The 225619-nt window shown below is 40.6% G+C and overlaps 8 protein-coding genes and 1 long non-coding RNA gene across 55 annotated transcripts; 5 read left to right on the top strand and 4 right to left on the bottom strand.

Moving 5' to 3' along the window:
- Positions 1 to 1067: 1067 nt before the first annotated feature.
- KIF20B (kinesin family member 20B) lies at positions 1068 to 33102 on the bottom strand. Of its 6 annotated transcripts, none has more exons than XM_064430816.1 (34): positions 32619 to 32666; positions 31664 to 31733; positions 30990 to 31146; positions 30460 to 30546; positions 30221 to 30337; positions 29893 to 30031; positions 29414 to 29598; positions 27417 to 27465; positions 26580 to 26774; positions 25598 to 25709; positions 25088 to 25159; positions 24502 to 24648; positions 23901 to 24063; positions 22681 to 22935; positions 21796 to 21935; positions 21055 to 21205; positions 19907 to 20132; positions 19276 to 19355; positions 18971 to 19090; positions 17227 to 17389; positions 12965 to 14162; positions 11522 to 11660; positions 11122 to 11244; positions 10595 to 10655; positions 9848 to 9973; positions 9461 to 9594; positions 8344 to 8499; positions 7292 to 7468; positions 6583 to 6747; positions 5701 to 5904; positions 5251 to 5328; positions 4342 to 4489; positions 2886 to 3028; positions 1068 to 1307 (listed from the first exon to the last, which is right to left on the bottom strand). In XM_064430816.1, exons 3-34 carry the CDS (start codon positions 31143 to 31145, stop codon positions 1230 to 1232), a joined length of 5487 nt encoding a protein of 1828 aa, XP_064286886.1. In that variant the 5' UTR covers position 31146; positions 31664 to 31733; positions 32619 to 32666; the 3' UTR covers positions 1068 to 1229. The 6 variants fall into 6 exon arrangements, with proteins under 6 accessions (XP_064286886.1, XP_064286890.1, XP_064286888.1 ...); XM_064430820.1 differs by having other exon boundaries at positions 19276 to 19337; positions 32619 to 32665; XM_064430818.1 differs by lacking the exons at positions 31664 to 31733; positions 32619 to 32666 and adding an exon at positions 32950 to 33102.
- PANK1 (pantothenate kinase 1) lies at positions 32866 to 74432 on the top strand. 14 transcript variants are annotated; one of them, XM_064430830.1, is made up of 11 exons: positions 32866 to 33000; positions 33902 to 34017; positions 38688 to 38773; positions 39027 to 39145; positions 42639 to 43907; positions 56163 to 56515; positions 65123 to 65376; positions 66910 to 67086; positions 67488 to 67611; positions 72223 to 72348; positions 72967 to 74432. In XM_064430830.1, the coding sequence occupies exons 5-11, from the start codon at positions 43781 to 43783 to the stop codon at positions 73024 to 73026; spliced, it is 1221 nt and encodes a 406-aa protein (XP_064286900.1). In that variant the 5' UTR covers positions 32866 to 33000; positions 33902 to 34017; positions 38688 to 38773; positions 39027 to 39145; positions 42639 to 43780; the 3' UTR covers positions 73027 to 74432. The 14 variants fall into 14 exon arrangements, with proteins under 14 accessions (XP_064286900.1, XP_064286898.1, XP_064286897.1 ...); XM_064430828.1 differs by having other exon boundaries at positions 34558 to 38773; XM_064430827.1 differs by having other exon boundaries at positions 33902 to 38773.
- Positions 74433 to 83946: 9514 nt separating this feature from the next.
- Positions 83947 to 114855, top strand: SLC16A12 (solute carrier family 16 member 12). Of its 5 annotated transcripts, XM_064430812.1 has the most exons (8): positions 85037 to 85298; positions 86447 to 86495; positions 104125 to 104331; positions 106037 to 106140; positions 107388 to 107531; positions 109907 to 110486; positions 111547 to 111806; positions 112910 to 114855. In XM_064430812.1, the coding sequence occupies exons 3-8, from the start codon at positions 104216 to 104218 to the stop codon at positions 113182 to 113184; spliced, it is 1479 nt and encodes a 492-aa protein (XP_064286882.1). In that variant the 5' UTR covers positions 85037 to 85298; positions 86447 to 86495; positions 104125 to 104215; the 3' UTR covers positions 113185 to 114855. The 5 variants fall into 5 exon arrangements, with proteins under 5 accessions (XP_064286883.1, XP_064286881.1, XP_064286882.1 ...); XM_064430813.1 differs by lacking the exons at positions 85037 to 85298; positions 86447 to 86495 and adding an exon at positions 83947 to 84079; XM_064430811.1 differs by lacking the exons at positions 85037 to 85298; positions 86447 to 86495 and adding an exon at positions 84164 to 84250.
- A 4247-nt stretch (positions 114856 to 119102) lies between these two features.
- On the bottom strand, positions 119103 to 123392 carry LOC135306582 (interferon-induced protein with tetratricopeptide repeats 5-like). The gene is given in 4 exon segments (XM_064430810.1): positions 119103 to 121129; positions 123262 to 123302; positions 123304 to 123347; positions 123350 to 123392. Coding segments are annotated over 4 exon segments (1536 nt in total). The 5' UTR covers positions 123366 to 123392; the 3' UTR covers positions 119103 to 119694.
- A 3614-nt stretch (positions 123393 to 127006) lies between these two features.
- On the top strand, positions 127007 to 138762 carry LOC135306581 (putative lysosomal acid lipase/cholesteryl ester hydrolase). Its single transcript, XM_064430809.1, has 9 exons — positions 127007 to 127300; positions 128662 to 128782; positions 131739 to 131937; positions 132234 to 132343; positions 132956 to 133092; positions 134505 to 134651; positions 134958 to 135029; positions 136067 to 136138; positions 136895 to 138762. Exons 1-9 carry the CDS (start codon positions 127196 to 127198, stop codon positions 137132 to 137134), a joined length of 1203 nt encoding a protein of 400 aa, XP_064286879.1. The 5' UTR covers positions 127007 to 127195; the 3' UTR covers positions 137135 to 138762.
- On the bottom strand, positions 138089 to 141496 carry LOC135306583 (uncharacterized). The gene is made up of 2 exons (XR_010367378.1): positions 141390 to 141496; positions 138089 to 140256 (listed from the first exon to the last, which is right to left on the bottom strand). It is a non-coding gene; the product is annotated as an uncharacterized LOC135306583 (long non-coding RNA).
- Positions 141497 to 141807: 311 nt separating this feature from the next.
- CH25H (cholesterol 25-hydroxylase) lies at positions 141808 to 146085 on the top strand. The gene is made up of 2 exons (XM_064430808.1): positions 141808 to 142635; positions 144584 to 146085. The coding sequence occupies exon 2, from the start codon at positions 144700 to 144702 to the stop codon at positions 145522 to 145524; it is 825 nt and encodes a 274-aa protein (XP_064286878.1). The 5' UTR covers positions 141808 to 142635; positions 144584 to 144699; the 3' UTR covers positions 145525 to 146085.
- A 5401-nt stretch (positions 146086 to 151486) lies between these two features.
- On the top strand, positions 151487 to 219128 carry LOC135306578 (uncharacterized). Of its 25 annotated transcripts, none has more exons than XR_010367366.1 (14): positions 151496 to 151858; positions 160569 to 160653; positions 160743 to 160824; positions 191092 to 191188; positions 195468 to 195534; positions 205269 to 205419; positions 205697 to 205880; positions 207319 to 207464; positions 208720 to 208919; positions 209744 to 209811; positions 212451 to 212585; positions 216377 to 216520; positions 217900 to 218093; positions 218289 to 219128. XR_010367366.1 is itself a non-coding variant. In XM_064430799.1 (13 exons), exons 4-10 carry the CDS (start codon positions 162148 to 162150, stop codon positions 212525 to 212527), a joined length of 636 nt encoding a protein of 211 aa, XP_064286869.1. In that variant the 5' UTR covers positions 151487 to 151795; positions 160569 to 160653; positions 160743 to 160824; positions 160937 to 162147; the 3' UTR covers positions 212528 to 212585; positions 216377 to 216520; positions 217900 to 218093; positions 218289 to 219128. The 25 variants fall into 25 exon arrangements, 10 of the variants coding, with proteins under 10 accessions (XP_064286869.1, XP_064286867.1, XP_064286868.1 ...); XR_010367365.1 differs by lacking the exons at positions 160569 to 160653; positions 160743 to 160824 and adding exons at positions 176031 to 176121; positions 176766 to 176841 and having other exon boundaries at positions 151497 to 151858; XM_064430799.1 differs by lacking the exons at positions 205697 to 205880; positions 207319 to 207464; positions 208720 to 208919 and adding exons at positions 160937 to 162184; positions 192461 to 192572 and having other exon boundaries at positions 151487 to 151795; positions 195468 to 195561.
- Positions 207588 to 220558, bottom strand: FAS (Fas cell surface death receptor). Its single transcript, XM_064430796.1, has 9 exons — positions 220426 to 220558; positions 214041 to 214188; positions 213335 to 213469; positions 211341 to 211449; positions 210759 to 210823; positions 210325 to 210402; positions 210124 to 210188; positions 209616 to 209640; positions 207588 to 208812 (listed from the first exon to the last, which is right to left on the bottom strand). Exons 1-9 carry the CDS (start codon positions 220480 to 220482, stop codon positions 208397 to 208399), a joined length of 1098 nt encoding a protein of 365 aa, XP_064286866.1. The 5' UTR covers positions 220483 to 220558; the 3' UTR covers positions 207588 to 208396.
- Between the last annotated feature and the right edge of the window lie 5061 nt (positions 220559 to 225619).

Genomic DNA, 225619 nt, shown 5'->3' with positions numbered 1-225619 from the left:
CAGATGCATCCTCTTAACTATTCAGTATTAAGTATTGTGAGAAACCTGTTTCTCACAAAATTCAAACAATGTTATATTGTAACTGCTGTATGTGGAACAGTATGGCTCATTTCAGATGCATCTACTTCTATAAATTCCTTGCTTTAGTACTCGTGCAGTAGCTGCCTGTGTCTCCTGGGAACATGATTCTATGATCCCTCTTGAGATCAGTACTAACTTCCACATTGGCATCCGCATGCAGAAGTATCTGATTAAAACCAAGCAGTTAAACTTAATGAGGTATTTAAATATAAATTTATAACTTCTCTTGTTTTCATAAATCCTTTTTCCTCAGAACACAAACCTCGGTATCACAAGTCTACAAGCAAGGAAAAACTAATCTGTACAGCAACTGTGATTCGCTTTTCTTCAGCAAACAAAACCATATTCTATTTGCAGCTGCCTTTAAGGCTTCTGTCAAACACTCTCAAGTAACTCACTCATGTCCAGCTTACTTCCATGCTTCTATTCTTTAAGAAATTGAATCTGTAGATTGCACAGGGCCATGTTGCCAGCCAAGAACCTTTCAGCTGGCTCATCTGACTACAGCCAAAGCGTTAAAGGTCTGAGAGGAGGATTAGGCTCGGCTGAATGGACCAAAGGGGTTAGCGCAAAGCCAAGCCAAGCCCAGCCAAGCCCAGCCCAGCCAAGCCCAGCCAGCCTCGCCGCCGCTCCCCGTGCGCGGTGTCCCGGCGCCACCTCCCGGGGGCCGCGGCCAGCTCTGCCTGAAACATTTTAGTGCTCCCCTCTCACAGCACCAGGCAGGTTTCGACCATGCTCAAATACCTGCATTACCTAAGGAAAGCTGTCCCATTACTGAACGATCAGCCCAAAAAGATTCTGCTCCCTTTTTCACACTTCAACTCAAGAAAGTCACCCCCTCTCTGATCAAATCATGTCAAGGTAGACTGCCTTAAAAAAAGCAATTTAAACCATGCCACACAGGCATAGCTCTTACTGCAAAATTAGTAAATTATGAACACTTCAAAGACACTTTCAAGTAAACAAAAAAAGTTTCACACACAAGGTTTACTGAACTTTACAATTTTAATGGAGTCAGAATAATTCTATACAACTATATACAGATTTTGAAGAATGACTAAATATCTATTCCTTCCTAGATATAAGAAGCTGGAATAATACAATGGGAACAGGTCCAAGCTAAGAAATATAAACACACTTTTGCAAGGTTATTTTGCTATTCTCGATCGCAGCCGTCGCTTGATGATTAGATGATCACTTTCCTTCTCTTTTTGTTCTAAAAGGATCTGAAAAAGATGAATTAAAGGATGGTTATTCAGCATTTCTTCAGAGCCAAATGACATTCACCTTTTAGACTGGTGTGCCCAACAGAATAGTTTTTCCCAGAATCTGTTTCCAGAGTTTTGCCTGAGTCACTCTGGTAAAATTTACACACTTACTGAGAGGGTGGTCAGTCAGTAGAACAGGCTGCCCAGGAAAGTGGTGTAAACACCATTTCTGGAAGTGTTTTAAAAAATGTGTGGATGTGGCCCTTGGGAATATGGTTTTGTGGAGTTATCCCAGTGGTGCTGGGTTAACAGCTGGGCTCAATGATCTTGGAGATCTTTTCCAAACTTAACAATTCTATGATTCTATTACCTTTTTTTTTTCCAGAGGTCTCCAGGATAGAGAGACAATTTTAGTGCATCATGATAAGCAACAAATTCCATAAACATAAAAAATCCCATTTTTGCTGGAACAAATACCAAAGTCCAAAGAAAAATATTATCTGAATGAAGCTTTCACTTCTAGAATGTAATATTCATTTTCTGATACAGGAAGTGTCCAGAAAATATTTTAAGCTTAAATTTCTCTAGCTTTCTCTGACTTCCCCAGGATTCAGTCTTGGACCTTTTCTTTCACTTCTTAGCTCATTTTGCTCAGCACTTCTGACATTTTCTTCTTCCTCCTAAGGACAGCATTGTGGGTTCTGCTGCATTCATTCATAAAATTTACAGAAACTTCAATAGGCTACTTCAGTATGGGCAGATGCTCACCATAGCATAGGGAAGGAAGAATGGAACAGAATGAAGAGATATACTTCCAGCAGAGCAGAAGAATGCTCAGCACTACAGTTACTGTCTAAACCATAAAGTTGGATTTCTGACACAATACATCAAACTCTGGCCTTCAAGATTCTTAGCCTGGTTTAGAGCCACAAAATTAAAACATATCCAGAAGGGTACTTGGACTGTGCTTTGAAAAGCATGGATGTATCCACATGCTATTATGCTCAAATATCACCCGGGCACAAATGGAATTGAAAAATACCTTTAGTGCTCACCCATGAAGTTAATTATACATGCAGACCTTTACTGTGTTTCAATCACGTCATTCAAATCTGTGGATGCCTTCCTGGTCTCTATTTCTATTCTCCCTCTACGCTACTTATTTTTATATACATATTCATATATATTATATGTATGTGTATTCATATATATAATTTTTTTTATTACACACTTAGATGAACTGCAACTACTGGAAAAACAAATTAAGACTTCTCTGCTGTAGCAGACAAAAAGTAATCCTGCACACACTACAAGATATCTGTGAATCCAGATGTGAAGGTATCTTTATGATTGCTGTATCACCTATCCAATCAGTCAGCAGAGACAGGTGAGAAAACAGAAAAAAACTGGAAAAACAGAAGAAAGAAAAGACCAAAAGGAATGGTTAGGTGGAAAAAATATGTAAGTTGGTATTTTCAAACCTCTTCTGCAACTTGATTAGACCTTCAGATTGGTCTTTTCTCCCTAATAGTTAATTTTAATTTAAGATTACAGAAAAACATTACAGTGGGAAAAACAGGAATCTGAATCACTTACTGAAGAGCTAGGGATATCCAGAGGGCAAGAAATGTCAGTTGTGTACAGCTTTCTCTTAGCTCGTTTTGGCTTGAGCTCGTTTTCTTTGACATTTTCGTGTTCTGCAGACTTGGGAGAGCTTATTGTCTCAATAAGCTTCTTTGCTAGAAGACAAATTTTATCATAAATACATGTCATGGTTTCGTGAGCCTCAAAATTAATGAATAAAGGCTTTATTAAAACAGTTTAAAAATTAAATCAGTGTAGACCAAAGTTCAAATACAAAAATTAAGAACTGGTATTTGACTACTAGTTTTCTCTAGCTGGAAGCAATTTTCTGTAGCTTCAGGTGCAAAAGCTTAAAGGACAGATTTAAATAGCAAATTAAAAATCAATTAGGATTCAGATCTCACTTAAAGACTACTAAGTTGAACAACAGGCTTAAATTTTGTGCTGACAGAAGTACAGTGTACAGTCAATTCTTTCTATAAATTTTATAGTTTAATCAAACAAGTACTAGCTCTATAAAGAAAGGAATAAATGTACTAGAAAAAATTAAAAAGAAATATGCAATACTGTTACACTAAGAGGGAAATCATATATGACATGGTAATAAAGGCTACAAAACTCATTTGCTCAAATTGGGTATTCAAATTAAGGATGAAATTTTCAGCAGTCTGAGTTCAGCTTCCATTGATAATAATAAATACTGTGCTTCTGGAACCAATATAACAAATTTTTAAAAATTTCACACAGTTATGTCAGATAATTTAAGATGCACTCTGTAGCAGGACAAGCGTTCATGTTGGTACAGGAGTTTATTTTAACTGTCCACATTAAAAAATTACCATCTTGGTTTTAAACAAATAACAGTGCATTTCAGAATTAAACACTGGTGATTCCTTGTGCCCTCTGCTAATTTTATTTTTTTTAAAAGCACAGTAACCCAGAGATCATTCTTACTGTAGGAAAGAATGAAAACATATCCTTCAATGGAGAGCCCAAGCAATTAATATTCCCAAGGATATACTTAAACTTAACAAAATCCATTAATTGCTCTATATTCAGTTTAATGAAGTCTTCCAAATAGTTTCATCAGTCACTGGTTTTCAGATTTCAGAAGACTGACATGCATCAAAAAACATTAACAAAGTCTCCACAGCAACAAGGGACTGCTTATAGAACAAGGTAAGATTTGGAATTGGATTCAATTGCTGATTATTTTTCACAGCAGCTGGACAAGTTTCTAAAATTGCCTTTACATGTAAATAAGTACATAGTAACGCCAACATTTTGGGCCTAAAAGTTATCATTGATTTGATGATCACACTTTATCTTTCATTCCACTTGGTTTATATTTCACACTTAACGTAAGTTTTAGAATTATGTGGTCCTCACAACCAAGACAATCTTTTATTCTCTGCCATTCTACAGCAGCCAGAGAATAAGAAATAAGCCTTATTTATACTGTACAAACCTTTAGAGTGAATAATAGTAGGAGAACTCTGGAAAAAATCACCAATTTTCTGTAGTGTCCCATCTTTCTTCTTAGCTGACTTTTTATTTAGAGTAGATTCTTGCCTTCTTAAGGAGTATTCCTTTCTAAGAGACTGTGCAGTAGTCATCTGTACAGAAATACAGGATCATTGTTTAAGCTGAAAATTGACTTAATCCTCAAGTTTCATTTCGTTTTACTTCAATGTTATTTTCAAGCTGACCCATTGAGCTTTGCTACTGACACCTTTGTCCAATTTAGTAATATCACTACAGCAAGTAATGTAGACAACCTCATTTTACACCCAGAAGAAAGAAAATTGCCAAAGTTTCACAGAATACACTTAAGAGCATGAGTCATACAGGAAACAGAGTTTTCTTTTTTTAAAGGCAGATTAAAAGTTGTAGAGTATTTTACTAGACAAGCTAATTATAATTATATTGTATTAATTATAAATAAAATAATTTGATGGGGCAAATCTCTCACCCTCTGAACCTGGCCAGGTTACTATTATGGCCTAAAATACTCTTTTTATAGTTGCTATATATGTGGATAAACTTTACTTTTACTTCAAAGGCATTGCCTATAGCATCACACTTTAATAACATGCTCAAACTAGTCTTTTTAACTACTCAATATGCAACATCCTTCCCCTTTGAATCACTGCACACTGCAGCTGGGACACTACACATTCGTGGCAAATACAGACCCTTTGGCTTATAGAGTTTAGTAGAAAAACCCATAAATATTGGAAGAACCCTGTTGAAATACATAGATAAGAATAAGATACTTTTGCAAAAGAATATTTGCTCTTTTCACAAGTCTACCTTTACAGAAAAGGCTAAAAAAAGGGAACAAAATCAAAAATGGAAAAAAGGAACAAAATCTAACCCTTTTTTTGTCGCTTGTAGAAGGTGAATCAGCCATAGCAGCTTTTGCATTTCTCTTGTTCTCACTCTTCACAAAATCCTAAAGAGAATTACAAGAAATTATAATTGATACCAATGACTGCCTAAACCAAAAGAAATTATTTTATAGAACTGATCTGCAATCGCACAAATCAGAGCTGGAGACAGCAAGAAATGGCACTATCTGGGAGAGAGAAATGTAAAAGATAAAACGCAAAGCAGGCACAAGGAGACAGTCTGGATCAGCTGAAGTCTATGACCTTATTCAACAGAGGCCAGAGATCCAGCATTTGGGAGACAAAGAGTTTAAATAATACCCTACGTATATCCCCGGGATCTCAGCAGAAAATAAGAAGTTAGAGTCTTAATAAATGATCAGAGTAAGAAACTGAAAAGGTGCACAACAGATTTTGTCAGTTGGTCAAGTTCACACCTCATTCATCTCTACACTCTTCCTTTTCCTTCTTGGCTTGAGCATTTTAACTGTAACTGGTGAGGTGCTGCCCTGGTGCTTCACTTCCATCTTATGGGGTTGCAGAGGTGTGAACTGGATTTCCATCTCTGGTTTTGGGAACCGACTCGTTTTTCCTTCCTCTGTGGACACTTCAGTAGAATCAAGGACAATTTCGGAATGGTCCTGCAGGTATGTGGAAAATGTAAGAAAACAAGATGTAAACTAACGGTGAGTTAAATACTACATAATACATATCACCCCCCACTTCCCAGTGGATTGCAAAGCAGGTGCTCTATTTTACAGCTGTTACCTTTCAGAACACTTACAAAAGAAGTGAAGAAACCAACCACAGCAGAGTTTAAGCCTTACTATCTAAAACCTTTTTTGTTAAATGTTGAACTTTTTTTGTAGCTATTATCACAGAATTTTCCTCAGCCTGATACTTGAGTTTCCAAGTATTTTTTTTTCCTAAAGGGCAGAGGCCCTTAGTGATTGTCTCCATCTTAACTCTGGGGCTCCTTAAGAACTCAGCAGTAATAGCAGCTTTTGTGAGAAAAGTATAATACTTCTGTAGCTTTTCTTTAGGGAGCTTTCTTCCCCTTCTAGAGAATTCCAGCTGTTCCTCCTTACATTGGTTCACCCTGAAGGATGAACCTCCTTCCTCTTAAAAAGGAAAATTATAAAAGCTCATGGAAAGCCAGAAGGTAGCTCTCCAACAGGCTCTGCTGGGATTCTGAGAGGAAATTCCACCCAGAATCCCAACAGCACTGCATTCCCAGGAATTTTCAGCATTATATACAGAAATATAGACTGAAAAAACCAACAGAATTATTAATATCATTAATACATAAACAAAAATACCTCTTTGTTTACAGACTGATCAATTTTATCTTGTCCTTCTTCAGGTAAAGGTACTTCTGCTAAAGACTGAGGATTTTCCTGGTTAATCTGCTGTTGGATTTCCTTTATAAAGTCATCTTTCTCTGCCAGCTGTTTTTTTAGATTTTCTATGTCAGTTTCCTTATCCTAATAAACATAGCAAAAATTGGCACAAATTTCAGGACTTCAAAAGAAAGTAATATCACAAGCATAATTATCATTACTTGGTCATGACAGTTTTATAACTGCAAGCTAAACCAGTCAGGTATCCAATACAAAGCAAATAATTTAATGCCTCTATGTAAAGTGAAGAAAAGTCTTTTAAGAGTCTGAGAAAACATAACACAAAACTTTTTATTTTACTACACTTTTTTAGAATTCTAAGTTAACCTCCCATTTGCTCACGAAGTTCTTGGTGCTGTGAAAAAGACAACAAATGGGAGTTGTTTCAGATATCCAGTCCAAAGTCACAAGAGTGTTTACTTGAACTACTCAATATTTTCAAACTCAAATTATCATTACAAATTCAGTGGCAAACAAACGTAGCATTTTTTTAAATTAGTTGCACATGGTTTCAATAGTGTTTAAGACCAAAAAACAGAGCCAGAATACAAAGAGCAACTATAATATTTTGCAGAATTAATGGGTATCAAAAACCCCTCAAAAATTCACACAGAAAGAGAAAACTGACCTTTTCTGAAGCCATTAGTGCAGCCTGTTTCAGCCTTTCTATTTCTTTATCTTTTTCTATGGTGCTAGAAGCCAAAGTCTTGAGCTGCACTTCCAAAGCTTCTACTAGTTCATCTCTTTCCTCACGCCACTTTTGAAGATTGCTGTCCTTCTCTATGAGCTGTGCAGCAAGTCTTTCCTAATTATTAAAAAAGGTAGGTTAGAATAGAACACCACTTCCACAGTGTATTTGAATTCTTCTGCTAGTTTTGTTTTGTACAGTAGTACTATTTTATAGCTTTAGTAAACTTAAGAGCCTATGGAGAACTTATAAAGCTCACATAGAACTAGTTTCTGTACAAACATGCAAAAGTAAGCCACGTTTTAACTAGAAAATCTGTATTCATACTCTTTGTGAAGAGAATTTTCTTTTTGAGAACCACAGTTCCTGTTTGCTCACTTGAAGATTTTATTAATTACAATTCTCAGTCAAGAAAAGTCACAGAGTAAAATTACTTGCAAACTCCTAACATCCTCCTGTACTGACTGCAGGTCCACAAAGGCATTGCTAACTAGTTCTAGATGCAAATGTAGTTTTAGATTGCAGAAGTTCATATAACAATTTCATCTGATTAAAAAATTACAACCATGATGAGTCCAGTGAACAAGAAAGGTGCCACAGACTAGCAGTCTCCCCCGTGCTAGCACATACTACCCCAGCATACTGACTAAGTATTTTCCAAGTAAGCTTTCTTAACTTTGAAGGAGCAATTCATTTAAGTGTAGGTTATTTATTGGTGTTTTACACACAATATGAACTTTGAAGACTTCATAATGTGATGGAACAGGAAGGAACAGGCATGTTAACTTCCTTTATGTGTTAAGATTTTTCATTTTATGAGACTCCTATTCTTCCTTTTTCACATTGAGACGATCTCATCTAGGCTTGGTCATGTGAGAAAGAAAGGGAACTGACAGAGGCCAACTACTCTCAAGTGCCCCCACTGTTCAACACTTGCTATGTGATTTTGTACAAAAGACACTACAGGACACCGCGGAGACAAAGTCAATTACAATTTCTGCTTGTTGCTTCACGTGATGTTCTCTATCCTCCACAAACTTTCTCATTTCCCTGTTGCGATGGTTTTCAGCTTCTTTTACTTGATTTATGAGTCCCATTTTTTCCTCAAGCCACTTTTTCCTATCAGTTTGATACTTTGCCTCATTTTCCTAATTTGATGAAACCAGAAATAAAACCATAAGTAGAGAGAGACAAAAACAAACAAACAAAAAAGACTTAAAATTCAGAATACCATTGAATGGATTAATTTCAAAAACATAACAAACAGTTGCACAGTTTTATTTTAGCATACTCCCAGGTACAAGTATTATACTCATTGTATAATACTTGTTCTTCTGTATTGCAAAAAATTATCAATTTTCAGCATTTCTTATTCAGACTGGCACATCTTCATGCAATAGAATTTTTTTCCTCAAATCATTCTGGGTCAATCACAGATACATATGTAAAAACTAATGGTAAACAGACACTTCTACCTTACAAATCCCCAAGCTTTTATGCTGCCTTAAAGAACATGTTAGTAAACTAATCTCCATTTCAAGACTGAAAGGGAAACAATGCAGTACAGTGTGAATGGTAGGAAGAGACAGCATGTACCCAAGAATGTCACTTCAATCCACAGCAACCTTGTCTCCTTTTCTATCACAATCAAACCTCTTGTCAGACATTTCACCACATAAGACAGGAAGCACCTGTAAAGTTGCTCAGAAAATAAGTCTACTTTCTAATCCAAGGAGAGTTAGAGCAAAGTCCTCAGCCTTACAGGCCATGCAGAAAGCACAAGATCTTGAGAGAGAGTTTGATTTAGCAACTGACAGGAGAAATCCCTGGAACTGATATAGGAGTTGGATTAAGACAGCTGTAAGAGGAAAGCAGCTCCAGAAACCCTGTGCATAGCAGCAGCATCTCATAGGGCAGGGTGCACTCCATTATGGGGCATCAGTGATGTTGTATGGAAAAGATGCTTCAAAGGAGGTTTCCTTCATCAGTGTAATAACTTGCCATATAATGCCCTAGCCTCTTGAAGACAGTGACACAAAAAAAACTCAGACTCCTTAAATGGCCTTTATGGCCTTAGATTTAAGCATGAATTACATCATTATGTTTTACCTTCAGTTCTTTTTGCAGCTTTATTAATTCCTCTTCTTCATTTATGGTTTTCCCCTCATTTTTGCTCATCTTCTGCCAGTCACTATTGAACTGGTTATTCAGCTCTCTATATTTCTGCTTCCATGCTTCCAGTTCTAGGAAGAACACAAAATGAGTTTACATGATGTATTATTTTAAACATGTATTTGAACACCTTCCCATTCTTTTACTAAAGTTGCTTGGATTTATCAACTATGACCACAGACAGAAACCTTTTAGGAAATCGCTATTTGTTACATAAAACACCTAAATAGCAATTGATAAGTAAAACCAGAAATGTAAAGCAGCTGTCACAACACACACTCAAAACAATTTTCCTTCCCAGTTCCCTCTCCATAGAGAGATTACCCAAAACCAATCTGTTGGTCTCTTCTAATTTGGCTTCAAGCACTTTATCTTGTTCAGTCTGAGTCTGTTCTTGTTCTTCTAACGTCATCCGCATATCTTCAATTATTTTTTCCTTTGCACACAGATCTGAAAATTTGAAAATTAATTTACAGATGAGCCTCCTCCTAGTTTTCACCATTCTCCCAAACTGCCTTAGTTACAAGTCATTTCTTCACTCCCTGAGATCAAAAGCTCTATTACAAGGAAATAGAACATGTATACTGAACTTTTCAGTTCCAAATTCTTAAGTGATTCTATTCTCACCAGTTCAACTTAGATGCGTGTTTTGGTGTTAAAACACCAAAACATAGCTTGTATGGCTATCAGAAACTAACTACTGTTCAACCTCTAAATGTTTATCAAATCTGCAGAAAATATTGTGCTACCATACACAAGAGTGTGCCAGTTCATGCTAAAATGGACAACTAAAATAAAACCAAGTAAATCCCAGCACTGACTAAATGAACACTGATATTTACTCTGCTTATGTTTCTTAATCTCAGACTGTTTATTTCCTTACAAATATATCTAGTAACAATTCAATAAAAATTACTTTCTGACTGAGATTTTAATGCCCAGGTTGGAGTGCCTCGGTACACTAAAATATAAATATATGAGACTTTTGCAATTTGTTATTGACATGATCACTCATTATGTTGTCATCGCACACACACACAAAAAAAAAAGAAAATAAAAGTTCTTTCTGACCTTTATGTGTTTTTTCATACTGTTTGGAGATTTCTTCTAGCTTTTCTTTATCAAACTGCTCCTACATATCACATTGAAAGCAAATTAAAGAAATTAGAACATGCTGAAAGAAACAATTACATATGCTAGAAATTAATACCTTTTCATTTTGATTTAATAAATAATAAATAGGCATTTAAGACAAATAGTCCAAACAAATAAGTTCTTCATATAGTATAAAGTAGCATTCCACCTTTTTAAAAAATAAATAAGAGACATTACTACTAACACATCTAAGTGCCACTAATCAGAAACTCTGCAGGTATTAAGTATTTCTTTACTAGACCAATTGTCAAACTGTTTTAAATAAGTCCTGCATGAGAACTTCTTTAAATATTTTTCATTCAACTGTTAAAACTAATTTCAGCTGGCTACTCCTATTTTTACCCCAGCTTTTGTAAGCTTTCTCCAGTTGCTTGGAAAACTTGTCTCATTACTAGATTAATTTAAAGAATTAAGAGGAAGTAAAAATTTATAAAACAAAATACCTTGTTAAGTTGCAAGATTGTGCGCTGTTTGAACTCCAATTCTTCACTAAACTGCTTTTTAATTTTCTCAAGTTCATTAACTTGTTTCCTCAGGGATTTCTCCTGAGTCTGCATTGTACACACCTGCAACAAGAGAGCAAGCAAAACTAACATTTAGTTATAAGCCTTTTACAATCTCTAAGTTATCTAGATAATCAACTACTTAGAGTTAAATTTTTGCAAGCATCTTCATTAAATTCCAGGGGCTGCTAGTGCATAAGGGAAGATACTCAAAATGTATCACTCAAAATAGCCTTATTATGAATTTCTTTTAACATCCATAGATTAAGGTTTGTGAAAACAGGTTTTAACAACGGAAGCCCAAACGTGCAGAAGAAACATTTTGCCTATGGTTACTAACCTCTTTTTGTACTTGCTGAATTTGTTTCTTGGCATCAGAAAATTTCTCTTTCAAATCTGTGTATTCTTCCTCTTTCCTCTGTAAATCTTTTTTCAAACTTTGTACAAGGGCAGAGCTTTCAGAAAGATCTTTACGTAGCCTTGGGTTAGAAATTAAGAGACATAAATAACATTAGTCTTACATGTTAGCTCAGGCTCCTTGCTGGTTTTATTTGCAACTAGAATCTCAGCTCTATTAGATCAACGACAAGCTTTATAATTTTACATTTGGATTTCAAAGTCTTACTATATGACCCTGAAGTAACAAACTGCTCAGATTCACTTCTGAACACTCAATTTTTAAAAAATATTATCTTTTTAAGCACAGTAGAGCAATCATTTTCATCATTAGGTGACCTTACAAATTAGAAAAGCCCAAGGTTAAAAAGCAAGTAATTTTAAAGTTGATAACTACATCCCAGTTCTTGTAAGTATCAAGATGAATAAAAAGAAAAGTGGAAAAAACCCCAATAACACTGCAATAAATCCTGCCATCACAAGTTCTGCAAAGTAAGGAATAAGTTTGATGGGTTTATTTTTAAGCGATCACATTTATTTCAAGGAGTTTCCAGCAAGACATCTTGGACTTTTAAACTAACTAAAGGAACCTTTTTCACATCCTATAGATAACAATACAATACAAGGCATCACAAAAAGAAAACCTTTCAAAGCTTCCCCAGCACAGGGGTGGGGACCATCAGACCTTCCTGCTAAACTGTACTTCAGAATATGTGCAGTACCCACAGATACAGCACTACAGAAACCATACTTAGGTGAAGGGCTACAAAGCATCTTTACATAATTTCTTTCCCATACATAACCTTTCAAATGTACACAGTCTCCTATTTCTTACAGGTTTAAAAAGTAGAGGGTGCTGAACAAAGTTTTACCCTCTATACCCATTATTCCTTCAAGTCTTACAGTAGACTGTTCACCTAGAATAGCTGTTATCAAAACCATCTGTTTACTCCCTAGGCTTTTTTCCCCTCCCCTTTCTTCCTTTCCTTTTACCATTCAGTCCTTTCCAAAGAAAACATGTCCTACTTTTATGCAAGTTACAGGATATAATACTGCACTATGTAATGTCTTTCAGAAAGGGTCTGCAACAAAATTTTTAGAAATCTCCAAATGGTTAATTTTATTGTATGCTCCTTTTTCCCTGCACAATAGTTCCACATGATTTAGATGTATATTTTTGAGAGAATACACAAGCAGGTGAGGCAAACAGACAGTAGAATATGCAAATGTAAAATGCGAGCAGTGTACAGAAATTTCTCAAAGAAGCAGTTTGATTAACCAAGTTTATAAATATGCAAATGTGGTATGTCAAACTGATGTTCATATAAGGGAGTTTTAACTTAATTTTATTCTTAAAGGGTTAGGAATAATCTCATTATTTACTTACAGTTCTATAGACTGCATTTGCTCACACTCATTTTTCTCCTTTTCCTGAAGAACGTGTTTCATGGTCTCCAGACTGTTCATCAACTGCACAACTTCATCCTTCAGCTGTGCTTCTCGATCACTCAGTTCCTTCAGATTTTTGTCTACACTGGTACATTTCTCTTGCAGAGCTACTGTATTACTTTCTAGATTTAAAATAGTAGATTCTTTTTCTTTTAGTTCTTTTTCTAACTCTTTCACCCTGTCATCTTTAGCCCTAGAAGCCTCCAATAAGCATTTAAGATCTCTTATTTCTCCCTCATAGCTGGCAACTTTCTCCTGAAACTGTGCAATTGTTCTCTGATTTTCTGCAGTCTGTTTTTCAAAATCCTGGGTTTTCTTCCGGATTTGCTCTTGTAACTGATTCATAAGATCTCTTTCCTTTCTAGACTGATGCTCTTGATTTGTAATCTCATTTAATTTTATTTTTAGTTGATTATTGTCATTCTCACTATCATGAAGTCTCCTCTCTAAGTCTTCAACTTGTTGACGTAGTTGTTGAATGTGATGACTTTTTTGTGAGGAAGCCTTAATGATAATTTTGCATTCTTCCCAAATGCTTTCAATGCTGCGGTGAAAGGAGCTCTCCTGTCTCAGATCTGCTGTAGAAGCAGATTGGAACTGCATGGATAGAGGACTCATTTCAGCTGTCTCTGGTTCATCTTTTTGAGGGTCTAAGGAATCCTTTACATTAACTAAATCAATATCCCCAGCATAAGATTCTGAGTGACATTTATACAATTCATCTACCTGGGACTGCATTGTTTTAATTTGTGAGACTTTGTCAATTATATTTTGTTTAGCACCTATTACTTCGTTACTTAGCTGAATAATCTTTTCTTCTTGTTCCTTATTTATAGTTTTCTGTTTGTCCAATTCAGAAACAGTCTCTTGATATTCAGCTTGACATTGTTGAAGTTCTCCACTTAAGCCAGCTGCCTTTTCTTCAGAAGCAGAGAGTTTCAGATGCAAGTTTGCTATCTGCTGATTTAACTCTTCTTTCTCATTTTTTTCTCTTTGGTACTGTTCTTCAAGCACAGCTACCTGACCTTCCAAGGTTTCAGTTCTTTCCTTTAATGCTAGTATTTCCATGTAGGTCTCAGAATTATTACTTCTCTTTTGATCAAGACAGTAGTCTTCCCAACTCTCTCTCTTATTTCCTAAAAACAAAACAAAACCAACATTAAGAACAAATAAATCTCCACACAGCTCAGGTTAATTAAAATCAAAAAGTCACTAGCAACACCAAGCTGTAATCGCTGTGTGCGTAATTTTAGAGTCTTGAAGTTGTTAGAACTCTGAGACATTTTATATGCACTAAAATGCCTCTTGGGTTTCCAGGCATAACTTACAGAAAGAGGGGTTCAGAAGACTTAAAAAAAATTTCCTACAGTTCTATTCCAACCTTCTATTCTGCCCCACTAGCAGAAAAATCTAGCTAATTTCACTAGTATTTGCAACACCTATAAGCTAGGTAACATTCACAGAGATAACCAGTTTTCACTTCCACTTTAAATAGAACCAGCAATTAGCCATCCTCCATTAAGAGGAGCAGTGGTATCATACACCTTGCTGAGGAGTTTTATGCTCTGTATCACCTTACTTTTAAAACAAAGCTAAAAGTCCAGCACAAGTTTTTGGTTTTTTTGCTTTGTGTCTGGAACATTCCTCTCTTCTGTATTCAATACATTTCTAAATGAGATAGCCTATCTATTAATGCACACACCTAATACGTTGCATGTAAAGTTCTCCAAGAAAGATTTACAATATGTCATTCCAACCCAAAATTTCCATGTTTTATTAACTTGACTGTTTTCCCAAAGTAATGAGCCATTTTAACTAAAAATCACATGTATTTCATCATCTTAAAGACTGACTCCAGCTGTATTGCACACCATTCTTTTAGAATCCAATTGTGTTCCTGTAGTAACATGCATGTTGTATTTTATTATTAAAGCAAGCCTGACTATCTCTAAGGACTACATTAGATTATCACAACTATGTACTACAGGGAGATACAATGGATTCATGAGCGCTGCACCTGAAGTAAGGTAGAGTCAGGCAGTCCCTAGATACACAATCAGAAAATGTGCAGAATAGACAACAATGGAGTATATACAAAGCAGCTATCAGACAACTAATTTATTTTGGGACCATTAAGCACAGGTGTATTGCATGGAAACATCCTCTGAACAGATCCAACAAGTTGTACAGTCAATTGACTCACTAATAAACAGTCATTCTGAAGCATTAGCAACAGTGTTTTAATTTTGGAAAGTCAACAGGATACTTTCCTCCTACTTGTCCATAGTTTTGCTGTTACAAGATAAATCAAGTGCTTCTGCTAGCTCAACCACAACAGCAGCCTTACTGTAGCATATAAGGTTGTATTTTTAAATCCTACAAGATTAAAAATATCATATTTGGAAATGGTTTCCACTGAAAGCCCAGTTGTATAGTCCCAATAAAACTTATCAGACAAAATAGAACACTCATCTCCCTGGACTGGAGTTTTGCAAGCATCACTAAAAGCAAGAGGTGCTGAGGTACTTAACACAGGGTTTGCCCAAGTCCCTAGTCTTGGTTTCAAATGACATTTGAAGCTGTACAAACACAGAAATGCCCTACTGGATGATATGGCCTCAGCTGACCTAGCCTAACATTTTCACCTCCTTTTGCTACTACTGGCAGGCCCAGCCATTTTCTGTGGACCTTTCTTGATACTGAAGAATTGAGACAGTACAACCCTGCTCATCTTTCAGCATTCATATATGCACCTGTTGGAAGTTAGTTTATCTACCTAGGTCTGCAATCTGAGAATTTGAATAGCTATGCCTCTGCCATTTTCTAGGGCAGCAAACTACAGAAGTCCATTATTCTCTCCATGAAGTGCTTTGTTAATGGAACCATAGAAGATCCTTAGTTCAAAGGGACCCTCAAGGATCATCAAGAGCAGGGTTGCTTTCCAGCCTCTCACTCCTCAGTCTACTTAGAGCCAGGCTTTCCTGTCCCAGGTGCAGAGTCAGGCACTGCCTTTGTTAACTTTGTGGGGTTGGTGATTGCCCAGCTCTGTAGTTTGTCTAGATCTCTCTGCAGGGCTTCCCACCCTTTGAGGGAGTCAACAGCTATCACTGACAAACTTAGGATAGTTTTGTGTCCTGCATCAAAGTTATTTATGAAGATGTTGAAGAGAACTGGGCCCATTATGGAGCTCTCTGGGGAGCCCCACACTAGTACCTGGATGCCAGCCTAATGTTACCCCATTTACCAGAACTCTTTGCACCACACACTTAAAACTGATCTACAATGAGTGCAGCCTTGTTCTTTAACTGCACAATGTAATGAATGATAGTCCAATATTCAGTTTATTCATTGTATCCTCATTTTTCTGTGATCAGGTGACTTTGATAATTCTCCTTTAACAGAAAGGAAAGGCCTCCCACCTTCCTTTTGTGTATGCTTTCCATAGTTCTACCAGAAATTAAAACTAAGCTGGGCCCTGAAGTCAAGGTAGAGGCAGAGAGCTCGTACAAAAACCATTTTGCACAAGTCCCATATAGCTCACTTATTAATGGATTTTATTCACCTGATAAGCTCACAGATAAAGCAAGAATAGCAAAAAGACTGAAAGTGCAAGCATGAGAGCTGTACAAAATAGGCCATTTGTGGACTTAAGCATTCCACTTGAATGGGAGTAAAGTTAATTTTTTTTCCTTTTCCAGCTCTGTCACCTTGAACAGAGCTAGTGTGTTCACAGCATGCACACAGAACAAAATGTCAAGGTTCACAGCACATCCTGTATGACTGAATAATCAGGAAATCATTGACACATTTGATGGTTGCTTAGGAAATTTTCAAATGCTTGAGCAGGAGCTGATATTTTCTCAAAAGTCCAGCAACAGAAGCTTTAGTACTACAACTGTTAAGAAACTGCCAAAGAACTACAGCTGGGTATGCAGGTAGATACAGAAATAAGAAGAAGCAGCAGGAAGGAAAGTCTAAAAACTAAAATTTTATTTAAATCATTTATGAGTAAACGATGTAGGGCCGGCCCCCTGCAAAAGGGATGACATTTAGAGAACAGTTACTTCCTTTTACAGTGTAACATAGCAGATTTCCTCCTCAGAGCATAATGTTTACACTTCCCAGCTTTTTTCTTCTGCTCTGGAATAGTAACCAAGCTTTTTTTGAAGACCCCCTGTTGAGTGATGGTAGAAATGGTACCTTTCTTTGTAGGTGGCTCTTCTGCAGTAGGCTTATTTTGCAAGCAACGTTTTCTTCCCACTTCCAATACAGTTTCCTCACAATCCTTGAACTGGCTGCTTTCAGTCACTTCGTTAGAGTTCTTTTCTGCTAATTTTCTGTTGCTGGTAGTCAAAGTGTTCTCCTGTGTTAAAATAGGATCAATTGCTTTGAAGTTGTACGATTTGAACACTTAAAAGGCTTAGTAGCTTTTTCTACACAAATATTTTTACAAAACCTTTATGGGTAAGGTGTGTAGGGGTTGCCAGAGGAGAAGTCAGTGACAGATCAGTTGGCTTAACCAAGAGCTCCTGCACCTTCAGATACTAAGAAACACAATACTTTGCATCATACAGGAATCAGAGCAAGAGACTAGAGAACTACAAAATGCACAACTTTCATTAAGAGGACTTAATTTACCATCCAAAAACTATTTCCAGTGTCAAAAGAGTTGATGAAATTTCCAATTTCTTGAAAGGGCACACAGTCTGTTCTACAAATTAATCACTTTCTGATCATGGTTGGTAGAGTTGAGAGCTTTAACAGCCTTCAGCAAAGCCAAAAATAATTTTTATCATGACACACTTGATGCAATTTGAAAGCCTAGTCAGTTCTGCAATACATACTTCAGATATCTATTTGACCAAGAAAAAAGTTGGTTACTTGCAAGATGACAAGTGGCAAGCCACGTGGTTGTTAAGGACCAATTATTCATCTACAAGTACTTCATTGAAAAACCACAATAGAATATAAATTGAGGTTTGTGGTCATGTTTAAAATTTAATGCCACACAGTCTCATGGAACCACTAGATAGTTAAAGCCTTGCTCTTGGAAGGAGCAGTAATAGTAAGTCATCACACTCCACTCACTCTTGGAGCATTCCACAGCATTGACAAGTTAAGCAGCTGTGAGGCAGAGACAGAACACAAAGTATGGCCAAAGTTTTGAGTTTACAGGGTAAGTACATGTAAATGGATCAAAGTGCTGACTAAGTTCTACTTAAAATGATCTCAAAACTACTTCAGGTTACTGGACATCAGGCTCAAATTTAAAAAAAAATCCCCAAAAAAAACAGTTTTGATTTTTTTTTTACCTATACATTTACCCAAGCTAGCTTCCAGCATTCAGCAGATATCATTAGACTACACAACTTCAAGTTTTATTCATCACATAAAAAAAACAGAGACAACCATGTCATACTTTCTTAATTCAAACTCTGCTCTAAACATTCAGGTTAACACTCTTCCCTTGAAAACATGCGAGCATGTTGGGGGTGGGTAGAACACACTGATTTTTCTTTCCTAATTTACACAATTATTGCCTTTTTTTACATTCTTAAATTCTAACTTAAAACTAAATTTGACCTTTTGTTGTATCAAAACCTCATTTTCTTCTTCTTTTATTCAGACACTGATACACTTCCTCTATTCCCACTGTTTTAAGCCCTCACAGTTTGAGGTCTTCTATTTTTTTTAATGAGTCTTCAGAGTCTCATCTAGAGTCCTCCAATTATAAATTCAGATCAGTACTTCTGAAAGTCTCATTATTTACACACACCCCTGCTAACATTTTGCTGTGACTTTAGTTTCAATGCCAAATGACCTGCTATCATTTGAAGTAAATAGCAATTATTTAAAGAAAATGCCAACTTTCCAAAGTCAAGTCCTTTATAAACACATATTAAGATTTTTTTGTATCAAGACAATTAAGATGTCTAAGACTTACATAGTCTTTTATGATTTCTTCTGAACGCGTTATCTGACCTTGCAGTTTCATAATAGTTTCATCTTTTTGCTTCACAATGTTAATCAGTTCTTGAATCCTTTCATTTTGTATATTCATTTTCTTGAAAAAGAAAAAAGAGTTCAGTGTTAAATTTAACTATCATGATTCTTAGAAGCAAGATCAGTTAAACTATGCTTGACATAAAAAAAGGCTAGAAGCATAGTCTAATAAAATTTCAAGTTCTTTGAATTTTGTATTAAAACAAACAATTTTGTACAAGTTTTTTTTTTTTTTGAGACAGTTACCTCAGTTGCTTCTTTAAGTTGCTCAGCAGACTCATCCAATTTAATCCTCTGTGTTTCAAAATCTGTAACAGGAAAAAAGCCTAAATAATAATCAGCCATCACAGTTGACTCAGTACTCCATGTTATGTGTCTTCTGGTACTTCAGTGGTTTTTGAATACATTTATTTTCAAATTGACTTCTACTAGGACATGTCAAAAGTTGTTTACATTTTCTGAACTGGACAATCGAGAGTTGCTATCAATTCAAAATACAGATCACATCACAAGATCTCTGCTGAGATCATTATGAGGGGCTGCTAGCTTTTCCTCCAAAGTTCCACATGATGCCTGAATACACTGCATCAGCAAAACACGAAGTACAGGGATTATAATACAACAAGAAAATCAGTAACTTTAATGTTTTACCCTACAATCCTTAAATCTGCAATTGACAATTAAGCTTCATCTTAAAAACAAAATAAGCAAGGCCTATAAAATTGTTTAACCTGAACATATACAAAACAATGGATTGCCACCATTATACATATGAATTGACTACACAACCCCATTTAACAAAATTATTATTCTTATTTTACAGTATTTAGTAATTTCTTTTTTTGGGTCTTTCACATCACACTTTGACCCAGCTTACCTTTGGTTTTCTTTTCCAGCTCTTCCTTGGTCTCAATGAGTTCAGCAGTTATTTTTGCCAGCTGTTTTTCAAGACAACCTATTGTTTCCTGTGGGTCCTCTAAGGACACAATGTACTGGTGGGCTGCTTCTGCCTGATTTTTGATATCAGTAATATCATTTTGCAGAGAATCAATAACACCCCCAAAATCAATGTAGGCATCTTTGCCTGTGTTGTTTTCTTCATTCTGAAAGAATATAGATTCATTTAGACATTGCAAATAATTATAAAAAAGCCATTATTTATACAGAAAATGTGGGAGATTGTTAGGAATTCTAATATATAAGTACAGTTATAAATCTGACTTCACAACCATCTTGTGGGTTCATATGTGCTGATTGCCAGTTTGTCTACCTTCACACACCAGTTTCCAGTATCAACCTAGAGCTACTTCATTTTTACAACATTTAATTACCCACCATTACATTTCCCCTTGTAACTCCAAAAAACATCCCCTCAAAGTTTACTATAAAAGTTAGCATATTTTAAACTAATAAGAATATTGAATTAACAGAGCAAGCAAACTGTTTTAGAACGAATACATCTGAAATTTCCATATGACAGGAAAAGTTTTTAAGGTCAAGTAAGTCTGTGGTAACGTAAAATAGCAAGCTACACCCAAAAGACTGACTTTACATCTTGCCTCTTTTTATAAAAGGGTTTCAAACTCTCAAGGGACAGACTCAAGTTAAGAGTCTAGGTAAGTGGATGAATAATTCTCATTGCTTCAGCTGTAGCTACTACTGCCCTAAGAGAGAAGTCTCTGTGACTACTCCAGCACAGTCCATATGCGGGACCTGAAGTCAGCCTCAAAGATTTAAAAGACACTAAATGCAATGGATTTTATAGCATAAACTGCAGATTTTGTCCCAACTTCTTTGTATAGAGTAAGTGTCACTTTTGTGCTGGAGAAATGCAGAAAACTGCAGAAATTCCCGAATCCCAAGGCTCAGCAGCCTCATCTATTAAATAAGATACATAGATCTTGCTGAGGACACAGTCACATTGTGTGCAATCCCTTGAAACCATCCCTGGTATTTCTTGAGAAATACTATGACCATAACAGGTAGTTAGTAAAAGGGACATTTGGGGCAGACAGATAAAAATACCAGAGGTCCAGCTTGCTCACTGCAAGGCCGATCTTGTAATTCACTTTTTTCATCTGTGTTTTTAGCACAACTATTTACAAGTTCCTTGAAGATTTCCAGGCGTTTTTCAGCATTTTCTTCAAGCTGTTCACGTTCATTAGAAAGGCACTTTCTAAAGTGGAGAAAAAAACCCAAGTCAGCTAAAAGCTAGCCATGAGAGAGGCTAAAAAGTTATTAACACAGCTGCCTATTAACAAAGATGCTTTCTTTATTCTGGCACAACAAAACAATGCTGCTACCATAAACCAAAATTATTTTTCGCATACACCAGAAGAATAAAAGAGATACAAATACACAGATTATGGATAGCACTAAAAAAATAAAGGCATTTTTTCTAAGCTGCTTGAGACAGCAATGTTTGGAGTATCACTAAAACAAAAAGGAACCAAAGAATTTGCAAATGCCACTCATTCTACAACTTACCAAAGCAGTTCTTCTCTTAGAAAGAGTTCTACAGGAAAAAAACAATACTTAAAAATTATACACACACACATTCCTACCCATCCCACAGAAAAATCGAAGCCTTTCTGAAGAGCATTTTTCCTGAGCTCATAAGCCAAACAGAAATGAACACATTAACTGATGCAATAGAAGATCTGATGTAGCAGAAGACTGTGGTCTCTTACAAAGATTTATGAAATAAGTAAATTTACTTTCACTTTCTTCACAAGTAACTTTAAAAACCACTTAAAGCCAGCTTACTTGAAATTCATTTCCCGTTGTGCAAAATAATCCGTAAATTCTTGTACCACTTCTTCACGAATTTTTATTTCCAGCAGTAACTTATTTTCCTTTTCAGTAATAAGTCTGTTCTTCAGTTCTTCTACCAGATTCACCAGCATCTAGAATCACAAGTAGCATTATGTTTTTCATAAAGAAATGCTTTACCAGAAGTGAGATTTTCTCCATTCCTCAAATATTACAATACTTTACTCTGCAGCTGGGAATAGTTTTTCTGGTTCTTTTATTAGCTTATTCATAAACAGAAGGATTTATGAGTAGATTGCACCACCTGTTTGGTACTAACACAGCAATTTAGGTTAGCACAGAGTGGGTATTTCCAAAGAACACCAAGTTTGTAATAAAAATTCTTAAAGTTATCTTTAAAGATAGACTTAAGATCCACAGAATTTAGCCTTCTTTCTCCAGATGCCCTTTTTTGGGTATTAATGAAACTTCCACAAAATGGTCTCTAGTCCTCTGTTCCCCTGCTCCTTGTCTTCCCCAGAAGTGACTAAAATTGCTGTTTCTTAAAGCACAGTGTCCAGAGTTTTCTTGTGTATAAAATAACAAAGGAACAATCTTGTGTTGCTCAAAAATAGGTGTATTGACCACAGGATACCAAAAGAAGAGAAAGCCAAATCTGCAATTCTTACTGCTCAGTTTGCACTTTGACACATTTCATATTTTTCCCACAATAAGCACCAAGGCATAAGTAATCCCACTCATAGTTCCAAACACTGGATTTAGGTAGAATAAGGTAATGAGGGGGGAAGGAAAAAAAAAGGTGAGACAGAGGAAACCAGAAGAATGCATTGCTTCAAGGCTCCATGCCATAATTATTCTTAAAGTAGCCCTGGCACATACCATATATTTTTCTTTTGTAATAACAACTTCATTTCCTTCATTTGCCGGCACTGCTTCTTCTCTTGACATACTGGGCTCTTCCTCCATCTCATCAGCATCATCTTCAAACACATCTTCCAACGTTCTGTCCCATAGGATAGTCGCTCTTTTCCTTGGGATTGGCATTCTAGTGACATTAAGCAGTGATGATTCCCCTGCCAATTTCTGGCCAAATGACTGGTCTTCGGGGAGAATAGATGTGTCCATAACTAAAACCTACCCAGAAAAAAATCAAGAACAAGAAGTTACTGGTATTTTTTAAAGCTCCATTGGCACTGTGAAGACCTGCTGTACTCTCCTACAGGTCTCCTGAGCACAGCACTCTCTCAGCTTATCTATCCTCTGCTCAGAGCCACTACTTAGACCAATTTCCAGCTACAGTATAAAGTTGTCACATTATAGCCTAACCCTTCTTTGGATCCCAGGAACACTAAGTCTCACTAACTGGATAACCTATAAGGGCAGCAACATTTCCTGTATTTGAGTTTCCAGTTGCATTACACAAACACCACTCCACAAAAATTCTTTCACAGCTCTATAACCACTACAGTCTGTTCCTTCTGGTATTGTACTTAACCTGCTCAAATTCCAAAGGCATGGACTTAACTGTAACAAAACTTCTCCATAGCATCCATCAAAGCTACAGCATTGATTCTCCACACTTACATCTTCCAACTTTGCCAAAGTTACATCACTGCACTTACTCCTACTGACTCTGCTTCCACCTTCCCACTGATGGCTCTCAACATAAAGATGACCTTTCACACTCTTTGGTGCTCCATCTATTTTATCAGTACTTAATATGAGCAATATTCTGATTTAAGATAGTAGTAGTATATAGGACAGCTAGAAGTGAGAGCATGTTGTATCTGCTGAAGAAATTTATCCAGATCTCAGGATAATTCTTCCAAATATAGTAAGTTTCTTATTAGGCTAGATGTTTCACAGGAGTTAAAAGTTTTCAGTAGATGCTTCCACCCACACATTCCAAAGGGGAAAAAAAGTCCCAACATTTGAAAAACTGTAGGAGCTAAAGCTCAATCCAGTATAATTAGAAATATGACTGCAATACAAGACAAAAATCTAGTCACTAAATTCATATTCCTAAAAGGGAGAGAACCTGCTCTCCCTCCCTAAGCAAATCAAAGTCACTGATCAATAAGATAGACTACAACACTTACTTTTTGTGCAATGGCTGAGAACTTCAGCACATTGAGTGTTTCCTCATATGCAGATGCACATTTGCTGATGTTTACTATCATGTACACCTTCCCCTTTCCACTGAAAAATCCTTGAAGGAAATGAGTTAACTTACTTTCCCGAAAGGGTATGTGCTGCTGCAACCTTTAAAAGGCAAAAGAACAGATGATCAGACATTGAGTAAATTCCAGTCAGCATAAGAACTATGCAGCCTGAAGACATGAAAGTTTCACCCTTTCTATGGCACTAGTGACAAAGGTGTTTTAAATACAAATTTTAAATTTATATTTATTCCAAGTTTGTTTGATAAGCCAAACTCAGAACAAGTAAGTAAAATCACTAACATCTATGACAGCATGTTTAAAGGATGTTATAATTTAAGTGACTTAATTAAAAAGCAGAACAAGTTATCTTGAAACTTTTGCACATCAACAAGACTACAATATAGATGTCAGAAATCTATAAATTTTTCTACCAAAAATTTAAGTGTTACTACTGTATATTTTAAACAATAGCTTTTAAACAATGTAGGTAATGCATAAAAACCACAGTGCCCCGATGGCAATTCATAAAAGGACTTACTTTGACTGCTGATAGTTCTTGAGTGCATTAATACACTTGCCCAGAGTCAGGAGAGAGGTATTGATATTTCCACTCTCTTTCAATCTGTCACCCTCATTGCGGGTCTTGGTATATCTTTCAGAACCAGCAAGATCACACAATGACAATCTGAAAGCAGACAAAGAACAATCACTCTATTTACCTTAAAGATGCACTAATTATTTGTTTTTTGAAATGATCACTTTCTCATTCTTCTCAAGTTTGCTTCCCTAAAAAAATTTCCCACTATTTTCTGCTAAATATTTGCCCAACGTGCTTCCTATTGCACCCCCCCACCCCCACCACCTCTTCATCCTCTTCCTTCTGGGGACTTGCACGAGTTCAGGAGTAAAGAAGCCTGGCAGAACCTTGTGCTGAGCAGAGGTGACAAGACACAACAGCACTGACACCTGATGGCTTGAGGGAGAGAGCCAAGTATGAGGGTAGAAGTGGGGAGCCACCATCCATGCAGGAAGCTCTGCCAGTGAGCACTGGGTGTGGTACCAACACATCAGCATGGAAGGTGATTGACAACTGCAGAATGAGAGACAGACTGTTCTGAACTTACTCATTGACTCGGGTCACCCTTGGTATTCCTGAATCTTCAATTTTTAGTAGTTTAACTGTGAATATGCTGTGACTAAAAGGAGAAATTTAAAATCAGCAGAGAAGTGATAAAGTAGACCGATACTTTCAAAGTATTTTTAGCCTCCACAACTTCTGTTCAAAGTGTTGTTTGATCTGTCAATACATCTAAGCATACAAAATCAGACACAAACTTCTAAACAGATATTTATGTAGCGTGTATTTTGATTTTTCCTCAGATATTCAGATAAGTGCTTTTGTATTGTACTTAATAAAATACTGTGAGTTTTAGTACACATTCACCCTACTGAAGAATTGAATCCTTTTGGCTTAAGTCATCATGCCACACACTGCTAAAGGACACCAAACCTGAACCTAGAAAGCTAGATCTTGTTAAAGCCTCTTCCCTTCCTAGAAACCATAAGCCATGTTTTAGTTTCTCCTTCCTCCCACCCGCCATCCTATGACCAGTGCTATTCAAAATGTTTCTTACCTTCTGCTGGAGCAATTGTTTAGTTTCGTGCTTGCAATACTCTGGTGTTTCAATCCCAGTTTTAGAAGTCTAAAAGCTTCTCTAGAGTCAGAAATCTGAACCCACTGCAGATCTTCAGGAAGAACAAATATGATATGTTGATAATGTTATTTAAAAAATTAAGTATTATGGGGATAATGTATGCACAGCAAGGACACTACATTTACTTGAGGCATAGAAATGTTTTACTGCATCTGCTTCAGACAGAAGTTAAGTGATGACAAATCAGATCAAAATGCCTACTCTCATAGGAAAGGAAGAGCAAGTACATCACACCATTCCATCATTCTATTAGTATGTTAAACATGTTCCATTCAAATTAAGTGAGCAACCTTAACCTGAGCACAGACAAGTCAAAAAAAGTGAGGTCTAATATGAATAGAAAGCCCTAAAGTCATATTCAGCAAGGCAGAACACTACCTAATAAATCCTAAAATAAAGAACAGCTTCTTCAATTTATACCACAGTTGCGGGGGGGGAAGGAAGGAAGGGGAGTCATATGGATATCTTCTTTCAGGACCATCAACTTAACTGAAGCATTTTGCCTGCAATATGATGACCATATGTCTAAAGTCTGCTTCTCTATAGAGAATACTGAAAAAATCCCAGAAACAAAAACCTAAAAAACTGTTGAGCCAATTATAAATACCGTTAAGAACTACTGACCTCTTTTCTTAAGAAGATGGAAAAAAGCAAATCTCTAAAAATAGGTCATTTGTTTCCAATATTTCTCCCATTTCAAAGAAATATCAAGGCAGTGGAATGCAGAGGCTTTTAACAGTTCCAGTCAAGAGAAAAGATAAAGCAGTATAAAAGCAGGGATAATTCTATATATGTAAATTGTAATAATTTTGTTATTGAGTTTTTGAATCTAAACATCATTACCATCATGCAGACCAACTTTTCAAATTACATTTGGCAATTTGCAAGGTATTCTATTCACCTTTTACAAAAGAACATCCCTTGATGTCTTGAGCAAGGCGTAGTGTTTTTCTTTTCTTGTCATTTGATACAGGAATCAGAAGATCATAAAAACATTCGTTGTAAATCTCAAAAAATGAAACCCAGACAGAAAACTTGATGTAATTTCTTTCAGTTGTGACAGATTGTTCCAAGTCTTTTGAGATATCTTCCAAATCTGCCAAGTACAAAATATTACAAACCAATATAAACCTAGTAAAGTGAGTTTCATTAAAAAATTAATAAGCAAAAATTGATATAACAAACCTTCTAAAAAGCATTTAAAATCTAAAGTTGATTCCAAAAATCCATTTAAGTTCCCAACCCATTTCGTAACTATTTGGAACTTACATGCTTAACTTAAATATTTTCAAGAGACACTCTACTGCTTCCTTTTCATCTTTTAATTCTATCAACCACATAAAGCTTGGTTTAAATTAGTCAAATCTCTTTGACAACTTTAAACTGAACTAAACTGACAAGACACTTCATTTTGACTTTTTAAAGTAAACCTAGTATTTAGGTAGTTTTTTAAATGCTAGAATTAAGTTTATATAATTACTCTAAAAGCCTGTCAGGATACCACTAGGACCCACAGCATAAGTGGTACTACCACTTTTCTTCAGCTCATTTAATGCCTGTTCAGATATTCTTCTAACCATTTTATCCTTTTCTGCCCTGATTATTTTCTCACTATCCAATTCAAAGGCATAGAAAATTGACAAGAAGTCATTTTATTAGCATATGCCAGAAGTCAGTTATTGACCCTAAGAAGGCTTATTTGCCAGCTTTAACTGCATGACTTTTAAATAAAACATACCCTTAGAATCCACAGGTGCTTTGTCCCTGGTGTTAATCTGGTGGTCTACCTACAAAAGAAAACGAACTTTGAAATATACTGTTGAGAGTAAAGTTATTTCTAACAGCTCTATTGTATCACTAGATGGGAATACAGCTGGGGTGCAATATGCCAGTGGAAAGACCCTGGTTACACACCAGGTCTAGAGCACCTGCACACTGCTACTGACAGGGCTGTTCTGACCTCACACTCACCCCACCTCTTCCCTTACATCACCATACAGTATTGCAGCTTGCTGACTCTGAAACACTCTAGCCACAGAAAACAAGAGGGGTAGGAACCCCTCACATAAACAGGGTGGTTCAAGAGGATGATTTCAGGACTCCAGTCGCAGTTTAAACATTAGTTTTAACCTTGGAAATCCAAGGGACTCAATTATTTTACTAATGGTATTTAGATAATATTGGATTTCATATTTTTTCCAGCTTACTTGGCTAACACTTGGAAGTAAGAGGTAAATATAGAACACTCATTCACTTAAAAACTGAAATGAGCAACTTACACCTTCATGATCCATTTGAGATAAATTCTAGAGTTTAAACAAAGTCCAGGTTTTAATAAGAGAAAGACAATTTTCTTTTGCTATTAAAAAAATGTACACCAAATAACTATATAGCTAGAGCTTTGGAGCTTCATACACACACACTCTTCCCACTCTTGGTTTTGGTTAGTTAGGGTTTTTTCAGACACAGAACTGCAAGTTGAAGTGCGTAAAGAAATGAAATCCATCTATTGAAATACGTATGCTTAAGAGCACTAACGTGAAATAAAAAACAGGAATGGTTTGGTTCAGGTTTCTGTAGTGTTCTCTCAAGGGTACATATTTCATAATAAATTTTTCAAATAAAAATTTTAGGTATTGGGTTTTACACATATAAAACACCCACACAAAGCTCTGTTGCAGCAGATGCAAACTTTGCCAGCAAATTTGTAGGTTTAAGTGCTGCTCTTATGAACAGTTTCAGAAACAAGAAGGTGCATTCAAACACACACAAAAGGTTTTTCTCAAGTCCCTTCTGAAGGCTGACAGAGCTAGAGTTAACTAACTCCTGTGCTTCTGAAGTGAAGTCACAGAATTTTGCTGCCACCTACCTTCCACACTGGAGCCCAGTCAACCATTGGATAAAAATCAATGCAACAGATACATATTTTTTTTCCTTTCAACACTAGCTATTAAAACTTGCATACCTCAAGGGAAATGCTTAATTCTTTTTGTAAAGAAAAAAGAGAAAAGTACTTTTCTAGTTCCAAATCCCCATATATGCTGAGTTTTATTTTACATTATTCTACTAATTTCAGAATTAGAAGACACCAGAAAAAAGGTATGGTTATACAAAGTAATAATTCCTCATAACTGTAACTGGACTAAAGAGCTTTAGAATTTCAGTCAGCTTCTAAAACTGGAGTGTATTTCTGGACTGCTCAACACTGAACTACAGGAAAAAAGCCCAGCAGAAACCCATCTTCAATTCAAACTGTTAAGTCCGCTAGCTTTACAGCTCTACTGCTTCAAACAAATTTTGCTTCCTTTAAGGATATTTGTCCAACTGAAAGGGCAACGACCTCAAAACTATTAATTTCTTTCAAGTATCCTGAAAGACAAATATGTTCTCTAAAGGATCAGACCTACTGGCATTCCCACAGATAAGAACTGAATGTAAATAGTCCCTTATTTATTAAGGACCAGTAATCCAAGAGGATAAATTATCAAGTGCCCAAGGTACAGGAAAAAAAGAAGCACTTAAGTTTACATGTCCACGAAGTATTTTGCTACAAGACCAAAATCCCCAGGAACAGGGGTCATCAGCTCTGTTGCTCACTTTAATGAATGGTTGGCTGCCAGAAAAATAGACACATCCATGGTTAAATACAGCCAGTCTCTTCCCACTGCAAATGAAGAACATGGAGCTACCTAAGGATGCATGTACTCATCAATATAGAAAGAGGGGCTCCTCTACCTCTTTTATTAGACGAAGTAATGAATTTTTAATAGCAGCTTCTTCTCTCACTTGGTTTTCAGTCAGCTTTATATAATCTCTACACCGATAGGGTTTGAGATCCATTGCTGTGTACAGCTTTCCTTGAATACTTTTAAACAACATATCCATAGTTCTTGGCAGAATACCAACATCATCTTCTGTCCCTGAAAGAATATACAAAAAAAAAAAATGCAGTTATTACAAGGTATACAGATGAGGACAGAAAGATAATATAAATCTCAAGGCATACACAAAGTTTGAAGACAGCTTACAACATGAAGCAGTGGAGTTCTCTTTGTATTCTCAAGGTCACAGAAATAACATTAGAAATAACATCTGTATCAGTAATAACTACTGGAGTGTTTTGCATAAGCTTAGCCTTAAGGGAAAACAACAAAAACCACCCATGACCAACAAACATTTGATAATGACTTGAAATTTTTCATTTCTATTTTTACCTTGGAAAGTGTAAGTCTTCCCAGCATTTGTTACACCATATGTAAAAACCAGACGATTATATCCATCTAGGAAATCTTGCACTGGTTGCTTCATGGTACCTTCAAAGAATTCTTCTTGGGTTGTTTCAGGTCCAAACACCTAATATTACCAAGAAATAGTTATACTTTGAACAATTAGAGACCTCTAAAGAATCTTTAAAATTCTGTTAGTTTATAATCTTAAAGACTATGAAGTTAAAAAAATACAGTTTGCTTGGTATTCAATAACGTAAGTTAAAACAATCTGTACTAGAAAGAATTTACAAACATTTAAAGACAACTCATTTACTTGTGAAAAAGTGAACTTCTGTAACATTGGTCCTGAAGTTTTTTCACTTAGTCGACTCAAATAGTGTTGGGGGGGCTTCAGCACAATATTTGTTGAGTCTTCAAGTGAAACACAGTCCTATTAAGAGGAAACAAGCAATACAGGCATGAGGAGACTGTAAAGCACTCAGTTTACAGGAAAAACAAACAAAAAAACCCCACAAAACAAATTAAGTATTTTAAACTAAATAAATGTCACACCTGTGATCCATTTTCTCTTTCTGATGATGTAAATGGCCTGATACGCAAGCAGACTTGTATGTGTCCCTTAGACTCCAAACTGCTCCGCTTAAAAAAAAGTTAGACATTTCGTTATTTTCTTGATAATTAGCACATGAAACCAATTTTATCAAATCAAGCTCTTTTGAACAGACTTATTTGATAACATGGGAACCAAAACTACTTCACTAGATCAGCTTTGCCAAGTGCTTCAGCCCCTGCAGGAGCTTGCTGTGTAAGTTCATCTTGCAGCACTTTTATGTAAACACGGCACTCAGACCAACAAAGACTGTCTATAAACTGGCAACCAGCCTCATTCTCAGAACACTGATGTACACAACAAGGCATCAATGCACTACCACACAACTTGGTCTACATCCTATGCATCTCTTTCAAACTAAAAAATAACAAAGAAGCTTTTCATCTTCTTGGTAAAAATCTGACTTCTCCTATCTATGAAAGAATTAAGCTTATGTTTCAAAATAAATACCCAAACAGTAAAGTTTTCTTACCTGGCTTGTGTCTGAGCCTGAAGAAACCAAAGAAAATTCTGAAGAAAGATCTGTTTTAATATCCTCCACACTTACTGGTCCTGCTCTTGGAGATGGTTCAATGCTAGCAATATAGGATGGTCTGTACAACTTCCCATTATCCAAAACCGGTTCCATTCTGCAAGACAAAATAAAGCTGTTTTGTGCTCTGTGATAATAAAACATACAATATACACTGCCACGCCTAGGCTACAGCACAGCACATAAATTGTTTTACTAAATACTATGGAGAACATGCAGTGTTCATTAAAGGAGTGGGCAGAGCAGGATTGGTTCAAAACTCTTTTGCTCAGGAAGAGTGTTGGCTTCCTGCCTATAATGCAGTCCCATTTCAATTTCCCCCAGCATAAAACCCGAGATGGGTCTGCATTTCAGTGTCAAAACACCTAAAGGCTCAGTCTCCCTGTGTAGGCTGTAAAAGACAAGGCAGAACTTGAAGCAGTTAGATAAATGTAACCAGGCTGCAAATGAGATAAAGCTACTCAAACTAAGCACCAATATTTACTTTCTGAACTAATGTAATTTATTTTTGGCCTAGCATCTGTGTGAAAACCAGAAAAAACTTGGCCTGAAATATCATCATGGCTCGAACAAAGGCTGACCTGTGAGTAAGCTGCTGCTGGAAAGAAACATACCTGTGCTGTCACGCTCTGGAAGTTTTATTCATCAGCTACACAAAGGCACACTGCAAAACTCTTATCAGTCCTTTACAGGAAACATATTTATTAGATGAATAGCATTTTAATTGCTTTAAATCTAAGCTTAAACTGTGATTTGTCAAGATTATGCTCTCATTATGTATCTTTTTCCTTAAGAAGCACAAGACAAGCGTTAAGCTGCGTACACAAAGGTGTAGGGCTACAAAGGACTGTAGGTGTCGGCACAGCCCAGCAGTCAAAACAGCGAGGTTCCAGCCCTTCCAGCGTGCCCAGCCCAAGCTGCGGAATGTTTACCCGTGTTGAGTCACACAGCCCTGTACGTACTGCAGGTATTTACATGGGAACGACTGCACTGCCCAGCTGCAGGCACTAAAATGCACTCGTGTCCCGGGATGCGCTACTGTAAGCCTGCTAACCGTGGCGATAGAATTTAGAGCTGCAGACCCCCTCAAAAAGGGGATCCCCAGAGGCCCACAGCGCACAGCCACAGCTCACACAGCCCGTGGCGCTGCCAGGCAGCGCAACAGACGGCAGAAAGAGCTCCAAAGCCCAGTAAGGCTGGCAGCTCACATAAAAGCTAAAGCAACAGTCCTAGCACCTAAAAAAAAAAAATTAATTAAAAAAATTCTTTTCAGCAGGTATCAACCTTTCACTCCCAGTTTTGCGCGCTATTTGCCTGTTCTCACGGAACACAACCAGCGTGGCCCCGGCAGCAGCACAGCCCTGGGCGGGAGTTACCCAGGCCCTGCAGGCCCCACCGAAAACCGCTCACACGCCACAGCCCCTCGCGAGTCACCGGGATGGCAGCGGGGCGAGCCGGGGGAGCGGCAGCCGCCGCCACACCGACCACCCACACCGCTTCGCGGGCCCACGACCGCCGCGCCACAACCACCGCGACCGCTCTGCCGGCCCCGGCCCCGGCCCCGCTCACCCGCCGGGCCCCGGCCGCTACTGGGCTCGCGCTCCGCTGCGGCCGCGGCTTCTTTTCGAATCCGACCAATGGCAGCGCACGGCGCCGCGCGGCCTCCTGGGAGGGCGGCGCTACGGCGGCGCAGGGCTCGACGGGAAGTGTAGTCCCGGAGGGGCGGGGCCGCCTGTCCCGGTTTGCCCTCGGGCGCGGCCGTGCCCCGCCGGCTCGGAGCGCCCGGGGCGGCTTTGCGGAGGCCGCGGCCACACGGGGCCGCCAGCGGCCGGCCCCGCAGCGACAGCGGCGCCTCGGCTGCCGCGGGAAGGCGCCCTGGCCCCGGCGGGCCTGCCCTCACCTGGCTGCGCGCCCGCGCTTGGCCTCTCTCGGGGGCGGCAGAAGGACGAGCGTGAGTCGGAGCCTGCCGGAGCTGCGGGTGATCCCGCATTCCGCTGTCTGTTTGTAAACGGGGTGGTCGCGGTGTGCAGGTGGTGAGGGGGAAGAGGCCGCTGCGCTGCTCGATGCCGTTTTAGGTCGGGATGTGCTTGTGCCCTGCCCGGGTTCCCGTCCTGGCAGCTGTGTTAGACACTTAGTACGGTACCTGTGCCCAAAAGCTTCCCCAGGCAGAAATCGTTGCTGGGTGCCAGGTTTGCATGATGGGCATTTAATTTCTTAATCAGCAAAGAGATAAATTCTTTGGCTTTATTTTGGAAACAGTGTTGTAATACCGATGAGATCATCGGTTTCTGGAATGTCAGGGTATGGAAATGTTCAGAATTTGGTAACAAAAATCAGCATGAGTTTCTCTTTAGAATCAGACAGAAATTCTTTCAGCTTTAATAAGAAATGTCTGACAGTTTTGAATTGAAATAAAAGGACAAGCAACTGGAAAGTATTCAGTATCTGCCAAAATTAAATGTTTGTTTTTAATTTGAAGAAAAGACTGCCAGCAAAAGCAAGCAATTCTGTAAAGGAATAATTCTGCACAGATTTTGTATCAGCTGCTTTCATGAGGTTGTCTTTAACATTAAATCCTGTCTTTCTTTAAACAGAGGCTGTGTCATATCAGTTAAAGAGGTATACTAAAGGATTTCAGTTTGGTTGTAGAATACATTGTAACAGTTGGTTTGTTTTAACAGCAGAAAATTATGCAATGTTGAATTTGAAATTGTTTGCTAACAAAACTGGAAAGTTCTTGAAATCATACTGTAAGAGTCTGGCTAATGTTTTATAAATAATGTTGGTTTCTGTCTTAAATAGAATACAAACTACTGAATGTACCTAATGCCAAAACACCTTTTTCATACCAGGAGAAGACTAAGAATGCCTCTGAAAATAAGGGAAAAAATTAGCTCTTGGGAGAAAACATGAAACTGTATTCTACTTGCTGGAAAGGAAAACTGAGGATCTGGGAATATTTTGCAAGGTATATTCCTGAAAACGTTGGGTCTATGACCTGCAGAACACTATTCTTGCTAAGTCAGGGCATCACAAAGCTCCTTGTACTGGCAATATTTTGATTTTGTTTGAATTTTGGATTTCTGAAGCTGTTTTTATGGTGCTGCACATGCTGCATAAGTTAAAGTAGAATCTCAAAGGACTCCCATCAGGATATTGAAAGGGCAAACCAAACCACCACCTGACGTGTGTCCCCAGCCTCACAATAAAGAAAACATTAGGTCAGCATAACCAAGCCAGCCTGCTTTGGAGTGGGAGATGGTGAAACTCCATCTATGTAAATAAGCTTTGTGGCTTTCTACCAAAATATTCTTCTTAAAATGGTTTGTGCAAGGACACCAATTGCAACAATTTGCTGCTAAAACAGCATTCATTAACTCATTCACCCCTGAAATTTATGTTTCTTTTCAAATTCTTTACAACTTGTGTAGCATGTTTGGCACTCACAAGAGGAAAATATTTTTATAAAGGGCTTGTTAGAAACTTATGTTCCTTGTATTTGAGACAGGATTCAAAAGTTGTGGATAGTCTACCCATGACAGTGAGATGATGCCCTATGAGACATCTCAGCCTGCTTTTACATTGCTGTCAGAAGGAATTGGAGACACAGTCAACACTCCCCAGCATCCTTCAGCACATCTGAGTAGCAGCCAAACCAGAGGTTGCTTCAGTTTCTTGTACTCAACTCACCTTCCCCAGGGAATTAACCAAGTGCTTGAGTTTTGTCTCCTCACCCTTGGTTCTGCTGTGCTTCCCCATGCCCTGAGAGTGCTGCCTTTCATCCTGGGTGCAGGCCAAGTCCTTCTGCAGGGGTCATTTGGAGCTGACTGGCAAGAGCACTGCTGTTCCTTGTCACAGATACCCTGGAGGAAAGTGGTGCGTTGTGTAATCCTCCTGGCAGGCTACCAGCCCTTTGGAATACCTATCTTTCAGAGCAGTACATGTCATTTATCCTGCTACTTGCACAGTCTGGTGGATGCATTTCACACTTCCTTTAATTTCATCATGTACCCTCATTGCCCCACTCTCATCAGTTGCCTTCAGGCTTCTAATGCACATACAGCTGATTTTATGAACTCATAACATTGCAGGCTGTTAATTCACATTTTGATCTGTGAAATTCTGTGTATTTTTAGGAGAAAAGATGACTACTCTTAAATTGTGTGCTGTGTGATTTTTAGGAGCAACTGTGCTTGGTTGGCTTTTCCACAGCTAAATACAGTCTGTGGGGCATTTGTTGTGCCCCAGTAAATGAGCACCAGCCCAGCTAGACCAGTTGTGGGTCACAACTCTTTGGTTTGTGATCATGCTGAGTCCTGTAAACGAGGCATCTGTGAGGTACTGGTAATCACATCATTGGAAATCTTGACAGAGAATCCACAGGCAGCAGGACTGATGGCTGGTATTGAATAGTTGGTTAATGTTCTTGCCTGATAGTCAGCATTACACTGGTACCTCAGGACATACTCTTAGAAATGGCTCTAAGGTAGAATAATTGAGTATTGTACCTAGAGTAAATCAGGATGAGCTTTGGCCCTGTTTTCCCATAGTCTGGATCTTGCATCTTGGTTTTCCTGTGCATTTCAAATTCTTATAACCTTTTGTCATAAAAATTGAGTTGTATTGTTGATACAGAAGATACAGTCCAGAAACACTGGCTACTTCAGGAAGTTTTGGTTTTTTTTAATGTATGTTGCTTATATTTCATTAAGGGTATTTGAGATGTGCATCCAACTTTTCTTTGGTTTCTTGAAATGCTTCCTGCTTTTTGTTTCTTTATTTTATTTAATTTTTTTTATTTCTAAAGCTGTGCCTAAATTCTGCAAAGATTCACATAATGTATTTTTACCTTCCAGGTCTGAGCCCAGGTATGTTGCCACTTTTTTGTATACATGATGTTAACTATTTTATTTGCAGACAGTGTGCTAGCTCCAGGTTAAAGGCTGGAGGTGCATTCCAACTCTTATTAATAAAACTTTATTTCTCCCCCATGTGTTATTGATTCTTTTTCAATCATCTGCTGAGCTGTATAAATACCAGCAAGGGAAATTGTAATTTGAAGGTAAAATCTCAGGGTTGGCTTTCGCTAAAATGAAACATATGTTTGAGTTTTATTTCAATTGAGGTTTCAGAAATTTTACTTCACTTCCACGCTGCTTGTGGAAATTCTTAATGGTGTAAGAAATTCAAGCTTTAATCCTTAGTATTACTTTTTGAAGAATTGCTAGGGTTTTTTTTTTTTGTCGTGCTATGTAAAACGCAGGCTCTAAATAGCTGTCTAATGGTCTCAGAACCTGCAGAACAGCCCCAGAATACTTTACCAAAGACATTATGTTAAAAGTTACATTCTCAATTGTTCCTGTATCATTTTACTAAAAGCTTAACAAGATAAATAAATGGGAACATTAATTCAATACTTATCTAGAGTAATACAATTCTGAAATAGGGAAACTGGCCAAGGTACCACTAAATATATATCAGATATATAGCTTTTAGGTGAAGAAGCTGAAAGAATTCCAGGAAATGAATGCATACAAACGTCTGTAAGTTCTCTGTAGAAGCCAGAGGACTGGACAATTCTGTGTCTCAGAAATATAAGGTGCCTCAAAAAGAAGTGGATCAAGAGGAAGACATTTACTGCTTAAATAACACAGGCTAATCCAAGGAGCAGGCTGTGTTATAGTGTGGTATTACTCATCTTGCTGGCTCTGACACCCAAGACAGAGTTTCTTTTCCTCTTGCCAAACGTCAACCATCTGTCTTGATCTCAGGAATTAGTGCCATTCCCTGACTTTATATACCTTTCCTTGGAATGTCACCCTGGCTTTGGGCACTCAGGACTTCTGCTCTAACTCACGTGAAGATGTAATTGGAGTGGGGAAGTCACACCACTGACCTTCAGATGTTTTCAGTTGGGCTTCCTGTACAGCCTGTGCTGAGACACTGCGAATGGATTCAGGCCTATGTTAAATTCTTGTTCTGGAAGTGCATTGAACTACATGGTACAGCTAAGCTATGTAATTGTAACCCAGATTACCCTTTGGGGGAGCCTTGCTTTCTTTGCTAGCCTCTTAGCTCAGATATCAAAATTAATGTCTAGTTTTGGGGAACAGTTTTGTCTAGTTTTGGTTATCCTACAGCATGATAAAAGGGTGAGGAATGAACATAGAGAAAACCAATTTCTTAACCAGTGACATACCTTTAAAGGACCGGAAAATAATGATTCTTTGACAATAGCAAATGGCCAGGGCTTACATTTTACTGTATTACCAGCTGGGCATTGGCCATCCTGGAGGAAAAACAAACAGAAGGCAGAGAGCTTAATAGATGCTAGACATCTGCCCTGCATAGAACAAAATCACAGTCCTGAGCAGAAGAGTCTGCTTTTGTACCGCACAACTGGACTACAATGCTCCTTGCAGAGAAACAGTGGGCTTCACTCAAAGTGGAGCAGCAGAAGAAAGGCTATGAAAACTCATGAAGTCTCAGTTCTTCTCAAAGGGTGGATTAATGAGCAGTTAACTTTTTTTTTTTTAAACACATTCTCATGCCATTGTTTTTAGCCAAATGGGCCAGTACATCTGTGTGGCCAAACAGATGCTGGAGCAGCAGAAGAGCAGGCAGAAATGCTGGTGGGACAGGAGGGCAGGGCTGCTTCTCTTGTGTTAGGTAGTCTTGGCAAGGCTGAACTGTTTGTGAAGTTGCATGTTTGGCAATTCTTCAGCAAGGACTCGAATATGCAGGTGCCTGCCTGGATTGCAGCCTTTGAGCATATCCAGACTTGCAGAGTTAGAGAGTATTCCCAAAGGTAGTTTAACATCTCATTCTCAATTTGATGCTGCCCTGCCTGATGTTGTCACAACATGCTGCAGCCAAGGATAAGCAGAATTTTGAAATTGGTCAGGCTTCCTTATTGAAACTTTACTCACAACTGAAATCTGAAGAAACTGAAAGGCTGAGTGCTACTAAGTACTGGCTGACCTGACCATCAGTAGTCAGAATAAACCCTGTTTTGCAAAAATTGAGAGGTAAATGGTGAAATTTCATTGTTGCTAATTCAGTTTTGTGCATCTGAATTTTCCTGTCTTGTTTATACAAATTATAGGATCTGACTTCAGTTTCAATCAGGTGCTTTGTTCAGTGTTGCCAAGTACTATCATAGTACCTCACTTCATTGTCTATGTGAAGAACTGAAGAACACAAATACATTTAAAAATTGCTGTGAAATCCTTCTGGGTGAAATGCTTTATAAAAAGGAGATAATTATTTCAACATTTGATCCAGATACTCTATATAAAGCACATTTTGGTGTTATGAAAAGAACCAAACCAGTTTGGGGTGAAGAGGGGAGTCCTTTTTATTTTTAAGGATGATATTAGTATAAAATTAAAAATGAGTCATATTCTAACTTATTTCTAACTTGGTGACTCATGCTTCTGGCAAACTAATTATCTAAGACAAGTGACTCAGAAATAGATGCTATAGTTTTATGGCTATTGCTGTTACAACTAAACATGAGGCATGATTTTGGATATATAAAATGTAGCTATATCCTGCAAATTATGCCACAGTGCTGGTTGAGGGCTTATTACACATGCAGATTCTTCAATCTGATGTGGTTTTTTCCTTTTGGGGAAGGATGTGTACCTAGCTTCTGGGTGTCTGAAGCAGCCATGGACATCAAGAATCCCAGGAGTGTATTTGGACAAGGAAAATCTAATCTGGTATGTATTTCTTTCCATCCAGGAATGGGTAAAGCCTCATCACAGGAGCATTTCTCTGATTAAATTTTTCACTTCAGATTCTTAATAAATTGTTTGATGACTATTATTGAGAATATTGATCAAGAGATGATGGGAAGATTCATGCAATATTTGCTTGGGATTAATATAGTACCTGTTAGGCTGTTAGCTGTAATCCTCTCTCTGTTTTGTTTCCTTTTCTCTCCATGCCCTCCCTGCTCCTCCTTGGCTACAGTCTGTAAAGTACTAGCACAGTGCAGGTCTGATCTGATGAAACCACAGCTAATGCCAATGCCTGCCTCTGATGGGAAGAGAAACCAGACTATGAACTTGGGATTTCTGGCCAATTAATAGGCAAGTCTGTTGCTCATCTTTCACTTTCCCCACCGTGGGTTCCCTTTGTTTCTGTTCTTCCTCTGTATTGTTAACTCATATTGAACTTCAGTGTTACTGTTTCCTGGGAACCCAGTTTCATTTAGTTGTACATACAGTCTAAAGAAGTCACATGTTATCTCCATGGTGGGAGTTCATGCAACGAAAATAGAAAACAATTTTGTTTTAATAGTTCTGAATGATTTTCAGCTGAAGCAATGAAAAGGAAAGTCAGGAATATTTTAGTGAAAAGTTCATGGTTCTCAACTATGACTTTTAAATTGAGAATTTCAGTTTATAGTAACAGTATAAATGAATCATTTATTGCAGATACCTATAAAGCCTTATTCTCAGAAAGTAGGCCATTTGTTAGAATAGCTGAAATGATTCCTGTAGTGAGACAGGAGAATGTCTTAAGCAAGCTGCACTGAATAGTAGTTTGTATTCTCTTTCTTTTGTTTGGTTGTAAGTGTAGCGGACAACAGATGAAATAATTATTGACGCAGAGAATAACACAAATCATGTCAAACAGGGACTTCAAACACCGTGCTTTGAGGTCAATTACCTGTGTGCCTGGAACTTTGATCACGCTGGTAAATGGCCAGATGACATAACTTGGGTGGATGCACATGCAAAGATAAATAGGCAGCTTTTCATTGAATTTTCAAGCAGAACAAGAAATGTCAGCGAAGTGAAAACGTGTGTTTCTAATATGCTCAAGGAACTTCAACAAAGGAAGCTAATACTGATGAATTAATTTGCCGAAACTGCAAGCAAGGGGGTTTATTGGTTTGTATTTAAACTTAAATGGAGCCTGTTTCCAATAAGCAGCATGAAGGGGGAGTATTTCCAGGGCACTGCCATGCCAAATGGAAGACAACGTGTTCTCTGCCTGATGAAATGTAAGTTTGACTGCCAATCAGCTTGCCTAAAGCACTGCTAGATTAATAGCCAGTTTTCCTGAGAATTCAGCTTCTGGAGAACTGAAGCTGTTTCCTAATTTTTTTTAAAGAAAATTAAGATATTCTGATGTTTTTCAAATAGAAGTCTTTTAGATTTCCATTTCAGCACTGACCCTGCCTAGGCAGATGAGTTAAAAATCTGCAAATTACTCTGGAATTCTGCTACTAAATTTTTCAGTTGAAGGGCATGGGCATTTAAATTTCTGGTTTGGACCAAACTGATCTAAATATAGCTTTCATTTTGGAAGTGAGACCTGTCTGCAAGTTCTTTCTCAGTTCTCTTGTTACTTTTTATTTTAGCACTGTTGCTTTTTTTTTTTTCTTTAAATGGAAGGTGAGAAGAGCAGTTATTCACAGTTTGTAAAGGGTTTGAAGATCTGTGTGCAGAGAGCACTATTTAGGTGAAAATTATTTAAATTCAGAACTATGTTTTGTCTTCCTTTTTTCCTTATGTCAGTGTATGCTGTGACTGAAGTCAATCTGCTTATAATCAAATCTAAACTTGGTTGGTGATTAGGGTGGTGACTTTTGGGATTTTTGTTTTAATCACAGACTTTCTAGTTCACTGAAATTAGAGTTCCAGCTTGATTTCTCTCTGCAGGAAAGAGAAGGGTTTTTTTCTTAATGTTTTGATTAATTGTTTGTCTTTGACATTCCTATGAAAATAGTCATGATGAATCCATCACTGGTGCTTTTTGCATTTGCTTCAAAATATGGGAAGGAATCTGTTCTAAAAATGACTTTATGTTCTGTATATGTTCTGGGAGTATCTAAGGTTTGAAAATTGTTGATGATTAGGAGGTCATAAATCAGACAACTTTATTTTTTGTTTAGGATTTTAGGTCACACATGTTGATTTCAGCTTGTATCAGATTGCAGTTGTGCCTGTGAATGAAGACTAATGTCAGAGTTGTGGGCATTATGTTATGTGCAGTCCATGACCACTGATGCCTCATAACCACTGCATCAGTATTTTTCTTATACCTTTATCTGTTGTGGTATGCGTACCTTCCTTCCTGCTCTGCTTGGTCTGCTTGTTCTCAATTTTTTTGGTGTGTTTTTTGGGTTTTTGTTTGGTTGTTTTTTGTTTGATTGGTTTTGGTTTTTGGTTTGGTTTCCCCTTTCCTTCTAAGAGGAAATGGAATGAAGATAAAATACATGTCTCCTCTGATATATCGATTCAGTTTTATAAATTAAGAATAAGCAAATTAGTTGGTGCTTACTACTTTTTAGAGCAGTCAGGAAAAAAGGATGAGGGATAGATGTCTTTGCTGTATCAGTCCTGTTTTCAGTCGATATACAAAGGTTTAGTAAACTGAAGAAAAAGTATTTTTGTCTCCTGTTTTACAGGAGATACACAATGCTTTTGTTTTCTCATTCCATGCGTGAGATCACTGGCACCAGAAAAAAGGGTAGCTTCTTTATCTGACATCCATGTCAAAATTAAGGATAAATGCAATAAATTTGGTTAGCAGTGTTCATGAGATCAAGGAGTCTGATTTATCATTTTGGGTTGAAAAGAATAAACATATATAATCAGAACTTTAAATGTGAGTGAGTGCCAAAGTAACGTCCCAACTTGTTACGCCGTATGTTACGATACAAAATCTTTTGTGCTCCATGGCACTTGGCATATGTTTCTTAGACACTTCCATGTTAATAATTGATCCAAAGAACTTGTTTTGATCACCCATATGGTATCTTTGAGTCTTAAATTCCCATTAGACCAAGCATGTGTTTGTATTAGATATGTTTTATTACTAGGAAACAAATATTTTGGTGACACTAAGATCCCTGCAGTGAAATACAAATCGCCTCCTATGCAGGAGAGACCCTGAAAGTTGCTTTCAATGGTAGCGGGTTTTTTTCACAATATATCTAATGAAAAAAACCAGAAATCTATAATTACAGTTCTGGTATTCTTTTTTAGTGTATACATAGTTTGTATTAACTTTGTGAAAGCCTGAAAGCTCTAAACTGGCCTCTTGAACATAATAAAATGCACAGAACAGAACATACTTAAAGTCACTAGTTCCAGATATATTCAGAAGATATAACTATAGCAAACCCATCCAATGCTAGCATAAGGTTGTTTCCCTTTTCTGTTACCAGGTAGTTGGAGCATTTAGGGACAAATTTATCATTTGTAGCATAGCTCCTTCCTACACAAGACTCATTCTTTGCAAACATGGATTACAAAGGTATTTTTAAAAATAATAGCATTTGTGTATTATTGTCTGTGATTTCAACTTAAACTCACAAGGACATACTAAATGTTTTTTTTAGCCTAAACAGATCTTTGGTTTAGCTGTCTGAAAGCACATATTCTACTAAATTATTAGCTCCAGGTGAGTTGTGGTATTTGGACTTAAACCTGTGCTTAAAGCTTCTTTCAGACATAACACTTTCTTGCTACTGGAGAAATACTAATGGTGTGGTGTGTTTCCGTTTTACACTAATTCCCATCCCTGGGCTAGTTTAGAAGGAAAATTAAACCTCTGTGTCCTTTCTAGGCTCTGATGGACACTGTGTGTTCCCTCCTGAGTTAGAGGAGTAAGCCAGTTTTATCTGGAGGTATGTTTGTTTGGAGGTATGTGTGTACAGCTAGAATAGTTTAAAGAGATGCCTTTCTTTTCTCTTCCAAACACAGTCATAGGAAGTCAGATTCCTTGTTGTTACCTGATTCATTTTCATTAATATCCATGGAAATTGTATGGATTTTCAGCATTTATGTTCTGGGAGTACAGACCAATGCAAGCAGAAAGTCTCTTGTGCAGCTGACTGTTGATAGGAGAAGCAGTTTCTCTTCCTCTTTAGATGTGGCAGTGCTGAATAAGGATGAGGTAGTCTTTTGTACTTAGCAGCCATTCATTTTTTCAAAGTGCTTGTTTTAAAACTATCACTTACCTCCTGGTTGCCTTCTGAAGGACCACATGAAAATGCTGAGTTGAAAAGAAAGTGAAGACATTCAGTTGAGCAAAACCAGTACGTATACATACATGAGGGTAATGGTCTGTGGGGGAGCAGTCAAGAGCAAAGGCCATTGGTTTCTCTACTAAGTGCTCTGCCACTTGTTGCAATAATTTATTTTTTATGATGATGAACATTATTTCTCAATCAGTGGCTTGTGAACTTGCATGTTTTCTAATCACATTTTGTATATTTAAGTTTGATAGTTTAAGATAAGCAGTAGTACACTGAGCCAAATACTTGGGTACAAGGTAGACTTTATGGGGCAAAGGAGAGTGCATTGGAAATGAGTATTTTAGCTTTTTTACTTACCTAAGAGTTTGAATCCATTACCTGTTTGTTTTCTTTTTAAAAAAGTTCTCTGCAGAACAGAAACTACGACATAGGAAAAAAAAGATTATTCACCTCCAACAGCTGCTTTATCTTCACTGTCTCATAAGAAATAATCAAGGACCCTAAATGCTACTAATGTGGGGAATTTCATTTGAAATATCTGAACTAAGGCACTTAGATTTTCTGTTTCCTGTAAAAGAAGAGCATCAACAGCTCTCTAACTGCCAGGGATCAGTTAAAGTTGGAGAGAGTAAGTGTGAACTAAGTTATAATTGTCCAGCTGGACATAGAAACAGAGGTATTGGCAGAGAATGCTTTAGAGAGAAGGTTATCACTGCTTTGTGACTGCAGCATGCTTTTTTTCAGTTGGGATGAAAGACAGCAACCACAATCCCTAATCTCATCTCAGAACTGCCAGAGGAGAACTGTAGAAACCACTTGGACTGCTGCAAAGTCTGGCCACAGGGATGGGCAAGATGGTAAGACCAGCCTACACCAATGTACCCTTCTGACCCTTATTCCCTGGTCTTGGCTGTTGTTAGATGGGTAAGTCATCTACTACACAGGCAGACAGTGATTGGAGAAGCAGGAACAGAGGAGAGATTTACATCGTTCATTCTCTACTCAGAGGATAGTGGGGCACTGGAAAAGGTTGCCCAAACAAGTTCAAGCCAGATTGGATGGGGTCCTGACCAATCTGATCTGGTGGGTGGTATCCCTCTACATGGCATGGGTTTGGAACTAAATGATAGTTAAGGTCCCTTCCACCCCAAACAATCTTGTGTCCTAGTCCAGACAGCATTCCAGGTAGCATTCATGCTGCCTTGCCTAGCCACTGTGCTTGGCACGTGGGCTAGGAGATCTATCTATGCCCTATTTGTCATCAACAAAGAGAAAGAACATTCCTCCTCAGGGCTGTTCAGAATGCCAAAGCAACGTTCCTGCTTAGGCAGAGTGCCTTTTTCCATGTTTCTCTCCCTTGATGAAAGTGAGGGGGAGATGAGCCTCCCCTCTGTGCAGGGTTTTTCTTCATAATACCAACAAGTTTTCTGGAAGTGCCACAGAAGGCATAACTGAAAGAAGCCTGTACGAGTAGGTGGGTGAAAAGGGATGGAACTGGTGGTCTCAATGTCATCTTTCTTGGCCTCAATCTGACAAAGATTTAGGCATATGACTAAATTTATGCCATTCATTTCCTCTGTCATCTGCAGTCAGTTTCCCCTCTCAGATGCATTAGTGTTTGGGGGAATCAGAATTCTCATGTGTGCTAGCTGTTGTGATAGTAAGACTTCCTTAGCTTTCCTGAGTCACACCAATAATTCCAGAGGTCCTTGTGTTCATTTTAAGTACTCTGACATTGCACTTTCCAGGTAAGAATTTTACACAGTTTTAGAGCTGTTCTGTCCCATTTGATTTACACATCTATCACTTATCATTATATAGTTATGTTTGACTGTTGGTCTTTTAGCCCTGCAATTTATGAGAAAAAGAATTTGAAAAAAAGCATGTCTGCTAAAGGTATATACACTAAAACAGTATGTGTTTTTTACAGCTCTGAACAGAAATTGAGAAGAAATGCCAGACTCTTAGACTTGGCACTTGCTATTTGATATGTACAATATGTGAATATACCTAAAACAGTATCTCTTTTTTTGGTGAGGAATATTCTAAATAGTTAATTTATTCTGCTTTACTGCATTTGCTTTATTTCAAAGAGGAAAAATTGAGTAAGAACTAGTAGAACTGGCCTGCAGTATAGACAGGATAAACATGGAAATAATTTGAATAGAAATATAAACAGGAATGGCAGAGTGCCAGCAACTGCTTGAGTATAAATCCTCAGGCAGCTATAGCAGAAGTCTCTTTCCTTACATTCTTTGCATTGCATAAAACAGTCTGTGTAGTTTGAGAAGCTATGCTCATGTGTCTCAATACCACTTCTCTCCAAAATATGGCCAAACCCTTATAGCTGGTTAGCTTTGAATTAGAATAACACCACTGGTGCTTTGTAAGATTTTGTTGTTGTTGTTTTTGGATAACAGATTTACATGTGGACTGCACCTGTTTGATACTTATTTTAGCTTAGCCTTAGGCCACGGATATAGGAGTTCCATGGAATGAAGGAGGGAGATACAACCCTCAGAAGTTCCTAAAAAATTTCAAGCCAGATTGCCTGATGATAATATACCTGAAAAGATAGTGTATTTTGTTTGTTTGTTTGTTTTTTCCAGTTCCATTGGTTTTGAAACTGTCACACCTGGAGCACAGCACTTTTGATCCATGGCAAAGTATCCTAACTGCAAGGGAGTCAGTAGTTTGCAGAAACTGACAGTTAGAGAATTACAGACTTGCCCTCTGTGTTTATAAACAAATAAAAAGAGGTGGGAGAAAGCTGAGTGTCCGAAGCACAGGCAGGTGTGGAATAATCCGTGAAGTGTTGGCTGTGCAGATGTGTAATATTTAGTGGAACAGTATAGCAGACTTGTTCAGTGACCTGAGGTCCTTTGTATCTTGGATTGTTCAGCATACAATGAGTTTGTAGTCCTTTTCCCACCAGATTGCTGACTTGCAGTGAGATATATAGAAAATATTTTAAAATATAAACTAGGACCTTCCACCTGCTTCAGTTGAAGAAGAAAGACTGAAATATGGAGTAAATGTTAATTGTGCAAGAACTGAAATCATCCTTGACTTTGTTTGTCAATATTGCACCTAGATTCTATTTAGATTGTCTTACCAGCTTAACTGAAAATTGAACTAGCAAACAGAGTTTGTTTAGAAAGCTAGGGTAAAAGAAAGAGGGAAAATTTACTTTAGTTGCACCAAAGTGTTAGAAACTTCACTTGTAATGCATGCCCTGCCTTCATTGACAGATTTATATACGTTCCAGTCCACTTCTATCTGTGGCGTAATTGTGCAAAATTAACAGCAAAATGTTAGGGAAATACTTAATTGGAAATAAAGGATTGGGAGGAACTTCAGAAAAGGTGCCTTCTCCTTGCTTCAAGTGTGGATCAGTTCTACATAAACCATTTGTCCACAGATATTTAATTTCTCCTAAAACCAGCAATGAACAGTCAAGTCTTCCAGTTCAGTCTAATCCTTGTCTAAGTTCATGCTAGGAAATGTCTGCCTCCAGTGTAAAGTAAATTTCCCTTCCTGCAGCTGTGATTTAAAATTTTTCTTATTTCTCAACAACTGTGATTTCCTTTGCTGCTACCTATTCCAGAATGTATACCCCTTCAAATCTTTCATTTCACAGACTAAAACTTGATGTTTTCATTTCATTCTGTTTGTTATTCCAAAAGTTTTTTAGAAGCCTAAAACTGGACATAGTTCTTGAGTACAGTATTCCAGTGAGTCAGTGGAAGGACTATTCTGCTAGCAGAAGGAAATTTAAGTGTGCAATTAAAAGGTGGAGTAAGGTAAAAAGTTGCCACCTTTCAGCTGAGATACAGTAACTGCTTGTGTGTCTGCTCCCAGCAAATGCAGAGACAAACAGGTTTGATCTCCTGTTCCATATCAGGCTGGCTGTATGTGCAGTTTCTGTGAGAAGGGACAGCTTTTACCAGCTGGGGACAGTAGCAGCAAGGATTCCTCAAGCCCTAAGAGGTTAGACTTGACAATTCCATAAAGTGTACCCAGCCAGCTGCCTAGATCTGCCATCAAATGACGTGAAGGTCTGTGGCAGGCGGCAGCAGCCATCTGCTTTGTAGTTTAAACATAATTAGGTGAATTAGGGACTTCTCAAGGAATTCCACAGTTTTGGAAGCACTAAGCCCCCATGTAGCAGTAAATGTTTGTAGCCTGTCTTCCTTCTTACCCTCTTCAGGGCAATCACTTTTGGGCTGGTAATTACCAGTGCTTGTGCATAAGAATATTAAGAAAACACTTAAGTATTTAAATAATCTTCAGGATATTACTCGCAGGCTTTTAGGAAGAAAATTTTACTTTGTTCTCAAACACGCTTTCTTCATTTTCCCAACTTGGTGTGTATGTTTCTGTTGCTTGCTGCCAGTTACCTAAACATAATGTTCTGGTCCCAGCCAAGAGGTGGAGAGAATGCCAGATTACTCTCATGAAGCCGTTTCTTAATGCAGTGTTCCTTTCTGGAGGCAGTTATAATAGTTCTGAACTCTTGGTACGTGTTTTACCATGGAGGCCCCATGTCCTGTACCAATTCTAGGTGTAAGAAGGAGCCACTATGAAATGTGTTTTTACTTTAAGGACAACCATGCATATCATGACTGGCAGTTTGTATAAAGAAATGACCTTCATGTGTAGAGCTAAATTCAATTAGTGCTTCTTTTCAAGCCTACACATGACAGCAGAGCACAGTTCACCCAGTTTCTACTTGATAGTTGATATATTCCATTCAGAAACTGCATTTTTGCACTTGGATATCTCAGCGGTCAGAGAATAAATCACAGTCACAAGATTATCAGTGCTGTGCAGGGAAAGGCACGATACTAAAAAAGCATGAGGTCAAACACATTCAAGGTCACACTAGTCCCTCTAAGCTGTTGAGTGACACGTGACAATGTAGTCAAAAACTTGAACGTTCATGGACAAAAACTCGAACGTTCCTACCGATGCATAAGTAACTTGGTGTGAGGTGCAAGGCGTACCTGGGAGCGCACGCACCGAGGCCTCCGAGACACAGACACCTGAGTCACTTGAGAGTGCGCCATGGTTCGCCGAAGCGAAAATGACCTCGCAGCCGTGCCAGGGGCAGCCTGCTCAGTGTGCACCAGCGAGCAGGGTCGCGGCAGCCGGGGCAGCTCGCGGTGCCCGTGCCTCGCTGCGGCGCGCTCCCGGGGCCGCCGGCGGAGCCCGCAGGTGCGGGGCGCGGCGCCGGGAGCGCGCACGTTGCCCGGGCGGGGGGGTCGCCGCGTCCCCGGCGAGGGCGGCGGCCGCCCCTCTGCAGCGCGCTGCGGGCAGGACGCCTGCGCCGTGCGGGGGGGCGGGCGCCGCATCCCAGCGCTCGGAGCTGCGGGCGCCGGCATGAGCGGAGGCTTCGCCGCGCCCAGCCGGACCTGAGCCGGGAGACAAAGGGGAGAAGCTGCCGCCATGGGCGAGCAGCTCCGCGCCCAGCCCGCCGCCCCGGCGGGGCCGCCGCCGCCCGCCGCCGCCTCCTGCTCGCTGCTGGGCGGGCTGCTGCAGAACGGCTTCCACCCCTCGGGCCCGCCGCTCAGCAACGGCGGCTGCGGGGAGCCGCCGCACCCGCTGCTGCTACGCCCGGAGCTGCCGCCGCTCAGCCACGGCTCCCCGGCCAAGAAATGCAGGCTGCGCCGGAGGGTGGACTCGGGCCGGCGGCACAGGCCACGTAAGTGATGACCGTGGCGGCTCTGGGGAGCGGCGCCGGTCCGGCCCCGCCGCGCGGCGCGGCCGCGGGTCCCGCGCCGCCTCCCGCCCTGCGGAGCGCCGCCCGCCCGGGGCTGACGGCCGCCCGGGGCTGACGGCCGCCCGGCTCCGCGCCGCGGGCGTTCCGCCCCCCAGCGCCGGCTGCCGGGCGGGCGGAGCGAGGGCCCCGTGCCGGCCAATGCGGCGGCGCCGCCCGGGCACGGCCCCGCTCCCGCGTGGGCCGGGCCCGCCCTGCGCCAATGGGGCGGCGGCGGGCGGGGAGCGGCGGCCCGGCACAAACGCGGGCGGGCGGCGGGCGGCCGCTCCTTGCCGAGCCGCGCGTCGGGCGGCGCCCAGGGTCCTGCCCGGCTCGCCGCCTCCCCGCCGCACACATGAAGCTCATAGTGCCCAAGCAACACTGTGAGTAACGCCGGGGCGCGCTGGAGCGTGGGAAGGCTCCGCGGGCTTAGGGTGTGCTCCGTTCCCAAACGTCGGTAGAATGAAGGAAAAAGTGAATCTGGGAGCCCGGCGCAAGTTATTCTGACTGGCGGGGAAAAATATTTGTAAACAGCTGAAATTTGTAATTTGCTTGTCATTTAGGAAGTGTTCGTGAACTGCTTGTCTATTTCAGGTTTGGTTTTCAGGCTGATACTAAAACGTCCTGTTTGTTAATTCTATATTTCCTCAATTCTCTATGGTTTATTGATTAGTAGTCTTGCTTACTTGGAGGTATTGAATAATTCCATGGTAAACTCTGCAAGTGAAACAATCTAGGGGAAAAAGTTTCTTTTCACTGTCACTTTGCTAGCCCTTCACATAAACCCACAAATGTTTGGTTCTTTGTTGCAAGTTCAGCGTGTTCCAAAAGGATAATAGGGATAGTCAGAATCACAGCTGCCTGCTGCCAAAATTTAAAGATGTTTCTACTCAGTAGGAAGTAGTGTCCATTCAGCTACTCTGGGGTTTGGGTTTTTTTCTTTATTTTGAAGTGAATGTTTTAAAAAAACCTTTCCTGGTTAAACAGAACAAAATATTCAGAAACAGCCTTAAAGAGCTGCACCTTTCACGGGACTGCATATTAGCCAGTGCGTGCCTTTTCTGACTTTTACAGTGCTTTTGGTGAGCTACTCATGCCACTTTCCCTTAGAATGTTCTCTGACTGATTAATCATGTAGCAATTACAATACCTGTTAATAGTTAATTTAGTCCTCTATCAAATTTAACCTGTCACTGACCAAGTTGTTCTCTGTCACAAACTGTTTTTGTAGCCTTTGTCCTGCTTCACGTTTTCTTCATGGGCAAAACCTGCAGAATTTGGACTGGCTTACATTTCGATTTGGTGTAACTAAGAAGAGTCAGCACTTGCATATCAAACACTCCATGATAGTAAAAACTATTTTGAAACAAAGAATAAAGCTTTTAGGGATTCATGTAATCACTTGATTTAGAAAGAATGAGTGCTTTGGAATTTCCATCCCATCTTGAGGGGAAAAAAGAGCCCATCAAAGTAAAAAGCATAGGTGACTGACTGTATTGCCCAAGGTGTATGATAACTGGATCTTCAGGTGTGGAGTTTTAGTGAAATGAGGCTTTAATGAAAACAGCAGCTGAGGGAAGTGCTTTGTAGAACTATTTTGTGGGCAATTTATTTGCTGATTAAAATACGTCAATGCTTGCTGATATACTTTTTAATCTATATGGTTTATTTTGTACAAGAAAAAGTTTGAAATTTAGTATTAGTCATACAGGTGATAATGATAGCACATTGTCACCATCTTAAGTTAATTACATTATTATTCAAATTGTCCTGGTACTGCATGCCTTTCCACTGCATCCTCCTCTAGTGAATACTACACAGTACCATTTTTACTGGTTTCTTTGGTGCTTTTAATCCTGACCTTGCACATGTTTGCTCTTTTCTTAAGGACAGATTGCAAAATGAAGTGCAGTTGCCACATGGCATGTGAGATCAGTATTGATTGCAGGGTTTGCTTTGTATGGTGGAGAAGGTAATAAGATAATTGGCATTTCCTAATATTTCAACAAATGAAACCTATCTTTCTGCAGCAATTATTCCTTTAAATCCTTATTTTCTTGTTTTTACTTTCTACCAAAGTGAGATAGACTTGTGAACATAGAATTCTTTTTCCCCTCTCAGAAGGGAAGATTCCCCATGATATCAGTGTGCTTTGCTGATAAGCCTGCTGTGAGAGAGGACTCCTGGTACAGCCTCTGCTGGGAATCCTGTCTCGGCATTCTTTTTTCCTTCATCTAACTAGATGGGTTGTCAGGGATATCAGGCTGTTGTCACTTTTCTTTTTCAAGTCGGTTTGTGGTAATATAACTACATTTGTGTGGATGGTCACACCTTTTTAACAAAAAGCTCTCTGCTTTGGGTTTGAGCTCTTTGTGGGGTTGGTTGTAAATTTTGGGTTTTGTCTGTTCTTCTGGTGAGGAGGAAGACATTCAATATGCCCCTGCTGCTGAAGATGAACTGGAAGGCTTCACCTGATATGAGTGCATGATTTAGCTCTAGCTTTTTAAAGTTTGAGGAAACTTTAATTATTAAGCAGATATAGTAATTTTTTTGAGTTACATATGCTAGTTTCGTTCAAAGAAAAAAATGCTCTCATTTTATTTTTTATAACTGTGTAAAACAGGAAGAAGTAATTGAAAACTATGTGTAAGCTATTATAGCTTTATTTTTTAAATAAAAATCAGCTTTCTGAAGCTGTAAGCATACTATGCCATGTTATGTGTGTGTTGTTTTGATTTTTTTTCCCCTGTTACTTTTTTTGGCTCTCTCACCTCTTCTGGACCCAATTAACACAGGAAGTTCCTGAATCATCGAAGTATCAAACAGTGCATATGAAACGTAGTTGAAGTAATAGGATTTCAACATATATGTGTTCAGAAAGAAAAGCAGCTGAAACGAAGATATTTCATCTAAGATGACTGAGATATCAGAGTACTGATACCACCATTCAAATTATTGATAAAAAAATTGAAATACTGTGTCTGTCTTTGAGGAAATACAGGTCTTGTAAGGGAGATGTATAAGTTGAAACAGTTTTGGCAAAAGAAGAAACTGCTGCACACTGGTCAGGAATAAATCCAGGGCTCAGGTAGAGAGAAGAATGTTCTAACCAGTAGGATTTCTAGCACAATCTCTTTCTGAATGTTGAGGAGTAAAAAGATTCAGCTGACCTTATGTGGTGGTTGGTTAAATGTATGAAAAGGATTACTCTTCTTTATCTTTAATGGAGGTAAATGTTACTTGATGGCCCAGGAGTTCCCTCTCATCCTTGCTTCTCCTGAGCTGTTGTCTGTGAGGAGAATGTTGTGATTTGATATTTGCTTTCCACATGCCCTCATTATATTGTGTGTTAAGCATAAGATTTTTAAAAATACAAGGTGTTGACATCTGAATATAATAATGCCTTGTAGGAATAGCCTGGTAGTCCAGAGTTCATGGAGAAACTAGGTAAAATGTATCATGGAATTTCTCGTGAGTGAACCTTTGCCCCAGATACACAGCTGTTGGTGTGCATCAGATTACCTACTTATGCAATGCTGTAGATACCTTCTGTTTGCATTGTCACATGCTTCTGCAGCTAAATTTTGGACTAGTACAGATTTTTATCTCATGATAACAAACCACTAAGTAGTTCGCATGGTTTATTAACATAAAGAGAATTAATTTTTTAAAATACATAAGTAGAGTCTTTGATTTATGCTAGACTTTTAAGAACACGTGAGGTATCTTGATGCTTTCTATATTGGTTCTATGGGACCTAAAACTAGATTTTACAGTGCTATTTTTGATGTACTACTGTGTAGCAATGCAGTAGAATAGTTCTGGTTTGGCCACAGTTACAGATTCAAGTGATCCAATAGGTGTGTTGCATACCTGCTGAAAAGAGAGAAATCAGCTCATTAGCCTTATCAGACAATTTTAATTTAGAAGTGCATTTTTTTACATTGTGAGAAATTTCTGCAACATATCTGGTGTCTTTACTGCTCATAGTAAATCACACAGTTTTGACTAACTGTGATCAGCCTGAGGTGTGGGTGGGATGGATTTTACTTTCCCCTTCTTGCTTTCCTCTCTTTCCTAAATTCAGGGACACTTATTTAGGTCATCAATGAAATGCTGGACTTCCAGTTAAAAACAAACCAACAGAAAATCTCAAACACTACTTCCCTCCACACCCCCCCAACTAAAAAAAATCCCTGCAAACAAAAACAAACAAACAAACAAACAAAACACCTCCTACCAAACAAAAAAAAAGAACAACCTGCACAATTTTCTCCCCATTGTCCCTCAAGTCTCTGGAAAACTTATCTACACAAACACTTTTCTTTCATACCCCCTGGCTGTAATACTGGGCAGGCTTTGTGAATTTCAGTGGCCTCTGAGTCATCTTATTCTGTATTCACAGAGGCAGCAAACACCAGGAGCACCTTCTGTCTGTGTGCAGATGAATTTTATATAGATATGGAAAAGAACTGATGGTGGATCAGTGGTGCATTTTGATTTGGAACACACTGATAGCAACAAAAGATACAATGGATAAGTTTTTAAGTAATCACTGGAATACAGAAGTGTTTCTACTCTCACTCCAGTTGTGCAGAAGTTATGTGAATTTCAGTGTGAGTTGTTAGAAACTTTGAGACTTACTTTAATTCCTAATTGGTCAACCAGTCAAGATGGTTGTTGAATTATTGCAAGCAATTCCAACAGAGAGCTGGTGTTAGAAGTTGAGAAGAAAACTAAGCTGTTTTTCTGCATAACTGAAATATCTGGTTTTGTTGTCTGATCTTAGGCTCTTTATTTGTGCTGAAGAAAACTGCTGTTGTTTTAAAAGCAAAGTTCCTTTCTTTCTGCAGCAGTCCATTTGGCTCACAACAAAATGAAAGGAACTTAGATTCACAGAGAGAATAAACTAAAATAAAAGGTGTCCTGGTATTTCTGCTCACTTTATAAATGCAAGCGTTATATGTGGCTGTCCCAAGAATTATGCAGAGTTGAAGAAACTTCATAGTTGTTTTCTACAGTACTTATTCTTTGTGAATTATTTGGTTATAACTCTTTAAAATGTTAAGATGTAAAGTGAAATGCCTTGGCAGTCGTTTATGAAAAACTCTCAGCTGTTAGTGCTTACTTTAACACTTTTATTGCTGGGCTTGTGTTTGATAGGAGAATGGAACACTTCTTGCCTGTTTTAAGGATGAAATCTACACTATGGCTTTCCAACAAATGTTGGTGCAGGTAGAGTGTAGCAGGTTTGATGCCCTTAGTGAAAAATGGTGGAAAGTTGCTTATACTTAGCTACAGGCTGATTCTGTATGGCATAGTCCAACCATGCTGCTTTTAAAATTAAACTTCCTGCTTGCGTAGTTAAGATACATCTGAGGAGGAGGCTTACTGTTCCAGTGGGACAGGTAATTAAAGTTCTCAGTAGCTTTAATAAAGATTTGTGTAAATCACTAACGGGATTGGCAGCCTGAGCTCCACTGCATTCCAATGTTGTGCAGTGTGGATGAGACAGCTTTCACATAAATATTTACCTTGTAATTTCCCAAGTGTTTGAGTTGCACTCAAACATATGTTAATCTATAGCATATTTTTCTTCTTTAAAATAAAGTCTGTTTTAAACACACTTGTTTTGAATTCTTCCCATTTCAGGGAACTCTCGTGTATCTGCATAGCATGATGTATCTTCCCAAACCTCAAATTAGACTTCATTTCACTGTCTTTATGTAGCTTACAAAGCATGGGAAAAAAATTAGATTTCACAACAGGTAGCAACTACTTCATTGGAGTTTATGTATTATGCCTGCCTTGTCCGTGGGGATCTGGGAGGAGAAACTGATGATTCAATTACTTGGCATACAGCAATGAAGTGAAATAACTGTTTTAAATGTCTGACATTTAAGGATTGGTTTGGGCAGGGAGAGCATATTAAAAATTGGAGAATTTAGACTTTCAAATCATTCAGCCAGCTGATGCTGAAACACTTAGGGTAAGAAAAAAAGACTAAGCCTCTTTCAGCCTGAAGATGAGTAACTTAATTGTGATCTGTGATCACATGAGGAAGGACAGTGTGATAAGTACCTCCTATGCTTATTAAAGTGTTTGCCCCAAGTTGTTTATTTTTAGGTTCACTGGCAGAAAAATCAGCTATGCATATGGTATTTATGGTTTCAAGTTTGTATCAACACTAAGTTGAGATGCCCTGGTTGGTGGAATCATTTTTCTAGCAAGTCCGCCTGATTCTCCCTAAAAAACAGGAAGATGACTGTGTGACTGCTATTTTGGAAGTGTGTCTTAGATGTTAATCATATACTCAGTACTTTTAATTTAAGTTTTCTAAGAAACACTGCTAGCTCCCTCCATCTGCAATGCCTGTGTATGGATTTTGTATTCTCAATTCTTATTGTTTCATAAAGTTACCTGGCTTACTATTTAAATTGTGTGCATATGTATATATGTATAAGTGGAACAGGTAGACCAGCTTGATTTGGTTACTGTCTTCTGCTGGGTGTTCTCCATAGTAATTTTCTCCTGCTATTAACAAAACAAAGATTTTGGAGGACCAAGGCCAGCTGTGGCAAGCTGAGAAGCAAATAGTGGCATTTCTTATATAGTTATGTGATAGACTAAGACATATACCAGCAAAGGGAGTCTACATTCAAAGGACAGGTCTGTAGTGGTAAACATTGAACATAAGGCAGCTCACTTTTTGCCACTATATACAAATGTTGCAGTCCAGCAGAGCTGCTGGTTCTGATGGCTTGGAGTCTGGAGGCCTCCAACATAATGGGAGCTCTGTATTGCTCTTCAGACACAGCCTTGTGACAGTGGAAAGTCTGACTGAGCTTGGAAAGGCAGTTGTTACACAGTGGGAATATGACTTGAGAAATCTCGTTCTCCTGTTTGTTTTGTTGTTTCTTCTTCCTCCTCATCCTGTTAAGTCTTAGCAGAGTTGGAGCCAATTGGGTGAAATACAATTTCATTTCATTTCTCACCCATTGGTGCTGATTGGGTGAAATGCAGTAAATGTGCTCTGTCAAGAAGTGGTGACTGAAGAGTAAAATGATTTCCTGGGAAAAAATGTTTTCATTTTATTAAAGCCTGCTTCTTCAGACAAGAATATTTTGAGATTTTCCTTATTCTTTTTTGTAACTGAGGCTTTATGAAGGCTTAACCTAGAGATGTCTTTAAAGCATATGAGTTGGACGTAAGTGATCCCCAGTTCTCAGGAATAGATACTGCTACTGTGACTGCACTGAATTGTCATTCAGCAGATGCTTTAAGTGATTTGTCTACCCTGTATATGTATAGTGACATTCTCTTTTTTCCTCCCTAATCTTACCCTTGTTCTTAGCATTCCCATGGTTTGGAATGGATATCGGTGGAACATTGGTTAAACTGGTCTACTTTGAACCTAAGGACATTACTGCAGAGGAGGAGCAGGAGGAGGTGGAAAACCTGAAAAGCATTAGGAAATACTTGACCTCCAATACAGCCTATGGTAAAACTGGCATTCGTGATGTCCACCTGGAACTGAAAAATTTGACTATGTGTGGACGCAAAGGAAATCTGCACTTCATCCGCTTTCCCAGCTGTGCCATGCACAGGTTCATACAGATGGGCAGTGAAAAGAACTTCTCCAGTTTGCACACTACGCTCTGTGCCACGGGAGGTGGAGCTTACAAGTTTGAGGAAGACTTTAGAACGGTATGTGAACAGTTCACATGGGTTCAGTGGGAGGTACTTTGGAAAAATATCATGAGAGCCCATCTATTAAAACTTGCTGGGAAAATAACTTATTTTTTAGTCCATCCTAACCGATTAGGAGCAACAGAATCAATTCACATTTGTTAATTGGTGACATTGCTGAGAACATGGAGCGGGGAGGGAAGGCTATTTTGCTTGCTGGGTATTCTACTGAAGTACTGCTGTGCAGGATGTTTTTAGTAGATGTGGAGGTTTTTTAGACTACGGCTGTGATGATCAGATGCTTCATAATCAACTGAGTGTATGTTATGACAACCTAGAAGCCTGACACTATAGGTACTTGCAAACTGGTTGTCTGTTGGAAACCAGATATGAAACCATACAGGGTGGAGATTTGATTCAGGTTCCCTTCCCTTTTATTAACCTTCAAACAGACTGAAGTCAAGAGTCTGGAAGACTCTTGGAGCATGGGGGAGAGACAGTGTGTGGGAGCATAATAATACCAGCTAGCTTTTGATTTCAATTCTGTGAGAGTGCCATTTAAAGAAAGGCAATTCATGAGATGAGTAGGTCTCAGATGCCCAAGTATTTAAAAATAGCCTTTGCAGGGAACTCCAGAAGCTGGTGTAAATGTGAAGTTTTGCACTAGAGTACTCTTCAAAAATTGGCTGTCATGCAGAAGCATGGAAGGCTGTTGTACAAACCATGTTGAAGAGAAAAAGCATTCAGGAGGCAGTTGTCTCTTATGTATCCAGCTGTATTGGGACATATCTTCATTTATTTTCTGTGAAAAAGAGACTAATCTGATTGTCCCAGAACAATGTCACTAAGACTAATGTGAATGATTTACTTGACTGGTGGGTCTGGCTCTTCTGTCCCTAACTTTTGACCTGATCTTGAGGGAGAGGAATGGCTACTGGGTATGGCAGGTTAGAGCTGCTTTTCTGTCTCTGCTTCAGTCCAAGGAGCTGTCATACTGAATCACCAGCTGCTGTGGACTGCAGTCCTTGGCTCTGTGTACTTAATTTTTAACTCCCAAGCATCCATTCCTGCTGTACAAGAGGGTTTTTTCTCTGTCAATACCCTTCCATCATCAATATCCTCACATACCAGATGACCAGGATTCTAAGGGTGAAAAAGAATGCTGTAAGAGCTCAACATGAATTCCAACTGTTAGGCTGTTGTGCAGTCATTTTCAGTGAATATTAGACTGTTTCCATGTCCAAGGAAGGATAATCGAGATTATCGAGTTTCTGAATTGGTGTAGTAGTCCACTACTAGTGCAAGATTTCTTGTTGTTTAGGCTGACTGCAGGTCCCTTAAAAGTTAGAGTCTACTGATGATTAAGTCCTCAATAACTTGTTTGCCTTCAGGTGTTTAAGGATGTTGGCACCACTGTAGGAGGTGAGTTTTAGTTCTAGGCAGTGTGGCCTCATTTGAGGTGTTTTTGAGTATCTTATCTCCTGGGAATGATTCAGGCCACATTCTTTATTGACAATGGGAGGTCACTTCAGGACTTTCTGAAGAGGCTGACTGTCCCCTTAGAATGGTCAGTCTCAAATTCATCTTCCTGCATCATGTAATAAGGTAAGGAAGTTCACATCCCTCACTCCCACAGCTGTAGAACTGAACTGGAAGTTACCTGGTGCCTCTCACAGCTGAACATTTCTCTCTGTAGCTTTGGCCTTACAGGCTGTAAGTATGAATCCACAGCGAGGGATCAGTCTCATCTCAGCTGCAATATAGTCAATATAGCAGGGGAGCCATGGCTGGAGGAGTTGGGGCTGTTTTGCCAACTATTGAACACAAATACAAGGTCACATAGCAAATGACTGGTGGACTTAGGCATGAATTCCACAGCTCTGCAGTGTTGTTGACATCCTGTGTGCTACAACACTTGTAGGTAGTTTAAGACAAACCCTATAAAGGCTGGCTAGGGAGTTTTCTAACATAAAGTTATCAGTGAAGTGTACTCCCACTAAAGTGAGTGCTTTGGACACCTCTTACATCTATCCAGGTCCATAGCTTCCTTTATAGCAAGTGTTTCTTGGCTCAAACTGTAATGTCCTTAGAGAATTACAGAAGCAGAATATTATCCATTACATGGACGTTTGCTTGCTTCATCTCTCTCAAAGGGCAGCATGTTCTGGGTACTGGCACTTAAATTGTCACACTTCATTAGCCATGGTAACAGCAGCTGGCTATCAGTGTGTTCTGCTGTGTATAAATTGATACTGGACAACAGCTTCAGGACTGCCCTGTCAAAGCTCTGAAGTACCTGTTTCAAGTATTTGACCACTAATTCACCTCTAGAAGTAGAGAATATGTGCCAAGTCTAAATCTTGCTACTGCAGGTTTCGGTATTGTAAAATGCCTGATATGGAGGAGACTTTAAATCTTCCTGTTTGTTCCTTAGCAGCAGTGTGGAAAAACTAAGGTATGTTTGTGAATGTTGTTATTTTCATTAAAAAATATGGCTACATGTTAGTAAATTCATTTGATCTAGCTAACATGCTTGTTTTGGCCCTTTATTTTCCTTTGTATATGCTTTTAAGTTACTTGTCTTTCACAGTATTTCTCAATGTGACTGTAAGATTGCACAGATTTAGGACAAAAGATCCAATACATTGCAAAACAACATTCAAATCCCAAGGAAGGAAGCCTTCTAAGATGATAGAAGCTTTTTCTCCTTAAAATAGAGAGGCAAATACCCTGTTGTTACTTGCCTCTGTTCCTTTGTCTGGTTCTGAATCCCTAAATGAGTTAAATAGGTTTGATCTTGACGTCTCTGTTGCTTTTGTGTATTAAAAAAGAACATACAGTGTTAAGAAATATTCTGTTTACCTTAAGAGTGTTTATTTTTCTATAAAAAGGCAACTAAATCTACAAAGCTACCTAGGTTTAGCTATTTCACCTCTCTCATTTGATCTGCAGTGTTGGAGAGTTGGATATCTGAAGAAGTCTCCGTGGTCTGATTGCTGGCAGCATGTTGGATCTTTTGTCAGTCAGTAGCTTGGCAAATCATGTGACTCATTCTGAAGATCTGAGTGCTTACCCTAGAAGTAGGAAAATTGACTCTATTCATTATACTAGACCACAGAAATAATTTTACCAACCATATGGTTACACTTAATGTTCATTGAAGAGAACATCAGTAAGTAATTCACCAAAAGGACTGTTTCCAGCCTAGGGGTTTTTTTCTTGCATTTTTGTTCTTTTTTTACATCCTGTCTGAATGACTCTGAATGGTCTTTATATCTGGCAGTCTTTATTTTCAGGTAATAGTGGTATTAAGGCATGGATGAATCTGCAGCCTAATTCTGATAATCCTTCCTCCTTTCCCCAGCTACGTACTGTCACTTCACATATTCTGTAAAAGCTCGAGTAACCACTTCTGTGGAAGTAAGGAGCATTTAGACTTACTTGCTTGTGAGATGAATCTCTCTGTGCTCTGTGACTCCTGCATGAGAGCACAAACACATTACTTGCACAGAAGTTTGCTGTTAATGTAATGAGGAATAAATTTTTAGGCTGCCGCTCAGTTTTATAAAGCAACTCAATGTAAAGGATGAGGGGAGAAAGGACTGTTCAGACTTCTGGTTAAAACCCGCTCCATTATAAAATTTCTGTTGATTGCAGTGGCTCAAAGGTGGGATCTCTGTATTCCTTTCCTGAACAGACACCTGCAGAACCTGACTTGTCTTAACAGAACTTTTACTGCTGTCTTCAGTGGGAGCAGCTTCTGTGCTAAAAACGCCCAATCACTTAATCAAGAACATTTGGGACAGGGGAAGAAGGAAATCTCTTACCAACAGACTCAAACTCAGGCCTTGACCTTCCTGTAAAGGAAAATTATTTAAAAGTGAGCTTGGCTGTTGGATAGTGATTTTGTGCCAGTTATTAGCTAATTCTAAGGCTTGACTTTGTGGTATGAGCTGAATGCCTGAGGATGACTTATAGACTGTGTTCATCTTAAAACAAATAAACTCACTGTCCTGTGTTGTAGGATGAGTAAGCTGTGTAACTCTTTCATAGTTTGTGTGAGACCCAAAAATCTTCTTTCTGCGGAGGCTGGAGGCAGCTGTTCAGGCTGTAGGGGCTGGGCTGGAGTTGAAAGAGGCATCCAGAGAATGGGTATATAACCTCTTCAGAGGGAATGGAGAGAAACAATGTGCATCTCTTTCCTGCCAAGAGAGAGGAGAGATCCTTAGGGCTCGCTGTGCAAGGGGGCAGAGCTCTGCACAGGATTCCTGATGAGTGCTTTTTTTGCCCCAAGCTGATATAGAATGAATCTTCTGCCTCAGTGAATGTTGGGCTTGCAGTTAGTTTGCATTAGACTTTGTCTTGTCTGATTGTGAGTAGTTATTTTCAGCTCCATAAAGTAGAATGTTTGGGGTTTGAAGTGAAGATAATCAAAATATAAAGAAAGCAAAGTCTTTATGAAAGTGGAGGAGTTGGAAGGAAAAGCTAGATTGTAAGCTATTCTAAGAAATAAAAACTGGAGCAATGCCCACCAGACATAAAAGTCAGAGTGACATAGCAAATGAGGCTGTTGTAATTGATAATTAAAAACTTGCCAGATGCTACTCCTAACAGTTTTTTACAGAAAAAAAAATATTTCTCATTGAAAGTCCAAGCGAAAAATGAACTTGCAACTGCATCTAGGTTCAGACTTTCCTGTGTTCACCAGAATACAGTATATGTGGGTGAAATGCTTCTTGAGCTGGAGCTTCATTGAAAATATGTCTGCACACCAATGGTGATACATTAGACTTCAACCCCAGAGCACGTATGTCATGGCTGCCCTCAGCTCACTTCCAGAGGACTGAGCTGTTTCATGTTCACCTTGCTGAAGTGGATGTATTTGCTCACCCATAATAAGAAACAAATGGGACCCAAGTCTTTGACATATGTGCTTCCATACTTGAAAGTACAGACAAGCTGGTACCATGTTTTTTCTTTTTATACTGCTTAGTACTGGAATACAGATTTTTTTTTTAATATTATGCTATTACACTATTTAAAAAACAAGGCAAACAACAAATGAATCCAATTCTAATTTTCAACAGGTAACACAATTTTCCAGCACTTCTTGCAAGAGTACAGGAGATGGTCTTTCGTTCTCCTTGGAATAGCATCTGTGCATAGTAGCAAGACACTTTTTGTATCCTTGAAATGAGCCGTGTTTCAGGAGTTTGATGCTAAGGTCATAAGGGGAAATGTTGGCTTCTTTCTCTTGGAATGTTGCACTTGCTTGCAGGCATGGTTGAAGTCCTAAGTCACTCCTTTTGATGGTCCTGGAGAGTTTCTTCAGGTCTAAAGTGGTTTTTTCCTTTCCCCAGTATTTAAAAAGCAGTCTTAAAAAAAAGAGGAATAGCTGCAGTCTGGCTATAATGCAGAAAAATTATTCTTTAGAAAAATGTATGTGTGGTTTCCCTGTAATCATCATAAATTTTCCCTCCAGGGTCCTGTATACTACTTTGTTCTGCAGTTGTTCTTCTCACAGCACAACTTTCTGACATAACCTCTAGAGAGGCACTGTGCTAAATATAGTTACATGAGGGCAGAGTAGGGTAAGTTGACCATTTTGCTGTCTGACTTCACATTAGGAATTGCAAAGGGCTGTAAAACACCTGGAAATACATTTTGTAAACGTTGTAGGAAAAACATCCAATTAAAATGTGCTTCTAGACACAGCTTCCATTTTTGTTATACATATTTTCACATAAACTTTGGTTCCTCTAAGAAGAGGTTTGAACAGCTGAAAATTGAGGATGCGTAGAGTGTGGTAGGTCAGGTTATGGCAGCAGGAAGGAATGTTTGCCTACTTGTAAATTAGTTACAATGGTTACAGGTAAATCTATGCTGCAATGCAGTTTTGGTGCTTTGAGACATTGTGAGCAAATACACAGTTGTGTATGCAGGGAAAGGGACTGAGTTGTGACCATAGCTCAATCCTGGCTTCTTGTACAGGACTGGGTTACTACATTTCTTGAAACTTTGCCCTAATTTCTGTTTAGAAATAAGAACAGTAGTGGCTCAGTAAGCTGTTTGGAGCCTTGGGTGTCTGGTGGCTGCAGAGCTTTTGGTTCTCTGAAGAAAGGTGGATTGACATAGAATACTGATGCCTGTGTTGATTATTCCAAAAATCAAAAACAGACTTGCAATGGCACAGGAAAATAGTTTTTCAGTCTGTTATGAATATCATACATAAAAGAAAGCAGTAATAGGAGTTCTCTGCTTATAGTATATCAACTGTTAAATATAGCACAGAGCTATAAAAAGCAGAACACATTCTAATGTGTCTTTTATAGATGGAGGGCTGGACCTAATAAAACCTTTACGTGTAGTGCTTGAGAAAGAACCAGATTAGTTTTTCTTTTTCTGTTCTTACAGAGTTGGTGAGGTGACTGGAAAGTTTGTAGAATTGAGGAGCTTGTCTGTGGTTTTGTCCTGGTGTCAGAAGTGTTCTACTCTGATTTGTATTACTTGTTTGTGTCTTGCAGGGTCTCTGGCTAGTGCTTGCCTGTTTGTAAAAGTGTAGCATGGATCAGACAAAAGCAGCTTGTGGCTGGGTATTTGGGTTACGTTAGAGTAGGGGTTTGGACAGGAGGGGCCATAAACCTGCTAGTGACTCATCTGCACAGCAGCTCCTGGTTCACAGCACAATTGTGCATGTCTTAGATCGTGTTTGGTCATGCTGCATCCAACTTACACACCAAGGTGAGGAAACTGACACTGTACAGCACATAACCTAGGGAAAGATCGTGGGCAGTACAGAATATTTCCTTGTGCCACCCAGGTATGTGCAGTGTTTGTTGAACTGAATAAATCCTGTAAGGAGGGATGACTTAGGGGACTCCATGCAATGTTCATTGTGATAAAGAGTGCATGAAGGGTTTATTATGTTGATACCTTGCATCATACCTTGTATTGTGTATATCTTGGAGCTTTTCCTCTTGCTCTAATAGTTAGAAATTGATTAAATCCAAGATATTTGCAAAGTACCCTTAAGAATTTTGTAACATTTCTTGAAAACTTTTTCTCACAAATTATGCTTATTTTATTTGCTAGCTAAATGGTTCAAGTCTTTCATGCTGCATGTCTGTTATTTTAATTCGTGTAGCAATGTGCTAACAAAAAAAAAAACCAAGAGGGGATTGCAGAAGTTGCAGGAGGAAAGACAGAAACAAGAGGAAATTATTTCCAACTCTCTCAGCTGTCTTATGAATAACTGAATCTATACTGAGGTCTTTGACACTGCTGGTTTGGGGTTTTTTTGGTCTTATTTTTTTTCCCTGGTTACGGGATTGGAGGAGTGGCAAGTAAAACAAAAGGACAGACCCAAAGAGTGGCATGGCTTTCACTTAGGGCAAGCTAGAGCTGTGTACAAGTAGAGCAAAGTCTTGAGAGAGGAGATTTAAATAGCTTAAAAGAATGTAACCTATTGACCATGCCTGCTCCACAGAAATATCTTCCCTCTTTATAGTGACTTAATATAGCTTCCAGAATTAAAAATAGGACATAGTTGCCCATGTAAATCTTCTCCATTAGCTGTTATTAAACATCCTGCAGTATGCAAATGCTGAAGAGCCAGCTGTGTACTGTATAACTCCATTATACTCTGCAGCTTTTTTTTTGCTAGAAAGTAGAGTTAGGCATGACCTGCTTTGCATCCATGAGGATGAAAATGAACTCAGGATTTGGATGGGCAACTTTACAGGGGTTTTTTTTGCCCTCTCCTCTGCCTAACAATGGAAAAGAGGGTTTCTACAATTGGTCAGTGTATCCTATTTTGAGAAAGGGATGTTATTTCTAATTCTAGTGAATAGAATGCTATGGCAAGTAGACATGTCTGTTGAAGTACAGTCATGGTGACCTGTGAGATCTCAGAGGGAATGTCTTTTGTTACTGGTCATCTGCCTTCTCTTTAAGTTGTGTTCTGCTAGGGGCATGGGCCTGACAGTCTTTTTGTTTGGGTTTTTCACCAGACATAGGGGTTATGCCTCTTCTTTTCATGTGGCACTTTAAAGTGCTCATTGTAATTTAAAAATTAACCAGAATAACTAGTAATATGTATGAAAAAATAAATCCGCTGTATTTTTAATGCATATTTACGTAACATGAACATCTTGATTCTTCTATTGAAAATTTATATTGAAAATTTCATTAAATTGCTGGGAAATATGGTTGGATGATGAGCTAAAGTACTTTGCATCCTGAGGAATGCTGCTATGTAGGCATGTGTCTGATACTGCTCAAAAGCTGCAGAACACAGCTCCTCTTGGGCTGGGAATGAGGGGGAAGACTTTTATTGCATCAGAGTACGAAGGAGGAGAAATACTTCCTGCTTGCAGAGCCCAGAATGTCTCAGAGGCAAAGGAACTAGATTACTGTGTAGCACATCATTGCTTTGGGAGGTACCTGTTGTCAGGCACATAGTGAATTTTTATTTCAGACTTCATGCTTAGATCTTTGTACTGCTTAAATAGCATAATGTGTTACTATTAAAGTGGTCAAAGTGCTTTAGTGGAACCTTTTGTCCTTCTCAGTGTTGTGTTATGCTAGGAAATATCTGTTTCTTAATTTCTTGTTATTCTTTTACAGATGGCTGATCTACAGCTCTATAAACTGGATGAATTGGACTGTTTGATCCAGGGCCTCCTTTATGTTGATTCTGTTGGTTTCAATGGCCAACCAGAGTGCTATTATTTTGAAAATCCTACAGATCCTGAACAGTGCCAGAAAAAGCCTTACTGCCTTGATAATCCATATCCTATGCTGCTGGTTAACATAGGCTCAGGGGTCAGCATCCTAGCTGTGTATTCTAAGGACAATTATAAAAGAGTTACAGGATCCAGGTAAATTTACTTTTGTTTTTTTTAAATTGTTTTCTCCTTCACAACTGAACAGGTAGAATTAGAGAGTGTGGTCATTAGCTACAGCTCCAAATTGTGCATGTATTCCTATTTCTTTTAAAAGCCTACCAGTAGCAAGGCTGAAAATATCCTAGGATACCTTCAGAGAGAGAATCTATGTCAGGGAAATAATTGATCTTTAGAACTGCCTTAGTCTCTTGTTAGTGTTCTTACCTATTTTCCATCTCTTGCTGTGAATTACCAAAATAAAACTGTCCCAGCAAATGAGTCTTCTCTCCTCTGCATTCTGCTTTTTGGTGCATGATACATATTAAATTGTCTCCTGTATACTGCACATGACATGATTATATATCTTCTATTGCCTTACCTAGGGCAGCCCTTTGACACAATGGTAGCCATGAGCCATTTCTCTATCTGCAGTACAGATGGATACAAATACAAGTTCAGTAGGAGGCAGTGGATTTCTTGCAGTTCTGGGTATTTTTCAAGCACAGAGATTTTGGCATCTTTTGTAGACATGCTTCTAATCCTTTCCACTATGGAAGGAAAAGCATGATTGCAGTGTGTTGTTGACTTGTTATAGGTGATGGAATCAATTCTGTCTTGTGGCTGGTGTGCAGAGCTTTCTACTGTTCAAATACTGAGTATACCACAGTTCTGTGAGATGTGTTCTGAAAAACCAAATAATCCGAGAGCACGGACTAAATAGTGTTCCTATGTGACCTCCTGTGCTTTTTGCATGAAGTGCAAGTGTGGTGTCTCACTTGTTTCCAGTGGCTCCAGTCGCTGTGACTGCAGTCACTGCAAATAAGCTTTGTCAGTGGCCAAGAAAGAATGAGGAAGGATGTAGAGATTAGTAAGTTGAGGTTCATGTCTGTAAGACTGAAAAGTTCAAAGTAGAGCTTTAATGGGTTGGCAACATGTTGTGCACAGTTAAATAATGCCTGCTAAATTTACGTAGTCAGTAAATATTGTACTTGAGCCCTTACAAAATATTCAAGGGAGTGCTCCTTGCTCAGAGTTCTTGCAGGGAAAGAACATTCAGGGCTGATGCTGGGCTTGCTTTGAAAAAGAGCCAACCAGACTGCTTCCTGCCTTTGGCTTGGGGGACAATATCTGTCTTGGCTGCCAGCCCTTAGAGATTTACCTTTGTTCACTGTTCTTTCTTTCCTCACTCATTTGAGCTCTGCTGGTTAATTATTCTTGTGCAGAAAACTTGTTAGAGTGCTACAAATAGCAAAGGGGTATCTGAGGTGCTGGATTGGACCTTATTCTTAGTATAAGAATATTCTTTAGTATAATTCTCCTGTTCAAGGATTAAAGACTCAAGTCTAGCTCAGTTAAGATCACAGTTGTGTGAAACAGGAGCTCAGCGCAGTGTCCGTGTTCGCTCCTCGAGGCAGGAGCTGTGAGATGCAGTTGGCACATGTGTGCAGCATGTTGCAAATGGCACTCTGGAGGGCTGTGGTGAAAGCTGGCTCAAGCTGCTGGGCTGAAGGGACTGTGCTTTTGCAGCCTTGGAGGAGGAACGTTCCTGGGCCTGTGCTGTTTGCTCACCGGCTGCGAGACGTTTGAAGAAGCGCTGGAAATGGCCGCGAAAGGAGACAGCACCAACGTGGATAAGCTGGTGAAAGACATCTATGGAGGAGACTACGAGCGTTTCGGCCTTCAGGGATCTGCTGTGGCCTCAAGGTGGGTGTTAACTGGGCTGGCTGTAAGCAGTCCTTTGGGAAACTGCCTGTGCATGCTAAACTGAGTGCATCATCCCTGGACTATGCACTGTGTCCGTGTGGAAATGTCACTCCGTGTGTCATGGGGTTTGTCCTTCGATCTCTCTTCTACTTCTTGCTCTTTTTTTTTTAAACAGGTGTAAGTAATGCCTGATACAGTTTGCTTCCATTTAAATTACAGTTATTTTGGAAGTGTCCTTATTCATTGTTCTGCCTTTCTAATGAGATCCCTTTTCACATTTTAAATCTGTCACAGATGAATGGTTATCAAATCCAAAGCAAAGCTTGCTAAATGATAAAATTTTAAAGGCTTTTATCACTTCTGAATATCTCGAGTTAAAAGACATGATCTTCCTCACACAGCTTTGGTCATATGATGAGTAAAGAAAAGAGAGATTCCATCAGTAAAGAGGACTTGGCCAGAGCTACTTTGGTCACCATCACCAACAACATAGGTTCTATTGCTCGCATGTGTGCACTGAATGAGGTAAGTTACTTACCATGAGCTTAAAACCTTTACAAACAGCATAGTGAGATGATCAGGATGCAAAAATGCAAATTGCTGACATAGTAGATGTGTCACTGGCCTTGGTAAATATGCATATATTTAATGTCATGTCATAACTCTTGTGGCTTGTTATGTGCATGCTTTGATGCAAAGTGTAAGGCTGTTCAAGCTTCAAAGCTACGGAAGAGGGGAGAAAAATTGTCTATAAAGATCTCTTTGAGGCATTGACTTTCAGCCTGGAGTGTTCACTTGTTCTCAAACTATAATACACAGATATTGACATGTTTTTAATATTAATTATTACTCTGTTACTTTGTAGTTATTTACAGGTTTCACTGTAGCAAGATAGAATTTATTTTGAATAATATTTTGCTTAGATTATTTCCACAGCAGGATGGGTTCAAATTGTGTATTGTGTTAAATGTTTGGATAGATGCAATTTCCATTGCATTGTGTCAGAAAAAAGAAAAATGCAGTTCATTTCCTTCCTGAGACTCCTATCAGATGCTTATTACATTCTTTTCATTAGGCATGATAAGTAGGGATGGGTTGTTCCATCCATACCCTACAGCTTCCAGCAGTTAAAAAAACCCAAAAACAAACACAAACCCCACCACAAACCCAAACATTCAGGCCCTTACTTTTATCTGCAGATTTCATCCTTTACCATTATGTGGTGACTAATACCTTTCAGCTGCTCTTAGCAGATCATGAATTTATATAATTTTTTTAATACATAGGTGTTTTAGCCACACAGTATTCTGTTGGTAGAAAAAATTGCTGCCACTTTTATATTTTTAATCAACAACACACAGAACCAGAAAAATGGAACAAAACAAACCCAAGGAACTCACCAAACTGCCATCTAATCACTTTATTGGGTCCTATTTAGCTTATGGCTTTATCAGAAATAGTAAATAATTAATCATTAGTGCTTTTTGTGGGTTTGGGTTTTGATTTGATTTTTAATCAACCTTTGATTCCTCTTCCTCTTGGTCTGTCCAAGACAAAAGGTCCTAATACTTAGTCTCCTTACCTAAAAAAGAGAAGATGCTCTTTTATGCACTGCTTAGTTTTGTCTTTTTAATCAAAAGATATGGTTGTAATTTTAATATTGAAATATCAGATCTTCATATGACATTCAGAGTGTCGTTGCTCAATGAATTTATGTGATGACATATGGATAGATTTTGTGTTCAGAGCTCCTTTACTAACAGTTCATAGTATTTCATTTTTATGAGCATGGAACTCATTTCTAAGAAATCATCAACAGTCCCTCCACGGTATCATCTTAAAAGTGGAGCCCATCAGGCCTATCAGTGGAGCCTATTAGGAGCCTATGATTGTGTCTGCATAATCAAGTGTCTTTGTCTTTCCCCCTTTCAGTTGTGTCATTTCACTTTTTAAATTTGAACTTCATCTGACATTTTTTCCTCAGTCACATTATATAAGTCTCTTCAGCACTGCTATGCTCTTAAATTTTCATTTTATTTCGATTTTGTATGCCATTATTATGGTTTTTTGCTCATATTCCTCTCTGGAGGACCTGATCAGCACAAGTTGCAGTATGTATGCCCCTATCAAATGCCACTGATACCCTTCCTTCATTGTGAAAAGTGGCTGCAGATTTACTTTTTTTTTTTTTGGCAATGCGACTCTTTCGGTCAGAATGATTCTCTTTCAGCTTTCTCTTTGCTTTCAGCTTCTTTACAGTGTTGCCTTGTGGCATGGAGTTCAAGCAGCATTGTACAGGGCTATCAAAGCATGGAGAGTTGCAGCAGGGAACCACAGAGGAGGAGACAGGCTGCTAATGAAACTGATGCTTCTGAGTCACTCTGAAAAAGTTCCTACCATCTTTTGTTCTGGGGGCAGGCGTCTTAAAACTGATGTGATCCATAGAATTTGGTGGAGGAATGTGAATTGGTGTGTTAAATATTCTTCATTTCACGGTGTCAAAGCAAAATTTCTCCAACACCTGAAGTAAATGATTTTGTAGTGTTAAAGAATGAAAACTTCATTTAGTTGCTTTATGTACTATTAAAAAGAAAAATATGCAGTATCATTTCAAGTAAGCTAATCTTCAGATAGCTTGCTCTTGGAGAAAAAAAAATTAATGCTATCACTCTGCTAAATAATCTAGAAACCTGAATTGCCTTTGGGAGACATGGCTCTGACTTACAGCAAGCCTGATGAATCAAATCCTCAAATAAGAGCTAAATAAACAGTTGAATATGATATTCTTTTGTGGACCTTGTATGTATTAGATTAGAGTTAAGGTAAAGCTCACTTTTAGGTTGACAGAATCAATTTATGCCCCGAAGCATGACTTTTGATAAGTTTTTCCCAATGATTGCAGCTTTAATATTGTGTTGAAAATGACTTGCATATGTGCAGGAAAAAAATGAGGCTGGGGAATAAATGAAATATTCTGTCTGCAAAACTTCAAAGCAAATTTGCTTGCACAAAGTTGGCAATGGGGTAGAAAAATTCCATAGTCTGGAACCATTTGGCCACAGACCCTTTGAAATGGCCTGTCCTAAGCACAGCAGAACTGCATAAAAGAAACTGATCTGGTTTATACTTTTCTGACTCACAGAACATGTAAGTTTGCACTGAACAAGCTGTCTTGCAAAAATATGTGCAGGTTTTTTATTGTGTTATTGATATAGATTTCCCTATTCAATTATACTGGTAAATAATGTGAATATGCTATATTAAAGCTATACTATAGCTTTCTGCTGCAGGGTGGTTGAACAATTTAACAAGACCCCACAGAGTGAAAGAGTGCATGTCTTTTCCAGGTTTAAAAGTAAATTGACAAGACTCCCTTAAGAGTAGCATTTCAGCTTCTGAAAAACGCTAAACTTGTTTTTAGTTCAGATCAAAAATTTAAGAATGTTTATATTATTATTACAGTTTTTCACCTTGTCAACTCAAGGAACATTTGAAACAGAATTGAAATTTGCATGTTGGTCTACACTGTTATTCTAGTAGATATTACTAATACCTTTAGTTTCAAAATTTGCAGTAATTTTTATACTCTGTGTTAGGGATTGCTTCTGGTAACAGTAGCTTTGTATTTATATTCAGAAAAAATCATATGGATGTGAAATTGAAATGTAGATTCTAATCAGTTTTATGCTATGGCATTACAGGAAATTAATTACTTGCATATTTGTCCCTCCTTTGTCTGAAGTTGCTTCAGAGACAAAACTGCCTTATCCAAGGATGCAGGGTGCTCTTGGCCATGTTCCCTAGCAGCATTTTGAAATTTGAGAAGTTCTTATTTTCATTCATAAATTCCTGAGTGTGAATGCATGCTGATGTGACTGCAGAGTCTGAGGAGATGGGTGACTGAAGGAAATGATTTCAGTGGAGTTGGTGTTGCTGTGTTTGGTGTGAGGGCAGTCGGGGCTGTCCCTGGCACACGGTGAACGAGCTCCGGTGTCTGGGGATCGTCTCTGCAGCGCTGGGTGCTCAGTAGGATGTCCCCTGGGCTGTGACACAGGCACGGCCCTGGACATGGCACAGCTGTGGCTGTAGCACAGGAATTGCTGCAGAGCCAAGTGTTGGGCTTTGTAGGGCTGGATCAAAGTGGAGGGGTAACCCTTGCTAATTCTAGTCCCTGTGCAGCCTTGCTGGCAAACTTCTGCAGAAGACTCTTGAAGATGCATTCCTAGGGCTCCTCAGGACTCCTGTAAAAGGTTTCATCTCCAGGATGTGGCCTCTCACTGAATCTTCTAGACCAAGTCTAGTGTCTGCTGAACACCATCTGGTACACCAATGCAAAATGCAAGTGCAGTTTTGTGCACAACAGGCAGAACTGGGCTTGGTAAGATAGTTAGGGGCATTGTTTAAACACCACACAGAGCCACTGCTTGCTGCAGTGGTGTACATACAAATAAGGATGGTCTGTGGCTTTCTCATTGGCAGCTAAGTGCTGATGGTTCAAAAAATCTTAATTTCCTGTGAAAACTGAGTTCAAATGAGCTTTGAAACAAAGGAATGCCATACATATCAAGTATTACTATGTTGGCCCCATTTAACTTGCTTTTTGAAAATGGAGTCACAGTCCTGATAACAGATAATAAAAGATGCTCCTTCTCATCTCTCACGTAATCCTTCTCAGATACCCTTCAGAGGTTCTCCATCTGGACTTAACAATCATAATGATCTCTGGAAAGTTGCTTCATTTAACATGCAAGGAGGAAAGATGTTTTCAGAGCATCCATATGCAATTAAAGAAACCAAACACCACCACCAAAACACTCATAATCTGAGTCATGTTGGGAAGGTTGTGACATTTATTCAATATCTTAAACAAATATTGGTAATCTATGATAATAGCCTCTCATGTTCTTTGAAATAAAGCTCTGCACCTCCCTGCTCTTGCAATGTCTCTAGTTAGCAGCCACTAACTGCAATAGTTTTTGACTTTTCAGTTTGAAGTATTTAAATGTAACCTAAAATTCCAATTTAACTTTGTAGTAGAGGCTAGTACCTCTGCCTAGTAGAGGTACATGTTAAATGAGGCAAATTATATAGCTGAATATAATTTTTCTGGTATGTTTTTCAAATTCAATTTTACAGAATATCGACAAGGTGGTGTTTGTTGGCAACTTTCTCAGAATTAATATGATTTCTATGAAGGTGCTAGCATATGCTATGGATTATTGGTCCAAGGGACAGCTAAAAGCTCTGTTTTTGGAACATGAGGTAAGGAAATATGTGTTGAACTTCCATTTGTAAGTACAAAATTCTTGTAGTTCTTTTTTTGGTGAACTTGAAAGGGGAGAAATGCCATTGCTTTGAATTGAATGCACAAGCCAAGTTCTGCATAAGTGCTATTTAGTTTACAAATTCATTTGAAAACACTACCTGTAACTTCTTGGTTTGATCACTAATCTTGTGATATGTGTTGTTAAACATTGCCCATTTCTCATATTTTCTTTCTGAACCTAATAGCAACAATGTTCATTTGTGTGGGCTGGTATAAGGGAATCTCAAGTATAATTCATTTTTGTAAGCATAATTTTGAGGTGACTACCAGATGGACAGATCCATAATGGAAACTGCCCTGCCTCAGTACAGTATCAGTATTGTGGTTTTGCAATTTTTTTTTCATAATTTTGGAGAACTATGTAAGACTTTTTCCAGTGTCGGGCCCTTTCTTCTACCTAAGGATGATCTTACTAAATAATATTTAGATAGAGCAAATATTTGGCATGCCTGACATGCTTTTATTTGCCTTAACAGAACTGAAAACTTTGTGTTCATGTTATGTCTTGTTTTGGAATTTGATTGGTTTTGGTTTTCTTTTGCCTTTGTTCAAAGGGTTATTTTGGAGCTGTTGGGGCTCTTCTAGAAATGCTTAAAATGACAGATGATCAGTGATGAAGCTGTCTGAAGAGATTCCTACCACAGATGCTGCTGGGTAAGAGTGAAAGCCACTGCAAGGATGGAAATGAAGCCATTATGGTAGTTCTACCTGCTGGATTTGTAAATAATTTAAAATCCTTTTAGCTGATCTTTAATTTCTGGGTTTTGACCTTATACTTCAGAATTCATACTGGGAATTATGAGATTTTTTTTCTGTACACTGTATTTTATAGGGGAAATATGTGCAAAGTGGCCAAACATACAGATTTTATGGATTTATTTTAAAAAATGGATACTGTTTAATGTAGGACCTGTGATATGAGGCATCTGCTTTTCTTCTGGGGTTTACTGATTAGTGTGGTAATTTTAACTTCATTTAGTAATCACTCTAGGAGATTTTTTTATCTTATTTTCATGACGTTTCATGATTTGTTCTTGGTTTCAAATGAAACTATGAAGCTGATGCATTTTACTGTGAATACTAGTCATTGATTTTTTTGCCTTTCCTTTCCTCATTAGATGAGATACTTTACATCTCTCTGCCCACCCCACTCCTCCCCAAAAAAGATTTGCAAATCATTTTGTGGCTAAATGCATTTCTTCAAAGGACTGTGAGGAAGCTTCATAATAGCAGGGGGTTTAAGATTGTAATTTTTCAGTGGCCATGGATTACAATAGGAAGAGACTGCCAACTGGTTTTGCAGGGCTGATTCTTCTTTATAATAAAAAAATTAAAGAAGATGTGAACTAAATTGGAATTATTCAATTGACACTAAAATGAAAATCTGTTTCTGATTAAAACTTTTGATCAACATGAAGAGTTCTGTAGTAAAGATGTTATTCACACTTGGTATTAGATGGTAAAGGGAGATTGTCTTCAGTTATTTTTCTGTAGTCTACAAGTTTTAACTTGTTCTCAATTGAAAACAACTGATAACAGCATTATTAAAAGTCCAGTTACTAAAATTAGAAAAATACTGACTAAAGTATTTTCTGCTTTTAAACTAGTGTTAACTTCCTGTCCAGGACAGTAAAATTTGGGTGTTTATTCAAAGACAGTATTTTCTACCTTTTCAGACTTGTGAACCTCTAGATTTGTTTTCCCAAGTTGAACTGAGATCCCTTTGAAATCCATGTATTTAGGTTGCTTAGTCTCCTTAGACACCTTGAGGGCTCACAAATGAGAGACTGAAAAGCAATTCATAAATTATTTTGTCTTGCAGGACTGTATGTGATGTCACATAATTTAAATGACTCATCAGAGGGACAGTATAGAATTCAGTATATTTTTGGAGGGGGTATATTTCACTTTTTTAAGTCATTAACTTACATATCTCCCAAATGTTGAAAGATGGTAATATTATCTGAAGTGTGAACTTGTGTGATGGAAATAAAGACCACTACTGTTTTGACAGTTTCAATGTATCTGTGGAATTAATTTCTTGAAAGCAATGATGTAACCTACATAACACCTTTTTTTGTGACATACATGGCTACTTACTTCCATGACAATAGTTTGGTTCTTGACATGTTTTTACTCTTCATAACAAGGCTTTAGTCCTTGAAGCCTTTTGCCTGCTTGAAATTGACTTTAAAGGGCTGTAAACAAAAATATGAGATAACATTAGCATGTTGAAATTGATATTTTCTGTAATATTCAGCTTGAGATAAATGCAGATGGTTCTGCTCAGTGCCTCTATTTTTTAATAAAGAAAAAAACAAACTTTAAGGTTATTGGCTAAATTTTGCCTTCAAATAAAGATTCACTTGTACACTGTCTTGGTTTTCTAAGGAAAACTTTAGAATGAGAGCTAACTGTACTTCTTATGATCGCCAGTAGAGGGGAGCCCGACATCAGCCATGAAACTGCTGGTTTCAGAGCAAGATCCTGTCTTTCTCTCCATTTTCTGTTTTTGAAGGGAATTTGACATGGGAATGTCTGTCACTTAGGTGTTCTTGCATTCTTCACGTTTGGAATTGTGAAGGAAGAATATAATGTTAAGTAAACAAATATGAAAAACCTGCTGTTCTTTTAAGATTAAAATCCTCTCCTTGTCAAAAAAACAAAAAGAATTCAAACAAAAAACCCCAAAAAACAGCAACCACAAAAAAAACCAAAAAGCCAACAACAAAAACCAAACAAAACAAAAAAAAACTCCCAAAAACCAAAAAACCCACATGCATTGAAAAAAAACTATATCAAGCCATTCAGAGAAATATATAAGGGCTTTAAATTCACAAATTGAGGGCTGTATGGTTAAAGAAGAAAAGCACAATCATGGTAGCCCTGAAGTTAGCCCTAAGATTCTAGGGACTGTCAGTTAAGTTGGTCACAGTTCTAAGAGAAACACAAAATAAAACTTTACCTTAAAAATGCTGATTTGAAATTTAAAATGTTTACTAGGTAATTTTCTATAGTTAAAAGAATGAGAAAAATACTCTGAATTGTATATTACATAAATGAGCACTCCTGGTTGGGAAAAATGTTAGCAGACTTTAACTAGGATAGAGAGTTGTGGAAGGTCACAAAGTAGGAAAAACTAGAGGAAAGTGACACTGTATGACACTGTATGTTCAATTCTTCCCTTCCTGAGGGAGAAAAGCCTTAATTTCTTTGTTGACTTGAAATCTACAATTGACTACTTTTTCCTGTTTCCCCATCAGTACCATCATATGAATCTGCTAATACTGTAACTTGCTTGTTTACCTTCAGACTTTGCCTGCCTCCACTAATCCCAGCCCTTGGTTTCCTCCTCCATGTCCCCCTTCTGTAATTAATGTATTGGATAAATGACAGTGTGGTTGATTTCTGGCACTGTTACAATATTTTTGCCATAGGGGAGTACTTTGGGGCATTTCTGAGAGCATTGGTGTTGCCTTGAATTTTTCTGCTTGTGTTTGGTATCCAGTTGCTGTCTACAGTCACCTGGTGAAGGGGTCCCCAAGGTGCCCCACTTCATCAGTCATCCAGAGCTATCTAAAGAGTCTGAAAACATTCTTGCTCAACTACACAGATAAACCTCTACTATAACTGGTACAAACTGGAAGTTTGTGCAAGCAAAGTTCAACTCCAGCACTATCCAAGAGTATTACTGAGAACCTAGAGATATCCAGATTCTTGGATCTTTTTTGTTTTGGAAATGGTGAAGTTGAAGAAGCAGACTTCCTTAAGGGAGATCAGTGAGTCTGCAGATTTAGTATGTGTTGAAAAGACTTGTTTTGGTATAAATTAAAGAGACCAAGCTTTGTTAATCTAACTTCTCTTTCTCAAACATGGTAATGTAATTATTCAGGTAAGTTGGAGCAGAATGAGTCAGACTCATCACTCTCAATTGTCATGGCCTATGCTTCTTCTGCACTGGAATATTTGTTCTTGAATCACATGCTACTCTCTTCATTCTCTCCCCACCACCACCAAGACAGCCCAATTTTAAATGGTTTTGACAAAAAGTCTAATTACATCCCCTAGGAATAGGGTCTGCATCCTAAAGTAAAATTTTTGGACTAAAGTACTGAGGGAGAATCCCTAGTGCTGGATGGAGAGTGAGAAACAGCTAAGAGTATTTACTTTATCAGATTTGATAGAGAAGGCTAGCATGGGGTGCATGGGGGCAGTACAAGAATCTGACTTCTAGGACAAGTAGGGTGCTTGCAGTTCATTCCAACCTCAGCAAAGCTGTCCTGGTGTTTCACTGTTATCAGCACTTCTGTTCCCATTAGACTGTCACAAGATACTTGCAAGTGATTTTTGGCAGGACACAGCAGAACTTTAGAGATGGGAGAACCATATGGGGTTGAACTGATGACAAAATAAACATTCATGATTGTTTCCAGTCGAATGAGGAGTTCTACTGGGTTCTGTTTTTAAAGTACAAGGTGTCTTTGAATTTGGAATTAAATGAAACACAGGCTATGAAAAAGACTACAGTCTCTTTTGTGTCTTGGTACCTGGAATGAAGGTGGGTAAACAACATGAAATGGCATCGTGTTTTACTTAAAACAATGTGTCATTCCCTGGTCTTAAGTGTTTTTGCTTATTTTGTTGTCATGATCAGGTCACTTCCACCTTCAGAAGTGTCTTTCCAAGTTGACAACTTTGTCATTTTCCAGGTTTTTGAGTGGGCAACCCATTCATTTCTTTTCAAACTTAAAAGTTTGTGTGAATCTGGGCATTTAATACAAAGCAAAAATTGCCCTTTAGCAAATGCTGAGGTACCCAAGCAGCCTTGGCAGTGCATGTACAGAGTAGAGTTTGCCCCTGGTACCGAGATTTCCATTTATGCCCACCCGTGAAGTTGTGGTCTCAGCTAACCATGTTACCACTTTCTCATATAATATGTTAGGATTTTTTTTTTCCAAAATGGTGTGCTTTTTTGGGTTTAAATCTTTTGTGAGATGAACTTTTCTTTGCAAGGGAATGCACATTTTCTGTTGTGTCCTCGAAAGCATCAGGGAGCAATGCTTAGAGCAAGAAGGTCTGATCATGGGCAGACACTGGTTTGATAATGCATTTTGTCACAACAGACATATCAGTGCTTCAAGCAACAAGGTGGTGTGGCCACTGGTGTGCTGTGACTTGGTCAGGGGATTTGTTTTGCATTAATATCTTAACAAATTGCACAAAAATGAAACAGCTGGTCTCAGCTTGTAGGAATTTCTAATGTAGATTCTAGGTTAGGTGGAAGTGGAAATACCTGTGTTTTAGTAAAGATGAAGAAATTAGTATCTCAAGTCCATAGGAAAGATGCTGACCAAAATGCTTTCCTGCAAGCTTTCAGAACAGCTGCATCAGTTAGGAGACTGCAATGGAAATATTCTCATGTAAGGCAGCAAAGCATTACCAAGCTGTAGATGTACACTGAGCTGGGATAGTGGTGTTATCCACATCTGCCCCCCTGTCCTCCCACTGGCTGGACAGGCTGACTGTCAGCAGGAGGCAAAGGGGGCAGCACAGCCAAGGTGGTCTGTGAACATCTGTTTTGTGAAATGCAGTGGTGTAATGTGGGCAAGGCAGTTGAAGCTAGGAGAGGCTTCTCTGAAAAGAAGCCTGGATAGGCTTCACCTGGAGATAAATCCTTACTATTGCTATTGATTTGAACAGTGAGAACACTCTCTTATTTTGAAAATTGCTTTTAGTCTTTCTATATTTTAAAAATTACCTGTGAAATAATGCATATTAATTAAAAAAACCCTAAACAAATTAATTTAGCATTTTCACAGGTGGCTGGCTAAATGAATCGCAAAATGCTGAATGTACTTAAAAAAATTGAGTTCCTTTTAGTACAATTGTTTTGTTTTTTGAGCAACCTCACCCCTACTGCTATTTGAATAAGTAAACAAAAACATGCTGTTCCTATGTCCTAAGCATGGAGCATGCTGTTACCCAGCTAGCTTTCAGCATATTGCACTTGGCTAGAAAAGGCTGTGCACAAAAAAATCCAGAAGTATTTACAATATAAGCCAAAAACACTCCCAAATTCCCAGTGTTTGTCACTTCTGTTTTAGCTTAGAAAATAAATTTTCTGTTAAATTATAGGAGGTTTGTAGACATCTCTCCAGCAGGTTTGCCTGTGCACTATAGTGGCCTTGTATTGGTTTGCCTCTCATAAGGGTGAAAAGCAGTGCAAGGAAAGCTAAAGCTGCTTCCTGATGGTGGCTGCAGGCTGACCTGTAACACACTTCACACCTGCTCGTTTACACCTAGGGCAGAAAGCATTCAGGAACTAAATTTCTCTCCACTCCTTGCTTTTATCACATAAGGAATTGTATTTAAAAAAATAAGCAGAAAAGGCACCAAACCCTGCAGACTAATTCACCTTTTATTTATTGGAGAAATCATAGAGGTCAGTTTAGTTTTAGTCAGGAAGACTTCTTTTTTCAATTTCTAATCTTTTCCTTTTTAGTTTGGAGCTTGATATTTTTTTTAAGGTGCCTTGCAACATATCACTCTGTTCCAGCTCTCCTACCTGAAAGGCAATTATAAAAGTGCCTTTGTGAGGTTTTTGTAAACATCTGGTTCCTAGCATTATGGGAATTAGCTTAAAGTTTCATTTTATGTACGTTACTATAAAATTCTAAGACACCAACTGTGGCATGATAAAGCCCTTGATCAGGCTGGGAGCAGAAGAGCTGTTCCTGATACTGCTCTGGAGGCCATTGACTATGGGTGTGAGACCCTATAGAAGTTTGTCCTGTGTATGGAGATTATGCAATTAAAATATCTTTATTCACAAAAGTATAAGAACTGGCTCTTCCTTTTCTAGCCTCCTGCCTTACAGACCCACTGAAGGAGAGAAGGTAATTTAGAGTCAGTTCCCTTTCAGTCCCTGACCATTCCACTTCCCCTCCTGTGCTAGAAAGCAGTGGTGTATGACTGGAAACTCAGAAAAGGGAAATTTGGGACACACACACACAAAAAAAGAGGCAGAACAGCAGAGAACTTTTTTAAAACACAAACAAGAAAACACTGTACTAAAATATGATTCAGGCTTGAATCAGAAATGTGTCGATGAAGTTTGTGTCAGCAGTTCCAAAGTCAGCAGCCCTGGCTGGAGAGCAGGGAGGTGGTGTGGAATGCTGCTGCCCTGTGCGAGAGGGAGCAGAGCCCTGGGGACAGGATGGATTTCAGTGGCTGATACTGAAATGCAAGGCCATGGATAATCAATGGTGCAATATTTACCAAAATATTTGGCTTCTCAGAGCAGATAGTTTATTTGAGTTAGTTCTGTCGGTACATGCATAACTCACAAAGAAAAAAGCAAATGATTGGAGGAAAAAATTGTTGTACCAAGCACAGGTGGAAAAAAATTTTCTCTAGGTTTCTGTGTTGCATAAGTGTCCCTGGAACTAATCTGGTACATCTCCAAATAAAACAGAAGTCTTTGATGCTTATAACTTTCTGTGTGGAATGACAATAGTTTGTGTATGTTAACTCTGTAAATATTTGCTGTAGATACTATCAATGGGAATATTTTATTTAAAGTAATGCATTAAAGTTTAAACCAAAGAAACTTCTCCCTCAGCCTGTGAACACAACAAATACAACAAATAGGTAGTAAAGACTGAATTGAAAATAGTCCTAGGTGTTAAGCTGTGTATTTTACAGGTGAACTGGAGCAAAAACCTGTCCAGGGGTACAGTATACCCCAGGCTGGGTATATGAGAAACTCTCTCTGAAAGCCCCAGCAGCAGCAAACACCAGCCAGAGTTTTGTCTGATGTTCAGAAAATTCTTGCCAAAGGACTCGTTTGCTGTGTTGTGGAGGTGTGAAGAATTGGTGGTGGGGTACCACCTTCTTTTACTTGGTTTTGTGTGCTGATTTGGTGAACAGGGTCAAGACCACCTGCACTGTCTTCAGGCCTTGCTCCCCAATTCATCCTTCTTTAGCTTGTGCATTTCCCTGAGAGCTGCTACAGGCAAGGGTGTTAATGATGAGCAGGACAAGCTGCCAACCCAATTTCTTCTGAGAGCACAGCAAGCCATACTTGTCACCCAGAAGAACAAAAACATAATGCTCTAAAAAGTTGTAGAATGAAGGAAATGGTTAGGTCTCCTCAGACTGGAGACATTAGAGCCTATATTTGGTGTCAGATTCCTGTATGGATTGAAGTAGCCCAAGCTTCTGGTGAATATGGAAGAAAAACTGGAATAGCTGTGCAAGGGCTTGCTTCCAAGTAAGACTAATTCAAATTTATTACTCCCATGCTGTGAAAAATTTCAATGTCTAATTAAGTTTTTCTTCTGATGGGAAATTTCAAAATGTCTACATTTCATTTCACTTTCTCCACCAAAATAAAGCCTGCTAGCAAGGAAACCTAGCAGGCTGCCAAGAACAAGTCATTTGAAATAGAAGGGGTTTTTTAAAAGCTCCTGCATTTCTACAGCCAAATTTTGTTAAATTATGTTTCCATAGGACATTTTTAGTGATGAATCTGTGTTTTCCAGTGAAAAATTATTGCACTTGCTAGCTGGAATGCAGATCTTCGTAAAATACGTGCATATAAATGTGTCCAGAAATCTTACAGTGTGTGCTTGGAGCAAGGACTTCGTGACATGTGGATAAAGAGTAGCAAGGCAGAAGACTTGAAATGTGGAAGTTTGTAATCAGTAAAAGGAGATGAATCATCCTCTTGTTCAACTAATATTCAGTATTGATCTGCCTATGCTTATTTCATATCGAGAAAGAGAGGATGCTTCTGCCAAAATTTCCCAATATTCTGAAGATGATGCAGTCTGTAGGTAGCAAGACTACCCTCATCTAAGTTAGAGTGTCATTAGAAACTGCCTGGTTCCAAATGCAGCTTTTGGTCTGATGCCGAATGATGGTCTTGTGTTCAGAAATTGCCAGTGTCCATGAAAAGTGGGGAGAATATTACATACCCTCTTTTTTCTATCCCAGGCTACATATGTGACTTACACAACCACATATTTTTAGGAATGCATCAGAGTCTTTTGATCCCTTGCTAAAATCTTGTGTGTCAGCAAGAAACAGAGCTCGCCTTCACCTCCAGAAAGGAGCCTCAGCTCTCAAGTGGTGGGTACTCTGCCTTCTTGCCTTGGAGTTGGCAAATTTTGGACTACAGACACGGAGAGGGGGCTGAAGGAACCATAGGGACTTGTAGTTTCCCCAGTCTTTGGCTTAATTTTTTAGAGATGCCAGGGAAGCTGGGTTCCTTCGGCTGTAGAATGCCAAAGGTTGTAGATCCAAATGTTAGTGAACAGGTCTGGAAACGTTCCTCTGAGCATGCTGTTGCAGCATGTCCCTGTACAGTTGGCTGGCTGATTGGCTCCCAGGGAGATGGGAGAGGAGGGCAGTGAAGGAGGGTAGTGAGGTTTTCAGTTTCCAACAGGTATTTGTATATAAAGGTTCAAATTAAGAACATTCATTGTGTAGGAAGGCCATTCATCCACTGTTCCATGACACCTAACCATTCTCCAAACTACAAAAGCTTTTATTTTACCTGTTGAATTCTATGCTATTATACTTTATTTTTGTGGTTTGCAAAGTGTGAAAGAGTGTAAAGGAATTACTCTTGTTTGCACAGGAACCAAACCAAAACAAGCCCTTGCCCAACCATGTTTTCTTTGCCTGGTTAAGCACTCCAGGTGAGGGCGTGTGCTCCTTTCCTATCACCATTCTAGAGATAAGTTCTAGAGAAAGCTACATTCATAGTCTTGCAATTTCGGAAGGATTAGGGCCATTTTTTGTGACTGCTTTTGTGTTGCCTGCTTATTTATGTGGTGTCAGCAGTTGAAACTTGCATGAGAAAAATTGGTAACAAAAGGAAGCCTGTTGTGAATGTGTAAACGTGCGTGTAACCCAAACCCTGGTATTTCTATTAGTGTCAGGGTCTTGATCCAAGAACCAAATGAAGTCATGCATTTTGATTTGGTGATATCTAGCTTCTGACACTTCAGTGCTTAAAATGAATTTATATAAAAAATTAATTAGCACAGAAGTGTTGTAAAGCTGTTGGTGTAGCACCAAGGGCAGGTCAGCAGAGTGTGAGTGGTTTTTCTGCCTGTGTGAGTTTCCCTGGCACGTACAATGCACAATGTGTTGTAGTGCTCTGACAATATCCTTTCCACACCACAGAGAAGCATTATCTGTTGTCGAGCCAGATGTCAAAATGTCAGTAGCCAATACAGATAACCACTGTTGTTCCCACTGCTGATGGGGAGTTGTTATAGAGGTGCTGCCAACCAGACTTGCAGAGGAAGTTCACTGCAATGTTGGGATCCCCAGGCTCTTAACCAGCAGCTTATGCCCAGACCTTCTTGTTCAGAATTTTGTCTTGCAGTGTTAAGCAGTTCAAATAAAGTCTGCCAAAGGAAATCTTCCAACATGAAGCACAGTTTAATACGGGTAAGATTAAAAATCTTTCCAAAATATTAAATAACCATAAAGAACCAATTTTTTTTTTTTTTTGTGGGGGGGGGTGGGGGGAGGAAAATCAAAAACTCAATAAGAAAGTAAGAGCTGCACTTTTTTTGTTCACAGATAAGTTTTTATCATTCACATGCATGGTGGGGAAAACCTAGCCCCTTTTCTCTCGGACTGCTGTGGGCCATATGCCCCAGGAGGTGCTAGGGAAGACGTGCATAGGTGGTGTGCAGCTCCATGCCACAGTGCGCAGAAGGAGGGGAAAGATCAGTCTCCTGGCTCTCTTGTGCTGCTGTATGGCACAGAGAAGCTCTAGAGTCACCTAGAAATGGAAGTCTTTTCCAGTTAATATCTGCCCTGAAGCTTACCCAAATCACGTATGCTTGAACTTATCCTGAAGACCAGCAGAGCAAACAGCTCCCTGCCACCCTCCCAGGGCTGTGCTTGCACACTCCTGGCAGCTTTGCACTTGCTCTTCATAGCAGCACTGAAAGGCAGCAAGGTCCAAGGGAAAGACAAGGACCAAGCAACTCTTGTCTGGCAACAAGAAGGGTAAGAAAAGATCCCATTTTATCTTTGTTCTCATGGAAAGTGTCACAGGATGTTTAGTGTCCTTTCTGAGCAAAGACCTGCTGCTTTCCAGATCTTGCCCAAAAACACATGCAGTATTCAGCAGGCCACTTAGTTTATCTTTCTTGGATAAACAGAAGGCTGCTGGAATTTGAAACTTGTTCCAAGAGTCTAGGGTCCAAATCTGTGTGAGTCCTTCCCCTGGTCTGGGGTTTTGAACTGCGTTTGAAAATTTAAAAACTACCAAACAGCATCATGATTCCTAATGGGCAGGAAGGACTGGTGTGTGTGACAGAGGACCATCCTTATGCACAAGTTCTGGTGTTATTTCCACTCTTGAATGTTTCCTGACTTTGGAACCGTTTAAAATAACTTACGAAAAGCCTGAGAGCACTGATCCACAAATCCCAGTACTGACTTTGCCTCGATGGGAAGAAAAAAAAAAAATCCCTCTTAATGCGATGAAAGCTCCCGCGGCACGGCCGAGACGCACTTTTCCGTGCTGCTGAAGGTACCACGGAGGAGGGACTCGGGCTGCCTGCGATGAGCGCTTGACGGAGCCGGGCGAGGGGAGCGCTCGGCCGAGCCCCACTGCGGGGAGGGGCAGTCGGCCAGGTGGGCGACCGGGCAAACTGGGGCGGGGAGGGGGCTGAGCCGACACCGAGCCCTGCCTGTGCCGGGGCCGCGGTCACGGCCGCGCTGGGGGCGGCGCAGGGCCCGCGGAGCCACCGCCCCCGCGGGGAGCGCGCACGGGCGGCCGGGGCTGCTCCGCGCCGCAGCCGGCAGGTGGGTGTGGGGCTGCGGGCGGCAGCAGCCGGGGCGACACAGCGGGGACACAGCGGGGACACACAGCGGGGACACAGCGGGGACACAGCGGGGACACACAGCGGGGACACAGCGGAGCGGGGCGGGCTGCGCGGCTCCCGGCGGTGCGGCTGCAGCCGAGCCGCTTTCGTGCCCTGCCTGTGTCGTGGAGCCTTAGAACTGCGGAAAGATTGAAAAATCAATTAAAATGAATGTAAACCAGTATTTAATGACGGGACTGTAGACACCTGCATATCTATCTATCTATCTATCTATCTATCTATCTATCTATCTATCTATCTATCTAATCTATCTATCTATCTATGTATCTATCTGTCTATCTATCTATCTATAATCTATCTATGTATCTATGCTGTTGGTTAGGTAAGATGCTGGTCAGGTAAACAGCGTTTAAGGCTAAACAGCGTTTCAAGTTGCTAGATGGCATGAGGAAGCTCAGGTATCTTTTATTTCAGTGGAACAAGCAGAACGAGTGTACCTGTTGCGAGGCAGGTGCGAGAGGCAGTGCTGCGCCTTGCCGCCGTCCCCGAGCGAGCGGACGCGCGGCTGTCACCGGGATGCCCGCGCACGGCTCTGTGTGTGTGTGTTTGTGTCTCTGTGTGTGTTTGTCTTTGTGCGTGTGTGTGTTTGTGCTTGTGTTTGTCTCTGTGCGTGTGTGTGTGCGTGTTTGTGTTGGTGTGTGTGTGAGCGGCTCCCCCAAGGGCTCCAAAACGCGAGGCACAGGCGGCTCCAGGGCGGGCTGCACGGCTGCCCTCTGGCCTTCCGCAGGGCCTTCCTGCTGTGCGAGCAGCTAATCGCAGCGATCCGTATCCTGAACAGCCTGCCTGTTTCTTCTGGGATATTAACACAGTGTATTTCCAGGAGAATTCTTAGTCTCTTGTAGGACAACCAGGTGTGCAGTAATAGACTCGGGCTAAGTGCTATGTGTCTTGTAGGAAACTCTGTGTTCATACAGGCTGACTAAATTCAGGGAGTCTATTCAATTAAAAAAAGAAGCTAAAAGATAATAGTGAGTATTATCCTTATTTTGAACTTTCTGATAGTTTGCCACTCATGTATTGACCTGTTCTGTTTAATATCTCCACAGGTAAGTTATTAATTAGGTATTTGGGATGGATTTGGGTTTTTGTGATAGCATTCTGACTGAAATGATTTCATTAAGTTAACAAGCTGGTTGGGACAGCTGAGTCTGTTTGTTGTTTTAAGTCCACTCCTACAATGGCAATGAGGAAACGTTTCTGTTAGTGCTGGGAAATTGGACGATAATATGAAACTTAATGAAGTGAAACAGGATTGCATTTTCCTCAGAGTGATTCTATTATGCCTCATTTAGGGCCATGTTATTGCTCACCTCAAATCATTAGCTGTTACTGTCGTTTTTTATTTTTGTTTTTAGTGCTACGAAGCTCATAATTTGTTCTTGTTTTATATTTTTTTCAGTTGCGTTGTATTTAATGTTTACTTTTCCATTTTTTGCAACAGTGTAACAGAAGCTGTATTTTAATGGAAGGTTTCTCTGGGCTTCCCTAAGGGGTTTCCACATTAATGCCTTTAAATTTCAATCATTAACTTTTGCCTTCACCTGAAGGTGGAAAGTGATGATGAAAAACAATATAGCGCAGTGTGTAATTTGATTTTACAAAGCTTTATCAGAATTGATTCAGCTGATATGTAAACAGGGGAAAACTCAGGAACTTTCTTTTTGCCCCAGCCTGCACGTTCACTTCAGCCTCAAGCTGTGCACCGCTCACCTGCCAGCTGCCTGGCTGCAGCTCAGGCTCGGCCCTGATGGGATTTGCTGAGCTGGTCCTTGTCCGCAGCTGTGAGGACGGGGACGAGGACACCCCCAGGGATCCCTTCCGGATCCATATTCCCAGGCCAAGGTCCAACAGACTGGGCACAGGGGGGGAAGATTTTTCGGATGCTTTGGTGCGAACACAATTGCTTCCTAAGGGAGAGATTTGGCATGTGTTTCCTGAGAGAACCGTGCTTGCGTAAGCCGCCCCTGCCACCCTCTGAGCTGGACTAGCACAACCGTTTGTGGGGCTCTTGGGGAGCTGCACTGGGGGCCTGCACTGGGTTCAAAAGCACCTTTTCTTCTTTTTTATTCATAACTTTCTACCCTGATCTCTCTGACTGTGTGGCTGCTGTGTCAAGGGCTGAGAAGGTGGCCTGAAAGGAAGGAACACATGGCAGGGAGCAGGAGGTAAGGGCTGGTTCTGCTGGTATCACTGCTGCTGAAAAAAGTTTGCTTATCAAACTGTGGTCAGAGGGGGATGATGACATGTGGTTATGGCAGTTGCCTGAAAAATGTAGCTGAATGCTCAGATATCTTAATGCAGTTGTGTGCACGTGCAGTTAGTTAACTGTATACATGAAGATATGATTCTCTGTTTCTGTTGTAACTCTGAGTTTTCACCCAGTGATTTCACTTTCATGGTGTATAGCCATGTGTACAATTTAAGGATACATTCCCTGTACTATACTCTCTTGGAGTATATTCTGTTTTTTCTGGAAAATAGACCTAGGCATCATAAGAGTATGAGTTTTATTAATCAGATTACATTTAGCTGGAATAGGTGAATGCCCAAAATTCTAAAAGGGAAGATTAAACCACCCATAAGAGGGTGCCTCTAATCCTAGAGAGCATAATTGTTACATGATTGCACTATACTCTGTTTTGCATTTACCTAAATTGTTAAATATACTTTTGAATGTAGTGTAGACCTGCTGTTAAATTATAATCATCAGAAGCAATTAGACAAATAGCACTGTTTTAAATTGATATGGTGAGACTAAGAAGTCAGTTTAATGTAAAATTTCCATAATCTACCATTTATTTTAATCTGGAAAACACTGGTTCTTCTGTGCATTGTTTTAGGACTTGTTTTCATTCCTACTTTACACAGTTTGTTTCTCTGTCATGATCCTATTGTAACCAGTAAGAAAACACAGCACATTGTCCATTTAGCAGGAGTGCATATTTAGAGGATGATGGTACATGTTCCTGTTCATAGAATTTGAAGGAGAAATTACATGCTATTAATGTCTTTATTCAACAGATAAAAATAACCTTTTCCTTCCAACCTGAAACAAGAAACTTCATGGCATTGAAGAAAAATATCTTACCTTTTCTGTCCTGTGGTGGGTCACTACAGCTGCAGTTTGGATTGTCTTTGTAGTCTCCCATAGATTTAAAAAAGCAGATTAAAAGAAATAAAAATCTTAATTTTATCAATTTTTTCCTAAGAGGGTTTTCTTTACAGCAGCCTTATGAGAGCAAAATACCTATTTTATGAGCTATATTGTTGCCTGTGGTAATTGGCACACATTGATGTGACTGTGAGCAGTAGAACTGCAAGCTAAGCTTGCCTGCAGGAGGTGGGCTCCCAGCCTGTGGGATGGAGACATTTGGAAAAGTGCAATTTTTAAAAACCAAAACTGAAGCTGTCCAAGCTGATCACTCTGTTTTTATTCACTGGAAATGAAGGTGCTTCCTATGGAGCTTATTGAACTGTTGTGTTCTCCTCTCTGGAAGCGTTCTGCACTTGCTGGGAGGTGGGAGAGCTGTTGCCAGTGGGGCAATGAGTCAGCTGCTCTGGGTGAAGACACCCAGGTGGAGACTCTCTTCTCCTGGATTGGATCCTTGTCTCTCTGCAGCTTGTAGGATGCTGGATATAACTGCATGCAGGGAAAGCTGTGATCTTCTAAGTTAGGAAATCTTTGGTGTTCAGGTCCCCCATCCTCCTGTATTTGGAAGAGGCATTTTTCAGCACACCAGGGTGGGTGCTGCTCAGATGATGTTTGTCTGGGACATGTGGCAGTAGAGAGGAGCCCACAGAAGTCAGGTACAGCCAGGAGGCACTTATCTTTCCTTACACTGTAAGATCAAAATCCATCACTTTGGTCTCTGCAGCTGTTTAAACTGTGCAGGCCCCTGAGGCAGCAGATAATCTCTTCAGCAGTGAGATGAGCTATTCATTGGTAAGATTAGCCAGCAATTTGTGGCAGATTTCTTCCCCAGAGCCTGCAGAAGCTGGGAATTGTAGAACTGGCTTGAGAGCATGCAGCTCATAAATTTTGTGAGTTGGGATGAATTTAGTCTTCATTAGTGAAACTCTATTTGCATACAATGCAAATGCTGCTGAGTAATTGTTTCTCAGCTGCAGTTCACTGTTAGACAACTACAAGTTATCCACAAACCAAGATATTCTTGCTGCTTTTACTTGACTAAAAAAAAAAAAGGAACAGCATTTTTTATTCTTATTTGGTTAATGTGTCATATTTATTAGTTTTGCTGGTTTTGGTTGATGAGATAATGAAGTGAAAAAGCAGTAAATGAAGAGTCTTTTGTGTTTGCTTTTAGACAACATTACTGGTTTGCACTGAAAAACTGTTGGTCTTTTTCCTTTTTTTGGTATTTTATTGTAACATGATTTTCTGGGCTTTGGTGTGAATGCTGTCTCAGAGCATTATGCAAATAAGAGAAAAATGAAGCAACTGTATTTTTTTAATGTGTGTTGTATGTTTAGTCTGTGTAAGGGATGTACATCCCTGCTTATATGCACCAGGAATCAGGCTGACATTCTGCATCAACTTGCAAGTTGGGTCATGCTATTTAAGTGGATAGGATTAAAAACTAATGTAAAAACAAGACATGGGAAATAATCTGGGCTCCTTTTACTATTAAACATTATTTTCTTTAACTGTTGTCATTGTCAGTAGCATCTATTCAGTTTCTGGGGAATACTGTCCTTGAATGCTTTTTGAATGGTAAATACATTAGTTGCTACCAGAGGGTTGTCATAATTGTCCAGAAATAATCAACATGGGAAGCCCTAGACCATATGTGGATGTTTATTTATAATGTACATATTTGTTCTTTTAACCTACTGGTAGGTAAATTATAGAGAACCCATTTGCCACCCTTTCCAATTCTCCAAATTTCTTGTGCAATCTGTGAGCGACTGGGATACCATCAAAATTATTGCCACATCTTGCCAAGAGATGTGACCAAACTTCAGGGATTCCCCAACTTTCGTCACAGACTGCCAGTGTACTTGCCTACATACACCATTTATACTCAATTTCTTCTGGGGTACTGTGTACCTAATGATTGAAATCTTTTCTCAGTTCCATTTGAAGCATTAGGTGAGAGTGTAGATGAAAGTATGGTAAAAGAAATTTCAGTTCTCAGTTGCAATGTCAGAAGCAAAATGCCTGATAGAAAACAAATAGAAGAAGAAAACATTTTCTTTAGATATTTAAAAAATTAAAGCTGTATCCCAACTATTGCAGAAGGTCCTAGAGGCAGGTTTTGAGTATCAAAAGAGAGATGATGTTTTAGCTAGCAACCACAAAATTTCTGCATCCCCCTTTTTGATTAGGACCTGGAAGTATTTTTGGAGTTGGGAATTCAGCTCCTCATCCTCAGTCCTCAGCAGGACAGTGCTGACATTTTTCTCTCCCTTTGTTCAAGATGGAAACGGTCTTCTGTCTTTCACTTTTTTTTATTAAATGCAAAGTTTCCTTCCTTTCTGCTATTTCTGGATTTCTCTAAATGTTGATGTAGTGATTCACATTTCCCAGATGTGTAATGCAAATGTAGGAAGTGGGATCTTTCCCCTGCCTCTCTAGGGGTTTGTTGTAATCTGTGGTGCTGTTGGATTTTGTAGTTAACATCTCTCCTGATTGAAATGGTTTTCCTGCTGGCCACAGTGTTTTGGAGGCTGTTTCAGTACTCCTAATAAGTCATAGAGCATTCATTATAAACACATCTTAAACTAGGCTGGCTTTGAGAGCTTCTTGAGGACCTCACAAAAGTCCTCAATTTAGTCTTTAGACACAGTCAAATGCCTCCTCTTGTCTGTTTTAGGCCTTATCTCATCAAGCTGTCCTGTTTGGCAATATCAAGCTCCTTTGGCACAGCAGTGCCTGGAGCTTGTTCAGGCAACCTGCTGGTGGGGGCACACTTGAGAAGGGGCAGTGCAGGGCTGTGCTGCTACTCTGGGGTCACTGTCCCAGCTCCTCTCTGCTCTGGCTGCTTTGGCTGATACTGCAATGGAGATGGGTTCCATGTTTATCTTACTCCTATGCATTCCCAAAAGTACCAGAGTATTTGGATTGGTAATTTCTTGACTTGTGTTTATCCCCCTCCCCCAGAGGCCCCTGATATCAGCACTTCAAGCTCATCACCATTGTTTCCCATAAAAGTCACTAAGAGAACAGGAAAAGGAAATAAGAAGAGTCAAACCTAAAATGTTTCCACATTCAAGTCCCAGCTTCATCTTTCTGTCACTGAAATGCTGAATCCAGTCTCTCAGTTACTGAGCTTGAAATTTCCTGGGCCAGCAGCATCACACTCAGCTATACCAGTGTGCCTCAGTGTCAGTGTTCAATAAATATCCCCAGCTGGTTTTAAAATTAATTACTGCCCTGAACTTGATGGGAATAAAGGGTTCCCTTTTCATCATATGGGCTAACTGGTCTCAGTTGGCCCTTGAAGAATTGATGTGCTATTGCCATTATGACATGTTGATGTTGGTACACTTCTCATAGGCAGCTATTTTTCAGTTTTTCAAAGAAACAAACATTTCTGGTAGTTAGCTTTTGTTTATTTGTTTTTAAACATTGCAGATGCAATCCTGTCAGTTTGGATAACAAAACACTGCCTATCAGTGTTGAACATTATCAGGCCCTTGCTGCCACATGTTCCTGGAGAGTTCTCTCCCTGTTGACTGTCTCTCAGCAACCCTGCTTTCATGCAAACATCTCCTTAAATTACACTTTTTCCATAAAAGCTTGAAAGATACACTATCTGACCTGCTTCATCTAACAAGCCAACACTACTTGTTTTGACTAAAGACCATTTGTGAAGCTTCTCCATAAAGTGCCCTCAGCCTGTTGACTCCCTTTTGCTCTCTTCCTAAACTTTTGTAATAATTTTTCTTTCTTTATTTAGTCTGAATGTACTTTGGGGCAGCTATAATGTGATAACACCAGCTGAAATCCAAAGTCCATTTTTAAAGGGACTGAAAAAAATTCTCTCCTGTGGGCAGAGAGAATATTGGAATGGAAATCAGCTGAGCAAGAAAAGGCAGCTGAGAGGAGCAGCATGTTCCCTCTTGAAAGGATTGAGTGGCTGCAAAGACCAGGTAGTTTCTCCACTTGGCCAGTATCAATACTGTGCTTCAATAGCAGCTGGAGTTTTTGTATGAAAGCTGTTTTCATTGTTAAGTATAGAATTAACAATTTTTTTGTTTCCTCATCTAAATCAGCTCAGACTATTTCTCTGTGCATCTGGTATTTTGCATTGAAAGTGGCCCATATATTTAATTTGGGAAATGCAGCTGCCATAAAACACAATTTGATGACAGCAGAAAAATTAGTATTGGATGAACAATGTGTTGATTGCAGCATCACAGCTGATCACCAAATATGCAGTTTCTGTCATGATGTATTGAAGGACCTGGCTTCCACCCTAGATACGTGAAAATCTAAGCAGTCAAAACAGGATGCAATTGGAGAACAATTAAATTGGTCAAATTTAATTTTCATTTTTGCAGGTTGGCACGTGGCTGTGATTCAAATTGGCAAGGCAAAAATGCTTTGTTAGCAGAGACATCCCTGTGAATCCCAGCCAGAGCCAGCTTGCTGCAGAAGCAAACACTTATTTCTGTACTCTGTTTAGCTCTGTGGGGCACAGCACAGATCCAAAGCTTTGAACAGTTCCCCTTCTGGTTAGCTTAGGGATCCAGATGTAGAGTAGGCAGGGCAGTAGAGCAAAGCCGTGCAAGTGAGAATGGGAGATTTAGGATGAGCTGTGACTCATTCTCTGCCTGCTCCACTATCCTGTGCTCTTCATGAAGCCCGTGTTTCATCTCTTCTTTGTGGTCAGAGTTCTTTCTATCACTGCCCATTTAATTTAGCCTGATGGAGTAGCAAGTTGGAAAGAATAAATAGAATTATCCCACACATCTGGTCTATTTTTAATGAAGTTAATGGAGTGGAGAGTAATCTCTAAGGGACTGCAACCCATATGATGTAATTCTGCATTTGGTTTATGGTGCAAGCTACATAAAATCAGCCCACATGTGACTGATGGTAAAATGACATTTGTCAGTTTGCAAGCTTTGTCTGTTTGCCAGAAAGCATGGGTTAGCAAAGTATTTCAGATGAGAGGTCTTGCATGGGCACCTTGGGTGTATCAGCAGAGGTACTTTGCAGAGTACTCCTTTAGCAGGCAATTTTCACTTTTACCCAAACGAGAAAGTAAATCTTGGGTGACAGTTTTGAAAACTTGGTACACAAAGCAACTCCTAGAAAATAAAAAAATCCCCTAGTTTTATTGCTTCTAGAGAATATGGCAAGAGTGTAAATCCTGTTGTCAGTGTCTCAATGCCTCCTGACAGGAAAGGCACCAATGCACCAACTAAAATCTGTGTGGGGAAAAACCAGAGGATGTGAAGGTGGTGACAGCCAGGACAGTGTGTGAAACCAGTGGAGTGTGTTGTAGGGTGGCAGTGGAGGTGGAAAAGGAAATCTGCTGATGGTTGTGGACTCGTTAAAAGTTTGTTGGGATTCTATTTTTGCTTCAGGTGAATTTAGAACTTTGTAGCAATTTAAAATTTATTAAATGCAACCTGCCCCAATGTGAAATGCCCACTCAAGAAGAAAAATCTTCTAATGATGAAGGATTTGGAGCATGCAACAGAGCTTTTTTTAGGAAGGTTCATAGGCAGGTGTTGCTGCCAACATTTTTCTGATGTTTTTCAGGGTACCAAGATACACCAGTGGTACTTCATTGGAAATGGAAACTTAACTCAGTGAGAGATCTTGTTTGTAAAAAAACAATATAATAATTTAATTGGACCTTGTTTTTTGTTTACCAGTTTTAGTACGAGATCAAGATTATCTTTTTGTTATTATGGTGGCAATGAATTTATGGGTAAACCAACAACTCCCTGTAACAACTCTTCTTTTGGATGCTCCCAGTTACTCTTTCAGGTAATTCAGAAGATGCAATTTACATAATACCGGCTTCATAGTTATAGTTTATTCCCTGTAAGTGGTGAATTTTCATTGTAAATAGAAGATGTTCTTGAAAAAATCACAAGGATCTATTCATTTTTACAGAAAAAAATAACTTCACAGTGAAAAGATTTTAAGGAATATCATCCTCTATGTATCAATATATGAACATTGGTTTTAGAAATTATTTTTGCTTTCTGATAATTCTTGAGTTATTTTTGCTCCATTTTCCTCCATGTAATAAGCTGTTTAAAGTGAAACTGATCCAACTAAAAGGATTATTGATAACAAGATCTAGGTAAGAGACAATTACAAGGTTGGCTGGAATAACAGGATAAGAGGATAACTGTTGGGTCATCCTTTGAAATCTTGTTCTTTCATTCCCAAGCTGACATGTGGTGAGACTTTGACCAAATGGTACTCATATGACTGTCCGGTCTAAACAGGCAGCAAATGCATTTATTCACCAGTAATGTGAATAACAAAGCTGAGAGTGAAAACACAGGACTACTTTGTTTGGTTTTATTCAACTTTCTTATAAGTTGTATAGAGTACATCCTGGAACATGGTACCAGGTTGAAAACCTATATGTAGTTCTACAATCTATTGATTTTTTTAGCCAGGTTTTTGTTTTTATAAACTTTCCAGTTCAGTGGTTCAAGAGCTATGATAAATGGCCAGCAAGCTGGCCTGTAGGATCAGATGAAAAAGCAGAGGCTGCATAGTTTGATTCTAAAGTGTTTCCATTTGAGGGTTTGCTCATAGGAGCCTTTGGGTGTTTTATGGGAGATTTGGCAGGCTGTGCTGGTTCTGGGGTTGTAAATATTCAACTGCTGTAATTAGGACTGGGTTTAATAGGAAGAAGAAACAGAGAATTTTTACCAATGTTTTTATAACCAGTTCTTACATAAATTTCTAGGTTATTTTTCTTAGATAGCATCAGTCTCTTTCTTTCTTCCCCTTTTCAAGTACTTTCAAATTTCACCTTTTATGGGCTCTCTTATCATTGCTTTCTAACATTTAACAAGATGACTCCCTGATGTCTTGCTCCTCCAGATGCGCTCTTTTCCTCTTTCTTTTATAGCTATCTGGCTGTACAGTGTAGATGGTGAAAAGACAAATGTGAGACAATCTGGGGAAAGTGGTTTCCTGTTTTTCTACATACTGTCTCATCTACTGTTAGAGTAACTCAGAGTTCTCTTCTGTAAAATTTCTGCCCTCACGACTTACAGGTTTGTATTCCTGCCAGAGGCACCCCTGGGTCCCTTGGTGCAAAGCCCTTGGTCTTATGCTTTTTATGAGTTAAGACAATCCTGTACTTCTTTTGGTCAGATATTTTTACAAATATTCTTTCCAATCACATCTCCATCCCAGGCTTGTTTGAACACTTACTATAACATTCTGCTTGCTGACAGTTCTGTGTGTCTGTGGAGCTGAGAGGATACAAGCTAAGGATATGTATGGGAACATCAGAGAAAACGAAAATGGAGACTAACTTTTAAAGATATTAAAATAGAAATCTGGAGAGTAATGGTAAACCATCCTTAAGGTATAACAGGGTGATTTTTTTCTGTTTCACTTACCAAAGCAAAAACATTCGGTGAAGAGAAATGTTCTTTAAGTTAAAATTGAGAAATTGTATTTCTGGGCTGCAATGCTGACTAGCAGGAGCACACCCTTAAGTATCATGGAAAGTTCCTGCTGATCATTTCTGAAAATGATGTAATCGAGCAGCTGCACCACTATTCACTCAGCAAAGGGAACCTGCGGCACTCCTCTCAAGGCTTTAAAGTTTTCCTAAAAACTAAAATACAGTATTAAGCAAGGATCTGGTTGAAACATGGATGGCTCAGTGAGGCTGAATGGAAGACTGAGCATGAAGAATGTGCTGCTCTGCCCAAGACACTTTGGTTGTTTGTTAACTTCCAGCATGTGATTTCACCAAAACGGTTGCTTGTGAGTAGATATTGTGTGCATATTTCACTGTGTGCATGCTGTCAAATGCATTTTTCCTGGTCAGAGGTGTATTTTGTATGACATGCTGAGTTCTTCCTCTTGACTTCTGTCTGTTTCCTCATCTTTCATTTTAGTATTCAATGTTTCCTTCCCAACTTAGTAGCTTCCCTTTTGTTACTTTTGAAGGGTTTGTGCAGGGACACACCTGAGCCAACTTGTGCAGAGATGTGTTCATTGCAATGTACCTATGGATTTATTATAATATATTATGCTTTTTTAATAAGGTAAATGTGATTTGTGCAATGGCTTCTCAGAGATACCTAACACTGTAAAGCCACATTCATCAGTACTTGCTTTTGAAAGTCTGTTTCAGGAAATGACAGACATCCTGTTTTTTTGTCTTGTACAGTTGTCTGTCCAGTATTTACAGATTTTTCTACCATTCCTGCTGGGGATTATCTTAATGCACAATTATTATATATTAACATTATTAAAGGAAAAATACTTTGTAGCTCTGGCATGATAGTAGGGCTATCTGACTTTTTTACAGAGTTTAAGTTTTCACCTGAAAACCCCCTAAGACAAATAATAGTCATGGTGACAGTTTGCTATCATAAGATGCATATTGTCCATTAGAAGGGCCAGCATGGCATCAAGGATCCTAATAGCTTTGTTTCAGAACATAAGCTAGTGTGAAAAGGAAATAACCTGCCTGGCATTTCCATGCCTGATTAGCTTTGGCAAATAGTGCACATTGAAGATGATGATGAATTGATGCTATCAGCAGCCCTAAACCATCAGATAAATAGAGACAACCTTCTGGATAATTTGTTCTGTAGGTACAGAATTTGTTTTCTAAAATAGTCATCTATCTCCTTTCCTTTTAGAAAGCACTTGTATAGGATTCATATATTGAAAATTAACTGTGAAAAGTATTTTTTCTGTGTGAATTGTTAAAAACCCAGCAATGCCACTTGGGCTCTCAAGAACATGGGGAAAGTATGTCTTTGTTTAAGTGAATCTCACTAAACCCCAGCCAGGCACATCAAGGACATCATAAACCAAATTAGTTTTGCACGGCTTGAACAAGGTTTTTCCATAAACAGAAAGGCTGAAAAGGTGATAACTGTGAAAGAGCTCCAAGTACAGGTACAAGTTGTCTAAGCATATCACTGAGACTTCTAGGTGAGGGCATACAAGTGTCCCCTGGCCTTGCCCCCTGCTTTCCTGGATCTCCCCTGCTGAGCAGGAGCTTGGACTGGGCGTCAGCTCTCCCAGGACACTGCAGAAGGGTTGTCAGTGCTTCCTCAGGCTGGGACTCCCCACTGAGGATGTTTGCTGGAACTGGTGTTCCTCAGCACTTAGTTCTTTTCAGAGATGAGACACAAAAGCTGGCAGCAGCCACAGCTTTTGGGTGGCCTTTGGCACTTCCAGGTGTGTTCAGGGAGATGTGTCTCCATGTTGTCAGCCCCTCAGTTTTACCCAGGCACAGCTGCACTGTCGGTGCCTGAGCACTCCTGGCCTGCCTGAGAACACCCTAATTTTCTCTGGAGGGATCAGAACAGCATTTGCTTATGATTCACCAGGTCATCTCCAGCTAACCTAAGAGAGGTTAATTTTTGGATCCTTGTCACCAAAGTAGAATCTGGGGTGCAGAATCAGTGAAGAAAGGGGGGAGTAGTGATTTCCACAGACCTACTATGTAATGGTCTGAAAAAAAATGTACTATTTGCACATGTTCCATTGCAGCTTTGCAATAGCATTCTTTGTTAGGGCAAGATTGTCCTGAAGATGGAAAAAATTTCATACCAGATGTGGGAAAGCTGTCACTTGAAGACCACTTTTATTAAGAAGCCTTTTCAGAATTTCCAAACAATTATGGTCAGATGTTAACGTTTCTTTAAGGATATAAGCAGACACTAATAAGTTCCTGATCCAGAGAAGTGCACAGATGCTTGAACAGATAGGAATTACTCAGAAAAATTATTGTACTATCACATATTTAGGCTTAATAGCTTAAATGAGAAGTGTTTGAAGAAATGTTTAATCATCATTAATGATATATTATAAAACTCAAAATTAACAGATAAATGTAATGTAATTATAAGTAAACAAAAAAAAAGTTCCAAAAACCATTATCTACCCACCATCTATTTCTACATTAGGAAAATGTAGGAATATTGAAAAATTGAGAGATATTGGAAACATAGTAAACGTCAGAGATTTCTGACACATATGTATGTTGACATCGTAAGATGGAACATGTGTGACCACAGCCTTGCTAAGGGTGTGCTCACTGACAGTCTCAGCTCAGATTTCAGTAACAGCCATGTACTCAAGGAAAATTGTCTGGCTCTCTATGCTTTTCATCACAGTGAAAAATGAAATGACTGTTTAAAAGCCCTTAAGAGTGTCAATCAAAAATGCACATTTTCAGGTGGAGTTGAGTTCAAGTCCAGCTTTCTCTGCAAAGGTGTTTTCCTACGAAAATATTCCTTCACATTTTTTACCCTTTGTACTTAAACTGCATTCTTTAAGGACTAACCTAGCCAGGAGCTAAGAAAAGAGTCAAGAGGATTCCATTATCATTTGCTTAACTTTTTTCTGTAGACCCCTTCTGTCAGGCTGTTGGTTTTCTGTAAGCCCTACACAACAGTTTTAAGAAAAAAGGGATGTTCTCATTACTGACAGTAACTACTCCTGCTGTGGCTCCAGGTGCACCATTTGATTTAGCAATTCCTGGTAACTTTGACAAATTAAGGAGCCAGTGTGGCAAAGTGATTGCTGTGGGAGGCAAGTATGGCCCTTCCTTTCCCAGTGACTGCTTGGTACAGGAGCAGCTAATGAACATTGTGCTGCTCAACAGCCCTTCCTTTTGCCGTCTTATTCATGTTTCAGCTCTTAGTATTTTTACTTTTTGGGTAAATTAGAGTCTTCTAAACTCTTGCCCTTCTTTTCTCACCCCACTCACCTATGCCCCTCTCTGGCACCTCCATTCTGCAGCAGCTGCTTAGCATCCCTTTGCTTTCCAGACACTTTTCCTGTTCAGTCTGTCTCCAGCAACCACCTCCCTCAAATGCATTAACTGAAGCAAACAAAGAACATTTGCTGTTCAGCATAGTGATGGGAGTTAATAAGCTGGGCTGTTACACATTTCATCTTCTCTATCTGGATACATTTTGGATGGAGGGCAAGTTTTATCAGATGTTTGTATGATGCCCAGCCCTGTGACACTGCTCTATGATTAGAAGCCCCAAAGTACTACTGCAATACAAATAGATTATTAATGTTGCTTTTATTTGGTATCATAGGAAAATCTCTCCTTAAATGTATAAAAGTGATTATACATTTTCAAAACAAGACATCCAGATTTATTCAGGAATAATATGGATAAAAAACTGGAAAAAGTATGAAGCACTTACTACAATCTGTCTTAATGTGCTTCTTGTGTTAGTGTTATGGCAACAATTAAAAGTCAGGGTGAATTTTGGTTTTGTTTTGGGATGTTTTTAGATATTTGTTTGTTTACTTTGCTTCTGGTACAATTCCCTAAATGAACTTTGAGTTAAGCAAGCTAAGTTCAGGTAAGCAACTTCAAGGTAAGTTCTTTTTTTAACCACTTGTAACAGTGCTGGAGAGATACTGATTTTATGGAGGTCAGAGAAGCAGAATGTGTACCCTGCTTGTAAAGACGTGCATGATCTGCAAGATTACTTGCTCACACAAGGAATATTTCCATGGATTTATCAGCCATTCTTTTCAGAAAAACATAAACTTTGTTTTTGTCTAGAGACTGGACAGACACATATTTAAACAAAAAAGCTGACAGTATAGAGTGACAGCCTTAAGATGCTCAATGGAGTTAGTTTTATTTAGAAACATAGGGTTGCAGGGAACCTCTTGAGTTGTTTTTAAACAAGTCAAAGTCATAATCATATAGTTCTTGATAAATAGACTCTTCTCAAATCAAAACAAGCTGTTCTTTTTGAGTTAAATAGCTAACTCAGGGTGCAGAAGGGGACAGCTGTTGACTGGAGAAAATAGATTAGATTAGAAATAGTGTTTGCATTCCAAGAGCTGTACAGAATTGAAGTCTTTATTTTCCATATATTTAAGAACAATTTAGAATTTAGCTGCCTGCCAGACTGTAGTGCCTACCATGATATGCAATTGCTAGTGTGGAAATATGGGGAAGCAAAAGAGGCTGAAACAATGTCTTGTTTTTTCCAAACAGGAAAAAACCCAAAAAAGAGTACCTTCTTTTCTCCTAACTAGACCAGTCAATAGAGGGTTTGCAGCTGTCTCCATCATCCATGCTCATATCAAATACCATGTCCCATTTAAATGTGCTCTACTGTATAAGTTAATAATATAAGCTAGCCAACTTCTAGGAAGGACTCTGGTCAGTAGTCAGATGTGGTCATCCTTCTTCCTTCAAGACATGCAAAAGAAATGAACTCTTTCAAAACCTGTGAAATATTTAATCTTATGCCCCACTGCCCCACAGAACACACATATTTTTGTTAGCTAGCTTTTTCCTTCTTCTCTCTTCCTCTTCTGTCTTCGGTATTCATACCACACCTTTTTGTTTTTTCTTTTATTCATAGTTCTTTAGTTTGTTTATTTTTCATTTCATTGAAAATGCAGCAGTCAAAGCGAAAAGAAAGTGAGAGAGTATTAAAACAGGAGGTCAACATGAATGTAGCAAGTGCTTAGAAACAATATTTGGTGCAATCTGAAGAAAAAGAAAGACAGAAGATCTGGCCTAGAGCTATGTGAATAGGGTAAATACAAGAAGATAGTAAACTGCCCTAGAGTTCAGTGTGTAGGTCAAATGTAGTAAATATATGCAATTCTGTTACCTTTCATGCATTAATGAATCTTCTCCAGCTATGCTTAAACTGCTTTATACTTGTTCTTCATAAAATTCATCTGCACGACTGTTCTTAGAGTGACTTTGAAAGCTGGGTGTGTTGTTGTTCACCAGAGAAGTACAGTTTAAATTCATGGGTGTGTATGAACCTGTTCTGGAAGCGTGTCCTGGCATTCTGGGCACACAGACTGTCACAGGCTTCTCAGGCCTCTCCCACCCCATCTTCATGGTAAAGGCAGCAAATGGCACATACAGTTTAACCTTTTGGATGTATCTCATGCTGGTCCAGAAAGAAAATTCTAGATAAGTCTCTTTCTCATTTTTCTGACATGTACATCTCTGCATTATGGAACAAGTGCTTATTTATGCTGCTGATACATATTTGGGTCAGCTCCATTGGGATAAACTGCACAGAATCCTTCCATGCAGCTCTGAAAGAAATTGCAAAGGCATCTAAACACACAGAGCCATTTTGATCTTGTATAATCAGGATAGGGTGATGAATAACAAAGTAGTGGAGTGGGACCCCCACTATGGTCTGGGATCTGTGTGTTCCTGCTGTGGGGCAGCTGTGATACAAACCTCACCCTGTGCCTGTTCCCCTGGCTGAAGCTGTATCCCTCTAAAAATGGAGCATTTTCAAAAAGCACCCAAGCTGTCAGGCACTGGAGGTGGTGTTTCTTGAGATGAGGGAGTTGCCAGCACTGTAAATGGAGCAGGTGAGCAAGGTGGGAAAAATGCCAGCCCTGATCCCTAGGCAGGACACAATGACTGTACCTGCTGTTTCTGTGTCCTTTGTCATATGAATCCTTTGCATCCTCACATTGTTGTGATATCATTATTGTGATATCATTATTCAAAGAAGGAAACCTTTAGGGAGGTGGGAGAGGTGGGCAGAGGGAGCAGTGAGCGCTTTGCTGGCCGTGAGCTGTTTAAAAGGTCAGTGGCTCCTGTTGCTGTGCTGGCTGGTTGCTAAGCTGCTGTGGATTTTTGTGCTCCTTTTTGTGGCAAAAGGGACCTTGTGTTGAAGTGCAAGATTATGGCAGTGTGTTTTTAGTAACCTCACCCCGTCCTTTCTGCTTGCTGAGTGACTGAGTAAGGGAGGTGCTCTCAGGAGCACTTGCTTTCTTTCTAGGCTTCTCAAAACCAGTGGCTGAAGTAACTGATAGGTTATTTACCCTGCCAAATTAAACCTAATGTTTTAACTTGGGAGAACAGAGTCACTGTTTAGTGAGCTGCCAGGGCACATTGGGTAACTGAGGCTTTCTAAGGGATCAGCAGAATTTGTACCATCTTCACCCCACTTGCATCTTCTTTGAACTCACAGCAAAGCACATTTAGTGCTTGGGTGAAAATTATCTAGCAAAGTATAGAGCTGCTTCATGAGATTATATTTTAACCCTGTTTTCCTTCAGCTGTCTCAAGCAGCAGGAACTTCCATGTACATCTGAGATATGTTGTAATAACTGCCAGACCTTACAGTGGAGCAAATATTCAGATATATTCTTATCCTATACCAGAAAGGTTGAGAAAAAGATGCAACATGAGAGAAAACTGGCATTTGGGAAGGGAGAGGACATGATTGCTCAGATAAAGTGTGCTTTCTTGCTGTTCAACTTCATTTGCAGAGTCCACAGTCTGTACTATCCACCATACAGGTAATTAGAAAACAGCACTGGGGTGTAAGCAAATGAAGTTTCCTACCCTCCGAATGAAATTGTCAGGTTGACATAATAAGTGCTTTTAGACATGTGCAGCAACAAGAAAGGTAATTCTTTAACCTGCCTGTTAGTTCAGTGGCTGTGAAAGGCACAGCACTCCTTGAAGCAAGTGGGGAGTCAAGGAGATGAGGTCTGCACTAGTCTGCTGTAGGGAGGCTGGGTGGCCTTTTCCTGTTGGCCAGGCATTTTTTATAATATGGTTGTTTTCACTTGCTTGCAGTCTCATTAAATGTTTGCTGGCAGGGTTCTGGGAAAATAACAGCAAGTAACCATGTAACCAAACACCTAATCTCTGTTTACTTAGCCTGATATGTCATCAAATTCTTCCCAAGTACGTTAATGTACAGCTAAAAATGTGAACTCAGCCCTGAGCTGAAGCTTGCCTTGGAAGCTGGGCCAGAGATCTAGGCTGAGGCAAGGAGCGTGGCCTTAGCAATTGCACAAACATTAAAATTAGTTAGGGCTCTGTATGTGGAGATTGTTGATTCCTCTGAACATTTTTGTATTTATTTCTTCTTATTGAAGGGTTATTGTTATGCATTCTGGCATTCCTGGAAGTTCCTCCTCCTCCCTAAATAATCAAAACTTGAAAAAGAAAATCAACCAAAAAAAACCCACAAAAACCAAACCACAACACCCACCAAAGGAAAAAAAAGAAAAAAACAAACCAAAAAACACCACCCCCTTCAATCCTGTAGAAGGGTCAATGAAAGATACTGCTCAGACCCACAATAAGGAGCTTCTCCTTCCGAAGACTCTGCAGAAGTGCTCAGGACCTCCCTGTGATGGATCATGTTCTTATGCAACCTCCACCTAACTATATCACTAAGCTTTCAACATGTTGTGTTTTTTGTTTGTCATACCTGTTTCTCCTGTTTTGCTCACCTTTCAGTTTGCCCATGTGTATATATTTTCTTAAAATAACTCTGGTTTTGGTTTTGAGCTGTAACTCTGGATATCTCAAGAAGGACACTGATGGACACTTCTCAAAGGTTCAGATGTGGTGGTGTTTAGGGCTAGTTCTAGAGAGTCTTGCTGTTTTGGGTCAGGAAGCTCTGGGCTTTGCAGAGTCAAGCCTTGAGCATCACTGGTCTGAGCAGCTTCAAGGACTGAGGATGCACACTGTTAACCATGTTAACCTGCTTTCTTGATTTGGCATTTTAAGTGGCTCTGTAGCCCTCTGAATTGCTGTAACAGGTAACGCTTCCTGGGAAGCCTGTGGTTCTTGTCAGTGGGAATCTTGTGTACTCAGCATCTGTTGTAGCTAGGTGAGATAGAAGGTATTTGAACTTTCTCTTCAAGCAAAACTGAAAGGCATCCCAGATATTCTGCTTATGTCTCAAAGGTTTGATCCATCCAGAGGCTAAGGGCTTGCTGGTGATGGCAGAAACATGGGCTGAAATCTGGCACTGACAGCCAACACTGTGTGTTCCTGCACTGAGAAAACTGGGGCACTTCAGGTCCCCTGGTCGAGCCCTGCCATTCAGTCACTGATGCAAAAGGACTGGGGGCTTTTTGTTGGTCCCCTTAGCAAAGCACATGCTCAGTTACTCACGTAGGGTCCATCCAGTGGGTGTCAGTGGGTCTCCTGCAGTGTCCTGCAGCACCCAGTGCGTCTTTAGAGACAACTTGATGGCCTGATGCAGACACAGTTTTGTTTCAAGTGGTTAGGAGAGGGGGACAAGCTAGCTCGAACCTTCTGTGAACTGTCACAAACTTAAGTTGCTGTGTCCTGCTGATTACAGCTTTCATCTGGGGTTTAGCTTGTGAGAATACAGAGGTCATTTTATCATCAGATCTGCTCTGGTTGTGGAGTAAACATTCCCTTATCATACAAAGGTGAAAACTGTACTCTCTCAAACCAAACTTTTGCACTAAATTGTATACAAGGAAGAATAGCTAGTTTGAGTAGAGATTGCAGTTGAAAATACAGTTCAGGCCAGGGATGGCATGAGGGGGGAGCCTGCCAGAGGTGAACGAGGGCTGGCAGCAGTGACTTCCACGCAGGGGGAAGAGGATACTGTGTGCTAGGCTGCAAGTGCTGGACAAATCACCCAAGTTATCATGAAAAGCATGATACCAAACACTGGCTCAAATTCTGATGGCCCTCTTGGTTCCAACAAATTTTCAGAAAGTGCATGTGGAAGAAAGCGCTCCCTTTTCTGCGGCAGGGAGAGCTGAGGCAGGGTGTCTGCCCAGCCGTGCAGGTTACAGCGTGTGCAGTGTGTCCTGACTCTGGCTGTTCCTCTCCGCAGATGGCCGCAGCCCCATGTGCCCAGCAGCCCCGGCCCGCTCGGGGCCTGAGGGCCGGAGCCAGGCGCTGCCGCTGAGGCGAGGAGCGCGGCCATGGCCATGGCCTCGGCCCGCCGCGCCCGGCCCGCCGGGCCCCCCGACGGCGGCTGGGGATGGATGATTGTCGCTGGCTGCTTCCTCGTCACCATCTGCACCAGGGCCGTGACAAGGTAAAGGCACTGCTGCTTGTCTTGCTGGCCTCTTTGTGGCATTAGCTTTTTCTTTTTTCTTTTTTTTTTTTTTTTTTTTCACCTCAGGAAGAGGGTTTGTTATCTCCTAAAAACCCCTAAGGCTGCGGGGGCACAACCAAGGGATTATGAGCCCTCTGGCTTTAGTCTCGCCTCCTCTGACAGCTGCTCTAGCTTTCAGCACCAGCTCCTTGATTTCTTACAGAATCAAGGCCTGGGGCAGGTAGAGCTATTTCAGGCTGTGGTGGTTTGGCTGGGGAGGGAGGAATCATGTAGGGTCTCTTTGGGTTCACTGTGTCCATCTGACCCCATAACCATGCTCATTTTTGGCAGTCCCAGTGAATTGATGTGTCTCCTGAGTCAATGTGAAAATCATGTAAATACCCCCTTCTCCTACTGCGAGCATTTGAGGTACTGTCCTGCCTGAGAAGGTCCAACCCTAGAGAAGAGACCCCTCTCTGCACCCTTCTGGTATCCAAAATATGCAGAAAATATTTCTCGAAATAGAAAGAACAGGACTATACTGCTGCCTCGCACAAACATAGCGCAATCTGGGAAGAGTTTGCTTTCACAGTGTTCAAAGTGACTTTGATGTTGACTGGAGATAGAGGAGCCTGGTGTGTGTGAACATGGACAATTTAGCTATATTAAGCAGAGAGTTAAGCACCCTGGTAAGTGAGAAAAACTGAAAGAGTGTCTTGTTGGGCAGTCAGTATAATGTAAATACAGTGTTTCCTACCTACAGTTCTTATTCCTTTTAAAATAAAGCTCCCAGGTTTAGGGATCTTAAGTTTTTAGGGAGTCCCAGGGACGTAGGGTCTTGGAGTCAACAGCACAGAAGGGGATAGAAACACTTATACAGTGTTAGTTAATGCATACAAATGTACTAATTCCATAATAACAGCAGAGAATTCCTAGTGGATTTAATTTGGTGTTCATGTGTGCAATGTGTTATGTCCAGGAAATCATCTAATGGCTGGCACACATTAGGCTACACAGAAGAGTGAAATATGTGCAAGTAAAAAAGCTGAAGAAAGTGGTCATTCACTCACTTGGGAAAAAGAGAGGGGGAAAAGGCATCTCTTGTTGATCCAGAAAAGAGAATGAAATTATGCAGCCTTTTAATCTGTTCCACTGCAGGGACGTGTTGAACAGTAACACAGTTGAGCAAAGTAAGCCCCCGTGGAAACATTTCATTAAACTGCTGGAAGGTCCACAGGCTCCTGCTGTGTTTTGTTCCTCTGTTTGAGAGGAGTTACTTTGCGCTTGTCCATCCATGAGCACACAGCTGCAGGTGGGCTTTGCTCTGCAGGTATTATATTGACCTACCCTCATGGTCTGTGTGGGTGTGGGACAGTGAGCAACAAGGCTGGTGAAGAACTGTGAAACCAGGGCTTTGTGTGCCAGGGAAGCAACATCATCTTATGCGCTGTAAGTTGCTGGGGAGAATTAGCCTTTCAATTTCCTTTTAGTTCGAAATACTACGAGTCATAAAAACTCTAGCAGCAGATACTCCAGCAAGAAACATGTGATATTATAATGTTCACAACCACAATTTTGATTTTCCCAGGAGCTGAAGAGAACCTTCAAGTGGGTACTTTTTATATCTGAAGAGTGAGGACAGTGTTTTCTATTCTATGGCAAATTTCCATGTTTATCAGACTGTTTATCATGTTTTCTGTCCTAGGTGCATCTCCATATTTTTTGTGGAGTTTCAGGCATACTTTGGGCAGGATTATGCCAGAACTGCTTGGATCCACTCCATTGTCGACTGTGCTACGATGCTTTGTGGTGTGTATTACCCTTTTAAGAATAATGTGGCTACTTTTGCATTGGCTCCATCTGCTCTTAACCTGCTTACAAGTTGGTGGAGTCAGCTGGGAAAGAGTGATACTGTGGGATCTCTGGGGTATGGTCTATCCAAGCTGCTTCCCCCAACACAGTTGTGCAAGGGAGTGTCTTCATACTAAAGAAAAGAAGCAAAACTTTGTTTTGTGAAATGATCTAATTTTTCAGAAATGTACTTTTGTTGAGGTCTATTGGGACACCTCATGTTTGAGAGCTATTAACTGAGCAATTGTTTCTTTTGCCTTTTGATTGGAGTCATATTTGAGATGTAACACAGGATGTACATCTTGCCTCCAGATCAAGTCACAACCACCCTCCTTTTATCAATGGTGTATATTTACAAATAGTCTTCTCTCTTAAAAGAAAATTTGCTATTATTAGAAGTCCTGTGCATCAATGCAGCAATTGTACTGAATTTCTCATGGGTTTGCTTTAAAGCTGTACAGCTTGGTGAAAATCCATGCCCTAGTCCTGTAGAAGAGGTTAATCCATAAGAATTGCATAAGAAAGGCAGAGGGGCACAGCCAGAATGAGATGCAACAACTCACCTGTGACAGCCAGGTTATATCTTGGGGAAAAGAGAGAAATAAGGGTAACCTTGCCCTGGCATTGCAGGTAGTAGAAGGGGAGAGGGTTGGTGATGACATCCCATGGTAGAACCAGGGTGATATGGGAGAAATGCAGGAGAAGGGTAGCAGCCCTGGAGATTGTCCAAAAGATGTGAGACCTCTCCTGTTTGGGTCTAACCCAGAGCCCACAAGGCCAGGGAGTTGTGAGGAAGGACACTTAAAGTTACTGAGGGCTGAAGTGCAAATTCCAGGTGGGGAAAAGTCTGAGTGTTGTAAGCATAGAGTAATGAACAGTGTGGGCTGTTCCTGTGGCCTGTCTTGACCCCTTGACACTGCACGTTAGCTGTGTTCCATAATGACTTTGATCTACAGAAATGGCTGCTGAGAAAGCTACTGTGAGTTTCAGGTTTATCCTGACTTTCAGGAAAATTACCTTTAGAAGATTTTTTCTTTATATTTGGTGCTCATGCCATTGTGATAGGGTTATGTTGGAAGATCACTCTGTAGATGCAAATACCATTTTCTCCTGCTTCCTCCTGCTTCCTTTTCATTTATAACTGTTGCAGTGAACTGTGTGTGAGGGCCTGCCATTAACTACCAGCTTTATTTGTTTCTTTGAAGCCCCGCTTGGGAGTTTAATCAGTAATCATGTGTCCTGCCAAGTTGGTATCATGCTAGGAGGGCTGCTTGCATCTACTGGACTAATTTTGAGCTCATTCGCCACCAGTCTGGAACATCTCTACTTATCATTAGGAGTCCTCACAGGTAGGATGCATTCAGCCCCTTTGTTGCTGCCAGAACACAACACAGGAACACTAAAAATGATGGGTGATCTCTTCTCCATGTCATATTGACACTGCACTGGTCAAACAGAGATGCTCAGACCTGTTCCCATGATTGTAGATGAGAAGCTGTGCCAGCAAGAGCTTCAGCACTGACTGATGTCATATCACACAAATGCAAAAGCAACTCTTACCTTCTGTTAGAGAGAGGATTGTTGATAAAGTTCTGAAATTATGGGAGGTCAGGAAGGACTGCTGTTGCAGTTGGTATACATGAAAAGGCTTCCCTGGGATTTGGGAGGAGTTTGTTATAGCAGAGGTTCTAGATTGCCCTAATATATTTGCATATTTGGGAGAATGGTTTAAACCAAAACATAAATGTAAGCAAGAATAGAGGAGCTCTTGGTGAATACCAGGCACCTCAGCTGTATGCCTTACTTTTGTCTGCATTACATTCCAGTTGAACAGCAAAAAAAAAAAAATTGCTGGCTGGTAGTCTTACTGTAGCAGCTCCTCCATTTTTGCTCAGGTATGGTGAAAACAAATCTTTGCTCTGTCCTATCTGCTTGTGTTTGTTGTGCACAGAGGAACTTGAGAGGGGCCCGTGGTCACACTGACATTCCTTCCTCATTAATACTGACCTGGTAGCCACGGTGATATAAGACCTTGTACTTGGTCCCCTGGAGTTTAGTAACGAGTTGGTGGAATTACTGCAGTTCACATGCTGCCAACAGCTTATTTGTTTTAAAAAAAAAATTCCTTATTTTAGCGCATGTTGCTCCTGTATTACAATGTTAATCTTTGACAAAATGTGTTCATAACAAATAAAAAGGCTTCTTGTAACTCGAGGGGCTGTGCTACAAACCATGCTAATACCTCTGAGGCTTCTTTAGTGGGAGCTGCTGTGAATTCCGAGGTGGAAAGGCAGACACAACTTGTACATGGAGTAGTAAAGAGCCAAGCTCATTACAAGCAACGAACTTTTAGCCTGTGGGAACTGATTAACAGAGAGGTAAAGGCTAGATGTGGTGCCCCCAACCCAGAGAGCAGATGGGACCACAACAAGTGAATGTCTAAATCCATAAAAAGCAGCAGGACTTGAAACCAAAGAGTGAAGCAGAGGTGACACTGGGGAGTGTCAGTAAGTAGCAAAGTTCTTTCTAAGAGGTATGTAAATGTTTTCAGCCCTAAACTTTCCACTTTTCACAGGACATTTGTTGGCTTTTTTGAGACCTATTTCCCACTGCCAACTCACTGAAAAATAAATGGTGTGTATGCCTAATAAAGTATGATTTTCATAGCTCTTGAGTAATGATGTCTAGCTCAGGGCTGCTCTGCTGCCTGTACAGGTCCAAGCCCAGCTCTGTGCCCTGCTTGTCCCCTTGCCTCCTGAGGGGTGCCAGACTGGGCACCTGCCACCCAGAGTGCCTCTAATCCTCTTATTCCATCCTGGCAGGTTTAGTGCCTGCCCCACACAATGTGGCCTTTGAGGAGGATGTGGCAAGCCGGTTACAGCACTGGGGACTGTTTTATCCTCTATCAGCAAGTTCTGCCAAAGGCACTGGGGACTGTTTTACCCTCAATGTAGGACATGCTCCAAACCCTAGTCAGGAACTAATTTCTATTACTGATTCAGAAATACATATTTTAGTGTTAGGGCAACCACTTGAGGATTAAAACCTGCTCTCTGATTCTGCAGCAGAGACCACAATCTTTTTTTCCATCCAAGAGATGAATCTTATTTGTTTACTCAACTGGATCTGGCTTTCTGAGGCTTTCTTCCCCTCTTTACTTGTAGGCAGGGATTTCAAATGGTCAGGACTCCAAGCAGCTGTTGCAAGGAGTTTGTTTAGCAGACCAAGAGAGGTTTTTTGTAGAATATTAGTAACAGAGACAGGCTCTTTGTACTGTGTTTCAGAGACCTGAAAATTAATGTTCAGGGTTGCAACAGACCAAAACACAAAATGGTGCTTCATCAGGACAGCGTGTCCAGTGCCAGCATTGGAGCAGGCCCTGGGGCAAGACTCATCTTGTACGTAGGAGAGGCTGGTACACCAATTCTCTCATGTTTAGTGATCATCCTTGTTCTTGCTATGAAGAAAACCCCATCACTTCTGTCTGAGTCTTATTACTGTGGATTAATTGTCATCAGTTAGGTTTGTCAAGTCAGGGACCCTGCCAGTGGAAGAAAGATGTCATCCTAGTTTCTCATCACATTCAGCCTGGGCTGTGTGATACAGAATCAGAAAAAGCTTTCTATTCATTTGTACTAATGAAAATACATTACGTGGTTTGCTTTAATATGTTCCATATGTCATGCTTAGTATTAAGCCATCTGCAATTTGCTTTCTCTTCTAGGACTTGGGTTTGCACTTTGTTATTCTCCAGCCATTGCGATGGTGGGCAAATACTTCAACAAAAGGAAAGCACTGGCGTATGGAATAGCCATGTCAGGAAGTGGAATTGGTACCTTCATCCTGGCCCCTGTGGTCCAGCTCTTAATTGAGCAGTTTTCCTGGCGAGGAGCTCTGCTCATCCTGGGAGGTTTTGTTTTAAACCTCTGTGTCTGTGGTGCCTTGATGCGGCCTATTTCTCTTAAGGAGGATTGTAAAACTGCTCCTGAGTTGCTTGAACAGAATTATGTCCCGGAAACAGAGAAACAAGACTTAAAGCGAATGTCCGTCTGTTCACCTTTAATCAAATTGTGGCCTCATGAATGTTCATGGAAGGAATATGACTTTTTGCTGATGCCAGGATTCATGGTGCTGGCAGTGTCAATTTTATTTATGGCATATGGCTGCAGCCCTCTTTTTGTCTACCTAGTGCCTTATGCCTTGAGTGTTGGAGTGAGCCATCACCAGGCTGCCTTCCTCATGTCCATTCTTGGTGTCATAGACATCATTGGTAATATCACCTTTGGATGGCTCACAGACAGAAGGTAAGGGCTTCTGGCTGATCAGGTGTAATCTTTAGCTGGTGGGAGGCTGTACGCAAGCAAGGTATAATACATATAAAAATTAACATTATGTACTCTTTCCGTAGCATGTGTAACTTTAAAAACCCCAGCAACACAGTCTAACTTTCAGGAATGCTTGCTGTTTTGTCTCTTCTGAGTTTGTTCAATTCCACTGGTTTAATATCCTTATCCTGGAAAAATTATGTGTTTGTATGTTTGATAATGGAAATGTAACCCCTTGCCTGAGGTATGTTGAGTGTGATTCTCCGTATCTATTTCCAAGGTTGCCTTTCCATCTCTTTTGTGCTGCTGGGGAGGCACAGAAGTTACGGAAGAGGGTCCAGGGTCTGGCCCAGTATTGTTAGGCATATGATAGGAAGGACTGACTGAAAATTGTTATGCATTTTCCATATAAGAACTCACCATGCTTTGTGAACTCAGCTCACTCCAAACATCACTGTACAGCATTCGTAACATCAGTAGATACTGGCCAAATTAGCAAGGATTTTGATTTTAAAGGATGCATTCTTTACACTTATTTAGTTTGTGGGAGAAATCAATTATTGATTTTGTGGTGCAGGAAGGAAGGGAATTGCCATCTCAACTCACACTAACTCACATTTAAGGGCTGACTGGAAAGGTGACAGCTAGGAGAGGTATACTGCAATATTTTATGCATAGTACTGGGAGCACCTTGCTGAGCTGGGATGTAAAGCTCAGTGAAATACTACAAATGCTTTGAACATCGAAACTTTAGGGGACTGCAAAATCCTGGCAGCAGTGTTCTGTCACTAGGAACATCCTGAAGAACACTGCAGGCAGCACGGCTGCTGCTGGCCAGATGTTTCTGCAGATGTAGGTGGGCAACTTTCCCAACCTGGGCTCATCTGCTGAGTGAAGACTTGTGTAAGGCAATTGACTTAAATTTGAGCTGTAGAAAAGAGAGAGAGAGAGAGAGACTGAACCACTGCATGCCAGGGCATAGAAGCTGAAATGCTGGTTTCAGTGATAATATTTTTCTTTTCTGTTTTGAAATTTGCAGGTGCCTGAAGAAACATCGATACTTTTGCTACCTCTTTGCTGTGGGAATGGATGGCCTCTCTTGTCTTTTCCTGCCAGTTCTCCAAAGCTTCCCCTTGCTTGTGCCTTTCTCATTTACCTTTGGCTACTTTGATGGAGCCTATGTAACTCTGATCCCTGTTGTGACAGCAGATGTAGTGGGAACTGCTTTGTTGTCATCAGCACTGGGCGTTGTGTATTTTCTTCATGCCATACCATATCTAGTGAGCCCACCTGTGGCAGGTCAGTTTTGCCAAATGACTTTCCTATAACCTTATCAGTACTTCAGATTTACCTATTGCTGTGACGTAAAGGGGGAGGAAGGATAGCAAATGCACAGTGAATGTGAAGGCAGCCTCCAGGTAAAGGAATAACATACCTGGACATTAATAAACCTTTAGATCTCCCATCCTGGTCTCAGTGGGATGATTTCTACATATAGAGTGAGATGAAATTTAGAAAACAAACCACTGTGAAATGGCCTTCTAAGAGTTGTTACATCACCACCTCACGTAGTTTAGAAACTGTGCAAGTAGAAGGAGTAAAAGATTTCATTGTGAAATTACATGATTTTGTAAAATCTAAAACTCTCTAAAGAGAGTTTGATTCCAAGGTTATCTTTTTTTTATGTTTTCTTTTTGTATTTAGTCTCTACGTTGCTTTGAACAGGTGGGTGAATCAGCTCTGCTCCTGTTTGGTCATAAACTCATCCCTGTAATATCTAACCATCACTTTTCCCATCCATACCATTACAGTGAAGTAAGGATGAGATCTGTAACCTTACTATTCTTTAGAAAGTACTTGACACAGTTTTTAATACTGTGGACGATCTGAGATCTTTTTCAAGCAACCAAATATATATATCTTGCATTTTTTGTCTGATGTTTACATCAATTCCCAATTAATCACTGCTCATTAAGTTCTTAATTTAGTTTTCCATAGCAAAAATTATTGCCAAATAGAATTGTTTTGAGTGAAGCATGAGTGTGGCCAGAGCTTAATAAATGTTTCTCCATGAAGATCTTAGAGCTCTCTAAGCCTTCTAAAGACTGCCAGTTAAATCCAGGCCATTGTAAGATGTTTATTTAGTAGTGTGGTGATGACTGGTCTGCCTTTTCTTGTGGATTTGACCTCCAAACAAAAGGCTATAAAGATATTATTTGCCTGCTGAGAATAAATCCCACTCTATCCCAGAATGTAAAAGTATAATGATGGCGATGTAAATCTGTATTATTTGATTGTATTTATATATGATAACTCCAGAAGCTTATAACTGGGTAGCAGGATTTGTAAATTATCCACAAGAGTACTGGTGAACCTCTAAAAATCTTTTTTTTTCCCTACAGGTTGGCTTGTGGACACAACTGGCAGCTATACGGCATCATTTCTCCTGAGTGGATTTTCTATGATATTTAGTTCAGCATTATTGTGCTTTGCAAGACTAGCAAAGAAAATCAAAAGAACACATTTGCCATCCCTCACTGGTAACACAGCCTTGAAACAGCACATCTGGACAAATGGAGCAATAGCTTATTCTGTCACAGCAGAATTAGACCAAAGGGATGTTGAATTTTTGTCTGTGGATAAAAACAGCTCCAGCAACAGCTCCAGCAACAGGTGACAAGTGCTGTCGAGATTCAGTAGGGCACAGCCTGAGACAGACCTGGCTCAGTGGTGTCACACTGTTGAAGATACTTCTGTGAAACAAGACCTCTCTCAATTAGATTGTTCTGTTGTGTTTTAGTTGGCTTAAATCTACATACAGCAACAGTAATACCAAGTTAATGCAGTAATAGAAGAAAGCTAGACTGAAAATAGAGTGTGTAGATAAAAGTGTTCACAGATTTATTTGAAATGCAATGTTGACTCCACAGGGATCAGTCGCCAAAACTGAACAATAACATTTACATTTAAAAATATTATTAATGACCCAAGCTTTTTCATTTTGTGGTCCAGTATGTTTCAATGGACTAATTACACACACCATGAAAAAATCTCTGCATTTATCAGTCTGCATGAAACTCTTTGCAAATGAGTGTTTCCAATGCCAAAATCATCTGTTTGTTTTGCTTTTGTTTTGGTTTGGTTTTTTTCTTTTTTTTTTCTTTTTTTTTTTTAAGAAAATCTGGCAGGAAACTGATCTATGCTGAAAGTATCCCTGAATCAGCTTTAATTTTTACAATGTACCTGAACTTTGTACATACATTGCAATTTAATTTCAAATACCATTTTAGACCTGCTTTCCCACATGCTCTATAGCAAATTTTACTCTTTTTTTTTTTTTTTTTTTCTTCTGGATACCTTTAAAATTTGACCTTCTAAACACTGACATTCTGGGTATGATTTTTCAGTTGATCCTTGTCTTGGAGGGTGGAAAATGTGCTGTGGTGGTTCTACTTATCTGAAGAGGACTGAATTTGTGCCATGGGAACAGGCATGCTGATAGACAAATGTGCTTTAACTGCATTAGTTGGAAGAAGCCCAAAGGCAGCCCAAGACACCAGAGAGGCTCTTGTGTTTTCAAACACAGAACCTCTTCCTTTTGTAAAAACAGCACCCATTAGAGAACTTTAGAGTCCATGCAACCAGATAGCTGAGAGACTGTCCACCCCACGGGCTGGTAATGGAGAGCACGCTGGCAGAATTGTTTCTGTGTATTGCAGTGGCAAGTCTGTCTCTTTTCAGACCCAGAAGCTGCATCTTCAGGTGGTGCCAATTGCTCATTTGTACCATCTGAAGAGCTGCCAGGACACTTTTCATTGATGGCCAGCACACAAGAGCTGTGACTTGCTGACAGTTTCCTGCTGCTTGTGTGAGGAAGATATTCCAGTTGGCTGCTTCACAGGAGCTAGGGAGTGAATGTAGCTCATGGAGTAACTTACTGTTGTGATGGTCCAATAAATACTGTGATTTTCTACATTTCCACCGTGAAAACATTTTTAGCAATGGAAAACTTCACATTCCACAATGCAAATAGTTTCAGTGTTTTAATGCTGTATCAAGCTGTATTCTGTTCATTAACAAATTGATCAGTCCAAACAATGTTAATTTACACTGAACTAGTAGTTTTGTTAGTCTGCAGTGTGTTCAATGGCTTCTCATGGTGTCCTTTTCCACTCTGTGCCTTGGAAGTGAAAGCAACATAGACTGATGTTTATCAATTTGATCAAGAGTACAGCCATAGGAGTATAATGTATTTATATATATACACACACACATATATATATGAATATCATGTGTATCAAATCGTTTTATTATCCAAATGTATTTCAAATATAACATATTAAAATTGTTTGTTTAAATGAAGCCTTTCTTGCTGTCCTGCTTCAGGAATGTAGTCAGAGCCAGTAGCATGATCTATGTGCACAGACCACAGAATAAGCAAGAGCAGTGCAAAATCTCCTTAAAGCCAGTGACATAACTTTTCTTCAGCTCAGCATGAAAATTGACTCTTGGGCCCCAGTTTAGTTTTTGACATATATTCATTAAAAAAGAAAAAAATTATCCATGGGTGTTTCTTAATGGGTTAGGAAAAATATGCACATTTGGAAAAAAATTAATTGGTTTTATTATTTAGTACTGATGAAGATAATGTTTGAGATTGTAATACAATATTTTAATATTTTAAAAGGTAGACAATAGTGTGGTCAATCAAAAATACAATTTTTTTGAACAAGTTATAAATTGCTACTGTAAATAAATTTACAAAAATTACTTTGTTATTACATCACAACACATCATGGAACTGCATATTGTAAAAGCCTGTTGGAATAATGCTATATGCATTTTTATCATAGTAAATTATACTGTGTAATACATTATTAGCATTTTCTTATTATTTCAAGACTTTTATGCTTTTCCCTTTATGTTTTTAAGCACTACCTATTGTTTTAAATATCTTCTTTAGTAGCAAACATTCAACTGGTTTTATCCACAGACCTTTTGTAGAAAATGGTAAAATTCTTCCAGGGCTTTCCAGTACTGTTTCTGCTCTGACTTAAGTCAATGGAGAAAAGCTTATATACTGCAATAAAGACTTCTGTGCATAAAGCACACTGTGAAATATCAGCCCTGTCATGAATGCTCCCACTAAGAAACAGAAGGAAAGAAGCATAGCAGGAAATGACCTGCAAGTAGAAGAAATGGGAATACAATCCAGGTTGGTGAAGCCTCAGGCCAAACTTCTAGCTCCTGCTCCACAGAAGCCAGGCTGAACAGATCACCTTCATCCTGCCATGTGAAATATTTCAGGCAATGCATTACAAAAATCTCTGGCTCACAACAGTTTTAAAGAATGATTTATGGTACTGGCTTTTTTTTTTTTTTTTTTTGCAGAGATCATAATATTCAGGCTGTCCTCCATGGAGGACATTTCCTGGCATGGCTTAGTATGGGAATAAATCAAGATACCTGAGCTAGCTGTGAACAATCTGCCAGATGAACACTGCACGTTTGAGGATTTAGGGGTCTTTTCCACCCTTAACAATCCTGTAATTCTATGTTCCCACCAGCCCTGATGGACACAAGCATTGATGGATATGAGCTTGGCTGGAGCACTGCACTGCTGAGCCTGTCTGGCTCCCCAGGACAGCGTGGTGGGACTTGGCTTGGGGTAACATCTGTCCCACACAGATTCTACCTCAGATGGATCCTGCCTGGGATTATGCTCTGTTCTGTGCAGTGGATGGAAGTTCAGTGTAAGTAAATGAAACTGCTTACTGCTGCTGAAGTTAGCACATGTGTCTCCATTCCATGAGGTTTGAAATGGGGAAATAATAATTATTTTGAAATTATTTATATTGTAGTGATAATCTGGAACATTTAATAAATTGTACTTTGGAAAGTTGTATGAAAACAACATTGGAAAAGTCAAGTACCTTCTGTTGAAAAATTACTCTTTTTTCAGAAAAGTATTCCTGAAACATTCCTATCAGCTTGGACAATGATTTAGCTCCTGAAAGACAAAGGCTGTATTACTATATGGTGAATGTATTTTATATTGCCAAACATTATTGCTTTGTAAAGTGTTACAAATTTATGTGAGAAGGAAGAGCTTTTTTAACTGAAACTGTAATACTACTGCATGGTCAGCATAGCAAAGTCCTTAGTGGGGCTTGCCTCAATAAATAATACCTTCTTCTTAGTGATTATTCTGGTGTATTTCAGTAATATTTTCTATACACTTTAGAAGGTGCTTTTGAATCATAAATGGATACTGCCTGAAGTGTTATTTTCAGTCGTTTTCCCCCTACACTGCTAGCATCTGCCTCAGTGATGTATTCATAGTTGGGTGTGAATTAATTGACAGGTGTGTTCAGCCTCTGTGCAGTTCTAATTTTGCCCGAAAAAACCATATATTTCTCAAAAAAGTTTCTCTAACTCCCGAAGCTCCAACTCAACCTGCTCCCCATGTCGGCATGCCAGGCAATGCAGCAGCACCACCCTGTGGGAAATAACGTTTTTCCTCATTTACAAGACAGGCAAAATCCAGAAGGCTGGATACCTGGGAGCATCCCCAGGCATCTGTGGTCCAGAGCAGTCCTGCAGAGTACAAAGGAGGTGAGGCATAACAAGTACACTTTTTGTATTACTATGTCTCACCGTTTCTTCACTGTGCAGATCGAGCTGCTATGACTCTTCATAAAAATTCAGGCTCATATTTTTTTTCCAAAATAATTTATGCCTTATTTCTTCAAGGTTCTTTTTTCAGGAGATATCCTGGTGGCAGTGTAGAGGGGAGAATGGATATGTCACCATGGCTTGCACCAACTCTTCCTCAAATTCTTCCCTGCTGCCCTCCACCCTCCATGCCCTCAGTGGAGTTTAGATAGCACTGATGGCGGGCTTAGAAGCCCTCAAGATTCACAAAGGCAGTAAGATAATCTAACAGACCCTTTTGTCCCCACAGCTGGGCACACCAATGTCATGTCACCAGTTCCTGACTTTGCCCCCACTGCTGTTGCAGCCAGCTTTCAGGAGTGGTCTGTCAGAACTGTTCCCAGTCCTTCCTGCTCTCCTCCTCACCGCTCCTTCCCTAGGCAGGGTTGCCTTTGTATGTAAGAGAGAAGCTGGCAGGTGGCTGGGAAACAAGGGTGGATTTTACTCCAGCTGTTTCTTAGGAAGAGGGTGTTCGCAATTTTATACACTTGATTGCTTTTGCTTGTGTTATGAAAGATTCTTTGAAGGAGAGCTGAGAAGAAAGAGGTTTGTTGGTATTTTGTGATCTGGCATTGGTGTTTTGCACTCCTTCATAGCTTGTCATGCTGTCTGAACAGGGGTGCTGCTGTGGGTGAAGGAACACTCCAAGGATGGCTAGAAACTAAAGTGCACATCCTTCCCAATGGGCTCTGTCACCAGTTTACTTCATGCTACACTAGTGGCTAGGATTCATATGTGTTTTGGAAGTACAGCATTAGTTTTCCCTGAGTGCTATGCTCTACCAAACACAAGGACAGCACTGAGAAATTGTAACAGGACACTACAAACAATATTGAAATTTAGTTGTACAGCTGAAATCTTCTGGCATATCAGCACTTTCTACCAACCATGTAGATCCTATGGGCACCAGCGGAGGCTCAAAGTCCTGCCACTGAAATAACAGCACAGGCGTCCGGGAGGAGCAGAAACAAGCTATGAGAAACACCAGGTCAGGGTGAGAAAAGCCTGCCTCCCATGGGCCTCTGCAGGCACATGTTAATAATTTGAGTTTCATTGGCTCTCCCAGTTGTTCCACCCCATTCAGCCCTTGTTTGCCATATTGTATATCCCCTAGATTGTTCTTCCCTTTCTCAATCCTATTGGCCCCAGTTTTCTGCAGTGTTCAGCCCCTGTTCGGTTCTCCTAGTTTGCTGCCCCTCCCCTGCACCACTTTTCCCTGCTCCCATTGGTCCTCAGCCCTCAGAGCCACCCCTTTTCCCCCATATTTAACCCTGTACCTTCCACCCTCTTCTGTCCGTGGACCTTCTTGGAAGAAATTGGCAGCCTTTGGATCTCTAAACAAAGACCTGTCCTTTGCCTTTGTTAGCTCTTATGCAAGTGTGCTCCAGGCCCTGAAAGTGTGGGTTCCTCTCTGGGACTTGTTGAAGTGTGCTGCTTCAGGCACCCACCCCTTTTTCCACACGCCCCTTGTGCTCCCCTGCCCTGCTCTGCTCTGGTTGTGCTCTCCCCTCCATGTCTAGTTCAGGTCATTTCTTGTGTGTGTTTGCTATCCCTGGCTTTTTTAACAAGCATGGCCGTAGACATCTCTTTGGCATCTCAAAGAGTGTCCTTCCTTCCTCTGCAGATGTTTGCTGTTGTGGTTCCTGATAGGGTATTTTGGGTAAACTAGACAGATGTTGTTTTGTGCACAGTTTAATTCTTTGGTGCAATGCTCCTGGAGCCAGCTTTGCTGAGAGTTCTGGGAAAATAAATGGGGCTGTCTCCTCAGCCTTTCATATCCTACCAAGACTTTATTCTTGTTACTTTTTGGAATGGCTATTTCACTTTACTTAATCTACTAACATGAAGGCTGGTCATCAGAGAGATACCCAGAAGCAACAGTTTATAGATTCAACAGGCTTTAGTAGTTCACAACAATAATCCACATTTTGTAAGCTTTCCAGTGGACTAGCTAAACAATGTTTATTTTTCATAATTAAACAGCACACAAGGTAGTAAACTGAACAAGCCTTCAACAAAAAGTTTCTTCTACAAAAGATATTTTTAAATACTTAAAAAAAGCCTCAGAAATTTTATTTGTGTGTAAGCATGCCCTTCCAGTATACAGACAAAATACTACGATATGATTCCCTTATATTTTTCTCAGTAGAAAGTAATATCTGATTTCGGCGTGGAAGTTCTGTGTTCTACAGACCATCACTTAAATACAACATTTATACCCATGTTAGCATTGAAGACTAAGTTAGATTAGCTATAAATATATAATTAGCCAAGCATGCTCTCTGTTAGTGAATGAACAAATCAATTGTTGTCTGCAGTTTCAACATTATGAGCGGAAAGTGATGCCACCTGTGTTCCATTTAGTCATAATGTCTACCTTCAAAAGAAAAACAAACAACAACAAAAGTTATGAAAGTCTGTTGAAACCTCCTTGGTTTGGGGCATATTTTGGTACATAGGCTTTTTGTGAGCTTTAGCTTGAGATGGAAAGTTGTAGCTCAGTTAATGCATTCAGATATTCTTCATTGTTGGGATCCAAAGCAATGGCTTCCTCATAGCATTCAATTGCTTCTTGTTTCTTACCATTTAGTTTATGAATGAATCCAAGTGTACCAATATCAGTGGCATCTCCTAAACCACTCTCAATTTTCTGTTTCAGTAATGTCTCCACAGCTTCACTGGCCCTTTTTCTTGGAAAGGAATCTGTTTCCAGTTTCAGACATTCTATGTAATATTTAATGGCTTTTGATTCTGACTTCATGTGAAAATGCTGAAAACGGCCATAATTGAAGTAGAGGTCTTGTTTTTCATCACAGGCTAGATCATTTCTCTGAAGCACTTTCTGATATATCTCTTCTGCTTCTTCATACCTCTTGCTTATTGCATATATGCCTGCTAGGTCATTATATGCAGAAAAAAATACTGGCTTTTTGTCAATTATTGTTTTAAAATGAAAAATGGCAAGCTGGATGAGACTCTCCATTTCCTCTTGAGGTGGGTATCTTGTCTTTTTCAACTGAAGTACCTTGGATTTGTAGCAGAGTCCTAGTTGGTGATGCAGAGCGACAGAGTTTGGTGTCAGTGCTAGGGCCTTCTTCAAAATCTCCATTGCCTTGTCCACTTTTCCTTTCTTTCTGTAAAAATTAGCAGCATGTCGCAGGAAAACAGGAAAGTCAGGGGTTTTCTGCAATCCTTCTTCAATGTACTTCTCCCCTTCATCAGCTCGATTTAATCGCTGAAGTTCTAAAGCAAGCAATGCCATGACAGTGGTGTCCTTTGGATTCAGTTCCACTGCCCGCTTCAGGGCCTCCAGGCATGGCCTTACCTCTCCACCACACCACCAGGCGTCACCTTCCAAGCGATACATTGCTGTTGCATAGCCAGCACTAAAATCTGAGTTATTTGGCTCGCTCTGCAGAGCATTTTCAAAGCAATTCTTTGCCCTCTCAAAGTAATTCCTCCCAAACCGTAATAATGTCCATCCTTGCTCAGCGTAGATCTCTGGAAGCCGAATCTTCCCATGAGCAGTACTTGAAAGCTTTTTGCAGCTGTTTTCCACTTTGCTTACATAAGATTGAGCTTCTTCATATCTCTGCATGTGGTAATAGATCCAGGCATAGTTCCCCCAGGTAACAAGACTTCTCCTGGCAATTTCATCTGGATAACGTTTTTGAATAGCTTCTTCAGCTTTTTTGAGATTTCTCAGGGCTTCCTCATTTGAATTCTTTAGGTGATTTACATAGGAGAGTAAATTATAGTCTCTAATCTCATATTCTGCAAAAAACTTGATATGATCAAGTATTGTTTCCTCTAGGGCCTCAAGACTTACATGCTTCTTCAGCAAAGTCCATGTAAAATGACATTCTAACTGCAACAGGGAAGTCTTCAAGAAGTCCTTGGAAATGGTACTAGAATAAATCAAAGAAAAAGTTGTTTATACCCCATTTACTTCTTGCTATTCTTGTTTTTAAACCAGGCATCATGTACTTTAAAGGCAGGCAATACCTCACTTGGTACCCTTAGTCCACAATACTTCAAACAAGCCAAAGCTGTAGTGAGCCCTAGGTCCAAAGTGCTGAACAGTGATTTTAATAATACTTCTTGCCAGTGTATGATGGCACCTCTTACACAGAAACAGATGTTACTGTGGGTGTTAACATGGAGGGCTGGTCTCTGTACTAAAGCTGGCACACCCTTGGGCCTCAGGAACATATTTCCTGTGCTGGGAACAATTGTTGAAGCCTATCCAAAGATGTAATCACTTAAAATTCCCTTAAACAATAAATAATGTGATTTGATCAATTTCTTAAACTTTTGTACATGTTATAGCTGGTATTATAAATTGAATTTTGCATTTCCTGCATTTTTAAATCCTTGTATGTTAGATCATGGCATCATTCTTATGTAATGGTTATACTGACTATATGGTTAATGGATCCAGGAGTTGGGTCCCAGATCTCACCAGCCTCTCCAGCTGGCACTCAGATGTACAGCCCATGAGTATGCAGCCCCATTGCACTTGCTGGTACCAACCACCCACTCACTCACTAACCCTGTGGCTCCTCCGATGCTGCCTCTGGATGTCCAGTGGTTGGTTAGAGAGCTTCTCTCTCCCCAGGTGCCTCATCCCTACACACACACACTCATACACCCTTATTAACCAGACCCTGGTGACATACTACTGGTCCTTAATACTTCAGTATCCCTGGTGTGCTTTAAGCCCAGCTGGCAGCTAAGCATGATGCTGCTGCTCACTTATGTCCCCCTGTCCCCCACTGGTGGAACAGGGAGAAGAATCAAAAGTAAAAATTGTAGGTTAAGATCAGAATTTAATAATTTTTAATAACTGAAACAAAATTAAATATAGTAATAGTAAATATTAATAATTATGATAAAAGGAAAAAATAAAACTCAAAGAAAAACAAGTGGTGCACAGTACAATTGCTCACTACCTGCTGCCTGATGCCAGACTCTGTCCCTGCACCCCAAATCAGCCCCCTTCCAGGTGGCTCCCTTAGTTTATATACTGGGCATGATGTTCTCTGCTATGGAATATCCCTTTGGCCAGTTCAGTTCACCTGCCCCAGGAGTGCTCTCTCCAGCCTTTTTGTGCACCTCCTCACTGGCAAAGCACGAGACACAAAAAAGTCCTTGACTAGGATAAACACAATTACAAACAAATTGTGAGTGTGTTATAATTGGCATAACGAAACCAAAACACTGTACCAGCTGCTGAGAAGAAATTAACTCTATACCAAATGAAATCAGGATAATCCCTCTCCATCATTCAACAGCTTTTTCTTCCCAAATAGGGTCTGGGAGCCACCAGAGCAGGGTGTTATTTGGGTTTCCCCTGCTGCCATTGCCTGCCTGTGTCCCTGTGTGGGTGCATAAACTGGCCTTTGTCACACAATCAAGGGGACGTTTTTACAACACAGAGATGACATTTTAGTCCACACTGTGCTTTCCCTTAATTAAAGAAGGATTGACACACAATTCTATTACTGAGGCTTCTCAGTCAAATCTTTCTTTCTCAGAATCACTTCCTTGCTCTCCCTCCTGTAAATCCTAGCAGGTCTAAGAGCATGTGGGGCAGAGCATGTTCTGCTGCTCAACTGCACAATCACATCTTTGATTAAAAGGTAAAAAAAAGACTGAGTGGAAAGACTGCAAAATTATGAGGAGGCAAATCAAGGAGGAATCACCACCATAGGTCTGAGAGAGACAGATTATACCTCTTCGGCTGGGCACCAGCTGCACCTGCTACAGCCTGGATTTCATCCCCACACTGCATGCACAAAATTTTTCTGACTTTCTGTTCTACTCACAGAGACTTTAACCTCATTAGAGAAGCAGTAATATGACAACATTCAAGAACACTCTTATTTTATTTTGGTTCTTCTCTAAATATTCTGTAAATATTTTCTGTTTTTAGATGCTTAAAGTCCCTCACTGCTTACATCTATGTAAATAATAAGCATTATTTTCCCGTGGCATAGAGAAAAAAAAGTAACTTTCAGAGACTGGGTTGCTTTCTTACCTCATGGTTTTCCTTCTCTGCTCACTTGTCTTCAGATAGCCCCAAAGCCAGAGGAGTGCTGCCTACTGCTGTTGTGCCTTCCATTTATTTGGTCCAGCCCTCATATGGTCTGTGATGAAACTACCGGGAAAAAGAAAGTGAAACTAGCTTTCCCCTGGATGTACCAAAGCAGCTGAGGAATTGAAACCGAGTGACTAAACTGCGCTGTTTCGTCCTGGCTCTGTGCCATGTATTACTCTTGTTGTGCAGAATGTGGCAGCAGCTCCTAATGCTCCCAGCGTTTACTATGTTCAAAGGCAGAGACATCCATGATAAAGAGAATATTTCAGGTTAGTGGGGGCTGAGCTGGTTATCCTGCATAGGCTAGGCAAGGGTCATTTGCCCCTGGGTGCCTCTGCTGATGCACTTTGCACAATTCTGTGCCATGCTGTAGGCTCCTGTTTTATTGGTGTTGTGTCACCCACGTAACACACACACAAACAAAACCCTTATCTCCCCTCTCTGCACTTCTTCATCCTGTGCCTCCATGCCACGAGGTCTCTGCTGCTGTGTTTTTGTGTCACAGGTCTGTGTTTTTCTGCACTATGCCATTGTCTAAGAGTACTGAGTATCCCATCTAGAGGAAATGTTTGTTGCTGCTCTCTCCATAAACCCACAACTGTCTGTTACTATATGACACAGAAAAACATGATAGGAACACGCTGCTGTTCTCAAGGTAAAAAAGGGGAGTTTATTTTCTGATTCTAACATTTATAGATTTCCAAAGGTGATAGTGGACTGGAGGGTGAAAGTGCCACCTGTCCAATGACACTGGACAAACGAACAGTCCATGAAATTTCGCCTCTTCCATAAAAGAATGCAAAACAATAAGTTATTTACAGAAAGTGTGTGAGAAAGTTTGCTACAAGAATGTAAACATCAGAAGGCTTAGAAAATCTTAAAAAATCGGAACAACAACTATCCTTTCACAAATCACATTAGACAGAGGCAGTCAGTTTGAGAAACTGCTGCCACAGGTATGCCAAGCAAAACAAAGCTGAAGACAGGTCAGGACAAGGTCAAACTGAGCAGACCTGGCAAGCCTTGGTCCCCAGGCCATGCAAAGCCATTGCAAAGCTTACAGCCTGATGCTGGCAAGAGCAATGCCTGCTACAGGCTACACACACGGCAACAGAGATGGGAATGGCCTGGGGACTGGAGCATCTATGAACAAACAACTCATTGGTGCTTAGTTTAAAAAAATTAAAAATGCAGACCTGGCTCTGTAAACTTGACTTTGGGAGTAACAAAAAGAACCAAGAAATAGATCATAACATAAAGAAATGGCAGTATATATAGTAAATTCAGACGTAACCTGAAGCTGCAGACCAGAGAAGCAAAAGAAAGGTCTAAAAGTGTGTTACCAAACTTTTAAAAATTACTCAAACTAGATCTGATGAGAGGAAAAAGAAACCACAACCCTCAGCATGACAGTAGAGATATTAGTACCTGGTAACTGTTCTTTTCCCTAATTTTCTTCTTCCCTTCTTTTCTCTCCTTTCCCTTTTCCACCCTTTCCCTCCTTTAAAAAACCCAACAAACCAGTTTTACATATTAGAACTTCTGGTTTCTACAGAAATTTGGAGAGCCTTAGTAACACACCCACGCCCACCCGCCTTGTGTGTCATTTTAGTGTCTGTTTGTGTGCTTGTGTGTTTGTGTGTGTGTCTGTGGAGGGACTGAGGGAGCTGATGTTTCAGAGCTCGAGATACAGGTTAGTACAGCTACTACTCTGAGTATCATTCAAGATTCTAGCATCCAGATATTTGATAGGTGATAAAAACACGCAGTGGATTGAGAAGGAAAAAGATAAGGGTATCTACACAAATCCATGCATTTTATGGAAAATAAAGGTTGTAGGTAGTTACAGGGGAAAAAAAATGTTTGAAAGGTTGCTGCAATGCCAAAACCAAATGTGTAGACTAATGATTTACTATGCTACTAAGTATCTATGGGTTTCTTGCCTCTGCTTCTGTCCCTGGCATCTGTTTTCCCTGGTACACTGCTTGGTACATGTGGGAAAATGCAGGCATCGTCCTTCAGAAATGCAGACGTTTGCCCTAGTTTCCTTAATTTTTTATTAATTTAGTTGCATCTATATGCTACGGTTTGACACAAATGCCTGTTAAATAAAGCATATGCAGGAAAGTGCTTAAATTAGAATAAGTAAGAGAACACTTATGCAAAGCCTTTCTGCGCCATCTGTAGCAGGAAAATTCAGAAATCTTTCTACAGCTCTGCTGCTTTCACTTCAGAGCAAGCTGTAGCTGGGCTGACTGCTCTCAGGAAGAGCTGCACTGCACAGCAGCAAATGCAGAACCTTCTCGGAAAACATGTCCGGAAATGGGCTGGGAATAACAAATGCATTCATATTTAATAAAAAGGCTTTGGTTGTACATACAGAAGAATAAGAAATGTCTTCAAACATATCTACACATTTTATGAAAGAAAATTCCAATCTGGATATTTCCTTGGAGCTGAAATGGATACATGCTGACAAAGAATTCCCCCTGGAAGCATTAGGTCAGCCAAACAATTGCCAGAAATGCAGTTTTCCTTTTTTAAAAATAATGTAAATTAACTATAACATAGTAAATTACAGGCTCCCTTTACATATCCTATTTTACAGTGGTTCCCATTTAGCCTAGGTTAGCATATAATTGCTATGCTTGACAGCACCAATTGTGGCATTTTATAATTTGGGTTTTCCCTTAGCAGGGAAGAGTTACCCGTAATTAATTTGACAAAAAATCTCAAGTGAATCACTGAGTGATAATTATCCCACCCAAGTTCTTTAAAATCAAACAGTTTTAAGAAATGACAGCCAGGAATGCAAAGAAACATGCAGTGTTTCTGTATCTAGTGACATATCCACATATCAAAACATGGGGATGCTATGAAAGCTTCTATGATTTTTCAATTAAAATCTTAATGCTTTCTAAATAAACAGAAACGTTTCTGTTCTGGACACCCTCTTGCTCTATCACTGTGTATTTAGTATCAGCTTTCTGTGTTATACTATGGATATTGCTCCACGGTAATGGGCAGAGTAACAGAATATTTATTTTAAAGGATTGAATTCGGTCCAAGTTTTCGCAAGCCCGGTCACACATCCCCTGACCACAGACACGCTTCTCCGGGAAATCACAGCTGTGCAACGCAGCGCTGCAAATCAGCTGCCGCAGAGCACGAAGATGACAGGGGTTTGCAGGAAGCTGTGGCGGCAACCCTGCACGCATGGAAGCCCGTTCTTATAAGGCTGGATAAGCTCAGACAGCGCTGGAAGGTGCCGGATGGCGGTGTGTGTGTGCAGGAGCGGCGGTCGGGCCCTGTGAAGGGCGGGCGGTGCCCAGGCGCAGGTGTCGGGCCCCGCGGGCACGCCGGGGATGCTCGCTCCGGACGCGGGAGCTCCGCCGCCCGCCTCGCTGCTGCTGCCGCCGCTTTGTGCGCGGAGCCCGCTGCGGAGCACGGCACAGAGCTGGCAGGGCCCAACTGTGCGCGCTCCGAGGCTCCGGAGGCGGAGCACATGCAGAAGACCCAAATTCACGGCCGCCGTTCTGGAGGCTGCAAGGCTGCTGGAAATGGAGCCCGGGGGGCGGGAGGGTTCGCACAGCGTTGCTGCGGAAACGCTGAATCACGCCGGGCCCAAGGCCGCGCCGCGGCCCCGGCGATAGGGCCGCGCCGTGTGGGCTGAGCCCCGCCCGGCCCGGCAGCGCCGCCCCCGCCGCTCCCCGCGCGCCGCGACCCGCGGGGCTCCCCGGCCCGGCCCGGCCCGGCCCGGCCGCGCCGCTGCTCCCGCCCCTGTCACCGAGGGGCGGCACAAAAGCCTCCAGCGGGCCCGCTCGCGGCCGTCCTGCTTGGCCGCCGTGCCCCGGCTCCCGCTCGTAGGACGAGGATGCGGGGCCTGGTGCTCGCTGCTCTCCTGCTGCAGAGCATCGGCGGCTCGGGCGCGCTCGCCGCAGGGAGGAGGAATGTGGACCCCGAAACGAACATGAACATCGTGAGTGGCGCGGCCGGGCTGCGGCGGGCGGGCGGGCTGGGCGGGCTGGGCAGCGCGGGGAGCCCCGCCGGCTCCGCACACCTGCCAGCTCGCACCCACACATCACACCCACTCTTCCTCTGCACCTCCTTCCAGGTGCTCTTGGTCCGCTGTCGCCTTTATTAGTTCTTTCTCTCGCATTTCTTCTGGCGCAGACCCGTGGATTATTGCTAGCGACTGTCTTTCGGAACCGCTGTCAAAGCGCATGTTGTGGGGCACGGTGAAGTTCCCAGCACCATGCTCCTGGGTTCTTACCCACGACTGCTTGTCTCCCCGTCTGGGATTTACTCTCTTAACTCCTCCTGAAATATTTCCTGTTGATAGCCGATATTAGTTGCTCTTTCCTCTGCCCTATCTAAACTGTGCCAGTTTTTCATGTGTGTGAGAAGATGCTTCAAGATAGAAATGCTTAAGCTGTATAAGAAGTGCTTGGATCATGTAAATACAGTATAAAGGACTGAAAATAATAATTTAGTCTAAGGCTAATAGCATTGCAATAACACTTAGCCTTAAAATAATTTTGGAATGTTAATGTCACTGTGAATAATTAAAGATATATTTAAAATAAATAGCATGCTTAATTAAATTCTTCTCTTCCTTGCCCAACAGTCTAAGAGAAGAACTCTGATCATGTCTTGCATTTCTTAGATGTTCTCAAGGCATGGTTGATATAAAACCAATGACATAGCAAGTTCACTGCCCTAGTGGAGCTGCATCAAAATATAATAACATAAAGCCCAAGACATAAGAGACGAGAAATTAAACCTAATAATGAAATCATAGCATTTAACAGGTGTGAGGATTTTTAGTATTATTTTCTTGTTTGCTTTGACATTAAAGTCACTTAAAAGCTCTGCACTGGGTATAAGTTTTGAGGAGAAAGGTAAGAAATGACACATCCTTCTCTCCTTCTATATGCTGCAGTCGTGCCAGTGACTCTCTTCTGTCTTCACTTGTACATTACTTTTTTTCTTGAGAGCAGACAGTTTCAATTTTTGTCTGACAAATCTGGCTCTTGGTGTTTTGCCCTGTTACCATAGTCTCCTTTTCAACACTCCATCTTCTTTCTCGCTGTAAGCCCCATGTGGCTGCGACAGTGTAGGGAATCCTTGCAGATTCCTAGGATTCAGTCTGGCTAGTTCCTGAGTCTGTACTGGGAAGTCTTACTAAGAAAATGTGCTGGATAGGCAGATGGCATATTACTACCAGACCCTTGAATTCCACATTCCAGTCATTAGAAGAAACCCATGGTACTTTGCATGTATTAGTGGACTGAGGAGCCTGCCAGTCTGGTTCCAAGATGGTTTCTTTTCTCTCCTCAGAGCGAAATTATTACCTTCAGAGGATACCCTAGTGAGGAATATGAAGTGACAACAGAAGATGGATATATTCTTTCCATTAATAGAATACCTTATGGAAGAAAAGGCCGTGAAGGAAGTGAAGGTAAGATTTATGTCTGTTTGGGAAAAGAAAAAATGAAAATGCTGTCTTTGCATTATAAAACTTTTGTTCCTGTAACAATCCAGAAGAAGATTAAGGACTGCTATGGTTTAAGACCATGGAGGAAATGCAGGGATTGTACAGGTGAGGAGGTGAGGGACAGAGAGAATAGTGGTAATGTAAGCTCAACATTACAAGGCAGCAATATGGGCAAAGGCTTTTGTGAGGACTGAACGATAGAATGCTTTAAAAACGAGACAGATGTGAAGAAGAGAGACAGATACCTTTTGACTTGCTGTCCTCATACACTGTGTATGGAATTAACATTGTCTGTGCAGTGGTTGAATTCTTATCAGTCTTGCCACTATCCCTTATAAAAGCTCCCACAGAAATTCATATAACAGCAGCCCATTTGCATAGAAGTTGTGTTCTAAGGATTGCCTCAGAATACTTTGGACTGAAAAAATCCTAGGATTACAGGTAAAAACATGAAGCTCCCAAAAGAAATTTATGGTTGTCCTATAGCCTTGGGTGTGAACGAGACCTGTGGAAAAACCCTCTCCCCTGTCAGAGGCCAAGCAACAGCCTTCCTGAGCTTATCTGTTGGTTTTGTAGGAGTTAGGATGTTTGCACTGTCTGTTGTCTTTCACAAGGAGTGTGTAAAGATCAATGCATGGACGAGCCCCCTCAAAACTGTCAGGTATCTTTGTATTTAATTTCAGAGATGCCCACAGGAAAAAGGCTGCCTTTGTATCTGTGGTTTTGTTAAATCCTTAATTGTTGACATAAGTAAACAGAAGTTTCCTGACTTCTGGGAATTCTCCACATACTCCTTGCCCCGCCCTCGACCCCAAGTTCATGTTTTGCAGTGCTTTAATTTGAGAAAACAAGGATCACTGGCCACATTTGTGGAAGTATGAGCTTCTGGGAGAATGAAGATTTCAAAGTTCATGTTGATCCTAAGTTTTTATAGACTTGGTATCTTTCCTGAGAAAGATACCAATGATGTGTTACTGCTGACTTAGCATATATATGCTGTATTTTTCTTTTGCAATACCTGCATAATGTGAATGGAATTCCTTGGAATTATGTATCACATGGTGCTTTGGAACAAAGCCCACCATTCTTCAGGAGAAAAAAAAAAAAAAAAGGAAATGTACAGAGAACCTAAAAGCAAAACATCAAGGATTTTTTGTTTTACTAGTAAAAAACTGCATAGCATGGGTAAGAAGGGCATGGAAATAAATCTGTCTTCAGCTTCTTGTAGTGAAGAGGACGAAATGTTCTATGCTGGGTAGTTTAAGGACCCACCTTTTTTATTTCCATTCTGGGGTTTTTAGGATCATAGGTGATAGAAAGTCATTATTGTTATGCAAGTCAGTTTGTCATATGATTGTGCAGTTCACGTGGAGATCTGGTGACTGCTTGGTAAAGTGAAAAAGGAACTGGCAGATATTGGAGGTTATGAGGACAGAATTAAAGCATTAAGGCAGTTAAACAGTTTTCCCCTTCCAATGTTACAAAACAAGCGATAGCAGCTTGAGGAGAGGCTGTTCTTCAAAAATTCAGAAGTTGGTTGATATGAGTTTAATAAAAGGGAGGAAGGTGCCAGTGGGAAGTGGAACATTACTGAAAAGAAATTCAATTGGAGGCTTGACAGTCCTGTTTATAAGACAACAAGGTATTAGTGCAGCAGAGTAAATAGTTATGTTGAACTGTACTGTCACCAGTGCCAGTTGGGCACTGCTGGGGACTTGCTGTGTTTGCCTGGACAGTATTCCATGTGGGTTTTTTAACAGAGTGGGAAAAGCAGGCACTTAAAAGGTTCCTTGCCACAAGTATAGAGATTTCCAGAAAAGGGGAGTATTGTTAATTTGGAATGTGAAACTTGCAGGAAACATTTATGGACATGACCTGTGATGAATGATATAGGTGACTAGGAGTTATGATTTACCTGTTTCTGCTGAAAGATCCAAGTCTAAATTATCAATGGAGGAAGTACTGTGTGAGTCTGTATCATGGCAGAGTGATATGTCACTGGAGGAGGTAAATTCCTGAGTAGTCTCGGGCATTGAGCTGGTTGTCTGTCGCCTATTTTCAGTGTTCAGAGCAGAAATAAAAGCCAAAACACCTGTGCTACTGTGAGAACCAGAGACAGGTCTTTGTAGTTTCTGAAGGCCATCTAATCTAAGGGATTAGCTGTTAATTGATTTTCTTCAGGTAGAAGCAGGAACTTTCAGTTTTTAAATCTGTATTCCACATAGAGGTGCCGTGTCCCTTTTCAGGATGGGGAAGGCAAGAGAGTCTTCTTAAATTCTCCTGGGTCTTAATTGTGGTTCTTATAACTAGTTAAATTAAGGGGAGAAAGTCCTCTGGAACACAGATTCCTTTGTTGGCTATTGAACTGCTCCTCAGGTTCTGCCAGAGCTTTGGTGATGGAAGGGTGTTGCACAGAGATGATACCAGTACCAGTTGCAGAGATTTCCACAGCTCAGTACAGTAGTTTGGCACTGCTTTGACTGGAAAGCAAAGACCTCAGTAGCACATATGTGGGAATGCCTTCCCCACATATAGGGGCAGAGCAAAGTTCATAAGTATTAAAACTGCCACTGTCTTTGGGCCACTTTTCTGAGTCTGTGAGCTTGAAACAGTTGTAAGGGCTACCTATATTTTTCTTGTAGCTCCTGCTTGTCTTGTGTTTATTTATTGCACACATATCTGTTTTGAGCTTCAAGTGATGAAACTAAGACGTTGCTAGTTTAAAACTTTAAATGATAAAAAAATAGACTTAGGTGAAAAAGCATGTGATTTCATGGCACTATGACCATTATACAAATTGCTGTTCTTAGTAGATTAAGTCAAGTAGATTAAATACTCAAGTGCAAATCTAAAACAGACTTTCAATAGCTCACTTGACTTATTCTTGTGTATGCAACGGCTAACAAACTTTCTCTTTCAGGTCCAAGGCCTGCTGTGTTTCTGCAGCATGGTTTGCTTGCAGATGCCAGCAACTGGATCACAAACTTGGATTACAACAGCCTTGGCTTTATGCTGGCAGATGCTGGCTATGATGTATGGCTGGGAAACAGCAGAGGGAACACCTGGTCCAGGAAACACACACACTTCACAGTGAAGCAGGAAGAATTCTGGGTTTTCAGGTATCCTTGTTTTGCTATCCAGTCACATTGTGAACTGGCAGAATATTTTTTTGTGGTTAAATGTGGTGTCACACATGTAACCAGATGAGGGATAGTAAGGGGGAGTTTTGAGGTTAGTTTCGTGTGCTGAAACTCATAGGTGGTCAATAGAAAACTGAAAACATGATCATCAGAGTTCTGTTTCATCCTAAAGAAGCTTTTGTTTATGTCCACACAACAGATCTGTGCAGAAAAGTTCTGTGCAGCTGTTCCTTGCTGGTTTCTTACACAACTAACTTTTTGTCTTTGCTTTGTAGCTTTGATGAAATGGCTAAGTATGACATTCCAGCCTCTGTGGACTTTATTTTGAAGAAAACTGGCCAGGAACAAGTGTTTTACGTTGGTCATTCACAGGGCACCACAATGGGTATGTGGAGAGATGCATTCATTAGAATATATTGTGTTTGAAATTGCATCAAGTTGCACATGTGTGGTTTAGTGATTAAAAACTAGGGCACTTGAAAACTACTGCTTTTGGTTCTTAGTGGCTTTCTGGAATATTAGTCAGCATGAAAATGAAAAGATGTACTCTTTCTGTGTTTATTTGAAAGTGGAAAGCTGTTGGTCTGATAAATTGAAGTCACAGGTAGCTGGCAGTACAGCTTCTATTAAAAAATGCATAAAAAATTAGACTCATCAGACACAGTGAACAAAGATTCCCATTTCCAGAATATTTTGCTGCATGTAAGGCCTGGCTCATGTGCTTTAGACCTTCTTGTAGAAGAAAGGTTAATGAGCATTAAATTGCTTTCTGGAAGAAAGTAAATCTTCTGAATTACTGTGTTTAATTTGGGCTTTGTAGTAACTAGGTTAATTTGCATTATTTAACCTAATCCTAGATATTTCAATATAGTTAAACTATTAATCTTAAAGATACTTTTGCACAATTTCTCATAGATTTTTGTAGAATTTTTACCAGGTAAATTCTTATCTAACTTGTGTTAGTGACATTTGTTAATTGTTCTTGTATTTTTTACAGCTTTTGTTGCTTTTTCAACTTTGCCACAGCTGGCTAAGAAAATCAAAATGTTCTTTGCCTTGGCACCAGTAGCTACAGTCAAGTTTGCTACTAGCCCTCTGGTAAAATTGGGATTGTTTCCTGACATGCTGCTCAAGGTTTGTATTTTACTGTAAGTGAGGTATGTCCCTTTCTATCTGAAAATAGCATAGGAAAGAATGTTAATAGCTGTGGATTAGAGAGTAATATATGATAAGGATTCTGGGTCAGTTTTTCCATAATGATGCTATTGAAGTCAACAGTGTCTTCTGTAGCTTTATTACTGTCTAGTGAGACAATCTGCATCGGTTTAAAGTAGTAGTTTACAATTACAGCTTAATAGGTGGCATAAAATTGTTCTCCCATTTATATGTTTCTGGAATTTAAGCTAGGAAAGTCATATGACTAACTAGTCACTGTTTTAGAAGAGTTGTATAATATCTTTATATAGAATACAGTTCATGAATTGTCCATGAACTTTAACAGATTTGTTTCACAATCAGCCATTTAGTATTGGGAGAGGATCCTTCAGAGGGTGATTAAGATCAACAGCTTTATTTAGATTCTGTGAATCATCCTCTGGATGAGTTTACCTCTTCCCCATTAACATCAAGGGGAATGAGGCAGGCTGCAGTAAGTGCCTGAAGTCAGACATTGTGAACACCCTGCTGTGTGTCAGTTTTAACCATCACTTTTCTTTCCACCACCCATGGAGATTCCCACACAGAGCTGTTTGTTCTGTGACATAAACCCCCTTCTGATCTAGCTTGTACCGATTTAAAGTCTGTCTGTAGTACTGCTTCCTTGCTCTAAAGGCAGTGAACATAAAAGCAACACTAATCATTGTGATCTCCTGTTCCTTGCATAATGGACTTTGTCTAATGAGACTAGCAGCTGATCAGTGCCTTGTGCAGATGTTCATGTTGTGCTGAGGAACTTGATTCTCATGGTGACTTGCCAAAAACTGGAGTGCAGGGAGAACCTGACAGTGACAAACCCCTGGGTCAGTCACATCTTTAAAGAACTGTGTCACTTTTAAGGAAGTTTTCAGTGGGACATTTTAAAATCCTTGAACAATTTAAAAATACCCATAAAGAGGAAGAGGTCACCACATCTCATGCAACTTGTTTTCTCTCATGGTTTGAAGAGAGGAAGTTGGAAGTACAAAGCCATTTAAAATTAGCAGGCAGAGCTTAACATACTTTACCCTGAAACAATCTGATGACAAAAAGCTGTACAATATAACTGTAAATTATTGAATTGGAAATTTATTTGAATTTGAGGTTAGGTTTGTAATTCTTGCAAGATTTTCCCAGTCCCCATGCACTCTTTGTGGGGTTAATGTGCTGCACCATTTGTAGCAGAAGCACTAACCATGACAACGCTGATAAGGAGATCAATGATTTTCATATGACACACCTGTCACCAGTGCAAAAGCAAATAATTACCTCAAGAGTGTTGTAGTATAAAAACTGAAAATAGGTCATTCTGTGCAATTACATGTTTGTCTTATGTGTTTTTCATTTTGTAGGATATGTTTGGAAAGAAGCAATTCCTCCCTCAGAATTTCTTGCTGAAGTGGCTTGCTACCCATGTTTGCACCCACAGAATACTCGATGACCTTTGTGGCAACCTATTCTTTCTCCTATGTGGTTTTAATGAGAGAAATTTGAATATGGTGTGTTTCAGTGACTTTCTTTAATAACTAAGTTATTGTGAACTCTAACACAGTATTGACTGAATATATTAAAAATGCTTAAGGGATACCATTATTAAGTTTAAAATTCAGCTTGAGAGTTCTGTTGTTTAATGCAATTAATCCCCCAAATGTTTTAACTTATCTCATCTGTATGTATGACTCCAGTTAACTTCTGTTTATAACAGTTTTAAGTGGAGTGGAATAGTTTGTTGTTCAGGAAGCAACAGGGGGGTAGAACTGATGCCCTGTGAGGAGGAGTAAACCATGTTAATGATCTTGTTGCAGAGCCGAGTGGATGTGTATTCTACACACTGCCCTGCAGGAACATCTGTACAAAACATGATCCACTGGAGCCAGGTAGGGTTTCCAGAATCTGAAGTGCCCATGACTCCGGTTTGTTTGTAGAATGTTGATGTGTCAGATATTTAAGTGAAATAAAATGCCAAAATATATTTGCAGCCTAGCCCAAGTGAAATTTGGAATTGTCAGAAGTTAGAATGGCAGTTGTTCACTGCAGCTGCTTTCATGATGAGGATTTATAGTGGTTCACCCCTCTTCCCTATTTCTTTGAAAAGATTGGAATTGGAAGTATTTCAATCAACAAAAAAATACAGCAGAATAACTTCCCTCAGACAGATGGTGTAAGGAGTATTTGTTTCCCTTTTAGCAAAACCTGTTTTGATTACAGGTTTTATTTTTAGCCAGTGAAAAGTAGCAAATTTTCTGTTCTATTCTGTTGGCTTAATTTGATATTTTGTTAGTATGTTTTGATGTTTGTCTCAATGCACAGTTTCATGCCTGTGATGCTCTTGTGCCTAAAGCTTGGTCAGCAGGCTGACAGGTGAGACATTTCCCATGGAATCAGTGGTCAGTGCTGCTTGTGATCTTGTAGCTGGATTTGGTCACCTCATCAGAGACAGGGTGTTCTACTGTACACAGCTGTTCAAAGGTTGGCTCAGAAACTTGCGAAGATTTTTTCCAGATCCCTGGTATATAAACTTCTGTTTCTGAAAAAATAGTAGATGGTAAATTATGCAGAATAGGCTTGCTAAGAAAGCTCCCTGCTTTATTTATATACATTTAGATATCAAGGTAAATATTTCAGAAGTAAACATGGAGCTTCCACATCCTGGCTTTGGATACATTAAGCTGTTTTCCTTAATCTTTTCTACCATTGCTATGAGAGAGTGTGAAATCTTAAGGGACAAAGTCTAATGGTATTGAATGTTAATGTTTTCCATTTCTGTGACACTGGGAAAAGCAGTGACACTTGTCCTTGTTAATATTTGGCATTACACTGTTGTGTAGGTTGCCTGTTCTCCAGATGACTACACTTTTTAGCTCTTCTGGTAGTAGTGTTGCAATTCTTTATATGTGTATTTTTTTATTTCTAGGCTGTGAGGACTGGGGAGCTCAAAGCTTATGACTGGGGAAGCAAAGCTGCAAATATGGCTCACTATAACCAGGTAGACATCTCCTACATTTATAATTCTAGAGTGTCACAGAAAATAGTCCTTGGGCACTTCTCTGGCTGCTATATTTATGCTGTATGCTAAAGAGCTGTTGGTGTTATCCAATAACCAGAATGGAGATCTGCTTTTTCCAAAACAACAAAAATAGAAACCAGCTGGGACTGCAGAGCTCAGAGGCACTCCTAAGTCAGTGTGGGGCTCACATTTGGATATGAAGCTGTGGTGGCACACACTTCCTTGAGGGGAAGTCCTGCCAGTCTAGATCATGAGATCCCCCTGCACTTCTCATCATAAGGCACAGGCTGTCAGTTCATGTGTATTGTTTATCTTTAGTCTGTTTAGTCTCCATGAATTTTTGTTTCTAAATTGCTGTACAATGCCAAAAATATTTTGCCCCTTGTCTCTTAGTGACTGCAAAATACTGCAATATCATACTTTGAGAGTCACTTCGGGCCTTAGATTAGAGTTGAGATATCTTGAATGGAATGCATTTTTGCATTCTCTGAGGTCCTGCTACCCTGCTGTCTGTAAACTCCTCAAACCACATCTTTACTTCTTCACATGCTATAATATTGCAGGATTCTTGCAGTTACATTTTTGGTTGGTCCAGGACTCCATCTCTAGCTGTCCAAGAGAGAAAATGATTATCTGACACATTCTTGCAGTTGCTAGTATGTTGCACTGGCAGTGTAGGATCACACTGAAGATTTCTTTTTTCTAATGCTTTGTTTTCACTTTCCCTCTCCTCAGTCTACTCCTCCTTTCTACAAAATAAAAGAGATGACTGTACCAACTGCAGTGTGGACTGGTGGACAAGACTGGCTGGCAGACCCAAAGGATGTTGCTATGCTGCTCACTCAGATCACTAATTTGGTTTACCACAAAAACATTCCAGAGTGGGAACATTTGGATTTCATCTGGGGCCTTGATGCACCTTACCGCATGTATAATGAAATAATTAAAATGATTAGGAAGTTATCTCTAAACTGATATGGGTATTGGTTCACCAGGAATTTGTCAGTTTTTGGAAAATACACTTTTCAGGCAATAACGCTACATTGCTTAGGATGATGCATTTTTAAAATACCAGCAATGACTACTAAATTGGATTAATATTTGGTTGCTTTTTCTCAGTATTATTTCTCTCTCTTCACAGTATTTTGCTTATTTTGCACACAGTGGCATGGTACTCAAAACACAGCAGTAGCACAAAAAGAGTATGTCATGTGCACATAAATTTAGTCACCTGTCTGAAAGACAAATTAGATAAGTTAGTCCATTCAGCACCTCAGGTGTTTGACACTTACCACAAGTGTTTCACTGTGCGTAAAACACAGCCATTTCTCAGTATGTGGCCATTTCTAAGTACCTTTGAGAAGTACTTCTTGTACTGCAGTGACCTATTTGGTGCTGGCACTTTACAGAGCACTTAGTAACTTTTTGCTGTGGTATTATTTTAGCCAATCACATAAAATCAGATTACTTCCCTTTTCAATATTGCCCAGAAGAACTGTGGTGAAGCCAGAGAAAGCACTGAGAGTTAAAATCTCCAGTTTTGGGACTGATTCATTGCTGCATTTTCTTGCTTTGATGGTGTCCCTGAAGCCTGTAGTGTTTCACATACCAGCTGTGGATAGAGGTCACAATTTGCTCTGGCAGATTCCTGGAACAAGAGTAGTGTTCAAACAAAACCACTTTCAGTTAACTTTGTCAATAGGCTCTGGCTTTCAAGGAGAGTGATGTAACGTGCTTGTGTTTTGCACTGACCACTAACTAGAAAACAAGCTCCCCCAGTCTACTGCTGGTGAGAGAAGAGCCAAAGCATTAATTCTACAACTTGAGCGACTTAATTTCTGTGGACTTTTCCCCTTAATCATCTGCTGCATTGAAGATCTGTTTACTTCTTAATCACTTACAGGGTGCTCCCCACCATTGTGTTCAGGAACTAAATAATAGCCTGGAGAAGCCTGACAGTATTACAACAGCTCAATTTGTCTACTTCAAACTGGGGCTAAGACCCATTTAATGGGGAAGAGGCTTCACATCTGCCTCAGGGGGCTGACTTTGGAGCTCTTTCCATTGGACTTTGGTTTCTCTGAGATGCATTGAAGTTCTGTGCCAAATGAACGATCTCCAGAGTCAGTTGCCTCAGTCCAGATGATAATTTCTGTGCCATAGTTGGATTCAACTCAGATTTCCTCAGTAATCCCAACAGAATAAAGAGCCTTTCTACACATCATAGGAAATAATGCATTTTAAATAGAGGCAAACTTATTTTGTAAAAAAAAATCAAAAAATAAAAAAAATTTGCAGAAATAGTCACAGGTTGTAAATTCTGACTTGTTTCTTTGGGTATTTTTTTTTATTATTCGTAATTCAGACTCAGGGAATTGTCAGGTGTTGTTTAGGGATGAAGTGGTTGGTTCATTGGTTTATGAGACTTTGGTCTTTTGTAAAGCACAACCAGGTGTGCTTTACTTTGCTGTGCTGAAGGGAAGCTTCTGTAGGAATCCAGTGTGGCTAATTTAACAGTTGTGAGGGTATGTGGTGTGGGAAGAGCCATGTGCATCATGTTTATTAAGCTTGAGCTATTTCAATAAACATGAGACCTGCTTGGAGTTTGGAGTGGTGTGGTGTTTCACTTCCTGTTTCGTGAATGCATGGGAGTCTTTGGGACAGAATTCAGAAAGCCAAGTCTATTTTTCACAACTATTAATCCATAGAACAAGTACAGAAAAAAGTAAAATAGTTAAGTAAACTTCTATTTTACTTTTTCCCTGAAAGAAGCTTTTCCCAAGCTTAAAAGCCCATTCTTATTTTGGTGGACTTCTCTGAGACTTTTAAGTAAGGTAATAATTGTAAATAATTACTCACAAGACAGAGTAATTTTCTAAGCCTTCAGGTGAGGCTTCTTTTAAACCACTGACATGGTGGAAAGCTTCTTGTATCACAGTCTTAAACCCTGGGTAATTGGATTGCATAACAGACTGTCTGGTAATCTCATAAATGGCATTTAATCACATAGTAAGGCAGGGAGCTAATCTTTGCCACAGTACACATGAACCAGCTTTTGACCTGTGTCACCTTCAGTAATAAATGTGCTCAGGCTATACCTTTCTGTACATACTGTAGTTGTGCAGTCGAGACAGTAGAGATAGTATTAAATCCTAAATACAGTAGAGAGTATTAAATCCTATGTGTTGCCACCTTTGTCAGCTGATGAACACCCTGTGTAGTTGGAAATAAAGCCAGAATACTGGAAGCTTTACACGAAATCCATTATGGAGCTTCTCTGCTTCACTGGAGTAGGGATAGTTATGGAAATGGTGAGCTGCTTTAGTTCTTCCTGGCTCCCTGAAGTTGCAGGTACTGTGTGACAGAAACTTGGAGAGGTGCCAGTGGAAAGAATTGTGCAAAATAAGACACCCTGAACACAGGGGAGACGAGTGAGAAGCTTGGTCTATTTAGAATCACCTGTGAGGAATTAAGGAATTAAGTGTTCAGTGATGAATAGTACATTTTTCTAAGCAGATCTTAAATGCTGAGTGCCTGTTCTGTGGACCTCTGTGTTACAGGTATGTATGTGCTGTTGAAGGTTGGCTTTGAACATCAACTTTGGACAGTATAGAAGTGCACTGGCTTAACAGAGGGCATGGGACACTTTCTGCTGGCTTGGTCTCAGCATTTAGTGACTTCTAGAAAGGCAGAAGAAAGTAGTCCCTGTTCAGCTGATGGATCTCAGACTCACAGACCTGTGTGCAGCTGAAGAGAATCCATGGTCCATGACTTTGACTGAGAGATGTACAACAATCAGGTGCATCAGGGATAACACAGACAGAAAGACAAGGTTCTGTCCTCATGTTCTGCTTGGAGCTTCACAAGGATTTTGTAGCAGTCATCTGCAAGTGTATTTACAGTGTTCATTTCATGCAGAAGGCCTGAGGATGGTGGAGTGTACTGAATGATGCACTAGCTCCACATAGAGCCTTTTTACACTGGTTAGTGATTCCATGGCTAGTGATAGCACTTATAAAAGTTTATACATCAACTCAAGCAGTACAGAAGTGCCTCAGCATAGGAAGAGGTGGTAAGACAGACCTCCTACTCAGGCCCTGCAAGAGAAACAGTTTTGTCAGCTTGGGAACAAATTTTTCTAGAAATTATTGATAGTGATACAAACAAACAAACAAACAAAAACCCCAAAGCCCCTCAAAACAAACAAGACCCCTCCAAATGAAGCAGAAGTGCCTTTATATCATTGAAAGTTACAAATGGCCTTACTCTGTAAGATGTGAGAGACAAACCTTGATGGCTGGATAGGTTTTTGGATACCTAATAAAATGGCTCCTGGTCTAAGATTTTCTTGTAATGAAAGCATTTATAATGTCTTCTCCCTCTATTGTGTTATAAAGTACAAACTCATGCTGCAGCACTGCCCATCAGGAGCTTGCCTTTCTTCCTGTCAGCCTATTTTCATAAAACTTTGTGTGACCAAAATAATTGAAATCATCAATGAAAAAAAAAACTATGAAGGTTGGTTGGACACCAGCCACACCTGTAACAGGATTGCCTAATTCTTACTTTCTGAGTGGAAGTGTCTGCATTAAGTTCTGACTCTTCTGGAAACATTGTGTCTGTAAGCTGCTGAGAATACAAATCAATTTCTCATTCCGAGTTAAGAATTCTGAATGAAAGGATTTTAGAATATTTTCCTGGTGGTTATTATTTTGAAAACGGATCCTGTTAAGGTAAAGCTTGAGAATTAGCAATTTACTTCACTGTCAGTTTTCCATCATCAGCCATTGTTGGAAACTAATATCAGTGACCTTTGATTATGTTTGATACAGCCTGGAGAGGTTTTCAGTGAAGCGTCGTTGGGGAGGTGGCGATTAAAAATTTGAAGAAGAAAATGTGTTGGTTCTGTTATGAAAAGTATTTTGTGTTTAGGCTAAAGTTTTTAATCAAAACTGAAGAGGAATGGGTGTTCTTTATCCTGAAATTCTCAGCATCCCTGTGGGCTCGGGGTACAAGCTGCTTACCAGGGATGCGAGGAGGAGAGTTTTATCTCGCTTATTTTTATCCAGATCCTGCATTTTAATATGCAGATTCACTAAACAGAAGGGGACTGTAGGTTAGATTCGTAGAATCATTTAGGGTTGGAAAAGATCTCTAAGATGGAGTCCAAGCGCCCTCCTTCCCTCCAAACCCATTACACCTATAAAGCCTGTGACAGACCCGTGCCTACCATCCTTCCGTGCAGCTGCAGAGCAGTGTGTAGTTGGTTATCCCTGGAGCCTGGAGCCGAGGAGCGTTTCCCGGCTTCTTTATCCTGCAGCCGGCGGCGGGGCCACGGATGGGCGCCGGGCGGCGCTGCTGCTCGCGGGGAGAGCGGACCGGGCGGGGCTGCGGGCGGGGCTGCGGGCGGGGCTGCGGGCGGGGCTGCGGGCGGGGCTGCGGGCGGGGCTGCGGGCGGGGCTGCGGGCGGGGCTGCGGGCGGGGCTGCGGGCGGGGCTGCGGGCGGGGCTGCGGGCGGGGCTGCGGGCGGGGCTGCGGGCGGGGCTGCGGGCGGGGCTGCGGGCGGGGCTGCGGGCGGGGCTGCGGGCGGGGCTGCGGGCGGGGCTGCGGGCGGGGCTGCGGGCGGGACGGCCCCGCACCGGCCCCGCACCGGCCCCGCACCGGCCCCGCACCGGCTCGGCGGGCAGTTGAGTCCGGGCGGGAGCGCCGCGCTGTGCCAGCACGGTAACAGCTTCCTTGAAAACGCGAGCAGGCACTGCCGCTGCTCCTGGTGCCTGCCCTGCTTCCCTGGTGCTGGTCCCGAGCGAGTGTCCAGCCCTCCTCCCCAGCACGCTTTTCCCGGTAGAGGGCTCAGCGTGTTCTGGGATGTTGCCTTGTCTCTGGTACAACAATAATGCTACCATACAGAGGGAGAGAACAGGAGGATGAAAAAATAATTTTCCCCTCTAATGCTGCATTAGTTTCAATATGTCCATTCTAGTTTTGTCTCCCGCTGACTTTCCCTCATTTTCCGGCTGCCCGCTGTAGGGCTGCGCTGTTTACAGTATAGCCTGTACCTAACAGTGCAGCCTGGGGTAGGTGCTTGCATCTTGTGCTCATGTGGAATCTATTTAAGACCCTTTGTGGGGCCTCATTCCAAACTATGTGCCCTTCAACCTAAACTCTGTAGCAGGAGTGAGTTTTTGAGAGATTCTTGCAACACATGGGAAAGTTTGGCAGCATTGTACGTTGAGTGAAAAAAGCTGGGGTTGTGTCGCTGAGTAAGGTGCGGAAGGGGTTTGTGTGTACTTTGCCTTTTTTTGTGTCATACCTTGTGCTGACAAGGAAACTGGAGTTAGCAGAGCGTCGATACGTGATGAATGCTGTTGGGTGGCTCAGCCGGGCGGCTCGGGCTCGCGTTCTGGAGGCTGCGGGTCCGTGCCCTGCGGTGCTGAGCTCCGGTGCTGCCGCGGGCTCGGGCGGCGCCAGCCGCGCAGGTAAGCGCTGCTCGCTTGCGCCGTGCTCGGGCTTTGTGTTGCAGGATGTCCTAGAAACAGCGCTGCAGAATTCCGTTATTTTTCCTTAAGGGATTTAAGAATATTTTTCCATGACCTAATCTGCAGGCAAAATGCCTATTCTTTAAAATATAGCTTGTGGGCAGCAATGGCTCTAAAACTTGTGGAGACTTCACGTATCTGTAGGGATTAGTTGGAGTGTCTTTAAGGCAGCTGAGCAATTTATGTCAATCTGCCTTTAGTGAGATTTGGAATACATTATAAAATAAATTGATTCCCTGCATAATGCTAATAAAACAGAGAATCACTTATCTCATCTGGGAGAGTTAATTTCTGATTGCGACTGTATAAATCAACAGAAATCACATTAATATTCTTGGACCCAGCTGGTGATCGTGTTATAAATGCCTTATTGTGAAATAGAGGTTAGGATAAAATGCAGTCAGAACAAATCTCTTGGATATAGAACCTCACCTGTTAGATTAGTGTCTTGCACCAGGTTTTAATTCGCAACAGTTAATGGTTTAAATTAATTAATTCAACAATCTCATAACAGCACCGAATCTGAATTCCAAAATATACGTGGAACAGGTAGAAACCTGTCTCCTACAAGGACCTACTGATTGCCTGAATAATAGCACAGATAATGTTACCACTTAAGTAAAATTCTTGGAGCCTAAGGAGGGAACAGAATCTATTGAAAACAGTCGAAACTGAAATCAAACTTAAGTGTTACAAATTCATGCATATTTAGAAAAGGTCACGGCTAATTAATCGTATCTAATTATTAAAGAGCAAAGAAATACAGTCTCACATTTGCCCCATCAGATTTATTTTCTGATTAGAAAAGAAGTAAAATCATCTGAACAGGCTAATAAAGTCATCCAGGAAGTTGACCTCACTTCCAATATTAGAATAAATGCTTTACTGACAAAAGAGGTGAGTTCATAGGAAGCTTATGGCAAGCGTTGTTTCCCTAAATGTTCAAAGCTTTGTTTTTCTTTTTCTATAAGCACAAAAGAAGTGATGTCTTAGTGATTAAATCAAAACTTCCATCAATTACCTCTAAAAGCTTTTAGCTAATTAGGAATGTTGGAGTCAATCCTGCAGGCTTGTGCCTGTGGTGTGCTTGCCTGTTGTCAGAGGAAGGTCCTTTAAAGGACATGGGACTAACGGGTGGATCTTTTAAATGCATATGTTAGTTTGATATATGGTAAAGGAGGATTTTCATATCAACCTGCTAATAGAGCCATTGAGATATAGAGTGAATATTGTAATAATGTGATAATACTGGTAGCTAAGCGTCTGTCTCAGCATAATGAGATTTTACCCTGTATTCTTCCCTGTAACTGGGGGATCTTATGTTCTTCAAAAGTGGTTGGCTCAATTTTGCATTAGTCAGGTCAGGTGAATTTTTCCATGTTAAGTAGATACAGGTACATAAAGAAGAATGTGACCTCAAATGTCATGTTAAATGGAGATAAGTCACAGCCACCACATCCACACTAGAAGTGTATTGTAGGTCTCCTTAAGGTTTTAACTAAGGCTCTTTTATAACCAAGGGATTATTAAGGAAATGTGTGTTTGCACACAGCCATTACCCACCAGATACCCACAGGTCAGACCTGGAGCTTAGGTAGCAGTCACATTAAAAACAAATCAATGGTAATTTTTATTGCCTTATCTATCAAGACAAAAGGATAGCAAAGGATGGCACAATTCAAAATTGATAAGAAACAGCAACTTTTGAAGTGTCTGCAGTAAATGGAATGGAAGATATTCCAACTCTTTCTCTGAATTCCAGCATTAGAGTTCTGCACTTCTGCTTGTTTTTCCTACTGTGCAAGTCTCTGGTAGAGCTCTGCTGATAACCTTGGCAGCTAATTCTGTTCTGAGATTGTAATGCATTATATTGCATTCTGTATGACAGGAGAGGGAGCTTTCCCTTTAAGGATACACATTGCTGTGTGAAAATTTCTGGGGTGGAGCTTCAGCAGGCGGCATAAAAGCCTGCAGGATTGCCAGCTGCCTCAGACTGCAACCAGCATGAACTGCAGCCTGCCACAGAGAGTGCTGCTCAGCTCTCCGATGGAGGGACAGCAGGGCAGGTTATGCCTGCAGCCTCTCTGGGACTTTGTCACCGCAAAGGAGCCATTGATCAAGTCACCGCTTTTTCCAGTGCTGTTTTCTTTTACAGCATACATGGCTTTCTGTCTTCCATATGTTGCACTGGACTTCTTAAGCATTAGACTACCAGATTTGAGAAAATACAAAATCCAGCCACAGAACTATCCAAGCCTCGGAATGATGGTGCCTTGCATTATTCAAAGTGTATATCACCATGTGGTTTTGATCTTCCCGGTGACATTTCTGCACTGGTACTGGAGACCCATGAATCTACCAGTGAAAGCTCCAGAGCTGCCTGAAGTCCTGCTGCAAGTGGCAGTTTGTCTGCTGCTGTTTGATTTCGAGTACTTCCTGTGGCATTTGCTTCATCACAAGGTGCCTTGGCTCTACAAGACCTTCCACAAGGTGCATCACAAGCACGTGTCGACGTTCGCCCTTACTACACAGTATTCCAGCGTATGGGAGTTGCTCTCACTGGGATTTTTTGCTGCTATAAACCCGCTGCTCCTGGGATGCCATCCTTTGACAGAAATGATTTTCTTCCTTGTAAACATTGGTTTGTCAGTGGAGGACCATTCTGGATATGACCTCCCATGGTCAACTCACAGACTTGTGCCTTTTGGATTGTATGGAGGAGCACCACATCATGATCTCCACCATCTGAAATTCAAATCAAACTATGCTCCTTACTTCACACACTGGGACAAACTTTTTGGGACATTCACAGAGTCACATTCCAATTAAGAATATTTACCTGTGGATGAACTCTTATTTTTTATAGACTGAACTGGGACATTATTTTTTTAAAGAGATACAGAAGATTGTATATTTGAAGCTGCCTACAAAAGCAATAGCTATTTATAACAAATCCTCTTAATATATTTGTGTATTTGTATGTGTACTTGGAGCTGTCTGTGTTAAGGAACTGCAAATGGAAAAGTGAATATCTGTTGCTTAAATTTTAGTCTAAGGTTTAAGGGAAGCATTAAGAGACATTCTCTCTCCTTTCCTTCTTTCCAGCTTTCATAAAGCATGTATCATGTTACTGTGTGATGTTTTATACATACGCCAGAACATTATCTTACTGTTGTAGGATGATTTATGATGTAAACAGAAAAGGTGCACATCATGGATTTTGTAGAGTTTAATCTGCCAGAAAAAATTGTTATGCAATGATTTTGCAAAATATTGCTGCCAAGTCATGGTGGTTGGCTAACTGTTAAATGATTTTGATATTTATATTTTTTACCTTGATGTACTGTCTCTTTTTAATAGAGAATAAATATGCTCATTCTTTTAAAATCATATTATGTTTCATTTTATTAATTCCTCTGTTCGTATTAGGAACAGGTATGGTTCCTTGCACATGGGTGTCATTTATTTGAATTATAAAATCATATAATTGTTTAGGTTGGAAAAGACCTCTAATATAGAGTCCAACCATTACCCTAACACTGCCAAGTCCACCACTAAACCCTGTCCCTGAGTGCCACATTTACACATCTTTTAAATACCTCCAGGGATGGTGAGTCAGCCACTTCCCTGGGCAGTCTTATGCTGTGCTTGACAACCCTCAGTGAAGAACTTTTTCTTAATATCCAATCTCAACCTGCCCTGCCCCAACCTGCCATTTCCTCTTGTCTTTTCCCTTGTTAACTGGGAAAAGAGACTGACATCCATTTTAATTTCAGAGTTGCAGAGTTCTTTAATATTATTTCAGAAGTGAGTAGTTTACTTTTACTCCTAAATCATACATTAAAATAGTTTTCAATTTTGTAGAAACATAATATTAAAGAATGTGGTTTAAAAAGTCAGTGAGATGTTATTATTATATTTCTGAGACTCCTGAATAATTTTTACTAAGCAGCCCTTTAAATGGGAGGATTGGTCCTTCAGAATCATATCAATTGTTACTTGCATACAAAATCCTGTCAAGCAATATAAACAGGGTTTCTACAAAGTAGATAGGTCTTTCAAGCAGATTTCAGGGGAATAGAAACAAACCTTTCAGAATCCTAAGACAGAACAAAATGGCTATGCATTGCTAGAACAGTTACATACAGAAGATCAAAATGTATCTCACAGAAGTCACACTGAAAAAATTAGGCATGAAGAGATAAGCAAGCCTTTGATGTCTCATTCAGCAGAGATCCACACGGGTGTCTAATGTCTCCTACAAAACATTTTAATGCTTGTTATCATCCTATCCTGTATTACTAATAAACTTCCCCGGACGATGATGGAAACAGGGAAAGCACAAATAAAGTCGGAAGTGTGGAAAGAACACTTAAACATCATCATCCAAAAATGTCTTTGTCCTTATGTTATGTCTAGAGGGTTGTGTGACCTTACAGAGGCTGTTTGTCCAGTGGAAAAGAGAACCCTTAGTATTTCCAGCAATGTGAATTTATAAAGGGAGCAGCACTTTGAGACACTGTGTCTTTTTGATAACAGGAAATAATGTTCATAAATGTCTTCATAAACAATACAAAATGCTGCAATCTTACTACTCAAATACTCTCTCTGCTCTCTGGATATCATAGAAGAGCAACCCTTCTCTTCCTTGTTAAGCACATGATGCATACTTGAGAGCAAAAATTGAGGCTTAATACTGGAATCTGCCATTAATCTATTAAGCTGTGAGGAAGAATCCCCAGTCTTTCTGATGGTTGTAATCTTAGGTATTTTGATGTGTTCTTGAAACAGAGGGAAGTATTCTTTCTTTTCTGCCGAATGCAGGAGGAAAATAAACATTATCCGATTTCTTGGAGCTGTTTAGCCATTTTGAGATGTCCCAAAGTTATCCTTTCTGTTCTAGAAATCCCACTTAATTCAGCTTGGCAAATTCTGAGCATCTGGCAAGGATAATCTGCGGTTTTAATGAGTTATACCTTACAGTATATTTTGTAACTGTACACTCTAACAGTCTGTTTCATGTGCTATTGGCTCTCTGAGTAAGCAAGGGTAAAGCTAACTGGTACTTACTTATGTTGCTGTAGGAAATCTGTGAGCAAAACCCACAAGAAAGGTTGTAACTAAACTCATGGGGATTATTCTGCTTTTTGTATGAGGCTTAAGAGTTGATGTAGTACTTTATATAGTACTAGAAGAATTCTAGTCAGCTGCAGGCAAAACGATGCTTGCTGTTAAGTCAAGTGAGATGATTGTCTGATTTGGCACTGACAGTGTAGCCTGACAGCTACTGAGGATGATCAAACTGGCCAAGGAAGGAGGCAATGTGCTGCATAATGATCCTGCCTCTTCCTCACATCCTCAACATTTGCATCACTTCAGACACACACCAAGAATGTGTTTCCTCAACCATGGAATTTCCCCCAGGTTATATCAGTACTTAATCTGTAGCCAATCAGACCTGGAACCTCAGTTTAAAGTCTCATTATTGCAAAAACTTGGAATACTCCAAAAAACAAAAAAAAAAGGTTGTTAAATGAATATTTGACTAATACATGTCTGGAATGGCTTTTTTGAACCCCATACTAGAAATATCTGTATGTCATCCTCATGATGTAATCCTAGCATACAGGTTCCCTATTTCTCCAACGCTTTTGAAGGTAATTTAGGTTCTAAACTCTGAGGGATTAAATCCATTTGCGTGTTATGTGTACTTGGAAGTGCTTTCTGTAGCAGTTTACTTTAGTCTAAGTTCAGTTGCGCATGTGAGAAAAATTCATGAGCAGGAGACCCAAACAGACACATAACTTCAGGCCTTTGCAATTCACTGAAAACCTATACTGGAGATAAAGCAAATAAGGGTTGGTTTTTTTTCCTGTTTTCATTGAAAGCTCAGCATATACTGTGCCACTGAGCGTGAGAGAACAGTAAATTCTGTGTATTGATAGTGGTGAGATTTGAAAACAGGATTTTATAGATGTTACTTCCTATATTTGCATTTCCCCATGGTCTTTACCACAAATCTTTACCAGGCAAAAGGAAGGCCATGACACTCGCTTGTGAGGGTTTATGTAAGAAAACCAAACCCAACTTTCTCTCTTCTGTTCCAAAATTCTCCTAGCTTCCTTCCTCTTTATAATGTGACATGGTGTTCCACACAGGCTTCCTATCTAATCTGCTCAAAGCTGAACTATGGTAATTTGTGAGTAAATAGAGGATGTTTGCAGACCTTTGAAACTGTAAAATGAATGTTTTTGGTTCTGCTATTGTCCACTTTATATCTTCAAAATTTAATAAAGCTCATAGAAAGAAGATTTTGTGCATTTCTCTATCTTAACTCTTAGGCACACATTAAATATTGAACTCTTTGTCTGTTCTTGTGAATTGCAGTCGTTCCCAAATTCTCACTGGCAATTTAGTCCTACGCTTCTCTTGAAATTTGGTGATAATGTTTCAAATGATATCCGGTCTGTCAGTTTTGAGATAAGAGCATTACACTGCAAAGGGACAGGTTGGTACTTGGTGGGAGTGCTTCAGTGCTGCTGTAAAGTGGGCTCCTCACGTGCTTTGGAGTGAGCATAGGATGCTTAGAGCCATGCTGAGTCAATATTCAGTGCTGGAAAAGGCTTTGTCCTCCCTCATGTTGATCAAGCACTTCACAGGAGAAAACCTACACAGTTCTGGTCTATAACTATGATTTCTTATTATTTTTTTGTGATTTATTATTATGAAAAATAATGTGTATCAATAATGGGTTTAGTGACTTGGTTGATCTAGTGTGTTATCTGGATTAAATGAAAAGCTAGTATCTCTTTGGGTAATGCTATCTCTAAATAAATTTTGAAGCAATTTGTGATGACAGAACACTTAATTGACATCTGTTTCCTCTTGATATCATTAGAAGGAATAACTCTGATGTGGCTTTATCTTCGTGGCTTCAGCAGTCACTTCAGTTTCACTTATTCTTCCTTCCATGCACAAGTATTAAGCTTCCTCTATTACCTGCCCAAATCCATGCAACCCTTTTTGAACTGGTAATGGACCTGTATCTGAAAAAATCATCTGTCTTGGGCTCTCTGAAAGTATGAAACCTCACTGGAATTATTCACAGATTTCCTTGGGAGAGAGACTGACTGGGGTGTGAACCAAGCATCACATTTACATGTAAACCATGTCAAAGCCCTGGATTTACATGCTCAGATATTGACACTGGTCCTGCATTGCTCAGTGCAATCCAACCTGAAAGGTCTTTGTAGCAGTCTGGAGCTGTTTGCAGCATGGTTTTCTTGTAAAAGCAACTGCCAAACAATTGTTTTCCAAAACTTAAATGTGTTTCTAATTTAGGGAAATTTGAAGTTGTTTACTGAAAAAAGTCCCATACTGTCTCCCAAGCTAGCCAGCATGAGCATTCCAGGCTTTAAAGGGAACAGAACCAACACAGGGGGCCCTTCAGCTGTGGGAAATGATGCTGAGTTTTTAATAATTCTTTTCAAACTGTTTTCTTCTCAAAGAGATTACTAATCACCTTGTCTCCCAATCTGGAATGGTTGCTGTGATCAAGGCTGTAGGTGCACAGGGGAAGAGGAGAAAGGAGGCTGGGAAAGTGCTTTTATTTCTGTCCCTTGGTGCAGTGTACAGTGCTGTCAGGTATGGATGGAGTGTTGCACTGATATATCCTTCCCACCAGAGCACAGATGGTTTCAGCCCTCAGGTTCTTATTGCTGGAGTGATTCAGACTCCACATCCACACACAGACTTTCCTTATTTTTATCTCTTTCTTTCTGGAAATTCCCACAGCAGCAAAACAAGTGACCTGCAAGAGGGAACTCCACCTTTGGTCAGCATAAATGCAAATATATTTTTGTGTCATCAAGCATAAGGCTAAGTTAAAAAGTTCTACAGGCACATGGACTGGAGTGCTCTTCCATGCTCAGATTTGAGATAGCAGGTTTTACTTGTGGAAAATAAAAAAGCCAGCAGTCCAAAGGGGATGGTTAGTAGGCCAGGCAGGCAGAAACATGGTATCAGTCTATTGAGAGAGGCTTCAATACTGTGATTTAAAGGGATGGGAAAGGATGGGCTACCTGTACTTCCTGGAGAATTTACATGGCACATATTTTTATTTGTCCTCAGAACTACACAGCAGGCAATTCAGGGCATTAAGTTGCCCAAAATCTAAGATGAGCTACAGGAAAAACTGTTTTAAAGGTGAACAAGATGCACCCTCTTTATCAAAAAAATATGAAAAAGTTCTCCTAGAAATTTTGTTGGTGTCTGTTTACACACCTTTTCAGCCATTCACAGCAGCTGTGAAAAATTACACCCCCAACAAACAACAAACATGGGTAATTTCCCAGCCCCTTTAAGGGATTTATTTACAAAACTTCCAGAACTAGTCTGAATAGCTGAGACAGTGGAATTTGTCAAGATCTCTAGACAAAGGAACTTGGGAAATGGAATGATTTAAAACTGCACAAGCAGCTTCCCCAACACTGGCAACTTACAAAACCTGTGAGATCAGAAGTGTCCTTCTCAGCTGAGCTTACAGAAAAAGCAAATGCCCACCAGCTGCCTTCCCCTCTGTTTTTACCCTAGCAATCTCCACAGGCATTCTCCCTTCCTGGTACTGCCAAAATACTTCTCCTGAACAGCTGCTGACAATCTCCCCTTGTCCTCTAAGGAAAGTGGTGAGTCCTGCCAGCTGCTTTGCCAGGTTTGCAATGTTTTATGCCTTGGGCAGTCAGATGATCACTCCCTGCATCCCAGAATCTGTAATACGTTGCATGCACAAGTCCTGATGCAAATGCAGGCTTATCCCTCACAACCTGTCCTGAAAACTGTGTCTGAGTGGCCAAGCTCTTGGTCTGACCCTTTTCCACTTCTATTCAGCTCCAGGCAGGCTGGGTTCTGTTTCAGGTGTTCACTCTCAAAGTCGTTCCCCCTGGGGGCGGGAGAGTCTCTGTTATCTCCTCACCTCTAGAGGCTATTTGAGCCCAGCTCACAGGAGTAGGAGAGAAGAGTTTTGTGTCCTCTAGTCCAGGGAGGTCTTGGTTTGGCTCCCTGTGCTCACTGAAGTGGCCTGAGCTTATGCTGGACTGTGGAGGTGGGGAAGCTCCAACCCTTCCATGTTCTCCTGGCTGGGTGTGATGGAGGGCCAGGTGCTTTGGTGAGGAAGCCGGGGAGACATGGGGGCTGTGGGAGGGCAGGGGGCTCTGGAGGGGCTGGGATGTTGGGGCAGCAGGGCCATGCTGGCCTAGAGCTGCAGGATGGAGCCTTTGGGGGTGTCAGATTTTCTTTATAGCAACAATTCTGGTGTGATCAGGCGTAACCCAAACTTGGAGCTTCATGGAAGTTAATAATGGCTTATTAGCTTTGGTACTATTCAGGTGAGGAAAGCAAAGGATTAGGCTTTGTGGGTATGATTGTTTCCAGTGTCCTTTCTCTGTTGCCATAGCCATGGCTGGTCATTGCTTCAGCTTGTCTGATGTTTCTTGTGACTCACCTGTGGAGAATTGCTTTTCCAGTTCATGGCATCTCCACTTCATATCATGTTGCAGGCCTCTTTTTTAGACCAGCAAGCTGAAGCAAAATCACTACCTTAGACCTTGCAACTGGCTGATGGGTAAAAAGTCTATGTAGCAATACTGTACCATGACTGAGAGTTATTTACTTTCTTGCAAATCCTGATGCTATGCTCCTAACCCCCTCTTCCCACCCTGTTGAACCTGGGCTCTGTGCCTGCTGCTCTGCATCCTTTTCCTTCTGGACATTAATTGCATAGTTTAGCCAATATGCTGTATGCTTTTCTTTCTTTTTTTTCCCCCCTCTTTTTGTGACTCAGATTTGTATCTTGAGTAATTAAACCATTTTTCAGAAGAAGGAATTTTATTCCCCTCTGCACTTGGCACAGCTTGCAGAAGAGTACTGTTAAAATCTGAAAACTATGGACAGATAACAAAAGAGCAGAGCATGTAAAATGTGGAAAGGCACATGCACTCAGCCTTAGCAGCACAACAAGCTGATTCTTTGTTTTATTTCCTTTGTCTATTGAACTTCAGCTTACTGCTTCACTGCTTTTCTTTTAGACCTCTTCATCATAGGGCAGTGGGATAAATTAGTGCTTATATGGACTAGCATCAGTCCTGTTTCTAGAAGTTAGCCGTCCTGCTAGATCCGAATTTGCACTTAGTACTAATTCAATTACTATTATTTATTAATAATATTATTTTGAAACCCTGACAAAACTCTAGGTGCCAGGAGCTATATAAATAGAGGAAAAAAACTTCCAAGAGGGTAAAGTCATAGTGTGGGCCTTCTGCATTCAGCAGTTACTTAGTCCTGGTAGCTAGAGTGAAGTTCTAAACCAGGACTGAAGAAATCTGTGTATTTTGTGGAAGCTGTATTTACTTCTTTGTTAGCAGAATTTAATCAAAACTTTTTCATTACAGACATTTAAGTTTGACTTGGCAGTAACTGGTCCTTTCAGATACCTGAAAAGCTGATGTGTGTCTGTTATCTACAAAGCACTAATACTTAGACAAAACAATGGGGCTTTTAATTTTTTTATTTTTTTATTTCCTTGTGCTGTTATTACAAATCTTGATTATATAATGTAGCTGTAGCACCTACGAAGCTTCTAACTGGCTGTGGCAAGGAGCAGGATTTAGAAGTTTGTTTTGCTTCTTGTAATGTACATGAAATCCACTGTTGTAAGAGATTTCTAATAATTATGCTGTTGCAACTGTATGCTTAAGGTACTTCTGCCTTTTAAGGCAAAAATTCCAGACAGCAGCATAAGAAAAACAGCAGGATGCAAGTTTGGACTCAAGTCACACAAAGGTAGCTGGTGTCTGTCCAACTACCTTTGACAGTGGCTTTCAGGGTACAACTGCATTTTCATTCTGCTTGAGTGGGAATTCCAGGATGAGATTATTAGAAATGGATGTGTGGCACTTCTGGTGATTGTCCAGCAATATGTTTGGTGATTGTCCAGCTCATGATAGTGCACATATATCTCCATTTTCTTTATCTATGCAACCATATACATATAAATATTATTTTTATATATACACGTGAATTCCCCTTTACTTTTTTCTTTATTTAGATATAAATAGAAACTATGGCATATAAAGTGTGGTGTGATGTGGTCTAAGAAAACTGGGGATGGCATTCAGCCAGAGTTATGGCTGGTAGCTAGAGACAAACACCTGCAGAAAGGACCATGAGGGAGCAGTGATGGGGAGACATGGGCATGCATGCTCGCTTTCAGGAGAAACCTAAGGGTTCTCCCTCAGGTAAAGAGAGCTGCCAGAAAACCAGAAAACAGAGCTGAAACTTGTGTGGTAGTGATAGTGTCGTTTTTCACGCAGTTTCAGAAGGAAACAAGTTATGCAACTGCAGCTTATGTCAGTCTTCCAGAAATTTGTGTGCTCGTTACACAACTCAGCACAATTGGACAGCGCAGCAGAGAGGTGTCAAGATGTTAAGGGCTCTCAAGATTTGTGGAAATCACTAGCTGGGCAGAGGCAAGAGGTATTTGCACCATTTTAACCATCCATTTAGGGGAGGAGGTGACCTTGGTTCACTCAGTGTGACAGCAGTGTGTCAGCCCTGCACAAACATTGACTGCAGCCTGTACTGCCTGCTCCTCAGCCCAAGGCCAGGCAAACAGCAAGAGAGATGTTCTGGGGGGTCTGTGAGCTCTGAGGACATGGGAAAGGAATGAGGATTTTGTGGGACAGTATAGTAAGCCTGGAGGTAGCTGGAGACACTGCTGCATCAAGGACCTGGCGGAGTTTCAGTGGTTTTTGTGGTGTAGTGTTTAACTCACTAAGTCAATAATGGGCAGGAAACAAGGATTTACAGCTCACAAGCAGTTTCTTTGATTTGAACCATGACCCTTATTTTTCATTGAAAATAGTGAGAAAATCAAGAGCTGCCTCATGACCCCAGTGAGCAGTTCTGCAGAAGAGACCTCATGGTGAGCTCATCAGTGTCACACTTCACAGGAAGGTGAACTCCAGGGCTGTGGCTCCTGCTTCAGGAAAGAGAGCAGCTCTTGGTCAGTGCTGCAGGAGAGGCACTGGTGGCAGACTGATCCCAGGGAAAACTGAGTGGTAGGAAGCATGGGAGGTGGCTGGCTCCAGAGCCCACATTACTTTACTACTGGTAATTGTAGAAAATGAAGCTTTCCCACAGAATGTCAGCAGTTGGACATGAAGGCACAGAAATCATGTGATTTAATTGCATGGATGTGTAACTTTCTGTGTTTTTAGTATTCTTACCAAAAAGCTGTTTCTGATATCATTATTTTATATCTTTCTCCTAGCACAATAATTTTTTTTTTAAATTTTACTGGTTTAGATGGGTTTAAGACACACAATTGCATGATGAAAATGTAAGCCTATAAAAATTTTGGGAGTAGAGACGTTAATTATCTAATTAAGTAATCTTTTGCAAGAAGGAAGGTACTCCACATTAACTGGATATGAAATCAATGTGAAGAATTTCCTTAGAAATTTCAAATTACTTTTATTTGTCTTTGAAAATTACCAGCCCTCAACACCTCATGATTTAGCACTCTCAGTTCTGCATCCCCACCTGCAGAAAGCCTCTTTGCACAGGGTGGTTCTAGTGTTTTCTCCATGCTCCCTTTCCCCTTCTCCTACTTCTACATCTCTTAGTACTTTTTCAGAGGAGGAACAAATTCTGTAGCATATCTGAAAATGAAAACTCCAGCTGTTTTTGTTTCTTCTTTTTTTTTTTTTAATATAGTTTCTCTTTAGCATTTTGGTATCATCTTGACCAATGACAGGTGGCTAAAGCATTGTGTTACTGATTCTAGAAATCTCTTTTGGAGATTGGCTGGAGCAAGCTGCGCTGACTTTGTTTGAGCAATACTCTGAAAGCATTCTGTGCTGCCTGCAGGTATTGCATTGGTCTGACTCATGTCATCCTGGCTGATATAAGTGGTTTTGCATCTGGAGTAGAAGATTTTGGGGTTTTCCCCCCCCTCATTTTGAGTGGGCCCTAATCCTTTCCTCCAGGTAGAAGCTTGGTTTTGGCTTGCAGCATGTCAAGATGAAGTTTAAACCTCCATTTTAAGAAAAAGGAAGTGCTGATGAAGACTTCAGCAATGTTTCCCATGAGCCAAAATTAACAACTGAATCTGGAAGGGTGGGGGAAAAAATCTTACTCAAAATTAGAAGGATCTGAAATGTTTTCTGGGGTTTTCTCAAGTTTGCAATGCAAAAGGGGAATAACAATCTTTAAGAACAGAGGGAGCAGAATTTTTCTTGTGGCAAAGTGGGAGTTTCCCATTCACGTGAAATCCTGGGTTAGACCTCAAGCAGCATTAAAAAGGTAGCAGAACAAAATCTGTGGAAATACCTACTGCAGAAACTAACTGAGGTTATCTCTGCCCTTGCAGCAAGGAGACTAGCTCTCTGCTGAATACTGATATTTTTGTAGTTATAATTCCCTTTCTCTTGGATGTTTTTAATCTCCAGCCCTCTTTTTTTCTCCTGCCATGCCACTCTGCAATGCTAAGTTTTTACCTCCAAAAGCTTTCTGGTTCTTGGTCAACTTTAGTCTCGGGCCTCCTTTTGAGGAAATGAAAATTGAGAGGAGTCAGAAGTGATGCTAGATCACAACTCTTCTAATCACACTCCAAGGGAAAAAGACCATGTTTGTCAATCTCTCATGGTTTTGTCAATCATATTGTTAGCCACTGTCAGCCTTTTATAAAAAAAAAAGGCTCACTCATGATTTATAAAAATTTTTGAATATGACATTTTGGAATTTTTTTCTGGAAAGAAGATAATTTAAATATTTTCTTGGAAATAGGCACGACTGTAACCAGTTCCAGACTTTACTGTGCCTGCTAGGTGGCTAGACTTCATTTGATTGAAAATGTTAATTACTGGTTCCCCAGGAAGCAATGAGCAACACAGATGCTTAATCTTAGCCACAGATCTGTGCAGAATATGTTCAACTGGTTTTGCCTTCATCTGTTGTACTTTATAGGATGCAGATTGGCCAACGAGGAAAGGAAAAGATTCAGATTTGAAGAGGCTGAGCAATGCTAATGATGTGATGGTCCAGAATCGTAATGAAGAATGTGTGACTTGTGCAAATTAAGTGGTGCAGACAAAAGATTGAGAGGAAAGAAACACACAAGTGTTTCACCTAGTGATGGACCTTCTTTCTGACCAGACATTGAAGCTGCAAATTTATCACAAAATGTGCCTAGAACCCACTGTGACCTCTTTCTCTGCTGGTTGCAGAAATAGAGAACCATTCTCCTTGCTCCTTTCCTGGTCAGGTGAGCTGAGGACCAAGCAATTAAAACTGCTCAATACTGGGATGTATCAGTTTAGTGACATGCAAATAATCCACAAGGAATTGGATAAACTACACTTGTCTAATACAAGAATTTAGATTAAATTGCATTTATCTAAAGCTGATTCTGAAGTGAAAACAGAAAGTGAAAAGAGACTTATTGTGATTTCATTGGGATGCAAAGCTCTGGCACTTTGTTTCAAAAGTACTTGTTAAAATATATTTTTGCGTTTGTTTTCATTTTTCTTTTCCCCCACCTCTATACTTTTAATCATATTCCATCCTGTGCAGTTTTCCTTACCGTGTCCATATTGCTCCCAGTGATGAGTTCCACAGACTCTCACTGCCCTGGCCTCCCACTCTCACACTCCCCTTGGCTTGTGCTGTTTGTGCCTCGAGCTGCTGAGCGCGCAGGGGCTGTGCCTGGCGCGGTGCCCTGGTGTCCCCAAGCACGGTGCCCTGGTGTCCCCAGCTGCCTCCACAGGGACAGATCTTGGCCCCTCTCCTGCAGGAACCACGTGGGAAAGGTGCCCAGATGTGCAGAGCTGGCTGGAAACAGCTGCACACAGCGTAACACTAACACCAGAACTTTCTGTGACGTTAGTGGCCTCGCTCGGAGAAACAGTCATGGAATCAAGCCAAGGTGGATATTTTAAGTTCCATTTTTAAGAAGGAATGTTATATAATCTATTTCTTGACGTTTTAAATTCTTATATTAATTCAAAATTCTAAGTTTAATTTGAAAACAAAATCAAAAGCATTTGATTTTGAAAAATGGAAACAAATCGTATGTAATTGTTGCTTCAAAAACTTGATCTTTCACTCAAGCAGGAGTAATAGAAATTTCCAAATAGTTTGTAGTAGTTATAAATATAAATAGTTAGTTGTAATTTTTAGATGCAAATATAGATCTTTTCAACAAAAATTTGGTTTTATTCTGAAGAAAATCACTTAGCTTCTCTGTGATCATGTAATGCATGACATCCTCTCTGGAGGATATGTTCTTGTATTTCAACTAAAAAAAAGTGTGTTCCTTTCTTTCTTTACTTTTCTTTGCTCTGACTTACCTTTTGGTACTGTGTAACAACTTGGAATGTGCACAAACCATCTATTTTTTGTATATTATTATGCATACTTCATCGAAACCTTGTAAGCTTTTCCTAGCTGCACTACTGACAGTGTTTGTTATGGTTTATTAGATATTTTAATCCTTTAATTTATTTGAGTGGATGATTTGATGTCAGGAGGGAATGAAGAAGGCAGTGGTCTTTGACGGTGCTGTGCAAAATCTGTACACTGAATTTACACAAAGCAGATGCTGACAATAATGACATTTCTGCTACTGGGAGCTCATTCTACTTGAGATGCATTTTGGCTTTGTGGATTATCTGGAAGCAAAGCCTGTAAATGCAGCTTCTGTTTTCTAGCAGAGTGAGCAAACCCCTGCTTCTTGCTACTCCTACCAGCAGTTGGTAGGTCTGCAGCCGAGTCATCCCTGGGTGTTTATTCTACAGGCATTCTGTGGTTTTTTCACCCTAATTGCTGTGGGTTATTACATACCCCAGAATTATTTTGCCACATACAAAGCAATTTAATTCCTGCTTGCTTAAATGGCTTAAATCCTGTTCTGATTGCATGTCTTCTGACTTGACAGGAGTCATAACCATAGGTGCTAGATCCTATAGAAAACATCACGTGTAATTCAGAATTAGGCTAATTATTAGTTCTGTACTGAAGAGGTCACTAAAGCTTGTATGAATTTGGTCTACAAAGCTCTTTTGTTGGACTGTTCTTAGCTGAAGGCCAGTGTAATCCCTAATTGTGTATCCCACAAACAAGAATGAGACTGAGCAAAGAATCCCTTAGTAACATGCTAAGGGGCAGGGTTGGGTTGAAGAGATGTAGGACTTGAGCCTGTTGGAAATGGGCTGAAGTGGAGGGTGGCCTGTATTTCAAAGGACTTAAAAGTCACACAGAGTTCAGCAGTCTGGGACACTACTTTCTGCAAAAAGCACAGTCAGAAACAGAGCTGAGATTCCCAATGGTGCCCTGCAAGTTTAAGAGATGTGAATGTGAGACTGAAGGAAGATGGTGTGTTCTGGCATCATTGTCTTTTATTTACTGTTTTCCTTAAAGAGAAAAGAGACAAAATCCTGGTTTTTTTTTTTTGGTTTTTTTTTTTTTTTTTTTTTTTTTGTTTGTTTGTTTGTTTGTTTGTTTTTTTGGTTGGGAAACCAGTTAAACCATGGGAGCTGAAGGAAATAATGACCAGGCAGTGGAACTGAGCACAGTGCAGAGGAAAAGAGGCTGGAATGGCAGGGCTGTCGGATGTGATTTATGAGGGAGGAAGATGGTTTAAGGTGAGCTGCTGGATCCTCAGAGAGGCTGGGAGGAGGCCTGTAACACTTGATTATAATCACCTGCTGCCAAATTGCTTAAGACAAACTTGTCTTTATGACATAGATGCTCACAAGGAGGAAGATCAAAGCATATTGCAACAAGGAGTAATTTTTGTGTGCTTATAGAAGCATTTCCTCACTTAGAGATTAAAGATGCATTCCCTAACAATTCAGCTTAATTAGAAACATTCCTATTTTATATTGAAAACTTAAAGGAGGATACTAAAGTTGGTAAATAAAATAGATCAGCACCATCATCTTATTTGTCCTCTCCACTAAAAACTCTGAATTATTGTTTCCTGGAGAAAATTTTGATAACTTTTTATCTTTGTATTATAAGAAATGTGGCTTTTTATGGCTCCACACTAATGTATTGTTCCATAAATCATTGTAGGATGATAGTAGGCATCTGACTGAACCTGACACGAGGCCCAGGTGTGCCAGTATCTTTCCAAAAGAAGCAATAGAAGACTCCTGTAAGGTTTCCATTGTACTCTGCTTTTGAGATGAAATTAGAAATAATGACAAGGAAAAAACAACATATTACTGATAATGAGTATGAGATTACTCATTTCCCAAACATTGGTAAACACTGGTCAATAACAAACCTAGCAGCAGGACCAGGAAATTGACTGGCTCTGTTGGGTCAACTGGCTTACAATCTTCCTGCTGATATTCAAACAGTGATATGAAATATAAACATCCAGATGTTTCTGTTGAAAATAAAAAAATTCTACTGCTCCCACTCCCTGCTCAGATTCTTTCCATCCTCACCCAAAGTCCAGCTCTTAGCCCACTGTCTTTACATGTTGACTTTTAATGCTTAATTTTTTAACAATTAGAACGGTATCTCAGTAAGTATCTGTGGAAGTGGATTGAGATAACTCTCTTCTTTATGAGCTTCTGAAAATGTAGGTCAGAGTGTATTCAAATTCTGACTGATGTAATCACTTCTGGTGGCAGAAAATCTAATAGAGCACAGCTATTTGTACTTGAATGTCAGCTCAAATGCTTCCCATACTTAGGGCTTTGATCTCGTTCCTTCACGAGCAGTACAGATAATGAAGAAGTCTGTGACACAATGTCTTCATTGTACAAATGACTCTTGGCACTTTGTCTTTTTGTTCTTGCACACAGATGAAGAGGCTGCTTGGCTGTCCAGCAGAGAGTGAACTGCATCTTGCCAAAAATGAAGAGAAAGCAAAAGGGTGGAGGAACATATGTGTGTGCATGGTGGAGGTGCCTTTGATTATGGCATTGTGAACATTCATGTGCTGTGTTCAGCCTGGTTAATGGCACCTTCTGTTTCAGTTACTACAAACACTGGACTTCAGCTCAGGCCCTGAAACCCATCAGCTTTCTGAGGCTGGCACAGAGACAAGAGTTCCCTGAGGTCTGTAAGTGCTATTTGAAACTAGCCCTGCTGTGAGCAGAGGGCTGGACTAGGTGATCTCTATCATTTCCTGTCAGCCTCCAGAATTACATGGTTTCCTCTGTTTCCATAGGGGCCTGAGGCAGACAGGGTAATGATGCTTGTGCCAGGCACTTCTGCTCCCCAGGGGAGAGAGGTGGCTTCTGAATTTTCTCCAGTTCTCTGCTGCCACCCAGTATTTTTCATCCTTACCTGTGCTCAGCCTTCACAATTGGAAGAGGAGCGATGAACCCCAGCAGAGCCTAAGTGCTGAGGCTTTTTTGTTACTTTCTGCTAGCAGGGAGATGAACTTTTTTTTTATCCTTGACTTAATTCTTCATGGAGTCACAAAACTGGCAGAGAGTGCTCCCTGGCAGGAGCCCTCTCCCCTTCTCCCTCTTCCCATCACAGTGCAATAGGGTGGCATCACACTTCCTCCTCTTTGGTGATGTACTTGAAGGGGCTCTGCTGGCTCCCTTCCCCCAGCATTGCCTCTGAGGGCTCTGACCCCTTGAACTTGCCTCAGTCTGTCAGCAGAGTGTGGGTAGGACAGTGAGCATGGGTGTCTTGACAGGACAGTGCTTCCTGGGAAGCTGTGAATCACTTTCTGGGGCTGTTGCCATGATTTCCCTTCTTCATCACAAGTGCTGGGGATCCAGACACCCACTCAGCCAGGAAGGGGCCCTCTTAGCAGCTGGGGTGCATCAGTGCAGGGGTCTGCTCCAAGTCCCCAGATGCCCAGGGAGCTTTGTCACAGCTTTGGCTGCTCCTGTGAGATGGGTGGGAGTGGAGCTGAGTGCTGGGAACACCAGGGGCATCCTCTTCAGGGGCACCAAGCTGGAAGGAGAGCAGCTGTGAAATTTGTGCTGTGCTGGGGAGGGATTCAGCACTCATATCCTGGATCAAACAGCCTGTCTACTGGACATACTGGTAGTGTTTGTTTATTGTCAGAGTGTCCAGGAACTGTGCTGATGGATGAAGATCTCTGTTGTGGCTGGTACTGTGTAAACATGTGGTACCTACAAACATCCCTCTTCTCACACCCCCACCTATACAGTCTATGCACTGACCGGAAAACAAGGGGCACCAGGAAGGTCCAAACAGTTGGAACAAGGTAGGGAAGCAGTTTCTTAACTGTGTACCATGGGAAAAGGGCTGTGTGTCCTTGGAAAAGGACAACAAATGCTTTTTACCCTGTTTAATGGGTACTCCTTGCAAATATGAGTTTTTGCAAGAGGTGCCTTTCTGAGAAGAACAGTAGTGATGAAGAGACTGAATGGTGCTGGGAGCTAATCTTCTGTGTAGATGGACAGACAGGCAGAAATCAGGAAGGCCTTGAAAGGTAGGATTAAGAACTTCAGTTTTGTGTGGGCGCCAACAAGGAAAGGATGTGATGGAGAAAATATGAGAGAGTTGGTCTTTTAGCTGCTTTCTAGGTGAACTGGAGCCAGACAAGACCGTGCCTGACAGCTCCTCTTGAAAGGATGTTGCAATACTTGACATGGTGAGAATGTGGATAGGGTTTTTGGCTGGCTCTTTGGGGCAGGAAATGTCACAGAAACAACTGCTGTGATTTATCTGTGGGCTGAACCTGAAGACTCAAAGAGAAGCCAGTCTCCAAGTCTCTTCCCTTGGTTTTGAGCATACAAAAGGCTTAGCTTCAAGTGAGGAGACAGGAGGATAAAAGGAACTAAAAGCTGTATTGAAGATGCAAATATGATCATATTCTTTTTGCTTGCTTGGGAACACTTTGCAACAGACATCTGAACTTCACTATTCCTTTCATGATAGCTCCTTCACTGTTTATGAACCTAAATCAGCCATTTGGTGAGCTACTTATTGAAGGTTACTTTTTTTTGTTGAGAACAGCAGACATCCAATAATTAACATATCTACTGATATATGACAGGAGATCTGAAGTGTTTGCTTGGGGTTAGTTGGGGAAGTGGTTGCTAGCTCTGGAAAGCACAGGGGAAAAATACAGGTTTGATTCAGATTAAAAGTTAAGCATGTCTGAATAAAAGTGGTTGGATTAGAGCTGTTATTTTACAGGAGTTTTTATAACTCTTTGTTAAATAGTCATGCCCATGGTCTGCACTACAGTTCATTGGCACACTAGCATGGCACATTCCTAGGTGGTTTTATTGGGAGCTTGCCTTTTAAGTAATTTCCCTCTTCCATTGTATGTTACTCCCTTTTCAGTTTTATGTACATTAGATTTCAGATTGCCAAAAACCCTCTGTTATCTAAGTTGTTGTGAAATTATGAGAACAGATAACAACACTTAGAGGTAGAGGATAGAAACAGGTTATCAGGGTGTGCCTTGTACAGAGAGGAAAAGGAACCAGGGATGAAAGGAATGGATACCAAAAGTCAGATATGTTGAAAATAGACCATTGTTAAAATACTGATTTGTAGGAATATAGAAAATGTCAAGAACTTGATATATGGGTGGATTGAGCAGGCTAATTTTGTAACAAGCATTAAATGTTTTTCCACTGTGGATAAAGTAAAAAACAGAGGGAAGAGCTAAACAGATCACAGAGTATGAGAAGAGAGTTCAGAGAAAACAGTGGAAATCACAAGATGAAGAGTGTTCTGGACTACACTGGAGCATCTGCTTTCCAGTAATGAACGAAACCAAATGTACTCCTGTGAACCCCCAAAATTCTGAAAAAGGATGTGTAGTGTTTGTTTGAGTGCTGAGTTTCCAATTGCAAGTCTAAATCAAGTGGGTTATAATGTTAGTTTTATCATATTTTTTTCTCTGTGCTTGATCTGAACAAATATAATGAGTGAAAGTGATTAGAGTGTTAAGCTGTAGGCTATTTATAGTTTATCAGGTAGCAGTCAAGGCTGAGATGAATCAGTGCTGAATGATGTAATGACTGTTTCACTGTCTTAGTTGTCTTGCTCAGTTTCCCTTTAGCAAGGGTTTGTCTTCATCAGACACACTGCTGAGAGGATGATCGCTTCCCACAGACAAACATACTCTTACAGGAAACTGTCCTGCAGGAAGCTTGGAGGGAAATCTGAGCTAAGCAGACTCTGCATCTCCTGCCTTGGAATACCCAGCATCATCTTTACCATATACAGCACAAGGGAAAACACCAGTTCTTAAATTTTTATTTAGAGGCAATTACTGTGATTTTATAAAACATTTAAATTGTTTTTCAGTTCAAGAACCTAAGTGTTATATTTTTTAGAAGATTTGTTTTGGTCAAAGCATAGAAGTAGGTCTTGTAGCCCTGGAAGTTTTTTCACTTTCATATTGGATTTGTAAGTGTAATTATTTGTTTGCCAGATGCATTAGAGACTTCTAGAGTTTTGACAGATGGAAATGTAACCCGAGGCCCATACAGCTGGGATGTTTACACTAGAGTTTGTTAATTTTCCCACATGAGAAAATCCCTTGTAAGCCCACGAGAAAATCTGGCAACTGAAGTATGTGGTGTTGTCACAGACATATCAACTTGTGAGGTAGCAGCACATGTGAGTTGTAGTGGTGTGAAGCCAAAAACATCTGCTCAGCCACAGGTGAGCTGAAACTTTTCTTTCCCCTCATCTGGTACACAGATGCCAGGCAGGCAAGTAATGCCTCCTGTTCCTGCCAGAGGAGATGGCTCCGTGTCTGTGTGACGTGTGGGTGAGCCCAGTGACAATAGAAGGAAGGATGATGACATGAGGCAGTCAGATAAAGCAGCACGTTTGCTCCTTTCCTGTGCTACAGACCAGAGCTCATCAGAGCAATGACGTGAGACACTCAGCAGTCCCATGGGTGTCTCTGGCCTGCCATTGCTAAGTGGCTGCTAGGGAGGGAGGGACAGACCCCCTCCCAGTGGCTGGGGAATCTGGTTCCCTTTTTAACCTCCTGAGTCTAAACCTAATTTCACAGCTGAAAAATTTTGTACTGATCAGAATTAGACCCAGAGTATATATTTTTTGTTTAATGATGATGAAGTCCCATTAAGTGCAAAGCATATAACAGTAGCTGAATTTTGATCCAGTCAGATATTTGAGTTAATTTCTCATGCAGAATGATGCACAGAAACACAAGAAACACCTCACAGTGGTAAAGGTCAACATTAAAGTATAAAAAACCCTAAGTATATCTTTAGACCTGTTTAACACTGATACCTGAACACTTCATGCAAACCAGATTGTAGGTAAAGCCATTTGTTACAGAGATTGGTAAATATACCAATAGAGACTCTAACCTTTATCAGCTCAGCAACCACAAGGAAAAGTGGAACTTTGCATTACCTGTTTTTATTATAATCTGAATGGGAGAAATTACTGAGCCAAACTATTACAGTAATTTTTTTCAGTTTGACTTCAGAGTGAGCTTGATTATGGAGAGAGTACTTTGTCTGATTGGTTTCCTCTGATAACAGTGCAGCCTCTTTACTGTGAAATGAGAAAATCTCTTCTGTAGGAAAATATATGCATAAACCTATGAAACCTGATGTGGGAACTTTGGCAGGTATAACTCATAAAACTACATGGTTTCTTCTTTCTTGGTTTTACCCTGACTGTGGTATTTACTGACTGTGCTGCTTTTATGTTATATTTCCTGCTAGAGTTTTCAGTGTATGAGCTGTAGGAGCTCTTTTCTGAGAAAAAAATGCCCGGTAGTTCATTTGTATAAAAAAATTCTTGTGGCCTGCACTTGAAGTTACAGTATGCAGTACAAAACAGTGAGAAATGGCTCTTTCAGGAGCAGAATTTCACAACCTGGTGCTCTTCTGTGTTAAGCACAATTCTACATGGTTTCTGTTTGCCATTTGGCAGCAGAGTGCCTTGGGAAGCACAGTGAAGGAAATGAGCTGCCTTGGACACAAAAGTCTTACAATAGAGCTTAATTTTCTTTTTATTTTAGTGTTACCTTTTACTGTTAATAGATTCTGGGTTTACAATTTAATAGGTTACTCTAGTGTTAATACACAATTTCTGGGAGGAATTGCTTTTGCAATGAGGACAGTGTTGGGTGTGAGATCTGTGACCACTTTCAGTGTGTGGGGATTTAATGCTCTAATCTCAAGCAAGGAACCAAAAATGCCTTAGCTGCTGTGTACACAATCAATGTAGACAGCTCTTGGAGAGCTCCTGGTAGTTCAGGGAACCTGAGATCTCAAAATCAGTGCAGTTCTTCAGAACATGGGCTTGAACATACCTACAAAGGGCCTGAGCTTTAATCCTGATTTACATATACTTTAATCCTGATTTTCATATACTTTAATTCTGATACATAGGCTGTTAAATTTTCTTTTTGCCTAGCATTGTGTAAGACTGCTTTGTACTTGTCTAAAAATGAGTCTCTGCCTAAGAGAGACAGGGGTATATCTTGGAATGGCGACCAGTTGTTGGTAAATCTCAATGCCTTTCTGCTCTGAGGCCTCTGGGCAACCTGTGCCATTGTTTCATCATCCTCACTTTGAAAAATGTTGTCATTATATCTAGCCTAAAACTACCCTCTTTTAGTTTAAAACTGTTACCCCTTGTCCTCTCACTGCATGCCCTGTCAAAGTCCCTCTCCTGCTCTCTTGAAGCCCTTAGAGCACTGGGAGGTGCTCTAAGGTCCCCCCAGAACCTTCTCTTCTCCAGGGTGAACAGCCTGAACTCTCTCAGCCTTTCTTCATAGCAGAGGCGCTCTGTTGTGGTGTGTCGTCATGGTGTGCCTCAGTTTCCCCAGTTCTTCCCCTGAAGTTTCTTTCCCGAGGTGGGCTGTCACTCACCTCTCCTTTCCCCACCCTTGACCCCGGCTGGGCACTGTCTATCAAGCCAGAAATTCCAAGGGGAGCGTCGAGTGATTGGCAGGTTCAAAGGATGCTCTCCACCCCTGGGGGGCCATTGGCCCACCCAGGTGTCCCTCTCACCAGAGACCCCCTCCCCTCATACCTGGCTGGTGCTCCCTGTGTTCCCTGGGTAAAAGGGCAAGCACACCACGTGGTGTGAAGTTCTGTTGGAGCTGTTGCAGGATTCGGAGGCCCTGCGGCCCAGAATAAAAAATCTGGATTAAAAACTCCCCATCAGGACCCACTCCTTTCTTCACCTCGCCTCAAAGGTTTCTCCAGCTCAGGAAGGCCCGAGGAGTGACCCCCTCAGCAGCAAGCTCCAGCCGTAAGCTCTGGAGCTTGGGGCATGCCCGGACTTGTCCCCACGTGCCCAGCTGTGACCACAGGTACTGAATAGCATCTCTGGGGAGAAAACTCCACAGGTGCCACTATTTGGTCAGCAGCTGAGGCCAGACAGACCAAGGCAGTCCCGTCAGTAATATTGGTAAAATCCAATAGTGCTGAGCACCTTTGTGACCCTCCTCTGGATTTGCTCCAAAAGGTCACATCCTCCTTTTGCTGGGAGCCCAGGGCTGGGCACAGTGCTCCAGGTGGGGCTGGTGAGAGCAGAGCAGAGGGGCAGGAGAGGAACCTCAAAGGTTCTCAAAGGCAGCTCCTGCTGCCTTTGCTGTGGCCCAGGCCGTGGCTGGGCCTCTGGGCTGGGAGAGCTCCTTGCCAGCCCATGCCCAGCCTCCCATCCGCCGATTAATTACCACTGAGTCTGAGGAGAGCACCTTGGGAAATGGAACTGAAGCTTGGGGAGTGGGATTCATGAAGAATTCCTGCTGGAAAGGTTGCTTGTGGATGTCATTGCTGCAACCCTAGTCTGTATTCCGGGGTTTGAAATCTTTTATCTTGTAAGAGGACACCACAGGGCCAAGTGTTGTGCCAAAGCAAGTGTGACTGGTGTGATTGTAGCAGTTCCCAGTCTCAAAGGGGTCTTACCAATTCCAGAGACTTCCCTTGTTTTTCAGTCTTTGTTATGTATACCATGAAAAAATGTAACCAAATCTGCTTTTTCCCCTTTCTGTTGTTTTTCCTATTTTGACCTGATGTGTATCAGACGATTCTGGCTTTTAGAAGCAGATGTATTTGAAAACAGAAATGCACATTTTTCTTTCAAGAATACAAATAGTTCAGTTTGTTAATCCTTTTCTTTTTTCCTTTTTCCAAATTAAACATTAATTTCCAAAATCTACATGGAATAAAAAGTAACATTCATTTGCTAGTTGCTGCAATGTTTAGCTACTCTAGAACTGTAATCCATGATAGGCAACATTTCCAGTTTTATTTCAGCTATGCCTTTTCCACTTTATGGTGTTGTTTTCCTTAAGTACCATGTTAGTATTGAAGACATACCATAATGCTCCTTAGTACTAAAATTTTTACAAGTGTGTCTGTCATACATGCTCATTTTCTATCCTGAAATTACTGTTCCAGAAATTTTTCTTTTGTTTTGTTATAGAAGATATTAATTATTACCCTTATCTTAGAGTTTCTTAGGGTTTTGGAAAAAATTAAAATAATGCAGAAATAACCCTTTCAGGCTATAGATATAAAATTTTCCAGAACAGATTATTAATAATGCAGTTGTCGAAACCACAGTGTCTCACAAGTAAAGTCACAGCTAAAAAATGTGAAGCAAACAAGCCCTGTTCCCTAAAGGCTCTTTTCATTTAAGAGAAAATGCTCCTCACTCTTATATCAGATTTCAAATATGTATTAAAGAGAGGATAGTGCACTTGGTGACTGAATTAATTCTCCTGCATGCTCCTTGTTTTTGTGAATATCACCAATTCCAGTACCAAAATTACTTCTGTTACCTACAGATTTATTTCTCCTTCAGCTTTGTTATCAATTATCACTTGAATTGTGAAAAAGTTTTTACCATACTGTCCCAGAATAGCTCCTAGAGAAATGTGGTCTCATCCTGAGTCTTCCTTTTGCATCATATCCAACTTCTTGACAATGGAATTCTGAGAAGTCTAAACAGAAAAAACCACCCAGTTTGTCTCACTGCAGATATTAACTATTACTTAGTTCAAGCTCAGTGAATAGAGCAATATCTTGTCAATGATTTCTTCAGCTGACTTAGTTCTTTTCCAGCTCACAAATCTTCTGGTTTACATTTTTGTTATTATTAATAATACTGCCAGTATTATTGCAATACCAGAAAAATGTGTTACAAAAAAAGGTTCTGTTCTGCCCATAGCACAGAGTAAAAGGTTTCTGCTTTACCAAGACTGAAATTTAAGAGTGAAACAACACAAGTGTCTGGAGGACCCATGTGCAGAGGCAAAAGAACAGCAGTGATCACAAAAGGGATGGGGGTCGTCCAAGTTGTTTTCAATATTCAGTAAGTATCACAGCAGGGGAAATTTTTAAGCAGGACTTGAAGAAGAGTAGTTATTTTCATGTTGCAGGTATTAGCGGAAAGATTCTCCACATTTCAAGTGCAAAGTGGATATAAACACAAGGACAGAAATTTAAAATGTAAAATGTAATGACTAGGCAACAAGCATGGCTGGCAGTGAAAGCTGTAATCTGACCTCAATTTTGTATGAGAAATGGTGAACATAAATTGATTTTGTTATGAAAAATATTGAAGGGGAAGACCAATAGTCTCTAATTGCTGTGCAGCAGCAAAGGAAAGATGCAAAGAAGATTAAGATATTCTAATACAGGAAAGAAACTAATATTGAAATAGCATGTAGATTTTTTTATGAAAAGCTCAAAGGTTTTTTTTGGAAGAAAGACATTATAGTGATGAGATGACTACCTGAAGAGCAAGTCTTAGATATGTAAGAGAATAACAGCTCTTGGTGATGGTGTACAAAAAGAATCTACAAGATTTAGGCATAACCTCAATCTGAGGACTCAAGGACAAGCCAGTGTCAGAAATAATGAAATGAATGTTTTAGTGATGTCACTGGACCTTATTCATTGTGCCTGCAAAATGATGAAAGACATTCAGAAGGGAATTGTGAGTTCTTTTTAGACTTTGCTGGGTGTGAGGAGTAATCTTAACATTTCCAAGAAGATCCTTGACATATGAAAGAAAGTTTTGTTAGGACCAAAGGGCCTGGTGTTCAGGGGTGGATCTGTAAACTGTCAGATGAGACATGGGATCTGAGTTTGTAAATAATTTGATTTACTGGATCTAAGGTATAAATGGAGAAGTGGAAAGGATTGTATATTTATTATCTTGGGAAACAGCTGACACTCAAAAAGGATTAGCATAAAATATTGGTTTAGAGGAGAATTAAAATCCAAACCTGCTTTCACTATAGCGCTCAGGAAGGATGGATGTGATGGATTGTTGCATGAACAACTAATTTTAGCAAGGAAGAAAGGAAGGAAGCCAAGCAGACTAGACAGCAATTTAACCATTATAAAAATAAATAACAGCATTTGTAGGAAGTGCATAATGTTTTGCTAAACCAGCCAAAGTTGCTGCAGAATAACACACCTATAGTCTGGTTTTATTCAGCAGTATAGAATTGCCTAATAGAATATAATACTTGAAATAATGTTTGTGACTCTTTAATTCCTATAGCATGTTCAAAACTAAAATATGTAATTTAGGGCTGATAATAAATAAAGGGCTTGCCCATCAAGAATAAAAATAAACATTGCTTGAAAGTAACAGTTTAATATCAAAATAATATAAAAACCTAGAACCCACGATTTCACTTAGTTTTTAACAGCTTTGGGATTCTTGACCTCCAAAAAGGATCCTTGCTGATGTTCTTTGCTTGACACTACTCTTGCTTGAAATTGGTTATTGATTTGAGTTTTTGCAATAACATTATTTGGGGACTTTATTTTTAGGTCTGGAACTATAGATAACTCAAAGCATTAGTATTACAAAATTAAGAAGGAAGAGCATTTCTGCAACATTTCTAGATTAGACAGCATGGATTTCATAATTATTGCATTTTAAAAATAAACTTTATTTAGACTATAACTGTATAATGTATAATATTTAATGAATTTGCATAGTATAAAATGAATTGTGGTGATTATATTAATATAAAATTATTGTATTTTGCTAATGGTATATGTAAATATTTTACTTTATAATTGTAATATTTAAATTTATTTTAACTAAATAGTTCATTTACTGAGGTACTAGCTGCTAGACTTGGTGAGAGCAGAAAAGATGAAGAGCATATTTTACATGTTTAACTGCAGAAAATCATAAAATTTTAAAAATTGTTGTGCTAACCCATTTATGACAGGTAAAGGAACAAAAAAATAGCAAAAAATTATGTTGAAAAAATATGCTCAAAAATTATGAGTGTTTTGGGTTTTGTCCATTAATGACTTGACAGGAAGTCTCCTAATATGTATGTTCCTTCATTCAATCATTTTCTTTCAAGTGCAGCACAAAAGCTTGGCTCAGGAAACATAACGGGGAAAATGAAATCAGCAAAGTGAACCTTCATGAGGAAGTGAAATTTTTGTCATACAGCTTCTGAATAGCAATTCTTTCTCCTTTTTTCCATGAGCAAGGCACCATTCTTACATCATCTGACGAAAGTTATCATTGACACTGTAGTACAAGGCTATGAGGTAATCCTTTTCCTGTCCTGTTTCTCATCCCTCAAAATGCACTCTCAAACCTTGGAGCTGCTGCTGTTCCTCACGTGACCCTCGCTGGCTCTGCCCCGTTCCTGCAGGTACACCTTGGTCCCTCAAGCCTGCCTAGCTCACATGGCAGAAGGCTTTCAGCTCGTACCACAGTGGGGAAAATGGCTTACCCTAAATTCAGTGGCCAGCTGGGACACCTGTGTTAGAGCCAGGGTGGTCTGACCCCACTGTTTGGGGTCAGTGTTTGAGGCTGGAGACGGAGAGGAAGCTTTACTCACAGGTGTTATAGAAACAGAGCTGACTGATTGCTTCAGAAAATATTTTCTCTGGGTCTGGTAGCGACTGAAGTGCTTGATCTCTGGTTATGGAGATGGGTAAATTACCATTTTGGTTAGAGGTGGCTGTAGAAATAATCCAGAGAGGATGTATTTCTGCTGGATTTTGTCAGGTAAAGTGGGATCCTAAGCACCTTATGCTTATTTCTTAGAGAAATTGAAATATCTGCTATGTTTGTATAAAACTCTGCTCAAGGACAGCGCTTGAGAAATGGGGCTGGGACAGCAAAGTCTGTTATTGGTTGTTTTTGTAATGCCCATGAAGAGAAACAGGAATACTGTGATCTCTGAATGCAAGTGTCTTTCATTGCTTTCTCAAATGTTAATTCCAGTCCAAAAACTCAGGGTAACTTTAGCATCATGTCGTACATCAGTCAACTGCAGAATGAAGTCTAGAAAGGGCCTTGCTCTTTTATCATGGAATGTTTATGGTAATGCAGTAAGAGAGCTTCTGTGGCCAGTAAAGATTGTGCTGAGTTCAGGGTCTGCTGAGGAAGGCTTAGGGTGGGCTTTGGCTTGGAAACTCCACAAAACAATATTAGCTGTTTGGAACTGTAGTGGCTGCAGGGGTAGAAATGAGAGCCAATGTTGCCTGCTGTGTTTCAGAGACTTGGAGATGGCTGCACCAGGCATAAGTGTAGGGTTTGGGAGGTTCTGTTGCCCTGGTGGATTTAGTTGGGAGGATAGCTGCTTATTCCTTTTTAGCTGAGTGCACCTAATGTGACTCTGCTTCCATTTGAGCTTTCAAAGTCCTTAGATCTCTGAGAGTTTCTGGAGGATGCAGATAACCTGTAGGAGTGATGTCTAAATGCAGATCAAACCAATCTGCTTCACAAGCATCAGCCCTACAGCCTTAGTTAACTCTGGAGAATTGAGCTGCCTCAGCTTGTGCAGCTGTACAGAATTTTGTTGATGTCCATAACTCAGTTATTCTGTGGATTTCAAAGTGCAGGGTTGTTGTTTTTTTTTTTAACAAAAGAACATTTTAAGCTTTAGCTTCTTCTTACTATGATGCTTGTTTCCTGTCAGCCCTGACATTTCTTGGGCATAACAGTTTCACCAACACAAAAAACCTCTGCATATTTGTGGGATATGGAATATTTCCATGTGTAGAAGGATGTGTGGAAGTGTCGGGCTAATCCAGTGAGTGGCTGTGTGGGAGGGAAGGAAGAGGTTGGCAGTGTGTGAGAGCTGATGTAACTCCTACTGAATAAGGAAGTTTCCCAAGTTGTGCAACTCATCGGATATGATGAGATTTATCATTGTAATCTCTACAGCCAAGGCTCTTGGAGGAACATCTAGTAGACAGATTTCCTTCCACTTTGGAAGAATAGCATTTCTAATGCTGGAGTGGGGCTCCAAGGGAGTTTTCTCTCATTTTGAGGCTTTTCAGGAATAATTTAAAGTAATTAGAATTAAGGTGAGAACCAGCCTGGCTAGATATAATACAGTAGAACCTATGTCTAATTTCAAATCTATTCTTGCCATTTATGATTTGTTCTTTTGAAAATAAATCCAGGGGATTCATTATAGATGAGAGGGCATGAGTAGGGTTACAAACATATTTGCAAACTATGCTTTTGTCCATTTGATAAAGAACAAATTCATTTCTGCACAGGTGAGGGAGGAACTTCCTTCTATTGATGGATTTCTTTCTGTTGGAGAGCTTGCATCAGCCTTTGCTGACATTAAAGGGAATAGGCTCAGCAGCAATGTCTCTTCTTTCTGCATTCTAGAAAATACTAATTTCCAATCTAAAACTGACTTAATATTACTATGTTAAATTTATTTTTATTACACATTGTTGTTAAAATATTTTATGCTTTCAGTTTTCAGAAAGAACAAGCATCTTGCCTGAAACTGCAATTTTAGTCCTACCAAGAGAATGCTTCAACAAACAGTTTTATTATTCTGATTATACCCTCCCTTTGAGGCTTAGCTATAATTATGGGAAATTAGGGAATTCTTCTGCTGTGGAAACATAATAATAACCTCTGTTAGTATTTTTAGATCAGTTTTGAAAATGTAGTTTTGAATGTTACTTTCAAATCTCACATTAATCAGATCTTTATATGCTGGGAAACTCCTGGCTGACAGAGACAGCCAAAATCTTCGTAGTGGGGTAGATCAATTTGCATGTCCCTATGCTGAGAAAGTTGGAGGTTTTCAAATTTATTTTTTTAGTGGTAGCAAAAAGAGATTCAGCAGAATAGGAAAAAGAAAAGGAAGGCTGGGAGCAGCAAAGCAAAGTTTGGGATGAAATAAAAGGAAATAAGGGGGTTCTGAGGATGAGATAAGAGTCATTTTTGGATGAAGACAGTATTGTCTTTTATTTTTTCTGTTTTCCTTTTGTCTCCTTTCATGCTCTCTCTGCTGTGTCTCGGGAGCCCCTTGCTGCTTTGATCACCCCCAGGCCTGTCTCCCCCCTGCAGCTGCACCATTTCAGCAGTAACCACAGCTGAGCTCTCCTGTTCTCTGCACCTATTTTAGTGGTTATCTTGGATGGCTGACACTCTTGGTCAGCACCAACCTGAATGAAATGTATGGATTGTGACATACAGGAGGTCAGGTTGGCCCAGTGGTCTCAGTAGACCTAATGAGAACATGCATCTCAAGTGGTCAGGGATCAAAAGGGTTCAATGTTGGATTCAAGTCCTGGATCCATTGCCTTATAGAGAAAAGCACATGGTGACATGAATATGTATCATCTTATTTCTGTGAGTTTCAGAAACATAAACATTATGACCTTTTGTTTGTCTAAGGACAAAAAGAAGCAAGCAGAGGTTTTTAGCTTTGGAAGAAATAAGATAGTTAACTCCAACTTTGTTTCAGACTTGAGATATGGACTGCTGACAAGTTTCTGATAAAGCTGACCTTGCACAGTACTGGTCATATTGAAGCTAACTCTAATTTAAAGAAATGCAGATTATAAATATCTTTCTGTACATACAGTTTTAATCCCTTATTTAACATAGTGTCTTTGAATACACAGGCCTCTCTTTTGAGCAGAGACAGAGTCATCACAAAAGTTTGCTCACTCAAGTGCAGGTAGTAGAGCTGGAAAAAAAGACACCAAAAATTAAATATGTTGTATTTTGAGAATATATTGTCAGAGTCATCTTCACCCAAATGATGAGTACACTCAGCTGGGCTTCTTGATATTTTAAGTGCATCCTCTCATTCTTGTTAAATATCTGAATCTCTACATACATCTAAGTGTTTAATCTGATGTTTAGAAGGTTAATAACAAATTGATGAGAAACAAGTTTCTTTTAATCTACGAGAGACTGAAAACTTGCCTTTTGGAAGAAAAGGATGAGAACTTTGCAGTGTGCTGCCTGACCTGTTCCTTTAGCAGAGGTCTGTACAACTTATGCCTGGGCATGACCTTGATAGAGAGGTGCCCATCTAACTGGATCTGTCTGACTTGCTTTCCAGAAAGAGTCAGAAAATATTTAATTTACTGTGTCAAAACATGTGCAACAAGTAATAGGTGAACACTTCCCCTACAGAAGAGAGTATTTATAGAGCTAAACAGATTTTTGTGGAGAGCTCTACTTCCAAGGAATCCATGAAAAGTGAGGAATGTGTATATCTTGTTTCAGTTGGCTGCAAGCAGAACTTGGGGCTTTCTTCAGAACATACACAAGGACTCAGCCTCCAAGGTGCTTCTGACAGTGAAGGCTGTGAATTAGGCTGCCTGCTCTTGCAGAGGAACCATGGCTAATCTGAACAAACAATTTCATTAATTTCTTGAGACTTCTGAAATTTAGTTCATCAGGAGATGGGCCACACAAACAACTCTTAAAATAACGTTGAGAAAGCACTTCCAAAAAAATTTTTGGGTAATGTTCTTTTCCAGCAGGACTCAGGTGTCAAAATTTACATTTACTTTAATGGGAGCTTATTTTCCAGCTTCACCTCAACACAACAACTGTTTCAGAGAAAATAATTTTGCATGTTAAGTGGTGAGTCTTGTTGTTGGTTGGGTTTGGGTTTTTTTTAAGCATTGGGGAGAACTGTCAGGCCAGAGCTTCTTGGCCACTTTGTGGATTATTCAAGCAGTTAATCTTCCTGGTCCGTCTCTTGGCCCCTCCTTTGGCCTTTCCATTCTGGGACCCAGCTGTCAGGAGCATGAGAGAGGACAGACACTGGTTTGGGCCGTTTTAAACTCATTCCAACATTGGCGATGGAAACTACAGCAATTAGCATCAATTAGTCAGCGGTCAATTAGCAACTGGACAGCAGTCTGACTGTTCATGTGCTCTTCTCCGTTTGCACACAGGAGGAAGCACTTTAGTTCAAGCCAGGCCTGAATTAAGTTCTCCAGTATCACTTAGTTCTGAAAATCTGGAGGAGCACTTCTGCAGTTGGGTGCCAGTTTTGCTTTGTCCTCTTGGTGAGTGTGGTGCCTGCTGCCTTTCAGCTGGCTCTCCTCATTTGGACTTGGCAGCAATGGACAAGGAGCCTTTGGGACCTCCTGCTGGCCTTTGACTTCTGAGAAATGTGCAGTGGAAGTGAGTGCAGTGAGTTGGGAGATGAAAGTCACTTCTCCTAACAAAGAGAAAAAAAGCACGAGTTAAATGTCATGGTAAACCTTACTGTTCTTGTGAACATGTTAGAGTAACCCTGATGAGCTTGATTTTGAGAATGTCAGGGGATAAAAAGCAGGACACTGCTACTGATTTACTATGACTGCATTTGGCACCTTGTCATACAGATAGGTTCCTGTATTTTCCATGTTTTTATTCTTTGCTCTAAGAGAAGTATGACAGATACAACACCCCTCTGCCACTAGAAGTTTTCTATTTTGGGAGCAATTTAGAAGGTTATTCAAATTGTATCTTTAAGAAATACAGAGTAAACAACATTTTGTTAATATATTCTTTGCAAGAAAAGGCACGTTGTAGAGAGAGCAGCAAGCTTTTTTCCCTTCTTATTTCTGAAGTAGGAATTTATTTTAAAAAAAATCAACTTTGCAGAGAACAGTTTATTAGCAGATCCCCCTGGACAGTAAACTATTGCTTAGTTTTGCAATTTTTCTTGTGGTGAATTTGTCACTACAATTGCTATCTCTATTTTTAAAGCAATTTCTTCATGAAGACATATTCATATGCTTTATATCAGTTAAAATATTATTAATGTATATTGCTTCTTATAGAATGTCCCCTACCCTTAAACTAAGTTACCTCCTGGACACAAGGACTCTGCATCAGTGGCCATCAGAACAGGCAAAAGTAAGTCTTGAGGAAAACTAAAAGTGTAAGTACTGACAGCAGAGGTTTATTCTTAAATGTTTATCACATTCCTTTTTTTTTCTACTTAGCAACATCAAAAGAATCCCATTTAAGGGCCTCTCAGTAGCAGATGACACAGCTGATGTCATTATTTGACCTCCTGGTGATATTCTAGATATAATCACAAAAGCATGCTTTGTCAGAGGTCTACTGCCTCTACTTGCCTAAATGCAAGACCTATAGTTTTGGATTTAGGCTTGTGGTCTCAGGTAACATTAGTATTTATATATATATAAATTTAGTAACATTGTCCTTTTTGTTTTCCTCTTGTCAAGACATGGATGCAGATTGCCAGTTTTCCTCAGAAAGGTGTTGTGCCAGTCCGTCCTGTTGTCCGATTAAGAAACTTGTGCAGAATCTTGTTTTCATGTTCTCGTGGTCCCTGCAGGGCTCATTTTCTTTATGTTGGCTCCCTGGTGCTAGTGTCATTGAAGAGCAATGTGTGTGTATTCAAGACTAATATGTGATTTTTAAGTTAGACAAGATATGTTATTTTAATGGTTTCAGGCAAGCAGTAACAGCAATTCATCTCAATGCACACTGTTATGTAAACACAGGAAAAGCTAAATTTTGCTGCATTTTCCTATAAAGACAATATTTACTGACAAATTGGACATCTTTATTTAAATTATAAAGTATATGGATAGTAAATGAACGTAATACTTTTGATTAAGTACTGCATGCAACAATTACCTATGCTGTGACTAAACATTTAAACTTATTAAATACCATGGAACTTCCTATTTCTATGATGCTTTCCCCAAAGCACAGACAGTACTTGAGGAACTTGTAGCCAAGACCATGTATGAGCTCCAACTGTATATTTCAAAGCAGCTTTTTCAGAAATTTTGTTCTTTTATTATACCATTGGATAACACATATTTTCCAACTTGTTAGAACAGTGGCTTCATTTCCGAACCTCCTCCTACTCATTTGAAGGTGCATCTCTCTGCTGCACACTGTAGAGATGACCTCTTTCAAGCTTGAAGTACTTTTTCAAGTGGTTTTACTCCCCCTCAAGCTACAGGGTGGAGTCAAAAGTAAGAAAGTAGACCCAGGGAAGTATTTTAAGAAAATACTTACTCTCTGCATTGGTATCATCTTGCAGGGGCATCTGAAAATTGTCAGTTGTTCATTACAGTGTGCTAAAAATCCATGGTGCCTTTTATTGAGCAAGCTGAGGGTTAGAATAAGGGTTTTTCCTTATAGTGATACTCCTTGATATGAGCAGAAAAGTGGAGCTGTGTGCTGTCCTGCTGTGCCAATCAATTCCACTGATAGCATTGGACATCTGATGGTGCTCTGTGTCAGCAAGGATGATGAAAATGTTAGGGTTCCTTCTGAGAAACAGCAAAACAAGTGGGATCTAATCCCAGAAAGTACTTGAAGAGTGATCAGCCTTGAATAAACACTTGGACAGCTGTAAATTAAGGCTAAATTCAATTTAATTTAGGAAGAAAATTCTACGTCAGAGAAATTAGTATGTATTTGCTTCATTTGTTGATTTGAACGATTCAGCCTGCTCCCAGCTGTTTCTTCCATCACTTATCAAATGTTACCAATCCTGAGCTGACAAAATGCGATTTGGGAAGTACTGAGATCTAGAAAATGAGATTAATTTGGTTTCAATTTTCACTGTACAAAACACTGTATAAAATCCCTTTGATTGTAAGATTAACTAATTCTGATGAAAAATTCCTCTACAGTATGTTTATCTCTGACAGATTCTTCACATCACTCACTTAATGTAATACATACATATTTATTTTCTTCACTAAATATAACTAATCTGTTACTTCTAGTGAAAGTTAGACTTCCACTAAGGGTTTTGTGTACTTATGGGAAGAAGGTAGGCTTAAAAGATTGTTTCCCAGAAACAAACAAGGTAAAAAGCCGTGGTAAAAAGTCCAGATGTTTCCTCTAGGGACATGCCCTTCTCTTTGGGATTTCAGCATTTGCAGTGAGTAATTAAGTTGTCCCTTTCAGTTTCCATGCCTTTGTTAAAACACTGATGGTTTCCTTTCTTATTGAGAGCTGAGTAAGTGGAGTACACAGATGAGTTATCTTTTGTACTCCAGATAAATATTTATTCTCTTAAGGTTATCAGTGAGATGTTTCCTCATGTTAGGCATTAGCAATCTAGCATTTCCTTAGTTGGGATTTTCACTCTCACTGCATTTGGCACCTGCTTTCAGGAGCTCACACCACTTCTCAGGTATCAGATTTTGTCTAACATTAAGCCTTTAGGTCTTCCCCTATTCCTCTTCTCTCAATGTTTGCAGCTAAAAATGCATACAATCCTTACAGGTGTTATCCAAGAAAATAATCCATACTGGGTTTTTTCACCCTTAGTCTGCTTACTTCCTCTTCTACCCTTTTCTTCAGAGCAGTTTCCCAGAGAAACAGGATTTCTTTGTTCCTTAGGTGGTCCCTATGGGTGTCTTCCTTCCAGTGTGAAGGTTCAAAAGGTCAAAGACTTTCTGCCCATGTCTGTATTCTACCTGAGCTGGCCAGGTCCAGAGCAGGCAAATGCTTTGGGTGATCTTGAGACTTGGTCTTGGTTTCCATATTACCTCTCTAGGTACAGGTAGCTCACACTAAGCCCTTTCTACATGTTGCAAAACTTGGATTTGTGTGGCAAGGAAAGCTGATGCATTTCTAAGAAGTTTATAGGAATGATCCAGAACTCTCTTCTATTGCATCAGTCATATAGCATCATTTTGTATAGTAGATAAGATAAACGGGGGCCAAACAAGACCGCCTGACATAATAATAGGATATCTTTTGGGGAAAATTGAGTTGCCCTACAGCTTGCCTCAAGTCATATAATAAGAATGTAGCTCTCCCTTGATCTTGGTTTTGATAGTTCTTGTGTGTGACTGTCTGCAGCTCTGAACCAGTGGCTGGCCAAAAGAAATGGAGTTAATTATGAGATAATTTTGGGGGTGGAGCATCCACCTGCCATCTTGAAATAATGCTTTGGTATGACAGAAGAAGACAGTGTTGCTTTTTCAGGAGAGAAATCTTACTTGGGTACATGGTGGCAGTGAACATGGAGCCAGGACAGTACCAGTTTCCCACAGAGCTTTAATAAATGGCAGTCACTTCTAAATTGAAAGCAGTCCTCCCAAATTCTTCCTCATGCTCCATGGTGTGAGTGAACCATTAGGCTGAAGCCTCTGTAGAGACTGTCTGTCTGCAAATTCAGACTGAGGAGGAGGATGATTGCAACACTGTCAAGGGCAGTGCTGTGGATGGGGAAAGAAGTGGCTCTGTCAGCCAGGAAGCACTGGATAAGAGGTAGGAGAGCTCCCTTAAGGGTTCCAGTGTGCCTCCAGCTAACTGGGCTCCTGGGAACAGCGAGAGCAAGAAGCAGGGATGGATGGATGGATGGAAGATCAACCAGTTTTTACTCATTTTACTCATGAAAGTTGAGCCATGGTAAGCTTAGCAGGATGCATCATTGCATCTCACAGATTTTGGTTTCAGTAATGGCAGGAAGGTTCAGTGGTGAGAACAAACTGTTTTTTTGATATAAGAAGTAAAATTAGCATTTCTCCCAGTGGGAATTAGACAAACTGAAGCAGGCTGTGGCTCTTCTTCTTCTCCCAGAAAATAATTCCACCAGGTTATTTACTTTGTGATAGACCATGTTTTATTTTCAGGGTCTTTGTTTTCTAACATGGAAAGTGGTAATAGAATCAAACAGGTAAGAAATATATTAAGAATAGGATTGTTGCTCAGAAGAGTCAACATTAAAATTGTCATTTTGAAAAGTTTACATTTCTTTTGCAACTTTTTTTCTTGTGTAGTTTAATTGTATTTGAAGGTTTTTGTGGTTTTTTTCGTATAAATCTGTAGTGCACAAAAGAAGTTGGCTGAAAATAGTGTCGTGATTAGATGTGCCAATTCATAATTTTTTTTTTTCACTAAACATGTACGTAAAAGCTATAAGTTTTCCGGAAGAAATAGTTTAAATAAATTAAATCCAAAAGCTCTAAGCCTGATGCCAACCTGCGTGCCCTAACACAGAGGAAAGAATGTGAGAACATTCCTCTCTATTTGTAAGGGATCCCCATTTCTTGGAGCTGAATAGATGAAGGGACATTTTGGTAATGAGAATCATCATCTGCTCATGTAGACGTACTTCCCTCCAGCCATGCCATGACTGGAAGATCTACCTGCAGTTGACTTGTTTCTACTAGATAATGTCAGGTGGTTGAAACTGGTGCAGGCCTGTGGACTCTCACTCAGTGAAACAGAAGAGTTTTGCACTCCTACGTGCTCTGTGTGTCAGCATTCAGAGGCATTCATACTTTCCATTCCACCACTGAGGCATTCCACAGCTTACCCTGCCACAAGGGCGATTTGCATAGCTCCATGCAGAGTGGTAATTTCACAGACAAATTCTCCTTTCTCATTATGAAAACCTGTGAATCCTCTCAAATAGCTTGCTGATGCCAAATCCCACTTCCTTGTTCTCTATTAGTCCCCAAAAGGTTTCTTTCAATGTTAAGTAATACCATAAATGTGGGTGGAAGCTGGAGTTCTGATACGTTTTGGAAGGTTTCAACAGGTGATTCTGTAAGCACAAAGATATTATGGAAGGAAAAATAAGTTCCTCATGTTAACTGGTTGCTACTTTGATATTTGAGTTAATGTAATACATGCTGACAGCATTTCTTTAGGAATGCCTATTTCATGAGAACAAAAAGTGTGTGGTACAGAGTGGTGGCTTACAGCATTGCCTTTGGCCACGTCTGATGTGAGAGAACCAAAGATGGAGCACAGGCATTATGTGTGCTAAAGCCAGCCAACGTGGGACATTGCAGCAGCACTCCCCAAGAAAGGCTTTCATAGTGAATAACTGCTGGAAAATTAATATGAACCACAGATTTTCAGAACTTGACCTGACAAGGCCTTGAGCAACTTTATCTGAATTCAAAGCCAGCTGTGCCCTGAGCAGGGGGTTGGAGTAGGTATTTTCTAACTTTACTGATTCTGTCAATATGCTAACTGGTATTTTAGCTGACTAGCTTCAGTGATTTAATGAGATCTAAGGTATGAAAAGATTCCTTTTCCATAACAGTAGGAAGCTACAGAAGTGTCTGACCTTCTGGAAGAACCTGTGTTACTGCAGTGAAATGATCATATCTTTTAATTTAAATGTATAATAAATGTAGTACTTTTAATTACATAATAATTTTTTTCCTGTTATCTCCTTGCATACTGCTGACTTCAGCAATTTCATCTGCAAAATTCTGCTGAGCTGAATGTACACTTGTGTCTATTGCTCAGATGATCTTTCTGTACTTTCTTTGTATCAGTGAGAAGTAGGAAAGAAGAACTGAAGACTAAGACTCATCAGCTTAGTTTAAATTCACATCATCCTAACTAGGAAAGGATTTCTAAACAGATCAGTCTATTTCCCTTCTTAGGCTTCCTTTAACTGACCTCATGAGAATGGAGGAAGGAGTAGGTTCCAGATGTTTGTGATTTTACTAAGGCTTTTGATCCGGTTCAGATAAGCAAATCAGGGAAATGTGATGTAGATAAATCTAGTACAGGATGAATAATGCAGAAGAATCAGGTTCTTCACGACCATGTCTTGTGTCTGATAATATTTTCAGTAAATTGAAGGACTGAAGAATTTAAAATTATCTTGACCAATTGAAGAAATGGTCTGATAAAAATAGGATGTGTTTTTGAAACAAATCAAGCAGTCTGTCACAGATTTTTGTGGGGAACTAGAGTTTAAGTGGCAGAAAAAAAGGTTGAATGGATGAAAACTTGAAAAGGCATCAACAGTGCTGCTATTGTGCAAATGACAAATCCTGGGTCATATAATCAAAGCTTAGGTTGCAGGGAACATCAAGGTTTTCCACTTGCCATTAGCAAAAGGTTGGATGCAGCTCCATGGCTTGTGGTGGCAATATGGCTTTAGAAGGATGCAGACAGGCTGGAGACTGTTCAGAGAACAGCAGCAGCAATAAGGAGCCTTCTGGAATACATGATGAAAGATGGAAAGATAAAAAAAATTGGCACTTGAATTCCTTAGTGAAAAAGGAAGAATAAAGGGAAACATACTGGTCTTCAGATGCATTAAGAGCTGCTCAAAGGTAGAAGCAGTAGCTCTTTTTTTTATATACCTACTATAGGTAGGATTGAAATAGTGAGTCTCAGCTGCAGTAAAGGAAGATTTGGTTAGTTGCTAAAGAAATGTAATGTGTCAGGGAGACATATGAGCATTAAGGATCATGAAAGTCTAGAAGATGATTCTCTGGTGAGTTTTCAGTCATCATCATCAGAAAGAGCAGTTCAGTGACATCCATTAAGATCCATGTGGATTTGTGGTTCTGCCCTAAAACAGGGAGTGCTGGTTAGCAGATATATATTAACAGAGTTCTCCTATTGCTTAATTCTGTGCAGTCCTTGGAAAAGCCCAGAAGCACGTGGCTGGTGGAGGCCAGTGGCACAGACCTGTCAGTGCTGTGTGGGGCAGCTTTCTGCCCTGTCAGCAGCTCCCTGCTAGCTGACACTGTGAACCTGTGCTGAACTCCCACTCCCCTGTGCTCATGTGTTTACCTCGCCTCCTCCGGGCACTTTCAGGCCAGGTCCTGGTGAACTGCTCATTCTGTGCCTCTGTGTGAATGGAAAGCATGTATGAACTATAAATAGAATTGTTAGTAAACCAGGAAAGTCAGTATTTCAGATAAGGACAGCTCAAGTGGGTTGGAAGATGGCCCAGCTCTGTTACATGAGTGCTGATGTGATCTCAGCAAACAGATTTGATAAAACTTGGAAAGACTGAAGCAATGGTCTCTGGTGAATTCAAGTTACTTTCTCTGCTGGCTGAATTTTGCAGGTTATGCTGTGTTTCTGCATTTATAATCTCATATTCAGCTACAAATTAACTGCTAGCTAATGATACATATTATAGTTGTCTCCCCTCTGTTACAAAATGTGTTTGCTTTTAAATATGAACAATAGGCAACAAATCCTGAAACCTTGGGAAAGTCCCTGTGCTTTTTTGTGACTGTTTCTAAAACCTCAGTTATTACCAATGTAGTCAAGAAATGGGATTTTTTCAGCTGCTTTATTTTAAGTGACCTTTCTTGACTTTGCTCAAAAACATTTCCAGTTCTCTGTAATGTCAAGTGTAGTGTGTTTGACCTTCCTTTTATTCAAATACTGTAAACAGTATCTGCTAAAAGCTGGAAATGCCTTCAGATTTCTTTTAAGAAAATTGTTAGGATTTTTACATTTGATGTCAAAAAGGATTGTGGTTGACCATCTACTATCATAGTTGCTATCTGACATGAAGCTTTTTAATTTTCATTGAGGCCAAATTTCAACAGTTTGTCTCTGCAGACCACACACTAAACCAATTCTACTTTAGCAAGAATATATCCATGGAATGTACACAAATCTCTGCAAACGTGTATGACATACTGTTAACTAAGGAGAGCAAGAATCTGGTCAGAAAGGACATCCAAAATCCTGTATCTTTGCATGCAGGTTTACAGGGGATACATGATCTCTTACCAAGTGTGCAACGCTGCAAAGGGCAGCTTTGGTTCTGGTAGAAACCATAAAAAGTAAAAATTCTTAGCCAGTTCCCCATGAAAGTCACTGCACAAAATCTGCTTTAAACACTTCAATGTCAATCATTCTGTAAGATTAGGAGGATAAAACTGAAGATAATTAAAGACAGTAGATTAAATCCTATAACAGACAAATAAAAAGGCTAAGTTTGCATTAAAGATTGAGATTTATTTTGTTTGCAATGCTAAAACTATTCTGATGATACTGTCTTTCAGGTGCTCTCTTGTATGTTAGCCTCAGATATCAACAGAGGGTGGTGACCTTTGAATCTGTGACAAACATGTTGCTTTTCTAAGGAAAAATGTCCCAGATATGGCTTACTGACAATTAGATCAGCACTAGCTTCTTAAAATAGAAGATAAATTTTTCTGGAGGTCTCTCATGGCAGAACATGCTCAGCCCTTTCTGACTCATGAGGACAAGGACTGTGAGATGATTCTCCACTTGACTTGGTTGTGAGGAGTCAAGAGCCAGACTCAGGATGGGAGGGAAAAACGCAGGAGTGGCATGAATGAGGAGTGTAAGGCTGCAGTTGGTGGAAAGAAGACAAAACTTTTATTTTTAAATTTTTTTCCCCCACTTCCTTAACCTTCTCTGTCTCTGAAAGGTATCTCAGTGCATTCTGGGAGAGCCTGTGTGTTTCCCACCAATCTGTGAAAGTATATTGTGGAGCTTTTGTCAAGAAACACAGCTGTGGAAGTGTGGTATAGCTTGCTTTAAAGATTGTGGGGGGCAGTCATCCCAAACTAACCATCATCCTGAACTCAGTGCTTCTATCTGGTCCCAGTCAAGGCCTAAACTTAAACCCATTTGAAAAACAAATAATCTGGACATCAGGACAAGAATTTCCTGCTTCCCTCAGTAATTTCTGTAAAAGCTACAAAGTTCTGTCTGTCTTGGCTGTGATGAACAATGGTATTTTATCTGCATTTTATCTTTAGTCTTCATTACTGGTTTAAAGCAACTTGGAATTTAAGATTTTATCCAATAGGGAGGCTTTCCTCATCCCTCTGTTCAGTGCACTGATGAGCTGGGACATGGCCTTGTTCCAGGACCCCCTTTCTCCAGTGCAGCCACCGGCCTTTAATGGAGAACTCTTGCAAGCCTTGTGGATAAGGGCTGGGATGCCCTGAGAGCTCCTCAGTGTGCAGCTCAGTGCTGGTGTCCATGCTTGAACAGCAAGGGCTGGAAAACCCTTCCTGCTGCCCACATGCAGATGGGCCAGACTGAGAAAATCTAAGCTTTTAAGTTCTTGATTTAACAATGACATTTGTTTTAGATCCATGTGTCACATTGTCTTTTCTGGCTTTGGTAAGACTAGTCAATTATAAATTTTACACTTTCTTCTCTCATTGCCTTTCCTTCTGTTCTCCTTGTTTTGCTTCTTGTTCTCCCCTGTCATTGCCCCCTTATTCTCCTATTTTTGGTAAAATAATAACTTTGGTCTCTCTTAAAAAGATTAGCTGAGTCACACAGAGGAGTTTAAGCACTTATACCCTCACTGAAATTACTTAAATGTTTAGCAGCTAAATAGTAATTTGTTGTTCACCTCTATGAAATTGGTACTTGAATTCCAAAGTGGAATATATTTTCACTAACTCCTCCCCCTACCTAGATCCTCTTATTTAAAAATATAAATTATTAACTTTGGGGCAACTACCACAAGTCACCAAACTCTGCATGGCAGAATGGGCCTCTGGCACAGGATGTGTGAAAATGCTGTGGCAATGCTCTGCTGACAGCCTAAGGAGATGTACAGATCCATTAATTGCTTAAATACCCTGGGTTTGGTCACCTGGCTGCTTTGTTGTGCTGTATCTGAGAATTGAGACAATACAAAAACCTCTCCAAAGCTGGCTGGGGTAGGAGAACAAGCCTTTCTACTGGACTGAGAGGGCACCAAGCAGGAACATTCTGAGTTTGAGGCTCCATGGCTCTGAAGGGCAGAAGAATCACAGTAGGTCAGTGACTGTTCTGATGCCTGTGATAGTATTCCTGGCAAACCCAGACATTCTCTTTTGGAACTCCTGCCTGTTAATGCAGGTTTAACCAGCATAAAATGCCCTGATCTGATCTGCAGCTCAGTTCCTGGAGGGATAAACAGAACACTCACTGAATGGTTGATTGTCTTGCCAAATTGAGAAAGGGCAGCTGGAGGAAGATGTGATAGGATCTGCATACCATACCAGGAATCAGTGAGATGTGCTCTTGGGAGTACTGAAAATGTGGGCATGGTGAAAAGTTTTGAGACAGTTTAAGCGATGTTTCTAGTTAGATCTGACTCTGGTAAGTAAAATCATAAGAAAATGATGATTTTTGTGCTGGCATAGGCTAGTAATGTCTCACAGATTTTCTGATGTACAGTCTGTTCCCTTGTGGGGATTTTGGAGCAGTTTAGTGGTTCAGCCTTCTGTTTCTTGGATCATTTATTGTCTGGGGAAGTAGCTTTTCTCAGCAGTGTCAGAACTAGTCATTACTTGGATCTTGTCATTGTGAAAGTAGTGTTCTCCTTTAGTCTCCTACCAAGAATTGGCCAGGAATGTGGCAGTGACCCTTGCAGCATGGATTTTGGCTTGGCTAAGCTTCTGCAGCCTCTGTGCAGAGAAAACTACATTGCTGTCTTTGATCTTCCTTCAGAGTCAGGCAGTGTGCAAGGCAGAGATTGCAGAGTGACAGTACTGGGTAAAATCACTGGCAGAGCCTTGCTGATGATCAGACACAAGGTGTGTTTTGCAGCCTGCTCTTGACCCCCCAGATCATGGGTCCTGTTATGCTGCAGTGTGTGCTGGAGGGGTTGGCTGCATGGAGCAGAGATAAGTACAAATCTTGGAGAGGTGAAGAGGTGACTGCTCCAGGTGGGCTTATCACTGCACTGCATCAGCCTTCAGCATGGTCTGCCTGTACTGCTTCCAGGGGATGCTTTTGTGCAAGATCCCAGGCATTTGTGTGGTTCTGATTCATGGCAGTCACATCATGGCCCAGGAAAGTGCCTTCCAGTCAATTCTCTGTGTCTGGGATCTGGGGCTATAGATAAGCCACTAGTGCTCATCCAGCTTTATCTAAGGGTGTCAATACTCCTGAAATGAGAAAATAAAACCTGTAATTTTCTCCCCATTTGCTTTTCATTCTACTAATTTGTTCAAAGTGGTGCAGTTCTCTGCTTGGGCCATCTGTGAGGTGGCTGGCACTTATGAACTGTCCAGAGCAATGCTGATCCTGTATGGAGTATGTCTGGGAGAAATGCTGCTTTTCTGGCGCATGCATGGTTTCATTGTGGCCAGAGAGGCACTGTGATCCTGGGACTGCACCCCCTGTGTGAGCAGGTTGGGCTGGTATGGTGGGAGCCAAGGAGCAGGAGAGTCAGAGGTAGTGGAGAAAGGAGGCTCCACAAGCCAGACTTAGTACAGCACCCATTCATCACAGGGCTTGGCAAGACAAGAGCAGATGGGTGCAGGTGATATGAGCAGTGTCCCCAGAGGGCTGGTGAGGAAGGCAGCTGTCCTGGGTACACTGCAGCCTGGCTACAAGCTGCTCTCAGCAGCCTTTGCTGGGCTGTGCCTGTCTTGTGCCTGCTCCTCTCAGCAAAAACTCCAGTCGTGGTCCTGGTGGCAGTGCAAGCTCCAGAAGCATGCAGCTGGGGGAATATGTACAGCAGGGAGGAGAAGGCACAGTGAGAGGTGTGTTTCTGGACATGTGGCAGAGCTAGGGCAAAAATGACAACTGTGACTGCAGAGTGTCATGAAGTCAGGCTGGGAGCTGTCACAGAGGATGTGACACTGCTCCAGAGGTGCAGAAGGCACAAAAGGCAGGGTAAGAGGTGAGAGCAGCAGCAATTTGTGTGAATTGTTTCCAGCTATAAAGCTAAAAAGTAATGAGAAGCTTAAATAGGTGGGAAGGACAAGCTCTTTGCTAACCAGGTAGAAGCTTAGAATGCCCTTCAATTATCTCCTAGAATTGCTGGGGAACTGAGGGTATTCTGACTCCCAAGAGTTCTGTTTTTGTGAGGGGCTTCTTCCTCCTTCTCTGTTCTTCTCCATAAATCCTTTCTGCTTCTCTTATTCCTGAGTGCGGGTAAACACTGCCTGCAAAGTTCTTGGGTCCTGCTCTTCAGGACATACAGTCCTGCTCAGCACATGGATAAACTCCCAGGAGTCTGGGCATGACACCTTCCCCTCCGTGCTGCTGCCTCTGGCTGTCCTGAGCCAGCCCCACCTGGGCTGTGCTCCCTGCCAGCACCTTTGGAGCACACACAAAGCCACCTGTGTGACATTGCATCCCCCTGAGCCCCCAGCCACCACTGGGTGTCCTGAGAGTGCTCCCAGGCCTGCCAGCTCCACTGGGTTCCCAAGCAGAGACCGTGGTGTGGGATGAGATGCAGCAGAAGGATAGGATATGGAGCTATCACACACTGTGCCAGACTCAGAACAAGGGGGCGGAGAGGGGCTGAGGCAAGTAACTCCTAAAGTCACAGTTGAAGATGACATCTGAGTGCAAGATCAGTTTGTGATCTGTAGAAACTGGTTGAAAATTTGAAATTAAAGCCATTGGGCATAAACCCGTGTTTAAAGAAGAGCAGAAGGCAGCAGGGGGAGAGAATGGCTCGATGGAAATGCCTGCAGGGTAGCCCCATGTCCCATGTGTTACCATAAATACTGCGGGCACCGCTGCAAACAGGCAGAACTTTTGGGTATGCTGGGATGTTTCTAGAAAGGATCCACAGCTTGTTTGCTCTGCCTGTGGCATGCCCAGTCTGGCAACAGAAGACAGCTGGGTTTTGCATGTGGCCCAGCCAGAGCCTGAGGCTGAAGATTTACAGCAGGAAGTCCTAAATGTCACATCAGCAAAGATGTTCTTGCTGCAGCTCCAGACCCCAGGCACCTGTGGCCTGTTGCTGCTCTTTCAGGAGCACTGATGCAAGGGTTTGCCCAGCTTTCCTGTGAGCTGCCTCAGGAAGTGGTCTGCCCTGAGAAAATAATGCTGGGGGGAAAAAAAAAGAGAAATGGTCATCTTTGGTTTATTTTATAAAGTCAGACCTCTTCCTTGATTCCATGGTCTGGCATGATGGGGAAGGTCAGTGTGCCAGAATTAAATAGCTAGCAGGCACTAAAGCAGTATTGCTACATAATTTTTGTGTAACAAAACCATAATCAACATATGAATTTTCCTACAAATGCCAGAATGGCTGTGATATAACCACACTGCTGGATAACCACACTGCTTTTCTGTTTCTACTACATCATTATATTCATATTTCTCTTTCACATAGAATGCCTTACAGGCACAAAAGGACTGATTTTATGTTTGATAAGTTATTGAATGGTAGAGCAGAAAATGCAGAGGAAGACAGAAGTCTCACAAACAAGAATTTTCTATATAGTGCAATCCAAGATTTCTCTAACCTTGTATTCATTTCTCCCTAAGTCTTTCTCTAATGCTGTCATGTTTAAAATGGAGAGCTCTTGAAAAGTCTTTGCTTGCGTAACACACTTGTTCTGCCTTGAGAATGAAATGATCTCCATTATGTTCAGGTTTGAGAAAGTTCTATGTTTATGGAAGCTGCTTCGTAAGTAAACACTTATAGAAGCAGCTTTAGTTTTTGCCAATTACTTTTGTTATATTTTGGTAATCTTTGTCTAAACAGATTTATATTGGTGACTAATACAGTTGTCAGCTATCCACTTGTTTCCTTTTCCCATGAACGTCCTACCCAGCCTGTGGCTGCCTTCAAGCAAACCTGATGGAGGCGTGACAGTCTCAAGGACAGAAAGGTTCTCCAGGTGTGAAAACACAGTGCACTAAAGAGCTAATTTTGACTTCCTGTGCTAGTTACATACCCACTTTCCCCAGATTAATCCCTGAATGTTCCTGCGGGCATGACTGACAGAGTGTTGCACAAGCACAGAGTTAATGCTGTGCAGTCATGTTTTGTGCTTGGATTCCTCAGTGTTTAATCCAGGTGGCATCCCCACTCTACCCCCTTCTTCACTATAAAATCTCTATCATCCTTATCGGCTTATCTTCAAGCTGGAGAACACCTTTTCTGTGGCTGGTATCCTGTTGTCAGATTTGCTTGTGATTGGGCAGGGTTGGTAAAGCCATTGGGAAAAGGAGGCAGGAGCATGAAAGACCAAGTTCCACACACGGTCAGAATGGTCACAGGAAGCTGGGGTTGAAGGTGGCTGTCTCACTGCCCTGGCATGGCAGGGAGGGAGGCAGGGTGGAGCAGAGAGGATGGTGCTGGGGCATTCTCCAGTCCATGCCCAGCTGCTGAGCACAGCTTTCCTCACCCAAGGCAGACAGTGGCCTTTGTGAGCTGCCTGCCTCTGGCAGTGGCTCAGCTGTCCATGCCATCAACCTCCTGAGAGGTCACTGCTTGGGCTGCAGGAGCAGCCACACAAACAGCCCCCCCATACAAACAGCACTGGGCATTCTGTCATTCTGCTATTCTGCTTCTGTGGGGGGCCTCCAAGTACTGCAGAGCCCTCACCTGCAGGAGAGCAGGAGCCCTTAAACCTTTGTTGCTATAAAGAAGAGGAAAGATGGTGTTGGAAGAGTCTGCTGACTTTCCCCTCTATATCTCTCCAGAAATAAAGAATCTAAAGGTCACTTCATGGAATTTCTTCATCCCCAGAAGCCCTTGCCTTGGGAATGCAGCCACAAGATCAGTTCCTTCAGGAGCAGTGTAAGCACAGTCATTCTGAATGTCTGTTCTTCTTTAATTCGTGATGTTTTCCTCTGAGATTAAAGAGTATGTTGCTAGTATCTGGCTGGATTTAATTTGGATAAAGTGGAAAAAGCCAAACAACATCCTTTTATATAACTCTAGCCTAACCCTTGGGAAAACTCTGAATCCATAGGAGTCTATTGGCTTATCTTAATAATTAGTTCCTATCCTTTTTGTTGCTTAACTTGCATAAGATTAGTAAAAATTAAATACTTATTAGAAGTTTTCTGATGGCAGTAATTGAAAAGGCAATGTGATATGTAGAAATCGTTTCTTATCCCAAATATTTTGAGTGACATAGTAGTATCTGTTTGCTTCTCTGCCATACAGTCTATAGTTCCTTATGTTGTAAATGTTCATTTATATGCACAACAGATCCGTGGAGAGCTCCATGGACCAGGAGCAGCACCTGCCAAGACTACAGGCAGTTTCTCTTTGGAGTGGCTGAATGGAAGTTGAGAAGTTTCCCCTTTCGGTGTCAGAACAATAGCTAATGTCTAATGAATTTTCTGTTGGCAAATAGGCAGTTTTATCATTCTTATGTAACATTATTGATGTTGTTGCCAGCTAAGTTAGATGGCATTGAGATCTTTAAAGATAAATTCTTGTGGCTTTTTTTATAATGAGTATTACGTCCAGAGCAACTTGCTGAGGCAGAATTTTGACAAGAAAAGTATGCAAGTTTAAGGACCTTGCCAAGTTTGGGCACCCTGTTACCTGCAGGAGCATTTCCAGCCTCGTGGCTGGTTTTGGCTGCACAACAGCTTCAGGAAGGTCTAAAGGTGAAGTTCTGGGCTGTGCCTCTCAGGGGTGCAGTGCAAACGTTAAGGCTCAGTGAGCTGTGGGCTGTGTAAGCCCCAGTCATTTCTTCTGGGAGCCGGAGGAGGCTTGTCAGTAACTCAGTAAAATTGGGTGTTTATGTAAGTGGTAACTGATTTATGGTTCAAAAGTAAACCTGAGCATTTCATGGTATTGTCTCCTGTGCAAATTAACTTCTCTACCCTACAGCTATGCTGCAAGCAGTCAGCACCAAGGGAATCCTCACTGATGCCAATCTGGAAATTTTTTTCATTTTGATGAGGGGAGATAAAAATTTCTTTTCTGCAATCTTTTGAATGTTTTTTGAAAATTAGTATAATTTAATGCATCCTAGTCATGGATTCATCATTAAAAAGGTTTTATTTTTAATTGTAATTAGTCAAGGTAGACATGATCTACTTCTGCTTCCAGGGAACCTACTGGAACTGGTCCCACTGAGTTCAGTGTACACAAGATCACACTCGCCTGGCTGGCTGTTGCAGAGTGCAGAACACTTTTGTTTCTGATGAGACTTCCTGGTCAGGTGATTTTGAGATAAAAGCTGTAATTTCCAGTGATGTTACCATTTGAATCTATTAATTTGCTGTGGCAAAGTTCCTGAGTAACTTCTGCTGAGTGACTGACTGACCCTCCAACTTTTTGCCAAATGTTCAAATAGTTTTCCTGTTAGCAATAGCCAGACACAGAGTTTTAGATGGAACTTTGTAACAAGGATTATGTTTTGGCTTTTTGTTTGCGTGGTCTAATTTTCCCCCCTCAGAGATTGTTTCTAATTCTCAAGAGAGTTCTCTCTTATGAGAAAAAAAAAGTAACACAGAAGATGAATTGCCATATTAGTCAACAAAACATTTTGGCTGTAATATGTTACCAGAAGTTCTTCTTGAGTCTCTGAGATGGGAATCATCTCTGCATGGTAGATGTCCAAGCTGCAGTGACTGCTTGTTGCAACTTTTATAATGATCACTGGGTTTAATCTGCTGAGAGTTGTTGAGAACTAGAATGTTCTCAGCAGTGGCTGGAGGAAGAATTTATATTTAGATTCTGATGATTTAGGTAAGTGCCACCACACAGGTTTAAGCAATGTGAACAACAAGTTTTCTTGTGCATCAGTGTGGATGTCTTTAATTCAGCCATTCTCCCACTTATCCAGCTGAAAACTTAGATTCTTCTGGATCTTGAAAACTTTGAATTGGTTTTGGGCTTACTACTGGCCTAGATTGCTGGAAAAATCTTAGTGATTGCACTGAGACCTCAAACCACTTGAGTTTAAAGTTTGCATATAAGTAATTGCTTCTCTAGTTTCCAAATTTGATGGGGATTTCTTCCACATAGTTTTGTTCTGTGTGCACAGGTGTACGTTCCCTGCCCCACTGGCAGCCAGAGTCCCTCTGGGTCTGTGAGGTGAGAAACTGCTTTGAGGCACAGAGCTTCTGCCAGTGACCTTGGGGAGATGTTGGCACCCCAGTTTCTGGTGGGTGGACAATGCCAGCCCAGAGAGCAAAGAAAGCCTGAGGGACTCAGAAATGGCATCAGTTCTGTTGGCAGATACTTCCTGAGTCACTGAGCCAGAGCTATCCGGGTGTGGCAGTGCCAGGCTGGTGCCAGTGCCTTCATGCCCTGCCAGGGCCTCTGGTGTCATCTCCAGGTGCACGGAGTCCTGGGGCAGGGAGCTGGCACACCCTGCAGGAAAATGAAATGAGAAATCTTGCTTGGCATGTGGTGGAAGTAAGTAAAGCAAATGTTCCCTGGTCTTGAATGTCCTCATGACAGGTCAGTTAAAAAAAACCCCAAACAAACAAAAAGAAAAACCAACCAAACAAAAGGAAACCAGAAAATAACTTCCTGTAACATTGGGATGACTCTTACACCCAGTGCTAATATTCGTATTTGCACCTGACTTTAAGAGAGCCCAGACTGGGGAGGAAGGGGTTGCAGCATGTGCATGGCTTTTGTAGTGGCCAAAAAAGGATTTTCCCACCACTACAATAAGACTTTTGCTTAGGATGAGAATATAGAGTGGAGAAAAAAGACAAGCAGAGATAGAAAATGACAAGTAAGCAGCCAGACAAAACCAAACCACTTCCATGTAAACACTCTGGAAACTGCAGGCGCTGTGCTCTGCCAAGTTCAGAGGAAGAGGCAGATCACGAGATTTTCATGCACTGGTTCCATGTGAGACATGTTCTTCTCGTTCCTTTTTGGTCATATCAAGTGAAATATCTGGGGGGTGGCCGAGCCTTTACCACCACACCATGGAACAGAGACAATTACAAAGCCCTGCTCCAGGAGGGGAAGTGAGAAGTGGTGCAGTAGGAAGGTAGAGGGACTTAGCTAGCTCTGGTTAGACTGACCAGATGCTGGGTTTTGTAGGGGACAGAAGCAGAAGATTGTTCTTGCACCTTTTAAGGAAGAGGAAGATGAGCTGGGTCAGATGAGCGGTGGAGGAGCTTGGGCTGAGATCCATGTCTTTCCCTGTCATGAAATAATGATGAAAGCAGAATAAACATGTCTGGTGCTGCTGCTTAATGGGTGAACACTCTGCATCTTGTGGGCAAAAAGAGGACACAGAGCATCCTGGAGCTGTTCATCAGAATGACAGAGAGGTCCAAATACTCTGGAATTGTTTCTGTCAAGGGATATTGCTGATTCTCCTTCCTCTGCGGCACATCCCCTTCCACAGCGCCTCTGTTAGCTGCTGACACAGAAACATGACACAATCAGGCAGCTCTTGCTGTTCACTCAACTCATTTTCTCCCCATCTCTGATCCCAGGATGCTTTCTCTGTCCATGCTTCAGTTGATGCCATAAACTTCAGCTGTTTCAGGCATATCCTGGATATGTCTTTATTTCTTCTCACTGGTGTTAGCCTTGTTGTTCCTGCTTAGTGAAGCAGTCTTAAGAGGTCTGCATTAAGAAGGCAGGAAACAAAACCATGCTGACACTGTGGAAACAGCCTATTTTTTCTTCCTCAGCTAACTCAATCCATACAACAGTACTGGGATTAAGCTCTTTTTGTGAAGTGTTTTTTGGGAGTTGCATTGCGGTGTATGGCATGGTGAATTTGCCAGGCACAGAGGGTCACTGCCTTTCCCTGAGGGAAGACAGCAGACACCCTAGGTTTGCCAGAGTGGAAAAGAAAATATCTAGAAATTCTTCACAAAGGTGCTTGAAATATGGACTATTTCCCTTGGTAAGGGTGGATGCCATGATAGGAGTGAAGTGCTGGAAGCAACGTGTCCTGAAAGGCAGGTTTTCTGATCCCTTCTGCTATTTAGGACAGAAGAGCTGTGGGTTTGGAAGAAAATACACTTCTACAAAGCCCACAGGTTTTCTGTCCCTGTCCCAGAACGTACCCTGGGACAGTGGAGAGAAAATGAAGAGCCTCAAGGAAAGATTGATAAAATTCCTCTTCTTCCAGGGTCAGTCTTGCATGTGGAAAGTTTCTGTGCAGAACAGGATCCTTGGCAAGAATGCACCTCTGCTAGGTGAGAAGCAGATGCCCTCAAGACCAGGCAAAGTATCCAATGTTTTTCTTCCTGTTTGCTCCAGGAATATATTAGTGGGTTATGGGAACAAAGCTGGGAACTGTTTCTTGGCATGTTATCCTGGAGTGCACGTGGTGGTTTCCAAGCTAGAAAAGGATGGGCAAACATCAGATAGGAGGGGCTGAGGAGCTCACGGTACAAGCTATTCCTCTTGTCAGAGCAATTCTTTGGCTCTCAGGTTACCCCTGAGGAAGAAGGTGGCTGGCAGTAGCCTGCACAAAGTGTTCTGGCTGTGGCAACCTGTTCCTTGCTGGTGTCCTCCCCAAGATGCACACACTTCACTGAAGGGTGTGCCATACCTGAGCAGTAGCTCCACTGCTTTCAAGGAGCACCACACTGACAGTCTGTGCATTGCACACCCAGTTTGTGTGCATGCAGCAAAACCTTTTTTTTTTTTTTTGTAATAGCAGGAGATCCATTCTTCTTGTGGAAATAAGGCAACCAAAAAATTGAGATATTCTGGTCTATTTCTTGTCCTCAGCACTGGAGATGCTAGAGACCATGACAAAAATTCCAAGTGCAAGCCAAGAAAAGAGATAGCTTTAAGAGGTTTAAGAATAGGTAGGAAGATAGATGGGAAGAAATGTAGATGGCCGTTTATGCAGTTAGACTATTATTTTTTGACACCCTCATTTAACAGTGAGGGAGGAAAACCTTTTTTTTGCAGATGGAGCATTTGTGAAGCCACTGTCCACATTGTTTGTCATGCAAAAGTTTTATCCTACACTTGATGTGGTATGACTGCAGCTGTTGAAACAATCTAGCTTTCTGAAAATAAGTAAAATATTTATGTTGTTTCACTTTTTTAAACTTGAAAATGGTAAAACTGAATTTTGACATTTATCCCGTTAATAAAAGCAGAAGCCAAGTACACCCTTCGATTTAAGTTTCGCTCCCAGAATTATTTTGGAGTAACAGCTCATTGAGTATATAGCTTGTACATATTATAGTTCCTTTTCCTTTCTTCCTGCATATTAGGTAATAGAAATTCATTTTTCTGTGATGTATCATAATGCAATACATCATATCCCTTCGTTTGAGCTTTTGTCCTACATGTCTCAAAACCCAGCTCTTCTTCGGTTCTCTATTTTGATTATTTCCGCATGTGGATGGAACTGAAAGTTTCTGCAGCCATTGCACAATGTGACAGCCTTCCAGACCAGCTGTCTGGAGGGTCTGGTCTGAGTCCTCTGGTAAGGAGACATCATCCTGTTGCAATTCCAGTATAACTTACACTGGTCGAAGTTAAAAAATAATTGTATAGAAAGGAATGAGTTATGTCAGCCATCTAAATGTAAGGAGAATTCAATCTATTCATCCCAGGGATTCTTTCAATAGGCCTAGGCTTGATTAGTGTAAATAGTCAACAAGAAAGCTCTTTCTTTGGCTGTAGCTACATAACCAAAATTAGCTGTATTTAGGTGTGTTACCTACAGCAGTGGCATGGGAAACAGCTTATATTGACATTGGTCAGGCCGGGGCAGAAAAATGCCAAACAAATATACAGGCAGCCATGAGATCTGTTGGTTTGTGCTTTGGTAGCATCCCTGGTCTTCTTCCTTTTATTTACAGTTACTTTTTAAAAATAGAGATAATTTACCTATTGACCTATGCTTATCTTCCCATACAGCCTCCATATCACCATGTCTGTCTTCTCAGCCTGGTTTCTTGCCAGGTCCTTTCCTGCTTCATCTTAGGTTCCTCTGTGCATCCCATATGCAGTCAGCTATGATTGCTGGTTGGGTTCCTACCATGCATTTACAGTTCTTATTTATTTGGGCTGTCTCTCTGCAAACTATCCTATATCTGCCCTGTGACAATGCAATTCAGTGTACCCACAGAGAAACCTGCTGGCTGTCCCAGTGCTGCTGATCCCTGGGGGAGGCAGGAAGGCATTAGGTGGGTGTTGTGGTACCAGGGGAGGTGTTGGCCTCTGTGATGAGCCACTGTCTTTGCTGCTTTCATTCTGGAGGTGCCAGTAGCTCTTTGTTATCTGACGTATCTAAATGTAACAGATGTGCAGATGGAAGAAGAAAATCAGATTTTTAGAAGAAGAAAGTGAATTTTGACATCTGTTGCTTATATTCTGAACATCTGCAGCCACTAAAAAGATTGGGCAAAAGGGCAAAATATGACATATCTATATGTCTGCAGTTATAGTGCATTTGCAAGTAGTGCTCATTTTAATATGGATATTCAAATGATGCTACAAATACAGAGTTTTAGCAGGTTAGTGGGAGTGCAGAGAGGCTGCTGAGATGAACTTCTGTGAGTTGCCATCATATCTCAAATTGCAACAAACCTGAGAGGCCTCAGAATGATTTTTTGGATACTGGTTGTGTTCAGTGCTTGGCTGGCTTGCTGAACTGGGCTATGTTTTGGCTTGTGGTAAACATTGAGACTGATGTCCCAAACCCTGGAGCTGTTTCAGCTGAGTGACCGCTGGCAGCCCTCTAGCACTGTGTTCTTCCAAACATTTATCTGTAGCTGTGGCACATGCTGTTTACTTTATTTGCATTCAAATGGGCTTTCTGTTAAACATTTTCCGTATTTCTTTTTCTTTTCCTTCTCACTTCATCAGAATGCAGCAAATCTGACTGCTTGTGTAGGGAAAGGTGCCAAAAGAGCCTGTGCACAGCTTGGGTCACAGCGCTTCCCTTCCAGCTGGTAAGTCATGGAGCATCTCTAGGGATGCAGATCCAAAGGGAGGATTAGATGTCTGCCTGGGCTTGAGCTCCAAAAGTTATCTGGAATCCAAAGTTATGCTGGTCATAAACTGGTTCAGCATTGTCATCTGACGAGGATGGACCTCTATCCATCTTCAGGGTAGTGATGGATACAGTGAACAAAAGAATTACATCTGTAGGATCCTAGCTATGCAATATGGACACTAAAGATGCTGACAACCCCTGGCATAAAAGGAAGCCTGCCAGTAATGAATAGCATGCAGGACACATGGATATGTGAGATTTAGGGCACACGATCCCTGTTTCTCTGTATTCTTCAGTGTTTTGTTCATCTAAATGATTGTATGTGTTCTCATAACCCATTATATATTTATGTATAAAGTTATGCCTTTGAATTAGGGACAGAAGTACCTATTTGCCTTGCTGGGTTTAATGCACTTAGTATTACTGATATCCAGTTATACAATTTAATTTCAGACCTTATTTTAGTGATAAGGTATTTTAAAAAGAGTTTCTTCTGGCACTGAGCAGTTCTGAATGAAGTTCTTATCTACACACATCCTAAAACATTCTCTGAACAAGAACATGAATTTGTTTATTTAGGGAGGCTGTTGTTTCCTAGGAGGTTGACCATTTGCTAGTGATATTCAACAGAAAACTTTAATTTTGAATCGAAATATATTGTATTTATTTAATTTGTTCCTCTGTCTCATTCACTGTTGTTCTCCACAGCTCCTGTTGCTGTGCTGCTGCTGCAGAGCAATGATGTGTGGTGGAGCACTGTGTGTTGGCTGCCTGTGGGGACAGCAGCCCAGGCAGGGCACACCAAGGGTCATGTCTTAAAAGTCAGCACCTTCTTTGGCTGCCTGCAATGTCCCAACAGCAGGGAAGGAGTTGATTAATTACAATGATTCAGAAAGCCATCACAGTGATTCAGAAATAGCTACAATCATAAAGAGCATGTTGATATTAAACACTAATTCCAGGAAAGAGCTAATTTTTGACTGGTCACAATTCCTGGTACTGGTCTGGCTGTGTCTTGTAACTAAATAGTGAAAATATGGGTAAAGCAGCAAAGCTATGATAGCAAAGGGCAGGGGTTAAAGGTCTCCGGTTAGCATAAAATGTTATTTTTCCTGTAATTCTAATCTGATAGCTCTTAACATTTCCAGTGATTTAATGATTCTTTAGAAAGTTAAATGTATTTACAACCTGATACAGGAACAGAAAATCGTCCATTTAGAGAAACAAACTGCATATTTGTGGCCTTCTTACGATGAGGATGAGGCAGAAAAGAGAGAATTCCTTCGCAGACCCTTAGCAGGACAGCAGAATAAAGGAAACAGATACAGAGTTCTTTTAGATTATTTCTCTGTACTAGGTGAATAGAGAGTTCATCCTGATGAAAGCAAAGTTTACCTTGGAAATGAAGTCCAAAGCATAGTAATACCCAATGTCTTCATACAGAGCCCAGCTCCATGGGACTTCTCCCAGGGGATGTGTGAAAAAAGAGCCAGACTAAGCCAAGGTCTGGTTGTGACAGCAAACTTGGTCCTGTGTAAAATACATTCACACTTGCAAAGCATGTCTGGTTATGAGCCAAGGAAATTAATTTCAGATGTTACATTTTTGCCAAGTATTTGTGGCACTAGAACACTAACTGTATAATTTCTGCTTCTTTTGCTGGGGTGGCAATGAATACAGGAGATCTAGCAGAATTAGATTGAAAGAATTGAGCATAAGATTTTCAAAAAGAATCCTGAATTAGGTATTGTATATTCCTAAGCATACCTACTGCCATGTGAGAGAAAGTCAGGAGTCCCTACTTGTTGAATCGTAGGTTGCAATGTACACAGAAATGTGTACATCTAAAAGTACACTCTTGCTTTGGAGACTAATCAGCAAGTTTCAGAGAGAGGCAACCACAGGGAAATTCAAGGGTAACTGAATTATCCTGCAATTGTCATCATGCAAAAAAAGGAGAAAACCAGTGTTCCTTTCATTTTTGTGTGCATGTCATTGTGATACAAGACATGCCTCAAAGTAATGCTGGAGAATCGGGTGCTGTGTGAGCTAAAGGTGCAAGAAAAAAAAATGGGAGAGCCAAAATGCATGGCAGTGATGTTCAAATATGCAAAAGGCTGGTGTTAAAAGGGTGTGAACTATCTCTTCTCCGTGTTGTAGTAAGGCAGGTCTGGAAATACACTAAGAGTTCATTTTGGTATTAAGACATAGTTTTGAAGAGTAGAGGTTGTGAAATATCAATATGGGGAATTTTGGAATCTTTATCTCTGAGATAGAGATTAACAAAAACATTTAGTTAATCCTTCCTCAGGGAAAAGGACTGGCAGGGCAAAGCACTGGCATAAATGACCTTAAGTCTCAGAAAGTACCAATAGCTTTTGGAGCAGAAGGACTTTTGTTCATCTATTTTAAGTTGGCTGGAATTTCCAGCCCTTTCTTATCTAAATAGGAACTCTCTCTGGAGTCCATTGTTCAACAGGAAAAATTCCTGGGTTTCACCTTAGCTGGAAGACCTAATTTCCTGTTTGATATTTTAAACAGAACTTTGTTCTCAAAGAAGAAAGTCCCAGACACCTTATTAGGAAAAAAGAACAATACAAAAGAAAAATCCCAAAGGACAATATAGTGTGACCAAGTAAGAAACTTTACAGTGTAACACTCTCTTGACAGCATGTCTTTTATTCTTGCTAACTCCTGCAATCTAACCCAAAACATTTCCACAGAAAAACGTAGGTATCTAATGTCTCCCTAGATGCCAGTGTCAACAAGTGAGTTCTCAGTGCTGAGTCCCTGAGCATTTGCTGGGTTTACAAATGACAATTCCTTGGCTGCCTTTCCTGTGACAAGTGGCCCACCTGATAGCCAGTGTGGCTAACCTAATCATTTAGGATCCCCTGGAACAGAGAGAATCCATCTCAAACTTACACAACAATGAATGTTTCAGTACACACAGCAGAACAGCCTCAATGAGAGTGATGAGGAAAGAGATGTTATCAAATGGCCCAGACGTATCACTGGAAGGTGGGGGACTTGCCTGTAATTTTCTGCTCCAGAGCAGAGAAGGTTTTCCAGCCAAGTGCTGCTTCTGTCAGTGTTGACATCTCCAGCACCAAGTAATGTGAGGTTAGAGTGGAAGAAGGAGGAAGAACTTGCATTTCTATGTTTGATAATGTGTCAAGACACCAAAAACGTAGGCATCATTGCATTTTAAGTTCTGCCTTTAGTTCCAAGAATGCTGTTCTAGTAGTTTTAGATTTTCAAAGTTCGCTTTACTTTTTGCCTCTGTCATGGAAGGCCCTGAGGACTTACCCATATAAGGTTTTCTGTAAGTCTGCCTAGATTTGTTAAGTAGTGAGTGTAAGCTGATGACTGATTAGATCCTCAGGTGGAATACTCCCTAGAAAAGAAAAATTCTGCTTGCTTTCTAGTGATAATAGTCTCTTCAATCCTAAAAGCTAACTTGAAACCAAGGAGAGCAGGACTGCACTTGAAGTCCTGTTTTGAACTACTTACAGCCTCTAACACTTGCTTTACTAAAATTTTCTGCAGCTGGTTGCTGTCCAAACATAATGTATTGATTTAATTTGAATTAGTTACATTTGGAAGAACCATTTCCTGCATTCAAGGGAAACAATCTGTACATTACTATCTTTCTTTGAAATACATCCACAGCTGAGATAAAAAAGTAGGAAAACTATTTCTTTTTGAGAAATGTTTTTGGATGTCCTGATGATGGTTGGTTTATAGCTGGATGAATTAGGGGATGTTGAAAACAGCAGTTCCTGGAAGATCTGTGCATTTTTATTGTGATTGTGTAGGAATGTCTTTGGGTGAGGGAGGATGAAGCTGGTCTCTGAAAGACTGTTGACTTACACAGAGCAGATCTGTTATCTTGTTCCAGCCCCATATTCCAGCTCATTCATTTACTCATCTGTTCTCACTTACAAATAAGAAGAGACCTTAAATGCTGCACTGACAGCAGGTTAATAGCCTTACAGTCGTAAAGGAAGCAATGATAAGAGGGCATAGAACCCCAGGAGTTTTCCAGGCATGTTCCCATTCCCTGCAGTGTGTTTTCCCTGGGTCACGTGAGAAATGCAAGTGAACTGCAGTCAGTACCCCAGGGGCCTTGCAGTGGGGGCACAGCTCAGGAATCCTTGGAAGCACTTGCTAATGTAGATGTTCACCAGATTGCTTCTCCTGGGCTCCCTAAAGGCTGCCTGTGAGTTCCTGTCCCTATTACTATGGTTTGGGTGGCATTGAGTACCACTGCTCATTGCTTTCCTTATAGCATCTTTATGGGCTGCTCTCTGTTCTAGGGGCTCCTTATACCAGAGTGTCTGATGTCAGAGAGAAGCTTTTGAGTGCTGCAGGGGGATCTGAATAAAGCTCCTACAAGAAAGTGCTTTCTCAGGAAAGGCATCTCAGTAAAGGAGCTGTCTACCTTGCACAGTTCCTTGCTGATTTGCTGTTTCCCAAAGATACATAAATAGACTTAACAAAAAAGCACGGGACATGGAGTACTTTGTCTGATGTCTCCTGGTGCAGGATTATATATTTTCAAGCACTCATAGCTGTTCCAGTTTTTCTGATGGAAGCAAAAGCCATAGATTTTGTAAGATTAAAAAAATCTTGGCAACAAACTTCATGAGGTGGTTATTCCCAACATTTCTGTAGCTAGAACAGAAGTCAAAACTGCATTTAATGTATGGTTATTTAAAATGATAGGCTAACTTATGAGCCTGGAAAAGAAAGAAGACAAGACCATTTGCAATAGCATGTTGCAGTAATTAAGGGTATTATTCATAAGCCAGCTCCTCCAAAAAGCCTCTAAACTGTTACCACCCACTCCTTTTCCTCCCTGAGCTTCACCAGTTGTTTTTTCACTTGATTATGGTGATACACAGACTATCCTTCAGAAAGCCAAACTTCGGGACAGCCATCCTGTCTTCCCTAGGCTTTCACAGGCGTTGCTGACACCTACCTTTGATTGTATTTTGGCAGTTGTGTAAGTTAGAATCAAAGCGAATGTCTGAGTCTCCACTGATTTAATTCATTAACAAGTATTTATTAAGGCAAGGCACATTCATGTTGGCACAGGTGCTGCAGCACGTACTTCAGTCGCAGTGCCAGTTGCAGATTTCAGAGAGCTGTTTGCAGCCTGGATGTGCTGTTATGACACCGTTTTTCCATGTGGTGTTAGGTTTAGACCGAGCGGTGCCAAGCGATCTGTGCCGGGATGCCGGCAGGGAGCGGGAGACAGCGCTCGCAGCCGCCCTGTCCCCCGAGCCCGCCTGGCACGGCACGGCACGGCACGGGACACGCGGGGACAGCGCGGACACGGCTGCCACCTGCCCGCGGGGACAGGCAAGGACAGCCCGCAGCGCCCCGAACAGCCCCCCTGCCCAGCCTGGCTGCTTGAACAGCTTTAAAGGAGCTTAACTCTGCAGAGATGTGATTGGGAAGTTTAAAAATATTGAGTTAGTGATCGCTATGCATTCTTGGATAAATGAGGGGACACTGTCTAGTATGAAGTTAGTTGTGGCTCCACACCCTCAAAGCACAGGAATAGATGTTGTCCTCATATCTTAGAGACACACCTGGAACCTCAAGACCCTTTGAGACAGCCCAGATCGTGGCCATCCTTCCCATGGGCTGCCGTGGTCCCCACCCAGCAGAACGGAGTGCCAGGGCACAGCCAGCCCCAACAGGGACAGAGAGTGGCGTGCCAGGGGCCTCTCTGTGCTTCACAGCAGTTTGAGGAGTGTCATAAAACATTCCCTGCAGCTTCACCTATCCCAGAGATGTATGGAGAGGGATCTTCATGTCGTTTTAAGGAAGAAGTAGGAAAAGACGAAGAAACATAAACCTTCCAATACTGATAATCTGGAGAGTGTATCAATCCCATCACTGACTGTAGGATAAATATGCAGGAAATGAACCTGGGTACTTCTGTTTCACCAGTTTTTTGTTCATATCCCAAAGACACACATACAGGTAGATCTATCCTGTCCTACAGGCAGCCAGTCATATGGACATCACTGTGGGAAGGTGTATGGGAGACAGGAACAGTGATCTCTGTGTTCTGCATACCCCTGGGGTGTGGGATGCTCAGTGCTGTCTCTCCAAGGTCTGTGCCTTTGTTTTCCTCCTGCCAATGCTTTTCATCACCTACGTCTCTCCTGTACCTGTTCAGGATCTATTTTTCCAACATCCCTTTGGTCACAGACATTTTTTGCTGATTCCCCACTAGGATGAAAATAAATTGCACTTAATCACAACTGCTAGTGTATTGAGGGAGCAAGAGACATTGTGTAAAGTGATGGGAAAAGGCTCTCTAGCACTCTGAAAGCTTTAAAAATCTTGCTTTCAGTTTAGAAGGGAATTTCAACTAAAACCACTGAAAAGCTCTTCAGAAAACACTGACTGTATGTTGTTTGTGATTGTTCCCACATCCCTCATAATTCTCAACCACAGCGCTGTGCTAGAGGCTAGATACACATGGTGGGTGTTTTTGCTCTTGCTAACAGTGGGACAGCAGGAATGCAAGCTTCCCTTTGATGTCCAGAATCAAAGTATTGACAAACAGTAAGAGAGGGATGTGAGTTTTGAGGTTGTATCTTCCCTCAGAACATGAAAACTGCCTATGTCCAAGCTTTTCCCAATACTCTTTTATTCTTCTCACAAATTTGTTGGTATTGTTTTCCTTTTCTCTCCATACAGGAAATAAAACTGAGCTCTCACACTTGAAAATGCTTGTCATGCTATCTGTGCAGAAACATTTCAGACTCCTTGTACTGAGCACTTCATTTCTCAGCCACATCTTTTCAAGAACTGGCAGCCTGCAGAGTAACTTTGAAAATAATTTATTTCATATTGCATCAGTCCTGTATACGAGAGCTGTCTTTAACCAGTCCTGTGTTCTTCTGGTACTGCAATTGATTTCGTTTCTGTCATTTTCAGGTCTTTGGTTTGCTTGCAGAGCAGCTGTAACTGCACCACATTTTGCAGCATGGATGGGCTGCAATGGTGTGGATGTGCACAGCAAAACAGCCCTTGGAATTTCTGAACAAACATCTCACACATGGGCACTTTCACTTTGCAGGGAACTTGAGTAAGATAATCCCTCTGGCCTCTTTTTTCTGTGTTCCTGTTCTTCTATTGTAGTTATTTTTAAATAACAATTGTTTTGGGTGTACTATATACATGACACATGACATTGTTTTGCAAAGTTTTGGCTTCCTGAAGAGAGAACTTTTCCTTTGTAATCTCCTTTTCAAAATGTGAAAAGTCATTCCCTGGGCAAGTTTCGGTTTCGGTTTTCACTTGCTGTTCTGATGCCGTTTCCATAAAACGTGAGTTTGGGCTTCAGTTTCGTTTTTCTTTTGCAGCCCTAGTTTGAAAATGATGTCAGAAGGAGGAGGCAGTGAAAATCTGGATGTGCTACTGTAGGTCAGCAGAACTAAATCACCTTTATTCCCTGGTCCAATTACGCTAACCTTGATCCATCTCTGCTCTGCTCTGCTGACTGCAATGTGGACACATACAAACTCCTTTGGAAAACTAACTGCACAGGTATAATCAGTCCTCCTATTTGATACACAGTGTTACTGTTAAGAACAAAAAATTATGATGTGTGCTAACCACCAGAGTTGATGGCAGTCTAAGCTGAGGCCTGCAGACCTCTCCTAAAGAAAATCTGACTCATTGCTCAGGGACTTTTTTTAAACCATCCTTTTTATATTGAGGTTGGGGAATTCCAGTGTGATGAAAGAACAATTATCATTTTATTTCACTGTCAGAAATTTATGAGGTTTGGTGGCTCCATTTTAAGATCAGTGCAGTTCAGATTGTTCAGTTCCCAGCCCCACTGGAACCCTGAGAGTTGGACCACCTTCATTTCTGCTGGTCAGATGCTTCACTCAGAGAGACAAAGGCAGAAGCCAAGGGAAGAAAAAGTTGAAGTCAAGCATCTTTAAACACAGCTTTAAACTACATTCATGCCTTCCTGCATGGCATGTGGTATAAAGGAGCAGCCTATCTACCAGGGCATGTGAGAGCATGGGGCTCTCCTTCCTTCTGGTCTTGGCTGTGCTTCTACACAACTGCATCCTATAAAAGGTGACACAGCCAGCCCCACTGCTGTGCTGCTTTTCTGAAAGGCAGATATTTTATTCTCTTAGGCATGTGGACCCCGGGCCAAAACAGGACCAGGAGCAACACGTTGTCATAGTGTGTCAGAGCTGTGCACAGATAGCACAGACACAGTGCCAGGTGTTAATCAGTCCATGGCTGCACAGTTTGGCCCATGGCTGTTAAATCATCTGTCTGCAGCAGCCTGAAGGTTTTCCTTCAAAAAGCAGCACAGTGTGGGGATTTTGGCAATATAGCAGTGGATTAGACACTTAGAAAATGCAGCTAGATTAGAAGGTCCAAAGTGGGGTGGAAGGTTTTTCTGACTGCTTAGCAGTGGAAAGTGGAAGGTGCTTAAGAGCTGTACAAGGTACACTGGGCCTGGGCAAAACGTGCTCTGTGCCACTGAGACCTTTAACAGCTCAAGTCTATGAAACTGGTAATGAGTTCAAAGCTACGTCCTGCCTTTCCTTTCAGGCTCCTGCTTGATGCCATGCACAGATTTTAACTGTTTCCAAAGGCTATGTACTGCCTGTCCAGGTGCCTCACTTCCAGCTATGTGGCATTTTGGAGGAACTCCACATGGCTGTGGGCACCCAGCATTGGCAGGGGTTGATTGCCAGCCTCTGGCACACTGTGGCCAGCCTTACCTTGCCTTTTCAGGTCCTGTGGTCAGGTGGCATCCATGGGACCCTACCCCACACACCCAACACTCCCCACACACACAACACACCGACGGGCAGGTGAGAGCCAGCCCAGGTAGCTCTCTTCCTGTTTTGGCCGAGTCCTGATACTGGCCAGAGATTTTCTCCAGGGAACTGATGACAGAACAAAAGTCACCTTTCTTACCATGTAATCTGGAAAAATCAAACCTTTCCAGTGAAGTCCCCCCTTCTGTTGAAAGACTTTGTGAGATTTGCACAAATGGGTGTGTGAAAGGGAAAGACCTCACAGCAAAGCTGCCAGCACTATACCGGTCCTTTGAATTTAGGAGCTGAGTCCTCTGCGCGTGGTGATGGAAGAAAGGTAAGGTGTTTTTCCATGAGAATTATCTCCTTTGTTCTGATTTTCTAATCTGAGTAAAAGCAAACTTAAACATGACATCTATATACTGCACGATAAGAAAGACAGAAGTCATGTATTGTGCAGATTTTTTTAATGAAGAAGATGCTTTCATTGTACCAGATTCTGCACTAGAAAAGCATCATACACTCTGAAGGTTCCCTTCCAGAAATGATGGTTCTGTTGTGCTGCTAACCCTTCAGCTCCTATTTCTCTGAAGGTTTTGAACATTAGAAGAGAACAACAGAGATAATAATTTATGCTGAGAACAACAGAGAAAATTATTTTTACTAGAACTGGGAGCTTTTCCTATAGAAAACTTGCACACATATACAAAACTCTATATACACACAGAAGTGCTTTTATGAAAAATAGAATCTGTATTTGCAGCACAGTAGAATCTACACAGCAACACCTACATTTCAAATTAATCAAGTGTAAGGTAGGTAACTTTTTTTTCAAAAAAAAAGTACACTTTGGTACACTTTGTAAACTCATAACACGAGAGCTTTGCCTTAAAAAAATTAAAAAATAACAGCCTGCATTTTTAATGTATACAGAACCTTACATTGATTACATAATGCAGGACCATGCATTTAACCCATTCCTTTTCTTCAGATTATAACTTCTTTCCTCTTGTAAGGGATCCTATAGCTGGAGTCTTATATTGCATCTTTTAGTAAACAAGTCATAAAACTTCTTCAAGTCCTTAACAACCAAAAAAGGCTAGAACTTTTTTGAAGGAAAGATATTGCTACAAAATTTGTAGTTATTCCTTTTGCCATTAATAATTCACTTGAGTTCAATCAGAACTGCCAATGAAAATGTAATTTAGAAACTTTATTTCTGAATGAGTATTTTTCTAATATAAATAACAATTTTCAAATTACTCTGTCCTAGGTCTCTTCCAAACTAGCAGTATAAGCTTTACTTGGCTCAGGACTGTCATTGTAAGAGTTTCTACCTTCCTGAGTGCAAGTTTTGTTTTGCTCAGTGTCAGGATTATAAGACCGTCCCCCTTCCTGAGAGCTGGAAATAGCTGCATTCAGTTTTTTCTCAATTTTATCAGCTATAGCACACATTTTTAACTCTCTCAGGCTGCTTATTAGGGTTCTATAGGCTCCCTTCATCCCATGACTCTGATACCAGACTCGAAGCAGCCTAATCTTCTGTTCAGATGTGTCACCAGGACAATCCTGGATGCTCTGGTCTATGGCAGGTTCTGAAATGCGGTGGTGACGAACAAATTTCTTGACGTCTGTGAGGGTCATCTCTGCCACGATACCAGGAATGTGGCTGCTCAGGTCAACATCTAGGAGCAGGAAAGAAATGAATGCACCTGGCTCTTTTATCCTACTGGGTTTTATCACCTGCACTCAGATTTGATGCTTCTCCTATCCAAACCAGGTTAAGTTTCAGGTATTTGTGACTCAGTATGGTTTACATGTGATTTTTTACAATACATGGCAGGTCTGTTTTCACACGTTCCTGCTAGATGCTAGGTATTTCAAAGATTCAGGCTTGCAGCCACATTGCTTCCTACCATCTAAAACAGAGTCTCAGTTCTCTCTGTAACTATTCTGTCCTTCTCTATAATGGACGTGTGGTCACCTCTCACGTACCCATCTTTCTCAAAATAGCATTGGGAGAGGTCATGAAACAGGACAGGTCTTCTGTTGTGATACAGCCTTGGAGCTTATCTTTTTTCCTATTGTGTACCTGTGGATTTGCCCCTGAACACAATGTAGGTTTTGTAAATCTTCAGTCCCACTGTGGGACTGCTCCCTAATTGTAAATATCCATGGTTATAGAAACACAGTTTGCTGTTTCTTAGTGTCTGTGCCACATGCAGAACAAAAATTCACTTGTAGACGATGAGTAACTGCTCCCTATACAACAGAAATTCCTCCTGAGGCAAGACTTCCATGATGCCACTAAGTGCCTTGATGAGCATTATATGAACTGGCACTTCTTTAGCAAGTGTTCACTTTTGTGCTGGAATAACAGGTGTGGACAGTGGCAAAGTCTACACAAAAATACTCTTTTTTTTTAGTTTAGGAATTTTGTATCTGTTTTTTCTTTTTACTGAATTTTGATAGATTACTTGTCTCTTACCTGCAACTATGAGAGGTATATTCTCCTGAAAAAAAAAGAGAGAAATAACTAGAAACAGGCTTTGTAAAACGCCACACTTATATAAGAGGATAAATACATTTCATGATACTTCTTTGATTTTCTTTTAGTTTTCTCCATGATTCCTCTTTTATGAGTGAGAGTGTCAGACCAGACAGACAGACCTCTTTTGACTTGGGTAAGTTTGGGGAATCACCTCCTAATGCCTAGAATTATGCATGGGGACAGGAACATCCTGGGTTGGTGGAGGCCTGATGATTTATGAAGTTTTGGTCAGGGTCATGTGACTTAGGAAGCATTCCAACAATCCTGAAGAAGTAATACAGGATTTCTCTTACATCTCCCCAAAGAGTTCTTGTGGTGAAATTTACTTCATTCTTGTCATAGAAGAGAGGCACACAAATGTTTGCGGAGACCCAGTGCAATTTAAATGAAAAAAAAGTTCTTTGCATAAAGCCGAGTTTTTTATGATCAAAGTAACAATACTTACTGGCTCTCTGTAAACTGGATCTTTTGGGTCCTCAATGTTCATAAGACCCCTCTGTTTTCTCCTGTCTGAAACAAAAAAAGCACTTTTAAAATCTAGGGCAGTATATCTCTCCTTTGGACTCCAAGAATAAGAGATTATATTTGAATAAGCATCTGAATATCTCATTCAGAGTATAATAGGAATAAGTAGGGAATCACTTACGCCAGACTATTGCTGCAGTTATTAATAGTAGTCCTACCAAAACTGCCAAAGCAATGATCAACCACAGCATTTCTGGTTCTGTTGGAACATTGGAAAATTTGCATGAAAGTTAAGTCAAGAAATGCAATACAGCAGCACATCAAATTTTAGACAAGACCGTGTCAGATTTTAAAAGCCCTCCTGTTGTTTCCTAACGACAAAAGCCAAATATGTTAGAGACATACCTATGGTGAGCTGCCCCTAAAAAGGGGTAATAGCTCTCACACCTGCACAGTGATCAAGGGAAAAGCATACTCTGCAGGTCAGCAGAGGGCCCAGTAGGAATAAGGCCCTGAGCTGTCAGGAATTACTATGGCCAGTGTGTAGAACAGGATAATTGCAATTGCCTCTCAAAATCCAGCACGTGCTGGACCTTGCTACGTTTTAAATGGTACCTTTTGTTCCACAGACAGTGTCTGAAGCTGAAGTACATTGTTTTTCAATTACACCGCTTTCACATCTGCAGAAAATATGAACACAAATTATTAGGGGATTTTTTTCTCCCTTAAGCTGTTGAGAGAGCAAATAAAAATTTTCTAAGATACTTTATCAGCAAAATATTTCACATTTTGCTGATAAATATGCTGGTTTCATATTCCAAATCCCTGATCTTGGGGTTTGGAATTCAATTGGTATAAAAATGGCATGGTAATTTGTGGCAGTGGGAAAACATAGGAAATTATTTTTCAGTGTAACAGTAGATCACACAAAGACAACAGGAAAGCTCAGCTACTTTATTAGACTTTTTGAAAAGCATATACAGGCTCAGTGGATATATAATTTTTCCTTCATGCCTATGGAAAGCCTTCATGGCTGCAAATTGAGCTGACTGAACTAATTCAGCTCAGGTGCAAAGGAAAACTGGTATGCTTTCCCTGAGGTTATAGATTACCTTAGCCTCTGTCTTGAAACCAGCTGGAAAAAAATGTGATTACATATTAACAATTTCATATGTAGTGACGAAGGCATGAGCTTACATGGTACATGGAATGCAAGTGTCACATCCTGCAGGACTGCAGAAATAGTTCTTTGCACAGTCACACCGCGTGTCCTCTTCTGGGGTACAGTTCTTCACAACCTCCAAACCTAAAACCAGATTTCTTAAAGTGTATTAGTCTGAAAAGGCACACTTCTGCCCACAAAGTCTCGTCCTCAGACTTGCTGCTGGCTCCACCTCTGCTGGAGCTGGCGAGGTTTAGCTTTATGATACACACACGGAGCTCCCAGAGAGACCTCTGCTGGATGAGAGCGCAGAAACCATCACACAGTGCAGCCCTCGCCAGAAGGGGACTCCTTCAGCACAGCCAAATCCCAACTTCTTGTTCCCGTTTAGTACTGTAAAGCCAGAAGGAAACCCAGAAGATCACACAGCCAATCTCCCTACTTGATAATGGAGATGGGTTCTTTGCGCTCCCTGACACACAAAAAGTTTTACCTTTTCTTGAAGACCTCCAATGATGAGGAATTCCACTCTCTCTTTTTTGGCTAACATACCCATGTTAAGTATTCTTCTTAAGAATCAAAACAAATTATTAATTTTCTCCTATCCTCAGTTTATATCATAATGCTATCTTCATCTATGAAAAAAAATACTTCTGCATTAAAAATTACTGTACCTACCTACTATGAAAGCTATTTTCATAGGCATATAAAAACAGAACTAATTTTTGAGTTACTACATTCAGTGCCCTGCTGTAATTTGAAACTACTTGATATTTCAAAATTTGATGAAGCTCTACTGTGAAATCAGTGCTGAAGTAACTAATGGAAATAGAGGATATGAATGATCATAAGAATGGTTCACATGGAACTTCAGTGGTAATTTTCCTTTTGCCTATTGTTAGTCTACTGACTTCTCTTCAACTACATTATCATCCATGGAATTTTGTGACTTGCCATACCCTTACCCTTTTCCTCCCTTCAGTTTTAATAATTGTGACACATGTAAAACACTGAATTGTTTTTCTCTTACCAATTTCATCACCCACACAAGAATGCTTATTAGAGCAGAAAATGAGAGGAAAGTTTTCTATCCATATTGAGGTCCTAAAGCAAGGGGAGAGCAATAACGATTGATATTCCAACAGGTGATCTGAGTACAACCATACTGGAGTTGAGAACTGTCTCTCCATTCATCACACTTGATTTTGGGTATGAGGAATGAAGAACTACTGTTCCCTAAATCCAAGCAGAGCAGATCTACAGGACACCTGGTGGAACTGGTAGGAGATAAGTTTAATGGATTTTTTTTTTTTTTTAAATCTGTGATGGGTATTTTTGCAAAGGGTAGTAAATTTCTGCTGTCACCCAGCAGGTTCATGAGCAAAGGGCTCATAAACAGACACTGAAATGACTAGGCAGGGATAGATCTTCTAATGTCCTCTCCCTCAGCTGTGGGTGCTGATGGACTGCAGGGAACAGACCACAGAAAGCAGACAGGTTGGTTTGTGTTGTCTCTGAATAGCACCTCCTGCCTCCACTGCTGCATGCAGAACACTGGGGTGGGTGGGCTCTGCCCCAGGAGGGCTTGCCTTGCAGTCTGGCACGTATCCCACACTGCATCTTGAGTGTCTTTCAAAAGACAACAATCATTTTTAAATAACATTATCAATTATGTGAAAGGCTACCAAAAAGAAAAATCATTACTTCTTACACCACTCTTTTAAACAGAGGATGAAGAAGAGGGAGAACTTGCCTTTCTTGACTCTAACCAGTTTGTACAGTGTCTGTTTTGCAAGGACTTTGGCTAAGCAAAGGCAGATATATGGAGAAATAATGGACCAACTATTTTTCTTCCTGCTTTGTGCTTGATGAAAGGGAGCTGGAGGATAAACTTACTGCTTTCTCACAAATTCATTCATGTCCTACCACTAAAAGTTTTGACTCTACATGCTAACCACGATTAGGTATTGTGGAGAAATCCTGTATAAAAGAAGAGTCATTGCTACAGTTGCTATTTCTATAGACATACCAAAGTTGCTGTCGCACAATTTGCATCTCAAACACTTGTCCAAGTCATTAGGGTGATTCATGAATTCCTTTCCTTTCTCACATGGAGCACAGTGTTTGATAACATCTGTTGGGCAGGAGACATTTTTAACAAAACCTGTAGAGACAGAAAACCAACAATCAATTTAGAGAGCCGCCACCAGCTCTAAGACTAACATCAGAATTTAATTTTTACTCTGTAATACTTTTTGATTCCAAATATGGAATGGATATTCTTTGTGCATGTGTAGATGTACTTCAGGAATGTAGTATACATAACATTGGATTATCCCCACCCTTCCTCCAATTTAACACTGAAGGAGAACACACCAAACAAAACTGTACATGAAAAATTGAAAAACCCACAAATGTATGGAATCCTGTAGGCAAAAGCATGTGTTTTCACTTTTTCAACCTTTTTCAAATATGTGTTTGTTACTTCTTGGTTCTTTTGTAACAAGCATGTTATGAGAGAACTACTCTCTGTAGTGAGAAGTAATTGGTGCATTGAGCTCAAGAAATATCTTTGAAGTGGCTTATGTCCTGTAACAAAACAAAGATACAGCTGGAATGAAGCACTGCATCCAGGAAACCACCTCGTGCCCCTTCAGTATCCCAGCACAAAGCAATTGTGCATGCTGTGGTGTCCCCTGTTCGACTTCTCAACACAGTCTTACAATCATACTCACCACTTCTGCATTTCTTGCAACACTGAGTATCTAAATTGTATTCATCCTCCCTGCAGTTAATTTCCCTCCTGGAAATGACCCTCCTATTAGATGTTATTAGAGCTTCAGTATCATTTTTGCACTGTGTTTCAATAATTAAGAGAGCGACCTAGGAGAGAACAGAAGATTAGCCAAAAAAAAAAAAAACCAAACCTGTTTAGGACTGTGCACTAAAACTGTGTGTTTTAGTACTAAAAGAGTCACATTAATAGTGTTACTCTATAACTAAACATATTAATATTCACTCCCTTGTTAAAACTGTTGATTACTTTAGATGAGGGCCCATATTAAAACTATAACCCTACCAGTCTCCTTTCAAATTAATTTACAACAAATCAATTTCTTTGAATTTTTTGCACTGTCAAGTTAAATTGCATGCTTCTGGGAGTTTTTTGTTTGTTTGTTTTTATTTCTGTCATTAGGCAGTAGAGTTTTACTAGTGGCCCCTGCCCTGCCTCTTCTCATAATAAAAATAATAAAGCACTGTGGCTCAGAGGCCAAACCGTGTTTTTTTTTATTATTTTGGAAGAAGGAGGAAGAATGATACGGATAAATCTGGTATAGTTTGCCTTCTTCTCAGCAACATTTTCTGGAGAATTCTCTATTTACTCTGCATGCACTAAATATGAAATATCTATATAATGGAGCTATGGATGCTGACCATAATTTTAGTTAGATGCAGAAAACTCTTTATGTTAAATTACTGAAAAAACATTTTGGATATCAAACTGGGCTCTCAAGTGAAGGAAGTGTTATCTGTTGCTAAATAACTGATATAACCAATAAGACCATTGCCTTCTACAGGTAGCCACTTCTTTTCATCCTCTAGTCTATTCACAAGTGAGAAGGTGGAAAAAAATTATTTCCTTAGCACCTAACTGCTTGAAATGCGTATAATATTAATTACTGGACTGAAATTAAGAAGGCCTTTCTTTGCACGTGGAGGTGAAGCTCCAGCAGCTGAAACAGCATAATTAGCACTGGAGAAACTCTGGGTATGCATGCTCAGCCCATCACTTCCCCTGTTTGGTGCTCTCTTTTCCTTTGCTGCCAAAGGTTTCAGGGGGCTCTCCTCTGAATGCCAGTGTAATGATGTTAAAAAATTTAAGTCTCCACAGAAGCTTTCAAGTGGATGTGTCAAATTGGTGTGAACTGTTTTCCCTTTGCCTGGGAGAGCTATCTCACTAAACACTGGATTAGAAAGTCCAATTAAAAAATAATCACTAAATTATAGTCAGGGATGTATGACCAGACTGGTGTGGTTTTTCTTAAAGCAGAATGAAGAAAATGTCCAGAGAGTCAAGCAGAAAATAGAATATCATCAAAGAAGGAAACATATATCTAAATTACTAATACCAGTAAAACCTTGTTTCTTTTACCAAATGCCTGCAAACATTGTGTGCAGAGACAGGTATTCCCTCTCACCAACAAAGCTCTCGGCCTCTTGTTTATGCTTTTATACAAATGGGCTATGCTGGTATGAGGGGCTGCAGAAAAAGAACATTTTTAGATGGATGCCCTTTGCTCCTGCTCACGGAGATGAACTTCCTGGTACACTTACAAGAAGTGGGGGTGACTTCTCAGAATTTGACACTTAAGCAGCACCAAACACCTACATTGGCTCTGCCTGCAGGGATGTCTTACAACATCTTCCTGTGGAAGGAATAATGATAAAACTGTGAAGACTTTTTTTCAAAGCAATGCCCTAATTTTTTTCAAACATTTTTCCTTCTGGATTTGCACCCTCTTAAAAGCAATCCATTTGCTATTTATAAATTTTGGTGTGTCTCGAAAAAACCCAGAAAAGTGTTAATAGTCATTTAGCTTCCTGTGCACACCTTAGTTGCTTTTTCTGTTGTCCCTGGGCAGTAAACACTAATATCAGAAGGGAAGAAGTTTAGGGGCTTTTATACAGACAGGGATGATAGGTGCTTTTTTATGACATGTACACTCAAGCAGTGGTTGTATGTTTTCAGCCTAGAATGACTCAGAGAGACTCTGTATTAATTTTCTCAACCTAAAAAAAAAATAGTTTTGGTATCTAAACTGAAGACTGCACTAAGCAGTCAATGGGAATAAGATCAATCAGCTGGGGACATCTACCCTTAGCAGAACTCATAAAAATTATCATATGAGTCCACATTTTCTGGTTTTGCTGCACTTGCATTGCCCAGACAATGAAAAGAGTTTTCTACCTGCTCCCTCTCCTTCATTCCAACAGGATCCTCCAAAATGCTTCCACCAACAGGTACTTGCTAAGGACACTTTTATGAAACCTGTTTCGTCTGCATTTCTAGGGCACAGTGACAAGAACTTTCATTTCTTTGAATACTCGTGTCATTTTGGGATTCTCAGGCCTCCAGTTCTTCCTCTGTCAGAGTATTCTTCATGACATCTCAATCTACTTCAAGAGAAAAGCTTCTGCAAGACACAGTTTATAGGTATGTAATCTCAGCTTTGGAAGTGTGTGAACATGTAATTTGCATACGGGACTTTTTTAAACCTTACAATGTCAACCCTGAGGAAAAAAAAAATCTGTTTTCTCCTGTTATCTTAATAATACATTTTATATTTAGCAAGCCACTTCTCCTGTTTCTAATCTATAAATGCTGATGGATGAGAAGACTGATGGCCACAGTATGTGGCTTTTCTTTTCCACACCACATTTGTTATATGGACCAAGGTGCATGAGCTCATCAGGGGCTTTCTAAGTGTTAAAAAAGGATGAGGAGGGATTTTTCTTGCTGTTTTTTTGGTTTTTTGTTTGGGTTTTTTTTTTTTTTTTTTTGCCTCGTGGAAGTTAAGTTGCTAGAACTAGCTTCATTTTAATATGCTTTTCTCTATAATTAATCTCCCTTGTATTAACTCTGTCAGGCTGGCCTTTTCAAAGAATAATTTCACTCAAGGAGTAATCTTAAGAGGATTCTCTACTCCAGTTCTTTCACTATGACAAGAAATTTCTTCTTCTAAAACCTCGAGTATTATTTTTCCTCCAAGTATTTTTTTCTCCCGCTGAGGCTGAATCTGTTAGTACGAAAATAACCTCTAAAAATAGTTTTTCACATTCTAAAATCTTTTCATGAAAAGAACAAAAAGAATCCATTTTTTAAAGCCCAACCATGGGAGTTGGTATTTCCCCACATCTAGAATACCCCGAGCTTCTTAAATTCCAAGGGAAAGGCATGTGTTTAGTGCCTGTGAGAGCAAATAGCCTCAGAGTGTTCAGCACCTTAAAACACTCACTGTCCAAATTCAATCCACTACCCTTTCATATCTCAGCTGACTTACATGCAAACTGAAATAACATACTGGGCCTGGAAGTTGTACGATTGGTTATTTTGTTGGGTTTTGCTTTTTAGAAGTACTGTACTACTGAGCACCTAGTAAATACTACACTATTTGGAGAGCTGGGAGAGATATTAACAGCTCTCACCTCACTTTGTTGAAGCTAATCATGAATTAGAGTTTGACAGATAGAAATCTAGCAACTCTCACACTTTTCCTTTTGTAACACAAAATGGTTTTCTTATGATTTTCTCTTTGTTCAGTGAGTTACGGCAAAGATAAAGGCGGTTACAGTGGAAACATGTACAGACATGTTTCCAGAATTGGGGCCCTTATGCTTTTCATTTGAATCTTGGGTCATCCCATCATTTTATGGCTGTTTATGCGTGTACATGTAAATGTGTGTATTAGTTTTCCCGAGGAAAAAAGGTCAATGTAGTAATGAAGAAGCCTCATTTTCAAAGTATGTCTTCTGAACTTCCAGAAACTGCCTGCTCTGCAGTCATATCATAATTACAAAATATTTACTTAACAGTTCACTCTCTGGCCTATTCCTTTGGCGTGCTGTCTTGAGGAGATTTTATGGTGGTGCTTCATTCCCTAATGGCCTGCTGCATGGCCAGGAATGGTTGAAGATGAAGCAGGAGGCTGGGCTGGAGCCTGGGAACACCGGGCGCGGGCTCGGTTCAGCTCTCTCTGTCTCGCACGCTTCGGGCTGCAACTCGGACTGTGAGTTCACCGCCTTTGCTCCATTTGTATCCCTGCTTGCTCAGGCAAGAAGCTCTTTTTTGGCTTTCCCTACCTTTTCCCCTGGACTTTAGCGGAAATCATTCAGTGGTTTCTTTTTGGTTTGTTTGTTTTTTTGTGTGGGTTGTGTTTTTTTTTTTTTTTTTTTTTTTTTTTTTCCCACTTGATCTGTTTCAGCTTGCAGTCCAGGGAGCCTACGGGGGCAGTGGGAAAGACCCAGGCCAGCAAATAAAGGACACTAAAACCCACCAGTTTCACCTGCTGTGAGGAGCAGACCAATGCCAGAAGCTCAACAGGTTCCTATCTACTTTTGCCTGAGCTGCTGTGTGGATTTTTTTTCTTCCCTTCCCTGGGATAAAGGGAGCAGCCACCATCCTTGCCTCCTGGCCATCGGGCTGGGCTGGGGGCATGGGGTATAAGGTTCAATTTATTTTTTTTATCTCCCATGCCTTGTGGGTATCTTGCTATGTTAATAATCAGGGTTTATTTTCACTTTCACCCACTATTGTTAATTTCTGTCATTGGCAAAAAGGGATTGTTGGAGCCCTTCTCTTTAGAGAAAACATTCATTCCAGAGTGTTTTCTCCTAAAATCTGTCTCTAAACTGATACAAGTGTGCCTCTCAGTGGTACGTAGTTTTGTAGCTTTTTCTACATGCAGAACTCAGATGTTTTCTAACTTCATAGACCATTGTTATTTTTGCACGACTATCCCTAAATCTTCTTTTACTTGAGTGCAGCGCAGAGTTCCTTGCACAATTGAGATCTCATTCAACAAACTGTTTCCATGTTCTGGTTTAACCAAGAAATATGTCAAACTCTGACCAAGTTTGACTATTTTATAAGTAGTGAAACACCATGCCAATTAAAACAAAAGCCTTTTTTAAAATAGAAATTATGTAGGAATGCTACAGTCTTTCTAAGGTATACTGAAATTTGGAAACAACTGGAAAATAACAATAGAAATTATATATTCTCTGGAACAGTGTTATAAATGAAAGTATTTTTAATCTTGAGATATATATTCTGAATAGTTCTAACATACCGAGCTACACTGACATTTCTGTCACTAGTTGGCTGCTCCTGTCCAGGAACAGATAATACACAGTTCTCTCAGCAGAAGAGAATCCTTCTTTGTATTTAATTATGCTTTGATGATTTGTGCAGGGGCATGGATAGAGCTCTCTGAAATGCTTTAAATATTTTACCACCTGTTATGCAGTTGATCAGATCACAATTTGAGTGGTTTATACATTAAGACTTGATTTGAACCTGACAAACCGCAAAACGAACTGCGTTTGTTAGCAATAAAGAAAAGACTTGGGAGGTCGGTGTCTCTGGAGCGGCAGGATTGGGGCTGGGGGCAATGTGCTCTGCAGCCACACTGCCAGCTGTGTGTGCGGTACACGGGGCTCGCTGCCGCATCCCCCGGCATCCCGGGGCAGCTCTGCCTGGGCGCCGGCCGAGCCAGGGCAGCCTCATGCCCCGGACCTGCCCGGCTCTCCTGCCCTGGAGCTCCCAGCCGCTGCAGCAACGCACCTGCACCAGTGCAGACCCTGTGCTGGCCGCTGACACGCTTCCTTACTTCTCCTGCTGCCGGCAGCCCTTCAAAGCGGATCTTTGTCAAGGTAACTTTACTGGTGAGGGTGAGACACGGGACCGAAGCTCTCGGGAGCTGCACGGACTCACTGTCTGCACAGGCATGGCTCAGGCAAACGGGAAGGCCCTGCCCTACTGCTTCCAGTAAGTGCTGCACACTGACGCCAGGCTTGGGCTATTCCTCTGGCTTCTCCTGGGTCACTGTCACAGCGCTTCGAACTCCTCCCTCACAAGTATTTGCTTTAATGCTGCTTTCCCAGCTCGCTGGTAGGATCCGCTGGGCAGCAGCGCAGGTCGGCTCCCACCGAGCCGGGTTTAGCCCGGGCACGTCCCGCAGCTCCCCGTGCTGGCAGAGCGGGGGCTCTGCACCCGCTGTGGGTGCCTGCGGACCGGTGCCGGCTGTGCCTGGGTCCCCCCACCTACAGCTCACCATCCGACAGCCACCTGCATCCATGCCCCTTTATTCCGTGCGCTTTGCACAGCACGCCTTCACTGAGCACCCTCCAAAAGTGCCTGAGCTTGAAGGTGTGTTTTTTCCACTCAACACATCGCCTAACGAGCTGACGGAACTGGTGGTAACAAGTTTGCACGCACGGCCGGTGGCGAGCAGCGCTCCTCGCCCGGCGGCGCCGCGCTCCTGGCGCCCGCCGGCCCCGCAGTCCCGGCCGGGGCTGTCCCCGCCGCCCGCCCGCTGCCCCGCTCGGGGGGACACTTACGAGGAGCAGGGCAAGGAGCCGCCTGGCCACGCCGCCGCCGTCCCGCACCTTCCCCATGCCGCCGCTGCCCGGCACCTTCCGGCGGGAAGTGGCCCGTCCCTGCGGGACAGCCCGAGCTGCCCGCGCCCTGCCCCGCCGGCTCCTCCCATGTTGGCAAACACGGCTCGGCCCGCCCCCGGCACGGCTCGGCACGGCACGGATCGAGAGGGCCGGGCCGGCCGTGGGGCGCGGTGATCCGGCCCCGCAGACAGCGGCGGGACAGCCCCGAGCCCCGCGGTGACAGCAGCGAGGGCACGGAGCTCCCGCTCGGCTGGCCCTGGCGCCGCGGGGATCGCGGGTGCTTGGCCGGAGACACCCACTCGGCAGCTCGGGGATGCCAGGCACGGCCCCGAGGTCACCAAGCCAACAGCCTTAGTGCTGGAAATGAGACATTCGATTCCTGTGCTTCAGGTGCTGGGCGGAGCAATTGCCTCCCCAGTGAGGGCAGAAACTCTTGTCTTTGTAGTACTGCCAAGGACGGGCTTGTGGCAGCCAGTCCCGTATGGGTAGGATGGAGCAGGCGCTCAGAACAGGCTAAGCTCACTGCAGCAGGCAGCTCTGCCTTTTGCTGTCTTATTGAACGGGTTGCTCAAGCCCGCGACTTCTATTTTCTACCTGTTTCCAGTCACTTCTTGTGTATTTCCTGCAAGCTTTCAGAGGTTTGAAATGCTGGTAGTCTGGCCTCCTTTGTAGAGTTAGAAATGACGTGACGGAGTTGGTTACCAATATGTGTTTTCATCTTTCAGGTTTTGACATGATTCGATTGCCTTGAGAGGACCATGGTTGCAATCGAGCTGGCATTTTCATTTTAAGCACCATTTTTCAGTGGTTTATGACTCAGATTTTCAAAAACCCTTCAGCTTTTCTGCTGGTATGGCTCTTAGCTGCAATACATAACGTCAACAAAAAATAGATACTGTTTTAAATACTTCAGGCTTTTAAACCACTTCCGGATAAACCAAAAGCGCTGCTGACACACTTTTAGAGATGCTGTCTTTTGAGTACCCTTGAACAATCCACTTTTTGCCTTCCCAGTGGCAGTATGGAATATAATGAAGGAGAGCCATTTCTTTTGGGTGCGGTGCCTGGGTTACACGTCTCTAGTTCCTATTGCAAACCCAAACCAGCGTGTCTGTGAGGCTGCTAATTTTAGCGGAAATTTGCGTGCGGGTAGGGGTGGAGTAGGGACTGCAAGCAATGTTGTCCGGATCCAGATCATTGCTGCAGCAGAAAGCTTGGTAGAATTGTTTCCAGATCCATCACGCGAGGGGATCTTGTTTTGTCCTAAAATCAAAATCTTATGTGGCTGGGCCCTCAGCAGGCATTGCTCAGGGTTCAGTGACACCTCGGTGTGCCTCCTGCTCTATTTGCCCGATACCTTCCTCTGATGTCGCTCTAGTCTGTTGGGTGCATGTGGTTTGCACTCCTCCCTGCCCCCAGGGTGTGATGACTGTGTGTAGCTTCTTTGCGGTGGAGTGTTTTTGTCTTCGGTAGGGAGCTTTGAGAGATGTTTGAGAAGCCACCAGATTCATGTCAAAACAACAGTGTCTGCATGTGACTTGAAGTCGTACCTTATGTAGTTAATAACTGTAGTTGTCTGGGTTTTTTATATATATAATGAAGAAGGAGAAATGTGTTTGGAGGTCTTCTTTGATGGAGAGAGAAGACATAGGGCTCATGATTTAATCAAGCAAAAGCTGTTTATTGTGCTTCTAAACATTGTTTTTATTTACTTCTTATCTTGGTCTACACAGTCACACAATGTTTAATTGGTAGCTCTGTTTTGTCCATGCATCTCTTGGTTGGTAGCTGTGCTTTGTCCATAAGGCAAGCATGCATCATTTTCTTGATCTAATTGGTAGATGCTCTGTCATTTTACTTGAATTGACACCACTGTTTGTCAGCAACTTTTCTGCTTCTTCTTTCTTCTTGCAACATCAGCTTTTTTATCCCCAAAGATGACCTTGTTCTTTAGTTCCAGAAGGTTAAGCTGCTTCATTTAGTATATGTCCATTGTCCTGTAAATATGATCCTACATTTTGAGTATTCTGAGTTGGTATCAGCAAGGACTATAATGCCAGTGTTTTCATCTTTGCTCTGCTTCTTGTGTTGCAGCAGCTTTTCAGCTGGTAAAAGTGGCAGCGTTGACTTTTTTCTTTACTCACCCTTCATCTGAAGCTTAATTCTTGTGTCAGCAGAGGCCTGCTAAGCAGTACAGGCTCTGCAGTTTGTCTCTGCCAGCAGATGGCCTTGTGCCTCGCCTAATGTGGGAACAGGGGTCAGGCTGGGGCAGGATGCAACTCGAGGAACACACACTTTTTAGTTCCTTTGTAATTCCAGCTTTAAAAATGTAAGGTTCTGGAATTAAAGTGATTTTTAATTTATTTTTTTTTTTACTGTGACGATTTGATTTGTGTGTATGTGTTGTGTTTCTTTTTTCCCCTTCTAATTGTTGTCCTATGTCACACGTACACTGGTCATAGGGAGTTCTGCTCTGAGCAAAACAGCCCAGGGAATAATTTTGGACACACATGGTGACAGTATTCTTGCATTTGGTGTTTCTGAGTTGGAATCATTATTCACACCTTAACTGGCATAAAATCTTTTCTCCAGAAAGCTGCTTGCACCTAAAGAAGCTGATTCTGTTGATGTATTATGATATTGTGGCTTGCTAAGTTTTTGAGAAGGTTAACTTAGCTAGTCTTTCCAGGTGAAGAAAAATTTGTCAAGGTGCAATAAAACATAATTGAGGGCCCAGAGCCCTGTGCATTGTATCGGTCTCACCTCAGAATATTGAATTTATATTTATATTCCAGAGGGAAAATAAGGGGGGAGGAAGTATAAGATCTGACTTGCTTTCTACTACATTTTCCTGTTAGATTATTAGAGATTTTTAATTTTAAGTTTTTAAAAAAATATTTGGTTTAGATTTGTTTTGGCATATTGGTAGTCTTTAGCTGTTCTTTTGTACTAAGATTGGGCCATTACATTAATTGTGTAGTTCCATCAAACTTAAATTCTCCTTTGACCTAAAATACACGTTAAAAGACCATTGTTGGTTTGTTTTTTGGTTTGTTTGTTTCAGTTTCTGTCTTTTGTTTTCTTTTGCTTTCCTGTTTTTCCTCTCCCCTGCCTCATGTGTGTTCAAGAACAACCAACCTACTGTTGGCTTTTTGTTCAAGTCCTAGAGTGAGTGATCCATTACTCATGCAGCTCGATGTTATCTCCTTCATCTTTGATTCAAACCTCTTCAGTGATGTGACTCATGTCACAAGCAACAGCTAGCACTATTGGGAAATTTTCAGAGTGGTATCAGTCTTTAAATAATCATCTCTTGCCCAATACAGTTTTATGCTGTTGTATTATTTTCCAGATCTTCTGTGAAAAGTTGGAACAGTGATCTTGCTGCACCCTTTGCATTACGGTGTCATAGACCAGAGAAGATGCGTAACCACTGTAAATATGGTTATTTGTTGCAGTGTGGTGTGGCCAGATTCTGACAGCTGAAGGTTGCCCTTCTCCCTTTGTTCATAAACCACTGTGAACCACTCCTTCCAATCACCCAGGTTTGTGGTGCAGTGGAAGGTTCTTTGTCAGGTCATGTGGCAGTGAAGTGCTTTGCTGGCCCTAACACCCTGTTCTGTGTGTGGAGAATGTGACATGACAGCACAGAAGAGGGAAAGCAGGGTGAGACCAGAAAGGTTTATAAAGACCCTGTGGGGTTTTTTCATGAGGGTGCTGCCTGATGCTGCATCAAATCACAGATCAGGGTGCTCTGGCATGCAGTGTACTTCTCTCAGAAGTAACGGTGATCTGATATACCCTCCTGTGGAGCCATAGATGCTACTGTTTATCTGAAAAACCCCACACTAGCAAGAAAACAGAATGGAAACAAAAAACCAGCCTAGAAGAAAACAGAGTGGAAACCGAAACTCATAGCAAGCGACTTGTGTCCTCTAGCAGTTCTCCTCTGGAGAAGGTGATAAAGGAGAACTGGCCATAAACCCTGTCATCCTTAAAGAAAATTGAAACAGACATGTGTCCTTTTTCTCATAATTTAACTTCCTGACACAACCCTGGATCCATGCTTTTGTTCAACAGACCCAGTTTGATGACGTCAATGCATTCTTCACAGCAGGGAAAAAAAAAAAGGCATTTTTCAAACAAACTGAGCATTTCCTTAGACTGGAAAAGCAAATTGGCTGAATGCCTGGTAGCTCCTACAGCCAATCACCATAACCTTACCATAAATGTAGATGTGTTTCTGTCTTAGGGTTGATTATTGACTTTATTTTAGACATGGGACCATCCTGTCCCAGTCCTCTGTGTGTGCTCTGTACAAGGGAGTGCTGAGATTCTAAATGCTGCATTATTTACCAAATATTTTGCACGTTGCATGGACTGACATAAAGTTTGACTTTGTGACTTGATAGATTGTAAGTTCATCTGTTTTAGTTGTTTTGCAGAGCTCTGTATCCATCCAGATCTTGCAGCAGACAGCTTTGTTTCAGAGGCTGGCTGGTGATATTTTCTCTTTTTTTTTTCAAGCAAATTTGTCTTAGTTGTTTTTTGAAGATGCTATTACTAAGATTAAGATTTATACTTTTAAAGCTTGGTGCACTGCAAATGCTGACTGTCAAATGTGAAAGAGATCAACTGTAAAAGGTTTGCAGATAATGTGCTAGGGATGCTAAATGTTCTTCAGAGGTGAGTGAGGAAGTGTTCAAACCTTTTCCCTTCAGCTACTGCCTGGACAGAGCACTGCTGATTTAATTTGTGGGTTTCTTCCATTTGTGAGATAAATCCAAGGCTGAATCTTTGTGCTAAGGATGAAAGAGGAAAAAATCTATAGAGAAATGTCTGAAGTTAAAAGCTAAGTGTGAATAAAATGAGATCTTTAGTTCTGCTTTTGACCTTTAATCTGAAGATGGCCTTAGCAGGTGCACCAGATGGCTTCATTTCCCATGTTGAGTAAGTGATGCTCAAAGAGCCACACTTCAAGGAAGTTTTCCTTATAATTTTAAAGAAAACAAATTTCATTAAATGTGGTAGTGAGGAGGAGAAGCTAAAGGAAACATTTTGAAGGGTCTTAGCATGGTGTAGTTTCTGATATTGTAAGAAATATTACAAGTTTGGAATTCAGTTCCACTGTTTT

This window comes from Passer domesticus, chromosome 8, assembly GCF_036417665.1.
Source record: "Passer domesticus isolate bPasDom1 chromosome 8, bPasDom1.hap1, whole genome shotgun sequence".
NCBI lineage: Eukaryota > Metazoa > Chordata > Aves > Passeriformes > Passeridae > Passer > Passer domesticus.
The sequence above is the reverse complement of the archived record's forward strand: the minus strand, read 5'-3'. Positions and strand labels throughout refer to the sequence as shown.

What these genes read in the sequence shown, in the direction of transcription:
- LOC135306581 (XM_064430809.1), top strand. Translation starts at nt 127,196, where the DNA reads ATGCGGGGCCTGGTGCTCGCTGCTCTCCTGCTGCAGAGCATCGGCGGC. An exon ending in GAAGAATTCTGGGTTTTCAG is followed by an intron (nt 131,938 to 132,233) that starts GTATCCTTGTTT and finishes TTTGCTTTGTAG; the next exon opens with CTTTGATGAAATGGCTAAGT. An exon ending in ATGAGAGAAATTTGAATATG is followed by an intron (nt 134,652 to 134,957) that starts GTGTGTTTCAGT and finishes ATCTTGTTGCAG; the next exon opens with AGCCGAGTGGATGTGTATTC.
- LOC135306578 (XM_064430799.1), top strand. Translation starts at nt 162,148, where the DNA reads ATGGACAGACAGGCAGAAATCAGGAAGGCCTTGAAAG. An exon ending in TCAGTTCCTTCAGGAGCAGT is followed by an intron (nt 191,189 to 192,460) that starts GTAAGCACAGTC and finishes TTCTGCTTCCAG; the next exon opens with GGAACCTACTGGAACTGGTC. An exon ending in GCAGATGCCCTCAAGACCAG is followed by an intron (nt 195,562 to 205,268) that starts GCAAAGTATCCA and finishes TGTCATTTTCAG; the next exon opens with GTCTTTGGTTTGCTTGCAGA.
- KIF20B (XM_064430818.1), bottom strand. Translation starts at nt 31,145, where the DNA reads ATGGAACCGGTTTTGGATAATGGGAAGTTGTACAGACCATCCTATATT. An exon ending in GGGATGTTCTTTTGTAAAAG is followed by an intron (nt 25,710 to 26,579) that starts GTGAATAGAATA and finishes TTCTTCCTGAAG; the next exon opens with ATCTGCAGTGGGTTCAGATT. An exon ending in AGCTGCAAAAAGAACTGAAG is followed by an intron (nt 8,500 to 9,460) that starts GTAAAACATAAT and finishes TCATCAAATTAG; the next exon opens with GAAAATGAGGCAAAGTATCA.
- CH25H (XM_064430808.1), top strand. Translation starts at nt 144,700, where the DNA reads ATGAACTGCAGCCTGCCACAGAGAGTGCTGCTCAGCTCTCCGATGGAG.
- FAS (XM_064430796.1), bottom strand. Translation starts at nt 220,482, where the DNA reads ATGGGGAAGGTGCGGGACGGCGGCGGCGTGGCCAGGCGGCTCCTTGCC. An exon ending in ACTTGCATTCCATGTACCAT is followed by an intron (nt 210,824 to 211,340) that starts GTAAGCTCATGC and finishes TATTTTCTGCAG; the next exon opens with ATGTGAAAGCGGTGTAATTG. An exon ending in CACTGTCTGTGGAACAAAAG is followed by an intron (nt 210,403 to 210,758) that starts GTACCATTTAAA and finishes ATGTTCCAACAG; the next exon opens with AACCAGAAATGCTGTGGTTG.
- SLC16A12 (XM_064430813.1), top strand. Translation starts at nt 104,216, where the DNA reads ATGGCCATGGCCTCGGCCCGCCGCGCCCGGCCCGCCGGGCCCCCCGAC. An exon ending in TGCACCAGGGCCGTGACAAG is followed by an intron (nt 104,332 to 106,036) that starts GTAAAGGCACTG and finishes TTTCTGTCCTAG; the next exon opens with GTGCATCTCCATATTTTTTG. An exon ending in ATCATTAGGAGTCCTCACAG is followed by an intron (nt 107,532 to 109,906) that starts GTAGGATGCATT and finishes TTTCTCTTCTAG; the next exon opens with GACTTGGGTTTGCACTTTGT.
- PANK1 (XM_064430824.1), top strand. Translation starts at nt 48,499, where the DNA reads ATGGGCGAGCAGCTCCGCGCCCAGCCCGCCGCCCCGGCGGGGCCGCCG. An exon ending in GGGCCGGCGGCACAGGCCAC is followed by an intron (nt 48,755 to 56,162) that starts GTAAGTGATGAC and finishes CCTTGTTCTTAG; the next exon opens with CATTCCCATGGTTTGGAATG. An exon ending in TTGAGGAAGACTTTAGAACG is followed by an intron (nt 56,516 to 65,122) that starts GTATGTGAACAG and finishes ATTCTTTTACAG; the next exon opens with ATGGCTGATCTACAGCTCTA.